We start from the raw sequence: 288,358 nt of genomic DNA, 5'->3' as shown, positions 1-288,358 counted from the left end.
TTACCCCTGCTATATTTCCTCCTCTATCTTTCTAATTTTTTTCTCTCCTCACCTATAATTCTTCAAAAAGAAATCAGGGATTACTGCCCCCATTCTTTATGAATTCTGCTCAACTAATTATTTATTGTGACAACTATCCCTGTTGGAATTATTTTCTTGTTTTCTGATCTGTGATCTCCATATTGCCAAATGTATCTGTTTTTTCATTACATTCAGAGTCTTTGCAAAATTTGACAAAGTTAACAATTCATTTCTATAACATCCTCCCTTCATATAATCCTGAGTCATCTTCACCAAAGAATTTCCTTTTGTGTTTATTTAAGTTTTTCTTGAAATTTGCTTAGGTCCTTCTGTAAGAACAAACTGATTTGTTCTCAGTGGATTCACAATCCAATTAAATTGTTAGGAATGCAAAGAGTTCCACAGTGTTCATGTTAAAAGGTATAGATATGCTTATTGGGCAGAGAACATGCTTTTTGCAATTAGGAGATTTTCGGTGTTAAGCTATTTGAAATTGGCCTTGATGGTGAATTCAGTAAACAATTGATACACTGCTCATCTTACTATTACTCAGTAATTTTCCACTGATGCAGTCATTGGTCTTGTCTGTCTCTGGAAACTAATACAATCTTCTCCAACATCTATGCATAATATTTCGTCTACATTTGAGCACAATTTGAAAGTAAAGAAACCATACATTTATTGATGCATTTAGAGAAAAATTTGAAAGACAAATGTCACAAGTTAAGCATATTATTATCATTTAATGCAATTATATGCCTTGTTACATTTCATATAATCCAGAAAAGTTTTTTCAAGAGTGATTTTATAAGATCCAGTAGGTTGATAAGTGGAGATAATACATTATATACATATACCAATCTACAACTCACAAGTCACTATCACATAAAAACAGGTGGTAGAAATAAAAAGTAACTTATTTTACAACTTTTAAGAAGTGTAATTGAAATAAAGTAGAAAAGTGCAGGGAGCTTATGTAATTACTTGTGCAAATTGTTTTCCAATACTACTTATGATAACAATAATCAGATATTAGTGATAAAATGTGGATTTTAGCCATTCATTTTTTAAAGAAATTTATTTGCCTAGAAATGTTGAACTGAAAAATAGCACAACTAATATTTTAAAATATCAATTAAGCAAATAGGCATACTGGCAATGAAACAATCATTTAGTACTCTGGCTTTTTAACTGTTTGAAATGATTTAGCACAATCAAGAGAAAGTGTTTGAGACCTTAGCCTTCTTCGAACATTTTAGATATGTCAAAATTGTGAGACAATTTTATCCTTTTGTGAACACCATATAGTGTGTTTAAACAAACCTTGGTTTTAGGTCACTCATTCAATGTGTTCTCTTGATGCAAGCAAGAGAAGTTAGAAAAAGAAGTATGGTGCAGTGATCAGTATTATAATATATTGTTTTACAGGTTTTTTTGATGCTGTTGTTCATGGTTTTAAGTTTTGACCTTAGGACCTCACACTTGTTACTCAGGTTCTATACCAGTTGATATAAGTCCTTTTCTGTGTTTCATTTCGTGAAGAGGGTCTAACTTTCCCAAAGCCACCAGCAGACAGCAATCCATCTTCCTTTGTCTCCCAGGTACCTGGAATTATAGACAAACACCACCATCTATATCTTGTTTTTGGTCATGCTGGCCTGGAGCTTCTAACGTTCCTGATATGCCTCTCATCTAAAAGTGTGAGCCAGCAACAGGCTCTAAGTTTCAGCCCTGGAACTCCCAATGTTGCTCCAAACACATATCCAAATGTCAGAGTCCAGGACCTGCCTTTTTTCAGTCTGGGCTCCTTTGTGACTGAAATCTGAAGGAACATGAATGAATTCTGCACAGAAATGAACATAGTCCTTGGCTCCAGAGGCCCTTACCTTCATTTGGCACATTTTGCCCACAACCTCAGGACTATGGATGAGGCCTGAGTTGCTTGACCCCAGTCCCTTTGTGAGTGAACAGGTAAGAGCAGACCAGGGGTTTATGTGGAAATTTCAGAGAGTGGCACTGGTTCTCTAGGACCAAGGGGCTGAAAGGATTTCCAATAGCTTGTTATTTCTCTGAGAGAAGATTGGAGGATATGGGGTTCTTGTTTCCAATGTGTTTCTGTATATGTGAATATGTGTTCACATATTTTTTTTCCTTTTGGAGAAAGAGATATCTTTATATAGTCCAGCTGGCCATGAATTGTTATCTTTCTGCCTCAGTCTCTTGAGATCTGGGACTATAGAAATGACCACCACATTTGGTCCATGTTTCTTTCTCTGACTCCAGACCTCCAATAATTGCCCCATTTCTATGTTACTGTATGAGAAATGTGTGAAACCAACCGTAAGGTTTCTCAAGGAACACAGGTTCTAATGGTCATATAAATCGGTGACATGCTAGGAAAAAGATGGAAATTTAATGTGCATGGTGCAAGTGAGAAGAATGGCGAGGCCCTGAGAGGGACAATGACTTGTAATGGGCCGTACATCCAAATGGAAGGAAGGGATACCTCTGAACCCAGATAGTCTGCTGAAAGCTAGGGTGGTGACTCCATCCAGGTTTGCCCTAGGCTATTGGGGTAGAGCATGTGGGTGTAACTGTGACCATTTTTCCTCAAGTCCTAGGTAGAAGACAGTCAATAGCCCAGGGGTCTTATCTGAGGAAGAGCTCAGGGAGGGGACATCCAGAGATGACCTCACTTCCTTGAGAATGGACAAATGGAATTTGGAACCCTGGTAACCAGGCACCTAATCTCCACAACAGCCCCAGCCGAGTCACTTCAGTTAAGACATTGGAGAGGTCAGTATGTTCTCTTGCTGTGTCCAGACTTGTGAAGGCTCTGGCCACAAATCAGCTGAGGATGGGACCTTTGACCCTGCCTTGACACAAAGAGTCAATCCTCACCTCTGTTGCTTATGGAGATTTCCCCATAGAATCACAAAGGCAACACAGGTTAGTTGAAGGTGGAATAGCCCATGACTCTGATACCCCAGTAAACATCAGACCCTTCCTCTGTGTGTGTGTGTGTGTGTGTGTGTGTTTTCATTCTTTCTTTGTGGTTTTCAGTTCACTGTATGTCTACATTTGCTACTGTTTCCATGTTGAACTCGATCTCATTTTTTCCACACCAGAGTGCAATGGAGTTGGCCCCAACCCTGGCTAACCCATGCAAGGCAGGAACCATAAAGGCAGGATGTTCTGGTGGACCACCTGGTGCCTGCCTTCCTGTTTGGGGATTCATCATATGTCAACTTTTTCCTGTGTATCTATCGAAGTTTTGCCACCACCCAGCAGGTCCTTGACTTGCTGTTCAATAGGTAAGCCTCCCATCCAAGCCTAGTGGACTCCTCACCTCCTGGCTAGGTCTCAGACATACCCAGTGGCTTTATCCCCCTGACTGATAATGGAAATGTGGCTTCTCAGTGGACCTCCCTCATCAAATATTGCCAGCACATAAGATTGAGCCTCAGAGGTGATTGCCATAGCTTAGCCCTGGAGAGTGGGCTGGCCAGAATTATAAAATTTATGGAGTGATTCACCTTATTCCATGAATAAGTTCTCTACCTGAGCACCCACCACTCTGAGGCTTTGGGAAATACATTTTCTCTACTTGTAAAGAAGGTTCCATATTTCTTTTGGATTGTTCTTGACTTAGATATTGCTAGGTCTCCCAGACATAGGTAGGAACTGGTTGGGCTCATTCATTGAACAAATTGTAGGAAACACTTATTGTATATGGGCACATTTCTAGACAACTTGCATAACTCTGTAAAAAGAATAGGAAATTCCTGGCATGCTGGGCTCCATCCCCAAAGGAAAATAAGTCAGAAACACTGGATATCATATGTTAGTACATGAGACATGATGCTTTCTTGCCCTCCTCTAGATATCCCTGCATTCTGGTCTATTCCAGTGAGAATGATGGACCACAGGAACAACTCAAAAAGTGAGTGGGGTTTTGTTATAAAAGGGAAGGTGATTATGCTCATTGTGGGGATATTTGTGCATCTCAACTTTGTGAGGCCTGGAAAAAATGTGCATCCTGCAGCTCCTGTGATTCATTCTATTGGAATGAGGATTGTGGTTTTATCTGTAGGTAGAAATCAAAGATATCTGAGAAACAGCTGTGGGTGGTATCATCAATACCTGGGAAGCAGAGGGAGGAGGAAGCCACACAATTGGCCCTTGTGAGAACCTATAATCCCCACCACAGCCCATCCTAGCCAGGTCTGCTCACCTTGTGCACATCAGGGCCACACAGAAGGTGTGAGGAACTCAGACTCTCACTCCTTGGTAGCAGGTTCTCTGCTGCCTACTGAGGGAATCAGTGAGTATTCACAGGGTAAGCTGTGCCCCTCAGGAGAATATCGTCACGAGAAGATAACCCACACCTGGGCCAGGGACAGTGAGGCAGCTTTTGCCATGAGTCCATGAGTAGGTGCCAACAAGTTCCTATGGAAGCCAGGCAGGAGACTAAGACCTCTGAGAGTTGACAGTCCACTGGCAATGTTACCAGAGTAACACAGGGGAAAGCATGGAGCATCCATGAAGAGTGGAGAGCTGCAAACACATTAGGATTGGGCTCCCTACATGAAGGTTCTCTGAATCTCTTCTGGGTTATCTGGCCTGCCACTGCTTGTGCAGACCAAGGGGCTTGGGCTGGGATTCACTAGTCTCTGAATGGACTAGGGCAGGCACAGGTCCCCAGATCCCACACAGCTGTTGGAAAGTTAGGAGGAGGGAATGCCAGGACTCTAATTCTGGTGCCTTCTTGTCTGCCTCCAGAGCCCTGTCTTTCATTCTGGGCACCTTGCTGAAGCAGTATGCAGAGGATTTTATTCAACCTCCAGACTTCCTATGCCTCAAGCAGCTACTTTCTTACTTACATCTTAACATGCCTGGCTCAGATGAGGAGTGTGGAGCCCAACTTCTTCTTAGTCAGCAGAAGCACCTGCAACCCAACAAAATAGAGCCTGTGGGTGAGGAACCTGGGGCTGAAGTATACATATAGCACATGAGGCAGGTTTGGGGTGGGACCTACTACAAAAAAGATCAAATGATTGCATCAGTTCAGGAGGAGTATGGAAGAACCTGGAACTCTTGCAATGGTAGAATGAAGTCTGGAGAGGAAACCTCTTTAGGGTAATGGCCTGGGGTTTGCAAGGCTGGCAGAGGTCTCATCTGCATTTGTAATGTAGCCTTCAGGAGGCAACCTTCTTGGGGATGTCATCTCCTGTAGCCCTCACCACATGCGGGACTTTGACTGAAACCTACACAGAGCTAGAGTCATGTCAGGCACTGGTTTTGGCATATAGACAAACAGCATCACCAGCATCAGTCATAGAGCAAGTGACAACACAAAATAAGGAGCCTCAGTTTACTATTAAATCTTTTCTAGAGGAAGAGTCAGATCAGGTGCCAGATCTACAGCCAGAAAATGCTCCAGTCCCTGCTACAGAATTGGAATCCACTAAATCTCAGTTTCCACTTCTTGGGCCAGCTGTGGCAGAGGTGTCTTCTTGGCCTTCACTTTGGTCCATAGAGGTCAGATCAAGTGAGGAGAAGCCTTACATCTTGGCATTCCGTCCTGAACTCATGGCAGAGCAGTTGACCCTGATGGATGCCGTGAGTGTTTTGGCAGGGAAGGGCAGGTCATGGGTGGATTTCCTTTTTTACTCCAGTGGCCAGTCCTGCTATTCCCTGGTCCAGAGCCAATTTCCAGTCCAAATCTCAGCTTCAGCCTTGCACAGCCCATTACCTGGGCTAATTTTTTGAAACCAAAGTTTCAATCCCCTTGATAGAGTCAAAATGGAACTCATCCTCAGAGTGACTATGAATATTTAGGGTTTGCAACAGAGTTGCAGCATGCAACAACACTCATTAGTGGCTTGTTGTGCACTAAAACCAATGACTGTCATAGGACACACTGGTTGTGACTTTTATGCATGGAGACTAGTGACAGACAGGAGGTACTTTGTGTGAATGGCAGAATGTGCAAACCAGTTCATGCCTTGTGAGCTAGTTTCTGTTGAGTGGACTGAGATATGAAAGGAAAATGCCCCTATCCCTATCCTGCTGTTTTTTATTTTGGACAAGTGTGTGTCCTCAATGCTCAGGGAACAAAACATAGAATCCCAGAGGGCTTGATCTGCATCCTTACCTTCTGGAGATCTTCCCCCAACCACAGTGCTCCAACCTGGGCCTGGGAGCTCTGGTATGTGAGGGGGCCTCATAATATTGACCTCCTCCCCATGAGCTACTGAAGAAAGTATTGCCCTACCACTGCCTGGGCTACACCTGCTCTCAGCAGGACAAGAAGGGAAAGAAGCATCTGGCATCCACCATTGATGACATTTTCACTCAGATAAACAACGTTATCACATGTGTCATTACCACCTGCCTTGGGGATAAGAGCACGAAGGAAACAGACAGGGCCAAGGTGGTGGAGCACTGGATCCAGGTGGCCACGGTATGCTGCTGGATGGACCTGGGGTCACTCCCTTCTCCTTACTTTCCTGTCAAGATGGGCACTATGGTCAGAGCCCTGGTATGTAACATAAGCCGCTGGTTCCGACAGCCATGTTTTATGTACACTTCCAGTCCCCAGGCACAGTATTGTCTTCCTCCTGATGCTCTGCTCTTGGAGTCAGATGAATCTTGCTCTGCTTACCCATGGGACTTCAGCATGTCCCTGGAGTTTCCCAATATCCATATCATTGGGCTAGTCTCAGACCCAAGCATCCATGGCATTAGCAGGTGGGAGCTCTATTCAGAACTCACAATGTCTTCATCCACAGGAGTGTCACATGCTCAAGAACTTCTCTTCACTCTATGCCATCCTGTATGCTCTTCAGAGCAAGAGCATCCTCCAACTGAAGAACACACTAAAAGAGGTCTCCAGGTGGGTGCACATCTTCAATCAGTAGGTGTGACTACACAGTGGTAATTGTCACCCCTAAATGAAGCCACTTGCATATCTCAGAGGAAAAGGGGTCAGGGTGGGCCCACCTTGTGTGCATGAGATCTGGTCAGTAACTCTCTGATGAGACTCCACCTCCTTGTCTAGTAGATGCTGCCTACGTTTTCTTTCATTGTAGTCACAAGATTCTGTTCATGCGAAATCAACTGATTGATCATTGAAAATGGGTTTGGGGCCATTGCTGTACTAGCAAGAAAGCCCTGCTACAGACCATGCTCCCTCAGAGATCAGAAAAATCATTTGCAAACCTGACATCCCATCATTTTGGAGTTTTGTCTCTAAGTGAAAATTCATTCACACTCATTCCTCTCCCCAGTCCTCTGACCTGTTACTTCTATGACTTCCTGCAGGGAAAGTTTAGATATACTACAGAAGATGAGAAAGAATTTTCCTAAAGAGAACAAGAAGTGCATTCACAGAGTGCTATTCATGAAGGTGGGTATGAGTCTGTGTGCAGATAAAGGGGGGTGGGAAGTGGGGGCAATATTAGTTCCTCACTGAAAGTAATTTTGAAAACTGTATTTGTGTCTCACCAACATGAAGGAAACAAGTATTAATTCATTGTGGGGACATATGGAGGGCAGTTTAGGGGAAAGGAATGCCCAGGTAATTGACTGTAGTAGAGGCATTTGGAGTATTTAATGAGAGTGCTTGAGCCAGTGGAATTTGGAGCTCTCTAGCCTCCTTCCGATATTTAGCATCCCCAGGCTTTTGTCTGAACATAAGGGGACATGACTCCTTTCTGTGAACGAGGACATCCTCTAGCCACAAAGTTAGGCCTCTTCTTTCAGATGAATGCACTGGGACATGGTGTCACAGGGGTACACAGGATAAGCCAGAATAGTGGAAACTTCACTTAGGACAAAACATCCAGACCCAGGATGGAAATATGAGTTTACTGTGCATCTTCATGCCCTGCCATGGAACAAAAGCTTCTGGGAGTCACAGAGGACCACCTGGAAACCACCATACCCTTGGAGTCCTAGAGTGCCTGAGTTGCCTAGAATATCAGATATCTATCAAGTCATCCTGGTTGTCCTCTGATACACTCCGGAAGCTTCCAGGTAAAAGAGGAATGGGACTGTCACTGTCTCATTGCCCTAGTATAATGGTCAGCCAGAGATGGCCCCTGTAAAAATCTTAGTCCCATGTGGACACAAGCAGATTTTTCTGCAGCAAAACATCACAATGGGCTTCATGGAAATATTTGACACAATCTCAGTTTCCACCTCAGGGCAGAGACACCAGGAAAATTGGGCAGATTGGTGTCTGAGACACCTTGGCTTTCTCTTATTGTTGATAATCTCTTCTAGGATGTCTGACATAAACCATGGGGCCAGAGGGCAAGACCCTGGTTATTGGCCAAAGGGAGCTGAAAACCTGCTCCTTAGGGCCTCCTGGAGACCTTTTGAGGGGTGCAACGCCTCTCTCTAATCCTCAGCTTTCTCATCCATACATAGAGAGATGATGAATTTGAAGTGCTGACCTCCAGTGAGATGATGAGAAGAAAAGGAATAAGTGGGATGTTGAGGTAGATTTGGTCAAATGAGGCCAATCAGGGCTGCACTAATGGAAAGAAGGAGACATTGAGTTTTCACATCCTCTATGAGGGGCGTATGGCCATCTGCACATTGCAGATGAGAGAGAGTTAGAGGGACTCCCAGGCATCAGCTTGGTGTCTCCCAGGAGTAAGTGCTGGAACACTGCTGGTTACAGGAGAATTGGCATAATGAAGCAGAACACCCTCAGGGTTAAATTTGGGGTATTGGTGGGGTAAGTGATGAAATGTAGAGGACTTCTAAATCTATTCCCAATCCCAACAGGGTGGGATTTCCAAATTTGCCTCCCTGTGGAGCAGCCTCAAAAGGGGCCACAAATGTCAGAAGAAAATGGTGAGTAACCATGCCTTATGCTACATTCCCCACAAACAGGACTGGAGAGGGCTCCCCTAACTCTTCACTCTTCTTTACCCACTGATTGATTACCCTGGCATTTCAATGTTCTGAATAGCTGGAATGTTAGAATGATAAGCTGTAGCCACTTGACTAAGGGCCAGGCAGGGCCTATGGGAAATGTGGCTGGCATGGACACACACATTGCATATCTGCCAAATGCCAGCCTGGGAGATTGCCAGAATCAGTTTGAAGTCCCAGGTGCCAGGAGGGGGAGCACCAGGGAGAGGTGGCCTGTGGACTATAGACTGTTCTCAGTGGGAGGCCCTCATGGGTCTATGGTCATGCTGACAAATACTCAGCATAGAAGTGCTAGCCCTTTCCTATTGTCTCCCATCCAATGCCACAGGATGACACTGAGGCCACCATCCCCTACCTGGGGACATTCTTCTCTGATCTCATGAGAGTGCATACTGCGAAGAAAGGCCATTTGCATGTGAGTGAGCATGCAACCAGGGCTGGGGAAGAGAGGCTGGTGGGAGAAGGCCCCTTGCTGACCCCTGAGTCTAGCACCCATTACAGTCTCACAGATGCCCATTGTGCAAACCAGCAAAATCATGCCACCTGGTGAGGCACCAGAGATGTTTGACTTTAGAACAGCTAAAGCTCTAAAGCTTGACTTCAGTCCCTCAAGTGGTGATAATGGGTGGGAGACTGAAGACAGGTTCTACAAGCTTAGGTTGAGCATGTGGAATGTGGCAGGCCTTCTCACCTGAAGCCTCATTTTTAAACACATTGGCTGTGTGCCTTCTAGGGTGAAGTTATTGTCTTACACAAGAGGAAGAAGGTGAGTAGATAATGCCCACACTGATTGGGATGGAGGGTGGGGAAGCTCAGGTACATTTAGCCTGTCCTTGCCTATTGTTGTATAAGACTGTCCACCAGAAGCTAGGGGTGTCAAAGCCAGCTGTGAGAATAGGGAGGAACTGGGTTAGGAGGGTTATAAAGAGGTGAGCTCAGAGAAAATACCAAAAGGTGCTCCCTAACCCACTGTGCAAGAGTCTAGGTCTATGATTTTCCGCTCCTGTTTCTGCACCAGGAATTAAAAACAATATCACAGATAAGCCTTCTGCAGTCGGCCTGCAACAAATACAGTATCCAACCTCATATGAATTTTCAGACCTGGTTTCAAGCCTTGGAACACCTCAGCGAGGATGAGATGGGGTTTTAGATTGGAAATAACATGGGGGGTGGGGGATGAAGATTGAAAAAACAAAAAAAATTTAATAGGTTAGGATGGGATAGTATTTGTTACCAATTTTAATTTTTACTCTGGAATATTTATATATATTAAAATGTTTATTATTCTGTTGTGTAGTTATGAGTTTGTTCTTTCATCTCCTGGGTAAATAATGACAAGAACACTTACATCTCATTTTGAAATAAGAAATCTTGGCAGAAATCTCAGTTTAGTTTATGCAGAAGTAGGACGAAATGGCTAGTTCTTTGTCAGGTGTGCTGAAGGAGACTTTGTTGCACCTTGCACAGAGCAAATGTCCTTTTTAGTATCATTCAGATGGGCTTGGTACTGAGATAGCCCCTCAGAACTCCTAGATTAGAGGTCTGAGGCAGTATCAAGACCCTGACTAACAACAGAAACTGTATGTTTTATCAATAACATTTCAACAGATCATTGGAGAGTGGGCAGCTTCATGTTCAAGCTACACAGAGAAACAACCACTAAGCAGGGTGGTGCTGGTGACTTTGGCTATCAGAATAAAAAATTCAAGGTCTCTGGAAAGTGATCAGATACAATAACTAGAGTGGGGCTTGATTAAAGGACACAATGCTGAAGTTCAACACTCAATAAATTTAGTAAATCCAAAACTGCATTTCTTGAAAACAAAGTAAATTCAAAAATTCCTAGCCAGATTGACCAAGGGATAAAAGAGAAAAAACATGTGAGTTACCAATATCATATATTTAAAAAGAGCATCATTGTAAAAAGTACAAAATTTAACATGCTAAAGGGGAATATTACAATTTGTATGTTCAGAAAGTCAACAGCAAGAAATAAAAAAATTCTTGCAAGACACAACTTGGCCTAGCTCACTAATGAATAACTGGCTTATGTGAGGAATCTATACTCAGTAAATTTATTGTTAAGAGTCTTCTATTTCTCATTTTGGCAAATGGTGTGTGAAGATTAGCACAGGCCCTGTGCAAGGATAATATGCAAATTGATGAAGTGTTCCATATTTTGTGTGATAATGTGACAATGAACCCTGTTGAAATTGTCTTAAGAAAGTGGACTGGGGTAGGGAATGAGGGAGAATGATGGAGTGGTGAATCTAATGAAAATACATTACAAACATATGTGGGAATTTCACAATTAAAGTATCAGGTAAAAGTAATATATACTGAAAATGTGGAAAAAGAGCCTATTGACAAAATCCCTGAAAGCAGAGATACCTTCATTAATGAAATATTGCAGTTATCAAAGAAGAGAATATCAGTTCTGCATAAAATATTCCAGACCACAGAAATGACAAGAATATTTTCTAACTCATTTTACCAATGTTTACCAGAGTAAATTTGGACAAAAATAAAAGATGCCCAAAACAGACAAATCATTAGAAGAATATTAAAGTAGAGACCCGTAGTCTCACAGTGTAGGAGACAGGATCCTAAGCAAAATATATTGCTGATCAAATACAGGGTTCATCTGCAAATGGAAGACTGCTTCAAAATTCAAAAGTTAATGACCATGTCTGTGTTTCCATATCAAATGACTTCAGAATAAACAATATGTTCATCACAATAGATGTAAAAAAATGTTTCACCCAATGTAAATACACCACAAATCAGGATTAGAATAGAATTTTCTTATCCTAAGTTTTTTGTATGTATTGTTTTGTTTTTTTCTGTTCTTTAAATCAGGTGGAAGACTTGCTCTTAGTACCTAGAAAGTCTTGTGGCCTCAGAACACAAGATTCCTCTCAATTGGAATAAATCTTAGGAGTACAGAGAATGAACACAGACCACACGCACATCCACTCCAAGGCTCCCACACATTTCACATGACTTCTGCCTAGCACAGAGTCTGTGCACAGGCTCATGCCTCAGTGCCCACAGACATAAACCCATTCAACCTCTTGAAACAGTATTTCACACTGAAATTGGCTGTGCTGACATGGGAGTTTTAGTTTTGAGATGGCACTAGGAGTATGAAACACTCAAAATCCTTGGTGTCTGAAGAACAATAATGGGCTGGACATTGGACCTGCTGTCACTCATCTAATTCAAAGGACAGCCTGTGTAACCCTTCCCACAGTGACTGAACCTGGAGGGCTGCTAAAGAGCTCAGGGACTTGGGAAGTCAGCAGGAGGCCAGGAGCCATGGGATGCTCACAAGCCATGGGCACAGTGACAGAACCACTTGTCTTCAATCCAGGGTGGAGCCTTATCCACAGGTATGTGGATCAAACCCTCTTAAGAATCTGAATAATGGGCAACTGAATTGTTGTAGCACAATTAGGCCAGTTAGGAGGGTCTAGGAATGTACCTGACTGTAACTCAGAAACTGCATGTGTGCATATTTAGTCAAACTTTGATTCCCAAACTCCTGCTAACTGCTCCTTTGACTTTCAACAACCTCTCCTATAGGTGTGTGTGGTCAGCTCTCCTTATCCATGGTACTGCATGCATGGACTCAACCATCTGAGAATGGAAAACATTAAAAAGTGTCAGGCTAGGTGGTTCATACCTATAACCCCATGTACTTGACAAGCAGATATAGTGTGGTTCAAGGTTCAAAGACAGCCTAAAACGTGTTAGTGAGACCCCATCCCAACAAACTCATGGTAATGGTTTAGCCTATAATACTGCCTATGTGGGAGGCACAGGTTGGAGTCATAGGCTATTCCTGAAATTAAAATGTGAGACACTGTCTGAAAACTAACCTAAGTAAAAAGGCCTTGAGTGTGTCTCAGTGGTAGGACACCTGGATAGCAAGTGAGCAACCCTGAGCTCAAACCTGAGTATATCCAAAATAGAAGAAAAAATAATAAAAAATAAAATGAGATAATACATATATATTTAAAAAGAAAAAAACACATTTCATGGGTTTTTTCCTTTACAACAGATTTTTTAAATGATTTCCAAAGCAGCACATTATCTGAGAGATGTTAAATACAATTAATACAGTGTACGGTATTTCCATTAATGCTACAGTGTATGTATGTCTATCTGTGAATTTACAGGTATATACAACAGTAAGTCAGAGATGCATGTTGTATACTTTAGGCAAACTATGAAAAATATTATAAAGAAGTATAAGCCTACCAACAAATAAAGACATTGCAAATAATGTGCAAAGTATATCAAATCAATAAAAAACCCAAAGGCAAGAACATTTATGAAAAGAACAGAGATTTACAGAATCTTCAAAGGAAGGACTAATTGAAAGCAATATTAGGATAATGGAATAAATCCAAACACATAATACATAACAGTAAATAAAATGAGTTTAATATTCAGTAACACATCTTTCCAGATAAGATAAAATTGTAACAAAACACAACAAACATTTTTATAAAACACACCAAAATATAAAGATATCAAAAGGGTAGAAAAGAGATAGGATAGAAAGGGGAGCATGTGAATTCTAATTAAATAAAGATACTGCAGTATTGGTTGGTTTGTTTTTTTGTACTGAGGTAGGCATGTGCTCTATCACTGGTGCCATTCCCCACTCCTTTTTTGCTTTTAGTTACTTTTCAGATAAGGTCTCATACAGTTTGCTGAGGGCCAGCCATAGACCAAGCTACTGTAACTATGCCTCTAGCTGTGATTATAGGAATGTTCCACCATGCCTACCTTGTTTGTTAAGATGGGATCTGATAACTTCTTAGCTGGGCTAACCTTGAACCATGATCCTCTGGATTTCTTCCTCCTAAAGAGCTGAGATTCTATGCATATACCACCACACCCTGCCTTGCAATTATTTTAACATCACCCAAAATCTGTTTAAAGTGAAAATATGTGTAGAGATAAAGCAGGATTTTTTAAATTTTTATGCTATATATTTAAAGATTTTTACATTTGTGTTAGCTTGCTGGGCTGCCATAACAAACCAATATAGACTGAGTGGGATTGTAAATGATATAAACTTATTTTGGACAGCTGTGGAGGTTAGGAAGTCAAAGATCAAGCTGAGATGCCAGTAGTGAAGGAACAAATAAGAACAAGCAACCTGGATAGCTGTCTTTTTGGTGCAACCTCAGATGGCAGAAAGTGGGGGGATTCTGGAGTCTCTTAAAACCCTTAGGACCTGTGCAAGTGAAGCAAAAGTCCCACTTCCTAATACCATGATCATTGAGGTTAGGATACTGGTAAATGAACTTTGTGAGACTCCTGCCACAGGCTGGGGACCTCACTGCCCCTCTACCCTCTGCCATTCCTCTCAGAGCTCAGGGCAGAGTCCAACTTTTTAAGGTCATGGACCCCTTGGAAAATTCAAGAGTGACAGTTCTAATTCCTAGATAAATAACATGTGATGGAATTTGCCATGCAATTTTGGGACATTTGTCCATCCACGCAGCCATGTCTTGGTGAAGGAAACTGCCAGGCAAAAGGGAGTTTGGAAGGGCTGCATGTACTTGTCAGAGAGCAGTAACCAATGTCCCCGGCAGCCCATGATCCATTTGTTTACACAGAAGAATGGGGAATTCTGGCATAGCATCCTCACCACTGGGCAAGGTCTTCCTCCCCCACTGAAGGCAAGTGTGAGGTTGCTGGGTCTTAGACTCCACCATCTAAAACTGAGACATCCCTATGAGATCTGGGATTATATGACAATGTTGCCCATACCCTGGGGTTGAGAACCCCTCTTAGCTGTTCTATGTAAGTCAATCATTACTTCCCTCTCACTTCCAATGCAAAGTCAAGGCACACACATCAAAAACTGTCCTTAGGCTGGTTCTCAAGTGGTAGATTGCCTACCTAGCAAGTGTGAGGCACTGAGTTCAAACCCCTGTACCACCACTACCAAAAAAATGCCCTGATAAGCAGGAGCAAATCAAATTAGGCAAGGGAAAAATGTACTATAGCCACCACAATAAGCCAGTTCAAGTTGGCTGACAAGCCTGAAGTTGCCTTTATATAAACCCTTGAAACACATTCTGGTTTGAATAGGAATGTCTATGTAAGCCAGCTAGTCTACTAAGACAGGCATGTTTATGTTCACATTACATCAGTCCCAGTCTTGGAAACAGCAACTATCTCTGAGCATTTCTTTATCTATCTCTGATTCTTCTGGCCTTTAAAGAAGAAGAAAAACTCAATACTGTATGGGTTTTAAGAAGATATCTACCCTGGAAGGTAGTGCCAACTTACTGGACCCACTTCAGGGTGCCTGTCCTTGCTTCCCAGGCCAGGGCTCCTGGAAGATACATTTATACTGCATGAGAATGTCTCTCCACCCACAAAGATGTCTAGAAGATATCCTAACTGGAACTGGTTCAGTAACTCTCTTTCTCTTAGGAATTTGGAGGTCCCTGGAATAAGACATGTGAACTTGACACTTGGAGTAGTGGTAGCTATATTCTGCCACATGGGCCAGAGAGGTAGGAAAAAAGTTTGCAGAAAGCGCAAAAAATTAAGCAGAAACCCACAGAGTAGCAGAGACAGAAGGAGAAAAACACAAAACACAAAATGACTTCCCTATTCTTGGTCATAATCCTTCATTGGTCTGATTGCATTCTCCTGTTGGAGTCTTTGAGGTATTTTTGTGCCTCTATTAAAGGCTCCTTATCAGGGCACATGAATCTACAAGGAGTGTTCAAACTCCACTGGAAATGTAATACAATGGAGAATACCAGACTTCTTTAGGATAGAGTACTACATGCAGTGATGAACAATACTTTGGCCAGCCAGTAGGAGGCTACTCCATCAAAGGGTTTACTTAAGAAATGATACCGTTCCACCAAGCTGTTGATAAGATTTAGGGGAGAAAGAGAGGGGAGGGCTATCCTGTGCACTGCTCTTGTTTTCTCTAGTGGTTATGAACCTTAGGGACCCAAAGTTGAGTCACTTTAAATGACAAAGTAGAGACTGAGCACTTTTTTCATCTTCTACTTCAAAGCTAAGGTTAAACATGGTTAAGAGGATACATATTGTTATCTGCAAGTGTGAGGTGGGCTTGTCTTATTAAATCCCACACTTCTTTGCATCAGTCATTGTAGGCTGACTTATGTTGTTTCCAGCCATTTCCTCTGCTTTCACAGACAGCAAGACATCCTAAACATAAAGGATGGGCCACAGGAAATGATAGGCCAACCCCAAAGCCACGGATGCTTAGACACTGATCATTGGGACACAGTAAAAAAATCAAGGTTAGTTCAGCAGACAGTATCACTTCCTCCTGACCAGGGAGCCAAAAAACTGGGGACAGAGTACACTGGGCCAGGTGGCCACAGCCAGGGAACCAGCACTATGAACACAACCGAGGTTTATTTTCTACATAAAATGTGAATGTCAAAATGGCAGCAGGAATCACAAAGTAACCCTGGATCCCACTTCTGTTCACACCAGCTTCCAATAACCTATTCCACCTGGTTGTCATGAGGGTGGCAGTTCCTGAGCCTGGCTGTCTGTCATTAAGAGGCAAATTTAAAAAGATGATGACTGCCTGACAACCTTGAAGGTTCTGATTCATAGTCTCTGAGGTGAGACACAGAACCTCTGCTTGGCAGAACTTTCACATAACCTGTCTCTTGGCTGAGGTTGGGAAGCATGACAGAGAAAGAACAAACCTTCTCTGTTTCTAGCATTTCCTTAGGTCCCCATGTTGTCACAAGTCCTGACTAGCTCTGTCCTGACAATTCCCAGTCCCTCCACCACTCTTCTCAGTGCAGTTCACACCTCCCACCCTTTCCCAAGGCCATCAGAAGACACCAGCAGCTACCAATGGTCCTTTACCAAAACCCGTAAATGACTCCATATAAAACACCTGCTCACACCTGCTAATACCTTCTGTGGCCACAGGGTGTCTCTCCTGCCTGTCCATTGCTCCCTCTGTACACTTATAAGGGATGTTTAACCCCACACATAAGGTCATCAAACCTATAGTCAGTGCACCCACTGAGTTGGCAGAGGCCTGTGGGGAAAAGGAGGCCATCGGACTTCACTCTCTGTCCTAACCAGCTTAGTCCTTTACCCATCAGTCACCAGACATTCAAGGAAAATTACAACTTGAAAGAAAAACAGCAGACTTTAAAAATACAGCAGACAGGGGTGGTGGAGCAGCTCCAGTGATAGAGCATGAGGCCCTGAGTTCAAGCCCCAGTAGCACCAAAACAAAAAAAGTAAAACTGTCAACCCTGGAGGAAAGAGAGGAGAAATGAAAGGAAATTTACCCCCAACACTAGGCACTTTTTCTCTATTATTTAACAAAAATACACCCTTTCATTCCAGTTCCACATCTTTGCTCTAACACGCTAATCAGATTTTGAACCTCTTGATAGATCATGCTTTTTCTTTTTCTATCTATTATTTTATTTCTCTTGTTTTTGTTTCTTTGTTTGGAGACTCCAATGGACTAAAAGGAGGGCAGTGTGGCTGGAACAAACACAGAGGAGGCTGTGAAGGGAAGTAGGTCCTGTGCCTGTGGCACTATATAGAGCACGCTAAGGGTTTTGGTACCTCTTCTGCCTGGGAGCAAGCAAAGCCTTTGCAAAGACTTTCATCTGGCAGGCAGTTGGGTGTATGTTGCAGGCGGATGTTATTATCATACTTGAATTTTTGGAAGATGTACTCACCCTGGGGGCTGCTGTGTGGAGACTTGGCTGGAGAAGAGCAGGGGTGGAGGGAGGGAACCAAGTGCTTGAATGTCCAGGGGACCAGGTAACAGATGATGGTGTTTGGCCAAGGGTAGTGGTAGGAGAAAGAGATAAAAGATGGATTCAAGAGAAAAATTCAAGGAGCCAAAATATCTATACTAAGTAATCAGAAAGGTTCAAATTACAATGAGATACAATTTTATATCTATCAGATTGGCATAAAAAAGAATGAAAACCTATGCAATGTTGATGACAAGGAGGATAGCTCATATTGTTTGGTGCCAGGATTTTGATGATTATTTGGTAATATTCAAATGAGCATGCCTGCCATTTCAATTTCAGATCTAATTATCTACCCTCTAAAATGTTAACTTCTGGGCATAATAATATATGTCCTAGGATGTTTTGTGCAGCATCTGTTTTGAATAGGAAAAAAAAAAGCCTGAAACAATCAAATGTCCACCTGTGATGTTACAATGGAAGATTAAATACAACAATTTAAAAAGTAGAAAAAGCAAGTGTCATAAAAATATGTATGACATATTAAAATAAAAGGCTCTTTCTGTCTATTTATCTATGTGGTAAATGTATCTTTGCAAATACAAAAGGAAGAATATGAGAAGGTTTATATCCCCCTGTGTGGTCTCTATCTTCTTGGCAAAGCAGGAAAGTAGGTTGTCTCTTAAGAACAGGGCAGCTATTCCAAACATCTTTCACTTGAGAATGGCCCTGGCTTGCAATTGTTTTGTAGGGAATAGGAAATGCTGCAGGGTCTTCTTTGCCAAACCTTACTGAAGGCTCAGAATGCTCACAAGCCAACTGTCAAGGCCAGTCCATATCTCCCACAAAAACTCAAGATGAGGAGGAGAAGGAGAAAATAGTGAAGTACCCATCATCTTCTATGACCCAGCATTCAAAGACACTGACACTGTACTAGTGAGAACTCTCCAGCTCAGTGGTAGACTGAGATGGCTAGATATTCCAAGGCCAGACAATAGGAGAACAACAGAATGCAAAGTCCCTGGTTAGTGTCTCTCCAGGCCCTTTTCCCACTAGTTGCTGGCTGGGGACCATTCTCTGGAATGGTGGAGCCCCCGGTTGAAGGGGTCTGTGTCCCCAGTGACCCCATGACAGTCTTCTACCTACACTCTGCACAAGCTCACACTTCTACACAATAGAAAACCTCCTCAACAGTTTAAGCCCTTTGAGAGATCAATGTATTTAATGCTGCACTAACCCACTGTGCTAGGATCCTAATCACAACAGTTTCTAAACAGAGAAATAAACTCACTAATTTAAAACATTAGCAATATTTTCCCTTTATGCTAGAAGCATCATATTACATCAAAAACATGAAAATTTATGACTTATTTGTATATTATGTAATACTATAATTCCAAGTGTCCATTTAAATATGGTTTTCTAGTTTCTTGCTTTTCTTAAAATGCTATTTCCAAATTAATTTATGTCAATCATCTGTCTTAAATTGTTCCTTGTCCATTTTCAACACATATCAAGTAGACTCTGACTAGAAATGAGTCAAATGTGAAGATTTCTTGTCATTTTAAGCTAGGACTTGTGAGCACATTCCTATTCTACTGTTTTGGTGTATTTCTAGCTGCTCTTTGAACATTTCTGTCTCAATGCTTTTGTATTTAGCTTCTCAAAACAATGGTACATCAAGTTTAGAATTACTTTTTTTTTTCATTTTTCTTTTATTATTCATATGTGCATACAAGGCTTGGTTCATTTCTCCCCCCTGCCCCCACCCCCTCCCTTACCACCCACTCCACCCCCTCCCGCTCCCCCCCTCAATACCCAGCAGAAACTATTTTCCCCTTATCTCTAATTTTGTTGTAGACAGAGTATAAGCAATAATAGGAAGGAACAAGGGGTTTTGCTGGTTGAGATAAGGATAGCTATACAGGGCATTGACTCACATTGATTTCCTGTGCGTGGGTGTTACCTTCTAGGTTAATTCTTTTTGATCTAACCTTTTCTCTAGTTCCTGGTCCCCTTTTCCTATTGGCCTCAGTTGCTTTAAGGTATCTGCTTTAGTTTCTCTGCATTAAGGGCAACAAATGCTAGCTAGTTTTTTAGGTGTCTTACCTATCCTCACCCCTCCCTTGTGTGCTCTCGCTTTTATCCTGTGCTCATAGTCCAATCCCCTTGTTGTGTTTGCCCTTGATCTAATGTCCACATATGAGGGAGAACATACGATTTTTGGTTTTTTGAGCCAGGCTAACCTCACTCAGAATGATGTTCTCCAATTCCATCCATTTACCAGCGAATGATAACATTTCGTTCTTCTTCATGGCTGCATAAAATTCCATTGTGTATAGATACCACATTTTCTTAATCCATTCGTCAGTGGTGGGACATCTTGGCTGTTTCCATAACTTGGCTATTGTGAATAGTGCCGCAATAAACATGGATGTGCAGGTGCCTCTGGAGTAACAGTCTTTTGGGTATATCCCCAAGAGTGGTATTGCTGGATCAAATGGTAGATCGATGTCCAGCTTTTTAAGTAGCCTCCAAATTTTTTTCCAGAGTGGTTGTACTAGTCTACATTCCCACCAACAGTGTAAGAGGGTTCCTTTTTCCCTGCATCCTCGCCAACACCTGTTGTTGGTGGTGTTGCTGATGATGGCTACTCTAACAGGGGTGAGGTGGAATCTTAGCGTGGTTTTAATTTGCATTTCCTTTATTGCTAGAGATGGTGAGCATTTTTTCATGTGTTTTCTGGCCATTTGAATTTCTTCTTTTGAGAAAGTTCTGTTTAGTTCACATGCCCATTTCTTTATTGGTTCATTAGTTTTGGGAGAATTTAGTTTTTTAAGTTCCCTGTATATTGCACAGCAACTAAGAGATAGCATAGATAAATGGGACCTCATAAAACTAAAAAGCTTCTGTTCATCAAAAGAAATGGTCTCTAAACTGAAGAGAACACCCACAGAGTGGGAGAAAATATTTGCCAATTATACATCACACAAAGGACTGATAACCAGAATATACAAGTTTAGAATTACTTATCTGAGGTTTAATATTTGCTCTGTCACAACATCATTGTGACTTTAAGCAAGTCACTTTAAACATTTCATGTATGGTATTTACATATGTAAATGGGTAAATATAAAATAATATCAGTTCAGATATTAAAATTATTTTGTGTGTTAAATGAACTAATCCTTAAAGGATATTTAATATTTGTAAATATCTGACATTGTATAAACTCAGAAAGTATTGAATGTTATTAAATATTTCTTCTCTTTACTGTAGTAATAGTTTATACAATCTACTTTTCTTTATCAATGGTTTTCAGCCTCTGGTGAACATAAAAATACAAGAGAATGGAGCTAAAATACAGGTTCCTATGATATAATCTAAGTATACTTAATCTACATCTGTTTTCCAATTTCCTGCTTTGCCAGTTCCCAGAAAGATATTAATCACTAATCTCTAAGTACAGGAAAATGATTTCTCATGCAAACAAACCATTGGTAACCTTTTACACCACAGAGATACTACCCATAAAACTGACTCAGAATGTTAGGCTCTGCTCTGTACAGCAACACTATCTTTCTACTCTGGGAGATTTTACTTACAGGCAAATAATTTTCTTCAAGATTCACAGAGCAAAGTGTTTGGAATATCTTTTCTAGGAGAAACAATGTCAAGAAAATAAATTACTAATTAAACATTTTCCTACTGATAATTTTACATATCTCTGTATGTAGATAGTACCTTCTATAATCTGGGTACATGTATTTATCTAATAATTCTTTTTTTCCGAAGTTATTAAGAGGTGTATCCCATTCTTTCTGTAACTTCAAAAGGAAAAGCAGCCATTCTTGAAGAGATTTGCTGGGCTTAATAGAGAATCTTATAAAAGAGGGATAAATGGCGGTGTCATTATTTTCAGTTTTTTATACAAATCACTCTCCTAAAATTGAATGGAAGACTGAGTTCATAACTAAAGACACGCAGAATGGAATCATGCTCCTAATTTTTATTTTATTGTTTTTAAATTTATTCATATGTGTATACATTGCTTGGGCCAAATCTACCCCTGTCCCCTCCCACCTCCCTCTACCCTCCATTTCCCCTTACTCCCAGGCAGAACCTGTTCTGCCCTCTTGTTCTCCAGTTTTGTTGAAGAGAAAACATAAGACATAATAAGAAAGACATAGCATTTTTGATAGTTTGAGATAAAGATAACTATACAGAAAGAGTCCTAGCATTGCTTCCAAGAATATGTGTATTACAACCTACATTGGTTTACCTCTACCTGACCTATTCACTACTTCCTGGTCACTTTCCCATAGTGGCCTCTGCCATTTTTAGATAACTATATTTGCTCACTTACAGTGAGCATATAAACCACATTCAAGTTTTAGGTTTTCTCCCCTATTCCTATTCCTCCCGTGCTCATTCTACCCTTAGTGTGTGATCCATGTCCAAAATATTACTGCATTTGTTTTAGGTCTATAATCCACATATGAGGGAGGACATACAATTTTTGTCCTTCTGAGCCTGGATAACTTCACTGAAGGTGTCGTTCTACAGTCTCATCTATTTACTTGTGAAAGACAAAATTTCATTCATCCTTCTGGCTGAATAAAATTCCATTGTGTATAAATACCACATTTCCTTAATTCATTCCTTGGTAGTGGGGCATCTTGGCTGTTTCCATAGCTTGGCTATTGTGAATAGTGCTGAGATAAACATGGATGTGCAGGTGCTTTTGTAATAAGTTGGGTCACAATCCTTTGGGTATATCCCTAGGAGTGGTGTTGCTGGATCGTATGACAGACATATATTTAGTTCTTTAAGAAGCCTCCAGATTGTTTTCCAAAGTGGTTTTACTAGCTTACATTCTCACCAGCAGTGTCTGAGGGACCCTTTTCCCCAAATCCTTACCAATATTTGTTGTTGGTGTTTTTGATGATAGCTATTCTAACAGGAGTGCGGAGGACTCTTACTGTGGTTTTGATTTGCATTTCCTTTATGGCTAAGGATGGTGAGCATTTTTCATGTGTTTTTTGGCCATTTTGACATCTTCCTTTGAAAACATTCTGTTTAGTTCTGTTGCCCACTACTTTATTGGTTCATTGATTTGGGGGGAGTTTAGTTTTTGGAGCTCCCTTTATATTCTAGTCATCAGTTCTTTGTCTCATGTGTAGACAGAAAATCTTTTCTCTCACTTTGTGGGTTGTCTTTTCAATTTGAGACCATTTCTTTTGTTATGTAGAAGCTTTTAAATTTCATGTAGTCCCATTTGTCTATCCTTTCTCTTAGTTGCTGAGCTGCTGGAGTTCTACTGAAGAACTCCTTGCCTATACCTATTGTTTCAAGAGTATTCCCTGTTCTTTTCTGTACAAACTTCAAGGTTTTGGGTCTGATATTAAGGTCCTTAATTCACTTTGAGTTGGTAGTAGTACAGGGTGATAGGCATAGATCTAGTTTCAGTTTTCTGAAGGCAGATAACCACTTTTCCCATCAACATTTGTTGAAGATTCATGATTCCAATGAAAAGATTTCATTTTCTTAATGAGAATTAGTTGTCCATATTAAAAAATAAAATTTCCATACATAAATGGAGTGCACACTAATCAAAGCTAACCCTGCTCCACTCTCCACACTGCAATTTCTGGTGAATTTTTTTAGATTTCTCATATAAGAAAGAAAATGTGCAACTTTCTCTGTCTGGCTTAGTATATCTAACATAAGGTCCTTCAGTTCCATGCATTTTGCTGTAAATAATAGGTCTCATTATTCTTTATGTGCAAATAATACTCCCTTTTTCTGTGCCATATTTTCTTTATCCATTCATCTGTTGATCAGCATCTACCCTGAATCCTTATCTTAGCTATTGTTATTAATGGTGTAATAAACACAGGTATGCAGGTAAACCTTGTGTGGTGATTTCAATTTTTTAACATGGATACATGGAAATAGCTGCGTCATTTGGAGATTTCTTTTCAGTTTTGATAGAGTTCCACATTGTATTGTATAATATCTATAATAATTTATATTTCAACCAACAGTTCTTGAGAATTTATTTTTGTTCATATTCTCTGCAGATATTCTAAAATTAACAATCATAACAGCAGTGATCTACATGCTCCTTTATAATTTATAATAATTTTACAAGGGAATTTCATTTGATATTATTATGGATACATACAATGACATTTTAACAAGCTTGCCCCCTCCGATAAACTCCCTTAACCTCCTTCTCCTCAGTATTTAGTAGATTTCATTATGCCATCTTCCTATGTTTATATAAGTATATAAAATATATATATGCATATAAATATACTTTGATCCTGCTTGCACCCCAAAAAACTCCCCTTTCCCCATTCCACACCCCCCAATGAAATCCTTCACAGACAATGCTTCCTTTCCACTCATGTTCCATTATAATAGTAATAATTGTTATTATTACTGTCATTATTATTATCATTTTAAGTGATTTCACATATGAACAAAAACTTGTGATATTTGGCCTCTTGAGATGGGCTTACCTCACTCAACATGGTGATCTTTAGTTCCATCCATTTTCCTTCCAATGGCATAATTTAATTCTTCTTTATTATGATAAACATTTTATATATCCATTCATCAGTTTTTTGACAATGAGACTACCCCTAAAACTTGTCTATTGTGAAAAGTGCTGTACTAAGTAAAGATGTGTAGCAATCTCTTCTATGTTGGTATATAGTCCTTCAAATATATTCCCAAGTGTGGTAAAACAGGATTGTAACATAGACTTATTTTTAGTTTTTTTGATGAACCTTTATTCTTATTTCCATAGTGTTTGCACTAGGTTGCATTCATACCAACAGTGTATAAGGGTTTCTTTCTCCCTCATCTCATTTTGTGGTTGATTATTTTCTTAAAATATACTGGTTAAATATATTGATTTCTTCATGTATTTATTAGCCATTTTCATTTCTTTTTCTGAGAACTGTTTGTTCAATTTTTTTACCCATTGGTTATTTGGATTATTTGTTCTTTTTTCTGTTCAAGTTTTTGACTTTTATGTTTATTCTAGATATGAATACTTTACAAATAAACAGATGCCAAAAATTTTCTCTTGTTCTGTGAATTGTCTTGCAACACTGAAATTTGTTTCACTTGATGTATAAAAGCTTTTAATTTGATGAAATTCCATTTGCCAATTCCTGCTCTTATTTCCTGAGGCATTGGAGTCCATTAAAAATAACTGCCTATGCATTTATCTTTAAAGTTACTTTTCTCTGGTAGTTTCCAGGTTTTAGGTGTCATGTTAAGTTATTTGTAAATTTAGAGTTGATTTTTGTACTGGGTATGAAATAGGGGTCTAGTTTCAGTCATCTATGTGTGGTTATCCAGTTCTAACAACATTATTTGTTGAAGAGGCTGTCTTGCCTCCAGTATAGGTTTTTGATTATTTTGTCAAAAAAACAAATAGCTTTATCTGCATGGGTTTATTTCTGGATCTTATATGTATTCTGTTTGTCTTCATGTATTCTTTTGTGCCAGCACCATGCTGTTTTTGTTATAGTAGTTCTGTAGTATAATTTGATGTCATGTATTGTGAAATCTCCAGCATTGTTATTTCTGCTAAAGATTGCCTTGGTTCTTTGGTGTGCTTTATGTTTCCATATGAATTTTAGGATTGATTTATTCATATCTATGAAGACTAACATTTGTGATTCTAATGGGAACTGCATTGAGTCCATAGATTACTTTCAGTAGTTTATTCATTCTTACAATATTAACATGCTTAACCAAAAACAGAGGAAATCTTCCCTCTTCTAGTTTCTTCTTCAATAACTTTCTTCAAGGTTTTATAGCATTTGTTGTAGAAGTCTTTCACCTCCTTGGTTAACTTTATTCCTGGGTATTTAATTTTTCTTACAGGCTATTGTGAATGGAATTGTTACCCTGATTTATTTCTCAACCTGTTCATTGTTGGTATGTAGAAAACTGTTGATTTTGAATTCTGTCACATTGCTGAAAGTGTTTATCAGACCCAAGAGTTTCTTGGTGGCATCTTTAAGGTTTTCTAAGTATAGGATCATGTCATCTGTAAATAAGGATAACTTGATTTCCTACTTCCTATTAAATCACTTTTATTTCTTTCTCTTACCTCATTTTCTGGTAAAGAATTACACTACTACACTGAATAAATTGGGGTAAGTGCACACCTTTCTCTCATTCCTGATTCTAAAAGAATTAATTCAAGTTTTCCTATTTAGGATGATGTTGCCAATAGTTTTGTCATATTTGCCTATAGTTTTGCCTTTATCATTATGTTGAGGTACCTTCTTTCTCTTTGTAGTTTTTTCAGTGCTTTACTCATGAAAGGGTGCTGAATTTTGTCAAAAGCTTTTTCTGTATTTACTGAGATGATTGTTGGTTTGTTGTCCTTGATTCTATTTATGTGTTGTATCACATTTATTGATTTGTGTTCATTGAAATACTGTTGCATGCTTGAAATGAAACCAACTTGATCATGGTATATAATATTTTTAATGTGTTGCTGAATAATATTTGTAAGAACATATTTGAGAATGTTTGTGTTTGTGTTCATCAAGTTAATTGGTCTAAATTTTTTGTTGTGTCCTTATCATGTTTTGATATTAAGATGAAACTGGCTTCACAGAATGAGTTTGGTAGAATTCCTTTTGTTTTTAAGACAACAAAAGTTAAGGAGCATTGGTGTTAGACTTCTTTCAACGTCTTGTAGAATGTGGGAATGTATCCAACTGGTGCTGTTCATTTCTTCCCTTGCAGGCTCTTTATTATTGCTTCAATCTCATTATTTGTTGTATTTCTAGTCTTTGTTCAGTTTTGGTAGGTCAAGTGCATCTAGAAATTTCTTCATTTCTTACACATTTTTTCTTTATTCAAATATAAGTTTCTGAAGTATTCATTTATAAGCCTCTGAATTTTATTGCTATTTGTTGAGCTAGTCCCTCTCTCACCTCTACTTTTATGAATTTAAGTCTTCTCCCTCCTTCTTTTCCCAGTAAAATGAGGCTAACCTGTGAACTTTAATTTTTTTTTTATTGTTGTGCTTGTTGGGGATACATTGTAGCATTTACAGAGCTTCTTACAATGTTTGAGGTCACCCACTCTGCTGCGCCCCTTCATCCCCCTTCCCAAATCCTGGAACAGGTTCAACAGGTATCATTTTTTCATTTACATAAATGTGTATACATTATTTGCACCGTTTTCATCTTCCTACCCCTTTCCCTGCCACCTTCCCGTCCCACATTCCCCATCCCCTGCCAGCAGAACTTGTTCTTTTATTTTATTTTTTATTTTTCTTTTATTATTCATATGTGCATACAAGGCTTGGTTCATTTCTCCCCCCTGCCCCACCCCCTCCCTTACCACCCACTCCACCCCCTCCCGCTCCCCCCCTCAATACCCAGCAGAAACTATTTTGCCCTTATTTCTAATTTTGTTGTAGAGAGAGTATAAGCAATAATAGGAAGGAACAAGGGTTTTTGCTGGTTGAGATAAGGATAGCTATACAGGGCATTGACTCACATTGATTTCCTGTGCGTGGGTGTTACCTTCTAGGTTAATTCTTTTTGATCTAACCTTTTCTCTAGTACCTTTTCCCCTTTTCCTATCGGCCTCAGTTGCTTTAAGGTATCTGCTTTAGTTTCTCTGCGTTAAGGGCAACAAATGCTAGCTAGTTTTTTAGGTGTCTTACCTATCCTCACCCCCTCCCTTGTGTGCTCTCGCTTTTATCATGTGCTCATAGTCCAATCCCCTTGTTGTGTTTGCCCTTGATCTAATGTCTACATATGAGGGAGAACATACGATTTTTGGTTTTTTGAGCCAGGCTAACCTCACTCAGAATGATGTTCTCCAATTCCATCCATTTACCAGCGAATGATAACATTTCGTTCTTCTTCATGGCTGCATAAAATTCCATTGTGTATAGATACCACATTTTCTTAATCCATTCGTCAGTGGTGGGACATCTTGGCTGTTTCCATAACTTGGCTATTGTGAATAGTGCCGCAATAAACATGGATGTGCAGGTGCCTCTGGAGTAACAGTCTTTTGGGTATATCCCCAAGAGTGGTATTGCTGGATCAAATAGTAGATCGATGTCCAGCTTTTTAAGTAGCCTCCAAATTTTTTTCCAGAGTGGTTGTACTAGTCTACATTCCCACCAACAGTGTAAGAGGGTTCCTTTTTCCCTGCATCCTCGCCAACACCTGTTGTTGGTGGTGTTGCTGATGATGGCTACTCTAACAGGGGTGAGGTGGAATCTTAGCGTGGTTTTAATTTGCATTTCCTTTATTGCTAGAGATGGTGAGCATTTTTTCATGTGTTTTCTGGCCATTTGAATTTCTTCTTTTGAGAAAGTTCTATTTAGTTCACATGCCCATTTCTTTATTGGTTCATTAGTTTTGGGAGAATTTAGTTTTTTAAGTTCCCTGTATATTCTGGTTATCAGTACTTTGTCTGATGTATAGTTGGCAAATATTTTCTCCCACTCTGTGGGTGTTCTCTTCAGTTTAGAGACCATTTCTTTTGATGAACAGAAGCTTTTTAGTTTTATGAGGTCCCATTTATCTATGCTATCTCTTAGTTGCTGTGCTGCTGGGGTTTCATTGAGAAAGTTCTTACCTATACCTACTAACTCCAGAGTATTTCCTACTCTTTCTTGTATCAACTTAAGAGTTTGGGGTCTGATATTAAGATCCTTGATCCATTTTGAGTTAATCTTGGTATAGGGTGATATACATGGATCTAGTTTCAGTTTTTTGCAGACTGCTAACCAGTTTTCCCAGCAGTTTTTGTTGAAGAGGCTGCTATTTCTCCATCGTATATTTTTAGCTCCTTTGTCAAAGATAAGTTGCTCATAGTTGTGTGGCTTCATATCTGGATCCTCTATTCTGTTCCACTGGTCTTCATGTCTGTTTTTGTGCCAGTACCATGCTGTTTTTATTGTTATTGCTTTGTAATATAGTTTGAAGTCAGGTATTGTGATACCTCCTGCATTAGAACTTGTTCCTTTAAAAGGTAAAAAGGAAAGCATGATGATTTTGCTAGTTTGAGATACAGAGAGTTTCCTTGTGTTGTTAGCAAGCATGTACATGTAAAAACCCTAATTGGTTCATCTCTTCCATTCCTCTTCACTCCTCCCTAGACCACTTCCCATGGTGGCCTTGGCCTGTTTAAGGTTTCTATATTCATTCCTGTACAGTGAGCACATCGACCACATTCTAGGTTTTGGTTTCATTCCCTTACCCTATCCTTCCCTTCTGTGGCCTCCCCTCAGTGTGACCCATGTCCCATAATATTGCTGCATTTGTTTCAGGTCTACAATCTGAAAATGAGGGAGAACGTGTAGCTTTTTGGCCTTCTGAGCCTAGCTACCTTCACTTAAGACAATGTTCTCCAATTCCATCCATTTACCTGCAAATGAAAAATTTCATTCTTCTTTGTGATTTATTAAAATTCCATCATGGACAAATACCACATTTTCTAAATCCATTTGTCAGTAGTGGGGCATCTTGTTTGTTTCCACAGCTTATTTATTGTAAATAGTGCCACAATAAATATGGTTGTGCAGGTGCTTTTGTAGTAACCTGAATTACATTCCTTCAGGTATATCCCTAGGAGTGGTATTGCTGGATCATATGGCAGATCTATTTTTAGTTTTCTAAGGAACCTACATACTGTTTTCCATAATGGCTTATAATCCCACCAGCAGTGTAAGAGCGTTCCCTTTTCCCCACATTCTTGCCAACAGTTGGTGGTGTTCTTGATGCTAGCTATTCTAACAGAAGTGAGGTGGAATTTTAGTATGGTTTTGATTTGCAATTTCCTTATGGCCAGTGATGGTGAGCATTTTTTATGTGTCTTTTCTTTGGAAAAGTTCTGTTCAGTTCAGTTCCCTGTACTTTACTGGATCATTGATTTTGGGAGAGTTTAGTTTCTTGAGTTCCCCGTTTATTCTCGTTATCAGTATCTTGTCTTATGTGTAGATAGTAAAGATTTTCTTCCATTCTGTGGGTAGCCTCTTCAATTTACAGACCATTTCTTTTGCAGAATCTTTTCTAATTTCATGTAGTCCCATTTGTTGATAGTTTTTCTTAGTTGCTGAGCTGCTTGAGTTCTACTGTGGAAGCTCTTGCCTGTGCATGTTGGTCCCACTGTGTTCTCTCCTCTTTCCTGTACTAGCTTCATGATTTCAAGTTCTAAGGTCCTTAATCCACTTTGAGTTGATACTTGTACAGGATGACTACTATGGATCTAGTTTCAGTTTTCTGCAGGCAGATGTCCAGTTTTCTCAGCAACATTTATTGGGAAAACTGTCTTTTCTCCATTGTGTGTTTTTGGCATCTTTGTCAAAAATTAGGTGGGCATAGCTGCATGGATTCCTATCTCGGTCCTTTATTCTGTTGCACTGGTCTTCACATTTGTTTTTGTGACCATAATATGCCATTTTTATTGGTATGACTCTGTAATACAGTTTAAAGTTGGGTATTGTGATATTTCCAGCATTTTCTTTTTGTTCAGCACTGCCTTGGCTATTCACAGTCTTTTATGTTTCCACATGAGTTTTAAGGTTGATTTTTCAATCTCTGTGATAAATGTCATTAGGATTCTGATGGGAATTGCATTGAATATGTAGATTGCTTTTGTAGTATAGCCATTTTTTACTATTTTGATTCTGTCAATCCATGAACATGGGAGATCTTTCCATCTTCTGGAATTTTCAATTTCTTTCTTCAGTGATTTGTAGTTTTCCTTGTAGAGGTCATTCACATCTTATGTTAAGTTTATTCCTAGGTATTTGATTTTTTGAGACTATTGTAAATGGAATTATTTTCCTATATCCTTTCTCAATTGGTTCACTGTTGGCATAAAGAAAGGTTACTGACTATTGTAAGTTGATTTGGTATCCTGCTATGTTGATGAAGCTGTTTATGCTTTAGGAATTTTTTTTCTTTTATTATTCATATGTGCATACAAGGCTTGGTTCATTTCTCCCCCCTGCCTCCACCCCCTCCCTTACCACCCACTCCGCCCCCTCCCTCTCCCCCCACCCCCTCAATACCCAGCAGAAACTATTTTGCCCTTATTTCTAATTTTGTTGTAGAGAGAGTATAAGCAATAATAGGAAGGAACAAGGGTTTTTGCTGGTTGAGATAAGGATAGCTATACAGGGCATTGACTCAAATTGATTTCCTGTGCATGGGTGTTACCTTCTAGGTTAATTCTTTTTGATCTAATCTTTTCTCTAGTTCCTGGTCCCCTTTTCCTATTGGCCTCAGTTGCTTTTAAGGTATCTGCTTTAGTTTCTCTGCGTTAAGGGCAACAAATGCTAGCTAATTTTTTAGGTGTCTTACCTATGCTTTAGGAATTTTTTGGTGGAGCTTTTCAGATCTTTTATGTGTAAGTTCATGTCATCTGCAAATATGGATAGTTTGACTTCTTCTTTACCTATCTATATTACTTTTATTTCTTTTTTCTACCTTTCTGCTCTGGCTAGGAATTCCAAGAGTATGTTGAATAGGAGTGGAGAAATTAGGCACCCTTGTCTCCTTCCTGACTTATAGGAAATGGTTTCAATTTTTCCCCATTCAGTATGAGGTATAGCCTTTAAAATATTGAGGTACATTCCTTCTATACCTAGTTTCATCAGAAATGTTATCATGAAATGGTGTTAAATTTTATCGAAGGCTTTTCCTGCATCTATTGAGATGATCAAATCATTTTTATCTTTGCTTCTGGTAATATGCTGTATTACATTTAATGATTTGTGTATGTTGAACTATCCCTGCATCCGTGGGATGTAGCCAACTTGGTCATGGTGTATGATCTTTCCGATATGTTGTTAGATTCAGTTTGTCATTATTTTATTGAGAATTTTTGCATCTATATTCATTAATGATAGTTGCCTGAAGTTATCATTTTTTGTTGTATCCTTGTCTTGCTTTGGGATCTATGTAATCCTGGATTCGTGAAATGAGTTAGGCAATGTTCGTTCTCTTCTATTTCATGGACAGGTTCAAGGAGTATTCATATTAGTTCTTCTTTAAGGGTTTATACATCTTACTCAGTTTTTCAAAGTATCAACTTTTTGTTTCATTGACTTTGTAATTTATCTTCTTCATTTTATCAATTTCTTTACTAATCTTTAGTGTTTCTTTCCATTAACTAATTTTGGGTTTGTTATGCTTTTGTTTTTCTAGGGGAATTATTTCAAGATTAGATTATTTATTTAGCTCTCTTTCTTTTAAAAAAATACATAGGCACTCATAGCTATAAACTTTCCTCCTACAGCTGCCTTTGTGGAACTCTAAATGGCTGGTAAATTATGTTATACTTTTCATTAGATACTTTGATGTTTTTATTTCCCCTCTTATTTCTTCAGCGATCCACTGGTTAGTCAACAGTGTGCTGTTTAGTCTCTGTAAGTGTGAATAATTTCTGTGGCATTTTTGCTGTTGATTTATAGGTTTATTACTTTGTGATCTGATAGAATACAGGAGATAATTTCAATGTTCTTGCATTTGTTACAACTTTCTTTATGTCCCAAAATACGATCTTTTGGGGGGAAGTTCCATGAGCTCCTAAGAACACTGTGTGTTCTCTATCAGCTGGATGAAATATGTTGTAGATATTGGTTAAGTCCATTCATCTATACCATAATATAAAGTTTCTCTTGACTTTTTGTCCACATGACCTATCTATTTATATTAAAGTCTCCCTGTGTTGGGGATCTACCTGTGCTTGAAATTCCATTAGTGTTTGCTATATAAAGTTGGCTATGCAAACATTTGGTATATAGACATTAAAATTATTATTTCCTCTTGATGAATTGATCTCTTGATTAATATGTAGTGACCTTCTTTATCTTCTGACTAATTTTCATTTGATGTGTGTTTTATCAGATATGAGTATAGCTACACATGACTGCTTTCAGGGGTCATTTGTTTGAAAAGTTTTTCTATGATTTCACTTTAAGCCTGTGTTTGTCTTTGTTAGAGAGATGCAATTTGTGAAGACCACAAGGGATTAGGTCTTCTTTTGTAATCCAACATATCATTCTATGTATTTTCATTGAAGAATTGAGACCATTAATATTCAGTGTTATTACTGAAATTTATGTATGATTTTCTGTCCTTCTGTTTTGTGATATTTGCATCTTTCCTAATCTTCATTTTCTTGTCTTTTTTAATTGATTCTTTCCTATAATTTCAAGATTGCTTTTATCCTCCTCAGTGTGTAATGGTCCTTAAAGTAGTTTATGCAATGTTAATTGGTGATCATGTATTCTGTTAGTTTTTATCATGGGAGTTTTTCATTTCTACTTTAATCATGAGGATAGATTTTTATGGATTCAGTAATTAAAGAAGATGGTGATTTTCTTTCAGGGCTTGAAATATATTCCATGCCTCCCTTGGTTTTTGAGTTTATGTTAAAAAATTGGCTTTTATTCTGACAGGTTTGCCTCTCAGACTTGTCAGTTCTCTTTTGCAATTTGCAATATTCTGTCTTTTTCCTGGAAATTGAGTGTTTTAATTGTAATATGCCTAGGGTATTTCTGAAAGGCCCCATACATGGATAACCCACACTTTTGGAAAAATTGGGAAGTTTTCTGGCATTATTTCACTGAATATTTTACCTGTGTCTTTATCTTGTACCTCTTCTCCATTCTCTACACACAATTCATAGGTACATTCTTTTAATGGTGTGCCAAAGGTCCTGTATGTTCCACTCTTATTTTGTTTTCTTTCTATGATGGATTTTTTTCCTGTACTTTACCTTCTTTCCTGACATTGTATTTTCAAATTAAACTGGGTTTCTTATATAGGTTATTGGGCTTTTAATTTCTACAATTTTGTTTAGTTTTTCCCCCACGGGGTTCTTCTACATCTTTATTGTGTTCCTTCTTCATGTCATGGATTATCTTCCATATTTTTAAGATTTTTAAATTCTCTTTCCAATTATTCATCTATTTATCTTTGTATATTCTTTGATTTCAATTAGATGATATGTCCTCTTTAGTTTCATTGATCATTCTTATCATTGTTGTTTTGAGTTCATATGTTTCGTAGTTTCATCCAATTCACTAGGTTTCATGACCTTTGTTGTGGAACTGTTACCTTTAGGAAAAGAAATTTTGAATTATTTTTTCATATTTGTGTTTCTATGTTAGTATTTAGACATCTGAGGCAGTTTTTGTTTCAGGGCTTTAATCTCCTGTGTTCCTTCAGTTGAAGTATTCATAATGTTTAGACAAAATTGAACAACAGCTGGGTTGTGAAGATTTTTCTCATCATTAGTCTAGGGTGGGGTTGGCTTAGTAGTCAAACAGTTGCCTGAAGTGCTCGAGAGAATGAGTACTCAATGGCATAAAAATAGAATATAACCAAAAAAAGAAACTACAGAAAATATGCAAGTACATGGAGACTGAACAGCACATTGTTGGATGACAGAAAGATCATTGGATAAATAAAAGAAATAATCTGAATTCCTAAAATCTGAAAAAAATTAAAACACAACCTACCAGAAAATTTGGTTTACATCAGGCAGTGCTAAGGTGAAATGTTTTAGCCATAAGTGTATACATTAAAAAGACAGTGAGAGCTCAAATAAATAACCTACTGATGCAGTGAAAGCTCCTAGAAAAACAAGAACAAGTCAACCCAAAATTAGCAGAAAGAAATAATGATTATAGCAGAAATTACAGAAACAGAGATTTAAAAACCTATACTAAAAAGTAATTAAAATTGTTTTCTGAAAAGATAAATAGGGTTGATAAACCCTTAGCAAATCTGACTAGCAGGAGGAAGGAAATGATACAAATGAATAAAATTAAAGATGAAAAAGTGGATATTGCAACAAACATCAATGAAATCCAGATGATCCTGAGGGAATACATGGAAACTTATATTAAGACAAACTGGAACACATAGAAACAATTGGTAAATTCTAGATGCATATAACCTATCCAAACTGAAAAAAAGTAATATAAAATTCTTAAATAAAATTTCAACCATCACCAAAATTGAAGCAGTAGTAAAGAGTCTCCCAACAAAGAAAATCCCAGTACCAAATGAGCTAAATGAAATATTCTAACAGACTTTTAATAGACTAATACCAATACACCTAAAACTCCCAGAAAATAGAAAGGGAAAGGACACCAATAAAACTCATTGTATGAAGTCAGTATTGCACTCATTCCCAAAACAGACAAGGATACAACAACAACAAAAAAATAGAATTATAGGCCAAATAGAATTATGTTTTCATTTCAGGGTTGCAAGGATGGTTCAGTATATGTAAATTAATAAATGTAATACAACAAATAAACAGAAACAAATACACAAGCTCCATTATCTTTTCAATATATGCATAAAATGCCTTTGATAAAATATTATCATCTCATGAGTAAAGCTCTGAAGAAACTAGGAATAGAAGGAATGTACCTCAACATAATAAAAGCTATATATAACAAACCTATAGTCAACAATACTAAATTGGAAAAGCTAAAACTACTTCTTCTAAACTCAGGAATGTGACAAGGTTGTCCACATTCCCCATTCTTATTAAGTGTAATACTGGAATTCCCTGCCCGGGTAATAAGACAGAAAAAGAAATAAAAGGGATGCAAATAGTGAAGGAAGAAGTCAAACCATCCTTATTTGCAAATTATATGATTACATACTTAAATGACCCCAAAGAGTCCAGCAAAAAATTTTGGATATGATAAAAAAAATTTCTGACAACAGTAGAGGATATGAAAGTGATTTGTAAAAATTAGTAGCTTGTCACTGAATAGACTGAAAAAGAAATCAGAAAACTATTCCATTCAAAATAGCCTGAAAATATAAAATACCTTGTGAAATCTAACCAAGGGAATAAAAGACCATCAATGAAAACAAAAAACTTTGAAGAAAGAAATCAAAGAACACACCAGAAGATATTCATGGATTGGCAGAATTAATATGACAATGGCTATACTACCAAATGCAATCTGCAGATTCAATATAATATCCATCAAAATCCCTATGTCATTCTTTGCAAATGATGAAAAGTCAATCCTAAAATTTGTATGGAACAGTCAGACTGAGTATCCAAAGCAATTCTGAGCAAAAAGAACAATGTTTGAGGCATCACAACAACAACCTTGAAATAAAACTACACAGCCATAGTAACAAAGACAGCATAGCACTGGTCCATAAACACACACACACACACACACACACACACACACACACACACACACACACTCAAGCAGAAAAAAATCACAGAGATCAATTTAGCAGATGAAGACTCAGAATAAAACCATACAACTATACCCATCTAATCTTTGAAAAAGGAGCCAAAAACATACACTGGAGAAAATGCAGCCTCTTCAACACTTAGTGCTGGAAAAAAAGCAGGCTGTCTAAATACAGTAGATTGAAAATAGACCCCTATCTCTCATCTTGTAAAAAAGTCAACTTTAAATGGATCAAAGATCTTAAGGTAATAACTGAAATACTGAAACTTTCTATAAGAAAATATTTTAAAACCCCTGGAAGATATAGGTATAGGTAACTATTTTCAGAATATGACCTCCATTTCCCATGAAATAAATGAGAGAATTGTCAAACAGGACTGTATCACATTAAAAAGTTTTCTGAACATCAAAAGAAACAATTACCAGAATCAAGAGACAATCTAGAGGGTAATAACTATGGAAGGTAGATCCACCCCGAATATAGAAATCATGACCAAATAGCCTATAGTCCATGATGGAATAAAAAAGAAAGAAGAATGAAGACTGTTAGTAAAACAAACTTTCTCTCTGCATTTTTATCCATGAGGATGTCAGCTTCTCTGCTCCTCCATGTCCTCCACTCCATGGTGAACTCAAATGTTTGAAACTATTAGCCACGCTAAGTTTTTATTCACTGAATTTGTTTTACTTGGATTTTTTTACATTGACAGGAAAGTATGACTAACACTAATAGATATCATTAAAAGACACCTTTGTAAATACATGATGAAGTTCACTGAAAGAAAGGCACAAATGATTTCAGTACAAGAATCCTGTTTAAAAATAGTGATTGTTGAATGAGGCTTTCACCTGGAGAGTGAGATGAGGTGTAAAGCCTAAAGAATCCTCTTAGGCCAATTGTTATTTCAAACTTAGACTCTTACACCCTCAAAATAAGATTCAACAAGAAATAATCTGCATTGTGGTGGATGTAGAAAGTAAGTTTGACTACCTTAATTTTGGCAAAATAAATAAAAACCTCTTTTGAAAATTAAAATTCTTAAGTGGCTTCAACACTGAATGTTTTTACCTGATATACTAAATGTTTACTCTGAAACACATAAAAACATCAATGTAAGAATTATATTTAAAATATGTTAAATAATAGCAAACTCATTAAAAATCTTAACCATTTATAGCAAATACTAGGGGCTCAAAGCAAGAGAGTGAAGCAAATAAATCCAGGCCGTAGAAACTCAAATTAAGCAACACTAAATAATGAGCAAAGATTGATTTCCATTAATACTAGGCAACTAACAGGCAAAAACCAAACAAGTAATTAGGTCACTGGTAAATGAGAAACAATAGACAAAAAGAGTAGATAGGCCAAAAATTGTTATAAATATTAGAACTACCAAATATAATTTTTAGAGAAAAATGTAAAAAAAAAATGAAATCTTGAATTTATTTACAGTCAACATAAAAACATAAAAAGACTAAGAGACCACCATCAAATCTGGCATTTAAGAATCTTGGAAGTCACCACTCTGTTTTAGTAGAAAATAGAAAGCTTCATAAATTAAAAAATCCACAACTCTTCTTAGATCCATATAGCATGAGAAAAACTAGGATATGACCTTCAAAAACTTTCCATTCCAATTATTCATACTTCCATCAGCCTTGTTGCCAGCCAACCACTGATCTACTTACTAGTGTCAAAGTTTTGCCTTTTATAGAATGTCGTACACTTGAACTCATATTGGATGGTGCATTTTCAGACTGGCTTCTTTCACTTACCAATACTCAATTAAGGTACCTCTATGTCTTTTTGTGGGTTAATAATTCAAAATTTTGGTGCTGAATAATAATCTCCTGTAGGGATTTACCAACCTATTTGCCCATTTACCTATTGAAGTGTATCTTGTTTCTGTCCACATTTTAGAAAAAATGTGCAGTAAAACTGCAACAAACTACTATGTGAAGGTTTTTGTGACCATGAGCTTTTTCTCCTTTGAATATATACCAAGGATCTATCGCTAGATAACATGTTTAGTGTTACAAGAAACTGCTAAAACGTCTTTCAAATTGGCTGTACCACTTTTCAATCCCAACAGCATCCTCCTCAGGATATGGTGTTATCATTGTTGTAGGTTCTTGCCATTCCAGTAGGCCTAAATTCTATATTCATTCTTATATAGGGAGTACATCAACCATATTCAACTTAACTCCTTCTTTTACCTTCTCCCTCTTGTATGTGACCTTTGCTTGGTGTGTCCTATCTTTCATACTATTGCAGCGTTTGAATGACCTCTATATTCCACATATGAGAGGAATGAGACTTTTAGCTTTCCAAACCTGTCTAACTTCACTTCAGATGTCTTAAAAGGGGGAAGGGAGAGATAATGGTGGAGGGTATGAACTCAAGTATGATATATTAGATATAAGAACCTTTGTGAATGCCACAATGTACCCCTACTCACCACAACAATAAAATAAAATTGTAAAAAACAATGACTTCGAATACTTTTAAATAGTCAGAAATAATAATTGATGTTCCAATATAGTAATGAATTCATAAAAATTAAAATTACAATTCAACAGGTAGAATTAACACATAAAAACTATTAGAAGCAATTTTCCAGAGAAGAGCTTAGACAGGGATATCTTAGAAGATATGAAAGGTAGGGTAAGAGACACTTTCAATAGCATAACATCCTCAGTTTCTTTATGATTGTTGTCAAAGAGGAGAGCGAATTTTCCACAGGAAAAGAAAATTGTCAGTATTCTGCTGAGTGACAATAGAAAGCAATCAAAAATTCAATTAAAGTAACAAATATCAATCATAAAATGAATGTCATCACACAAGCACATCATGATTAATACCAAATGTGTTACATATTTCAATAGTAGCATGAAAGAAGTAATTACATTTTAAGGTCAAGACATATACTTACAAAAACATGGTCAGTAACAATCATTGAAGTAAAATTACATTAAATGATTATCAAAAGTGTGAAAGGATGTAAATGTCTGTTTAATATGTTACTCAATATAGAGTCGGTTGTGCTGCCATGATTTGTAAAAATTAATACAAAAAGAAAGGAATCCATAAAGCATGTTATTTGCACTCCTGTACTCTCACTCATGTGTAAAATAAAATGGAATAAAGGTGAAATAAATTGTGCCATTCAAAAAAGAGAATTATGAAAGACATGCATGGTTACAGAAACAAATTTATTCTGGAATATTCTTGAGCTAAGTGATAACTAAGTCCTGTTGTTTGAGAAAAACCCACTTTAGAAATATTTCCCATGACCCTTGGCTCAAATTCTAAGGCAGAAGTCACCAATCCACAGATTTAGGGTCAAAACTGGCCATTGACTAAATATTTACATTTAGTCAAATGGAGCAGCCAGAAAAATTGGCTTTTTAATTGACTGCTTATTGCTGCTTTCATATGAGAATAAAGTAGTTCCATTTGAGACTGTATGGCCCACAAAATAAAATATTTTGAAAAGTAGTTTGCAAAACTTCATTCCAAGAATCCTATTTACCTTTGGTGTAGGAACAAGGTTTATTAATTAACATGATTTTTTTCCTTAGAAGATACAATGCATGCATCTCATTTCTTGTTTATAGGAGACACAGACCCAAGATTTATTTGAATACTAAAATATTTAAGAGAATTTGTCATTCTGGAATCAACGTGCTTTTAGCACAGTAAATAAACATTAAAAATATTAGTAGAGAATTTTCATATGTGTTAAAAATAATTAAGTTAAAGTGACTTCAACAAATAGAAAACCAACTGTAAATCCATAAAATTAACTTACATTACTAGTGAAGAAAACAAGCTGGTCTGCCCACAAATCACAGCAGAATATATAACCAGAATTGCATATACAAAGATTACAGACAATCTTGATCACATGATTAATTAACATCATGTAATTGACATATATAGCATTCTACATCCAAAAATGGTGAAACACTTATTGTCTTTAAACCCAAATTGAAATTTACAAATGTAGGCAATAAGTTTGAACATAAAACAATTCTCAACTAAAATCAATACTGAGATCATACAGTATATCTTTCTTCACATGGATGTTAATACCACAAAACTATGCTCATAGTTGGAAATAATGAATTGTATTCCCAAGTAATTATTTTATAAGAAAGATATAGCATAAGGGATTATATATCAAATTCTGCAATTTAAAAAGCACTGTGTGTATCTCATCCATCATATTATATACAAAATGGTTATGCACGATATATATTATATAATGGTTACTATGATGGAACAAATTAACATATCTCATATTATTACTAACCTTTCTTCCCAGCCATAAGAGTAGCTATAATCTATTCATTTAGCAAAAACCCTGAATATGGCATATTATAATTAACTGTAACTTCTAAGAATCTTCCAGTGTAGACAGAAACATGGATCTCTTTGGAAAAGAAATGTCAATTTGATTTTTAAGGAATGCTGGAAGACTCAAAGAACATGCAGAGGAAACTCATGCAAATTTTAAGGGAGTAGTACTAACAAAGGTAACACATACCTGGGCTAAAATGGGCCAAAATCATCACAACACAAAACAGGCTTCTGGACTGAGACATTTTGTAGAAGAAGGACAACAATGTGAAAGTACTACATTGCTGAAAAAAACACATTAAGTTTTTAAAAGATAAAAACCTCAGAGCTTGATCTGAAAAACCAGAATGTATCTCAAAAACAGAGAAGGAAGAATAAGAAAATAACACTCAGATTACAGAACTGGACTGGAGTCCCCAGAATGAGCAAGGAGGGTGTGAATTTGTGTCTGATGGATTTACAAATTACTATGATCTAGTTATTCCTAGATATATTTTGTTTTTCTATTGTTTGATTGGCATTACCTACTGCTGTCCCACATAGTCTTCTGAGTGTTTGTCGGTTGTGCAGGAACATGATAATTTTTCTTTTCAAGTCACAAATCTCTTTTGATTAAGTAAAAACTACATATCAACAGCTTAACTCACACCCAGACCTAATGCACACAAAGAAAGTATGAACTTTAAGTCTACTTCTGAAATTGGATAATACATTTGAAGAATCTGACCTGTTGATAAGAATATTTTAATGAATATGAAAGTTTTGTGATTGACAATATTTCGTAACTCCTCCTATCAAAATACAGAGCTTAGTTTCCTAATATTTAAATTTACATATTGTGCCTAATTAACTTGCCTAATAATATTCAACAGACATAATGTTTTATTTCCTCTATGTTATATCTTTAGAATCTTTACAGATTCACTCCCACCCCTTTTATATAAAAAAGATCAATGAGTAAGATTTTAATATTTTAAATTATTGAACCACTCATTAATTGATTGACCTGTAAATTTCTTTGCACATAAAGTTCATGTTATATTTACATTTTCATTGTTCTATTTTCACTATTCTATTTTCAAATTTAGTTCAGAGATTCACAGCAGAATCTCAATGTTTTGAAATGAAAATAGGGCATTTGTTCTTTAATGATTTTGAACATGATTTGGCCTGTTTTACCCACTGCACTCTTTTTCCGCTAGCAGTGAATGCGTAATAGGATGCTCCACTATTGTTACACCGTTTTTCTCAAATGTTCATTTGCTTACAAATCATTTGGGCAGCTTCTTAAAATGCATATTCTGATTCTAATTACATAGGTCTGAGGTGGGCCATGATTGATTCGGCTGAGTGTCTCACAAGGTCTTAGATGCTGCTGATCTAGGAGTAGCAAAGAAATAAGCAAATCATCCTTATGCAGCACACATAACACCAGCAAAGATAGCCCTGGTGTTTAGTCTACTGAATACCTCAGTTATTATTCATCTGGCCTAGTGTTAACTACCAACTGTCTATGTGACAGTCAAAACTGCTTAACAATGTGCTCATTACTCAAAGTCCTAATATTTAGAAGTTCAATACAGAAAGATTTGTGAATCTGATGTAACTGAAGAACTATCCTGAGCAAATATTTGAATGGTTATCTCTCATTTTCCACTTGTAGTTCTACTCATTCTTCAAGTCTTGATTCAACCCACTCAGATTGTTGCCTGCTCCATGCACCAGAGCTCTTCGTTGGCACCCATCTCTACAAGTATCCATTTTCCCCAGTAATGGGGACTGTCTTAGCCATCAAGCCATGGGATCTCCACTTAAAATTGATCCTGGTGCTTTAAAGGATGACTTCCTTTAAAACAACCTAGGTCAACAGACATCCAGTCTCCTCTTGACTATCCCAATGATAACACCTGGGGAAGCAGCCCTGCCAATTCTAGATTCTTTAACTGTCAGATGTATTCCCTGAGGACGTCCACTTGGAAAATCAAACACATGCCTTTCTACCCACTAATTCCTGAAACACCACTAAAATGACAATAGAAAACAGAAAAGTACCTAAACCCATAGATAAAAATGAATAGAAAAGAAATGACTAGCACATGAGAGACAACACCACCTAGAAGAAGGAAATCAAATGGACAACAGACAGCAGACATAGTAGAAAAGTAAAAGTTGAAGTTAAGCCAGAGAGCAGAAAATCAAAAAGAGGAAAATTGAGTTTCTTTGTAGAACCCCCATAAGTCTCATGAATTAGAGGTACAAGCATCTGACCGTAAGACGGGTAGAACCAAAAATAGGCAGATTGTTAAAATAAAAATTTGAATAAGGAAAATTCTAACACACGTCTCTTCATCACCCCAGCCAAGAAACTCATCCCCTATGATAAAAGAAGACTAGTAGTTTGTTGATCTGGGGAAAGGAAATAGATTGATCCTGAGTTTGAAGACTCCTCACAGTTGATGGTATGGATGCCACTACTGGAAATACTGGGAATTTAATTTAATCTTTTAATTTTCAAAGTGAAGTTCTCATCACCCTTCTTTTTTTCTCCCCAGACTGCTACTAATCCATGTTTACTTCTTTCCACCCCTCTGCTGTTAGTAGACATTTGTAGGACTCTACTTTGTTGGCTTCAGAGCAAATGACCTGTCCCAAAGAAGAGTCAGGCGTTGTACCAATAACTGATATGTCAATAGTTATAGGCCCTAAGATGGGGCCAACTGTTAGATAAACCAACCCCACAATTGTGTAATTAGAGAGTTTCAAGTTTCAGCCCACCTTACCCCAACTTCCCTACCTTTCTCCCAACCTCCAAGGAGGGAAGAGAGCAGGAGGTTGACCTCGTCAAAAATGGCAATGATTTAACCCACCACAGCTATGTAATCCAAAACCCCAAGGGCAGGGGTTCCAGGTTGATGCACACATAAGGTGCTAGGAGGGTGGTGTGTCCAGAGAGGGCATGGAAACTCTGCACCCCAACCTGTGTCTACTATATTTTACCCTGTGTATCTCTTCCGTCTGCTTGTCCTCAGTTGCATCCTTTGTAATAAGTCAGCAATCAAGTCAGTAAACTGTTTTCCTGAGTTCTGTGAATTGTTCTAACAAACTCTACAACTGGAAAAGAGAGTCATGGGCATCCATATTTGTAGCCCATTGCTCAGAAAGGAGCCTCAGACTTGGGGTTGGCATGTAGCGGGAGCCATCGTATGGGACTGAGCCTTCCATCTGAGGTACATACTATCTCCAGGTAGATAGTGCCCAAGTTGAATTGAATTGTAGGACACCCCATTGGTGTACAAGGAGAATTGGAAAATTGTTTGGTGTGGAAAAAGCACACAGATAGCACCTAAAATGAACTGAATTATAGGACATCTCATTGCTATATAAGTAGAACTGGAAAATTGCTTGATGTGGAACACACACACACACACACACACACATTTGGTCTCGTTATTTAGAGTGGGTATAGAAATAGACATTGTTTTCCTTCACAAGAGTAGTCAGCCTGAGGGGTTTTGCCTGACATAAGGGATGGACTTAACACTCTGTCAAGTGAGAAGGTCCTTCAGGAAGTCAATCAGGACTCTCCTGAGTAGGGTTGTGATTAATCTGCGTGTGTTCAGTATTTCCATGTAAACCAGGACAATCTTGGTTTGCTTGTTTGTTTTGGAGCTTACTGGAATTTGAACTCAGGGATTCACATTTGCGAGGCAGGCCCTCTACCACTTGAGTTACACCTCCATTCCCTAAACCAGGTAATTTTATTGGGAGAGGGAATATTTATTCACATAATTTTGCTTAATACATTTCTTTCTACAAGACTGAATTTATAATTCTCTATAATGTCTTCAATTACAGTAAGAACACTAGTAAATTATAAGTTAATGAAATCTTTGCATTTGCTTTAACAAATCACTTATCAGATGCTTTTTTCCAGATTACCTGGAAAATTAAAGATGCAAATTACTAGAAATATAGTGTCCCAATTAAGTTCTGATTTTTTAAAGTACATAAAATATTTCTGAAGTTATCCCAAGTTCCACTCCAAAGTTTTTATTTCACCCTTTTCCTAAGTTGAAGTTTACAAGTTGCTAAATCTGTGGGGAGCAGATTATGACAGGCCTATGAGAACTTGACCTAAACACAGCTGTATCAAATCAGCAGGCTGAGTTGGCATAGCCCCAGCTGCAGAAGAGGGGAGGGCAAAACACAGCACAGCTGCTTTTCCGAAGTTGTTTACATTCAGAGAAGTAGGAGAGCAGGTTTCTCTTGTTATACTGTCACACCCCTCCCCAAGAACTGTTTCTCCTCCTTGTTTACCAGTGGATATAAAAGACTTGCTAAGGGAGGACAGGGAATTGATTGATTGAGTTGTATTGATTGATTGATTGATTGATTGATTGGATTGATTGGTTGGCTGCTTGGTGAGGGGCCAAAGCTACTGCCCCAGTGGCTTGCAAGAATGACACTGCTGCTACTGCTTCTGGCTGTTTGGGTGTCTAGAAGTCTAAGGACCAAGACTTTAAGAGAGAACATGGGACAGTGCAAGTCTGAGGGCCAAGACTTTAAGAGAGATTAAGGGAAACATAAGTCATGGATGGTAGGCTAACTTGGCCAGTCAACACAAGACTCCTGGGGAGTCTTATAATAACTGATGGGGAAAAACTAAGCACAGTAACCATTACCAGCAATTTGAATTGGACAGTCTTCCCTTTGCAAAATAGGACAATAGTTTATGAAGTTACCTTACCTCACTACACATTCCTATCATCGAGACCACTGACTTAAGAACAGATTTTTCTGGGAACTTCCTTTCATGTTCACATATGGAGCCACTTCACAAGTCTTCCTGATAAACCCTGAGAAGGCTTTTTCCAGTAGGATATTTATTCCAGGGACAAATGGCCATTTTCAAGTATATGAAATATCCTGTAGTCAAAGAAAATCCATAGAAAACTAAAACTTTCTAATGATTTTTCAGAAGATAAATCATTATAATTCCATCTAAACATAAATATATGCAAATGCCTGGCTGTCCACATGTGAACAAAGTCAGAATATTCTAAATAGTTCACTTAATATTTGTATGTTTATGAATTCCTTCACCCTTATTTGAGAAATGAGGGGATGAGGAGAGCTCAATGGCTAAGAGGCTCCCGTTGCCCAGGCCAGTGGGATCCCCCTGTGCAGGTGGGGTCCCTCCGGGCAGGTGGGATCCTCCTGGGCAGTGGGGCCGCCCCGGGGCTGGTGGGGTGCCCCAGGCAGGTAGGGTTCTCCTGGGCAGGTGGGTTACCTCTGGGTAAACGGGGTCCCCCTGGGAAGGTGGGGTCCCTTGGGCTGGTGGGAGGAGGGAGTGGCAGAAAGAACTGTCCTCTGGCCTTGGCAGGCAGCCCATGACAAAATCTCACAGGTTTATCTTCTCCAAGTGATGTCCCAGATGACGGTTCTCTGCTAAGGTTTGCGTCGGATTTGAGAGTTTGCAGGATCCCTGCTACTTTGCAACCTCAGAGGTGCCATCAGCCTAAAAACTCATCTTTTTTGAAGAGTTGTGCATTTTGCAGTCACCTCTCATAGCTGTGTGCCAAAGAAGGACTCCATGAAAGAGGGCAGAAGTGTTTGTCATAGTCAAGTAGGACTACACTGCCCGGCAAGACCAAGGGGTAGGCATCAGGAAGAATGAGCGTCTGTGACTGCTGGACGACTCCACGACATGGTGGTGAGTGAGGAATGTGGCCAACAGGACGGGCTATGATCAGTCCAACTAGGTGGAGTGCAAAAACACCTGGAAAACAGCCTGGTGAAGACCCTCAAGGTCATGCTAGGCCTTGGCAAGATGTGTCCCTGATGCCCTGCACAGGCTTGGTCAAGCTCACCCACCTGGCTGAGTGGGAGGATGAGCTGTCCCTGTTGAAGGGCTCATGTATCACGGTCATGGAGAAGTGCAGCTATGGCTGGTGGTGCTGCAGCTTTGATGGGTGGATCCTGTGTTTCCTCCAACTACTTGCTGGAGGAGGTGGACAAGGTGGCCACTGAGGCCCTGATCTTCCTGAGACTGTGCGGGGCCTCCGCACTGAGCAAAGGGCAAGGCACTGGTACATGCCGCACATGGTGCAGATGCTGTGCTCCTTCAACTCGGTCACCTCAGAGGAGCTCAACCTCAAGAAGTGGGACACTATGAAGGTGATCAAGAAGCCTAAGAATGACCCTAGGTGCCGGAAATTTAAAAATGCCTGGGGCCAGGTGGACTTGGTTGCTAAGAACCATGTGGTGGTCTTCAGTGACAGGCCGGTCCTGCACCCTGTGCACGCCACAGAGATCAGCCACACTGGACACTCATCCAGAGGGAGCTTTGCAGGTGGGAGTGGTGCCATGGCAATTTGATGTGCCACCAGGCCCAGTGCGTGCTCAAGGAGCGGGATGTAGAGGGTGACTTCCTCATTAAGGACAGCGAGTCCTCACCCAGTGACTTCTCGGTGTCTGTCAAAGCATCAGGGAAGAACAAGCATTTCAAGGTGCAGCTCATGGACAATTACTGCATTGAGCAGTGGTGATTCCACAGCATGGATGAGCTGGGGGACACTACAAGAAGCCACCCATCTTTCCCAGCAAGCACAGGGAAGAAGCTCTACCATGTCAGAGCCCTGCAGTGACAGTGGCATGTGGCATCTCTGCCCCACCAGCTCCAGGCCTCTTCTCCCACAGAGGATTTGTGGCCAGCCAGCCTGGCTTGTCTCTGCAGCCTGGTCTGTCTTTCTGTTCAGCTCCGTGAGTCTCCCATCTACCACCCCCAGCCTGGCAGCCCCATGCACACCTCCTAGCCACTTTTAGGAAGGTGGCAGTGGAGGAGGCGAGCCTGTGGACCACGCAGCAGGTTCAGGCCGGGCAGCAGTCTTAGGCTTGGCCTGGGCCCCTAAGTGGCTCCCAGGCCCCACAGGGAGGTGGCCCTTGCAGATAGCAATACTGGAACCACCAGAGAGATGGCAGTAAAGAAGCTGTCCAGTGCCTCTGAGGTGGTGCTCACAATAAAGAGGATTTTTATGAGAGTCAGTCTGCCGAAGAGGGAAGCAGTGATGCAGAAAGACAAATGTTTCAATAATTGACTCCACACCTGTCATCCACATAGTGCTTTTCCCTCTCCTCCTTTGGCTTGTTTGAATTTTGCAATTAGGTATTTAATTCTCAAAGTAATATGTATCTGTAGCTTTTTGTTGACACTAATAGCATGGTTAAGGAAAACAGCTGATCTTTGGGGAAGGGAAGTCATACACATACACTATATATACAGTGTATGTGTGTGTATATATATATATATATACATACATATAATTTACTTTACAGGGAACTTTTTCAGGGTTTACAAAAGAATATGTAACTGGTAGTAAGAAACAAAGAATGTTTATGAAGAAATTGCATTTTCTTTTCTCCGTACATTTGAACTTCTTTACAGTTTGAATATACAGTCTTGCAACAACATGTTCCTGTGATTGAAGAAGGGGTCTTGAGATCCTCTAAACTTGCATACCCAGTTTTTTGACTATTGTAATTAAAAAAAGAATTATGAAAAAAATATAAAAATGAGGGAAAATCATTTATCACAGTATATAAAGTAAAACGTAGTACATCAGGGAGAAAAAGGAAGGAAAATAAAGAACACAATATAAAATGGTTATGGAGGCTAAGAAAAATATACTTCCTATTTTATATATGTGACTATGAACTTCCTAACCACCAAGGAAAGCAGAAATTGAACAACATACAATTTACAGTCATCAAATAGAATCAAGGCACAGTGTCTGGAGAAACACGGCTCTCAAGAGAAGCCTCCTATTGGTCATTAGTGAGAATTCTGAGTGTGTGATAAACAAGAACCTCAATCACACACATAGCATGGACTGAACTAGGATCTAGATTTCTTGTGAAAGATTAAGCCACTGGTTAAACTTAAGGGAACTGTTTAATGTACTATAGTTTTGGATGCTTTATAATGATACCAATAGGCTAATCTTAAAATAAGTATCTTTCTATTCTATTCATTAGAAATAGAATGTACTCTGTTGACACATCACTTGAGTAGCAGGGGGCAGGTGAAGTCATGTTGATGTCCAGGTGTTGAGAAGTTTGCTATTTAACACACACTTACACTGTGGAGACAAGCTAGAGCTCACATACACCGGAAGAAACACCATCCCCAGGTAAGGCATTGACTCCTCGCAGCTGGAAGATCTAAGAACAGGAAACTCACTTCTGATAGCTGTGTCTTGAGTTTCTTCCAGCCCAAATTCCCTTCAGGTACTGAAACTGACACATTTGTGTGCCCAGTGATGACTTCTTGCAAAATATGATCCTTAACAGGGAAAGAAAACACATCTTATAATAAATTAACTCATCCAAATGAGCATACTTGAGGTATAGCCTCCCTTGTCTCACTTTCCAAGATTTCCATGTGAACTGTGCACCAAAAACACCCTGTAGGATGATGGTTTCCTAAGGCATAGTTCCAGATTTGAATCTTTACTTATGTTGAAAGCTTTAGACCCCAAAATAAAACCTTATTCAATGATAAAGCAGGATACCTCACATCTACTTATTAGAAACCTAGTAAGTAGAGACCTGAGTGTCATGGACATGTATGTTATCTTGTCTTGTCAAATGGTCCCAGTGAACCACATTCTTTTTTTTTTTTCATTTTTCTTTTATTATTCCTATGTGCATACAAGGATTGGTTCATTTCTCCCCACTGCCCCCATCTCCTCCATTACCACCCACTCCGCCCCCTCCCTCGCCCCCCCCAATACCCAGCAGAAACTATTTTGCCCTTATTTCTAATCTTGTTGTAGAGAGAGTATAAGCAATAATAGGAAGGAACAAGAGTTTTTGCTGGTTGAGATAAGGATAGCTATACAGGGCATTGACTCACATTGATTTCCTGTGCGTGGGTGTTACCTTCTAGGTTAATTCTTTTTGATCTAACCTTTTCTCTAGTACCTGTTCCCCTTTTCCTATTGGCCTCAGTTGCTTTGAGGTATCTGCTTTAGTTTCTCTGCGTTAAGGGCAACAAATGCTAGCTAGTTTTTTAGGTGTCTTACCTATCCTCATCCCTCCCTTGTGTGCTCTCGCTTTTATCATGTGCTCATAGTCCAATCCCCTTGTTGTGTTTGCCCTTGATCTAATGTCCACATATGAGGGAGAACATACGATTTTTGGTTTTTTGAGCCAGGCTAACCTCACTCAGAATGATGTTCTCCAATTCCATCCATTTACCAGCGAATGATAACATTTCGTTCTTCTTCATGGCTGCATAAAATTCCATTATGTATAGATACCACATTTTCTTAATCCATTCGTCAGTGGTGGGACATCTTGGCTGTTTCCATAACTTGGCTATTGTGAATAGTGCCGCAATAAACATGGATGTGCAGGTGCCTCTGGAGTAACAGTCTTTTGGGTATATCCCCAAGAGTGGTATTGCTGGATCAAATGGTAGATCAATGTCCAGCTTTTTAAGTAGCCTCCAAATTTTTTTCCAGAGTGGTTGTACTAGTCTACATTCCCACCAACGGTGTAAGAGGGTTCCTTTTTCCCCGCATCCTCGCCAACACCTGTTGTTGGTGGTGTTGCTGATGATGGCTATTCTAACAGGGGTGAGTTGGAATCTTAGCGTGGTTTTAATTTGCATTTCCTTTATTGCTAGAGATGGTGAGCATTTTTTCATGTGTTTTCTGGCCATTTGAATTTCTTCTTTTGAGAAAGTTCTGTTTAGTTCACATGCCCATTTCTTTATTGTGAACCACATTCTTGTTAACCCCACTTGCAGTCCATCCAGACTGGGCTCTGATTCACATTAGCCCATAAAATTCAGCAGAGGTGACATATGTCAGTTCCACTCCTGCCGTTTCTGAGCAGCAATAACAGGCTTTGCAAACCTCCTTTCTTAGCTGTTTTGGGGGATGCCCAGGTGACTCTGGAAGCACAGGGTGTCCTTACCCATGAATAAGATGGTGAACCTGAGTTCATGTCCTGGCAAAATTGATGATTCAAGACGCTGGACAAGAAGGTAAGAGTAAAGCAAACACAAAGCTTGTTGAAAGGTTAGATAGCAAAGTTCTCTAATGGATGGGACTTAGTGAAAGCCTAAACCAAAGAATAGCTGAAGTCTAAGGAGTAATATAGGGTTCTGCCTGACTTAGGCACCCCTACTCTACTTTGAGGTTACATCTGTAATTGAATGTCTGACTTACTCCTTCTAAGCCCAACCGTCTGGTTCCCCCTCCCCATTTTTATCAGACAGGACATTCCAGGACAGTCTTATTAGTCCATCCTGTTTTTAGGCCATCATATACATTTTATGACTACCACTTGTTTCTTCAGTGAGACCCACCATTTACATTTATAACCCCTGTCTGCTATCCTCGGAAAGTTTGCTGTGCTATCTTCCTTAAGAAATGTCTTCTCATTTCTTTACATGTTTGTCTTAAAGATGCTTCTCTGTCTCCCTTATCTAGGAAAAAAAACCCACTCTATTTTATTATCTGGGTGAGAAGCCCACTCCTCATGTCTCCTAGATGTTTGCTTTTAAGGATAACTTCCTGTCTCTTTTATCTAAGGCAAAGTGACTTTTGCTATCTGTTCCCTTTATGTTCTCAGGGTCACTTTTGCCATTTATTCCCAGAGTCAGTTCTGCTGTTTCTCTGCCCTTTGCCTTCCTTACCTTTGCTTAGCTGAAAATAGCATTACTGTTACTGGCAGGAGGAGTCTGTGACCAGAAGATTTCCAAATTCTTTGTGTCTCGCAGGGAAGAATCCATCACAGGAATGTGAGTGTAAACGGAGTTTATTAAAAGTTAGGGAAGGGAAATACAAAAGGGAGCATGGTGGGCACAGGTGGTATCTGGAGGCAGAGAGAGAGTGCTTCCCTTCTCCAGATGCTTTTAAAACTTGCACTAATCTATGGGAAAGGAGGAGCCAAGTGATTCCCATCCAATAATCAATGATTGGGGAAGGGCATAGGTGTTTCCCTGGCCAGGTAAGGGCAGTCCTGGAGTCAGTGTGTAGTTAATTTTAGATGAATATTTTTCTAAGACCTGAATTTTTCTTAATTTTAACCTGTCTCATTACCAGTTGGGGAGGCTGAGGCCCAGGAAGATCAACACAATGGCCAGAACTACATGCAGAGTGCACATGCTTGACATCCAGACAGCTTGGGAGTAGTAGTTGTGTAGTACATGTAACAAAGTGATGTCTACATGGAAATGGAGACTCCACAGGCCAGTTACTTGCTGGGTACACAGAATAGATGGATAAAAAAGATGGTGTCAGGGCTGTTATCTTTCTGACTCTGAGTATGTTAGAAGTTACATGTTTGGGCAGCAAGAACTTGGCTGCCCTACTTTGGTAAGGTGTACTGAATTCTTTAGTTTCCCAAATTCCTGTGTGAGCTAAGAACCAAGTAGAGCTTGTGGGGCTTCATTCTCCTGGGTGTCAAAGGGTAGGTCAAGACCCTAGGCTAAAGCACCAAGGGGGCATTTGAGGCTTGTACGATAATTAAGGTGACTTAATGTGGTATATCTGTTTTTACTGTGCATTGTAAAACAGACTCTTTGTTTCCTTAACGAACAACCAAGGAAGTTTTCAGTACCTCAATGCAAAATTCTGGGTCTGATGTTGATTGATGACAGCTCTATCCCAGCCCTTTGTCTGGCTCACTGTTTCAAAGCATCCTTAGGGTTTCTGATACTCATCTTCCCGTGGCTTTTATGGCCCCGGTAGGCTCTACGTTGCTCCCTGCAGCTCCAGGACCCCAAGGTCCAGAGCATCTCTTGAGTAAATTAGGAAACAGAGCTTTCAAAACAAGATCCTCTTTCCTAAGAGAACTCTGGAAAACATGAAAGAGCTGAAAATATTTAGAGTTGCTATTTGTTTTGAATCATAAAAACAATATGGTCCCATATAATTATGACATTTCAATTCCATTTTCATGATCCATAGAGAGCTATGGTTGGAAATATGGTTTTTTGTGATAATATTGAGAAATCTTATTGCTCGATTCCGGGGAAAGCCTTCATTCAGGAGAATAGTAGGATTCATTTTATTACAAACTGGCACAGGGTCAAGGACAAAAATCACAACGAAGAAGCATTTGTTTTGGACACTTAAAATGGAGCTGAAAAGCCATTGTTAATGAGTTCTCAGACACATTCACGACTGAACCTTCGAACTAGGGTGCAAACAGACCACCCTCCACAATGTTAACTTCTGACCTGTTGTACATGAAGCCTGTTCCCTGAGAACCTGAGACTGCACTGACTCCAAGGTCTGCCAGCATTGCTCAGAATTCCTGAATAACAACGGATGTATTTTCCAGTCTATATTGGCTTCCAGCTATAACTACAGCTGCCACTTTGTAAAACTTGGGGAACATTTTCACAAATATTTAATCTGTGTTTTTCCAGATTGCAATTATAATTATCCCCAGATAAATGTAATTTTCTTTGATCGTGACTGGGATGATGTTATTCTCAGTAAATAACACTTAATAAGAAAAAAGACCCAGTATTGTAACAGAATTCACTTGTTGGAAAAATTAATTTTGGTTATCTTAAAAATGAAGAAAACAGAAGTTCCACATTTTCCCATTCCTAAAATATCTCTTTTCCTCCTGCCTTTGCCTCCCATGTGCTGGGATTGTTAATGGCAGTGGTGCAATCTCTAATCAGAAGATTTCCAAAGTCCCTGTATCCTGCAGGAAGAATCCATGCCAGGACAGGGAGTTTATTAAAATTCCATTCATGGAATTTCTTAAAAGTTAGGGAGGGGAAATACAGGTGGAAGCCAGGAAGCAGAGAGAGCATGTGTCTCTTCTCCAGGTGACTTTAAAACTTATATTAACCTATGGGAAAGGGAGAAGCAGGTGATTCTCATCCAATAATCCATGAGTGGAGAGAGGCCTGGGTGGTCCCTGGGCCAGATGAGGGTAGTCTGTGGGCCAGGGCATGATCAATCTCAAATGCAATATTAAGTCATGCATTTTTTATGAGTCCTGAACTTTCCCCAATTCTAGCCTGCCTCAGGATTACAGGTATATGCCACACCAGTTAATTCATTAAATTGTTTTCAACATCTTCATTTGTGTCCAGATTGCCAGAGAGGTCTATTCTGGTGACAGTCCACCATAAAAGCCTTGGGCTTCTTATTTGCTGACTAGGAATTCATTATCTAGCTATAGTTCTGCAGAATTTGTTTCAAAATTGAAATTTCAGTGTTGTCTAGCCTTGTTAAAAGCAAAAGAGGGAAATGTGCCTTTTATCTGTGGAGATGGATAGTTGGTTGTTTTGGGGGCCATTGGCTGCTAAACTGTCACTCATGACAAGCAGTGTGGTGAGCAAGATTTCTACCAGCTTCCGTGACTTGCCCTCTTCTTCATACTGGTCCCTGAGCACCCCCAGACTGTGGCTAACACCTGAGCATTTTCTGAAGCAGGCCACCCTGTCGCCCCTGTTCAAACACCTGCAAATTTAGAAACAAAAACATTATTTATAATAGTAACATTAGAAATAATGTATTGATTAAGAAATACTAACTGACCATTCTAGATGACAGCAATTTTTTTTTTGACAAACTGAAATTGAGGCAGGCTAGAATTAAGGCAAGTTTGAGACCGAGACCCCTCCCTGACATGCCTTCAGAGCTACACTGTAACTAAAATAAGTCAGAAAGAACAGGATCTTCCTCCCTCCTGGGTGGGACACCTGAGAATTAACATAGGTGTATATAGGAAGTCCATGCAGCTCCTCCCCCTGGCTCTAAGGTTATTGAAGCCAGGTAGTGACACAACCTCACCTGGCTTGGGAACTACACATTCCCCTTCCCATTCATTGATTATTGGGTGGAAATCACCTGGTTAGTTAGCACTAAGAGCAGAAACACACTTTGTCAGCCTCCAGATTCCATCTGGCCTCACCATGCCCCCTTTTGTGTTTCCCTTCCCTAACTTTTAAGAAACTCCATTTATACCCACATGTCCTGCCATGGATTCTTCCTCATGGGACAAAAAGAATTTGGAAGTCTTCTGATCACAGATTGCACCAACACCAATAACAATTGTACAATGATTTAATTTCTACTCAGAATTTTAAAATTACATATTGAAACAATGGGAACACACAGCTTTTAATTAGTTTGCTAGTTCTTTCTTTCCTTCCTCCAAAGAGAAAGCAAGAGAGAAGGAAATGATGTAATTGGAAAACTAAACTAACATGTTTAAGATAGTTTAAATGTAGCCAGAAACCTTGAACTATATGCCATCATTAATATATAGTGAGTAAAGAGTGCCACAGTACGCACACACTTGGGAATGAAGGTGCTAATGGCAATTAGGATTGAGGTTCTTCATTCACATTATACCAAAATAGACCTTTCAAGCCCCAGTCGGATTGTGTAAGGATATGCATGATGAAAAGGTACGTGTGCCAATGAAGACTTAATTCATCACACATTTAAGTGACCCAGATAATGCACAAAATACTGACAGCTTTGATGCTAGTCATTTTGAAACTGGATTGTTGATCCCAACTTTGTGCCCTGCCATAGTTGATGATTGAAGATGCTGGACCAGGAGTTAAGAGTCAAAGCAAGCACAAAGTTTATTGAAAGGATAGCAAAGCACCTTGAGGGGTAGGACTTAATGAAAGAGCTAAGCCAAACAATCACTGATGTCTAAGAGATGGACTAGAATGCTTCCTGGCTTAGGTCCAACCATTCTACCTTGAAACTATATTTGTGATTGGTTGGCACTGAGTTAGCTTCTCATTAAATTCAGCCACCTGTCCATCCCTCTCTTTATCAAACTGCACATTCCAGGAGGGTCTGCTCAGCTCATCCCTGCCTTAGAAGTTTGCCCAACTCATTCTGACCTTGGGGCCCACCACCCACATTGTGCAGCTGAATTTTGTTACTTTGGTAAGAGTCTCATTATTTCTCTGAGAAGCCTGTTGTTTCCCACACCTCTTTAGATGTCTGCTTTTAAAGTGCTTGTCTCATCCAAAATGGACTCACCTCTGTCATCGCTCCCTTTATAATTTCAATGTGGTCCCTGAGCACTTTAAAACCAAATAAGTGTCATCAAGTAGACAAATATTGCTATATTATTATTACTATTCTAGTCACAATTTGAGATTTTGACCCTTACCAGTCCCACATATTTGGGTTGATAACACTTTTAAAGAGGTGGGTTCTTTGAGAGAAAAATATGAGATGGGGATGTAAAGAGAGTGGGAGATGACTGTAAGGGCTCTGTCTCAGTCTCTTAATCTCGCAGAAAACAAAAAGCTCTGAGCTGGCCAGGAGCCTTGTGGGCTTCCAAGGTCCACAGCTATCTAGTGGCCAGGGGTTCTCAGCTCCACACCAGCATTGCTGAAGCAGCTCACAGCCTCCTTTGTCCTTGTTTGGCTTTAAGTCACAGTCACTGTTTGTGCCCAGTGCTTCTGGGAAAAATGTGAGAGAAGTTACAAGGCAAATAGAATGTTTGTACACAAACATCCAAGGAGTTTATCAAAGTAGCCATGGAGCATCTTATGTGCCAATCACAAAGTATTAGTCTAGGAGCCTCTTAGACATCAGGTGCATGCAAGGCTAGGATGGAGTTTTTTTGGTGACTTGTGCTGAGGGCCTGATGGGTGCATGTGGGAGAAGATGCACCCAATGCCAGGATGTGGAGCCTGTGGTTTTTCCCAGGAAGCAACATAAAATCACATGGTGAATGGCATGTCTCGTGAGCTGTACAAGCCCCTGTCCTGAGCATCTAACTGGGGGTGACTGGAGATGCAGAAAGGACAAAGAATAGAATACAAACATGCATAAAGTTGGGACCAGGTGTGCTGGGTGCTCAGATGGAGACGCACAACAGCCTCATTGCTTCTGTTTCCTATTAACTCTTCTTTCACTTTGCTTTTTTTCTTCTCTATTTTTTAAGTCCTTACTTCTCTACTATTCTTTAAAACCTTGCTTCTTGTCTATTCTTTAAATTCTCTTTCCTTAGATTTGCACTGTCCCATGTTTTCTGTAATCTTTCTTAAAGTTGTGGCCCTCAGACTTGCACTGCCCCATGTTGTCTCTTAAAGTCTCAGTGCTCGGACTTGCAGACACACAACAGCAGCCTTGTCTAAAAACTGCATTAGCATAACTCAGAACATCTCAGTCTTAGACTTGCACCAACCCATGTTCTCATTAGTTTTTCTTTACCTTAGCTTTCTTAAAGTCTCAGTGCTCAGATTTGCACTGTCCCAGGTTTCCTCTAATCTCTAGCATAACTCAGCAGCAGCAGCAGCAGCAGCCTCATAGCCAGCCAATCAAAAATCCCCCGTCCTCCTTCAGCAAGTTTTTTATATCAAGTGGTAAACAAGGAGGTGGAGCAACAGTTCTCGGAGAGGGATGTGACATTGTAACAAGAGAAACCTGTGTTCCTACTTCTTTCTCTGAAGGTAAACAACTTCAGAAAAGCAGCTGTGCTGCATTTTGCCTTTGCCCCCTTCTGCAGTGGGGGCCATGCCAAACTCAGCCTGCAGATTATTGGGTACAGCTTTGTTTATGTCAAGTTCTCATAATCCACTCCCCACACCAACCCACCACGTCCTCCTTCAGCCAGTCTTTTATATACAGTGGTAAACAAGGAGGTGGAGCAACAGTTCTCAGGATGGGGCATTAACTGTAACAAGAGAAACCTGAATGGCTATTCTCTGAACATAAACACCTTAGGAAAAGCAGCTGAACTGCATTTTTGCCCTCCAACTCTTCTGTGGCTGCGGCCATTCCAAATTCAGCCTCCAGATTATTTGACACAGCTGTGCTTATGTCAAGTTCTCATAGGCTTCTCATACTCCCTTTCCCACAGCATGGAGGTGAAGGAAACAGATTTGAATATTACAGATTCATGGGATCCAGGCCAGAGACTCTAGATGCAGGGGAACACCTGTCTACAGACTCTCAACCAGCTGATCACATGGATGAGATAGTTCTTGGTTTCTGGCAACTTGGGCCCTTGCTGTCAGCTTCTTCCTCAGAAGTGATGGACAAGACTAAACACACCATCATCTTGAAGAAGTCATCTGTGGGAATCGAGGACCAATATGAAGAAAATGTTTAGAAGTAAAGATTTTTTCCTAGAATGTTTCTCATCTAAAAATAATCCCAGAATCTTAACAAAGTGAAAGCTCTTACATTTGCTTGATTTAAAAAGGTTGAGGTGATAAAACATTGCTTATAATATCTATATGATTTATGAGGGGAGGTTTCTGTATTTAAGGAAGAGAACTGATCCTATTTTTCAGGATTGGCCACATGCAACAAGAGCAGCAGCTTTCTCCAAGCAGAAGACATGGGGATGATAAAAACAGTGGTCATCTTCCTCCCTTCAAAACAAACACCGGCCAGCCCAGTTTAATGAATATTTTGGATGAACCAAGGTGCTCTGGCAAGAACATTTTCTTTTCTAATTATCAAAAATGGGTAAAATAAGGAAGGTTAAAATTGTGGTTCTGGTTCAGAAATTGTTTTAGCATGAATCTTATAATATATTTTCTATATTAGTGTCTCTAAAAACTACTCAATACTTATGGTTGTGTTAGAATGAGTTACATTCCCCTATTGTATAGTATTAAAATAACTATGGTATCATCTTTCAGAACTTCTATTAATGGCTGCTATGGTCTGAACGTTTACATCTCCATGAAATTCATATGCTGAAACCCTAAGTCCCAAGATGCAGTCTGAGGGAGTGGGAATTTGGGGAATTGCTATAGTTTTAATGTTCCCCCAAGGCCTATGTGTACCTATGGAGAGGTATGGACCCTTTAGGCGGTGGGACCCAGTGGAAAAAAGTTAGATCACTGAGGAGATGTCCTTGAAGGGGACACTGAGACCCCAATCCCTTTTCCTCTCTTTGCTTTCACACCACCATGAGTGAGTAACTTCCACAGGTTCCCTGCATCCTGTGTCTCACCACAGGGCCACAAGCCATGGAGCCAAGCCACCACAGACTGACCCCTCTGAAATTAAGCCAAAATAACCCTTTCCTCTTATTTTTATTTATTTTTATTATTATTGTACTGAGGCTGCATCATGACATTTACAAAAGTTCTTGAAATATATCATATCATATTTGAATTCACCCACCATCATTCTCCTTTATCCCTCCTCACTCCCCACCATTGACCTTTCTTCTTATTAAGTTGGTTAATAGTTTGTGTACTTATTATAGTAATGGAAAGCCAAGGAACACAGAAAGTGATGAGTCCATGAGAGTTCTACCCTCATGATAGGATTAGTACCTGTGTAAAAGGAAGCACTTTCATCCTTTGCATCATGTGAAAACACAGAGAAGATGCCATGTATGAATTAGGAAGTGGGCCCTCACCTGATGTCAGACTTCCTGGCACCCTGAACATGGACTGTGAGCCATCAGAATGATGAGAAACTTCTGTAGCATAAGCCTCTCAGGCTAAAGCATTTTGTTACAACATCCCAGTGGGACTAAGCCAATGGTGTACATCAAAAAGTACTGAAGCTCCACTTTATTGTCTATAGGTTCATTTAGGATTCAGATGAAAATTACTCATTTATAACTATCAAAGCCACAGTGTCCCTCATATTTTTATTATTGTTTCCCTTGATTAAAGAAACTTTGTTACCTATCATGTGAGAAAGAGCAGGTCCTGTCCCTGCCTGGAGGTTCGTGGTCTAGGAGAATAGTATGTACAAACATGAGTTTCCCAAGACATGTCCTGTCAGAGAAGGTTGAAGAAAGGGAGAGAGAGGAGGACTGGGGTGAGGTTATGGGGATACACAGTATATTGGGGTTTAATGAGTCATTCGGGGGGTGGTTGGGGTTAGTCAGGGTTAGCATGTGCCAAGGGTTCAGAGCAGACCTGGACAGTGGAGGAACAAGATTCAGACAGGATATGAAAAGGATCTAGGAACACAGGCAGGTGCTAGACAGTGAAGAGTTTTACCAGGGTGGGAAGCAAGGTCATGCCCCCCCAGACACACCCACATCCTAATCCCCAGAACCTGTGGATATGTTTTGTTACATGACTGTGAGATTTGAAGTTGCAGATGAAATTAAGACAATAGTCTGCCAACCTTGAATGGGAGACTATGCTGGATTATCGGGTGGTCTCAAAGTAATTATAAGGATATTTATTAGTGGTGACAATAGACAAGAGAGTCAGTGTCAGAGTAGTCGTACAAGGGAAGTAATACATGGACCTGCCATTTGAGGCAGGCTACAAAACGAGGAAAAAGTTGCTGGGACTCAAGTGTCATGTGACTTTTTCTAGTGGCAATTGTAAGGTCTTAGGCACAGACCCCTTTCCAATTGCAAATCCCTTGTAAAAAGCCTTCAGGGAACTATACCATGCCTTCCTTTATTCTTAGTGCATCCCACTCAGAGACCACTCAGATTCCTCCAGGGACCACCAACATCCTTCCCAACACTTGCCTTTGTGATTTAAAAAGCAACTTGAAACAAGAATTCTCTCTTTTTTCCGTTTCTTCTTCTTTTAAAAAAATCTTTGTTATTATTGTTGTTTTAGAGGTACATTGTGACATTTACCAAAGTTCTTGCAATATATCATAGTGGAAGTCACCCCCTTCATCATTCTCCTTCATCCTCCTCCCCCCATTTCTGGAATAGTTTCAATAAGTCTCAATTTTCCATTTCCATACATGAGTACATAATACTTCTAACATATTCACTGTGCTTCACCCTTTCTTTATATCCTCCCCCATCCCACTGGTACGAACTCCAGACAAGACATGTTTTATCTTCCTATACCCTATTTTTGAAAAAAAAAAGACATTTTTATTTGTTTAAGATAGATACACAGGGAGTGTCCTTGTGACGTTTCCATGTATATATGTATTAGACCCTGAATTGGTTCATCCCTTCTATTTTTCTACTTTCTACATTAGTCCCCTTCTTACGGTGATTTCAACAAGTTTAAAAATTCCATATTCATTCTTGCATAGAAAGTACATCAACCATATTATGCATCTTCTTAACTTCTTTCTTTTATCCTCTCTCTCCTGTTAGTGACCTCCCCTTAGTGTGACATGTTTTCATAACATTTCTTGTATTTGTATTCTCTCTCTCCCTTTTTCTCTTCCATCCAACCTGGCAGGGACCACACTGCTTTTGGCAGTGTCTTCCCCTTACCTTGGGTAAACTTTATTACCACCCTCACTACATCTACTTGTCCTGCCCGGATTCTTTCCATGTGGGATGTAAGAACCTAGGTGTCTTCTGACCAGAGTTTCCAGAGATTCCCATCCAGTAACATAATGATGGAGAAGAGGCCACAAGCAGGGAAAGAGGCTGGCTGTAGAAGCCAGAAAGAGTATGAAAATAGTGATAAGTTCCAGTGTTACAGAAGATGTGTGTAGGACAGAAAGCCTCCATTCAACCTTGTTGACTTAGGTGTTTAGTCAGAGGGTGGCAGGGGTCAGCATTCCAAATTCTTGTCTCATGAAGGCAAAGAATGAACTTCATGGATAATGAGAGTGAGTAAAGTGAGAGCTTTTATTGAGACAGAAAAGTTGCAAAGTGTAGAGCTCAGAGCTGGGAGGTGTCCCAAGAGAGGGTGCCAGAGAAGTGATGTGGTCTGAAGTTTTAACATTTCTACTCCAGGGTGGTGCTCAGTCTCTATGCTAATGAAGTGTACAGAAAGCAGCATTCTGGTTGGTTGTGCCTGCCGAGTTCTGATTGGTTGTGCACTGGTCCTCATACTGTCCTTATTCTGGTCCATCCTGCTTTTTCTTCTTTTTACCATTTTAAGGTCACAGGGAGGTCATAATGGAGGTTTTCAGGGACCCTACCATCTCACCAGAACCTGCCACCCCAAAATATAAAGACAGCACACACAGGAAAACTCCTTACCTCCCCCTAACTGCCTAAATCTACAGTGTAAGTTTCTTATTTCATAAAGGAAATGTACTATTATGAGTTAAGTTGACATTTGTAAAGAGGAGCCTACACTAGGAACAGATCAGATCACTCTCATCCCCTGAGAGGCTCTTTTCTGTCCAAGGAAATAATCCTTATTCTCCAGAAATTCTTTTCTCACTTGTCCAGAACTTGCCTTTCCACCAAAATGGCTCAAACCCCTTTTCCTATTTAGCCTAAAATGGTGGATAAACCTCAATCATCAACTGCCTTGGGCTACATTTTTCTGTGTAAACCCCACCTCCCTTGCATGCTGGAATAATTAATCCTGTTTTTTCTCCTATTTATCTTTTTTTTTTTTGGCTTGGTTTGGGGACCCATACACTGCACCTAGAAAGGTACAGGGAAAAAGGAGTTTTAGAAGAGACAACAGTACCTCAGCAAGAGCCTCCAGAAGGAACACAGTCCATCACACACCTTGATTTTGGCCTAGGGAGATCCATTTCAGACTTTCGACACCCAGAACTACACAATAGTCAAATTGAGTTGTGTTCAGCCAGTACATTGGTGGTAGCTTGTTCCAGCAGCAATAGGTGATTCAAACACATAATATATAACATCCATGGAGCTTTGTGGATACACAATGTTGTATTTCCAGGCCACTTTCCTTTTAATTCTAATCTCAAAATATTTACCATTCTAAGGTAAATATCATCCTTACATGGTATTACTCAACTGTATTATAACATAAAAAAAAAAAAACTTGGGACATAAAGAGGGATAGAACTGGAGTAAAAGCCAAATAGGGCTTCATATCTCTTCTGCCCCAACAATGAGAAGTGCTTAGGGTCACCAATTAAAGTGACTCATAAAATTGTCAATTAATAAAATGTTTCCAGATGGGAGACAAGAAAGTGAAATCTTCTGAGCAGAACTTCTATTTCAAACTACACATCAGCCCATAAGTGTGCTGGCCGTATCAGACTGCAGGCTACCAACCTAGACAAACAGACTAAGAAGAGCACAGATCTGGAGTCCAAAGGCCAAACCACAACAGTGTACACAGTAACAATAATTGCATTTAAATGTTTAAAATCCTGGGTGATTCTCTATTGCTATAACAGAACTTGAGACTGGGGGATTCATAAAAACTAGAGTTTTACTTGGTTTGTGGATCTGGAGGCTGGGGAGTGTAGGAGCATAGCACTGGCATCTGTTTGTCCTCTGGTGAGGGCCTTGGATGTCACATAGGAAGACAGGTCTCTTCCTTTTCTAATAAAGCCACCAATGCCATCATGAGGGTCCTACCTTCACAACTTTCTCTAGTCCTAATGATCTCCCAAAAGCCCCACCCCAAATGCTATCAATGTATCTATTCCCACACATGAAGTTTTGGAGGCCATAGGCAAACCACAGCAAGTGCTATGGGAAGGGTATTCACAAAGGTGTGGGAACACACAGAGGAGTGAGCCAAACTGATCTAGTATGTATCAAGATCCTAACAGGAGACAGTGAGTCTCCTCTAAATAGTCATGCCTCAATCCTGACTGACGGGCTCTCCAAAATGTCCCCTGAACATGGAGGCTTGATGTGGGAAGTGGATTATGAGAATTTGACATAAGCACAGCTGTGTCAAATTGGCAGATTGAATTTGGTCTCCCCCTTTTTTGTTTCTTGAATGCTCCTGATGGAACCCATTCCTGAATCCAAGGAGTTGTCTTAAAACCTCTGTTGTATGCCAGGGCTGTTATGATCCAGTTTCTCAAGCACAAGGTGAAACCTCTTTGACTTTGAGCCACCTGCAAGACAGCCTGTAGGGGACTCTTAGCAAGAGTAGGAAGTCTCTTGGCCTGTGAAGGTAAACCCAAATGCATTATTTCCAGTACTTGATGGGCCAGAGTGTCCTCCTGACCCTCCTCATCTGATACTAAATCAAAATCAGAATTTCTAGACTGAATTTCACTTTTAAGGTGGGGCTGATGGCTGAGCGGTTCCATCACCCACAGCATTTTGCTACTGCCTTTCACACTTCTGAATGACTGGCTGTAAGGGGTAAGTCATGTATCCTGGATACTTCTTTTCTCTACTACCTTACTTGGACTATAACCCAAAGTATTCTTCTTCTACCTTATAGTTCTTCTTCTGCCACATTTCTCCTACCTTATATATTTCTTCTTCTACTGTATTTCTTCTACTGTATTTCTATTTCTTCTACTGTATTTCTTCTACTATCGTATTCCTATTTCTTCTACTGTATTTCTGTTTCTATCATATTTCTTCTACCTTATTTCTACTTCTGTTTTTTCCATTATCTAACTTTTTTAGCATAGCTTTTTAAAAGTCTATATATAGAGTTTTCCATGGTTTTATACCTGACTGTATTCAATTCACTCTCCCGCTCACTTTGCTTGTGTTTCTGTTCCTTGCTGATTTTTCATTTCTCTATTATGCACACACTTCCCAGAGAGTGTCTCCTCATCTCAGGCTTTGAGTTCCTCTGTAGATAGGTCCCTGTTCAGGTGCCACTTCTTGTGAGCTTTCGAGCAAACTCTTGTTCTCCTGACTTAACTGAGGGTGACTGGAGATGCAGAAAGGACAAATGATAGAAGACAAACATGCAGAAAGTTGGGATCATGTGTGCTGGGCTGCTCAGATGCAGAAGCACAACAGCCTCATTGCTTCTTTTCTCTAATAACTCTTGTTTTGCTTCTTTTCTCTGTTCTTTAAAACTTTACTTCTAAAGTCTTTTCTCTTTTCTATTCTTTAAAGTCTCTTTACTTAGACTCGCACTGTCCCATGTTTTCCTTAATCTTTCTTAAAGTCTTGGCCCTCAGATTGGCACTGTCCCATGTTCTCTCTTAATCTCTTTAAGTTTTGGCCCTCAGACTCACAGACACACAACAGCCAGCAGCAGTAGCACCAGCAACGTCATTCTCACAAGCAGCCAACCAATCATTTCATCCTCCATCCAATCCACCAAAACCTTGTCCTCTCAGGGACTCTTTTATATATAATGGTAAAAAGGAGGTGGAGATGGGCATGACATTGTAACAAGAGAAACTTGCCCTCTCTCTCAAAATAAACAACTTAGGTAAAGCAGCTGTGCTGCATTTTGTCTCCACCCCCTTGTCCAGCTGGGACCATGCCAAACTCAGCCTGCCAATTATTTGACACAGCTCTGAATATGTCACGTTCTCATAGGCTTCTTATAATCCACTCCCCACAGCTGGGTCTGAAGGAAGATTTGGTGGCCCAAAGCTTCAGGTGTGTGTTCTTGGACCTTCACCTGCAAAGCAGAAGAGCTGTCATGGTTGTAGTCACAAAAGGGGACTCTGCAGGTAAAAGACATCCCCGAGCCTCTGCAACAACAATGTGAAGTTCATCTTAGGGGCTATGTAGTCCAAACCCTTGTGTCACCTATTTTGGGAAGTGAGGCTCAACTTTGACAAACTCAGCCAGCCTTCAAGTTCTATACCTCCTTCCCTCATGATGACTGTCTCATTCTCTGGAAACTCATCTACTTATGCCCCTGCACACTTGTGCTGGGACACCACCTTCCTGTTGGACCCCCTCTTACTATGTCTAGTCAGAAAACCTCAAACCATCACTTGACCTCCTCCCACTGGTTCCCATATCAATCAAGTGTTGTATCAGTTCTAAACTGCATTTGAGTGCTCAGATAAAATGACAAGCTAAGAAGAAAGGCACACTTGTAGAAAAGTGAGACCCAACAGGAGTCGGCTGTATCCAGGGATCTTATATTTTACTAAGCAAACTCTCCTGTTTGGCTATCATCTCCCATTGCCACCTCCCACCTGGCCCCAGTAAGTGTACACTTGTCCTTCCACTTCTATAATGCATTAGTTCTAGGACACTCCAAGGATACCAAAATTCCCCAGATGCTCATGTGTCCTCCACAAAATGGCATGGCATTTCCATGTGACCTACAACATTCTCCTCCTTACTTTAAACCATCCCTACATTACTTATAATGCTTCATACTATGGAAACAGTTATTGTACTGTACTGTTAACAGTATAATAAGAAGAAAAAGTTTGCCCTTGTTCAGTGCAAATTCAAATTGTATTTCTAATACTTTTGATATTCAGTGAATCCATGGATGTGGAATGCACAGGTAGAGGGTTGACTGTGAGCTAGAGACACTCTTAAGGAGAGACCCAATCATGTGAGAAGCAGACATGTGTGCATACCTCCTGTAGCTCAGCTGAGTTATTCAGGATTTGCTTCCATTTGAAGATCATCAAAACCAAATTGCAGTTGGAGATCAACCAGGAAGAGGTGGTAAACTGACCCTATGAAACAGCAATTGATCGAGACTTTTGAATTGATTTTGGCCATCAGTTATTTTCATATCTTGAATTAATTTAGACCATCAGATATTTTTCATATTTTGAATTGATTTAGACTGTAATTTATTCTCATATTTTTATGTGTCTAAAGTCATTCATAAAATAATGTTATTTTATCCTCTAAAGGTAAAGCAAATGAAAATCAAGTATCCACAACAGGTACCCGAGCACCAGGATTTACTTGCCTCCAATCTATCCACTCACACCTGCCTAAGGATCATCTTTCCATAATGTGTATCTGATTCTACTGCTCTGTTGGTCATCTGTGATCTGTCCTGGGCTCCCTTTCTAGATGGACTCCTGTTACTGCCTGCAGTACCTCAGACACACTTAATGTCAAGCACTCCTGGCTCTTCTCAAGTCCCTAGGCATCACACACTGTTTTCTTTTCCTAGAAATGCTCCCTGTTCTCTTTGATGAACTCTAACTGATCCTTCAAACTCCTTCCTGAAGCTCAGTTCTCTACTCTGTAGTCTCTGTTTTTCTTTTGTTGCCATGACTCTTTTGTTTCCTAAACATGACTCACTAAGAGAAAGAAATATTTTTATTCAGCTTTTTATTCCCACTGCCTAGGGAATTGTTACTGTTTGACTCATAGACAGTGTTCCATAAGTGTGTAGTGAATGACAGAATAAATACCTGGAGGGGTGGATGGGTGGATATGTTGATGGATTCATGATAGTACTGAAAAACTAGGGGACTAGTCTCATGGCCTGTATGAGCTCATCCTAGGAACCCAACTGGGAGCAATGGGAGATTGAGAAAGGACAAAAGACAGAAGACAAACATGCAGAAAGCTGGGGTCAGGTGGGCTGGGTGCTTTGATGGAGACACACAACAGCCTCCACCACCTCCAGCGAGTTTATTATATTCAGTGGCAAATGAGGAAGGAGAGCAACAGTTCTTGGGGGTGGGTGACATTGTAGTTACCTGGAACAGGGGGAACCTGGAAGTAAACATCTTAGGAAAAGCAGGTGTGCTGCATTTTGCCCTCACCCTCCTCTATGGCTGGGAACATTGCCAATCCCAGCCTGCTAATTATTTGACATAGCTGTGCTCATGTCAGTTTCTCATAGGCTTCTCATAATCTGCTCCTCACAGACTAGACTGGTGGTGATTGGGTAGATGAATGATCAGATGGATAGACAGGCGGATGACTGGATGGATAGATGAGTGGGCAGATGAACAGACAGATGGACAGATGGATGAATGGTGGATAAATTCTAACTTCACTGTTTTCTCACTGTATTTCTGCAGATGAAGAAACAAAAAGTCAGAAAAAGGAAGAAAAGGAGGGAACTTAAAGTAAAATATTAAGGTCTTAAGGACTTAAAATATTAATTTATCAATTATTAAATTGATAATTTAAGAAATAATCCACCAGGTCAAGAAAAGATCTGGGTAGTTCCATTCTCTTCCCTGCTTATTCAGTTAGCAGGATTTAAGTCCTCATCAACATTCTTTCTCTTATTATTCTTGCTGTTTTTCAAATATTTCCTCCCAATAGGAGTTTAGAGAGATGAAAGGTTAAAAATTACAAAACTCATGATTAATCTAACCTTAGAAGACATCCAGTTAAAAGAACTTAAAATCAGTTCTTCTTAAATTTGAAACATAATTTTTCATTAGCACTGACTGCAGAGTGTCAACAGTGGTAGAAAGTCATTTTATTTTGTGTTCCACATTTTCATTCTACTTCTGTGTTTTATTAACAAAACAATTACCCTCTGTTTGACATATTAATTACATCATTTCATTGAATGGCACCTTAGCTCTATGTTGATTGTAATATACTAAAGCAGTGAAACATTTTGTAACACAACCACAGCCCACAGGTGCCCTTACTGGTGGCTGCTGCTCCATGTTGCATCAGCACCAAGATGGTCACATTCAGCACAAGCTCACAAACCTGGAGAAAGTTTGGTGGAATGGTAGCCAATAGAAATCTCCTAGACAAGTTAAGGAACTGGAACCAAAACAAAAGCAAGGCAGTGTGAATTGGTAGTCAGTCAAACAAGTAACATCAGTTCCACATTTACTTAGGTCACATGGACTGGACCACAGCTCTGTTGTGAGATGTATCTGGACTATTTACCTAACAGAATTCTTCATGGCTTGAATGTACCATTCTGAATGAGGGACTAAGCAGAAGAGGTAAGTTCTTCTCTTGAAACACTTGAGGACTCGGCCTTTGACACAGACCTTGGGTTTGGGATGGCTCTATTCTGGGTGCCACTTTATATGGTCTTTCTGAACCACTAGGGTAGCCAATAAGGCCAGCAGGGGCACAAAGGCTACTCGCATGGAAGAGCAAATGAACTGTCATCCCGGCAGCTTGAAGTTCAGATAATCAGTCCAATAACTGGAAGACAGCCTAGTGTAATGACGTGGGCCCCAACCCTCCACTGTGTCTTAGGTCATGGGCCTGAACATGCAGGGGTTAATCCCTGTCTTCAAACTGCTTCACATAATAAGTGGTTTGGGGGAGGGGAACACACATTTTTATGGCATTCATTTTATTTTTAAAATACCAATATTTTATAAGTAATAAAACTTAAATTTATTGGTCAGAAAATACATTCAACTAGAGTGGGGATATATTTGCATTTTTACCAACATGAGGCCAGCACAACTGTACATTGTGGTTCCAACAGGTGTTTTTCCTTGTAGTTGCTCATTAAGGAAAGTCTCTCATGGCATCTTTGTGTATTGAAGAAAATCCTAGGACTATAAGATATGCAATTGAACACTGGCACCTATGCAAATACTTATTTCTGTGAATACTGATTTTCTTGATATTGTGCCAATGAGGCAAAGTATAGAAATAAAATTCATGCAGAAGCTGATATTCAGGTGTCACCATAAGAGTCCAGCCCATACACTGCTCATTGGAGTAGAGAGTTCCATGATGAGAGAGAGTTGGAGAGCGTGGGCTCTGTAGCCGAGTCTCCTTGACCCCATGGGCTTCTTGAGCCATGGGCAGAGGCATATCTCAAGGAAGAAGGAGACACAAAAGGGGGCCCTCTCACTCTGGCCTAAGGTAAATGCAAGTTGTTCCCACTGAAGGCATATGAAATAGTTAACAGTTAAATATCAAAAAAAAAAAGAAGCCCAGCATCAGTGGCTTATGCTTGTGATTCTAGTTAGTTAAGCAGCAGAGATCAGGAGGATCATGGTCCAAAGCCAGCCTGGGCAAAGAGCTCACCACACCTGATCTCCAGAATACCCAAACAAATAGAGGCTTGAGGAGTGGCTCCAGTGCCTGCCTAACAAGTAGGTAGAGTGCCTGCCTAACAAGTGTGTGGCCCTGAGTTCAAACCCCAGTATCGCCAAATAAAAAAAAATCTAAAAAGAATACAGGCTTTTACAAAAGAATTTAATTTTTTTAAATATGCTGACCTGCTGTGGATTGAGTTTCTCCCAAAGGTACCCCAGGTAACAGAGTCAGACTCATCATATAAGATGTGTCCAAATTGCCAAATTACACAGAGAACTGAGATTATCTGGTCTAGATATCTTGGGCAATTATGGCATAATTCATTAGCTAAAACTGTTATGTTTATGTTACTACTTTACCAAAATAGAACATTATGCAACCATTAAAAATGATCATTTGAAAACTGCAGGAACCCATGAAATGTTAATGAGGTAACATTAAATTTCTTTCAGTTTTGAAGAATGTACTCTGAACAATATCAAGGCACCATTGCAACACATGTATACAGATGAGGCACCAAGGCAGAGGTATACGGGCTCTTCATATTTCAGGGTAACGTCATCGTGTTTTCTTTTATCAAACAATTATTCCGTGATATGTATTGTGCTATTGAAAAGTAAAGATGCAAAACACCTATAATTGGTTATGTTCTTCTTTTTCACTTACTTGAGAACTGCATGGAGAAAGCATACCAGTACACATGTCAGCTTCCACATGGACATTGGCTACATGTAGTCTTGGTGATGAGAACAGAAAATCATAGACATAAGGTCACAGGTGGAGGTGTCCCAATTTTGATGTTACCTTCTTGGTTTTACTAAGATCCATCTGGTAGAAAAAGACACAAGTTTTCCTCTATAATTTTACTAAGCCAGAGAGAGAGAGAATACTGCAAAAATGAAAGAACATCAAGTAAGGTGCTGATGGCTCACACCTGTAATCCCAGCTACTCAGGAGGCAGAGATCAGGAGGATCATAGTTCGAAGTCAGCCTGGGCAAATAGTTTGTGACACCCTATTTTGAAAAAATGCATCACAAAAAGAGCTGGTGGAGTGGCTGAAGGTGTAGGCCCCGAGTTCGAGCCCCAGTACTGCCAAAAAAAAAAAAGAAGGAACATTGCACATTCACCAAATTCAAAGACAAAATTTTGAAATTGTTCTATTAGGCTATTTTATTTTAATGTTTTGGAAGACTGGAAGTGTATTTTTAAAAATCTGAACTCAAGACAAAAATAAAATGTTAGCAAAATCTATGATTTAAAATAACTATAAACTCTCAAAAGGAAGAAAAGAAAAGGAAAGGAAGGGAGCGGGAAAGAAGCAATAAAGTAAGAAAAAAGAAGTGAAAGAAGAAAGTAAAGGAGGGAAAGAAAGAAAGAAGGAAGGAGGGAAAGAGGGAGGAAGGAGGGAAGCATGGAAGAAAGGAAGGAAGGAAGGAAGGAAGGAAGGAAGGAAGGAAGGAAGGAAGGAAGGAAGGAGGACTTCCAATCCAGGCATCATGAGTTGGATGGTCTGTGGTGGTGGCCTACTCCTGGTGCGAGTCTGGGCCCCAGGCCGCCCAGACTGAGCTTGCTTCAGAGGCGGGGCAGATGCAAAAGCAAATACTTTCAGCATGAGCTTCTCATGGGATGCAGTGACCAGGACTCTGGGCTCTCAGGGATCTGTCCACTCTAGTGGGGATGGAGAGTGAGCAGGAGGAGACAGGACAATGAAGGCCTCTCCAACACCCCACAGCTTCCACCCTAGGTTATTCTGCACTTTGCAGAATCTGCCTTGAGTTATGTGTACCCCATTCTCAAATTTCCATCCGCCATTCTCCCCCAAACAACTCCAGTCACATGCTCACTCTCCTCACTCCATCACAGCCTTTCTTAATAGCATCACTTATGACTCCCATGCAGCTCCTTCTGGGGAACAGTTCTCATCCTCTTCCTATTCGATCAATCAGCAATATTGAAACAACAGGTCATTGCCATCTCCTTGGAAATGGCTTCCATGGGCTCCCAGCACCCTTCATCTCCCCTGTTCATCCTCCAAGTCTGGCACCCCTTCTCAGATGTGAGTGCTCAGAGCTTACCTCTCTTCCTCTTCCCCAGCTATAGTCTCTCCATTGATGACCTTCAAGTTATCTTTGCACCAACACTTTCCACTCCATATATTCAGCCCAAACTGTTTACATCAACTGGAAACTGGTATCACACAGGTTCCTTGATGATGTCACTTGGCTATCTTATTAACATGCCCCAAATCAACATCCTGATTTTCCCCTTACTCTGCATTCTCCCAACCCCATCGCCAAGAAAAATGTCTTCCAATTTTTCCCCACTTCAGTAAATGGCCACTCTGTATTTACAGTTGCTGAGCTCAAGCTGCTTAGAATCATACTTATACTATTATAACCTACATTATATCCATCAATGGATTCTTCCTGTTATACCTTCACAATATATCAGGAATTCCACCCCATCCACTGCCTCTAGCTGCATGACTGCATTGAACCTCCACCAAGTAGTTCATGGATAAAAAAGTCAGTTACCCAACTACTCCCCAATTCCACTCTGGCCAACCTCAGTCTATGCTCAACAAAATGTCCAAGACGATCTTCAGAAAACATAATTCATCCCTGAGTATCTCTTCAAATGGTGATTTTCCTCATGTTACCCCTGTGGAAGTCTAGATAGGATGAGGATCTCCCAAATGATCAAGGGCTGCTTCCTCTTTTTAGTTGGCAGGTATTAAATTGGACATAGTGAGGGGTTTCATCATGGTGTTCCCATGCATGCATTTGATCTGCTTGATCACCTTTACCTCCTCTGTTACTCTTTCTTATTCCCTTCTCCCCTCCCTACTTTCATTATGATTGCTCCACCATCAACTTGTCTCATTCTTCTTACTGTAAGCAGCAAGAGAAAACCAGATTTCACATTCAACACTTTAGAAATTTGTCACTAAATATTCAAATTAATGATTTACAAATCAGGCTTTCCACCCAACAGTAAAACACAAGTCAACCAAGTTTTCTGCCTCTAGGTCAAAGATCACTTTCTCCCAGTTGACAATAACATATTGCTCATTTTCTTCTGAGACTTTACAAGAAGAACCTTTGATGGTCATATTCCTACCAGCAGTTATTAATAGTGTCATGTGTTCTCTAAATTGATAAAACTTTCTCTCCAATGGTCTTCATGTCAAAACCCTCATCAGAATAATCTTTCATATCCATGTTTCTACCACTCTTGATAGACTATCCTCTTGATAATCTAGGCTTTTTCTTTTACTTTTGTTTGTTTTTGTGGTACTGGGGTTTGAACTCAGGGCCTACACCTTGATCCATTCCACCAGAGAAAGGGCAGATGGGCCAGATTCTGGTTTCTCACACCTCTAATGTAGCTACTCAGGAGACAGATCAGGAGAACTGCACTTCAAAGCCAGCTAAATACTTTTTGAGATCTCTCTTGAAGAAAACCCTTCACAAAAAGAGGTGGAGGGGTGGCTCAAGTTGTGGGCCCTGAGTTCAAACCTCAGTACAGAAAAAAAAAGATACTGTCATCCAGAGTGCCTTCCTACAGACACCTACTGTCAAAGAACTAGAACCATAAGAAGAATGCATAGCAAAGCAGATTTAAGACATCAGCTCAGCCATTAGCACAAAAGTACATGCTGAGCTACTATAAGTTTTCAAGGGAGATGAACAATGAAGAGCCCCAGTTCAAATGATGAGATACCCACAAAAGAATCAATCTGAACAGAACCATCACTGCTGGTTTCCACGTCACATTCTTGGAAGAAATTTAAATTTAATCAACATTTCAATAATTTTGCCAAGGGCATTGTATATTTTATCTGTCTTTAATTCCTCCAGGCATTGTGAGCATTCAGGACAGAATAGAGAGAATGAAGGAAAAATAAAGAGGAACAAAGTTAGGAAAAGGTAAGGAGGAAAAGAAAGGTGAAATTATGATTGGTTCAGATTGTCTTGAATTATATGGACCACGGAAAATCGCTCACAGGACAGCAAGTTGAAAATACGGTGGATTTCACCATATTCACCTTGCTGAATTCATCACTTTCACCACTTCTGTTTTTGTGTAGTCAGCATTTATCTTGAAATTCATATTGCTTGTGAGCAAGGATAATTGGAATGCCTCCTTTCCTGGTTGGCTGCCCCTTATTTCCTGTGCTTCTGCTCCAGCTAAGAATTCCAGTGACAGACATATTGAAGAAGAATGGCAAAAATGAACGTTTCATCTTGTTTCTGAACTTTAGGAAAGTATTTCAACTTTCCTCACTTACTACAATGTGGGCTGAGTTCATCATATATAGTCCTTATTGTGTGGACAAGTCCTTCTGTGTTGATTTTTGAGAGTTCTTATCATGAAGGGATAATGAATTTCATCAAATGCTTTCTGCACATCTATTGAAATAATCACGTTTTTTTCTTCATCTTGTTAATGATGTGTAATTTTTACTGACTTGCATATGTTAAAAGAACTTTGCATCTCAAATAAAGAACTCTAGAATTTAATGAAATCAAATTAAAAATTTGTTGATATATGACCAGACATTTCACATGCAAAAAAAACCTCAAGCTGGCAATAATGACATGAAAAAATGTTCAGTATTATTCACAATCAGGAAAGTGTAAATGAAACTGCAATCAGATAATGACACCACACCATGCTGCAAAATCCATGACAGAATAATCTTTTCATTGCAAAGAGGGAAGAAAGTGCTATTCAACACGATGTTAGCCACCTGGATTTGGATTCATTTTTTTTAAGGGTACAGGATTAAAGGACAAGATGATACTTACAAGTAAAGAAAATTAACAAGAAAAAAAACTTGACATAAGCTTTTCAATTAAAGTACTATAACATTCAAACTTGACTTAAAATGTTACAAAAGAAACAAGACTGAAAGCAAAAATATGTATGGATTTTCCCAAACATAAATAAAAGAAATAGTGTTTAGGCAGTAGAGCTCATGCTGATGACTAGCAGGAAGTAACAAGAATGTAATCTACTTGGAAAAAATCTTTAATGTACACATAGCAGACCCAAATGATGAACTGCAGCAATTTTATAATCACTGCCATCTTTCTTACTTCCAAACTAAAAGCCTTGATCAAACCATTCATACCTTATATTATTCACACTTTTACTTCAGATTGAGGAACTATATACAACAAATGAATTTATTTTCACCATAGTGATAACATATTGTATCTCTCTGCCAATGTGACTTGAAAACCTACCATGTCAAAACAATTTGACAGCAGATATAAACAATTAAATAAATATGCAATGATCTTTCATTATAGTCCTTTAAAGATGCATATTAATTCATGCTGTTAACCTTAGGATCACTGTGCATAGAATCCAAATATAAATAGTTGGTTTGACTTTCAAAGTTCTCTTGGATCCCTCACTTTATCTTATAATCCTACTATAACCAATAAATTCATTTCATAGGCTCTATCATGCATTAATCATGGAGTGGAAGGAATTAATGAAAAGTTTTCCTGTTACAACATCCACTGTCGGCAATGAACGTCTCAAAACCACCAAGGAAATCATTATTGTTGCACATAAGGACCTGGAACTTTTCCCGAAAGCTTAAAAAAATAAAAATTAAAAATGGAATTATATTTGATATTCCCTGACACCTGCATTAATACTGTATGACTAATAAAAGTGTGTCAGCTGCCTGAACTGAACCAGCAATCAATATGCCCCCAGAATGCCCACGAGTAAAAATGCAGTAAAAGGAGTAGTCTTCATTGCCTGTAGGTCACTTCCAGTCAAAGGTTAAAGTTCAAAGACTGAATGATCAAAGTGCTCATTTTCTCGGTAGGACTATCTTCTGTTAGGTGGATGATAAGAGTGGCATCAACAAGCATCATCATAATACCACCATTTTGTTTTCTTTGGATTCTTGTTACATGTTCACACATAAAATGAATTATCTGGTGGATGTCTCTTCTCTTTGCAGCTGGAAAGAATGCTGATAATGCTAAGACAAACCAATTAGACTGAGAGAGCAGGGGACCAGTCTTCTGTGAGAATAGAAAAACAGATATGACCATTGCTATACACGTGAAGGTGAACAGGAATATTTTCACCAGTAAACATGACATGAGGAGAGTCAAAACGATATCAACTACTAAATTTAAACAGAAGCTGAAAATTTTGCCCATCACATAAAGCACCTGATGCACCTTCCATGTCTACAGTCCACTGTGTGATTGAATTTTAAGTACTCTTTTCATTTACAGTCATCCCAGGAGGTGGGTCATTTTGCAAAGTCAACAGTTCTTTCTGTAGCTGTTTCTGCATTGACACCATGATGGAACCATCCCCCCAAGGCCAGTGAGGCCAGAGTGGATTCTTTTTAAAAAAGGTAAATTAACCAGGAGGTGTGGTGGCATTTGTCTGTATCCCAGTTACTAAGGAGCAGAAGTAGGAAGATTTTGGTCCCACGCCAGTCCAAGGCAAAAGCACGAAACCCTATCTGAAAATAAGTAAAGCACAAATGGCTGGGGCCATGGCTTAAGTGGTAGAGCACTTGCCTGTCAAGTGCAGAGTCCTAAGTATAAAACCCCAGACCTACAATGCACACACACACACATACGTGCATACAGAAATATATGTGCATATAAAATTTATATATACATACATATGAAATCAAACCTTACACAATACTCACAAGCATACAGCAAGGAGATGAAAGTCTAAAACAGACTTAATTTAACTATAAAAAATCTTGAAGAGCACAACATATTGATCAAAGTGATGTGAATAAAGTAAAATACCACAGTATTAAAATTACAAGATATATTTCATAGAAATCGAAAAGGCATCCTTATAAGAAAAACAAATTACATATGAATGAAAATTAGACTACAAAAAAGAGCACAAGTTACAGAAATACTCATAATATATGTAATAAATAATGCAGTCTCTATGCAACCATTGGAAAATTGAATGAATCTTAATATACCATGAACATATGATCGATTTGCAAGAACAACCATGGACAGCCAAGGAGAACACAGCACAATGACTGTCTTCACATGGACTGTGACTTCCTTCTGAAGGCTGTCAGCAGGCACACAAACAAGACATGGAGACCATGTGAGTTCCCCTGTGGCTCAGCTATGGGCCACAGTTAGAATTTCCTCTTTTGAATTTAATGTTACATTTATTAACATATTATAGCTGTATGGGGGTACATTGTGACATTTACTAAAGTTCTTACAATATATCATAATGGGGTTCACCTCCTCCATCATTCTCCTTTATCCCCCCTCCTTCCACTCCTGGAAAAGTTTCTACAGTTCTCATTTTTTCATTTACCTACATAAGTACATAATATCCCCACCACATTCACCCTCCTTCACCCTTCACTTATATCCTCCCCTCTCCAACAGGTGTCAGCCTCAAGACAGGACATTTTTTGCCTTCCTGTCCTTCATGGTTGTAAAAAAGACATTTTTGTTTGTGTAAGTTAGTTAAACCAGGAATTTCCTTGTGACATTTCCATGTTCGCATGTATTATAAATGGTTCATCCCCTCTAATTTTCTCCTTTCTTTCTTACTCTCCTTCTCATGGTGATTTCAACAGGTTTTAAATTAGGACTGGTGGAGTGGTTCCAGCAGGAAGAGTGCCTGCCTAGCAAGCCTGAGGCCCTGAGTTCAAATACCAGTGCCACCAAAATGAATAAATTAATAAGTAAATACTCGAAATTCATTCTTGTATAGAAAGTACATCCACCTTCTTAACTTCCTTCTTTTACCATTCCCCTTCATTAATGCCCTCCCCTTAGTGTGACCTGTTTTCCATTCATGGCTTTCTTTGTTTAAGTCTCTTTGTTGTTCAGTGAAATTTTTGCATTGGTATTACATCTTTACATACATTGTGATTAAGTCAATGTAACCCCCTCCACTGTACTGCTTCACCCTTTTCCCTCCATCTTGTTTTGTTTAACAGTTTTCAGTGTGTTTTGTTGTATTTAGTTCCTGCACAAATGTAATATATTTCATTATTAGTTGTGATCTTTCATTGCTTCTTTTATTCCTCCCTTGTTTTCCTCGGCCAGTCCCACTTTTGGATACATGTTCTGTATATATTTTCATGTATGTATGTGTAATATTGCTTGTATTTGTATTGGACATATCTTCCACTTATGAGAGAAAAGAAGAAACTTTTGGCTTTCTGAACATGGCTAACTTCACTTAAGATGATGTTCTCCAGGACCATCCATTTACCTGCCAATGAGAAAATTTCAGTCTTCTTTAGGGGGGAAAAACTTCCATTGTGTATAGGACCATGTTTTTTGTAACCCATTCATAAATTGTGAAATTTCTTAACTATTTCCACAACTTAGCTATTGAGAATAACACTCCAATAATGTTTCAATAAACATGGTTGTGCAGGTGTCTTTATTGTAAATTGGCTTACATTTCTTCAGGCATGTCCATAGGAGAGATATTTCTGGACCATGTGGAAGATTTATTTTAGTTTTTGGAGGTGCCTCCATACATTTTTCCATAGTGGTTGTACTAGTTGACATTTCAACCAACAATGTATAAGGGTTCCCTTTTCCCCACATCCTCACAAAGGTTTGTTGTTGTTTGTGTTCTTGATGGTAGCTATTCTAACAGGACTGAGGTAGAATGTTAACGTGGTTTCGATTTGCAGTTCCTTTATGGCCAGGGATGGATAGCATTTCTTCATGTGTTTTTTTATCCATTTGGACTTCTCATTTGAAAAGTTTTGTCCAGTTCATTTGCCATTTCTTCATTGGGTCATTCATTTTTAGAGGAAGTTAAGTTTCTTTCAGCTCTCTTCTTGTTATTCCGTTGTCAGATACATAGTTGCAAAGAACTTCCCCCATTCTGTGGACAGCCTCTCCAATCCTGTGCCCATCACTTTTGATATACAGAAGCTTTTTATTTTCATATAGTGTCATTTGTCAACCCTTTTTCTTAGTTTCTGAGCCACTGAAATTCTATTTAGGAAGTTATTGCCTTGTCTATAAGTTCTAGTGCATTCCCTGTTCTTACCTGTACTAGCTTCCATGTTTCAGCTCTTATTTAATGTTCTTAATCCACTTACAGCTCATATGTGTACAGGGTGAAAGACATAGATATTGTTTTAGTTTTCTGCATGCAGATATCCAGTTTTCCCAGCAACTTTGTTGAAGATGCTACCTTTCTCCATCATATGTTTTTGGCGCTGTGTGAAAAGTCAAGTGGTCATAGTTGTGTGGATTCATATCTGCATCTTATATTCTATTCCACTGGTCTTCATGGTTTTTATACCACTACCATGCTGTTTTTATTGCTATGGCTTTGTAGAATAGTTTGAAGTCAGGTATTGTGATAACCCCAGCATTGCTTTTTTGTTTTGCTTAGTATGGAAGGAAGAGAGCAGTGAAGGAAAAGAACTCAGGAACTCAGCCAGTAAGAAGTAGGCCAAGGAAGAGTGTAGGATAATAAAGAAGAACCTGTCCAAAGAAGAGCAAAGAGGAGCTAAAAGCCACTAGGAAAGTAAAAAGGACAGTCAGGAGATCATAGCCAAGAGGAAAGGGAACAGAGAGCAGTAGGATTGCAAGCTCAGAGTCAGGAACAACAGGGAAAAGGTCAGCTTGGGAGGAAGAATTTTAAGCAGAAAATCAGGGTGGGATGCCTAATGGGAGACATAGGACAGTGGGGAAGAAGAGAAAGAGACAGAAGGCAGTGAGAATAACACTGGGGGAAATTAAGAGCCCTCAGTGCAGAGGAAGAGCAAAGACAGACCCAGTGTAATGGTGGGAAAAGACAGAGTGGAAGCAGGGAGGATGGAGAAGACAACAAGAAGGTACAAGCAACTGTTAAAGGCACTGCAAGCACAGCCAAACTGGGCAGCATCAATGGTGAGGAGAGTGACATGGAGAGAGAGTGAGTGACTGCAAGGCAGAGGGGATTCCCAAGAGGGAGAGGAAGAACCGCTCTTCCAATAAGAGCTCCAAGAAAGGCAGGGCACAAAGCTTGTCTTTCTCCTCAGATGGAAGTCCTTAGCACAAAGACAGGAAGAGTGGACATGGCTGCCATGGAGAGGATGAGGCTAAGTGCTACACTCAGTCCTGTGCTACCCACTGAAGCTACAAATGCTGCTGGACTCGTGCCACTTACAGAAGGAGTGCCTGAATGTCCCCCAATTGAGCTGGCAGCTGTGTACATGAAGGGCAGCCCTCCTTAGTGAAGTCTCAGGTGCTGAAAGAGCAGTGCTAAGAGAAAGCTCAGGTGACCTCCCAGGTTGTGGCCAACATCCTCAGTAGTTGAGGCTGGCCATGCAAACACACTGCCTGTACCCTTCAGGAGAAGCAGTCATTTGCCCCAAGGGGGAGCTGTTTGCATGACCCTGGACTCAGAGGATGAGAGGCTCCCCAGACTGGTCCTCTACGGGTGACATCTTCAGCAGTGACTTCCAGAGTAACTGAATTCCCAAACACCCAGGAAGGATCCTTCTATGGATTCAACACAACAGCCCTGAAATTATACTTAATGACAATAAAAGGTTACAAAAAGTCAGGAAAATTAGCACAATGGTTTTAGATACTCTGTGTCAGCTAAGAAACCTTATCTATTCACTAGGGTATGACTGGGATCCAGGGGGCTGCCTTCAGGCCTTCCTGGGCATAAATGGAGCTCACCAACCTTTCAACACTGCTGACACATGCAAGCAGAAAGAGATCCACATCCCACTGACCTTCTTTTCCCTTGGTAGTAATAGGTACAGTTAGTCCTCCTCTTTCCTGAAACAACTATCACACTAATTTATCAAAAGATGTACATTTTGGTGGTTCCACAACAGAGACTTGGAAATGAAAGCAATGGAAGCAGTTGGTCTCTGGGGGTTGCAGAATGGATGGCTCAGGATCCATTTTGCTGCTACACCCCCACTATGTACTCTGGCCTCACAATCTCCCTCCCCCTCTCCCAGAAGTTGGGCTTTGTGCTTCAGAGTGCATGGAACAAGGACCCCACACTCTCTGGAGGGTGGCAAGTGCAGGCATGGCAGGACTCAGTGAGCCTGAGCTTCCTGTGAGCCCTCTGTGTCCCCTGCACACTTGGATTTTTTTAACTCGTTGATGAACTCCACTAGGCACTGGTTGTTCCACTGTCCTAGAAGCCAGGACCACCTAAGATCTTGTGGTCCTCAGTTCACATCAGAAGGACATCAGGCAATGTGATCTTTTGATAACTTGAAAATTAATATGATATTAAATGGTTGTGGTGGTCTTGTCTTTTTATTTCCTTTGTTATAAATAAAATAGACACTAACATCTCATGTTGAAATAACAAATCTTACACATTCTCATTCTTACTTACTACAAAAGAAGGCAGAAGCAGTCAACCTTCTCAAGAATACCGTGTCTCCTTCAGCACAGAAGGAGTGCTCATTTTAATATAATAAAACTGGGTGAGGAACTACCAGGGCCCCTAAGATAACTTGGGCTATAGGTTGAAGGTGCTATCACAAGGCATGGAACAACCGTTACTAATTGGATCCTTAAAAAATAAATGTTTACACTTTGTGAACAGGAAAGAAAAAGGAAACAAAGCAGTGTTTACCCTTCTTCCTATCTGCACACTGACTTAGTGCTTTCTGCATTTCCTTCTCCTGGGAAGCAGGGCACTAGCAAAGTGAAGGATCATTAGGGGCCGCATTTGGGTAGGTCTGGGTACACCCTGGGCCCCCAAACACTTGTGAGTCCAACGAGAAGTCTGAGGTCTAGGGCTTCACCAGTGAAGCAGAAGCTGAGGGTGAGAAGCCTGAGGAGGAACATGTAACACAGGAGGAGGGTTTGGTGGACAGTCTGCATCTGCTGATGGGTCAAGAATAAGGACAATCCATAGAATTGGACCACAGTCTTACCGTGCTATTGTGTGTTCAGTGCTGGAGCTCCTCACACAGTCTGCAGCCATCTGTGGCTTTCAAAAGCTGCAGGTCATGATGGTCATGTGGGGATCTAGTCACCTCCTGCAGCCCTACCAACAACTGCACTGTTGCTTCTAAAACCAAATCCAGACCCCGAGCCAGCTTCTTCAAAGGCTGGAGAGCAGGAATCAGCTTCCTCACAGGTTCTGGAGATTAATCCAGTTCCTTCAGAGAGTTCAAAGCTCAAGCCACCTGCCTCACATGCCACTGACTTCCAGTCAGCTCCACATCAGGTTCACCAGGTGACTTTGCTGGCCTTCATCTGTGACCACACACAAAAGGCTGGTCAAGGAGAAGCCTCACCTCCTGCCATTCCCTCTGAATCTGTTAGCAGAGCAGATCATGATGATGGATGCAGTGACTGTAGTGCAGGGCAGGCGACAGGCATCCTTTTGAACCCTTTTGTCTCCTTGCTCATCACTTCAGGTCTGTGGGTGAGATCTGAGATGCCTGGCACCTCTATCTGTGATCAGTTTACCTAGAATTCAGATTAGGAGTTTGCATGGAAAGGTTATAAAATACTGTTGGGGTTATTATTGCAAGTCCAGAGGATGGCAAACACATGTCCAGCTCATTAAGAGTGGAATGGAGTAAAACTGGGAAGGCCTTAGAGTCAGAATTTACATGACCAGGAATTGTAATTGTTTCTAGACAGCCCATGTTTTCTGGACACTGCCCTTAACCCAGAGACCTGTTTGTAACCATGTCAGTTTTCCATCCAGGAGGAGAACAGCAATCATAAGGGCACCTGCATCCTGGAACCTTTATTTCACACACTTACCTCCAACCTGTCCTCTCTCAAAAATCCTTGTGAGAGACAGAAAGTTCATAGAAGAGGACGTCCTTGTTGACACACATTCTGGGAGTGCCTAAGACAAGGGACTGTACAGAGGCTGCCAGTAGAACCTGAGAAGTCGATCAGGACAAAAATGTACCATGTAATCCAGTACTTACTGGAAGACCTCAATGACCCTGGTGTCAGGGTTTAAGTGCTCTTAAAACTTTCTCCAAAAACCAAGATGAAGAAAAAAGGTATCATAGTGAGAAGTGCCCTACCTGAAAATCTGGGACAAGGCAGACAGCAAGAGTGACTTCTGCTATGTCCCTCCCCAGAAGTGAGGATTACTTCTGGTCCATGAAACACCCTGAAAACACTAGTCTATGCACAGGTGATATTTCCCACCAAATGCAAGTTCACTCACTTCCACGTTCTTCTCACATCTTCAAACCCAAACCCCTTGCCAAACGCTTCCCAACACCCAGAGGAGACACTCAGGCACAGTTAACTGTTAGGTCAATTGCTCTTTTTTTCTCTCCAGCCTCATGGCTCTTATATATCTTCCCATGTATGACACTGTGAGGACAGTGCAGAAATCACTCACTCTCCACTCCCTGTGTCTGGGTGAGCCCCATCAGCCTAATAACTAGGCCTTACTGTGTCCCCCAATTCACCTTTTCAGAGGATTTCCACCTATTCCTTTACTACAGGCTCCAATTAAACTCAGGACATAAGCTAAAACTGAATTTGCCAAAAGCCATTTGTTCCCCACTGATTATTCACCCTCTCTTCACTTCCCAACCTTTTCACCATAGTCAAACCAGTGTCTTGTTCCTGGACACACATATGTGTGTACATATGTGTGGCTGTGTGCCTGTGTTCAAACACATACACACATCTGTGTCAGTTCTTAAATGTGTTTCCCTGTGGGTGTGTAAATGTTTATGGTCATAGAAGCTTTTGTGTGTCTATGTGTACATCTCTTTGGATTCACTTGTGATTTATCACTGGATACCACTTTGGTCCTAAGATCTGGGTTAATCATGTCCCATGTTTGATCTGTTAGAGAGAAAGAGTTTGGTTGGGGAATAGTCTCATCTCTAGGGAAAGGTGTCAGGGGTCCATGAAGCATCCAGAGAAAGATAGATAGAGATACAGGCATGATACATGAGGCCTATGTGGGAGATAACAGGACGATCAAAACAAAGCAAGTTTCACAACTGGGAAAGCTATGAGAGGTGGAGTGACCTGTCCAGGGTCAAATGCCTCATTGGAAAAAGGAGCACGGAGTGAACCCACATCAGGCTCCTCAAAGTAAGGGCCGTGTTTCATCCCAGCCAGAGAGAGTGGTGTGGAGGGTACAGGTGTGACTGTGTCTAGTTGTCAACATGGTTTGGGCCAGGAAGCCATCAGCATGATGGTAGATCTAGGGAAGGCTTTTGATTGAGGCAGAGTGTCAGTTGTGACCTTCAGAGATGACCTCACTTCCTGGATAAGGACAAAAAAGAATTTAGAACCCTGGTGGCCAGGCAACTAAATTCCTGAGCAACCACTGTCAACTTATATCTCTACTAACTCTGTAGAGAGAAAGATGTTCTCTTACTGTCTCCAATGGTGTTGGGGCTCATGCTACAGGAGACCACATAGAGGAGAACAGCCCACTTCTGGAGAAACTGCTTCAGGACTCAACAACACCCCCAGTGGAGATGTTCCCAGAAGACAACAAAGGTGGGAGATGGCCTTAAAGGGTAGATGAAGGGGCCTACCCAATCCCTTTTGGTCTCCACAGACCACATCCTCAGGAGTGTGTGTGTGTGTGTGTGTGGGTGTGGGTGTGCATGTGTGTGTGTGTGTGTGGTGTGTGTGTGTGTGTGTGCATGTGTGTGTGTGTCGGTGGGTATATACACAAACATGGGTTCCTTTTTTTATGAGAGTTTATAAGAAAATTCAATGTCGCTGTTTTGACTTACTGTAAGGCAAAGTCTTTTTCTAGTGTGCTCCTGTTTCCATGTTTTAACTAACCTACCTTGACCACAAGCCAGGGTGGAATCAAATCAGCCCACATCCCAGGCAAGCACATCAGGGAAGACATCCTCAGCACCATCATTCTGGAGAAAATGGTTGATGACCTGCTGCCTCCCCTGCTGGTCTGGGACCATTTCTTCATCCCCACCTTCCTATGTAACAACCAATAATCCAGGACAACTTAACATGAGCACAACAGATGGTTCAAATGGTAAGCACCACCTCCAAAGCTCAGAGGACATGTCACCTCCTAGCTGTGCCTTTCAGGCCCCAGTTAGCTTGAATTCAGAGTGGTAGAGTTTACCATCAGAGGTTAGTAATTCTAGTAGGAGGATTCATGGAAGAACTAGGCCAAGACCTAATAACATGGACTTGGCTACACAGTCTCTCAGGAAGGCCGTTGTAACTTCTTCTTTGGAAAGATCAAGGGCAAAGAAGAAATAGAGGTTCTTGTCTCATCCTGTAGATGTATCCACAGATAAATGTGTTCCTCTAGATCCAACTACAGAAGCTGAGCCAGTTCCTTCATCAAGTCCAGAACTCGAATCAGCTCACTCAGAACCTGTGGAGGTCGAAGCAGCTCCCACTGAGCCTCCAGAACTGGAGCATGAAATGGTGCCTGGCCAATCACAGGAGCCCACAGAGCCTTCACCTGTGGACACAGACAATGGGCAAATTGAGAAGAATCCACTCTTGGATGTCCTTCAAGATTTGGTGCCTGAGCAGGTCACACCAAATGATGCTGTGAGTTGCTTTGCCAGGCAGTGTGATGCCAGGAATCTCCCCAACCTTTTCTCCCCAAAACAGTGTTTCCCCAATCCAGAGTCATTCTTGAGATTGAAATCCTAGGCACACAATAACCATGAGCATTTTCATAACTAGAAAGCTCAATGCTCTTTACAGGAGACGTGGGCACCTCCAGTCACTATATCACTTCAAGCACAGGTTAGATTGCAGTAGCCAGGAAGTCATATTTCTCTTGAGCCAGAAACTCAGGGCTTTGGGTGAGGCCTGAGATGGCTGAATTTACTCCCTTAAAAGAGTACAACAAAGAGTTTACATTCCAGGAATTATAGGTGTGTAGGTGCAGAAGTAAGCTCTTCCTAGGGTTCTGATCCTGCAATGATACCCAGTGTGCAAATGGGGAGAGTGGGAAGATAGGAGAGGCACAATGACCTGGTCATTGTCACACACCTGATAGGAAGGTTTGGTCAGGTATGAAGCCTGCTCTATCTCATCAAAGTTGTGGCACTGTCAGAGCCAGCATGGCCTGGGGACAGTGGGATGAGGAGTGTGGCTGTGTCTGGATCTACTTTTCCACATGGATTGGAAAGTAGTGGGGGTAGCATCACAGTGAATCTCAGGGAGGGAGGTCATGTCTGAGGAAAAGGCTCACGTGAGGAAACTTAAAAAGATGATTTCACTTCCTGCATTAAGAACCCCACAAATTGTACAACGAGGTTTACATGTACCCATAGTCCCTAGCAACAACAGTCAGCTCCTTTCTCTGGAAACCCTATAGAGACAAGCATGCTCTCTTGTTGTTTTGTAGTTTGTACACAAACATGCCCCAGGTGAGCCCACAATGAAGTCCATGTCTGCATGTGGAAAGAATGGGTCAGTCCTTGCTTCAGGTGGCTCTGAATTTCCCAGAGGTCACCAAAGTTGACTTAGAGAGCTTAGATCACAAGGAGACCACAAGAAGCAATATAAGCTCCAACAGAAGGAACCTCACTTCATTTTCTGGCAAAGTCTTCTTCCAGTTTGCTAGTGTTTCCATTTGGATCTGTTCCTCCTTGAACCCCATGCAGAGTGAAAATGAGTCAGCAACCACCCTGGATGAGAACTGCACTAAGGACATCCCAGAGGCAGCCACACAGGAGATGTTGGGGGTGCAACAGCTGCCTTCCCTGTCATTTGGGGACTTGCTCTTTGTGCCCACTGGATTACAAGGCACCCATGGAAGAGTAAATATGATTCAGCAGGCACTGCAGATCTTGTTTTCATGGTGAGCACCACCTCAGTACTTATAACCATCCCACCCTCATGGCTGGATTTGGCAGTGCCCTTCCCTGCTCTAAGTTTCAAATGAAGACTGGAGTGCTCATGGGAACCCCCTAATGAGGTGTTGCCAGTTGGAGTGTGAGTGAGCCATAGAGGTGCTTGTCTATGCCTGAGCCAGGAAAATAGGCAGCACCATGCTATCCCCCATCTGCGTGTCCCCACTGGAACTTGGAGAAGATCTCTGCCTTGGTCCTCACTTTTCTTGACCTGGGCAAAGACTTGTGGCAATTTGCAAATAAGCTTCACTGCTCCATGGGTTCCTCCCTGATATGGCTGTAGCAGACCAGGAAGTCCTGCAGTTACTGAGGACCCCAAACACAGTGAGAGTTCAGGGACAGCTCTGGGTGGGTTTGTTTCTTTAAACTAATATTGGAGTCTCCTACAGTGTGGTAGCAAGATTCCTGGCACTTTGCATAGTTCCATTAAAGAGCAGGAAATCCCTGATGTCCTGGGTATCATTCCCTTGTCATGGCAGTAGGTAACGTGTGTGTTCCAGCAAGTTCAGTGAATGTAACCCATTCTTGGATTCTTCTACATATGACTCCAACAGAATCACACAACTCAGGAGCAACTCAAAAGGTGAGCAGATGTTACTTAAAGTAGGTGAGCACCAGTCTGAAGAAAGAGGACATTCAGGGAAATTGTGGGTGGGTCCCAAAACTCTTTTGACTTCAATTAGAGGGCTGAGGTCTAGGGCTTTCCCTGAATGAGAAGGAAGTCTAGATAACTACCAGTAGCATCCTGGGGACTGAAGGATGACAGGGGCTGCTAGGGCTGCAGGCCCCTGGGTGAAGTCATCATTCTCAACACAGAGCCTACTCCCTGTTGCTCCTCAATCCAACAGAGAAGGGGTGAGGGAATTGTTTCTCACAGAAATTACCTGATCCCCAGAGTCCCAATGAGTTCTCAGAAGGCCTGCTGTGCCTATGAGGTGAAAATGGTCATGGGTGACATCCCACAGGCTGCTCATGGAGATGAAGCAGTAGGAACCAATATGTGAGGGCCACCAGCACCCTGTGACTCCCAGGAATGAGGATGTACCCAAGTGAATTTAAATGCTGGAGGAAAGATGTTCCCAGAGACACACAGAACAACATGGAGAGTCTCTAAATAATCAACTCATACTCCAACCATTTAGCTTGGGCTTCCGCTCATGGAAGTTCCCTGCAGCTCCTCCATGTGTACATTGTCCTCCACTGCCTGGACAGACAATGGGCTTCTTCTTGCCCATCTGGGTTGATGGGCAAGGACAGGAACCTACCACCCAAATGTCTACTGTGGCAGGACAGAAAGGAAGATCAGGCTTCTGATTCTGCTCCTCATCCATCTTCCTCCAGGGCTGTCTACTCGATCCTTATGACCTGGCTCGACGTGTACCCAGAGGACTTCCGCCAGCCCCTTGACATTGCCTGCCTAAGGCTGCTTATAGTGTTCCTTCAGCCAACCGTGACTCACGTGGACAGAAAGTGCTGTGTCCAGTTTCTCCTGGGTCCTGGAGACCAATAATGCAGAAACTGAGGGTGAGAAGCCTGGGGCAGAAACATAGAGCTTGTGAGTAGTGTCAGGATCCTGGTGTCAACATGTGGACATTCCAAGTCTGTCACTGATTCAGGAGCAATGAGGAGCTATGATACATAGCAGTTGGAGCACCATCTGGGAAGGCATGATGTCATGGGGTCAGGAATGGCCTTCTCAGACAAGCATGGGTTTGTTGGTTTTGGTGCTCCCCACCAGCAAAGACAGCAGAGTGGGAACCTGGGAAGACCCTTTTCCAGCTACAGCTCTGAGCAATAGTCCTTAGGTGTCATCAGAGCCTCAGCACTGTCTTTCCCCAGCCTTAGGCACAGGGGTGAGTTCTCAGTAGTTTCATTGCTGGATTAGAGCGATCTCAGAACCATGGTATAGACCTGTCATAGAGATGGCTCCAAGAACTAGGGGTGCTGCAGTCCCTGTGGGTGACCCTGACCACTCCTTTTCCTTTCTCACACCAGAACTGAAGCTCTTCATACTTCCAAAATATTCTATACAATTAGCATGAAGTCCACCTATCAGTTCCTGCTGAAGGAGCAGATATTCAAAAAGAAAACAATTACCAAGGATAGTGTGAACTCAAACCTCTCTTGGAGGAAGAAGAAAGGAGTCACTTGTCCCTTTGGAGGTTTTACCAGGATCTTGTTGGCTGGAAGCCAGGCCCTTCTAGCATAAATTAACCCTGGCCTGTAGGTAGTCCTTCAACTCATTTCCCTGGACCTTCAAAGTTCACTGAAAGGTTCAAAGCTTTGTCCATGGAATGTATTTGTCCAAATTTATTCCTAATATTGTTTATTTGGTTTACCTCTTCATAGTTCATGCCAATGTTAATTTTCAAAGATACGCTTAAGTTAGTTTCAAATTGCCAACCACTTGGTTTCTGTCAAATTTTCCTTATTTATCATCTTTGTTCTCCATTTATTCAGACTCAGTCCCCCCTCTTTCCCTCACTTTTTGTCTGTATGTCTCCATTTCATGATTTGTTATGACTATTTTATATTCCAAATAAAGTTGTTAATTTTATGAATTTATGTGGAGTGTTACTTTTTCATAGAAATATTCTTACCACTATTAGTGTTTACCTGTTAAATACTCACCTTTTGAATCTTTCCAGCCCTCTTTTTAGTTCATTTCTCACAAAATCAACATACCCTTGCTTTTTTATTCACTTAATTTTATTACAATTCAGGAAATACAGTAAGGAATTTTATATTAATTTTACTTTATTTTTGTAGAGAATATTAATGTCTGTATATTTTGTCTGTTCTCGGGAAATTACTTGTCAAAACATGCATTGTTATGCTATTTTATTATATTTTTCTTATTTCTACTGAAATACTCTAATGTAGTTTTCACTGTTTATTGACATAGGAAAAATTCTTTGTTTCATATTTTTCTGTAGTATTTTAAGAACATAAACTTTTTAATAAAAAACACTGTTTTTCATTTTAAAGGCAACATACTCACTGTACTTATTGCAAGCAATAAAAAAACACATGAGGAAAATGAAAGTCCCTTGTTTTCTTTAATCCTCCTCCACCCCATGTTTTGCTCCTTGGTTGCCATTGAGTGGTCCAGGGCTTGCATGGCACTGTGTAATCTCATCAAACACAGAACTGCACTGGACATTTGAGGCCCCAAGATCAACTATACCTGTTGTCTGTGCTCTGCTTTCTTTCCAAGGAGCTGAGCTCCCCTGTCCAGTCACTTGAACAGGCAATCATCAGTGATACCCACCATCCCTGGAAGTTGTATTATAAACCCTCGTGCAGCTTCTTAAACCATTCTGGTATGAGGGCAGGATAGGAGACATCGCAATCTTGCAGAAGAAGAAGACTGGGGCCTGGAGACATGGTGAGAATAAGAGGTAACAATATCCGCAGAAGCATGAGTCCAGCAAGGCATTGAGGGAAGACTCTAGGCCAAGTACATGACAGGAAATAAAAGCCCTTGAAAGACTTCCTGGGTGTCTTCAACCCAGCTCAGCAGGCCCGGGGCAATGCTTGTCCTTTTCCATACTTCATGTCCTCGACCTAGTAGGAAAGTGGAGATTCTCTGAGCAGGCTGGAGGTGTGGAGGGGTCAAAGTTTTGCCAAAATCTGAGTTTTAAGAGTGTGACCATTAGTCTTGTAGCCCTTTCTTTTTGGAAAGAGCATGGAGCCTTCATGATCATTCCTCATATTTTGAAAGAAAACAAATTTTAGAACATCCTATCAAATTATTAAGAATTATAAAAATACTTCTACAGATATGTAATATCAAGACCAACACCTATTTTGTCAATAATTGTTACTTAATTAAGACCATGTCATAAGAATGCATTGAAACTCTTCTTCCAAACTTTTTACTTTTACTTATACGCTAAGAATTTATTCACCATTAAAAAACACATTGCATTTCTTCCTTGCATGGAAATCTTAAAATCAAAGCTACGATATAAACAAATATGATTGTGCAATTCACAAGTCTACAAAACATTAACACTGAACTGGTTACTTCTCTACAGAGACAGTAGAAGATTTTTCCATTGCTCAGATGTTTGCAACAGAACTTCTTCCCTTATGACTTGGCATGCAACTACAGGTACCTTTGGACCACCCATATTACCCCATAAGGAAAAGGATAACTCCAACTTTAACATATTCACCTGACACAATCCACAATTTCAACTACATCAGTGGCCGCACTGTTGGGTACAGCTGATGTTTTTTTCACAACAGGACTTTCCTGATGAAAGAAGCAATACATTGACTTATGACCTAGCCTGAGACTTCTCCATCTGGACGACCACTCCAGATTTATCTGTCATAGTACCTGTGACCATCAGGCACTCCTACATAACATTTGACCCCTACTACTAGGAACCTCTGTGTTCCTAGTTGCCCCTTCCTGCCTTCTAGTCCTCCACACACAACCCTCATAGGGTTACTTCAGCCATCAGACCATGGCATCATTATGGACCCTTTGTCACCCTTGCAGATCCTACACAACCTGGGCATTCCTCTCACCCTGTGGGTCTTGACTTTTGGTTCCCTGTCATTCTCAGTGCCCCTGCCATAATCCTTGGTGACCTTGGGCCCATGTGGACTCATACACAACTTTCCAAGTCCCTGGCCTCTCAGCTCCTTGGCCTGCCCCCACCAGTGATCTTGTCCTCTTCCCCACCCCAACCTTCCATTGAGATGGTCAGCATGAGTGTTGGCCCCTCTTTCATCTCAGTCCAACCTCTACCTGTCTAGTTCCATCACAGTTACCTGAACCTAGTGCCTCTTGAGTCCCACAAGGACCCATGACCTGTCACCTCATCCCTTTCCCCCCACCTTACTCATGCTCTCCTTTCTCTTAGACCCCACGGTCCAACAGCACACACCCTTCACACCCGGGCTCCTCTGCCACCCTTCAGCACACACCCACACACCTGGGCCCCTCTCTTCTTTACTGAAAAGCCCCTGGTTAAATGCTAACAGTAGCTGAATCCAGCTTCCCACATGCTCTGTGCCTGAACCCAGAGAAGCTGAATGTCATGTGAAATATAATTTGTCATGCTGAAATGTCCCACTGTAACATACAACCTCAAAAGTGGAGTGGCCTTGCTCCATTGTACACCTCTGTTTCATACCATCCTCTGTCCCCTCAACTCCAGATCCTCCTCCCTCTTCTCATGCTCAGCTGGTTCTCTCACCTCTTAATTCACTGGAAAGAAAGAGAAGGAAGGAAAGGAGGGAAGGAGAGGGGAAGGAAGGAAGGAAAATCCACTTGATCCAAGCATGTGCCCTTGGCCCTGTACATCTCTCTTCTTCCTGTCACCCTCCCTGCCCCCATTCAACCAACCACTCCATCCCAAAGCCCATCTACTCTTATCTACACAAGAAAAGTATTACTCCAGGAGTTTCCCCCTCTCTCCTGCATCATCCCTTTTTCCCTCTCTCATGTGTCTTGACGTCAGAATGGAAGTGAGCTCTAATGTGTTAAAAGCCCCCTTAGGCCACAGCTCTTGGCTTCTGTTCCATCATTCCACTTCCCTCACCTGTGAAAGAAATGGCCACACCTCAGTCTCCAAGGCTTCTCTGTCTTCTCTCTCTTGAGCCCATGCCAACCAGGCCTTTGTATCACTTCCTGAAACATCTTGGCACAGTCTCCAATGGCTTCCACACTGTCAAAGTCGAGGTCTGTACTGAACCCCCGTCATACTGAAAAGATAAACCCTAGGGCATTGCCACTACTCCTTCCTTTCAGAAATCTTGTTTTCCTTTAACTTTATGAGCTCCCTCCTAACTCATTTGAAGCTGCATAACAAGGTACTTCCCAAACTTGGTAGCTTAAAATGACAAATGTTTATTGTCTCTGAGTTATTTGAAGTGGAGGAGTGTCAAGAATTTGCAAACAACTTAGCTGGGTTTTTCTGGCCTGGAATCTCTCACTGATTGCATTCAAGAAATCGGGGAGGGAAAACATTTCTGCTACCCTCCATGAGTTGGATCTTTGAGTCTGAAATGAACTGACAAGGTAGACTGACAAGAAAAAAATATATTTATTATTACAAATGTATTAGGTACATAAGAGCATCACGGGAGAGAAAAATGAATATCCCAAATCAGTGAGATCCAAAGGTTAGACACTTCTAGATCTATAAGGGGAGATAAAGGATTTCTGAGAAAGATGAGTGGGCCCTTAGAGGAGCAGGAGAGAGTCTATGACAAGGTCTGGGCTTGAGCAAAGTTCATGTGTCTGGGGATGAGATTCCTGGGGAGGGAAGTGATGACAGTGACTTTCCCTGGAGGGTCTATCTTTAGTCAGATAAGGGAAACTCAGAGGAAGCCCCTTCCTGCATTGGCTGCTCCCCAAGTGCCCTCCAGTTGAAGGTACCAGCCTGTTAGCTGGCATATTTGGGGTGGTATCTCCTGAACTCCTCCATCAGCAAGAACCTGGATCCCCTAAAGGCTGGACAGTGACTGGAGCTCAGTCCTAGCTGGTATAATCACAGCATTGTCCTGCCGTGTGGGCTTTCCTTATGGCCCAGAGCCAGCTTCCCAGACTGGCCCATCCACGAGCGTGAGGAGGAAGCCACCATGCCTTTTATGACCTGGTGTCTGACATGAATACCATTCTTCCTGTTATTGGAAACCAGTCACCAGGCCCAGCCCATACTCAAAGGGAGAGGGAGTAGGCTCCATCTCCCAAAAGAAGGTCTATCAAGAATATGCAGATATATTTTGATATCACCATGTTACACACTCCAAGCACAAATTATTTACATCCCTCCAACAGGTTGCCTTTGCTCTTCCCCTCCAAAGGCCTCCAAAGTCTTCTCCCATCATGGTATCAGCGTGAGATCCAGGAGCCTGCCTTCCCATCAGGTCCAGGTGCAGCTGCACTTCCTCAGGTGAGGTTCTTCATGTACAGTTCTCAGAGTGAGCACCTGTGACATAAGCAACAAGGTATCTGCCATCCACACATGTCCAACATACAATGACAGTACAGTGCAGGATAACCCCTGTAGACACTCTTGCTCAAAAGACAGGGAAATGGGAGGCAAAGGGAGCCACTGACCCACAGCAAGTCAAAATTCAGCTGAGCAAACATTGCAAATTCCTTGATTCAAATACTGCCCGACTTTTCTTTTTTCTTTTGCGGTACTGGGGCTTGAACTCAGGGCCTTCACCTTGAGCCACTCCATCAGCCCTATTTTTGTGAAGAGTTTTTCAAGATAGGGTGGCTGGCTTTGAACCCAAATCCTCCTGATCTCTGCCTCCTGAGTAGCTAGGATTATGGGTGTGAGACTGACTTCTAACTGGCAAGAGCTCCTTATGGGTCATGTTCACCTCCACCCCACCCCCAGGCTCTGGATTCTACCTCTGAGTCATCTTTCTCTTTCTGTAAAGGGAGCCCATGCTCACAGCATCGTAAATTCCTCGAGCTGCTTCCTTGAATAGAATCTGAGGGACAGCAAGACTTAACTTTTTTTTTTAATATTCTAACCTATTTAGAATATTAAATAATTCTAAATAATTAATTTAAATAATAATTAATAATGATGTTTTGTGAACATCATTCTCTTTAAAAATGTGCGGTCTGCAACCTGAGCCGCCACACCGTGGTGCACACTCGCGAGAAGCCCCACGCCTGCAGGTGGTGCGGGCGCAGGTTCACGCAGTCTGGAGACCTGTGCAGACACATCCGCAAGTTCCACTGTGAGTTGGTGAACTCCTTGTCGGTCAAAAGTGAAGCACTGAGCTTGCCCACTGTCAGAGACTGGACCTTAGAAGACAGCTCTCAAGAACTTTGGAAATAATTTTATATACATATATATACATAGATCTCTATATAGTTTTGGTACGGTCTAAAAGCAGTCTTGTTTCCTGGAACTAAAAAGTTGGGATCTTAACTTGTTTTTTGCACTTTAGAATAATAGCATGAGAATCTCACTAATTTAGCATTCTGATAAAAGAGACTTACAGCAAGTCAGAGAATAGAGAGGTGTCTTTCCTTTGAAGGATAGGCTAAGGAAGCCAGTAAGAACCTTCTCAACAAATTGTCCTATCACAAATGCTTTCATATGGCTTAATTTTGTCAACACTGCATTGTCTTTGAGCTTTTGTGTGTGTGTGTGTGTGTGTGTGTGTGTGTGTGTGTGTGTGTGTGCGCGCGTGCCCCACAACATTCTCTTTTTTTTTTTTTTGGTTTGGTTTTGTTTCGTTTCACTTTTTAAAGTAGAAAGAAATCCCCCTCCAGTGTTATTAGCCTCTTTCTGTGTCTCAAATTGCATGAATCTTTTCTGGCTGTTGGAAACCTGAATGCTTTTAGACCCAAATGGAAATTTTCTGAAATGCTGGATTATCTATTTTGAAACAAGCAGTTGACTTAAACTTTCTAGTGGCAACTTCTGGTTTTCTGATGGTTCCCAGTGAGTGGGATTCTGCAGTACACTGGGATCACTGGGACACTGTCTTTGTGAAGGTTGCTTGGGATGAAAAGGATAGTGCAGCTTCAGCAGTGTTGAACTGTGTGTTTAAAAATGTGAATTACTGTTCTTGTATACTGTAATTGATTACACGGCTGGGGGGTGTCAAAGAACTTGACAGGTTGTGTTGATGCTCTTAGTTGAGTCTTGAGAAGTAAATATTAACGCTACCAAAATGCATGAGTTTCAATATATTTTTTGTCTTTGTTTGCATTGTATAACTTTAATGAGTGAGTTTAAAACTATTTAATTTCTTAGGAAAATAGCACCATTTGGAAAAAACCTGGTGTTATGAAGAACGTAAAGGCACTGTTTTTATTTTTATTTTATATAATTTAAATTTAAATTGACTTTCCCACTGTCTTTTAAGTTAAACTGTTAAGCTGAATAAAAACTTAAGCTGCAAATTGAAAACTTTGCTATATAACAAGAAACATATAAATGTTTACAAATGGCTTAAAGGTTTGCATGTGCAGTGTGCATTTATAACAAACTTCTAATTACACAGAACCTATGCCAGCTCAGAGTTTAGGTGTACACATTTACTCAGTTGAGCATCTTTAGAATAACTACTGCACAAATTGACAATAGGTCATTGTCTCTTTCTTTTTTTTTGTGCCTCCTTTCTTTTTCTCCCCTTCTTCCTTACCCTCCCTTTTCTGCCCCCCCCCACCCCCACTCATGAAAAGATTCTATGGACTGAAAAAGCCCCAGGCTGAAAGGACTGGACTGCGTTGATTGACAGGGGAAAGGGTTAGTAGACCATGTGTGTAGGCAGCAGAGGCTGCAGCCCAGCGTGCGGCTTGATGACCTGCATGCGGGCGAAAGCATTTTGCACAGTGTTTGTTTTCCTGTCTTGCACTTACAAATAAGGTCTATGGGAGGAGCATGGAGGACATTTGGTGGTTTCCTTTTTTTTTAAATTGTTTTTGTTTAAGATTTGATCGCCTTAACTACTGTAAACAGCCTATTTTTGTGCTTAAGATACTGAATGGAAAACTCCATTGTGTGTTGCTGGACTGTTTTGGAAATATTTGGTCAAACGTGTGTTAATTTGGCTATAATTGCATTTAAAGCGAACAAACAAACAAAAAAGCTGTGAAAATGGCCTTGGAGCATTGTCTATAGTTACTTGAAGAGTTTCTAGTTTTTTTTTTAAATAAAGTTTATGTTAAATAATTTGTATTAATTTAGAGAAGACAATCATTGTCTGTGAGAAAATGGACTTTCTTTTGGATTTTCTTATTGTGGTCATTGTGAGTGATTGCTTTTTCCTTTACTTAATTTCACATTCTTCCTTTGTTCAAAAACTTAGACTGACAACTAGCTTTGACAATCACAGTCTGTTTTATTTTCCTGAGGGGGATAACTTATAATGCTGTTTAGTTTTGTACTATTGGTGTGTTGGTGAATTTTTAAACTGTGTGCTAACTGCAATAAATTATATGAACTGAGGAAAAAAATGTGTGGTCTGCTGCTAATCTCCTGACTCTGTAATGAGACAAAAGCCACACCTGGCCGGCATCAGTGCCTCACATCTGTAACCCCAACTACTTGAGAGGCTTCAGGTTCGAGGCCACTCCAGGCAAATAGTTCACAAGTGCCATCTCTAAAATAACCAGAGCAAAAGAGATGTGGCTCAATCACTTGCTATGCAAGCACAAAGCCCTGAGTTCAAATCCCAGTCCCATTAAAAAAAAAGTCACACCCACAAATTTCTTCAAGATAAGATCTCTTCTGTGCCTTGGGCTCTTTTGAGATGCTGAAGACTTTAAGCCTATTAGACACCCTCATGTATGAATGAGAGGAAAAAAAAATCTGTGAAGTGCTCACCCTTAAACTCCTCAGAAGGCCTTTTGTCTAGGGTACCATGTGGTCTTTGACCTCAGTTCCTGACACAGACCTTTGTAATTTCCTGAGTGATAGGAGTATCTGACACAGGGCTCCTGAACCTGGATTTGTTTTCTCAGCTCAGTCTTCTAAGAGCTTGAGCAAGTCACTATCCTTCTCTGAACCTCCTTTTTTCCCCCTCTGGAAAATGTGAGTGATGGAGCTGATTCCCTTCCACATGAAGCTGTAAGAGAGTGTAAACTGAACACTTTCCTGTGCCCAGCTCAGGGTAACCAGTCATATTAGTCCATTTTTGGATTTGTTTTTGTTTTTGCTAGAACCAACTGCCTGAAGCTGAGTAACTATAAAGAAGAGTTTTGGAGGCTACACGACCAAGATCAGGTGGCCCCATCTCTTCAACCTCTGGTGCCTTTGGCTGTACCATATCTTAGCAGATGGCATCATGTTGGAGCATGTGTGACAGGGCATGATCACATGGTGAGACAGGAAGCCAGAGAGACTGGGAAGGAGCCAGTCTTATAACAACTCATTCTCGCAACCACTCACTCTGAGACCAGCATTAATTCCTTCCAAGGAACAGCACTCAGCTAGGATTGTGGATCAAGTGGTAGAGCGCTTGCCTCACAAATACAAGGCCCTAAGTTCAACACCCAGCACCACCAAAGTAAAAGGCTCCAGGAGCAGCACTCTCACTGACTTAACCACCTCCCTCTAGGCCCCACCTCTTAAAGGATCCACCACCTCAACAATACCATACTGAGGACCAAGTTTCCAAAACATGAACCATTGGGGAAAAATTACCTTCAGCACTGGGATCAGTGCACCGCAGACCCAAAAAACAAAAGGAGTCAGCCCATGAGCACAGCTGTGAATCTGTAGGTGGAGGGGCCCAGGGGAAGATTCCAGGACAATCTGAGGGAACGGGGCAATGGCAGGAAACTAGAGGTAGAAAAGAGGCAGCGAAAGAGGGACATAAGTGTGCATCAGATAGCAGAGGATGGAGCCCAGCAAGGATGAGTCACTTTGCTGTGAAGTCACATTAGTTAGTGCCATGGCCTCACCTGAGCTCAACAGAGAGGGCACATGGTCCCAGGATGGAGTTGAGGCCCCATCCTTTTTCCACTCAGCCTCAAGGTTCTGTCTGGTAGCATCCTGGTATCCAGGGACAGTTCGGGCATCCAGAGCCCAGGGTCTTTCCCTAGTCCCCCACCTTCTCTTTCCAGTTCTCACCTTCCTTCCTGGCTCCTTTTGGGGGCCAGGCTCCATGTTAGGCCCAAGGCAGGAAAGTCTGGGCACAGCCAGTTTCTCAGACAGACCACTTTTCTGTTCATGGCTAAAGTGCTGAACTTGTCGGGAAACGTGAGTATAGATGGAGCATTAAGGCTATTGAGAAAGGATTTTTCACTTGTGTTGGGTGTGATAATATTAATTTGCTATGTAGCAAGCTCTGTTTTTAGAGAGATGCATGATGAATTATCTAAGAAATACATGTCAGGATATCTGTAATTTATTTTAAACTACTTCCACATAAAAAATGCAGTGAGTTAAAAATAAAGAGCACGAGGAGCACCTGGACCCTGACTCCAGTGACAAAGCCTGCTTCAGGCACATCCTGCTGCTCTGTGAAAATTGGACGGACGGACGACCTGCCCCTGTGGAAAGTCACCTCTCTGGACCTGCCAGTTAGAAAAATGCATCCCCTTCCCAGCCAGCCCCCAGCAGGATTCCAGCCCCGCCTTGCCCTCTGGGCAGCCTGAAGGAGCAGCCCACCCAGGGGTTCCAGCACTCAGATGACAGCCCATGCAGCCTTCCCAAAACCTAGCCCACTCCCAGACCACTTCTCAGTTAGCCCTGAACTTGGCATTGGTCAGCAGACTGCTGCCACAGCTGCATCTAAAATTGCACCCCCATGCCATATTTTCTCTATTGTTTGGGAAATTATGCATAAATGTTAATTAAAAAATTATTACTTTCTTTACCTTTTTTTCAACCAACAAGTGAGACAGTGGGAGGTAGGGAGACAGCCAGACTTCTTGGGCTGGGGATTCCTCTCTCCTCCCTCACTTCCAGTCAGTCCCTTCCCCTCCAATTGCCCTCCCTCCTCCCCCATCTGAGGATCCCATCTCCTCCCACCCTCTTTGCTCTCATCTCTGACCTGGCATCTTCTCTAAATCTCAGCCTCCTCTCTCCCCTCCCACCTCTCCTATGTTCACAAAACCTCCCAAGATGGAAATGCTGTGGACCCACTACTTAGATCTGGATTTGAGGTCCAATGGGATTTAGGTCCCAGTGCCTTTAACCACATCAACTGTCTTCAGCCCACCCCTAAAGGGGAAATGGATAAAACCAGGGCCAAGGAAATGGGGGAGGAGATGAAGCAAAAGACTGGGGCCACAGCTGAGTTGACCACAGTTTCCTCCCTGTCTCAGCTCCCCACTTGCTTAAGGCAGGGAGAGGAAGCTGGGTTCCCCCTCCCCCTCAGCTTTCTAGAGAGACCATTTACCTCAGGTCCTTTTTCAAACAAGGCCTTCTTCCTTCTGAATTCTTTCTTCTCAGAGGTGCTGGAGATCCTGATGAATCAGGCCCATTTCCTGCAGATCATAATTCTTCATCCCTCATCCCTCAGTCCAAAAGCTCACATGGTGGGTAGCACCCCTCTTGTACCAGTGCACTGCACCTGGCCTGCTTGTGCCCTGGACTTCAGATGCAGGACTTGGGGGGAGGGTGGGAGAAGTCAGGAGAGGGAAGGGGCAGGCTGGGGAGGGGACTCAAAGCAGAAGGGCTGACGGGAGGCTTCTTATGCTGTGGACAGCCCTGCTGGGTCCCTTGATCTAGGGCCTTGAGTGCCTGGTTCCTGGAGAGAGGAATCAGAGCCTGAGAAAAGGGGAAGGGTCTCTGTGGGCAAGACCCGTGTTCATCCAAGAGGATGGGCAAGGGAGGGCTCCCAGCAAGTCATTATGACTTGACAGTTGCAGACCCAGATACAAAACACTACTGTGTGCACCCCATCTGTGACATGGATCTGCAACCCTAGGTCTGGTTTCACTGGCCCCAACTGGGCTCCTAGGGGTGAGCTCAGGAACAGTGCTCCCCACAGCTCTCAGTACATCCAGAATCATCCCCAGGGGTCTCCAGATAAGCCCCCTCTCTGAAGAAATGGGAGAAGTGCCACTCACCTGTTCCTAGGGAAGGACTGGGCCCTCCATCCAGGCAGCTCCCCTATGGAGACAGCAAGGAAAACTCCCAAGTAGATTGACCTAAAAAGCAAATCTTTTGTGTGACAAAACATACCATAAACAATGGTTTTAATTATGGCAGGGTAGAAAAAATAATATGTACAATATACAAAAAATAATATCGACAATGTGAAAAGAGCTTGTGAAATCAGTGAATAAAGGACCACAATTCAGTAGAAGAAACAAAGAAGGATAGAAACTGCCATCCAAACAAATGCCCATGAAGTAGAGACACCTGCCTTGCAAGCATGAAGAAGCCCTGAATTCAAACCTCACTACTGCTAAAAAAATAATAATAGGTTCAGAGAAAATTAATATATGGAAGAGCATAGATTAATTTCATCAGTAAATGGGAAAATACAAATCAAAACAACAGAGATGGGGGCTGGTGGAGTGGCTCAAGTGGTAAGAGTGCCTCCTAGCAAGTGCCAGATCCTGAGTTCAAACCCCAGTACTGCAAAAAAAAAGGGGGGGAGGGAATCATTTTGCACCCACTGAATTCATAAAAGTTTAAAAGATTGGCCATTCGCAGTGATGATGAGGGTGTGAGAAAATTGGCAGTCTCCAAAGCTGGGAATAGAAATTGGTGCATCCTTAGGAAATCAATTTGGCCAGATTTATCAAAACATTAGGTGTGTATCCACTTTCTGCAGACAATTCCATCTCTGGTGTCTGCGAGAGTCTAAATCATGCATATACAATAGGCACATATAAAAGGTTATTTGTTTCAACATTTGATATACTAGTGAAGCTTAACAGATAAATCCAATGGCCATAGGAAAGGAACAAAATAAATGATGTCACACCTCTAGCATAGAGTGCTATGTGGCAGGTTAGAAAGACTGACACAGATCTGTATGTACAAGCACACAGCAGATGGCCAAAGTGTATTTAGTTCAAAAACATCACGCTAAGTGACACAGTCAAAATGGAGATGGAAGCTTTACCTCTAGACACAAGGTGTGTGCGTGTGCGTGTGCGTGTGTGTGTGTGTGTGTGTGTGTAAATACAAGAAGGAGGGTGTACAAGAAACACTTCAAGAGGCTACCAGGGTAATGCCTATGGAGGAGTGTGTGTGACTGCATTGGGACAAGGGATCCAAAAGGGAACTTTCATATGTTGTGCTGTATTCTACTATATTGGTTGGATGATTTTTTACAATAAATGTCCTTACGTTATGCAACACTTTGGACCTAAAATGTCCCTCAAAGGCCCATGCATTGAAGGTTTGGTCCAAGCTCTCCCTTGGTGTGTTTGGGAGGCGGTGGAATCCTTAGGGGGTGGGGCTTGCTGGCAGGAAGTGGGGCAACTGGGGGTGAGGAGGATATGGGGACCCCTTCCTTTTCTCTCTCTCTTTTTACTTCCTGAACACCATGAGGCAAAAAGGCCTCCTCCACCACACATTCCCTCCATCATGTACTGTGCTGCCACAGGCCTAAAGCAGCAGGGTCAAGCAACCATGGACTGAAACTTCTGAATCAAGCCTTTTAATTTGATTATCTCAGGTATTTTGACACAGTAATGGAAAGCAGACTAACTGGTTTTGTTTTTGTTTTTGTTTAAAGCAAGATAAAGAGGGAAGGCATAATAATCTCAGGAAGCAGAGGCAAGAGGATCACAAGTTCAAGGCCAGCCTTGAGACCCTGTCTCAAATAAAACACAAGAAATAAAGGAATGAAGGGGGGTGAGGGAAGAAGGGAGGAAAAGGAAAGAAATGAAAAGCTTTTTAATAGCTGTTGAAATAAGAAGGAAATTTGCAAGTCACAGCAGCCTTGCCCCCAGACAGCAGTGGAAGGGTGTGTGACCCAAGGCTCCTGGTGACAGGCTAGTTCATGTCCTCTCTGGAGGCTACATATGCTGCATCCTCATTGGACACTTTAATTATTTGTTCTGACTTCTCAATTACCCCACAAGTTTAACCCGACTCACTGAAGCCCTCTTCCCTGTGTCCCACCCCTGCCTCTAACTTTCACCAACCCAGCAATTGTATTTAATTTACATTCATCCAACTAGAGAAAAGGTTAGTGCAAGAAGAATTAACTTAGAAGGTAACACACATGCACAGGAAATCAATGCAAGTCACCTCCCTGTGTAGCTATCCTTATCTCAACTAGCAAAAGCCCTCGGTCCTTCCTATTACTGCTTATACTCTCTCTTCAACAAAATTGGAGACAAAGGCAAAATAGTTTCTGCCGGTAGGGTAGTGAGGGGGTAGGGGGGTAGAGGGAGGGGGCGGGGGGTAAGGGAGGGGGTGGGGGAAGGGGGGAGAAATGACCCAAACGTTGCATGCACATATGATATGAATTAAATAAAAAAATTTTTAAAAATTTACATTCATCCAAAAGCCCACGCCCAAGTCTATACCTTACCCTTATTCATAATTGTCATAAACCGGAAACAGCCCAAAGGTCGCTTAGCTGGTGAATGGATCAGCAAATTATGACACATCCCACACAAGGAAAGGAACTATCAATCCACGTGACAAATCTGATAAATCTCAGAGCATCTGGAAGGAAGCCAGATGCAAAAGGCTGCACACTGTCCGGTTCCGTATAGGAGACATTCTGCACTAAGCAAAACTATTGGAACAGGGGCTGCTGCTGGGAGAGGGGTTACTACCCAGAGCTCTGGGGAAGTTTGAGGGGCTGGGGATAAGACTGTTCTATGTCTGGACTGTGTTCGTACACAGCTATGCCCACCTCTGTCCACTCCACTCCTGTGATCCAACCTGGACCGGGAGGTGGACTGAACAGGGTGGCCCTCATCTCTCTTCTTTCCATCTTTACTTCTTCTTTCTTCCTCTTCTTCCTCCTCCTTTTTCTTCAGCAGCAGAAATCCTGTATTGTCCCCCTGCTCCGTATACTGTATACCAAATGCAGTGCCATATTTTGCTTTTACCTATCTTGCCCCACTTACCCTGAACTCCTGGGCTCAAGTGGTCCTCTGGCCTGAGCCTCCGAAGCAGCTGGGACTCCTGGTACAGCTACTTTGCCCAACTACAATGCAGTGTTTGTAACCATCGTCCCCTGACTTTGTAGAGTTTAGTCATTATTTACTTATAGGTGTTACTGGGGTTTGAACTCAGGGCCTCGCACTTGCTGGGCAGGTGCCGTACCACTTGAGGCATTCTGCCAGCCCTTTTTTGTGTTGGGTATTCTTAAGATAGGATTTTGCAAACTATTTTCCTGGGCTGGCTTTGAACTGCGATCATCCTGATCTCTGCCTCCTGAGCAGCTAGGATTACAGGTGTGGGCCACCGGTGCCTGGCTATTTATCCTATCTTAATGAAGCTGTGTACCCTCTGACCAGCATCTCCCCACTTTCCTCACCTTCCACCCCTGGAAGGCACCTTTTTACTTTCTGCTTCTATGAATCCAACTTTCGCAGAGTCCACTTGTAAGTGAGATCCTGCAGTATTTGTCTTTCTGTGCCTGGCTTATTTCACTTAACATAATGTCCTCCCACTTGTCCACACTTATCCCAGAGAAGTAAAAACGTCCACATAAAAAACATGTCAATGGCTGTTCACGGCAGCTTTGTTTGTAATAGCCCAAAACTGGAAACAACCCAGAAGCCCCTCTACAGGCGAATGGTTAAGCAAACCATGGTACAGCCATGGAATACTGCTCAGTGACAAAAAAGGAGTGAAGTACCAATACATGCAGTAACCTGGATAGATCATAGGGAATTTAAGCTGCATGAAAAAGATCACATGCTGGAGCCAGGCATGGTGGCATGTGCCTGTAATCCCAGTGCCAAGAAGGCCCAGGCTGGAGGCTCTCAAGTTCAAGGCCAGCTAGGGCTATGCAATGAGACCTGTGTAAAAAAAAAAAAAAAACACATTCCCATAATGTTCTTGAAATGACAAAATAGTAGAGATGGAAAACACAGCAAAGGCTGGCAAGAGCTAGGAATATCAGGGAGGGTGGGTGTGGCTATGAGTGGGGAGCAGAGGAAGATCTTGGGGTGATGAAATTGTGGTACATCTTGACTACTGCAGTGGTTACAGGAATCTGCACATGGGTGAAAAGGATCCAGGATCTCTCTGCATTATTTTTCAATTTCTATGAATCTATAATTATTGAAAATTGACAAGACAAAAAGGAACATCTGGGTTGTTTTAGTTTGGGACGTTAGTAATGCAGCTGCTATGAACACTCATTTACAGGATTTTATGTGGATGCAAGTTTTCATTTTTCTGGAATAAGTGTGGATAACTGGCAGTAGTCCTTTTGTATCTGTATTCTCCACTATTAAAACCAAGCCAGGCGCCAGTGGCTCATCCCTGTAATCCTAGCTACTTGGGAGGCTGAGATGGGGAGGATGGAGGTTGGAGGCCAGCCCAGGCAAATATTTCCGGAGACCCCATCTCCAAAATAACCAGAGCAAAATGGACTGGAGCTGTGGTTCAAGTGGTCGAGCGCCTGCTTTGCAAGCATGAAGCCCTGAGTACAAACCCCAGTCCCATTAAAAAAGAATACCCTCCCCCTTCCTGCTTTGCTCTGAAGAGGTGGGGAATGCGTTCTCTGATTGTATGCCTCCTCCCAGGGCCGAGTGCACAGTAGGCTTTCATGAAATGCTTGTTGTAATGATCGTGGTGTTACGCAGACACCACCTGAGGTGTCTACACCCTCAGGGGTTGGGATGGGTTGGTATTTCTCTCCCAGGACACCGGTTTGGCCCCTGGGAAGAAGCCTGCCTCCAGGGGTTAAGGTAAGAAGACAGGAAGGGGCCGCAGCTTGCTAGGAGCCAGCTGCCGGCAGTGCCACCCTGGCCCACCAGGGCGCAGCAGAGGAGGGAGTATGGCTCCCAGCTCTGCGCTGCAGCGGGCAAAAATCTCTGGCAGGCCAGGGAACCGCGCTGCCCAAGGCCTTTCCCCAGCCTGGCTGCCGCTGCAGGTGCAAAATATCTTGCGCATTCCCAATGCCTGATAAAGAGGGATCCCCAACGCCAAACAGATAGCTACCTGCCTTGAAAGAAGGAGAAGGGAGAAGCGGTGAGGTGGCGCGGTGTCCCCTCTCCTCCTTGCCTTCTTTTCTTTCGTGCAAATCGGAGCTTGCAGAGAAGCCCCTCCCCCCCACACACCTCAGAGCATATGGTTCTTCACCTTCAGGGATGAGGTTGCCACTGAAGTCTAGATCTCCTGGATTATTCTGATGCTTAAATAACGTGAAACCACCTTGCACAACACCTGGCACCTGGCAGGTGATCAATAAGCCTGTCCCTGCGCCCCTTGCCGCCCCTGGAAAAGCTCTGCATCTGGTACCAATTCCGCTGCAGTATCCCTCATGGCCACTAGGGGACGGTGTGGGACCAATAAACCAGCCCTTCTCTGGGGAAAAGAGAATGCCCCAGCCAGAGGAGCTGCGGCACTGGAGAGACTGGAAGGATCTTCTTGCGCCCACGCTGTCTCTGCAGCCGGGAACAGGCCCAGAGCAGGTAACGCAAAGGCAACAGGTGGAGCGGCAAGGCAGGACATGGAAACACCTGAGACCCTCAAACCAGGGGCCGCGGGATGCTGTTCACCTTACAGCCCAGACTGTGGAGCAGGCGCATTTAGAGACCTTACCCACTGCGCTGCCCATTGCACTCCCCCTCCGAGGGGCAGAGCTGCTCAAGACATCTGGCCTGCAGGTTCATTTTCAACACACTGAATCGGGACAAACTTGAACATCTGTATTAAGGAACTCCACAACCTGAAAAACATGTACGAGTTAGTTAAATTCCCTAATCTTTGCTTATCACTGTTTAAAAAAGCAAACATAAATCAGATTGCAACACTCCCTTTTGCAAAATACACCCAGGACTTTCACTACGCCTACTATTCAATCCAAGGTCTGTTTTCCCACCAGGAGGAAAGTCGTCCTCTGGCCCACCACGACCCTTCCCCTAACTCGGCCGCAGGACTCCAGGGCGCATTCCCAGGGCAGAGGCTCTCAGTGCCCCTCTCGCCGGGCTGCCCCCAGTTGTGACCCTTTCCCAGCGCGGGCCCGACCGGGTCCAGCCACCGTGCTCCAGGGTCGCCCGTCGGTGCTGGTTAGTTAAGAAAAATAAACAACGTTGCAAATGAAGGGTATTCCTTTCAACCCAAGTCCCTCGCCTGCCAGAGAAATGCAAACAGCGGGGGACGGCCCGAGACCGCCAGGGCCCTGCGCCATGCTGCGGGTGGGAGGGCCGGGCCGCGGTAACCCGAGCCGCCGCGCCTGCTCCCCGTGCGCTGCCCTCCGCCTGCCCCTTCGCTCCTGACCCCGCCGGCGGCTAGCCGGCTATCCGCGGCGCCCCCCACCGGGATGCGACCCTGGCCCGCCATTCTCTGCTCGCGGAGCTGTCTCCTCCTCAACGCACTTTGTTTGGCCCCCATCCCGACCTGTCACCCCGGGAACTCCCGCCTAGTCCTCGCGCCCACGTGGTCACAAGGCTGCTGTCAGCCACGCTCCCCTACAGTGGTCGCGCCTCAGGCCTCAGTGCTGGGATTAAACATCATGGAGGGAGGAGGGGGGACAGGCGGCGTCAGAAAGCCGCCTTAGCAAACTATTGCCTAAGGGATCGGGGTGGTCGTCTGTTTCCAGGTGTGTGTCGTCAGGTTCACCGCCCGCTCCCCACACACACACCCCAATCCTGCAGTGTGCTACGCGGGCAGCGAAGAGCGCCTCAGAGAAAGGCCCCACCTGGCTCAGTGTAGCCACCAGGGCCTGACAAGGGCGAGAGGGCAGCCTGTGTTGGGGTGAAGTATTCAGCCTGCGCCCGGGACCACCAGGGGGAGCCGAATGGGCGGGAGAGGATGACCTGGTTCTTATCCAAACTCCACCTGGAGGAAACAGGGCCCAGCATGCAGCCATGAAGGACGCGACAGCGCCACCCTCGACTTTTTTTTTTTTTTTTTCTGTTTCAAAAACTAGAGAGTCTGGCGGCTGCAAGTGCGTGCGAGCAGCTGGGAAGGTGTCGAGAACAGTCCTTGGAGCTGGGCGCACAGGGAATCGTGGGATCCTGGCAAGAAGGCCTCCCTAACTCGAGAGGAAGCTTACTGCGCCGTTCTCAGTGGCCCTGGGATTCGCCAAGGCCTCCAATCCTTGGCGAGCCAACATTCAGAGACCCCGGAGTCTCCGGGCCTGGAGTGTTGGGAAGGGGCGGTGTTGTACCCGCTTCCTCCGAATTCCTTTATTGCAAAGTTGGGCAATGCCAGGAGCTGCGAAAAATGTCCCACGTCAAGGTCCTGTCGGCTAAGTGAGACAGTCCTGGCCAAACAGACCTGGACCCGCCAGCTCTGATCTCCTTTTGTCCCCAGCTCCTTTACGCGCTGGACAGCCGCGTAACTGACCGTCTGTCTTACTGCACTCTCCAGGCGTCCCCGCCTGCGCTTTCTCGTTCCCAATTATTTCTCAGGGTTGGGAGCCAAGCGCTCTCCCGGGAGCGTTGCTCACACGTGTGCGTTCACATACCACACGCACACGCACCTTCCAGTCTGCGCCCTGTCCCTCTGCGTCGCTGCGCTGCGCAGCTCATTGGTGGATGGGGGCGCCAATGTCTCTGGAGCTCCAGGCCTTGACTTTCCACGAGTCTCTAGATCCAATCTACAATCAATAGTCGTTACGTGTGCGGGCCACGTCTCTTGCCTCCACGCCCCTTCCCCACACGCAGACAAGTACACCGCATTAGAGAGTTCTTTCCTCGCACTCCCGTGAATGCGAGAGATGTGAAGACGGGAGAATTCCTCTTTCCTTGAGGATTTCCTATCTAGGAATTCAAATGGGAAGTTTTCGCCCATTGTAGTAAAAAGGGGGAAAAAGTTTGGCTGAGGGTAGGGAGAAAAAAAAATAGACACCTGCACCAGTAAGGCCATCTCTTCCCAGCTCCCTAAATCGTTCCCTTCTGCTTGGTGACACTAGGTAATTCTGGCAGGAAGGAATCCGTTCCTTTCCGATTCTATAAAAGGCGCCACTTTGGAGACTGACAATACATCTGAGTAGCCTAAGTCCTCCCCATCCTTGCTCCTCTCGGACCCTGCTGTGTAGACTTGACCTAAAAGAACTCCCGAGAGAGAGAAAGGTTTGAAAGCCCAGCTCCGAGCACCTGGGCCAGTGTTTGACAGGTCAGCTCCTTGCTGTCCCTCCCCTAAGTCCGATACCCGCCTCCCCGCCCCCTGTCCCTCTACAACTCACGCCCCGCCCCGCCTTGCGCGGAACTCAGCCACCGATCCCCGGGCGAGGATTCGGCTGACAGTTAAATTGCAATGTAGGCCAAGGGGGGAAAAGGGACCAGGTGTCTTTAACGGGCCCTGCAGACAAAGCGCCTCCCCTGGAAGCAAGCCGAGCCAGTGCTGCCGCGCGGCGCGTCTCCCGCGCTTGGGAGAGAGTTTGCAAAGTCACAATTATATCTCTTAACCTTTCTTGCTCCCTGCAGCAGAAAGTCCCATTATATTGAAATGAGATTATTAGCCATTAAATACTTTCTTTCTCGGGAATTTTTTTTTTTAATTCAAATACCTTAACGACTTGGCAATTGCATTTTGATCAGATTTAGTTGGCGCCCCAGCCTGGAGCGGGAGCCAGGGCAGGAAGGCTGCTGTTGGGGAGGGACGAGGGGTGCCAAGAGTTTGCAAAGAAAATCAACCCCTCTTTTTCTCTTCTTAGGAGTTATCCACTGGGTGGGGACCTATGGGCCTACGGGAGGGACAAGAGACAAGGGATCTTGCATAGATTAGAGAAGTCTTCTATCCCCTTCCGGTTTTAGTCCTAAAACACTTTACAAATGGAACAGGACTTTCGGGCAGGGCAGGGCAGACCTAGACACTGGGGCAGAGACCAGGAAAATTGGCAGCTGCAGGCATCTGGGTAGGTCTGGGGCACCATGTAAGGACTGAGGTTGGAACTGGGGGTCGCGCACTTGGCTGTTTCCGCTCATGACCTTGGAAATCAGCACTGGAAAGCTGTTTCCATCTAATCTCAAATCAGTAGGAATTATTTCTAATCAGGAAAATTACTGATTTTCAATAAAGTAGGAAATCATGCTCAAATGCTGAAAGTTTACTTAATATTATGTATTTTGCAAACCTATTTTTATCAAATATTTTATAACAATGTATGCACCATACAATTTGTACTACTCTGTAAGGCAATATTCTTAATGACTTTCCATTATGCAAATATTTTATTAGATTAAAAAATCAAAACTGTAAAAATGATAAATTATATTTTATTAACATGAAAAGACTCTGCCCTTAGAAGATAAGTCAAAACCTGGAAGAAATAATTATAAGACATGCTGATAAAAGGCTTGTACCTAGAATATTTTAAAAATTCTAGAATTCAATAAAATCAAAGTAGAAAATTATTGAGATATGAACAGAAATTTACATACCAAAAAAAATCTCAAGCAGACCAGTAACTACATGAAAAAATGTTCAATATTATTGACAATCAGGAAACTGCAAATGAAACTGCAATCAGTTAACAACACCACCCCATGCTGCAAAATACAAGACAGAACAACCTTTTCAGTAAGAGTGAAGAAAGTGTGATTCAACACGGTGTTAGCCACCTGGATTTGGATTCTTTTTTAAAAAGTAAATTAGCCAGGAGTGTGGTGGCATTTGTCTGTATCCCAGCTACTAAGGAAGCAAAAGTAGGAAGATGATGGTCCCATGCCGGTCCAAGGCAAAAGCACGAAACCCTATGTGAAAAGTAAGTAAAGCACCAAGGGCTGGGGCCATGGCCTAAGTGGTAGAGCACTTGCCTGTCGAGTGCAGAGTCCTAAGTCCAAAACCCCAGAACTGCAGTGCACACACACACACACACATGTACATGTATGTACAGATGTATTTGTGCATATAAAATTTATATTTACATATATATGAAATAAAAGCTTACACAGTATTCAAAAGGAAACAGCAAGTAAATGAACGTCTAAAACAGACTAAATTTAACTACAAAAATACAGAAGAGCACCACACATTGATCAAACTGATGTGAACAAAGTAGAATCCCACAGTATTGAAATATATGACATATTTCATAGATGATAAAAAGTGACCTTATAAGAAAAACAAATTACATATGAATGAAAATTAGGCCACCAAAAAAAAAGAGAACAAGCTAGAGAAAGAGTTCAAATATATGTAAAAAATAGCCAGGTCTCTATTCAATCATTGGAAAATTAACTGGATCTCAATATAGCACTGAACATGTGATCAATTTGCAAAGACAACCTCAGAGGCAAGGAGCACACAGCACAATGACTGCAATCACTCAGACTGTGACTTCCTTCTGAAGACTGTCAGCAGACACAGAAACAAGACATAGAGACCATAGGAGCTCCCTTGTGGCTCAGCCATGGTCTGTTAGAATTGTTTCTTTTTAAGTTAAACTTCTATTTATAAACACATTACTGTTGTGTGGGGATACATTGTGATATTTACTAAAGTGTTTACACTGTATCACAGTTGGATTCACCCCTCCGTCATTCTCCGTTATCCCCCTACCCCATTCCTGGAAGAGTTTCAACAGGTCTCATTTTTCCTATTACATACATGAGCACATAATATTCCCACCATATTCACTCTCCTCCACCCTTTCCTTATCCTCCACTCTCCCAGTGGTGTCAGCCTCAAATGGACTGTTTTTGCTTTCCTGCCCTCATTTTTGTAAAAAGATGTTTTTGTTTGTAGAAGATAGCTACAGAGTAGTTTCCTTGTGACAGTTCTCTGTTCATATGTATTACAGCTGGAATTTGTTCATCCCCTCTATTTCTCTCCTTTCTACCTTAGTCCTCTTTGAATGAGGATTTCAACAGGTTTAAATATTCTAATTTGGGCTGAAGGAGAGGCTCCAGCAAGAAAGGTGCCTGCCTAGCAAGCAGGAGGCCCTGAGTTAAAACCCCAAACCATAAAAAAAAATACATGAGGGTGCGGGAGGGGGAAAAAAAAATACATGAATAAAATAAATATATACACAAAAGTCATTCTTGTATACAAAGTACATCAACCATACTCACCTTCTTAACTTCCTTCTCTTACCCTCCCCCTTGGTTAGCACCCTCCCCTCAGTGTGACCTGTTTTTCACTCTTGCCCTCCTTGTTTAAATCTCTTTGTTGTTCAGTGAAATTGTGACTTGTTATACCTGTGCATGCATTGTCTTAAGTCAGTGTAACCCACTGCAATGCACTTCTTCGCCTCTTCCCCCCATACTGCTTTGTTTAACAGTTTTCAGTGTGTTTTGTTGTATTTTGTTCTGAAACACATGTGCTATATTTCATCATTAATTGCTGTCTTTCATTCTTTCTTGTATTTCTCCCTTGTCTCCTGTGCCAGTCCCACTTTTGGATACATGTTCTGTGTATATTTGTGCGAATGTATAATATTGCTTGTATTTGAACTGGGCCTGTATTCCACTTATGAGAGAAAACATGAGACCTTTGGCTTTTGAACCTGATGAATTGCACCTAAGATGATGTTCTCCAGTTCCAGCCATTTACCTGCAAATGACAAGATTTCATTCTTCTTTATGGGGGAACAAAATTCCATTGTATATACAACCACATTACTCTTAATCAATTAGTAAGTTGTGACATACCTGGACTGTTTCCACAGCCTGGTTATTGAACATAATGCTGCACTAATGTTGCAATGTACACAGGTGTGCAGGTGTCTTTATTGTAAACTGACTTACGTACCTTCAGGTAGATCCCTAGGAATGGTATTGCTGGACCATGTGGAAGATCTATTTAGTTTTCTGAAGAGCCTCCACACTGTTTTCCACAGTGGTTGTACTAATTCACATTCCAACTAATAATGTATAAGGTTCCTTTTGCCCACATCCTCACCAAGGTTTGTTATTGTTTATATTTTTGATGGTAGCTATGCTAACAAGAGTGAGGTGGAATATTAACATGGTTTTGAATTTCAGGTTCCTTTATTGGCAGAGATGGTGAGCATTTCTTCATGTGTTTTTTTGCCATTTGGACTTCTCATTTGAAAAGCTTTGTCCAGTTCATTTGCCCATTCCTTCATAGGGTCATTGGTTTTTGGGGGGAAGTTAAGTTTTTTCAACTCCCTGGTTATTAATTCATTGTCAGATGTATAGCTGGCAAAGATCTTCTCCCATTCTGTTGTCAGCCTCTCCAATCTAGTGCCCATATATTTTGATGTACAGAAGCTTTTAATTTTCATGTAGTACCATTTGTCAATCATTTCTCCTAGTTGCTGAGCCACAGGAGTTCTATTTAGAAACTTATTCCTTTGCCTACAAGTTCCAGTGTATTCTCTACTCTTACCTGTACTAGCTTCCAAGTTTCAGTTCTTCTATTAATGTTCTCTAGGGACAGGTGTCACTGGTCAGTGAGCTTCCAGAGAAAGATAGGTAGAGATACAGGCATGATACATGAGGCCTATGTGGCAGATAATGGGATGAACACAACAAAGCAAGTTTCACAACTGGGAAAGCTATGAGAGGCAGAGTGACCTGTCCAGGGTCAAATGCCTCATTGGAAAAAGGAGCAAGGAGTGAGCCCATGTCAGGCTCCTCAAAGGAAAGGCCGTGTTTCATCCCAGCCAGAGAGAGTAGTGTGGAGGGTATAGGTGTGACTGCATCTAGTTGTCAACACGGTTTGGGCCAGGAAGCCATCAGCCTGATGGTAGCTATAGGGAAGGCTTTTGTCTGAGGCAGAGTGTCAGTTGAGACCTTCAGAGATGACCTCACTTCCTGGATAAGGACAAAAAAGAATTTAGAACCCTGGTGGCCAGGCAACTACTTAGTGAGCAACCACTATCAACTCATATCTCTACTAACTCTGTAGAGAGAAAGATGTTCTCTTGCTGTCTCCAATGGTGTTGGGGCTCAGGCCCCAGGAGACCTCATAGAGGAGAACAGCACAGTTCTGGAGAAATTGCTTCAGGACTCAACGACACCCCCAGTGGACATGTTCCCAGAGGACAACAAAGGTGAATGGTAGATGAAGGGACCCATCCAATCTCTTTTGGCTGCCACAGACCTCAACCTCAGGGGTCTGTGTGTGTGTGCCGGGTTGGGGGGGGTGTATACACACACATGGGTTCCTTTTTGTATGAGAGTTTATAGGAAAATTCAATGCCGCTGTCTTGACTTACTGTAAGGCAAAGTCTTTTTCTAGTGTGCTCCTGTTTCCATGTTCTAACTAACCTACCTTGGCCAAAAACCAGGGTAGAAATAAATCAGCCCACGTCCCAGGTGAGCACATCAGGGAGGACATCCTCAACTCCATCATTCTGGAGAAAATGGCTGATGACCTGCTGCCTCCCATGCTGGTCTGAGACCACCTCTTCATCCCCACCTTCCTATGTTACAACTGATGATCCAGGACAACTTAACATGAGCACTACAGATGGCTCAAATGGTAAGCACCACCTCCAAAGCCCAGAGGACATGTCACCGCCTAGCTGTGCCTTAGGAAAGTGCCATGCTTTCAGGGCCCAGTTAGCTTGAATTCAGAGTGGTAGAGTTTACCATCATAGGTTAGTAATTCTAGTAGGAGGATTCCTGCAAGAACTAGGCCAAGACCTAATAACATGGACTTGGCTACACCAGTCTTCTCAGGAAGGCCGTTGTAACTTCTTCTTTGGAAAGATCAAGGGCAAAGAAGAAATAGAGGTTCTTGTCTCATCCTGTAGATGTATCCACAGATAAATGTGTTCCTCTAGATCCAACTACAGAAGCTGAGCCAGTTACTTCATCATGTCCAGAATTCGAATCAGCTCACTCAGAACCTGTGGAGGTCGAAGCAACTCTCAATGAGCCTCCAGAACTGGAGCATGAAATGGTGCCTGGCCAATCACAGGAGCCCACAGAGCCTTCACCTGTGGACACAGACAATGGGCAAATTGAGAAGAATCCACTCTTGGATGTCCTTCAAGATTTGGTGCCCAAGCAAGTCACACCAACAGATGTGGTGAGTTGCTGTGCAGGGCAGTGTGATGCCAGGAATCCCCTCAACCTTTTTTCCCAAACCAGTGATTCCTCAACCCAGAGTCATTCTTGAGATTGAAATCCTAGGCACAAACAACCATGAGAAATTTCATAACTAGAAAGCTCAATGCTCTTTACAGGAGACGTGGGCACCTCTAGTCACTATATCACTTCAAGCACAGGTTAGATTGCAGTAGCCAGGAAGTCATATTTCTCTTGAGCCAGAAACTCAGGGCTTTGGGTGAGGCCTGAGATGGCTGAATTTACTCCCTTAAAAGAGTACAACAAAGAGTTTACATTCCAGGAATTATAGGTGTGTAGGTGCAGAAGTAAGCTCTTCCTAGGGTTCTGATCCTGCAATGATACCCAGTGTGCAAATGGGGAGAGTGGGAAGATAGGAGAGGCACAATGACCTGGTCATTGTCACACACCTGATAGGAAGGTTTGGTCAGGTATGAAGCCCGCTCTATCTCATCAAAGTTGTGGCACTGTCAGAGCCAGCATGGCCTAGGGACAGTGGGATGAAGGGTGTGGCTGTGTCTGGATCTACTTTTCCACATGGACTTGGAAAGTAGTGGGGATACCATTGCAGTGAATCTCAAGGAGGGAGGTTGTGTCTGAGGAAGAGGCTCACATGAGGAAACTGAAAAGGATGCTTTCACTTCCTGCATTAAGGACCACAGAAATTGTAGGACAAGGTTTTCATGTACCCATAGTCCCCTGCAACAACAGTCAGCTCCTTTCTCTGGAAACCCTATAGAGACAAGCATGCTCTCTTGTTGTTTTGTAGTCTGTATACAAGCATGCCACAGGCTAGCCCACAATGGAGCCCAATTCCACATGTGGAAAGAATGGGTCTGTCCTAGCTTCAGGAGACTCTGGATTTCCCAGAGGTCACCAAAGTTGACTTAGAGAGCTTAGATCATGTGAGGACACTACGTGCAGCAACCTGATCTCCAACAGAAGGAACCTCACTTCATTTTCTGGCAAAGACTTCTTCCAGTTTACTAGTGTTTCCATTTGGATCTGTTCCTCCTTGACCCCCATGCAGAGTGAAAATGAGTCAGGATCCACCCTGGATGAGAACTGCACTGAGGACATCCCGGAGGCAGCCACACAGGAGATGTTGGGGGAGCAACAGTTGTCTTCCCTGCCATTTGGAGACTTGCTCTTCATGCCCACTGGATTGCAAGGCACCCAAGGAAGAGTACATATGATTCAGCAGGCACTGCAGATCTTGTTTTCATGGTGAGCACCACCTCAGTACTTGTAATGATCCCTACCTCCTGGCTGGATTTGGCAGTGCCCTTCCCTGCTCTAAGTTTAAAACTGCAGACTGGGGTGCTCATGGGAACTCCCTTATGAGGTGTTGCAGATGGAGTGTGGGTGAGCCAGAGAGGTGCTTGTCCCTGCCTGAGCCCAGGGAATAGGCAGCACCATGCTCTGCCTCATCTGCATGTCCATACTGGAACTTGGAAAAGAACTCTGCCTTGTTACCCACTTTCCTTGACCTGGGCAAAGACTTGTGGCAATTTGCAAATAAGCTTCACTGCTCCATGGGTTCCTCCCTGATATGGCTGTAGCAGACCAGGAAGTCCTGCGGTTACTGAGGACCCCAAACACAGTGAGAGTTCAGGGAAGGCTCTGGGTGGGTTTCTTTCTTTAAACAAATATTGCAGTCTCCTACAGTGTGGTAGCAGGATTCCTGGCACTTTGCATAATTGCATTAAAGAGCAGGAAATCCCTGATGTCCTGGGTATCATTCCCTTGTCACAGCCGTAGGTAACATGGTGTGGTCTAGCAGGTTAGAACACATTCTTGGGTTTTTCCAGGTATGACTCCAACAGAAACCACACAACTCAGGAGCAACTCAAAAGGTAAGCAGATGTTACTTAAACTGGGTGGGCACCAGTCTGAAGAGAGAGGACGTTCATGGAGGTTTTGGGTAGGACTGGGCACTCTGTAGGTCCCAAAACTCTTTTGATTTCAATTAGAGGGCTGAGGTCTAGGGCTTTCCCTGAATGAGAAGGAAGTCTAGATAACTACCAGGAGCATCATGGGGACTGAAAGATGACAGGGGCTGCTAGGGCTGCAGGCCCCTATGAGAAGTCATCATCCCCAACACAGAGCCTACTCCCCGTTGCTCCTCAATCCAACAGAGAAGGGGTGAGGGAATTGTTTCTCACAGAAATACCTGGTCCCCAGAGTCCCAGTGACTTCTCAGAAGGCCTGCTATGCCTATGAGGTAAATATGGTCATGGGTGACACCCCACAAGCTGCTCATGGAGATGAGGCAGTAGGAACCAATATGTGAGGGCCACCACACCCTGTGACTCCCAGGAATGAGGATGTACCCAAGTGAATTTAAATGCTGGAGGAAAGATGTTCCCAGAGACACACAGGACAGCATGGAGAGTCTCTAAATAATCAACTCATACTCCAACCATTTAGCTTGGGCTTCCGCTCATGGAAGTTCCCTGCAGCTCCTCCATGTTTACATTGTCCTCCACTGCCTGGACAGACAACGGGCTTTTTCTGGCCTGTGATGATCTCTGGGTTGACAGGGGAAAGGACAGAACCTAGCACCCAGGCTTCTGATTCTGCTTCTCATCCATCTGCCTCCAGGGCTGTCTACTCGATCCTTATGACCTGGCTCGACGTGTACCTAGAGGACTTCCGCCAGCCCCTTGACATTGCCTGCCTAAGGCTGCTTATAGTGTTCCTTCAGCCAACCGTGACTCACGTGGACAGAAAGTGCCGTGTCCAGTTTCTCCTGGGTCCTGTAGACCAATAAGGCAGAAGCTGAGGGTGAGAAGCTTGAGGCAGAAACATAGAGTACATGAGCAGTGTTAGGGTCCTGGTGTCAACATGTGAGTATCTCAAGCCTGTCACTGATTCAGGAGCAATGAGGAGCTATGATATATAGCAGTTGGAGCACCATCTGGGAAGGCATGATGTCATGGGGTCAGGAATGGCCTTCACAGACAAGCATGGTTTTGTTGGTTTTGGTGCTCCCCCCCAGCAACGAAAGCAGAGTGGGAGCCTGGGAAGACCCTTTTCTAGCTACAGCTGAGCTGGGACATGCAGTAATCCAAGCACTTCTCTGAGCAATAGTCCTTAGGTGTGATCAGGGCCTCAGCACTGGCTTTCCCCAGCCTTAGGCACAGGGGTGAGTTCTCAGTAGTTCCATTGCTGGATTAGAGGGATCTCAGAACTATGGCATGGACCTGTCATAGACATGGCTGCAAGAGGTAGGGGTGTTACAGTCCATGTGGGTGACCCTGACCACTCCTTTTCCTTTCTCACACCAGAACTGAAGCTCTTTATACTTCCAAAATATTCTGTACCATTAGCATGAAGTCCACCTATCAGTTCCTGCTGAAGGAGCAGATATTCAAAAAGCAAACAATTATCAAGAACAGTGCCAGCTCAAACCTCACTTGGAGGAAGAAGAAAGGAGTCACTTGTGCCTTTGGAGGTTTCACCAGGATCTTGTAGGCTGGAAGCCAGGTCCTTCTATCATAGATTAACCCTGGCCTGCAGGTAGTCCTTCAATTTATTTCCTGGGACCTTCGAAGTTCACTGAAAAGTTCAAAGCTTTGTCCCTGGAATGTATGTGTCCAAATTTATTCATAATATTGTTTATTTAGTTTACCTCCTCATGTTTCATGCCAATGTTAATTTTCAAAGATATGCTTAAGTTAGTTTCAATCTGCCAACCACCTGGTTGCTGTCAAATTTTCCTTATTTTTTCCTCTTTGTTCTCCATTTATGCAGACTCAGTCCCCCCTCTTTCCCTCACTGTTTCTCTGTGTGTCTCCATTTCATGATTTGTTATGACTATTCTATATTCCAAATAAATTTGTTAATTTTATGAATTTGTGTGGAGTGTTACTTTTTATAGAAATATTTCTACTACTGTTAGTGTTTACCTGTTAAATACTCACCTTTTGAATCTTTCCAACCCTCTTGTTTAGTTCATTTCTCACAAAATCAACATACCCTTGTTTTTTTTCACTTAATTTTATTAACATTAGAGTAAGGAATTTTATATTAATTTTACTTTATTTTTGTAGGCAATATTAATGTCTGTACATTTTACTGTTGACAGGAAATTATTTGTCAAAACATGTATTGCAATGCTACTTTATTGTATTTTTCTTATTTCTTCTAAAATACTCTTATGTACTTTTCACTCTTTATTGACATACTAAAAATTCTTTGTTGTCTCATATTTTTCTCTAGTATTCAAGAATATAAACTTTTTAACTTAAAGCACTGTTTTTCATTGTAAAGGCAACATATTCACTGTACCAAATGCAAGCAATACAAAAATACATGAGGAAAATGAAAGTCCCTTGTTTTCTTTAATCCTCCTCCACCCCATGTCATTGCTCCTTGGTTGGCATGGTGTGGTCCAGGGCTTGCATGGCACTGCGTAATCTCATCAAACACTGAACTGCACTGGATGTTGAGGCCCCAAGATCAACTATACTATACCTGTTGTCTGCGCTCTGCTTTCTTTCCAAGGAGCTGAGCTCCCCTGTCCAGTCACTAGACCAGGCAATCATCAGTGATACCCACCATCCCTGGAAGTTATATTATAAACCCTCGTGCAGCTTCTTAAACCATTCTGGTATGAGGACAGGATAGGAGACATTGCAATCTTGCAGAAGAGGAACACTGAGGCCTGGAGACAGGGTGGGAATTACAGGTGACAATGTCCACAAAAGCATGAGTCCAGCAAAGTGTTGAGGGAAGACTCTAGGCCAAGTACATGACAGGAAATAAGAGCCCTTGGAAGACTTGCTGGGTGTCTTCACCCCAGCCAACTCAGCAGGCCCAGGGCAACGCTTGTCCTTTTCCATACTTCGTGTCCTCGACCTTAGTAGGGCAGCATTCAAGTGAGGTACTCTGGGGTCCAGAAACCCTGCTGGGATGTGAAGTCCTTCCTATAGAAGACAGCAATGGAGGTAGGAAGCTGCAAATTTACTCTACACGAAAATAATTATTAAGTTGGAGGTGGGTAGTGTGGAGCTTCAGTGAGTGGAGATCACAATTAGCAATTTGAAGAGTGATGAGACGCATGTAAACTATGCAGCACCAAACAGGGCTGGTGGAGTGGGTCAAGTGGTAGAGCACTTTGTCAGCAAGTGTGAGGACCTGAGGTCAAACCCAGTACTGCCAAAAACGAAAACAAAGTGAACTCATAAATCTCTAGACTCACCAAGGAAGATATGCAAATTATCAACATCAGATATCACTGAAAGAACATCACTGCAGAAGAAATAGCTGTTAAAAAGATCATAAGGGGTTGCACATCATTTTCATCCATAAATTCAACAACAGATAAAATGAGCATTTCTTCAAACACACAACCTACTAAAGCCCACTGGAGAACAACTGGATTGTATGAACAACCTCTATCTGTTAAATAAACTTATAGTCAAGGATTTTTTCCAAAGAAAATGTAAGGCACACATACATTTATTGGCAAATTATACAATCACCTAATGAAGAAATACCAGTTGTGCATAAAATATTCCAGAACATAGAAATGACAAGAGCATTTTTCAACCCTTTTACTCAGGATTATCAGAATTCATTGGGACAAAATTAACAGATGCTCCAAACAGACATAGAATTACAGGACAAGGAAGAGATAAACATGGTTCACAGCACACATGAAGGGGTGCACAAAATAATATTAGAAACTGATCCCAGAAATATATCAATCAAATAATTAGATATAAAGAGGGTTAATCTGGGAATTCAACACTGCTTCAACATTGAAAAGGACACTAGTGTGTATGTATTTCCATATCAAAAGACATTAGAAGGGGCTGGCAAAGTGGCTCAAGTAATAGAATGCCTGCCTAGTAAGCATGAAGCCCTGAGTTCAAACACCAGTGCACACACAAAAAAAAAAAAAGGAGAGAGAGACTTAGGAAGTCACAAGAGATGAAGAACTAAGTTTAACTCTATGCAAATTCCAAAATTCCAAGCAGGGTGAAAATGTCCCATGAATCAGGAATACAAAAGAATTTCCTTATCAGATGTTTTTTTTTTTAATTTCATCAGGGACAGGACTCTTGATCACAGCATCTAGAAAGTCTTGTGTGCTCACAACACATTGAATGAACTTCAATTTGGGTTGCATTTAAGGACTATAGAGAAGAAGCTTTAGGTAGAGTGCACAAACCACACACACAACAACACGCAGCTTCCCACCCACCAAACTATACAGCTCCAAATCACATGAAAACTGCACTGCAAAGCTTCTGAGCACAGGCACATGCCACAGCACACACAAGATACAAATCCATCCAAACTCTGGAAACAGAATTTCATCCTGAAAGTGGCTGAGTTGATGTGGAAGAGTTGAGAAGTCACTGGGAACCTGGGGCTTGCAGGAGCCATTGATGCTCCAACAATGAACCATCCTGGGCTTAGGACAAGTCCTGCAGCCAGTCTCACAACGGAGGGAACTACATGGATTCCCATTCCTGTTGTCCTCATTCTGGTGACTGAAGCTGGAAACATCCTCTCCACAGGTACAAATGTACCCAAGTACCCCAGTAATAGACATCTGGGGGGAGGGGAGAGGAAAAGGAAATCAGTGGACTTGATGTCTATGTAGGGGTCTGGGTTTGAGGCACAGTAGCATGCAGAAGGAAAGAGAGAGAGGAAGAAAGAAAGAAACAGAGAAAGAAAGAGAGAGGGAAAGAGTGAGAGAGAGAATGAGAGAAGGAAAGAAAGGAAGAAAAAGAGAGACTAAGAGGAGATGGGAGGGAAAGGGTGGAGAGAAAAAAGAAAAGAGAGTTAACAGTGAGTGAAATGAAGAACAAGAGAGAATGGGAGAGAGAAAGAAAGAAAGGGGAGAGAGGAGAGGAAAGAAAAGATAAGAAAGGAGCATGTAGGAAATTGGTGAAGACAACCGCTTTTTGCTTTTCTAGCAATCTCTAGATTAAAAGTCAGGTCACAAGAAGTTCTTACTAGATTTATGAAAATCTTCCAAGAGAGAAGACAACCATTTAAGACTGAGAAACAAGTCAGAGTTAGATGAGCAGGGGATTTTGTTTAAGAGCAGTGGCCACACATTGCCCTGTCTTCTGAGATCACTTGTCCTGAAGTTTAAGGGCAAAGGCCCCAGCACCAAAGCTGAAGGTCTTTGACCATCAGAACCATGAGAACTCCAAGTCCTTAATCCCTCAGCCTCTGGCATGAGAATCACATGTGTTAGCTCATGGAAAGTTCTCAGAAAAATGAATGGCTCAAAGAATGCAACATCAACCAATTAACCCAGTCCAACCCAACTCAATCCAACCCAACACGACCCGACCCAACCCACTCCAATCCAATCCTATGCACACCAACCCAACCCAACTCAATCCAACCCAACCCAATGCACACCAACCCATGCTTTAAGCCCAGTCTTACTTGTGATGCTTTTCAAGTTCCTTTCCTCTGGCTTCAGCACTTGTTATGTTCTTGAAGTAGCAGGATTCTGAGGGAAAAACATCACACAGAATAGAGTGACTTGACACAAGAGGGAGCATGGTCATGTGTGGCCCCTTAATGTGGGAAGTCAGTGTAGGGTGCACAAAATGGGATTCCTCACACACTTACCTCACAGAGATAATGCAAAGTATAAAGTATGGATATGTATTTAGGATTGAAGGTGACAAAGATATCCCCAAACCCACAGGGTGTAGTTCAAACTTCTGTGGAAAACATGTCCCCTTTCCCTGGGTGCCAGCCCAGCAACGTTCAGGAGATCACAGTCCCTATACTTCACACATCTCACCCTGGCCCTCCTAGAGTCTCAGCTGGCCACTTGCAGGTTTCAAGGACAGCGAGAGATGAATTGGTGGCCCGGTCAAAGGTGGATCAAAGGCACCAGCTTGCAGGATGCCACAAGAAGAAGAGGACCTGCAGCTGCTCTGGGTCAGCCTGCTGTTCTGCCTACCCTGCAAAGCCAACACAGCTTATTACACATAATAGTGGCTTTTTGTTGGGACCCAGAACAGACTCTCCAGAGACCTCTGTGTGTGGACAAGGGCAGCTTGGCAAAGCAAATGGAGGTGAGTGAAGCTAATAAAGAAATGAATCCCTGAGGACCCTGCCCCTGCCAGGTCCTCACCTCCCACCTAACCGTTCAGGAAAGAAGAACTCAGGAGAGACGGGGGCGGGAACACCCTGAGCGCCACACTTGCACAGGGACAATCAGGAGAAGGCTGCAGGCCTTGTTTCTGTTCTGCATTTTTTTGGTTGCTTATTTGTTTTTTGTGCTGCTGGTTTAGCCCAGGGCCTGCCTGCAGGGCCAGCGCTGTAAACTGAGCTACATCCTCAGTCCTCCTGAGCTTTATTTGAAGGAAAAACCTCATCTTGTCCTCAATGTCTACAGTGAACATGGCTCTGTCAAACCCATCTCCTGCTTAATTGTTACTAAAATTTAAATCATTAGAAAGAAGTGGTTGAAAGTATAAACAAAATTTTTAAAAAGTGTTGTAAACTTAACGATAGCTCTCTGGAGAGCCAGTTTCAAACTTCTACTCAGAGACTTACTGTCAGGCTGCCTCAAGCTGCAGAGTGCCTGCCCAGCAAGGGTAAAAACTGAGTTCAAATCCCAGTACCGCCAAAGCCAGAAGTACATACTGTCAAAAACTGGAACCATAAGAAGAACCTACAATAAAGCAGATTGAAGAGATCAGCTCAGCCATCCGCACAAAAGTGTGCGCTGAGTGAATAAAGTTTTCTAGGGAAATGAAGCATGAAGAGGCCAAGACCAAATGAGGAAGAAACCCACAAAAGAATAAACCAGAACTAAACCATCACTGCTGACTTCCAAATCACGTTCCTGCAAGAAAATTTACTGTCATTAAAGTTTCAATAATTTTGCTAAAAGTACTGTATCATTTTATCTGTTCATAATTCCTCCAAGCATTGTGAATGTTCAGAACAGGAAAGTGAGAGTGAAGAGGAAATAAAGAAGAACAAAGGAAGGAAAAGGTGAGGAGGAAGAAAAAGGTGAAACTATGATGGTTTCTGATTCTTTTCAATTACATGGACCATGGAAAATCGCTCAAGTGACAGCAAGTTGAAAATAAGGTGGAGACGTCATCTTTAAAAACTTAACTCACAGCAGCATGTGGTGGGCCAACCCGTAATCCAGACACTTGAATTGGAATAGGAGGATTGCAGTCAAACAAGCCCCAACCAAGGCAAAAATGCAAGTCTGCAAGTGAAAAATAACTAAAGCAACAAAAAAAAGGAGGCGTGGCTAGGGCTTGCCAGGCATAAGCTCCAGAGTTCAAACCACACTACCCCCAAAAACCCACCATCAATTCTTCCTTCAGTGACATGGGAAACCTCATCTGGAGGACATTGTTGCTTTTCTTAAGATAGGGTCTCACTATATTCCTAGGCTGGCCTTGAATGCATGATCCTCCTGCTCAGCCTCCAAGTGCTGGGATTACAGGTGTGCACCACCAAGCCCATGCTCAGGCTGACAGAAGAACTCCATCATTTGAGTTTGAAGCCACTCTGTCTTTTGTTCCTACATTTTGAGTCCATCAGCCTTCAGGGAGGTCTCAGCTTGTCCTCCTACCCCACCTTGACCATAGCGATCATTTCTCTCCTAGAAATCACAGTGCTGCCTCTTCTAAGGTGCTCATCTTCAGTTTCTCCAAACTTTTCATGCTATGTACTGTAATATACTCCTCAAAGACAAAGATAAATATATATAAAAGTTAAAATTTGAGTTTAGCATCTAAGATTTCCAGATTTATTAAATGTAAACAAAGGGCATGCATTTAAATTTCAATTTCACACAGAAAATGGTGTTTGGAACACACACACACATATATATGTACATAGAGAGGGAGAGAGAGATGGAGACAGATATATAGGTATGTTTTTAATGGGTTGTGTGAATTTTTTGTTAACTGAATATCCTATATTTTATAGCAAAGCCATGGACGTAGAAGGAGAGACACGATGCCTGTGGCCCCTGTTCAACAAAGCTTGCAGTAGGCAGAAGGGAACGTGAACACAGACACCTGGCTGCCGCTCTGACCTGCGGACTTCATTTGTGAGCTGAACTGTCAAAGATCTCTATCCCTTCTAACTGTCTCTACCATAGATCTGTCAATCAGAGTCTAAGCTCTTATGATGTAAGTACTTTTCACAACACACAGAAAATACCTTTGTTGAGAAAATAATCTACCCCAATAATCCAAAACACTTAAAATCTAAGCAAACTAATCATGCAAGACCAGAATTAAAGTGTTAGTAAAAAGCCAAACAAGGTGGCTCATGCCTGAGAATCCAGCATTGGAGAGGCTGAGGCAGAAGGATTGTAACTTGAGGCCACCCTGGGCTACATATAGGTCCTGTCTTAAATCAACAACAACAAAAAAGAGAATGATAAATAAATTACTAAATAAATAAGCAAGTTTTAGTCACATGAAACAATGCAAGCCTCATGCAAAGAAAGAGGAAAGGAATTGAAGCGTGTGTTTGTCTGGAGCAGGTTGGACAGATCTGAAAACTAGAAAGAGACGTGAAAAGGGAAGATGAGGGAGGTGGAGAGACAGTAGTCATGGAGTCTAGGCTGGGATGGGAGGCAGCCAGACTCTCCTCTGCCCACTGGCCGCAGGGCCACATTCATCCAGCAGAGGGCGCAGCTCTCCTGAGACCACAGGGACAGCAGAGGGCCCAAGGCTCCAAAATTTGAAATGACGCTGGGCTTTCATGGCCTCCAGGAGCTCCCCTAAGCTGTGCTCAGTAAGGCAGCGTCCCAACTAGGAGGGATTTCCTTACCTTGCCTGCTCCCTCGTTTCATGAAGTCCTCAGCCAGAGCCTGCATCTCTACTAAAAAGGCCAGGCAGGCTGTTGACGTTCTTGGGGACAGTTGTAGTTTGAATGTAGACAATTTCAAATAAATAGAATAAACACCGCCAGCGGAACTCTTGCAAGAAAAACTTTCTGCAGGGTTTTTAAGAGTCTTCGTCCTTCTAAGAAACAGTCTTCCACTAAACTTGCCCCAATTTGCATTTCCACCACCCACCATGGAGAACCTTGACCTTCACCAAAAACGGAAATGATGACTTAAAATTGCAAATTAAAAATCAGAACATTGTTCCCTGGCTGTCATTATCAGTAAAGCGTAAACTTCTACGTGTTTATCAGCCATTGAATTTTTTCATGAGCACATATTACCCATCGTGCCGTGTGCAAGGCGGTGCCGGTCAGTTCCTGGCGACTGTCAACACTGCCCAGATGGTAGTTGCATGGCTGTGTGCCTCACCACACCTCCTCACAATGGGGACTTACAACAGGGATTCGGGCAGGACGTCCATGTGCTGTAGGAGCAGGAGGATGGCGCTGCTCAGGCAGGATGGAAATCCAGATTCCAGTTTGCACTGCCTGCCGGACTCCAGGGAGAGAGGCCGGGGAGCTATTTTAGGAGAATGGAGGCTTCAGAAGGGCAGGGCTCCGTTGTCTATATATGTTTTTCCTTTTTCTTTTCTTTCTTCTCCTTCTGTCTCTCCCACTGATTCTCTCTCCTTCTCTTTCCTTCTGTTTTTCTCACTTTTTTTAAATCTCTTTCTCTCTTTCACCTTCTCTGACACTCTCCCTCTTTTACTCTTTTTCTTTTTCTCACTCTCTCATTCTCTCTCTCTCTCTCTTCCCCACAATGTCCTTCCCTCTTTTTACAGAGTCTCACTATGTAGCCCAACTGGCCTCAAACTTGAATCCTCCTGCCTCAGCCTCCCAAATGCTGAGTTTACAGGCGTGCGCCATCACTCTGGAGCTTTCTGTTTTTCTATTAAGATATTTACTCTCTTCTTCATTTATGTGCATGGTTTGTGTTTTAAATATAATAAGTTTTATTACTGTTGTAAGAAATATTTTCTTCCATGCATTGCCCCAATTGTATTTTAGCATTGAGCAGTATTACTACTGAAAGATAGTAGATATTAGATGTTTTAAAATTTATGTCCATTGGAGGAAAGGTGAGAAGAGAAAAACACTAGGAGCAATATATAAATTCCAATTTTAGGGGAATAGGTGAGTAAACAGAAGCATATGCTTCTAAAAGGATTTTCGTTCTCCTTTCAAATTTGGGTTCCTGGAAATGTACTCTTGCAGAGAGGTCAGAGGGAGGACAGGTCAGGTAGGAATCCTCAGGGGCCTCATCCCACCGCCTCCCATTCTGTGGGACCAGAAGCTGCAGGGAATCCATGTTGTGGCTGAGCCTCCAGTCATTCCAACCCAGAAGATCCACAGACTAACCCAGCGTCGGGGAAGCGCAGACTCCAATCCCAACTAGCAAGTGACACAATTTCTACATTTTCTGTAACTTTATAATAATGTCATGTACAGAAAACTCGTTTTACTAGTAAAAAAATACTCTCATGACCTGGGAAATCAGCACTGGACAGCTCTTTCCATCTAATCTCAATCAGTAGGAATTATTTCTAATCAGGAAAATTACTGATTTTCAATAAAGTAGGAAATCATGCTCAAATGCTGAAAGTTTACTTAATATTAAGTACTTTGCAAACCTATTTTTATCAAATACTTTGTAACAATGTATGCACCATACAATTTGTACTACTCTGTAAGGCAATATTCTTAATGATTTTCCATTATGCAAATATTTTATTAGATAAATCAAAATCGAAACTGTAAAAATGATATATTATATTTTATTAACATGAAAAGACTCTGCCCTTAGAAGATAAGTCAAAACCTGGAAGAAATAATTATAAGACATGCTGATAAAAGGCTTGTACCTAGAATATTTTAAAAATTCTAGAATTCAATAAAATCAAAGTAGAAAATTATTGAGAGATGAACAGACATTTACATACCAAAAAAAATCTCAAGCTGACCAGTAACTACATGAAAAAATGTTCAATATTATCCACGATCAGGAAACTGCAAATGAAACTGCAATCAGATAATACCACCCCATGCTGCAAAATACAAGACAGGACAACCTTTTCAGTAAGAGTGCAGAAAGTGTGATTCAACATGGTGTTAGCCACCTGGATTTGGATTCTTTTTTAAAAAGTAAATTAGCCAGGAGTGTGGTGGCATTTGTCTGTATCCCAGCTACTAAGGAAGCAAAAGTAGGAAGATGATGGTCCCACGCCAGTCCAAGGCAAAAGCACGAAACCCTATGTGAAAAGTAAGTAAAGTACCAAGGGCTGGGGCCATGGCCTAAGTGGTAGAGCACTTGCCTGTCGAGTGCAGAGTCCTAAGTCCAAAACCCTAGAACTGCAGTGCACACACACACATGTACATGTATGTACAGATGTATATGTGCATATAGAATTTATATTTACATATATATGAAATAAAAGCTTACACAGTATTCAAAAGGAAACAGCAAGTAAATGAACATCAAAAACAGACTAAATTTAACTACAAAAATACAGAAGAGCACCACACATTGATCAAACTGATGTGAACAGTATTGAAATATGTGACATATTTCATAGATAATAAAAAATGACCTGATAAGAAAAACAACTTACATATGAATGAAAATTAGGCCACCAAAAAAAAGAGAACAAGCTAGAGAAAGAGTTCAAATATATGTAAAAAATAACCAGGTGTCTATTCAATCATTGGAAAATTAACTGAATCTCAATATAGCACTGAACATGTGATCAATCTGCAAGGACAACCTGAGAGGCCAAGGAGCACAGAGCACAAGATTTGCAATCACTCGGACTGTGACTTCCTTCTGAAGACTGTCAGCAGACACAGAAACAAGACACTGGCCCAAAAGACCAAAAATCGTATGTTCTCCCTCATATGTGGACATTAGATCAAGGGCAAACACAACAAGGGGATTGGACTATGAGCACATGATAAACGCAAGAGCACACAAGGGAGGGGTGAGGATAGGTAAGACACCTAAAAAACTAGCTAGCATTTGTTGCCCTTAATGCAGAGAAACTAAAGCAGATACCTTAAAAGCAACTGAGGCCAATAGGAAAAGGGGAACAGGTACTAGAGAAAAGGTTAGATCAAAAAGAATTAACCTAGAAGGTAACACCCACGCACAGGAAATCAATGTGAGTCAATGCCCTGTATAGCTATCCTTATCTCAACCAGCAAAACCTCTTGTTCCTTCCTATTAATGCTTATACTGTCTCTACAACAAAATTAGAGATAAGGGGAAAATAGTTTCTGCTGGGTATTGAGTGGGGGGAGCGGGAGGGGGTGGAGTGGGTGGTAAGGGAGGGGGTGGGGGCAGGGGGGAGAAATGAACCAAGCCTTGTATGCACATATGAATAATAAAAGAAAAAAAAAAAAAAGACACGAAGACCATGCGAGCTCCCTTGTGGCTCAGCTATGGTCTCAGTTAGAATTGTTTCTTTTGAAGTTAAACTTCTATTTATAAACACATTACTGTTGTGCTGGGGATACATTGTGACATTTACTAAAGTGTTTACACTATATCACAGTTGGATTTACCCCTCCATCATTCTCCATTATCCCCCTACCCCATTCCTGGAAGAGTTTCAACAGGTCTCATTTTTCCTATTACATACATGAGCACATAATATTCCCACCATATTCACTCTCCTCCATCCTTTCCTTATCCTCCACTCTCCTACTGGTGTCAGCCTCAAATGGACTGTTTTTGCTTTCCTGCCCTCATTTTTGTAAAAAGATGTTTTTGTTTGTAGAAGATAGCTACAGAGTAGTTTCCTTGTGACAGTTCTCTGTTCATATGTATTACAGCTGGAATTTGTTCATCCCCTCTATTTCTCTCCTTTCTACCTTAGTCCTCTTTGAGTGAGGATTTCAACAGGTTTAAATATTCTAATTTGGGCTGAAGGAGAGGCTCCAGCAAAAAAGATGCCTGCCTAGCAAGCAGGAGGCCCTGAGTTCAACCCCCAGACCATAAAAAAAAAGAATAAAATGAATATATACACAAAAGTAATTCTTGTATACAAAGTACATCAACCATACTCACCTTCTTAACTTCCTTCTCTTACACTCCCTCTTGGTTAGCACCCTCCCCTCAGTGTGACCTGTTTTTCACTCTTGGCCTTCCTTATTTAAGTCTCTTTGTTGTTCAGTGAAATTGTTACTTGTTATTATACCTGTGCATGCATTGTCTTTAGTCAGTGTGACCCCCTGCACTGCACTTCTTCACCTCTTTCCCCCATCCTGCTTTGTTTAACAGTTTTTAGTGTGTTTTGTTGTATTTTGTTCTGAAACAGATGTGCTATATTTCATTATTAATTGCTTCTCCCATTCTGTTGTCAGCCTCTCCAATTTAGTGCCATATATTTTGATGTACAGAAGCTTTTAATTTTTATGTAGTACCATTTGTCAATCATTTCTCCTAGGTGCTAAGCCACTAGAGCTCTATTTAGAAACTTATTGCCTTGCTTATAAGTTCCAGTGCATTCTCTACTCTTACCTGTACTAGCTTCCAAGTTTCAGTTCTTCTATTAATGTTCTTAATCCACTTTGAGTTCATACTTGTACGCAGTGAAAGACATGGATCTACTTTCAGTTTTCTGCATGTGATATCCACTTTTCCATGTTGAAAATGCTGTCTTTTCTCCATCATAGATTTTTGGCGCTATGTGAAAAATCAGGTGGTCATAGTTGTGTGGATTCATATCTGCGTCTTGTATTCTATTCCACTGGTCTTCCTGGTTTTTGTACCACTACCATGCTGTTTTTATTGCTATGGCTTTGTAGAATAGTTTGAAGTCAGGTAGTGTGACAACCCCAGCATTGATTGTGTGCTCAGTATACAAAGAAGAGAGCAGTGAGAGAAAAGAATTCAAGACCTCACCAGTGAGAAATTGGCCAGGGAAGAGAGTGTCAAAAATGAGGAAGAACCTGCACAGAGGACAGGAAAGAGGAGCTAAAAGCCACTAGGAAAGTGAAAAGGATATTGAGGAGATCATAGCCAGAGGAAAGGAAACAGAGAGAAGAAGGATTGCAAGCCCAGAGTGAGGAAGAACAGGGAAAAGATCAGCGTGGGGTGAGGAACATTCAGAAAAGCAAGGTGGGATGCCTAATGAGAGTCTCATGGGACAGTCGGAAGAAGAGAAAGAGACAGGAGGCAGTGAGGATAGCAGCGGGGGAGATTAAGAGCCTCAGTGCAGAGGAAGAGCAAAGACAGACCCAGTGTAATGGTGGGAAAAGACAGAGTGGAAGCAGGGAGGATGGAGAAGACAGCAAGAAGGTACAAGTAACTGTTAAAGGCACTGCAAGCACAGCCAAACTGGGCAGCATTAATGGTGAGGAGAGTGGCATGGAGAGAGAGTGAGTGACTAAAAGGCAGAGGGGATTTCCAAGAGGGAGAGGAAGAACCTCTCCAATAGGAGTGCCAAGAAAGGCAGGACACAAAGCTCCTCTTCTTCCTTGATGGAAGACCATGGTCCAAAGACAGGAAGAGTGGACATGGCTGCCATGGAAAGGATGAGGCACAAGTGCTACACTCAGTCCTGTGGTATCCATTGAACTTCAAAATCTGCTGGGCTCCTGTCACTCACAGAAGGAGAGCTTCAATGTCCCCCAGTTGAGCTGGCGGCTGTGTACCTGAAGGGCAGCCCTCCTTAGTGAAGTCTCAGGTGCTGAAAGGGCAGTGCTAAAGAAAGCTCAGGTGACCTCCCAGGTTGTGGCCAACATCCTCAGTAATTCAGGCTGGCCATGAAAACACACTGCCTGCACCCTTTAGCAGAAGCAGTTACTTGCCCCAAGGGGGAGCTGTTTGCAGGATGCTGGAGTCAGAAAATGAGAGGCTCCCCAGACTGGTCCTCTATGGGTGACATTTTCAGCAGTGACTTCCAGAGTAACTGAGCATCCGCAACCCCAGGAAAAGCCCATCTATGGATTCAAAGTCTGTACAACACCCCTAAAATTGAAGCTAATGACAATAAAAGGCTACAAAATAGCAGATAAATTACCACCACGGAGTTTTAGATGCTCTGTGTCAGCTAAGAAATCTTGTCTATTCACTAGGGTATGACTGGGATCCAGGGGGCTGCCTTCAGGCCTTCCTGGGCATAAATGGAGCTCACCAACCTTTCAACACTGCTGATGCATGCAAGCAGAAAGAGATCCATATCCCACTGACCTTCTTTCCCCTTGGTAGTAATAGATACAGTTAGTCCTCCTCTTTCCTGAAACAACTATCACACTGATTTATCAAAAGATGTACATTTGGTAGTTCCACAGCAGAGACTTGGAAATGAAAGCAACGGAAGCAGTTGGTCTCTGGGGGTTGCAGAATGGATGGCTCAGGATCCATTTTGCTGCTACACCCCCACTATGTACTCTGGCCTCACAATCTCCCTCCCCCTCTCCCAGAAGTTGGGCTTTGTGCTTCAGAGTGCATGGAACAAGGATCCTGCACTCTCTGGAGGGTGGCGAGTGCAGGCATGGCAGGACTCAGTGAGCCTGAGATGTCTGTGAGACCTCTGTGTTTCCTGCATACTTGGACTTTTTTAGCTCATTGATGAATTCCACTGGGCACTGGTTGTTCCACTGTCCTAGAAGCCAGGACCACCTAAGATCTTGTGGTCCCCAGTTGACATCAGAAGGACAGCAGCCAATATAATCTTTTTTTTTTCTTTTTCTTTTGTTATTCATATGTGCATACAAGGCTTGGTTCATTTCTCCCCCCTGCCCCCACCCCCTCCCACAATGTAATCTTTTGATAACTTGAAAATTAATAGGATATTAAATGGTTGTAGTGGTCTTGTTTTCTTATTTCCTTTGTTATAAATAAAATAGACACTAACATCTCATGTTGAAATAATAAATCTTACACATTCCCAGCTTACTTACTACAAAAGAAGGCAGAACCAGCCAACCTTCTCAAGAATGCTGTTTCCTTCAGTACAGAAGAAGTGCTCATTTTTATATAATGAAACTGGGTGAGGAACTACCAGGGACCCTGAGATAACTTGGGATAGAGGTTAAAGGTGCAATCACAAGGCATGGAACAACCATTACTAATGTACCATGTAATCCAGTGCATACTGGATGACCTCAATGAACCTGGTGTCAGGGTTTAAGTGCTCTTAAAACTTTCTCCGAAAGCCAAGATGAAAACAAAAGGTATCATAGTGGGAAGTGCCCTACCTGAGAATCTGGGACTAAGCAGACAGTGAGAGCTCTTTGTGCTACGTCCCTCCCCAGAAGTTAGGATTACGTCTGGTCCATGAGACACCTTGAAGAAACTAGTCTAGGCACAGGTGCTATTTCCCACCAAATGCAAGTTCGCTCACTTCCACATTCTTCTCACATCTTCAAACCCAAAGCAGAGCACTCAACCCCTTTCCAAACACTTCCCCACACCCAGTGGAGACGCTCAAGCACAGTTAACTGTTAGATGAATTGAGCTTTTTGCTCTCCAGCCTCTTGGCTCCTATATATCTTCCATGTATGACACTGTGAGGACAGTGCAGAAATCACTCACTCTCCACTCCCTGTGTCTGGGTGAGCCCCATCAGCCTAATAATTTGGCCTTACTGTGTCCCCCAATTCACCTTTTCAGAGGATTTCCACCTATTCCTTTACTACAGGCTTCAATTAAACTCAGGACACAAGCTAAAACTGAATTTACCAACTGCCGGTGGGTGCCCACTGCTTATTCACCCTCTCCTCACTTCCCAGCCTTTTCACCACAGTCAAACCAGTATCTTGTTCCTGAACACACGTGTGTGCAAATATGTGTGGCTATGTGCCTGTGTTCAAACACATACCCACACACATCTGTGTCAGTTCTTAAATATGTTTCCCCGTGGGTGTGTAAATGTTTATGGTCATAGAAGCTTTTGTGTATCTATGTGTACGTATCTTTGGATTAACTTGTGATTTTTCACTGGATACCACTTTGGTCCTAAGATCTGGCCTACTCGTGTTTCATGTTTGATCTGTTAGAGAGAAAGGGTTTGGTTGGGGAATAGTCTCATTTCTAGGGAAAGGTGTCAGTGGTCCATAAAGCTTCCAGAGAAAGATAGGTAGAGATACAGGCATGATACATGAGGCCTGTCTATGTGGCAGATAATACAACGATCACAACAGGGCAAGTTTCACAACTGGGAAAGCTATGAGAGGCAGAGTGACCTGTCCAGGGTCAAATGCCTCTTTGGAAAAAGGAGCAAGGAGTGAACCCATGTCAAGCTCCTAAAAGTAATGGCCATGTTTCATCCCAGCCAGAGAGAGTGGTGTGGAGGGTATAGGTGTGTCTGCATCTAGTTCCCCACATGGTTTGGGCCAGGAAGCCATCAGCATGATGGTAGATCTAGGGAAGGCCTGTATCTGAGGCAGAGTGTCAGTTGTGACCTTCAGAGATGACCTCACTTCCTGGATAAGAACAAAAAAGAATTTAGAACCCTGGTGGCCAGGCAACTAAATTCCTGAGGAACCACTGTCAACTCATATCTCTACTAACTCTGTAGAGAGAAAGATGTTCTCTTGCTGTGTCCAATGGTGTTGGGGCTCAGGCCCCAGGAGACCTCATAGAGGAGAACAGCACAGTTCTGGAGAAATTGCTTCAGGACTCAACAACACCCCCAGTGGACATGTTCCCAGAGGACAACAAAGGTGGGGGATGGGCTGAGAGGGTAGATGAAGGGTCCCACCCAATCCCTTTTCCTTCCATAGACCACATCCTCAGGGGTGTGTGTGTCTGTGTGTGGGTGGGTGTGTGGGGGGTGTGTATACACACACATGGGTAGCTTTTTGTACAAGAGTTTATAGGAAAATTCATTGCCACTGTTTTGACTTACTGTAAGGCAAAGTCTTTTACTAGAGTGCTTCTATTTCCATGTTTTAACTAACCTACCTTGGCCACAAACCAGGGTGGAAATAAATCAGCCCACGTCCCAGGTGAGCACATCAGGGAGGACATCCTCAACTCCATCATTCTGGAGAAAATGGCTGATGACCTGCTGCCTCCCATGCTGGTCTGAGACCACCTCTTCATCCCCACCTTCCTATGTTACAACTGATGATCCAGGACAACTTAACATGAGCACTACAGATGGCTCAAATGGTAAGCACCACCTACAAAGCCCAGAGGACATGTCACCGCCTAACTGTGCCTTAGAAAATTGCCATGCTTTCAGGGCCCAGTTAGCTTGAATTCAGAGTGGTAGAGTTTACCATCAGAGGTTAGTAATTCTAGTAGTAGGAGGATTCCTGCAAGAACTAGGCCAAGACCTAATAATGTGGACTTGGCTACACCAGTCTTCTCAGGAAGGCCGTTGTAACTTCTTCTTTGGAAAGATCAAGGGCAAAGAAGAAATAGAGGTTCTTGTCTCATCCTGTAGATGTATCCACAGATAAATGTGTTCCTCTAGATCCAACTACAGAAGCTGAGCCAGTTCCTTCATCAAGTCCAGAACTCGAATCAGCTCACTCAGAACCTGTGGAGGTCGAAGCAGCTCCCACTGAGCCTCCAGAACTGGAGCATGAAATGGTGCCTGGCCAATCACAGGAGCCCACAGAGCCTTCACCTGTGGACACAGACAATGGGCAAATTGAGAAGAATCCACTCTTGAATGTCCTTCAAGATTTGGTGCCTGAGCAGGTCACACAAACAGAAGCTGTGAGTTGTTGTGCGGGGCAGTGTGATGCCAGGAATCCCCCAGACCTTTTCTTCCCAAAACAGTGATTCCCAACCCAGAGTCATTCTTGAAGTTGAAATCCTAGGCACACAATAACCATGAGCATTTTCATAACTAGAAAGCTCAATGCTCTTTACAGGAGATGTGGGCACCTCCAGTCACTGTATCACTTCAAGCACAGGTGGGATTGCAGTAGCCCGGAAGTCATATTTCTCTTGAGCCAGAAACTCAGGGCTTTGGGTGAGGCCTGAGATGGCTGAATTTACTCCCTTAAAAGAGTACAACGAAGAGTTTACATTCCAGGAATTATAGGTGTGTAGGTGCAGAAGTAAGCTCTTCCTAGGGTTCTGATCCTGCAATGATACCCAGTGTGCAAATGGGGAGAGTGGGAAGATAGGAGAGGCACAATGACCTGGTCATTGTCACACACCTGATAGGAAGGTTTGTCAGGTATGAAGTCTGCTGTGTCTCATTAAAGTTGTGGCACTGTCAGAGCTAGCGTGGCCTAGGGGCAGTGGGACGAGGGGTATGGCTGTGTCTGGATCTACTTTTCCACATGGACTTGGAGAGTAGTGGGGATAGCATCGCAGTGAATATCAGGGAGGGAGGTCAAGTCTAAAGAGGAGGCTCACATTAGGAAACCTAAAAAGATGACTTCACTTCCTGCATTAAGGACCCCAGAAATTGTATGACTAGGTTTACATTTACCCTTAGTCCACAGCAAGAACAGTCAGCTCCTTTCTCTGGAAACCCTATAGAGACAAGCATGCTCTCTTGTTTTGTTTGTACACAAGCATGCCCCAGGTGAGCCCACAATGAAGCCCATGTCCACATGTGGAAAGAATGGGGAAATCCTTGCTTCAGGTGGCTCTGGATTTCCCAGAGGTCACCAAAGTTGACTTAGAGAGCTCAGATCATGTGAGAAGACCATATGAAGCAATCTGAACCCCAACAGAAGGAACCTCACTTCATTTTCTGGCAAAGTCTTATTCCAGTTGCCTACGGTTTCCATTTTGATCTGTCCCTCCTTGATCCCTATGCAGAGTGAAAATGAGTCACCATCCACCCTGGATGAGAACTGCACTGAGGACATCCCAGAGGCAGCCACACAGGAGATGTTGGGGGAGCAACAGCTGCCTTCGCTGTCATTTGGAGACTTGCTCTTCATGCCCACTGGATTGCAAGGCACCCAAGGAAGAGTACATATGATTCAGCAGGCACTGCAGATCTTGTTTTCATGGTGAGTACCAGCTCCGTACTTATAACGATCCCTACCTCCTGGCTGGATTTGGCAGTGCCCTTCCCTGCTCTAAGTTTAAAACTGCAGACTAGGGTGCTCATGGGAACCCCCTTATGAGGTGTTACAGATGGAGTATGGGTGAGCCATAGAGGTGCTTGACTATGCCTGAGCTCAGAGAATAGGCAGCACCATGCTCTGCCCTCATCTGCATGTCCCATTGGAACTAGGAAAAGGTCTCTGCCTTGGTCCTCATTTTCCTTGACCTGGGCAAAGACTTGTGGCAATTTGCAAATAAGCTTCACTGCTCCATGGGTTCCTCCCTGATATGGCTGTAGCAGACCAGGAAGTCCTGCGGTTACTGAGGACCCCAAACACAGTGAGAGTTCAGGGAAGGCTCTGGGTGGGTTTCTTTCTTTAAACAAATACTGCAGTCTCCTACAGTGTGGTAGCAGGATTCCTGGCACTTTGCATAATTGCATTAAAGAGCAGGAAATCCCTGATGTCCTGGGTATCATTCCCTTGTCACAGCAGTAGGTAACATGGTGTGGTCTAGCAGGTTAGAACACATTCTTGGGTTTTTCCAGGTATGACTCCAACAGAAATCACACAACTCAGGAGCAACTCAAAAGTTGAGCAGATGTTACTGAAAGTTGGTGGGCACCAGACTGAAGAGAGAGGACATTTGGGGAAATTTTGGGTAGGGCTGGGCACTCCGTAGGTCCCAAAACTCTTTTGATTTCAAGTAGAGGGCTGAGGTCTAGGGCTTTCCCTGAATGAGAAGGAAGTCTAGATAACTACCAGTAGCATCCTAGGGACTGAAGGATGACAAAGGCTGCTAGGGCTGCAGGCCCCTGTGAGAAGTCATCTTTTTCAACACAGAACCTACTCCTGTTGCTCCTCAAGCCAACAGAGAAAGGGTGAGGGAATTGTTTCTCACAGAAATTATCTGGTCCCCAGAGTCCCAATGAGTTCTCAGAAGGCCTGCTGTGCCTGAGGTGAAAATGGTCATGGGTGACATCCCACAGGCTGCTCATGGAGATGAGGCCACAGGAACCAATATGTGAGGGCCACCAGCACCTGTGATTCCCAGGATTGAGGATGTACCCAAGTGAATTTAAATGCTGGAGGAAAGATGTTCCCAGAGACACACAGAACAGCATGGAGAGTCTCTAAATAATCAACTCATACTCCAACCATTTAGCTTGGGCTTCCACTCATGGAAGTTCCCTGCAGCTCCTCCATGTGTACATTGTCCTCCACTGCCTGGACAGACAATGGGCTTCTTCTTGCCCATCTGGGTTGATGGGCAAGGACAGGAACCTACCACCCAAATGTCTACTGTGGCAGGACAGAAAGGAAGATCAGGCCTCTGATTATTCTCCTCATCCATCTTCCTCCAGGGCTGTCTACTCGATCCTTATGACCTGGCTCGACGTGTACCCGGAGGACTTCCGCCAGCCCCTTGACATTGCCTGCCTAAGGCTGCTTATAGTGTTCCTTCAGCCAACCGTGACTCACGTGGACAGAAAGTGCCGTGTCCAGTTTCTCCTGGGTCCTGTAGACCAATAAGGCAGAAGCTGAGGGTGAGAAGCTTGAGGCAGAAACATAGAGTACATGAGCAGTGTTAGGGTCCTGGTGTCAACATGTGAGTATCTCAAGCCTGTCACTGATTCAGGAGCAATGAGGAGCTATGATATATAGCAGTTGGAGCACCATCTGAGAAGGCATGATGTCATGGGGTCAGGAATAGCCTTCTCAGACAGGCATGGGTTTGTTGGTTTTGGTACGCCCCACCAGCAAAGAAAGCAGAGTGGGAGCCTGGGAAGACCCTTTTCCAGCTACCGCTGAGCTCAGACATGTACTAATCCAAGCACCTTTCTGAGTTAACAGTCCTTAGGGGTCATCTGGACGTCAGCACTGTCTTTCCCCAGCCTTAGGCACAGGGGTGAGTTCTCAGTAGTTTGGTTGCTGGATTAGAGCCATCGCAGAACCATGGAAAAGACCTGTCATACACATGGCTGCAAGAGGTAGGGGTGCTACATTCCATGTGGGTGACCCTGACCACTCCTTTTCCTTTCTCACTCCAGAACTGAAGCTCTTTATACTTCCAAACTATTCTGTACCATTACCATGAAGTCCACCTATCAATTTGTGCTGAAGAAGGAGATACTCAAAAAGTGAACAATTATCAAGAATAGTGGTAGCTCAAACCTCTCTTGGAGGAAGAAGAGAGGAGTCCTTGTCTCTTAGGAGGTTTCATCAGGATCTTGTTGGCTGGAAACCAGGTCCTTCTATCATAGATTAACCCTGGCCTGCAGGTAGTCCCTCAACTCATTTCCCTGGACCTCAAAGTTCACTGAAAAGTTCAAAGCTTTGTCCCTGGAATGTATGTGTCCAAATTTTTTCATAATATTGTTTATTTAGTTTACCTCCTATTTCTTGCCAATGTTAATTATAAAATATATGCTTAAGTGAGTTTCAAATTGCCAACCACTTGGTTGCTGTCAAATTTTCCTTATTTATCCTCTTTGTTCTCCATTTATGCAGACTCAGTCCCCCCTCTTTCCCTCACTGTTTCTCTGTGTGTCTCCATTTCATGATTTGTTATGACTATTCTATATTCCAAATAAATTTGTTAATATTATGAATTTGAGTGGAGTGTTACTTTTTCATAGAAATATTCCCACTACTGTTAGGGTTTACCTGTTAAATATTCACCTTTTGAATCTCACCAACACTCTTGTTTAGTTCATTTCTCACAAATCAACAACCTTTGTTATTTTTTTAATTTGATTTTATTACCAGTGAGGAAATACAGGAAAGAATTTTCTATTAATTTTACTTTATTTTTATAGACAATATTAATGTCTGTACATTTTCTCTGTTGACAGGAAATTATTTCTCAAAACATGTATTGTTATGCCTTTTTATTTTATTATTTCTATTGAAATACCCTTATGTAGTTTTCACTGTTTATTGACATAGCAAAAATTCTTTGTCTCATTTTTTCTCTAGTATTTCAAGAATATAAACTTTTTAACTTAAAACACTGTTTTTAATTTTAAAGGCAACATATTCACTGTACTAAATGCAAGTATTAAAAGAATACATGAGGAAAATGAAAGTCCCTTGTTTTCTTTAATCCTCCTCCACCCCATGTCATTGCTCCTGGGTTGGCATGGTGAGGTCCAGGGCTTGCATGGCACTGCGTAATCTCATCAAACACAGAACTGCACTGGACATTTGAGGTCCCAAGATCAACTATACCTGTTGTCTGTGCTCTGCTTTCTTTCCAAGGAGCTGAGCTCTGCTGTCCAGTCACTAGACCAGGCAATCATCAGTGACACCCACCATCCCTGGAAGTTATATTATAAACCCTCGTGCAGCTTCTTAAACCATTCTGGTATGAGGACAGGATAGGAGACATTGCAATCTTGCAGAAGAAGACGACTGAGGCCTGAAGATAGGGTGGGAATCAGTGGTGACAATATCCACAGAAGATGAGTCCAGCAAGGCATTAAGGGAAGACGCTAGGCCAAGTACATGACAGGAAATAAAAGCCCTTGAAAGACTTGCTGGGTGTCTTCACCCCAGCTCAGCAGACCCAGGGCAAATCTTGTCCTTTTCCATACTTTGTGTCCTCAACCTTAGTAGGGAGCATTCAAGTTAGTTACTCTGGGGTCCAGAAACCCTGCTGGGGTGTGAAGTCCTTATTATAGAAGGCAGCAATGGAGGTAGGAAGCTCCAATTTTACTGTACACAAAAATAATCATTAAGTTGGAGGTGGGTACTGGGGAGCTTCAGTGAGTGGAGATCACAATCAACAATTTGAAGAGTGATGAGACACAGTAACCAAGGGAGTGCCTGGTGAAGACAGACACTGACGAAATTCAACAATACATGAACTCATAGCCTAGCAATCGCAAAGGCCCGAGTTCAAATCTCAGTGCCACAAAAATAAATAAATAAAAACAGTAAAACAAAATGACATTTCTTGAAAACAAACAAATTCATAAAGCCACAGGCTGGTGGCTCACACCTGTAATCCTAGTGACTCAGGAGGCAGAAATCAGGAGGATCATGGTTCGAAGCCAGCTCTGGGAAAATAGTTCTCGAGACCTTATCATGTAAACTATGCAGCACCAAACAGGGCTGGTGGACTGGGTCAAGTGGTAGAGCACTTGCTCAGCAAGTGTGAGGACCTGAGGTCAAACCGAGTACTGCCAAAAACTCATAAATCTCTAGACTCACCAAGGAAAATATGCAAATTATCAACCTCAGATATCACTGAAAGAACATCACTGTAGAAGAAATTGCTCTTAAAAGGATCGTAAGTGGTTGCACATCATTTTCATCCATAAATTCAACAACAGATAAAATGAACATTTCTTCAAACACAAAACCTACTAAAGTCCACTGGAGAACAACTGGATTGTATGAATAACTTGTATCTGTTAAATCAACTTACAGTTAAGGACCTTCTGACAAAGAAAACTCAAGGCACACATACATTTATTGGCAAATTATACCAATTCCCTAATAAAGAAATACCAGTTGTACATAAAATATTCCAGAACATACAAATGACAAGAGCATTTTTCAACCCTTTTACTCAGGATTATCAGAATTCATTTGGACAAAATACCAGATGCCCCAAACAGACAAAGAATTACAAGGCAAGGAAGAGATAAACATGGCTCACAGCACACATGAAGGGGTGCACAAATAAATATTAGAAATTTATCCCAGAAATATATCAATCAAATAGATATAAAGAGGGTTAATCTGGGAATTCAACACTGCTTCAACATTGAAAAGGACATTAGTGTGCATGTATTTCCATATCAAAAGACATTAGAAAGGGCTGGCAAAGTGGCTCAAGTAGTAGAATGCCTGCCTAGTAAGCATGAGGCCCAGAGTTCAAACCCCAGTGCTAAAAAAGAAAAAAAACAGAGAGAGAGACTTCAGAAGTCACGAGAGATGAAGAACTAAGTTTAACCAGATGCAAATTCCAAAATTCCAAGTGGGATGAAAATGTCCCATGAATCAGGAATACAAAAGAATTTCCTGACCAGATGTGTTTTTTCTTTTAATTTAATCGGGGAGAGGACTCTTGATCACAGCATCTAGAAAGTCTTGTGTGCTCACAACACATTGAATGAACTTCAATTTGGGTTGCATCTAAGGACTACAGAGAAGAGGCTTTTGCTAGAGTGCACAAACCACACACACAACCACACCCAGCTTCCCACTCACCAAACTGTGCCACTCCAAGTCACATGACAGCTGCACAGAAAAGCTTCTGAGCACAGGCACATGCCACTGCGCCCACAGGACACAAATCCAGCCAAGCTCTGGAAACAACTTCATCCTGAAAGCGGCTGAGTTGATGTGGAAGGGTTGAGAAGTCACTGGGAACCTGGGGCATGCAGGGGCCAGTGATGCCCCGACAATGAACCATCCTGGGCTTGGGACAAGTCCTGCAGTCAGTCACACAAGGGAGGAAACTACATGGAACTACATGGATTCCCATTCCTCTTGTCCTCATTTCAGTGACTGAAGCTGGAAACATCCTGTCCACAGGTACCAATGTACCCAAGTACCCCAGTGATAGACATCTGATGGGAGGGGAGAGGAATAGGAAATCAGTGGACTTGAAGTCTATGTAGGGGTCTGGGAGTGAGGCACAGTAGCATGCAGAAGGAAAGAGAGAGAGGGAGAAAGAAAGAAAGAAACAGAGGAAGAAAGAGAGAGAGTGAGAGAGAAAATGAGAGAAGGAAAGAAAGGCAGAAAAAGAGACTGAGAGGAGGTGGGACGGAAGTATGGAGAGAAAAAAGAAAAGAGTTAAAAGAGAGTGAAATGAAGAACAAGAGAGAATGGGAGAGAGAAAGAAAAGGGAGAAAAGAGGAGAGAAGAGAAAGGAAAAGAAAGGAGCATGTAGGAAATAGGTGAAGACAACCTCTTTTTGCTTTTCTAGCAATCTCTAGACCTAAGAGGCAGGTCATAAGAAGGTCTCACTAGATTTGTGAAAATCTTCCAAGAGAGGAGACAACCATTTAAGATTGAGAAACAAGTAAGAGTTAGATGAGCAGGGGATTTTGTTTAAGAGCAGTGGCCACACATTGCCTTGTCCTCTGAGATCACTTGTCCTGAAGTTTAAGGGCAAAGGCCCCAGCACCAAAGCTGAAGGTCTTTGACCATCTGAACCATGAGACCTCCAAACCCTTAATCCCTCAGCCTCTGGCATGAGAATCACATGTGTTAGCTCATGGAAAATTCTTAGAAAATGAATGGCTCAAAGAATGCAACATCAACCAATTAACCCAGTCCAACCCAACTCAACCCAACCCAACCCGACCCGACCCACTCCAATCCAATCCAACGCACACCAACCCAACACAACGCAATCAACCCATGCTTTAAGCCCAGTTTTATAATAGCAAAAAACATGCAAACACTTGGAAACTGAACAACACATTGCTCAATGATCAATGGGTCATTGATGAAATAAAATAGGAAATTAAAATGTTCCTGTAAGTTAATGAAAATGAAAACATGACCTATCGGAACCTATGGGACAGAGCAAAGGCAGTCCTGTGAGGAAAGTTTATAACCATGATTGCTTATATTAAAAAGACAGAAAGATCTCAAATCAATGACCTAATGCTACATCTCAAACTCCTAGAAAAACAAGAACAAGCAAATCCTAAAACAAACAGAAAGAGAGAAATTGTAAAAAGAAACACTATGGAAATCCAGGAAATCATCAGAGACTACTTTGAGAACCTATATTCTAATAAATTGAAAATTATGAAGAAATGGAGAGATTTCTAGATACCTATGATCATCCAAAACTCAACCAAAAGGACATCAATCACCTGCATAGATTTATAACACAAAATGAAATTGAAGCAGCAATAAAGAGTCTTACAAAAACAAAAAGTCCAGGACACGATGGATTCTCAGAAGAATTCTATCAGACATTTAAAGAACTAATACCAACCTTCAAACTGTTCCATGATATAGAAAGGGAAGGACCACTGCCTAACTCCTTTTTTGAAGCCATTATTACACTCATCCCAAATCCAGGCAAAGACAACTCCAAAAAGGAGAACTGCAGGCCAATCTCCTTAATGAACACTGATGCAAAAATACTCCATAAAACATTGGCAAACTAAATTCAACAACATATCAGAAAGATCATTCACAATGACCAAGTTGGCTTCATCCCAGGGATGCAAGGGTGGTTTAACATACGAAAATCAATAAATATAATACGGAACATTAAATGAAGCAAAGACAAAAACTACTTGACCATCTCAATAGATGCAGAAAAAGCCTTTGACAAGATCCAACACCACTTCATGATAGAAGCTCTAAGAAAACTAGTAATAGAAGGAAAGAAGCTCAACATTATAAAAGCCATATATGACAAACCTATAGCCAACATTATACTCAATGGTGAAAAACTGAGACCATTCCCTCTAAAATCAGGAACAAGACAAGGACGCCCACTATCCGCACTCCTATTAAACACAGTACTGGAATTCCTAGCCAGAGCAATTAGGCAAGAAGAAGGAATAAAAAGAATACAAATATGTAAAGAAACTGTCAAAATATCCCTATTTGCAGACGATATGATCCTATACTTTAAGACCCTAAAACACTCTACTGAAAAACTCCTAGACACAACATCAACAGCTATAGCAAGGTAGCAGGATATAAAATCAACATATAAAAATCATTAGCTTTTCTATACACTAATAATGAACAAACTGAGAAACAATATATGAAAATAATTCCATTTACAGTAGCCTCAAAAAAATCAAATATCTAGGAGTAAATTTAACAAAGGATGTTAATGACCTCTATAAGGAAAACTATACACTTCTGAAGAAAAGAGATTGAGGAAGACTATAGAAAGTGAAGAGATCTCCCATGCTCATGGATTGGTAGAATCAACATAGTAAAAATGTCTATACTCCCAAAAGTAATCTACATGTTTAATGCAATTCCCATCAAAATCCCAAAGACATTCATTGAAGAGATTGAAAAATCTACCCTAAAATTCACTTGGAAACACAAGATACTTGAATAGCCAAGGAAATACTCAGCAGAAAGAACAATGTATCACAATACCCAACTTCAAACTATATTACAAACCAATAGCAATAAAAACAGCATGGTACTGGCACAAAAACAGACATGAAGACCAGTAGAACAGAATAGATGACCCAGATATGAGTTCAAACAACTATACCCAACTTATTTTTGACAAAAGCACTAAAAATATACTATGGAGAAAAGATAGCCTCTTCAACAAAAGCTGTTGGAAAAACTGATTAGCAGTCTGTTAAAAACTAAAACTAGATCCATGTTTATCACCCTGTACTAGTATTAAATCAAAATGGATCAAGTACATTAATATCAGACCCCAAACTCTAAAGTTTGTAGAGGAATGAGTAGGGAACACTTTGGAAGTAATAGGCACAGGCAAGCACTTCCTCAATAGAACCCCATCAGCCCATCAACTAAGAGAAAGTATAGACAAAGAGGACTTCATAAAACTAAAAACTTCTGCTCAAGAAAAGAAATAGTCTCTAAACTGAAGAGACCACCAACAGAGTGGGAGAAAATATTTGCCAGCTACACATCTGACAAAGGACTGATAACCAGAATACATAGGGAACTCAAAAAACTAAATTCTCCTAAAGTTAATGAACCAGTAATGAAATGGACAAGTTAACTAAACAGAAGTTTCTCAAAAGAAATTCAAATGGTCAAAAAACACATGAAAAAATGCTCACCATTTCTAACCATAAAGGAAATGCAATCAAAATCACACTAAGATTCCACCACACCCCTGTTAGAACAGCCATCATTAGAAACACCACCAACAACAGGTATTGGCACGTATGTGAGGAAAAAGGAACACTTACGCACTGCTGGTGGGAATGCAAACTAGTACAACCACTCTGGAAAAAAAATTGGAGGCTTCTTAAAAATCTAAAATGAGATCTGCCATATGACCCAGCAATCCCACTCCTGGGGATATACCCAAAGGAATGTGACCCAAGTTACTCCAGAGGTACTTGCACACCCATGTTTATTGCAGCACTAGTCACAATAGCCAAGTTATGGAAACAGCCAAGATGCCCCACTACTGATGAATGGATCAAGAAAATGTGGTATTTATACACAATGGAATTTTATGCAGCCATGAATAAAAATAAAGTCTTATTATTCGCAAGTAAATGGATGGAACTGGAGAACATCATCCTAAGCGAGGGTAGCCAGGCTCAGAAGACCAAAAATGGATGTTTTCCCTCATATGTGGACTTTAGATCAAGGGTAAATACAGCAAGGGGATTGACTGTACTTTGGTCACATGATAAGGCGAAAGCACAAAAGGGAGCTATGAGGATAAGTAAAAACCCCTCAAAAAAGAGCATTTGATGTCCTGGATGCAAAGGAACTAATGCAGAAACTTTAAAGCAACAGAGGCCAATAGGAGAAGGAGACCAGGAACTAGAGAAAAGGTTAGTTCAAGAAGAATTAACTTAGAATGTAACATATATGCACATGAAAGCAATGCAAGGAACCTCCCTGTATAGCTATCTTTATCTCAACTAGCAAAAACCCTTGGTCCTTATTATTGCTTATACTCTCCAACAAAATTAGAGATAAGGGCAAAACAGTTTCTGCCTGGAAGTGACATTGTGGATGGCAAGAGGAAGGGGCCAGGGAAAGGTGGGTGTGGGGGGAAAGAGAGGCAGTGGTGGGAAGGAGGGAGAAATGACCTAAACATTGTATGCACATATGAGTAAAAGAAAATAAGCACAGAGAACAGAGAAAGAATATTGAAGGCTGTAAGAGAGAGAGAAAAAATAACAAACAAATGTAAATCCATCAATGGAAACCTTAAAAGCAAGAATGACATGGAGTGAGGTATTTTGGGCACCGAATGAGAATAACTTCAACCCTAGGATACGCTACCTAGCAAAACTATCATTCAAAATAGATGAAGCAATAAAAACCTTCCACGACAATCAGAAATTAAAACAATATATGACCACCAAGCCAACACTACAAAAGATTCTTCAAGGAATTCTGCACACAGAAAATCAAAGCAATCAAAAACCATGAGAGGACAGGCAGTACCAAACCAAAGGAGAGGAACAGACAAGGAATCAGAGAGTACCAATGATTCAGCAGCACACAATCAAATCCTTAAACAACAAAAATAACTAAATGGCAGTAATCACCAAATACCTATCAATATTAACACTGAATGTCAGCTGAAAAACCAACAATCTGTTGATTACAAGAGACCCATCTTATTGACAGAAACAAATGTGGCTTAGGGTGAAAGGCTGGAAGATTTACCAAGCCAGTGCCCCACCCCCTCCAAAACATGCAGGAGTAGCAATATTTAGATCAGACAAAATAGACTTCACACTTACATTTATCAAACAAGATAAAGAAGGACACTTCATACTAGTAAAAAGGGAAATAAACCAAAAGGAAGTAACACTTATCAACCTCTATGCACCCAATGTCAGTGCACACCATTTCATCAAACATACTCTGAAAGACAAAAGCACATATAGACTCCAACACAATGGTAGTGGGAGACTGTAATGCTTAATTTGTATCCTTAGCAGACAGCTATCATGAGTGTCTCTGACTCTTTTTGAGGAGGCCTTGTCCAATGGACAAGGTTGTCAGAGTGGGAAAAGCCCCACGCAGGAATCCAGACCCAGGAGGATGACAACAAGTGCTCCTTGTGCTCCTTCCCTCTCCAGGTGCCAGGATCAGCCCTGCGCCTGCAGACACTCTAGACACTTGTCCATACTCAGGTCTCAGTTCCCACCATAAGCACACTTCCCACACTTCCACATACCTATTAGACCTTGAAACTCCAAACACAGCATCCGGCTCCTGATGACCTGCCCTGATGACCATACAGACCCACTTCTCTAATTCTTGAGAGCTACTCTATCCTTCATCTGTTCCCTCTCTTCCCACCTGCACCACTCTAAGGACCACGTAGAAATCACCAGCTCTCCCTACACTCAGTCATGCACCCCACAACCCTGTCCACCTGGCTCCAGTAATATCCCCAAATCCACCTCTTCCCAAGTCTGCCACCCTTTTCCTTCACTGCAGGGTTCAGCAGGACTCAAGACACAGGCCACTAACTGAAGTGCCCCACTGCTTTCTGGTCCACACCTCGCATTCATCTCTTCTTCTGATCCCATACCTTGCGCCACAATCATTATCATCTTGCTCCTGTGCATGCATGTGTGTGTATGTGTGCTTCCCAGTGTGTCTGTGTGTGAGCATTTGCACCTGTGTGTGCATGTGTGTATCTGGGAGTACATGTCTACATGCCTCTGCATATGTATGCATGTAAATGTGTCTCTGGGTGCATCATGTGAATGTGTACTTATATAAGCCTTTGTGCATTTGTATGTATGTCTGTGTATACACTGTAATTTTTCCTAGATACCATCGAGTTGTGGGCTGTTCTATGTGACTCCTCACCCCATGAGGAAGCTCTCTGCCTGAGCCCTCACTTCTTTGAGGCCTTGAGTAAAGTATTTTTCCAATTTGCACAGGAGGCTCCACCTTCCATTTTGAGGGTCCCTGAACTAGACATAGCTAGGGGTCCCCAAGTCCACAGAGGTATCTGGGAAGGAGCAAGGTGGGCTCATTCATTGTACAAGTATCTATGAAGCATCTATTGTGTAAGGATATATTTCAAGGAACTTAGCATAATTCAGTGAAAAGAGCAGGAAAATTCCTACCATCCTGGACTCCATTCCCAATGGAAAGTCAGGCAGGATCACTGGACATCGTATGGAGACGTGATGTCCTAATAGCCTCTTCTAGATATGCCTGCATCCTTCTCTACTCTGATGGGAATAGTGGACCACAAGAATAACTCAAAAAGTGATTGGGATTTGGGTCAAGAGGGTGGGCACCTGCTTCCAAGTTGGGACGTTTGTGGGACTGGGTATGGGGAGCTCTGGGCAAAACTGTACGTTCCACGTCTCCTGTGATTCCCACTAGAGGGTTGTGGTCAAGGGCTTCACATACTGCTGGAGGAAGGTGGAGAGCTACCATGACAGAGCACTGTGGTGCGGTCCTGAGTACCTGGGGAGAACAGGAGAGGTTGGGCTTTAGAGCTGGGACCTATGAGAAGCCATTATCCCCACCCCAGTCCAACCCACCATGCTTCCCAACCTATGCACATCAGGGCCACACAGAATGTGTGAGGGTCTCTCAGATGGGTAATGGGCATGAATTTGTTTCCTCAGGAGCTCAGTGAGTTCTCGGGGTCAGGCTGTGCCCCTCAAGAGAACACTGTCATGTAAAGACAGCCCACACGTGGTTCATGGAGAACAAAATCAGCACACGCCACAGGTAGATGCCACCAAGGCCCTGTGGAGGTCAGAGAGAAGAACAAGTCCTCATGCTTTGGCAGTAGAGTGGTGAGGGTGTCTAGAGACACACAGAAGGGGGTGTGGAGTTTCCCTGAAGTGGTAAGAGCTTCTCACACCTTAGATCTAGGGCTCCCTCCCATACAGGTTCTCTACTGCTCCTTCCTCATTACCTGGCCTGTCACTGCCTACATAGCCAAAGGGGCTTGGGTTGTGGTGCACTAGCTTCTGTAGGGATAGGGACTGGCACAAGAGCTCAGCTCTAACACATGTGCTGTGGGAAGGCTGGGGGAAATTGAGGACAGGCCTTTGACCCTGCCATCTGCCTCCTGCCACCCAGAGTCATGTCTTTCATCCTGGGCACCTGGTTGAACAAGGTACTTGGAAAATATCATCAAACCTCCAGACCTCCCCAGCCTAAGCAGCTGGTTGATTACCTGAAGCTCGACATGCCTGGCTTGGATGAGGAGTGCCATACTCAATATCTCATTCAGCTGGAGCAGCTGCCATCCAGCAAGGTAAAGCTTGAGAGTGAGGAGGCTGGAGCAGGAACACAGAACACACAAGGAGAGGTTGGTGCTGGCCCTATTTTGAGTATTCTATAAGCCTGGTATTGTGCCAGGAGCAAGGAAGAGCCAAGGACCGTACACGGTGTGCACTTCGGTATGGAAAAGCGTAACGATGTGGGTTAGGGACTGGATATTCTCAGGCTAGCAGGGGTCTTCTCTGCATTTAGAAAGGTTCAGAACAAGGCAGACATTTGGGGCATCTTGTCCCCTCCTGCAGTTCTCTCACCATGTCCAGTGCTGCATCTAAAATCAATTTCAGAGCTACAGCAAGTTTAAGCAGAGTTCCTGAACTCAACCCAAGAGGAACACCCCTATCAGGCCTAAAGTTAGTGCCACCACCAGAATTAAAGTCAGAGTCAGCTCCAACACTTGCTCCAGAACATGAGCCATCTCCCTCACACTCTCTAGAGCTTCAGCAAGCTCTGGCAGCAGTTCCATTTGGAGAGCTTTCCTGGTTGTCACTTAGGGCCATAGAAAGCAGAATGAGCAAGGAGAAGCCTTACATTTTGATACTCTCTCATGACCTGGTGGCAGAGCAGTTCATGCTGATAGATGTGGTGAGTGGCTTGGCACAGCAGAGCATAAGTGACTTTCCTCTGCTGCCCAGAGATGCCATTTCCTGTCCCAGAGTCAATTTCCAGTCCAGATCCCAGCTCTACAGCTGCAAACCCTGGGACCAGAGAAAGATTCTTAACCTCAAAATTTCAATTCCCCTTTGGAAAATGGAGATGGAATCCACCTCCAGAGTGACTATGAAGAATCAGTGATTGCCTAGAGCAGCAGCCTAGCCCATGGGCCGTCTTTATATACCCTGAAGGCCTATCCAGCCTCGTCACTCATTAGGGGCCTGATGTGTGCTAGATCAAATGGCAGACACAGGACAAGCCACTGGATGTAGCATACATGGATGTGGACTAGAGGAAGACAAGAGATGTGCTGTGTGGAGGGCAGAAGGTGCCAGCTGGGATGTGGAGTATGAGCTACTTTCTAGTGACTAGACAGATTTGGTAAGAAAATTTGCTCTCCTGTTCTGGGCATTTCATTTGGGTCACTCATGTACTGGGTGGCCTCAGGGATCAAAACCAAGAGATTCCCACAAGTTTTGAGCCACATCCTCAGCTTCCCTAGTTCCAGCTGCTACCGCTGGGTACTGAACCATTACCTGGGTCTCTGTTTTGTGTCAGGGTCAAGTGACATTGTCCATTACAGCAGCTATTTAAGAAGGTGATACCCTACCACTGCCTGGGCTGTATCTGGTCTCAGTAGGACAAAAGGGCAAAGAGCATCTGACATTCATCATACAAGCCACCATCACAATTTGCCCGGGAACCAGAGCATGAAGGCCCCAGATGGAGCCCTGGTGGTAGAGCACTCAATTGAAGTGGCCAGGGTATGCTGCAGGAGACCCCAGGGGACACCCTTTTTCCTTACTCACCTCTCAAGATGTGGGCTATAGTCAGAACTCCTGAATGGACTGCTTGGACCACAGGCACCTCCTTTCCCAGGGCTATGCTACCAGGGCACTCACAAGCCACAGTCACAGTAATGACTCCCTCCTGATGCTCTGCCCTTGAGTGAACTGAATCCTGCTCTGCTTACCCGTCAGGTCTCATCATGCCTGGAGCTCCCCACCATCCATCTCATCAGCAGAAGCTCAGTCCCATGGGCTGATGCAAGTGTAAATGGGAGCTCCACCCATAGTTCATAGTGTCCTCATCACCGTGAGTGTTAAGTCCTGAAGAACTTGTCCTCTCTCTAGGCCATCCTTTCTGCAATTCAGAGCAATGCCATGTATCACCTGAGGAGGACACAGAAAGAGGTCTCCATCTCTCAGTGAGCACAGCTGCAAACTCAAAGACAGAATACAACTCTGTTTGCATAAGTCCTGGACAGTAACTCTGTGACAGGGCCGTGCTTCCTTGTCTGACAGCCATCAGCTGGAGCTGCATGGGAGATTTTCCTGTTCTTGCCTTGTACCTGCAGAATCCCGCCCAGTTGCAATAAAAAGAGAGCCACTCAGTGGAAATAGGGGTGGGTCCCCTGTTGTATTAGCATGAAGTGGAAGCATCCTTAGCCCTCAGTGGAACCATTTGTAAACCTCTTCTCCAGTCTGTCTGGAGTCTTGTTTCTGAAAGAAAATGGATTTAAGCTCATGCCAGTCCCCACCTTTCCCAACTGTCACCTTCCCTCTGCCCTATCTGTAGGGACAGCTTTCAGTTATTCCAGAAGCTGTCGAAGGTATTCTCTCTGGAAAACAACCACTCCATGAACAGAGAGCTGTTCATCAAGATAGGAGGGAATCCATGTGTAGATTGGGGAAGGCACAAGGAGTGATATTGGTTCCTCACTGAGAGTGATTTTGAAAAATCCAATTCTGTCTCGTCTGGATAAAAGGAATCTATATGGTGCTTGAACATATGGGGGACCGTGTGGGGAACACAAGTACCATGGAAACAGTGGAGGCAAAGTGTGTGAGGAGGGTGGATGAACTGGTAGGATTAGGGGCCCTTCAGTTTCCTGCTGTGGTTAGAATCAGACTGTTGAGTGGGTAGGAGGAGACACAGCTGCCTTCCTTAGCAGCTCAGCCTCTCCCCAGGAAGCCAGGCACCTTCTGCCTTTCTTCAAGGGCTGCACATCCAGGCAAGATGCCTGTTAGGGATGTGGAGTTACAGAGGTACTCAGGGATGAGCTAGAGGAGCAGCCTGTGTTGGGCTCATGCATCCAGAACCAAATTGTAGATGTGGGTGCATGGTTCACATCTACGCACTGCCCTAAAATGGAGGATGCTAATGGTCACAGAGAACCTATGGCAGGCTACTACACTCCATAGAACTCTGGAGGGCCCACGTGGTTTAGAAAGATCTGGGATAGCCATGAAATTGTCCTAGGTTTCTTCTGACACACTCCAGAAGCTTCCATGGTCAGCCAGAGATGGCTGGGGAATACCAGGAAGGGTTCATTTGAATGGGAAGACTTGGACAGTATTCATGACCCACCTGGGGGCAGTGACCCCAGACGGCTTGGAGAATTAGGGAGGATAAGACACTTTGTCCCTCTCCCTTTGTGGGTTCAGCTCTGCTAGAAACCGTGGGACATACCGAGGGACCAGACAACAGGAATCTCGCCAGTAGCAAATGGAAATCGAAGACCTGCTCCCTGCTCCCTTTGGCTACCTGTGGAGAACCTGTGAAAGTCACCATCCTCTGTGGGCCTCAGTTTTCTCACAAGCAAATAAATGGAGGCATGATGTGTCTAGGGTGCCGACCTCATGGGAGATGGTGAAGTTGATGGGAGCTCCGAGTGGATTTGGCCATAGGAGGCAAAGGAAGGACAGGAACAGCTCCACCAGCCCTTCCCACTGCCCAAAATGCCCCATCAAACATGGAATCTGGATCCTGGCAGATCCATGATGTGAACAGGGGGCATTCTGGAGTGATGAACTATGGCTACCAGACCCAACACGCAACAGAGTCTATAGGGCAGCTTATAGGTAGTGTCCACAAACCCTGAACATCTACTAAATACCAACATGGAAGGGAACCGGAATCAATTGGAGTTCTTAGTGTCAGGAGGTGGGGCTCTGCAGAGAGGTGGCCTATGGGCCTATGATTCCTGGATTACTCTGAGTAGGGACTCTAGGTTAAGGTAGTGGTTAGGATGAGAAGACCTCAGCATAGAAGCACTGGGTCTTGCCTATTTTCCCATACCCAATGCCTCAGGATGTCACTGAAAGTACTATCCCCTAGCTGAGAAAGTACTATGCACGAGTGAGTGAGCACAAACCCAGGACTGGAGGACTGGGGCTGAGAGAACAGGACCCCTTGCTGATCTCTGAGCTGTAGCACTAATGAGAACCTTTCAGTTGGCCAGTGTGCTAATTCACTACACCTATCCTACCTGGTGATGCCCCGGAGAAGCCTGACCTTAGAGCTTCAGGTGGGTTTGCCTAGTCCCTTCTGTGGTACCCATGGGTGAAAGAGAAAAGCTATATTCTCCAAGGTCATGCAACATGTGGGACAACCAGGCTCTTTTTCACCTGAAGCCTCAGAAAGTGTTGGAAAGAAGGTCCCTGACCCTCTTCCCTTATGTCCCACTGCCCTGTAGTGAAAACCAGCCCTAGTCCAGGTCTGAGTGCACCCTGCCACCTGGCGGCCACTGTTGGTACTGCAGCATGAGGCAGGGAGTCCTGAATGGTGGTGGGGGCTGTTTTCTAACCACACTGGCTGTGTGCCTTCTAGGGAAGTTTCATCATTTTCAAGAGGAGGAGAAAGACAAGCAGAGGCCGCTATCACTTACGGGATGGCACGGAGAGCAGCTTGGTAATGCACTCAGCTCCATCTTTGCCTCTTGATATATGGGTCCAGCTGGAGAGGAGAGAATGGGCCACCCACGGGTAGAGGGGGCTATGAGGTGGGACCTAGGATGGCTGCCTGGGAGTGGCTGTTTGAACCTAGATGTGAGAACAGGGAGAAGCCTGGGTGAGAGTGAGTAAAGGAGTGACCCCAGAGCAAAGACCGAGTGGCTGCTTCCTGACCCACTGTGTAATGGCCCAGGCTTATCTCTATCCTGTCCTCTTCTTGGTCCAGAAATTCAAAATGATCTCCAAGATCAACCTGCTATGGTTGGCCTGTAAAAATTACAGTATTGCACCTGAGAAGCATTTGCTGGCCTGGTTCTGAGCACTGGAGAGGCTCAGAGAATGAGAGACGAGGCTGGACAGTCATTGTGGTCAGTAAGAGTGGGTTACACCTGGGCCAGCTCCTGAAAACCTGAGGCATTTGCTCTGAGTCAGTGTCACACTGTTGCCTCCTCATACTGACTACCTGAGTTCCAACTTCCAGACAGACGTTGGGAGGGAATCAAGCTGTGACTCCTGGTGGCCTCACCATCACCCCAACCAACAGCCAACAAACTGTCTTGTGAACTGGCACCACAATGCAAGTCAGCCTGTATAACTCACAATTCCAAGAAAATCATAGTCATTTTCAAGCATTGGAGCCAGGTAAGTATCTGAGCGCAAGTACACCAGGAACACAGAAGATTTTGAGAGGTCAGATAGAAAACCAGAGAGGCTGGTGCTGAAATCCCACCATATCTCTGATCATCCCTGTGCCTGGGGGGTAAGACCTCAACTTTCTCGGCCACAGTCCGCTCACCTTTGAAATGGGGTGATCTATCAGCAGGCCAGGCCAAAGGGGGTACTAGTAATTGCCCAAGAATCAAGAACGTTGTATCAAACAGAGTGCGGTTGGAGTCTGGGACTGGCATGTGTACTTGGCGAGGGCCCTGAAGTAAACCAGCCCCTCCATCCAGCTGCCAGGCTGCCAGCACAGAGATCAATACTGTGTGCAGTTCCCAGTCCATGTGCTGCTGAAACTTGGGTGGCTCCAGTCTCAGCAGTGGGACCATCACTAATTCACTCAGCATGCAGTTGGCTGACTCTCAAGAATCAACAGATGGGTGACTATGACATCATCCAAGTCATCCATGTCATCCAGTGGCAACACATGCGAGCATCCTACAGAACTGAGAGGTAAGCCATTCTCTTGGTATGCAATGAACTCTGAATACAATCCTTTCCCTCCTGTTGTTGACCTTTTAGTAGTCAGGAAAGACAGGACTGCAGATGACAGTGGTCTGGCCTTAGGGTCTGACCTAAGAAGAGGGAAAAGTGTGCTCAGTCCCCAGGCAAGGGTAGGCCTGCAGGATGTGGAATAAGAAAGATACCTGGAGTAAAGGAACAGGGCTTGGGGGGGGCGGGGATATGAAGTTGTGTGGAAGTGTCTAGGGAAGGTTGGTACCTGGGAGGACCTTGACTCCTCGGAGAAAAGTTGAGGTCCCAGTACTTAGATCAGAGGGAGTGAACACTGACATTCAGTATATCTGTGGGGGTTGGGTTCCTGCCTGAGATGCAGAATGAGTACTTATGAGCTTCTGTCACAATCCAGGCTGGGAGAACAGCGACTGAGGCAGGCTGGTGGCTGTGGATATGACCAGCAGGGTCAGTGTCAGGGTGTGATGTGAACATTCAACTGAGGGCTCTACTCACATGTGAATGAGCATCAGGGTGAAGATTCTCCACATGCTCCAGGTCTCCGTCTACAGATGAGACATTTATAGTTCTGCCCATTCTCATGATGCATCTGGTGCCCCACTGCACCCCACCCTGGTTCAGCCTCTTGCTACTAGGAGCAGGAATGGATGGCTGTCATTAGAAGCTACTTGTTTGTAGCTCTAATTACTTGTTTGTGAGCTGTGTTTGAGTCTCACTTGTGTTCTGACCTTCAGAGATGAGGCACCCATGGGTCCACTGTGTTGCCCAGCACCCCACAGTGACCCATGTCAGACCTGGCACGTGGAAGTCTACTGAGTACCCAGCTGACCCCTCCTCTCTTGGGGTTAGACAACAGACTGTCTGTGGCCACATTCATTATTCCTGTTATCCCCAAGGGCATTCCAACGTAGCCTGGGAGGACAAAGCAAGCTGTTGTGAGGCTAGAAATGTATGAAAAGAGCCCTGTTCATCACGTGAAGGCCACTATCTAGGTGCAAATGATGATGAGGGTCCCCAGACTGAGTTGTGAGCCCCTGTGCTCTGTCAAGGTTGAGTATGCTTCACAGCATCCCTGTCCATTGTAACATGGGAGGCACTCGAGGGCCCTTGCTTGATGCTCTTCCCTCTGCTCTAATCTGGTTAAGCTGCCAGGATAGGGTTCCAGTTGTTATTCACAAGACCATGAAGAAACACACCTGGATGAGGAAAAGACTGAGGACTATGAACAGGTACAGATCATCCCAGTAAATGGCAGTAAAGGTGGAAAATTAGACACCCAGGGCAATAGCACTGCGGTGGGGTCAGAACCACTTACGGCCCAGGTCAAAGTCACTTGGGCTCAGAAAACATGGTAACAGGGTAAGGGTAGGCCTTGCACACATAGTGAGCTGACCAAGGAAAGCTTTGGCTGTCCCAGGGTCTTAGTGCCTCAGCATCTGGTGAACCTCCCAAGACATGCTCAGCTTGTACCATGAATAGATGGTACCCATGAACAAAACTGAGGAATAGAGAAAGAAGGTTTATTCATGGGAAGAGTATCCAGAAAACTCATTGTGTGGGATTGTGTTTGTGCATGATAGAACACATATGCTTTATAAAGAATCAGAAGCTGAAAATATACGTACTCAGTTAGTAAAGCATTTGCCTAGTAGCACAAGGCCCAATGTTCAAACCATAGCATAGCAAAATCAAAAACAAACAAAACTACCCCACAATGAATGAGGAGTGTGTAATCTAACACATCACATGTAAAAATTTATGTATGTGACACAAAAAGAACAAAATCAAGAAGTAGTACAGGCTGACAACCAGTGGTCTGGGCAGAGAGAGCTTGGGGAAGTTCCAAGTCGTCTTTGCCTGTGTCTTCCTACCCAAACTGAAGAAAGGTTCATAGCATTCCCAGGTGCAGGTTACTGCCACCTGCCTCCACGAGCACCACGGGGCATCCATTCACCCAGTGTAAATGACCACTGCAATTCTTCCCTCTTGCCCACAAATATATGCCTATGACCTTCATGGATGTCCTGGTCCTTTCTTCCACTACTCTAGTCTTTCTCATGCTGCACCAAAGATTCAATCAAGGTCCAACTGAGAGTAAAGGAGTCTTGCTCAAAGATGGCGGCTAGAGGGAGGAAGCAGAAAGCGTGCCTCCTAAAGTAAAAACTTGGAGACACGCTGGAGATACACTGTACAGGAAAAAGTACCAAGAGGAGCCAAAACTTTGACTCCTCCACACCTCCAGCCTACGCATAGCATCTCCACTTCATGTTAAACGGAGAAACCAGGAGGACTCCCACACCACCGCCAGATGGCAGCACCCAGATGGCTTGGGAAGAGGCGGACCACAAGGTGAGCTAAGCAGCATGCAGTACTCCCACAGATAATCCTGGGCCAAATCAGCACAGCCCCCAGGACAGACCAACCCCCACCAAGGGTAAAAAGAGAAAAAAAACTGAGTAATAAGCAATAACAACAAAAAAGACAAGAAGCAAAGAGGGCGGGGCACCCCGAGTGCTGAAGAGCATAGGAGGGGAAATCCCTCAGAACAAGCAGGTTGGAGAAGGCAGGAGCAGTGACACACACCCAGCAATCATGAGCCGGAGAGCTTGTAAAAGTGGCAGTGGGAGGAAAATTCCACAGGAGGGGGGGGAAGGCCCAATTCCCATGTGAACTGTAAATAAACACGCAGGCCTGAGAAAGCTGGTGCAGTGTCACATCCCCCAGTGTGCTTGGAATGGGGAAAGCTTGTAGCAGTGGCTGTCATGCCCAGGAGAACTCTTAAGTAAACAAAGCCTGTGGGGCTAGGTGAGTGTTAAGCTCACTCCTGAGATCTGCATAAATAAAGCCTCCAGCAACAGCAGGCTGACCTCAGGGGACAGGTGAGCTGAAGCCTCAGATACCCATTCACAGAACCATCTCCAGACTCTTCTTTTTTTCTCCCTACCTTTGATGAGACAACAACCAAACTACACCTGCATGCTGAAAAACTTACGGAAACTGTTATTGCATTTGAACTTGGGACACTTTGTGGTGTTTTTTGTTTTGTTTGGGTTGGTTTTGTTTGGTTTTCTTCCCCTTTGATGAGACAACAACAGAACTACTTCTGAGTCACCATCTCCAAGATTGCAGGCTGAGAAACTAACACCAAAATTATTCAGACTGAAACATTATTGCATTTGAACTTGGAGATTTTTTTATTATTTTTATTTTTATTAATTTTTTATTTCATTTTTTCTCAATCCTCTGTCTCTCTAATGCCTGTTCAGCTTTGTTGATTACTATACTATCTCTCCCTGTTTATATCTTTGAAACTTGTTTGATTTTTTTGTTTGTTCACTTCTTCTTCCCTTTCCCTCTCCTCTCACCCTTCCATTCTAAGTATCACCATTGTTATTACAACCTAGAAAATTCTTAATTGCACACAGAAAAAACGGGGAAACCAGTTTCCCCACAGCAAAAAATTAGTACAGGAGCCAGAGGGAAATGAAGAAAACACATACTCGGATCCAGACTCCAACAAAATGAACATAAACTATGCCAAAGTACCCAACGAAGCTTACAGGAATAATCTAAAAGAAGAAATACTACAGGTAATCAGTAAGAATTTTATAGAGATGATACGGGATATGGTCAACCACAATGTACAGGAAACACTCAAGAAATTCCAAGACAACAAAAATAGAGAATTTGAAAAAGCACAAGAAGAAATTAAAAAAACCATACAAGCACTGTATAAAGACCAAATTGAAACAAGGAACACAATTAATAAAGAGATAAATGAACTCAAGATGAAAACAGACAACATTAAAGAGGAAGCGAATCAAGATATGGAAAACGGCAGAAAAAACAAAGAAGCAGAATTGCAAAACAAAATAGAAGGCCAATCCAGGAGAATAGAACAAACAGAAAAAAGAATCTCAGAACTCAAAGATGAAATGGTAATTAAAGGAAAAAAATGAAAATTATTAAACAACTCAAGACCTGTGAAAAGAAAATGCAAGAACTCACTGATTCCATCAAAAGACCAAACCTGAGAATCATGAGCACTGAAGAAGGAGAACAGGTGCAAGCAAAGGGAATGTGTAATATATTCAACAAAAAAATAACAGAAAATTTCCCAAATCTAGACAAATCTATTCCCATACAGATACAAGAGGCCCCCAGAACACCACACAGACCAGACCAAAATAGATCTACTCCACAGCATATTATCATTAAAACAATAAATACAGAGACCTGAGAAAGAATACTGAAGGCTGTAAGAGAGAAAAAACAAGTAACATACAAAGGTAAACCGATCAAAATCACAGCAGACTTCTCAACAGAAACATTAGAAGCAAGAAGATCCTGGGGTGAGATCATCCAGGCACTGAACGAAAATAACTTCAACCCCAGCATACTCTACCCAGCAAAACTATCATTCAAAATAGATGGAGCAATAAAAGTCTTCCATGATAAGTAAAAACTAAAACAGTATGCGACCACAAAGCCACCACTACAAAAGATTCTTCAAGGGATTCTGCACGCAGAAAGTGAAATCCGATTTAACCATGAAAAGACAGGCAGCACCAAACCACAGGAAAAGAAAAAGCAAGAAAGTAGAGAGTAACTTCAACTTAGGTACACACAATCAAACCTTCAAACAACTAAGACAACTAAATGACAGGAACCACCACATACCTATCAGTACAAACACTTAATGTTAATGGACTTAATTCACCCATCAAAAGGCACCGCTTGATGAAATGGATTAAAAAGGAAGAGCCAACAATTTGTTGCTTACAGGAGACCCGTCTCACTGACAGAAATAAGCATAGGCTTAGGATGAAAGGCTAGAAGAAGATTTACCAAGCCAATGGCCCCCCAAAACAGGCAGGAGTAGCAATACTTATCTCTGACAAAGTACACTTCAAACCTACATTGTTCAAATGAGATAAAGAAGGACATTCCACACTAATAAAAGGGGAAATAGACCAAAAGGAAATAATAATCAACCTGTATGCACCCAATGTCAACGCACCCAATTTCATCAAACATACCCTGAAAGACCTAAAAGCATATATTAATGCCAACACAGTGGTTGTGGGAGACTTTAACACACCATTATCATCAATAGATAGGTCATCCAAACAAAAACTCAATAAAGATATCCAATATCTAAAATATACAACAGATCAAATGGACCTAGTTGATGTCTACAGAACATTTCATCCAACTTCTACACAATATACATTCTTCTCAGCAGCCCATAGAACCTTCTCCAAACTAGATCATATCCTAGCGCACGAAGCAAGTCTCAGCAAATATAAGAAAATAGAAATTATACCATGCATACTATCTGATCACAATGCAGTAAAAGTAGAACTCAACAGCAAAAGTAAAGACAAAAACTATGCAAAAACAGCTGGAAACTAAATAACTCATTACTTAATGAAGAATGAATCATCGATGAAATAAAAGAGGAAATTTAAAAGTTCCTGGAAGTCAATGAAAATGAAAACACAACCTACCGGAACCTATGGGACACAGCTAAGGCAGTCTTGAGAGGAAAGTTTATAGCCATGAGTGCATATATTAAAAAGACTGAAAGATCCCAAATCAATGACCTAATGGTACATCTCAAACTCCTAGAAAAACAAGAACAAGCAAATCCCAAAACAAATAGGACAGAAATAATAAAAATAAGAGCTGAAATCAACGAAACAGAAACTAAAAAAACCATACAAAGAATTAATGAAAAAAGTTGGTTCTTTGAAAAAATAAACAAGACCGATAGACCCCTAGCAAACCTGACTAAAATGAGGAGAGAAAGAACCCAAATTAGTAGAATCTGGAATGCAAAAGGGGAAATAACAACAAACACCATGGAAGTCCAGGAAATCATCAGAGACTATTTTGAGAACCTATATTCAAATAAATTTGAAAATTTTAAAGAAATGGACAGATTTCTGGATACATATGACCATCCAAAAGTGAACCAAGAGGAAATTAATCACCTGAATAGATCTATAACACAAAATGAAATTGAAGCAGCAATCAAGAGTCTCCCCAAAAAGAAAAGTGCAGGACCTGATGGATTCTCTGCTGAATTCTATCAGACCTTTAAAGAAGAACTGATACCAACCCTCCTCAAACTGTTCCACGAAATAGAAAGGGAAGGAAAACTGCCAAATACATTTTATGAAACCAGTATTGCACTTATCCCAAAACCAGGCAAAGACACCTCCAAAAAGGAGAACTATAGGCCAATCACCTTAATGAACACTGACGCAAAAATCCTCAACAAAATAATGGCAAACCGAATTCAGCAACACATCAAAAAGATTATTCACCACGACCAAGTAGGCTTCATCCCAGGGATGCAGGGGTGGTTCAACACACGAAAATCAATAAACGTAATAAACCACATTAACAGAAGCAAAGACAAAAACCACTTGATCATCTCAATAGATGCAGAAAAAGCCTTTGATTAAGATTCAACACCATTTCATGATAAAAGCTCTAAGAAAACTAGGAATAGAAGGAAAGTACCTCAACATTATAAAAGCTGTATATGACAAACCTACAGCCAGCATTATACTTAACGGAGAAAAACTGAAACCATTCCTCTAAAATCAGGAACCAGACAAGGATGCCCACTATCTCCACTCCTATTCAACATAGTACTGGAATTCCTAGCCAGAGCAATTAGGCAAGAGGAAGGAATAAAAGGAATACAAATAGGTAAAGAAACTGTCAAAATATCCCTATTTGCAGACGATGACATGATCCTGTACCTTAAAGACACAAAAAACTCTACTCAGAAGCTTCTAGACATCATCAATAGCTATAGCAAGGTAGCAGGATATAAAATCAACATAGAAAAATCATTAGCATTTCTATACACTAACAATGAGCAAACTGAAAAAGAATGTATGAAAACAATTCCATTTACAATAGCCTCAAAAAAAAAATCAGTACCTAGGTGTAAACCTAACAAAAGATGTGGAAGACCTCTACAAGGAAAACTATACACTTCTGAAGAAAGAGATTGAGGAAGACTATAGAAAGTGGAGAGATCTCTCATGCTCATGGATTGGTAGAATCAACATAGTAAAAATGTCGATACTCCCCAAAGTAATCTACATGTTTAATGCAATTCCCATCAAAATTCCAATGACATACATTAAACAGACTGAAAAATCTACTGTTAAATTTATATGGAAACACAAGAGGCCACGAATAGCCAAGGCAATACTCAGTCAAAAGAACAATGCTGGAGGTATCATGATACCCGACTTCAAACTGTATTACAAAGCAGTAACAATAAAAACAGCATGGTACTGGCACAAAAACAGACATGAAGCATGGTGGAACAGAACAGAGGACCCAGATATGAAACCACACAACTATAACCAACTTGTCTTTGACAAAGGCGCTAAAAATATACCATGGAGGAAAGACAGCCTCTTTAACAAAAACTGCTGGGAAGACTGGTTAGCAGTCTGCAAAAAACTGAAACTAGATCCATGTATATCACCCTATACCAAGATTAACTCAAAATGGATCAAGGATCTTAACGTCAGACCCCAAACTCTAAAGTTGATACAGGAAAGAGTAGGAAATACTCTGGAATTAATAGGTACAGGCAAAAATTTTCTCAATCGAACCCCAGCAGCACAGCAACTAAGAGATAGCATAGATAAATGGGACTTCATAAAACTAAAAAGCTTCTGCTCAACAAAAGAAATGGTCTCTAAACTGAAAAGAACACCCACAGAGTGGGAGAAAGTGCTTGCCAGCTACACATCAGACAAAGGACTGGTAACCAGAATATATAGGAAACTTGAAAAACTAAATTCTCCCAAAATTAATGAACCTATAAAGAAATAGGCAAGTGAACTAAACAACTCTTTCTCTAAAGAAGAAATTCAAATGGCCAAAAAACACATGAAAAAATGTTCACCATCTCTATCAACAAAGGAAATGCAAATTAAAACCACACTAAGATTCCACCCCACCCCTGTTAGAATAGCCAACATTAGCAACACCACTAACAACAGGTGTTGGCGAGGATGTGAGGAAAAAGGAACCCTCTTATACTGCTGGTGGGAATGCAAGCTACTGTAACCACTCTGGAAAAAAAATTTGGAGTCTTCTTAAAAATCTAAACATAGATCTGACATATCCAGCAATTCCACTCCTGGGCATATACCAAAAGGAATGCGACACAGGTTACTCCAGAGGTACCTGCACACCCATGTTTATTGAAGTGCTATTCACAATAGCCAAATTATGAAAACAGCCAAGATGCCCACTACTGACGAATGGATCAAGAAAACGTGGCATTTATACACAACGGAATTTTACCCAGCCATGAAGAAGAATGAAATCATTCGCAAGTAAATGGATGGAACTTGAGAATATCATTCTGTGTAAGATTAACCAGGCCCCGAAGACCTAAAGTTGCATGTTCTCCCACACATGTGGACTTTACATCTAGGACAAATACAGCAATGTGGTTGGGCTGGGTCACATGATAAGGGGACAGTACATAAGGGAGTATAGTGATAGCTAAGAAACCCAAAACACGAAAGTATTTGATGTCCCCACTGCAGAGAAACTAATATAAAAATCTTAAAGCGACCGAGGTCAATATGGAAAGTGGATCAGGAACTAGTGAAAAGGTCAGTTAGAGATGAGTAACTTGGGATTTAACACATTTGTACATGGAAGCAATGCTAGGACTCTGTTAACTATCCTTATCTAAACTAGCAAAAAGACTTTGACTTTCTTCTTAATGCTTATGTGTTCACTTCAACAAAATTAGAAATAAGGGCAGAACAGGTTCTGCCTGGATGCAAGGGGGGATGAAGGGAAAGAGGGAGGGGGCTTGGGGTAGGGGGAAGAAATGGTCCAAACAATGTATGCATATGTGAATAAATGAATTTTTTAAATAGACCAAAAAACACACTATGTATTCTCGGGGTGGTAACTTACATGGGGAATGGTTAACTTTGCAGGACTGGGCAAACTGTGGGCATTTTTGTATTGAGTTTTTACATTCTGATCATTTTTCATGACATATGACTTCTATAACCTTGCCCTAGAAAGCTCAGTTAGACAAATTAGCTGCATGTAACTGCAGATATTCAATACAATAAAAAGCAACCTGATCTCCCTATATTGCAGCTTTAATTTTCTTCCATAGGAAAACCCAAATCTGCTTTTCAAAAAGACCTTATGAAGCTGAATTACGTATAAAACTGGGAAGCACAAAACAGAGGCAGGAAAAACAGGCATACACGCACACACACACACAGTTTGTGGGTATAATCAGCTTTCTGTGTTCATCAGATATATCCACAGATTCCATGTCCATTGGTTCAAGCAACTAAAGGTCAAAACAGAATTTTACTGATGTTTCTAATGAATGCATAGTTTTTTCTTGTTATTAGTCCCTCAAGAGTACAGTATCAAAATTATTTACTTAGCATTTACATTGTATTAGGCATTACAAGTACTCTAGAGATGATCTAAAGTATACAACAGGATATCACTAGATTACATGTAAATACTACACCATTTTATTAAGGGACTAGTGCAACTGCAGACTTGTTATCTCTAAGGGATCCCTGCATCCCCTTAGATATGAAAGATATGGAAGAACAAGTACACACACACACACACACAGGGGTAGGAATGAGATCAGATCTCCTCAGGCCCTTGTGCCAATCTCCTTCCATTGACTAGAAAGCTGCAATATTCTTGTTGGGTACCATTTTCTAGATAGTGGATTGAATCTCATAAAATACAACACCACCAGACATTATTTTCTCGTTCTATCACTTTGGATACATAGCACAATACCTGCATCACCAAGTTACAAGGTCACTACTAAGAAAGAAGCATGAAATTTGGAGGCCAGGACAAAGGAATGGGCTTTGAAGGGACTGGACATGAGACTCTCAGCTTCCTGGATTATTTCATCTTATTATGGCCTGCAGTAAAAATTGATCAGTATAAAGGATGGTGGAACAGGAAGCATGGGAAGGACTCACGGGCCTTCTTTCATTCCTAAAGAGCAACAACAACACCGAGAAGACTCAGATGTAGGGGAACAGAGAACATCATAATATTAAATTCTATATACTTTGGTTCCAAGCAGAAAGTAATATAAATGATGGCCACTGTTTTCCATCAAGTACCTATAATTGAAGACACTACATATAGCAGGCATGAGCCAAGGCATACTAGAAGATTAGTATGTATATAATCTTAGTGTGTCTATCCCTAAAATCTGTTTTTTATGAGTGACTCCATTCTACTGCTCCAAGGGAGGTGATTCAATCTAGGCATGGCAGACAAGTTGCCTCACAACTTGCTGAGGTGAGCTGTTCTGCAAACTGTAGGGTTTTAGTACTGCCCCCAACCTTTTCCAATTAGATGTCAGGAGAACATTACCACCTTTTACAACCAAAAATATCTCCAGATATTGCCAATTTTCCTCTGGGGGGGGAACCACCCTTAATTGAGAATATTAATTTGAAATGAGTCACAGAAAGTTTCACCAACATAGAAAGAACAAGTCAGGTTTTAGTGCCTCATTTTTAATTAACCAGGATGTTAGGAAACCTTCCAACAAAGGAAGAACTCAAGATAAGCAAATAGCAAAAATTACTAACAATAATAAAACAAGATGTTAAAGATAAAAATGACATGTTTAATGGAAGGAAAAATATCACACAAATAATGACAAAAATATTCCCTTAATTAAAGGATAATGGTGCTCTATTTAAAAGCATTGAAGAAATTTCTGCCAAAAGTAGCAAAAGACAACTTCTAGCTTACCGATTTTCCTAACAGGATCAACTAAAAAATGTAAGTGATATTTCAAAAATATTTATGACTGCTTCAAGGAGCAACTGAGGCAGAAGACACAAATTTGAGAGAAAAGGGACACATAGGAGGCCTGGTATTTGGTGCCACCAAGGACTGAGAAGTTCATTCTCCAATAATCATGGGGCTTGTATTTCAGGGCATATTAAGGACATGGACCCTAGGAAACTCAGGATTTTCAGACAGATGGGACCCTTTCCACCCCAGTACGACTATGTCTTAAGAGTAGAAAGAAACTGAAAATAAGCTCCTGATTACATTAAAAGAATGTGGCTGCATCATAGTTTTCTGCCAGATACAGTGAATGGACATGATCTGAAGGAAGATAACACCATAGGGAGACCCAAATTATTTTTGCAATTTATCATTAATGTCTAGTACTCAATGAAAAATACTTAATATTCCTGAAGGTAAAACAGAATAACCAAAAAAAAAGAGAAAAACAAACTCCCATGAAAAACACAAACTTCAAAAAGGTGACTATTTTGTCCAAAAATTAGATGTCAATAGAGGGACTTTTAATGAAGAACTAAAAAATATATAAATAAAAGAAAAAATTTAAATGTAAAACATGGTAACTGAAATAAAAACTCCATTAGAATATTTAATAATAGATTAGAACCAGATGAAGGGACAATTAGTAGCTTAGAAAATTGCTACTAGAAAAATTCACAAACTGTAGCAGAGAGAGAAAAGCCTGAGAAACACTGAAACAGAATCTAAAATTATAGGGACAGTGTGGAAAGATTCAATCATGTTTAACTGCATTCTAAAAGGAATGCAGAGAATTAGTAAGAAGCAGGGTTTTAAGAGGTGATGGCTAAGATTTTTTCAAAATGAAAGATAATAAAACCACTGCCTCAGGGAGCACAAAAAACCAAAGCAGGATTCTCACAGTGAAAACCATACCTAGTAAGTCATAGTAAAAGAGACAGAAAGGAAATGAAAGCTAATAGAAGGGGAGAGAAGGAAGAATAGAAAGCAAACAGGGGAAGGAGAGAAAGACAGGGAAAAGAAGGAAGAGGGAAGGGGAGACAGGGAAGGAAGGAAGGAAAATTGTAAATACTGATGGGAAAATGAAATCTGACCCATGTTATTAATGGAAAATAAAATACACTCTAAAATATGAGGCTGAAATTAACAGATTTGAAAGGAGAAATAGACAAATCCACAATAATAAGCACCAGGCTCAATGCTAAAGCAAACCCTCACTCTATGCAGATTTTAACACAAACCAATACCCTAACCAAAAACCCAAACACAAACCTAACACTAGCCCTCCCCGTACCCCTATACATAACCTTTACTCTAACACTAACCCAAGTTCTGACTCTAAACCTATTCCTAGCTCTACTACTCAACCTAGAAGGCTCACCCGAACTCTCGCCTTTAACATAGCCTTAATCATCATCCTAAACATAACCCAAGCCGTAACCATAGCACTAACTCTTACCAATCACCACTACTAGCCCTAAACCAAACTTTAAACTATCCTTACTAATCCCCAAAACAGTATCACTAATTTTAAACCAAAACTAAAATCAAACAGTTACATTAACAATAACTGTTGCCGTAACAAAATAGAACACTGACACAGGGACTAAATCTAACAATAAGGTTAACCCTAAAGCTAACTTTATCCATGGCCTAGGTAAAGCACTAGCTTTGACCCACACTCCATAACTTGCTTAGAACCTAAACCTACTACTAGCTCTTCTCCTAACTTTCAATCTAACTCACATTAATCACAATATAAACTAACCATGACCCAAATCCTCATCCTACAGATAACCCTAACACTTCCCATAAACATAACTCTAATACAACCTTAACCCTAGAACAAATCAAAACCCAATACTAACCTTAGCCATATCAATAAACCTAATCTAATACTAATTCTGACAGCCCTGAAAATAATCTTAAACATAATTCTAAGCCTAATTCTAAACTCTAAGCATAACCTTAACCATAACTCTAACCTTAAATCATAGGTTTAGCCATAAGCCTCTCCTTAGAATGAGCCCTGATTCTATCTTAAATCTAACCCATGTCTACAACTGACCCTAGCCCATGAATTACCAGGAAGGCAAGCCCTAACACTAACCCAACAAAAGCATTCACCCTCAAATAAACATTCCTAAACCTCACACTAACACTACACTTAGCCCTAGCCCTAGATCTAACACTAGTACCAGCACTGCTTCTAAACCAAAATCTAAACCTAATCATATCATAAATGCTAACACTTCTCTAGCCCTAGGCTAACTCTGAACTTGCCTAGCCATCACCACAGTCCTTACCATACCAAGGAGAGGAAACCTAACCTTACCATAAGGTAAAACCTACCCCTAATGGCAATTAACTCTAGCCCTAGGACTCTACCTTGATCCTTAACCCTAACCTCATCCTTGATCCTACCATAATCTAAACCTTAATCCTAGCCCTCTCTCCCAGCCCTAACATTAGGCCTAGAACTAGCCATAAAACTAAGAAAAACCCTAAAGCTAAATATAAGGGTAACAGTATCATTCACCTAAGATCTAACCCTAAAACTAATTCTAACCCTAATCTAAGACTATGCTAACACGAGTTCCAGTCTTAACCTTATCACTAGAACTAACCCTATCCTAAGACTAGGACTACCACTAACCCAATCAAAACCACTCACGGAACCCTCAAATACAAACTATCCCTAAATCTCACACTAACACTTGCCTAGACCTAGTCTTAGACCTAACAGTAGTCCCAGCACTACTTAAATCAAAACTTAAACTTAGCTCTATCATAAACACTTACACTTCTCTAACCCCAGCTTACCTCTAAACTGGCCCTAGCCATAGCCTCTGTCCTAGCTATAGCACTAAATCTAACCTTATCATAAAGCAAACCCTACTCCTAACTCTAATCTTAACTGCAGCCCTAGAACTAACCCTATCTTTAATCACTAAACCTTGATGCTACCATAATCTGAGCTTTATTCCTAGCCCTGACACAGACCCTAACTCTAGCCCTACACCTAGGTATAAAAATAAGCCCTACACCTAGGTATAAAAATAAGCCTTACTGTAATCAAAACCTAAGAGTAACATTAGTATTTGCCTAAACCAAAACTTAAATCTCATCCAACATTAGGCTAAGCCTAATGCTAACACTAGCTCTATAGCTCTATCCTTAATCCTGTCACTAGACTTGACCATAAGATAAGACAAAGGCTCAAACCTTAACCTATCCTAACCCTAGTCCTAGACTTCACACTACCCTAACCCTTAATCTAATCCTTGTGCTACATCTAGACCTAAACTATAGCCACAATCATAACTTTAAACTTTGATCCATAACCCTCAATCTAACCCTTATCCTAACACTAATCCTACCACTAGCCCTAGGACTAACCCTAACACTATTCCTAACTATAACTCCAACCTTGACCCCACTATAATCTAAGCCTTAATTCCAACACTATCCCTAACCTTAACCATGGCTCTAGACTTAAACATAAACCTACCCTAACCCTAATAGCCATACTCGGATTTGCCTTAGACTCAGTCCTAAAATTAACCCTAACACTAGTATAAGCGTAACAGGAACACTAGCACTAGCTGGAACCTATCACTATACCAATGTGTAATCTCAGACTAGATCTAGCCCTAAACTTAACTTTGCCTAATCCTATCCACCCTAATCATAACCCTAGCACAAGAGTTAAACCTATCCTAAACCTACTCCTAGATTTCACCTTAAAGCTAACCATAATCTATGTCTAGTGCCACATATACCCCTAAGCAGTAGCCATAACCTTAACCTCTGTCCTAGCCATAACCCTAATCCTAATCTTAACCCTAAACTTCATACTTCCCATAACCATTACCCTAACCAAAACCTATCCTAACACTAATCACAATCCTAACGTATTGCTAAACATTGGACAAGAGCAAGCCTTAGTCCTAACCCTAGTCACAGCTACTGCCATACTCCTAGACCTATCCCTACATTTAACTATACACCTGAGTATAATCCTGATAACAACCCTAGCTCTTGACTTATTCCTAGCCTAACACAACTGTAGCCCTGGTCTTCTTATGAACACTGTCCAAACCCTAAACCTAATCCTAAACCTAGGCATTGCTCAGAACTCAGCCTAAACCTAGCCATAACATAACAATTTAGGTTAAGCCTAAATTCTAACCCTAGATGTAATGCTAGCCCAACCCTAGACTAATCCCTTACCCTAACCATAAGGAATTTTCTCCATACAGAAGAGTTCTTATTTTGTACCAATATTCAATATTGATCAAAATGCATTCATATTCTCTAAGAGAAAGAAATATATACCCATTATAAAGCTCACCCTATCTTAATCCTACATGTAAAACTAAACAAATCCTAGACCTCTCCTAAACCTAAACTTAGCCCTAAACTTACACCATAGCCCAAGATCAAATTTAACTACAACCTTAACCTTAATTTGCAATACTTTTCTCTATATGATTCATGGGACACAAGCATGAGGTTCTGTCCTAAAAGTGACTTAACATTTACATGCTACAGTTTATACTCCAGGAAATCACTCTGTTCCTAGTAGGACTTTTATCTATTGTAAATAAGACATTGTTTTGAAGCAATTTTAACTTTTGCTCATAAATCCCTAACATTAGGACAAAACTCTTGTTCTACCCCTAAACTGAGCATAAATTTAATCCTAACTGTAATCCCAGTCATTGACTTAACACTAACTATAGCCCTTACCATAAACCAGCCTCAGTCCTAACCACCGTTCTAAGCTTAATCCTACACCAAACTCTAACTCTAGCCATCCCTTATCCTTAACCAATACCTTAACCCTAAACCTAAATACACTCCTAACACTAGCCCTACACATAACCCTGACTCCAACAGTAACCTACACCTTAAATCTAACCCTATTCCTAATCCTCCTATTAAAACCTAAAACCAAAACCTTTCACCTAACCCTCAAATAAAAACCTATCCCTAAACCTCCCAATACCAGTAATCCTAGCCTAACACAAGTCCCACCACAACTACTAAACTAAAAATAAAGGTAACACTAACACTTCTCTAACACTACCTTAGTGTTAAACTAGCCCAGCCATAGCCATAGCTCTAGCCACGGCAGTTAACCTAGCCTTACCCTAAGGCTATTCTTATGCCTAACAATAATCCTAACTCTATCCCTATGACTCACCCTATCTCTATCCCAAACCATGACCTCAACCTTAACTCTACCATATTTGTGTCATAGTTCTAGGCCTATACCTAACCCTAATCCTAGCCCTATACCTAGCCCGAAAACTAAGCCTCTTAACCTTAATGTGAGAATCAGCTTAGTTTGGGTCTTTTCTGTCAAAGGATTTAGTAGCCACAGCTGTTACAAATATTAGTCTCACTAACTTGCTCCCCATATGCTCCCTTAATGGACTCTACTTAATCTGATAAAAGTGTCTGTTAAGAACAAAGGATTGTTATTCTCAGTTGGACAAAATTCTGTCAGACGCTCTGATTCCAGAGCTGACAACCTAAAACAGTAATTACTTCCTGAAACTTTTAAACTTCTTTGTCTTCAAAACCACCTCCTGATGTTCCCTTTAAAACTAGCCATTCACACAGACTGTAAACCCAAAACCTGGCCAATTCAGGGGAGGGGCAGCATTGCATTAGAGGTAAAACCCAAGTGGACTTCCTGCTGGGTGTGTTCACTATTTGGATGCACCCTTCTGCGAAAGTAAATGTTGACTTCCCTGTTGACTTCTGAATTGTATCATCTCTCTCGTGACACCCCAATAGCTTAAAAATATTTCTAACGCCTAACACTAAACCTAATATTTACACTGCCATTTACCTACAACCTAATGCTAAACATAACCCTAAATTTAACCTTTGCCTTAGCCATAACCCTAATCCTAAACCTCACACTTGCCCTCACACAAATCTACCCTAACACAAGCCGCAATTCTAACCTAATGCTAAACATAGGATTTGAGTAGGACTTAGCACTAATCCTACCCACAGTGATAGCCTTCCAATTAGTCATAAGCCTATTCCTAGAATTAACTATCCCCCTGACCATAATCCTATTTTTAACTCTAGCTGTTGATATATCCCTAGCCAAATAACAACTATAGTTCGAGTCTTGTTTTGAACTCTGACCAAACACTAAACCTATCCCTAAAACTAGCCCTATCCCTGGACTCAGTTGTAGGGCTAACCCTAACCACTAACCCTAAAGCTAAGCACAGCCTAAGTCTTAACCTAAAAACTAATCCTAGCCCAAACCCTAAACTAATCCCTAAAGCTAACCCTAAGGAATTTTCTCCACTTAAAAGTGTTGTTATTTTGTTAGAGGTAACATTCAATATTACTTCTAATGTGTTTATATCTCGAGGAGAAATATGTAAGTACCATTATAAACAGCAGGATATATCTAATCCTATAGCTAACACTAAACACAACCATGGCCCTCTTCTAAACTCAGACCAACCATAAACCTATTCCTAATCCAAGACCATGATTATCCCTATCCTTAACCCTAACACAAAAGGTTTTTCTTTATGTTGAATAGTTCTTTTCTCTTTTTATACCTGTCGTATTATCTTCGTACTGGAGCTACATTGTGACATTTACGCATTTCTTGCAATCTATCATGGTTGAATTTACTCCTTCAGTTACTCTCCTATATAATCACACCCCTATTTTCCAGAATACCTTCAAGAAGTCTCATTTTTCTATTTACATAGATGAATTCATATTATGTCCACCACATTCATCATCATACACCCACAGAATAGTTCTTATTTGGTAATGAAATTCATTTTTCTTCATAAGGCAATTATATCATCCACTGGAAAGAAACACATAGTTGCTATACTGCAAGCAACTTAAGGTTTAGAAAGGTATACAATATTATATAATAGGAAATCAATCTGTACCTCATACAACTTCCACCAATTTTAAATAGACGTTATTTTTAAGCAAATTAATTATTGCTCATAATATCCTAACCCAAATTTAGCCCAAATAGGGACCCAACCCAGATACTTCCCCTAAATATAAACACATATCAAGTCCTAAATATAACCCTGGTTGGTGACTGAAAATGAACCACAACCCTAACCCTAATCTAGCTTTGGTCTAGCTGTAGGCCTAGTCTAAATACTAAACCAAACCCTAACTCTAGCCACAACCCAAAATCTAACCAATATCCTAACCATAAACTTACATCCAGCTGATACACTAGACATAGCCATAAACATAAATCTAACTCAACACAGTATTCCAACCCATAACTCTAACCCTATTCCTAGTCCTACCACTAAACCTAGACCTAAAACGAAACCTAATTCTTATCCTAGCCTTAAACATAATCCTAAACCTAATCCAACCCTAACCATAGAATTAACCCTAAGCCAATCCCCACTTTTAACCATAATATAACCTTGCCTATCCTTACCAATTTCCCTAACAGTTTCTACTAACCATAAACCAAAAATAAAATCAAACCATTACCCAATCAGTAACTGTAACCATAAAAAAAAAACCAGAGCACCAAATTCTATGCCTAACCCTAACAATAACGTTAACCCTAAACCTAACCCTATATTAGGCCCCAGACTAAATACTAGCACTACCCGTGTCCTTAACTTTCAATCTACCTCTAAATTTTAAAAATAAACAACCACAACCCAAATCCTCATCCTACAACTAACTCTAACACAAGTTATAAATATAAGCCACAAAATATATATATTACCCTGTGCCTCATAGGACTTCTATCACTTTTAAATAGGTATTATTTTGAAGCAACTTTCAATCTTGTTCATAATGCTCTAACTCACATATAGTGCATCAAATCTGACCTAGCTGTGGAACTACCCTGAAACATTAACGTATGTTTAAACCTAATTATAACCATAACTACTGACTTAACACTAACCCCAGCCCACGTCCTACCTGGGCACAGTCCTAGCCATAGGCTTAGGCTTAGTTATAAACCAAACACTTACTCTAGCCATAGCCCTAAATCTAAATACTGACCTAGCACAAAACACAGACACAGCCCCAACACTGTCCTTTTCCCTAGCCTTAAACATAACCCTAAGTCTAACACTAACCTAACCCCTAACTCTAATGCTATACATAATCCTACCACTAAACCTAGACCCAAGCTAACTGTGACCATCCCTCTTAACCAGGCCTTAATTATAACCCTAAACTGAATCCAAGCCCTAATGACAGCACTAACCCTAATCCAATCCCCATTTCTACTCTTAATCCAAAACATGCCCTATCCTTAGCAATATCCCTAATGATACCACTAAATGTAAAATCAAAACTAAAATCAATCCAATACCCTAGCACTAATCAAAGCATAACAAAACAGAACACTAACCAGAGGTATAATTAACCCTAAACCTAATCTTATCCCTAGCCCAGGCAAAGCACTATACTTGACCCAGGTCCCACCTTTTGCCCAAAACATAATCCTAAATAACCCACTCCCTAACTTTCAATCTAACTCTAAATTTAACCACAACATAAACCTAACCACATCCAAAATCCTCATCCAACAACCCTATCAATAGCCATAAACATAACCCTAACACTTCACCATAGCCCTATCCCTAAAAGAAACCAAAATGCAATAATAACCCTAGCCATATCTGAAAACCTAACACTATCCCTAATGGTAACACTAACCTTATCCCAAATATAAGCCTAAACTTAACTCTAACCCTAACCATGACCATCACCCAAACTCTAACATTAATCATAGGTCTAGCCGTAAGTCTCATCTTAATATGAGCCCTGATTCTACCATAAATCTAATCCTAACCCAAACATCAAATTTTACCCAGCCTTGAGTTAACCCTAGTCTATGTCCTAACATGATGTCTAACTCTAACCCACCCAGCCAAAACCATTCAACATACCCTCAAATTAAAAAGATTCCTATACCTCACTAACAATAGGCCTAGCCCTAGCCCTACATATAACATTAATCCCTGCATTCCATCAAACCAAAATCTAAAGCTAACCCCATCATAAACCCTAACACTTCTAACCCTAGGTCTGCTGCTCTAAACTTGATCAGCCATAGCCTCAGTCTTAGCCACAGCAATAAACCTAACCTCACCCTCAAGCAAAGTTACCCCTACACTAATCCTAACTCCAGCCCTAGGAATAACCCTATCTCTATCCCTAACCATTACCTCAACGTTGAGCCTACCATATTATGATCCTGAATCCTAGCCATATCCCAATCCCTAACACTAGCCCAAGACTTATCCAGAAATTAATCCACCTAACCTATCCTTAAAGTTAATGGAAAAACTATCATTCACCTACAATCTACACTAAATATAAGCTTAACTGGAGAATAAGCCTAATGTTAACAGTAGTTCTTACCTTAACACTATCACTAGACCTACCCCTAATCTAAGACTCAGAACAACCCTAACCATTGCCTTGCTAACACTATCCTAATCCTACTCTTATACCTAGTCCTAGATTTAAACCTATTCTAAACCTAATCCTGGATTTCACTCCAACCTTAACCCTAAATCTAAGCACCATGCTAAAATTATCCCTAAACCATAGCCATGAATATAACCTTAAACTTTCCCCAGTCATAACCCACAACCTAACCCTAATTGTAACACTATATTCCTAACCCTAACTCCAATGTTGACTTTACCATAATCTTAGCCTTAATCCTAGTGCTGTCGCTACCCTAAAACCTAGCCTAGAGCTAGTCATAAACCTAACCACAACCCTAACCCTAAAGGTAAAACTAACCTTTGCCTTATACCCATTCCTACAACTAACCTTAACCCTAGAATAAGCCTAATACTACCACAAACTCTAGCCTTAACTCTAACCTACCTGAACCTCATTCCCTAGTTCTAGACTTAAAATTATCCTAAACCTAGCCCTAGATTTCAACCCAAATCTAACCTTATATCTAACATTATTGCTTCCTCTATATCTAAACTATAGTCATAGCCTTAAAACTTTTTTATCTATAAAATGAAACCTAATCCTCACCTTAATCCACACACTTGCCATAGCAATAACTCTAACCCAAACCTACCCTAACACTAACCAGATAATGCATTTTTATTGTGTAGAAGAAAGAATGTAATGCTCTTATAAAGTGAACCTTATCTCTAAACTTACACCTGAAACTAAACTCAACCCTGGCCCAATCTTAAACCTAAACTTAACCTGAAATCTAGCACATGCCCATGATCAAGCCTCTCCCTACCTTGAACCCTAATGCAAAGGATTTTTTTCTTTATATACGATAGTTATTTTTTCCATTTCTATTACCATATTATTGTTGTACTGGGGGTACATTGTGACATTTACAGAAGATCTTATAATATACCATGAGTGAATTCACCCCCTCCATCATTCTCCTTTATAGTCAAACTCCTTGTTTCTGGAATAGTTTCAAGATGTCATTTTTTCATTTACATATGTGAATATACAATTTTCCACCACATTGACCCTCCTACACCCATAGAACAGTACTTAATTGGGAGAAAAATTCATTTTTCCTCACAAGGCAATTATATGATCCATGAGAAAGAAGCATGTAGTTGCTCTTCTAAAATCAACTTAAAGGTTTAGAATGCTAGACAGTATTATATTCCAGGAAATCACTCTCTTCCTCATAGACGTTCTATCAATTTTAAATAGATGTTATTTTGAAGCAACTTTAATTATAGCTCATAATGTCCTAACTCAAATGTAGTCCAAATTTGGACCTAACCCAAGTACTACCACTATACATGAACATAAATCTAAGCCTAATTATAACCCAAGCCATTGAATTAACACTAACCCTAGCCATAGTCCTAACACAGCCATGGTCCTAGCCATAACCTTGGGCTTAATTCAAACCAAACCCTAACTCTAGCCAAAGGCCAAACTCTAATCAATACTCTTAGCCCAAACCTAATCCCTGTCATAACACTAGCCCTAACCATACACATAACGCTAATACTTCACAAAGACCTAAAACTAACCCTACCCCTCACCCTTAAACCTAGCCTTAATCGTAATCCTAAATATAACCCAAGCCCTAACCATAGCACTAACCCAAAACTTGCCCAATCCTTTGCAATGTCTAAAAACACCACTAGCCATAAACCAAAAATAAAATCAAACCTTTACCCTACCACTAACTGTAACCAAAAAGAAAAAAAAAACCAGAACAATATGAGGCCAAACTCTAAAGATAACACTAATCCTACATCTAATCCTATCCCTAGCCCAAGCAAAGCACTAGCCATGACTCAGACACAACCCTTGCCCAAGAATAAATACTAGCACTAGCTCTGTCCTTAAATTTCAATCTAACTGTAACATTAACCATAACATAAACCTAAACATGATACAATCCTCACCCTACAACTAACCCTAACAGAAGCCATGAATGTAAGCGTTACAACTATCCCAAGTCCTAAAACACAGCAAAACACAATACTAAACCCAGCCATATATAAAATCCTAACCCTAAATGATAAACCTAAACTTAGTTATGACAAAATCCTAAACATAAGCCTAAACCTAACACAAACCCTAAGCATTAACTTCACCCTAACTCTCACCTTAATCATAGTCCTAGCCAAAACCTCCTAACACTATCCCAAATTCTACCTTAAATCTAACCCTAACACTAACTCTATCCCAGACCTTGAACTAACACTAGACTAAGTCCTAATACAAGTACTAGCCCTAACACTACACCAAGCAAAACCATTTAGCCACATCTGAAAAGATATCCCTAAACCTCCCAGTAACACTAGTCCCTGCACTAGTTCTAAACCAAAATCTAACCAAACACTATCATAAACACTAATACTTCTCTAACCCTAGCTTAGTTCTTAACTTGCCCTAGCCACAGCCACAGTCCTAGCCATAGCAGTACACCTATCTTAACCTATGGCAAACTCTAACATTAATCATAACTCTATCCCTAGGATTATCCTTACCTCAAACTTGATTCTACCATAATCTGAGTCTTAATCCTAGCCCTATCCCTAACATTACCCTAACCCTAGACCAAACCATAAAATTATGCCATGTAACCATACCCTACACCTAATAGTAACAATAACATTCACCTAAGACCTAACTTTAATAATAACCCTACTCCCTGTCTAAGACTAATGCTAACAATAGTGTTGCGTGAAATGGCCAGGTAAACAAAGTCACCAAGACCACTTTGGAGGAAGCAGGAATTTTATTATGCTAGCAGACTCAGAGGAGATAAATTCTCAAAGCCCCGAGCCCCAGTCAGAGTCAGGAGATGAGTTAATATACCCTCCATGTGGTTTATGTAACCAGGAGGTTTTTAACAGTATATGGTTCGCAGGGGGTCAGAGAGACAAGTCAGTTACACAGAAACAAGCTGGTTACAGAATTTCCCCTCAACCCCCTACAGACTGTGGTCACAGTCACAGGAAACCTTGCAGAGCCTAGCTGAAGGTCTGTGACACTTTTGAGCTTCCAGAAAGCTGCTTGTAGCCCTGAGAAGGGAATTCAAGGTAAATTATAGACACACAGTAAATCCCAGAAAAATAGCCACATTGGCTCCAACAATAGCTCTAGCATTAATTCTATCACTAGACCTAACCCTAAGTCAAGTCCTAGCCCTAACCTTAACCTATTCTAACCCTCTCCTAACCCTAGTCCTAGACTTAAACCTATCTTAATCCTAGTCCTAATCTTGATCCTAACACCAATCCTAAATCAAAGCCTTCTACTCTCTCAAACCCTAAACCACAGCTATATCACATCTTTAACCTTTGCCCTAGCCATAACCCTAACCTAACCCTAAACCTAACACTACCACTATCTCTAGCCCTAGGACTACCCCTATCTCTATTTCTATCCCTAACTCCAATCTTGACCCTAACAAAATCTGACCTTTAATCACAGTCCTATACCTAACTTTAACCCTGGCCCTAGATGTAGCCATAAACCTAACCCTATCCTTAATCTGAATAGTAAAACTCATTTTTCCTTAGACCAAGCCCTAAACCTAACCATAACCCTAATGTAAGACTACTGATAACACTATCTCTACTCTTACACTAGACGTATCATTAATCTAAGACTAAGTCTAGTACTTACCTTAACCTAGCCTAACCCTATCTTGACCCTAGTCATAACCATAAATCTAGGTTTTAACCTACCTAAAGCTACTCCCAGACTTTACCCAGAACTTAAGTCTGCTCTAAGCCTAGTGTTACTTCTGGCCCAAAACCATAGCCATAACCATAATCTTATCATTTGCCCTAGCCATAACCCTAACCTTAGTCCGAACCATAACACTTTCACTTACCCTAGCCTTAATCCTAACCCAAATTTACCTAACAAGTATTTTTACCTAATAGTAAACACGGAACTACAGTCAGCCTTAATTCTAATCTTTGTCAAAGCTAGAGCTGTAGTTCGAGACCAGTATCTATCCCTAGACTTAATTATACCCAACCTTAATCCTTAACAGTAACTGTGGCCATTGACGTGACCTAGCCTAACATAATTACATACCTAGCCTTATTTTGAACTCTCACCAAACCCTAAATCTACAGTCAGTCATAGGGATAACTGTAACCAAAGTAATAACCCTAATGCTAAGCCAAGGGTTAAATCCTAATCCCAAACCTAATACTACTCAAAAGTAGAAACTAATACACACCCCTAACCAAAAGAAATTTTCTCCATATAGAAGAGTTCTTATTTTGCATCAACATTCAATGTTGCTCATAATGCATTTATATTCGCTAGAAAAAGTATGTAACTAGAGTTATAAAGCACACCATATCTCTAAACATATACCTAAAATTAAACCAAACTCTGGCCCTCCCCTAAACTTAAACTAAGTCCTACACCTAGCACTAGCAAAGACCAGCCCTAATCCCATCCTTAACCATAATGTCAAAGATTTTCTCTATATGGGATAGCCGTTTTGCTTTTCTTCATTATATTATCATATCATTTTACCAGGGTACATTGTGACATTTACAAAAGTACTTGCCTAGTCCATAATTCTCTGATATAATCACACACCTCATCCCTGTAAATAGTTTCAACAGATATCATTTTTATATTTACATACATGAATACATAGTATTTCCACCACATTTGCTCTCATCCAACCACAGAAATGTTCTAATTTGGGGAAAAAATCATTTTTCCTCAGAAGGCAATTATATGATCCATGGGAAAGAAGCGTGCAGTTGCTGTTCTTAAAAGCAACAAGGTTAAGATACTACACAATATTATATTCCAGGAAATCAATCTATGCCTCATAGGACTTCTATCAATTTTAAATAGACATTATTTTGGAACAATGTTAATTTTTGCTCATGATGCTCTCACTCAATGCAGCCTTAAAGCGGGACCTAACCCTGCACTAACCCAAAATATAAACATAAATCTAAACCTGAATAAAACCCTAGCTATTAAGTTAACACTAACACTAGCCATACCCCTAACCAGCTATAGTCCTACCCACAGCCCTAGGCTTACTCTCTTTTTCTTTTTTTTTTTTTACATGAACCTCTTGATCTTTATTTGTTAGCATCTAACTAAAAATTTAAATGAATATTTTCTGGACATTAAAAAGTTTTTAATGGGTTGGGCATGCTAGCTCATGTTTGTGATCCTAGCACATGGGAGGCTAAGGCAGGATGACAGCAAATTTGGAGCCAGTCTGCTGGACTATATAGTGTTTTTTTTTTTTTTCATTTTTCTTTTATTATTCATATGTGCATACAAGGCTTGGTTCATTTCTCCCCCCTGCCCCCACCACCCACTCCACCCCCTCCCGCTCCCCCCCCTCAATACCCAGCAGAAACTATTTTGCCCTTATCTCTAATTTTGTTGTAGAGAGAGTATAAGCAATAATAGGAAGGAACAAGGGGTTTTGCTGGTTGAGATAAGGATAGCTATACAGGGCATTGACTCACATTGATTTCCTGTGCGTGGGTGTTACCTTCTAGGTTAATTCTTTTTGATCTAACCTTTTCTCTAGTTTCTCTGCATTAAGGGCAACAAATGCTAGCTAGTTTTTTAGGTGTCTTACCTATCCTCACTCCCTAGGCTTACTCTTAAACCAAACCCTCACTATAGCCATAGCCCTAAACCTAACTAATACCTTAACTCAAAACCTAAACACAGCCCCAACAATAGACTTATGCCTAACCCTAAACATTACTCTAACACTAAAAGAACCCCTAACTCTAACACTATTGCTATCCTACCACTAAACATACACCTAAGATGACTATACCCATCACCCTTAACCAGACTTTAATCATAATCTTAAACCTAATCCAGGCCATAATCAGACCACTTACCCAAAGCTTACCTTATCCTTAACAATCTCCCTAATGGTACCATTAACTATACACCTGAAAAAACAATCAAGCCATTAAATAAGACTATCCATAGCCATAACAAAACAGAACACTAATCCAAGGTATAACCAAACAATAACATAACTCTAAACCTAATCTTATCCCTGTGCCAGGCGAAGCACTAGCCTTGTTCAAAATCCCACTCCTCGTCCAAACTTAAACCGAGCAAGTAATCCTGTCCCGAACTTTCAGTCCAACTCTAAACTTAACAACATCAACCTAACTATAACCAAAATCCTGAACCAACAAGTACCTGTTACAATAGTCATAAACATAACACTAACACTAGCTGAAGGTCTGAAAGAAACCAAACCTAATAACAAAACTAGCCGTATCTGAAAACCTAAGCTATGCCTAGTATTAATACTAACCTTAGCTCTAAAAATAATACCAAATACAAGCCTAAACTTAACTCTAACCCTAAAATAACCAACAACCTAACTCTAAACTTCATCATAGGTCTAGCCATAAACCTCATTTTAACATCAGCCTTAATTCTACCTAAATCTATTCCTAACCCTAACAGTAAATGTAACTCACCTTTGAGCTAATCCTAGCCGGAGACGCAATTTGAGAATTAGCCCTAATCCTAAACCCAATCAAACCACTCACCTAACTCCCAAACAAAAAATATCCGAATCCTCACATTAACACTAGTCCTAGACCTAGACCCTAGGCCTAACACTAAGCCCAGCACTACTTTTAAACCACAATCTAAACTTCACCCTATAATAAACTCTAACACTTCTCTAACCATAGTTTAGCTCTAAACTTGCTCTATCTCTAGCCATAGTCCTGGCCAAAAGCATTAAACCTAACCTTAGAATAAGGCAAACCCTAAAACTAATCCTAACTCTAGATACTGGACTAACTCTATTGCTACACCTAACCCTTATCTCAACCTTGATCCTTCCTTAGTCTGTGCCTTAATCCTAGCCCTGTTCCCAACCCAACACTATACCTAGACTTAGCTGTAAACCTTAGCTGCCTAACCCTAACCATAAACCTAATGGTAGCACAAGCATTTGCCTAAAACCTAATCCTAACCTTAACCACAGTCCAAGTCTAATGTTAACATTTCTAGTCTTAACCCTAGCACTAGACCTAACCCAAATCTAAGACTAGGACTACTCCCAACATTAAACTATCCTAACCTTGTATGAACATGAAATTAACCCTAGACCTAGACTTAAATCTATTCTATCCCTAGTACTTGAGTTCACCCTAAAACTAACCCTAACTCAAAGCCTTATCCTGCCTTGAGGCCTAAACTATAGTCATGACCGTTACCTCATCCTTTGCCCGAGCCATAACTCTATATTTAACCTTAATCCTAACACTAATTTTACCCATAGTATTAACCCTAACTCCATTTTATAACTACCATAATCTGTTCCTTAATCCCACCTCTATCCCCATATTAACACTGGCCCCAGACAGTCTCACCACTATTTCTAAACAAAAATCCAACCCTAATACAATCATACACATTAACACTTTTCTAATCCCAGATTTAGATTTAAACTTTCTCTATGTCTAGCCCCAGTCTGAGCCAGAGCAGTAAACCTAACCTTACCCTAAGGCAATCCCTATCCCTAACACTAATCCTAACTCTAGCCATAGGACTAACCTATCTCTATCCCTAATCCTTACCTCAACCTTGATCCTACCTTAGTCTCATCCCTAACCTTAACACTACACCTAAGACAACCCAAAAACTAAGCTGCCTAACCCTAGCTATAAACTTAATAATAATACTAACAGTTGTCCAAGACCTAACGTTACACCTAACTCTAAACCGTAGTCTAAACCTAAAGCTAACAGCAGCTCCAACCTTAACCCTATCACTAGACGTAACACAAATCTAAGATTAGGACTAGCCCTAACCTTAACCTCTTAACCATTTACTAACACAAGTCCTAAACGGAGATCTAGACTTAAACCTATCTTTATCCCTAGTCCTAGACTTCAACCTAAGCATAACCCTACCATTCAATATTGCTCATAATGCATTTATATTCTCTAGGAGTAAGAAATAAGCCATTTAAAAAGTACACCCTTTCTCTAACACCATTCCTAAAACTAAACTCGACACTGGACCTCCTCTAAACATTACCCTAAACCTAGCCTTAGTCCAAGAACAGGACTATACCCGTTCTTAAACATAATGTGAAGGATTTTTTTTCTCTATGCAAAATAGTACCTATAAGAAAGAAAAATTCATTTTTACTCATAAGTCCATTATACGATTCATGGGACAGAAGCATGTAATTGTTGTTCTAAAAGCAACTTAGAGTTTAGAATGCTACAGCATATTATATTCCATTAAATCATTCTGTGCCTCATAGGACTTCTATCAATTTTAAATAGACATTATTTTGAAGCAACTTTATCATTGGTCAAAGTGCACATATATGCTGTATGCAAAGAAGAATCTACCTGCCATTCAAACCCTCTCATTGTCACTAACTAACCCAAACCCTAACACCACACCTAACCCTAATCTTAAATCTAACCCTAATCTAGCACTTGTCATAACACTAACACTAGTCTTAACAACAGTCATAACCCAACCCTAACACTAAACATAGCCTTAGCCAAATCTGAACTTGATACTAAACATAAAACTGGCTGTAACCTAGCCATAATAACCCAAGACAAAGACCTAGCCCTAACCCCAAATCTCTCCCTATTCCTATTCCTAAAAGTAGCCCTATCCTTAAGCCTAACTCAGACACTATCGTGCACTAACCATAGCCCTAAAATTAACCCTAGTCCTACTGCTAACCCTAAATCTAACTTAAACCTAGTCTTAGCCCTAGACAAACTTACCACTGTCTATAACTCTAAACATGAATTTAGCTCTTGATTCAGCCCTCACCGTGGCATTCACCATAGCCCAAGTCCTATCCCACATCCTAATACTGACATTAAATCCTAACCATAATCATAGCCCAAGCCCTAACTAGGCCATCACATAACCCTAAAACTAACCATACTCTTACCTGTTCCCAAGAACTGCCCTAACAAACCCTAACCCAAACACTAAAATACTATCATACTCATAACCCTATCTTAAGAATAAACATAATCCTACTACTTTCCAAGCACAGCATAAACCCAAACAGCAAAAATTGAGAGCTAGCCCTAGCATTATCCGTAACACTGAACAAATATCTAAACCCAAATATAGCCTTAGACATTAGCTTAACAGTAACCCTAGCCTTAGCCCTAACCTAACTATAGTCCTAGCCATATCCCCAGCCTTAATCTAAAATCTGACCTTAACTCTAGCTCTAACCATAACCCTAACCAATTTTAAACCTAAATGTAAGCATAACCCTATCCCTTGCATTAGCCCAAGAACAAAAGTTAACTCTAACCTTACCATTAAGCCAAAACCTAATTCTTACCCCATCCTAGAGCTAGCATTAACCTTAGACTTAAAGACAACCCTAACTCAACCTTAACGTAGCCTTAAACCGTAATACTAAACCATATCCTAGCCCCAATCATAGCACTATGTCTAACCCTATGTCCAGTTCTACCCCAACCTGAATCATTCCCTATCCTTAGCACTGCCACAAACCATAGCACTCACTGGAAACCTAAAACTAAAATAAAATCCTAACGATGTCACTAACACTAACCATAACAAAACTTAATGTTAACCCAATCCCTAACCCCAAAAATAACATTAGCCCTAAACCTACCCTTATCCCTGGCCCAGAACTAGCTTTGACCCAGACCTTACTCCTTGCCAACAACTTAATCCTAGCACTAGCCCTAACTCTAACTTTCAAACTAACCCTAAACTTAACCACAAACCCAATCCTAACCACAACCCAATCCTTTTCCTACAACTAACCCTCACACTAGCCATAAACTTAACTCTGTCCCCAACCCTAGCCCTAATCCTAACAAAAACCAACACTAACCATAGCTATATCCCTAAACCTAATCCTAACACTTGTCCTAACCCTAGCTCTAACAATAATGATGAACTTAATCTAAACCTAACTCTAATCCTAAGCATAACAACCACCCTAACTCTAACCATAACTGTAGCTCTAGCCCTACCATAGACTAATCTTATGACGACCTGGATCTTAACTTAGTATTACCCTGGCCCTTACATTAGACCTTTCCCTACAACTAACCTAAGCCCTACAACTTGCCCAAATTTCATTGTTAATCCTAACACTGTTATAGCATAAACTGTAACTGTAAGCCTAACCATACCATCATCCATAAAAATAACCATAAATCTAGTGGTCACCCTAATCCTAAAACTAGCCCTAGACCAAGAATTAACCTAAACAGTATCCACAGCCCTAGCTTTAGGTAGGGTTAACCCTATCCATAACCCTAAAACTCAACCCAGTCATAAGCAAACCCTATGAAATCCTAACCATAAATCTAATGTAAACCTAGCCGAAGCCATAACCTTAATCTTAACACTACTCTAATTGTACCTTAAATCTAATAGTAACACTAACCTCCAATCTAACCCAGTTCTTGCACTAACCCTAGACTTAGCCTTCATCCAAAGGCTAACAATACCCCTAAGCAGAACCAAAATCATTAACATAATATTTAAATATTCCTAATCCTTGCACTAACACTATACCCTATCAGCAGCACTAATTGTAAACCAAAATCTAAACCAAACCCATCCTAAATCCTAACACTACCTTAACCCTGGTATGCCACTTAAGTTAGCAATAGGCCTAGACGTACTTTTAGCAACAGCAGTAATCATAACCCAACCCTAAGGCAAACCCTAACAGTAGCCCTAAATCTAGCCCTAGGAATACCCTAACTCTTTTCCTACACCACACCAAACACTGACCCACCCATAATCTGAGCCTTGATCCTAGACATATCCCTAACCCTACCCTAACCATAAACCTAACCCTAAAACTAACTGTAACTCTCTAGCCTTAGCCTTAGACCTAATCTAAACTTAACTAAACTTAGTCTAAGCCTAATGTTAATACTAGCGCTAGCCTTAACACTATCTCTAGACCTAGTATTAATCTCTGACTAGGTCTAGTCCTAATCATAACCTTAATCTTAACCATATCCTAACTGTAGTCCTAGACTTCATTCTAACACTAACCCTGAAACTAAGTCTTGTGCTACCTCTAGCCCTAAACCATAGCCATAACCAGAACATTACACTCTGTCCTAGTCATAATCCTAAATCTAATCCTAACCCTAACCCTCAAACCTATTCTACCCCTAACCCAAACCTACCCTTATACTAACCACAAACATAACCTAACACTAACCACAGTACAAGAGTGAGACTTAATCTGGGGGTTGGTGGCTCATGAATGTAATCCTCCACTACTCAGGAAGCAGAGATAGGACAACTGAAGTTTGAAACTAACCTGGGCAAATAGTTCGTGAGTCCCTATATCCCCCCCAAAAAAAAACTATCACAAAAAAGGGCTGGAAGAGTGGCTCAAGGCCTTGACTTGAAACCCCAATACAACCAAAAAATAAAAAAAAGACTAGAGAGCCTTAGTCAAATCCTAGCCCCAAGCACAGCCATAGAAATAGATCTATCCTTAACTACAACCTTCACTGTAATCATAATCTTAATCCTAGGGGTTGATGTGTCCCTAGCCCTAACACAACTATAGCCCTTGTCATACCTGTAATTCTGAGCAAACCCTAACCCTACCCTAGAGCTAGGCCTAGCCCTGGACTTAGTTGCTGTGCTAACCCTAACCCTATGCCTAGGCTGAATCCTGACTTTAATACTAACATTGGCCCTAATCCAAACCCTGACTCTAATTTGAAGCAATTTTCAATATATATGAGTTCTTATTCAAAACAGCTTTCAAAACTGCTCATAAGGCATTTATATTCTTTAGGAGAAAGCAATAGTTACACGGATATAAAACATACTATTTCTAACCTTGCAACTAAATCTAAACTCAGTACTGTCACTACCCTAAATGTAAACTTAACCCTAAACCTAGTCCTAGCCCAAGACTAAGCCATAAACCCATTCCTAAGCCTAATGCTAACTTTTTTTCTCTATACAGAATTGTTCTTATTTGGGAACAAATTCCACTTTTTCTCATAAGGTAATTACATGATGCATGGGAAAGAAGCATACAGTTGGTGCTGTGAAAGTAACATAGTTAGGTTCAGAATACTATGTAATATTACAGTTCAGGAACTTATTCTATGCCTCATAGGACTTCTATCAATTTTAAATAAATAGTACTTGGAACAACATAAATTACTGCTCAGAATGTACATATATACTGCATGGCAAAGAAGTATTTAAGTGCCATTCAAACCGTAACACTGTTTATAACCTTACCCCAAAACATAAACGTTACACTTAACCCTAACATTAACACTAATTTTAATCCTAGCACTTGTCCTATTCCTCACAGTAGTCCTAACCATTGCCCTAGACAAACCCTAACACTAACCCTAGCCCCAGCCCACATTTCAATATTAACCCTAAATATACACTAGACCAAACCTAACCATAACCGTAAACAAAGACTCAGACTAGGACTTCCTTACTCTAACCCAGATACTTATCACTCTCTAACCATATCCCTCAAAGTAACCCTGGTCTTTATGCAAAACATAAATCTAACCCTATACCTAGACTTAGCCCTAGAACATACCTTAACACTGTAATTCTAAATGTAAACTTAGCTCTTGATTAGCCCTTGCCCTAACACTAACCATAGCCTAAGCCCTAACATGAAGCCTAATCCTGACCTTCACCCTACCCTTAATCCTAGTCCAAGCCCATCAACACTAGGCCATGACCTAAACCTGAATTTAGCCATAACCTTACTCTTGCCTTTGCAATACTCTAACACTAGCCTCAACACAAACCTTTAGACTGAACTATCCATAAGCCTAACTCAACCATAATCCTACACCTAACTGCACCCCAAGCCCTAGCTCAGTTGTAGCCCTAAAGTGCAAACTACCCTTCGCACTATCCCTATACGTAAATGTGAATCTCAACCATACCCCTAGCCATCAACTTAACCCTTTTTCCTAGCCATAATCTAGCCATAGACTTAGGCATAACCAAAACAATACTACTAATCCTAACCCAATCACAGGCTTAGCCCCCTAACCCTAACCAATACCCTAACCCTAGCTCTAGACCTAAACATAAACATACCCCTAAGCCTAGCTCTAGACCTAAACCTAATCCTAACACTAACACCAACCCAAACCCTAACTATAACCCTACTTCTAGCTATAGCACTAACCCAAGACCTAAAACGAACCCTAACCCTCACCCTAAAACTAGCCTTAATCATAATCTTAAGCCTATTACTAGCTCTAACACTAGCACCAACTCTGAACCTAACCCCAGTACCAGCCCAAATGGAAGCTATTCCCATACTTAGTACTAACCCTAACAATAGCACTAGCCATAAACCAAACCTAAAATCAAATCAAACCCTAACTGTCACCATACAGAATTAACCCCAGCCCTAACTCTAACACTACATTAACCCTAAACCTAACCTCATCCCTGACCACAGCAAACCATAGCCTTGACCCAGCTTTACCTATTGTCCAAAACATAATTCTAGCCCTAGCCCTAACTTTAAATCTAACCCTAAACTTAACTACAACATAAACCTAACCATAGCCCAAATCCTCACCCTACAATAAATCTTAACACTAGATCTTAACATAACCATAGCATTAGCCCTAGCACAAAACATAACCCTAACTCTAGCCATAACCTTAAACCTAACCCTGACCCTAGTTCTAACTAACTTTAAACCTCACACAAAACATAACCATAACTGTAACCTTAAATATCGTCCTAGCTCTATCTATAACACTACCCTATGCCAAACCATAACTCGAAGCCTAGCATTTCCCTTGCACTTACCTTAGATCTTTCCCTGCCCTTAACTTTACCCATGCCTACCACTAACCCTAACCCAAAAGCTAACACAAACCTGAAATTTAATCTTAACCATAATATTCAAGACTTAGAAATAACCATAGCCATAATCTTAATTTTAAACCCAACTATAGCCCTTCACCTAACTCTAACCTTATTCAAAGCACTGACCTTAGCAGTAACCCTAAACATAACCCTAAACCATACCCTGGCCATAAACATGACCCTATGAGAAACTAACTATAACCCTAGTCCTAAACCTATCCCTAATTCAAAACTAAACCACAGACACAGCATTACCCGCAACCCTAATCCTAATGCAAACCGTAATCCTGGCTAAACACTTACCCATATCTATAAAGCCAACCCTTGAACTAATCCTAGTCCTAGTCCTAGCCCTAGCGTTAAACTAAACCTAACCCCAAAAACAAACTCTTAGCCCAAATATAACCTAAACAGTCAGGAATATCATAGCTACTGTCCAGGACTTAACCTTACCTCAAATCTCTAATGTTAAATCTAAGCCTAACCCTATCCTTCCCAAACCCAAACTGTAGCCTAGCATACAGTACCGTAACAGTAACACTCTCCCTACCCTTAGTCTTAGCTCTATCCTTATCACTAACATTAACCTAAACCCTAACACTATTCCTAGGTCTAGTTCTACCACTAGTCTTAGTCTTAGATCTAACCATAAACCAAGCAATAAATTAGCCCGAACACTATCTCTAGACCAAACACTAACTCTAAGCCAAGAACTAGCTTAGCCACAGTCCTAGCCCTAAAAATAAATTTAAGCTAAATAAACTAACCCTAAGACAAACCATAACCCTAACCTTAACTCTAGCACTAGCTGGTGCTGTAACCCTAGGACTAATCCTAGATCTATCCCTAACCCTAACACTGAACTTGACCACAGCCCTAAATCTACAACCTTACCTTAGTCCTAACAACTCTAAACAAAACCTTAAACCTGACCCTAACATTAAACCTAAATCTAACACTAACTTTAGCCCTAGCCCTAAACCTAACCCTTACCCCAACCTTAGCTCTAGCCTTAGCAAAACCTTATTCTTAACACTAATTCTAATCCTAACCATAACCTTAATCCAAACCATAATACTAAAAAATAACCCTAGCCCTAGACCTAACCTATCCTCCACCTAACACTAAGATTATCCCTAGACTTAACCTTAGTCATAATCCTAGCCTTGAACCTAGCACTATCCCCAAAGTAGTACACTAACTTAACCATAATCTTAAATCTAAATCTAACTCTAAATCTAGTCCTAACCTAGACCTAAAAGAAGCCTTAGCCCTAAATTGGGGTACAACCCTAAAACTAGCTCTTGTATTAGTCCTAGCCCTAACTATAACTCCAAACCTAACACTAGCCCACATACAAGCCTAACCATTGCCTAACAAAATGATTAATCCTAACCCTATACCTAACACCAAAGGTAGAGCCCTACCCCTAAACCTACCCACCACCTTAAACTTAACTCTGTTCCTAAACCTAAGTGGAGCTCTAGCCACAACCCTAATCCTAAGTGTAACCCCAGCTCTAAAGTTAACTCTAATCCTAGCATACCTTGTTCTAAGCCTAAAACTAAACCTTGTAATTGCTCTAAACTTACCCCTTACCATAACCCTAACCTAACATTAACCCTAGTCCTAGCCCTAACCCTAAAACTAGCTATAAACTTAAGGCTATCTCCGACCCTAACATAACCCGATCACTAGCTCTAGCACTATTACTAAAGGAAACACTACCCAAGAGATCTTAACCCTAACCTTAAACGTACACCTAACAGAGTATCACTTGCATTAACACTACCCCTAACTGCCTAGACCTAACCCTAAGCGTGACGCTTAACCCTAAACCTAACAATAGCCTAGACATACACTTACTTTAGTCCTAAACCTAAATCTAATCCTAAATCCAGCCATAATCCTAATCATAACTCTAGCCCTACACCTAACAGTAACCTTAGAACTAACTCTAGACCTAAACTTGACCATAAGCCTCAGCAAAGCCCTAACCCTAACAGTAGCCTTACCCTAACCATAACAGTATCCCTACACCTGACATTAAACCTAGTCATATCCCTCTACTCTAGCCCTAACACTAAGCCTTACTTACCCTAATGCTAACCACAATGTAAAAGCAACCCAACACATAAGCCTAATCATAAACCCTAACCATAACATAAAACCTAACACTTAAACAAGCCCTCTCCCTAATCTAAGACCTAACAATAACCCTAACTATAGACTTAACACTAGAGTTAACACTAGCATTAACCCTAACCATATCCCTAAACCTAAAAGTAACTCTGATGTTAGTCTAACACTAAAATTAACCCTACCCCTAAATCTAAAACTAACCAAATCATATCCCTAACCCTAGCTCTAGTGTTCATGCAAGCCCTAGCCCTACCACTAGCCAGAGTCCTAACCTTATTCCTCTCCGAACGTAACTATAGCCTTAGCCATAACACAAATCCTACCACAGCACTAACACTAAACCCAATCCTAATCCTAACCCTTACCTAAAACTAGTCATAGCCCTAACATTTAACTTGATCTTAACACCAGTCCAAACCATAACCCTAACCCAGAACCCTAAAACCAAACCTTACCTTAGCCCTAAGCTTAACACAAACCCCACACATAAAAACATACCAATCTAGCTCAATCTAGGTACAGAGTATCTACCTTTAACACTATCCAAACAGTAGCCATAGCCCTAACAATCTAACACAGGCATGAGCCATAAACCTAAACCTAAACTTCACTCTAACCCTACCTCTAGCCAAAACACAAACCCTGCACTGCATTGACCCATAACCCTAACCCTAAACATGACATTTAAGGAAACCAAAACCCTAAACGTCTCCTAACACAAACTGTAACCCAAACCCTAACTAAAACCCTAGATTTAAACCCCCAAACCTAGACTTTTGTGTAATAGCCGTGAAATCCTACACCAAACCCTAGCCTTAAACCTAAACCTTAACCTATCCCTAACCCAAAACCTAACCTAAACCCTAAACCTAACCCGAGTCCTAACTCTCAATCTTGCATTACCCTAACCCTAAAACAAACCTAAATCTAACAGGGAAGTTAACCTTAACTCTAAACCCTAACCATCACACAAACTCTAAGAGTTAAACAAGCTTTCACTCTAACACTAGGCTAATCCAAACCCTAAACTTAACCTTAGTCCTAACTCTATCCCTAAATTTAACACCCAACACTAACTCTATTCCTAGCCCTAACACTAAAGCCAAACCTAGTCCTAGTTCTATCTAGCCTAAGTAATAATGCCACCAATACTCCTAATTCTAAACCTATCCTGAAATCTGGCCTATCCCGAAATCTGACAGGAGCCATCGACTAACCTTAACATTAAACCTTAGCCCAAACCCAATCCTAATTCCAGCCTTAACCCTAAACGTAGCTACAGACCTAACACTCAGTGTAACACTAAACCTAACCTTAAACCTAACCCTTACACAAACAAAAATGCTAGACCTAAACTGAATCGTAACACTAACCCAAACCCCAACTATAAACCTATCCCTAATTATAGCACTAGACCTAACTTGGTAATTTACCCTAACATTAACACATACCCAATTCCTAACCTAGCCCTCCCTTAAACTTACACTAACCAAAACACCAACCCTTCAACATAATGCTAACTAGACCTAAGGCTAACTTTAGAAGAACCCTAACAGTAAGAAGTTTTAGCCCTACTCCTACACATAACCTTAGCCATAAACCTAACCCTCATCATAAACCAATCCCTTAACAAAACCTAACTCTAACCATATATCTAAACCTAACTCTAGCCCTAGTCCTAACTCTAACCATTACCTTTTCCTAACTATAACTCAAACTGAAACTTAACCAACACTGAACTCTAACCCTGGTCCTAGCCTTAAATCTAAAACTTAAAACTAACCTTAACCCTAAACTGAACCCTAACACTAATCCCAATTCTAGCCCACACACTAACCCTAACACAAGTATCCTTAAAACCTAAACCTAGTCCTAAACCAAACAAGAGCCTCAGCCCTAAGCGTAATACTGACAATAACCCTTATGTTAAACCTAAACTTTATCAATAGCCCTAAACATAAACAAAAGCCTTACCCAAACCAAACCCGTCACAAACAAACCCTTCCCCAAACACAAACCCAAAGCCACGCCCTAAACCCAAACTTAATAGTTAAGAAAACCCAAACCATTACCCTCTCCTAACACTAGTTCTAACCCTAAACGTAATGACAAATTTAACCCTAGTCCTAGATCTACCACAACCTCAGATGTAACCATATCAGTAGGCCCAGCACAAATCCTACACCTAACCTTAGCTAGCCATAAAACTAACCATAAAATTAACCATAACACTTAGCCTATCCCTAGTTCTAAAACTAATTCTAAATCTAGACTTACCCCAAACTTAACCAGAAACCTGACAAACCATAAGCCTAACCCTAAATCAACCCATAAACCTGCGCACTGTTAAAGCAGAAAGTGGTTCACCCAACATGTCACAGGCGGCACTTTCTACCCCTTCCCCAGTTCTCCTACTGTCTATCTCCAGCCCACACACAAGCATTTTGTACAACCAACAGTTTGTCCTATGTCTGCCATGGCTATAGAACACATCAGACCCTTAATGAGTGCTGAGGCTTAGGAAGTCTCCTGGGCAAACACAAATAACTCATGGGCCAGGCTGCATCTCTATCCCAGTCCCCAAATCTTCTAGTACCTAGGGGGTTGGGCCATATCCACTGCACAAAAGGGAACTGAGGTTTTCATTTGAGAAACATTCCTTGGTCAATGCATTTTTAATACTGGAGCTGAGATTTGAGCCAGAAATTGGCTTTAGACCCGGGAATGGAATGTCTGGGGCAGCAGAGGACAGAAGGAAGCTCACCCACACCTGCTCTGCCAAACCACTCACCACAACCATCCCAGTGAGCTGCTCTGCCATCAAGTCTGGAGGAAACACCAAGATGTAAGGCTTCTCCTCACTCAGCCTGTTCCTTGTTGCCACAGCGAGGACCAGGAAATCTCTCCTAATGAAACAGGTATCAGAGCTGCCTGCAGCTCTAGAATCTGAGGGAAATTACCCCAATTCAGAAGCAGGCTCTCTAGCTGGTTGTGGTTCTAATCCTGGAAGTCGACCTGGTTCCAGTTCTGGAACAGCTGGAGAGCTATCTCTGACTCAAATCTGGTTCAGGCTTTATTTCTAGACTTATTTCTGATGATGCCATTTGGCTGCATGCCAGAACCAGTGCAGGAGCTGTTTTAGATCTGGGGCAAGGGCTGGAGTTATTTACGACTCTAGAACTTGCTTGTGAGCTGTCACTTGCTCCAAAGTGTATACTAGAGCACATCCTGTCTCTAAATTTGCAGTCAGCTCTATCTACACGTGATGCTGGTACTGTCACTGGGCCAGGTCCAAAGAAAAGTGCTGTACCAGGCTGTAGCACTGGAGCAGCTAGTGGATCTGATCTTGAGGTCTGTTTCAGACACATGAAATTACTCTTGGTTCTGAGCACGTGCTAATGCTGATACTGTCTCCAAAGCTGGTGCTGCTTTCTGCTCTAGACTTGATGCTGCTTTTAGTATTACGTGTAAGAACTTCTGCTGGAACTGGCTTTAGCTCTGCAGAAGGTGCTGTGCTGGTCATGACTGAGTCTCTGTATGTCACACTTTTATTGGCGGGTGCTCTAAAACAGGTGCAGCCTATAGCGCTAGGACAGCCCGTCTCTATTCCTAACCCTAACTCCAACCTTGACCCTACCACAATCTGACCTTTAATTCCAGCCCTCTGCCTAATTTTAACTCTGGCTTAGACTCACTGATAAATCCAACCCCATCCCTAATGCTAACAGTAAAACTAGACTTCACCTTAGAGCCAGCCCTAAATCTACCCTAACCCTAGTGTAAGCCTACTACTCACACAAGCTATAACTTTAACCCTATCACTAGAACTATCCCTAATGTAACACTACATTTAGCCCTAATCTTAACCTAGCTTACCCCTATCCAAATCCTTGTCCTATATTTAAACCTACCCTAAACCTGGTCCTAGACTTCATCCTAAACAGAACTATACATCTTAGCCTACTGTTGCCTCTAGCACTAAGCCATAGCCATAGCCATAAACGTAACTTTGAGCTAGCTAAAACCATAAACCTAATCTGAACCATAAGCATCACACTTGCCCTAGCCCTATCATAACTGAAACTTATACTAACACTAACCAAAATGCTGAACTAATGATAAAGTGGGACTAGAATGAGTCTTAACTCTAATGCTAGTCACAGCTAAGAGCCACAGTCCTGGACTAAGATCTATCCCTAGACTTAATTATACCCCTAAATGTAGCCTTAATATTAACCCTAGCCATCGATGTATGCCAAGTCTAATACAACTATTGTCCTACTCCTGTTTTGAACTCTGACCAAATCATAAACCTAGACCTAACCTTACCAGCCTTAACCTTAGTCCAAATACTTCACTCTAATGCTAAGCAGAGGCTAAATTCTAACACAAAACTTAAAGGTAACACAAGCCCTAAATGAATTCCTAACCCTAACCATAAGAAATTTTTTTTCTATATACAATTTGGACCAACACTCAATATTGCTATTATAGCGTTTATATTCTCTACAAGAAAGACATAGGCAACTACAGTAATAAAGTACACCCTATCTCTAACCATTCATTTAAAACTAAACTCTATGCTGCCCCTCCCCTAAAGCTAAGCTTAACTGTAAACCTAGTCCTAACCTAAGACCATCTCTAACCATACCCTTAACCCTAATTCAAAGGATTTTCTCTATATAGAATAGCTATTTTTCTTTTCTTTTTTATTAACATATTGTTGTACTGCAGATACAGTGTGACATATTCAAAAATTCTTGCAATGCATCATGCTGGAATTCACCCAGTCCATTATTCTCCTTGACAATCACACACCCCATTCCTGGAACAGTTTCAACAGGTCTCATATTTCCCCTTACATACATTATTATAATATTTCCACCACATTCACTCTCCCACTCACATAGAATAGGTCTTAATTGGGAGAAAAATTCATTTTTCATGTGACAATTATGTGATTCACGGGAAAGAAGCATGTAGTTGCTCTTCTAAAAGGAATTTAAGGTTTAGAATGCGACTCAAAATCATATCTCATATCTCATACTCTGTGCCTCATAGAAATTCTATCAATTCTAAATAGATGTATACTGGAACAACTTTAATCCTTGCTTAAAGTCCACAATCAAATGTACCCTTAAATTGAGATCTAAACCTGGCATTATCCCAAATATCAACATAAACTAAACCTATTTATGATCCTAGCCACTGACTTAAAATTAACTCTAGTCCTACCCCTAACCTAGCCATAGACCTACCCACAGCCCTAGGCTGGAATGTAAAACAAACCCTAACTTTAGCCTTCGCCTGCAACCTAACCAATACCTTAACCCAAAACTAAAAATGGCCCCAACACTAGCTTTACCCTTACCCTAAACATAACCTTTACTACAATACTAACTAAACCCCTAACTCTAACCCTCTTTCTAGCCCTACCATTAAACATAGACCTAAGCTAACCCCAATACTCACCCTTAACCAGGACCTAATCATATTCTGGAACCTAATCCAAACCCTAATCATAGCACTAATTCTAGCCAATCCCCACTTCTTACCCTAACCCAAAATTTGCCCTATCTTTGACAAACTGCCTAAAGATACAACTGTAAACTCAAACTAAAATCAAACCCTTACCCTCACTGTAACCATAACAAAACAGACCACTAATCTGAGGCCTAACCCTAACAAGAACATTAACATAACCCTATCCCTGGTCCAGGCAAAGCATTAGTGTTAATTCATATTCCACCCCTTGTCCAAAACTTAATCCTAGCAACTAGTCAATGACCTAACTTTCAGTCTAACTGTAATTAGCCAAAAAATAAACCTAACCATAACCAAAGTCCTTATCCAACAACTACCCTTAACAATAACCTTAAACGTAGCCCTAACATTAGCCCTCGCCCTAAAACAACCCAAAACCTATCATAACCTTAGCCACTTCTGAAAACCTAACACTATGCTAATGTTAACACTAACGTTAGCTCTGACAGTAATAGCCAATATAAGCCTAAAGTTAACTCTGACCAGAAGGATAACCGTTACCCTAACAATAAACATAACCATAAGTTTAGCTGTCTCATTTTAAAACTAGCCTTAATTCTATCGAAATCTATTCCTAGCACTGACACTAAATCTAACCTAATCCTTGCACTAACCCTAGCCTAAGACCCCATGCAATGGCTAGCCCTAACCCTACCCTAACTAAAACCATTCACCTATTCTCAAATAAAAAATATCCCTAAAACTCACACTAACACTAGTCCTAGACCTAGCCCTAGGCCTAACACTTGTCCAGCACTACTTCTATACAAATATCTAAACCTAACCCTATGAGAAACACTAAAAACTCTCTAACCCTAGCTTAGCTCTAAACTTGCTCTAACCCTAGCAATAATCCTAGTAGTAACCCTAACTTTACAATAAGGCCAAGCCTAACCCTAATCCTAATCCTAACTCTATACCACTTTTATCTCTAACCTTTAACTCAACCTTGATCCTATCTTATTCTGAGATTTAATCCTTGCCTGTACCTAACCTCAACATCACACCTAGAATGGCCATAAACCTAAGATGCCTAACCCTAACAGTAAAACAAGCATTCACCTAAGACCTAACCCTAACCTAACCTTAACCCTAGTCTAAGAATAATGCTGGCATTAGCTCTAGCATTAACCCTATCACTAGACCTATCCCTAATCTGAGACTAGGCAAAACCCTAACATTAATCTATCCTAACCCTAGTTCAAAGCCTAGTCCTATACTGAAGCCTATTCTAACCCAAGAACTAGATTTCAACCTAGCCCTCACTCTTTATCTAAGCCTTGAGCAACCTTTAGCCATAAACCATGCAATAACCTTAACCTTTGTCCTAGCCATAACCCTAAACCTAACTTTCACGTTCACATAACCCTAACCCAAACCTACCCTTAACACTAACCATAATCCCAACCTACTGCTAAACATAGGACTAAAGCGAGCCTTACCTTAATCCTAGCCATGCCTATAGCTATAGTCCTAGACCCAAACCTATCTCTAAACTTAACAGTACCCTTCTCTGTAATCCTAGTATTAACTCTAGCCCTCATGTATCCCTAGCCTAACACAACTACAACCCTAGTCCTGTTTTGAACTCTGACGAAACCCTAAGTATGTACCTGAATATAACCATAACCTTGGACTTAGTCACAGAGCTAACCCTAACCCTAATCCTAACCATAACACAAAGTCCAGCCTAAATCCTAATCCTAAACCTAATGCAAGCAAAAGCCTTAGACCAATCCTTTACTTAACTTTGAGAAACTTTCTCCATTTACAAGAGTTTTTATTTTGGACCATCATTTAATATTGCTCATAATGCATTTATAGTCTGTTGGAGAAAGAATGCACTTCCTTTCTAAAGCGAACCTTACCTCTAAATGTACACCTAAAACTGAACTCCACCCTGGTCCAAACATAAACCTAAACTGAACACTAAACCCAGCCCTTACCAAGGATAAAGCCTCCCCCCTCCCTTAACCCTATTGCAAAGGATATTTTCCTTTATATAGAAGAGTTAAGTTTTTTCATATTTTATTACATCATTGTTGTTCTGGGGGTACATTGTGACATTTTCAAAATTTCCTATAATAGGAATTTTGTTTGAATTCACCCCCTCCATCATCAGTCTTTATATTCACACTCTTTGTTTTTGGAATAGTATGAACATCTGTCATATTTCCATTTACATACGTGAGTATGTAACTTTCCACCACATTCACCCACCTATACCCATAGAATAGTTTCTTATCTGGGAAAAATGGTATTATTTTTCCTCATAAGGCAATTATATGATCCATTGGAAAGAAGCATGTAGTTGTTCTTCTAAAACCAACTTAAGTTTTAGAATGCTACACAACATTATGTTCCAGGAACTCACTCTGTGCCTCATAAAACTTCCATCAATTTTAAATCAACATTATTTTGGAGCAACTTTCATTGATGCTCATAATTTCCTAACTCAAATGTAGTCCAAATTTTGGACCTAACCCAAGCACTACCCCTATACATAAACATAAATCTAAACCTAACTGAAACTCTAGCCATTGACTTAACGCTAACCACAGTCCTAGACTTAACCCAGCCAAGCTCCTAGCCATAACCCGTTCTTAATTCTAAACCAAAACTTAACTCTAACCAAAGCCCAAACCCTAAGCAATACCCTTACCATAAACCAAAGCCCTGTGCTAACACTAGCCTTAGTCTTAAACATAACTAATACTACACGAAAACACAAACTCTGTTTTCCCAGTCCTGCCACTAAACTTACAACCCTACCCCTCACCCTAAACCTAGCCTTAATAATAATCTTAAACATAATCCAAGCCATAACCACAGCACTAACCCTAAGAGAATCCCCACATCTAGCTCTAACCCAAATTCGCCTAATCCTTTGCAAGGTCCCTAAACATACACCAGCCATAAACCGAAAATAAAATCATACCTTTACCATATCACTGTACTGTAACCAAAATAAAACAGAAGAATCATCCAAGGCCTAAGCCTAAAACATTATACCTAAATCTAACTCTATCCTTAGCCCAAGCAGAGCACTAGCCTTGACCAGGACCCAACCCTTGCCCAAAACTAAATGCTACCACTACTCTTTGTCCTTAAATTTCAGTCTAACTCTAAAATTAACCACAGCATAAGCCTAAACATAACCCAAATCCTCACCCTACAATTACACCTAACACTAGCCAGAATGTAACCCTAACACTATCCCAAGCCCTAAAACAAAGCGAAACACAGTATTAAACCTAACCATATAAAAAAACTTAACCCTAAATGATAATCCTAAACATAAGGCTACACCTAACACTGACCCTAAGCATAACCTTCACCCTAACTTTCACCTTAACCATAGGCCTAACCAAAACCTCCTAACACTAGCCCTAGTTCTACCTTAAATCTAACCCTCACCCTAACACTGAATCGACCTAGGCCCCTGAACTATCCCTAGATTAAATCCTAATGCAAGTACTAGCCCTAACCTTAACCCAAGCAAAACCATTTAGCTACGTTTCAAAGAAAAAATTTCCCTAAACTTCCCTAACACTCATCCTAACACTTGTCTCAGCACTACCCCTAAAGCAAAATCTGTATGTAATCCTATCATAAACACTAACCTCTCTAACCATAGCTTAGTTCTAAACTTGCCATAGCCACAGTCCTAGCCATAGCAGTAAACCTATCATTAATCTATGGCAAACCCTACACCTAACGTTAATCCTAACTCTAGCCCTATGATTATCCTTTATCTCAACCTTGATCCTACCATAATCTGAGCCTTAATCCTAGCCCTATCCCTAACACTAACCCTAGAATTAGCCATAAAATTAAACTACATAACATTAACCATAAACGTAATAGTAACACTAGCATTCACCTGAGACCTAACCTTAATAATAACCCCAATCCCTGTCTAAGACTAATCACAACAATAGCTCTAGCTTTAATCCTATCATCATCGGACCTAACTCTAATCTAAATTTAGGCCTAGCCCTAACCTTAACCTATTCTAACCCTATCCTGACATCTGTTCTAACCCTGGAACAAGTCCTGGACTTAAACTTCTCTGAACCCTAGAAATTGTTTTGACCCTAACCCTAACCCTAAAGCAAGGCCTAGTGCTCTCTCTAACCCTAAACCATAGCCATTATCATACACTTGGCCCCAAGCCATAACCATAACCTAACCCTAACACTACCACTAACTGTAGCCCTAGGACAACCCCTATCTCCGTTTCTAACCCTAAATCCAATCTTGACCCTAACACAGTCTGACCCTTAATCACACTCCCAATACCTAACCTTAACCCTGATCCTAGACATAGTCATAAACCTAACCCTATCCTTAACCTAACAGTAAAACTCATTTCACCTTAGTCCAAGCCCTAAACCTTAACCTAACCCTAGTGTAAGGCTATTGATAACACTATCTCTAGCCTTACCCTATCACTACACCTACCCTTAATCTAAGACTAAGTCTAGTCCTTACCTTAACGTAGCTTCACCCTGTCCTAACCCTAGTCCTATATTTAAACCTATTCTAAACCTAGTCCTACACTTCATGATAGACCTAACTCTAGATTGAAGCCTAGTGTTACTTCCAGCCCTAAACCATCAACAAAACCATAACCTTAACTGTTGTACTAGCCATAACCCTAAAACTAACCTGAGCTATAACATCACTTGCCCTAACCCTAATCCTAACCCAAACATACCCTAACACTAACAAAAATCTTAACCTAATGATAAATAAAAAGAGTAAGCCTTAGTTAGGACTAAAGGATTCGAGTCAAAGCCACACCTGTATCCTAGACCAAGGTCTATCCATAGATTAAATTATACCCCTGACCTAATCCTTAATATTAACCATATCCATTGATGTGACACAACTATAGTACTAGTCCTGTTTTGAACTCTGACCAAACACTAAACCTAGCCCTAGCCTTAGAGTCAGTCATAGGGATAACAGTAACCCAAATAGTAACCTTAATGCTAAGCCGAGGTTAAATCCTAACTCCAAGCCTAATGTTAGCCAAAGCTATAAACCTATCCATATCCCTAACCATAAGAAATTTTCTCCACATAAAAGAGTTCTTATTTTGGACCAATATTCAATATGGGTCATAATGCATTTATATTCTCTACTCTAAACATACACCTAAAACTAGCTTTAGATAGCTACAACCGTAGCTCTCCCCTGAACTGAAACTAAATCCTACACCTAGCACTAGCATAACACCAACCTTAATCCCATACATGAACATAATATGAAGGATTTTCCCTATATAGAATAGCTCTTTTCTTTATTTTATTATCTTATTGTTTTACTGGGGTACATTGTGATGTTTACAAAAGTTCTTGCAACTGATCATTTTGAAATTCACCTAGTTCATCATTCTCTTCTAAAATAACATCCCTCATTCCTAGCATAGTTTCAACAAGTCTCATTTTTATAGTCACATACATGAATACAAAATACTTCCACCACTTTTTATCTCCTACAACCATAGAATAGTTCTTATTTGGGAGAAAAATTAATTTTTCTTATAAGGAAATTATATGTCCCATGGGAAAGACACATGTTACTGTTCTAAAAGCAACTTTAGGTTAAGAATGCTATACAATGTTATATTCTAGGAAATCACTGTGCCTCACAGGACTTCTCTGAATTTTAAATAGACATTTTGTAGCACCTTTAACTCATGATCATAATGCCTACACTCAAATGTAGCCTTAAAATGGGACCTAACATTGCACTACCCTGAAACATCAACATACATCTGAACCTCACAAAAACCCTAGCCATTAGCTAGGCCTGAAAGAGACTGCAGTCTCTGAAGTGGGTATACCACTGGCTGGGGACAATCCACAGCCTATGCTATGAAGAATACAGGTGTTGGCAACAGGCTGTAATGTTTTCCTTGCATATACACAGGGTTTGAGTATAGAAGTGCCCTCTGCCCTGTAGATGACTGGAACAATCCAGATGACTATGCCCTGCAAAAACCATGAGCTGCAGACAATCCAGAATCTCTGTGCTTCAGACACACAGGAACCAGGTAGGGGGTTGTCTGCCCTGCAAACACCCAGGAGTGTAAGACACATTGTTGCCTCTCATGGAAAAATCTGGGGTCCCTAGATAGGACTGTCCTTTGCCATGAAGACACCACCACACTCTGCTCTGCCGGCACACAGGGTCCAAGTCAGGATGCAGTCTCTGACAGTAAGACACCTGGAAAGAGTCGAATATATTCTCTGCTTGGCGGCAACAGGGGCTGAGTACAACACAGAGCCTCTGCCCTGAAGATAACCCAGAGGCCAGGGACAGCCCACAGTCTCTGCCATTCACACCTCAGACTCTGTATTGCAGAAAAACAGAACACTTCAGCATCTTCTGCCCTGCATAAATACAGGACTTGGTTGAGGATACGCCCTCTGCCCTGTAGACCTCTGAGCCTGAGAGCAACAGCCTGACACCTACGTTTACAAAAACCTTGAGAAATCCAGTGTCCTCTGCTCCATAAATTAAAAGGCCAGGCCTAGGAGTTGGAGTACAGAGGTATTCCTCCAAGGATAATTTATCCCAAACATTTTTAAACATTAATACCAATTTTATGGAAACTTTTCCACAAACTGAGAGTGCATCTGCTTGGTAATTCACACTGTGAAATTGGAATTCCCCCAGTAACAAAACCAAAGTTATCACAAGAAAACCATGCCCAATATGACTTAGGAATAAAGAAACAAAAACCCTCAACAAAATACTAACAAGTTGAATATAGTAACACATAAACAGAGTTATATGCCAGGACTGATAGGGATTTTCCAAGGAATGCAGAATTGATTAACATCCAATTTCAAATGATGTAGCATGTCCTAAATAAAATAATGAATGGATCACCTCAACAGATGAAAGATAAGTGGGATCTTGGGTACATTCAGTGGTAGAGAATTTGCTTAGCATATGGAAGGGAATCCATGGGTTCAATTAACAGCACCAAAAAAAGAGAAGCCTCAAGAAATAAGAGTCTCTCAACATACTACTACTAGAAGGGCATTACCCTCAACCTGATAAAGAATATTTACCAAGTACCCACAGATGATCTCACAAAAGAAACAATGAATCAGTGAATGCTTAATCCCTACTAGAAGGAACAAGGTAAGTATAGCAACTAGTGCCAGGTATATTTAATATAGTAACACAGGTTCCAGTCATGGTGATTAAGCAAGGAGGAAAAAACTCATCTAGAATGGAACAGAAGTTAGCTTGCCTCTACTAACATATGGTATGCGCTTATATACATGAAATCCTAAGGAATATGAACACACACACAAAATGTTAGGATAAAATGAGTGCAGTCAAGTGGCAGAACTAAATTTCCAAATTTTTAAACCTCAAATGAATTTACATATGTATATATGTGTGTGTGTCTATATATATATATATGTATAAAATACATATTTTTTTAACCAGCAACAACCATTCCCAACAGTGAAATTTCAGAAGAAAAAATTAGTAGCATTGAGAAGAATAAGACACTTAAGGGAAAAAAAAACTAACAAAACTGACACACTTTTGCACAGAAACAAACATTTTTGAAGTAAATGAAGATCTAGATAAATGAAAACACAACACAAAATATGAGATTTGAGGACTTAATTTTGTTTAGACGGCAACAATCTCCAATTTTTCTACATGTTCAACTCATTCACAATTCCAAATGGCTTTTTGACGAAACTGACAAACCGTATTTTTATTCATATAGAAATGAAACTAAGAACAGTCAAAAGTCTCAAAACAGCAAATAATTAGACTGAACTTTCCTAACTGCAAAACTTACTATCAAACTACAGAAATTAAGACAATGTGCTAAACATAGACATACAGATTAAAGACAGAATTCACAGTCCAGCAATAAATCTGGTCAGTTGATTTAAATGAAAAACAGGAATCAGATGTGGTGAAACATGTCTATTATGCCAGCACTGGGGAGGCAAGTCAGAAAGACCACAAGTCTGGTGCAAAACTGGACTACTTTGTGAGACCCGGTATTAAAAAACGGCAACCAGACATTTCAGTGCAGCAATAGACTTTTCGACAGTACTGAGACAACCAAATGCAAACATGCAAAAGACTGAAGTCAGACCCCTCACTCACAATATACACAAAAATTAGTTAGAAATATATCAGACATGAATGTAAGGTCTAAAATTTTAAAGCCCTTTGAAGAAAAGTGGAATAAATTACCATGAGTTTGGTTCACGCCATTATTTCCTAGATATGACATTAGAACAACAAGCAGCAAAAGAAAGAATATGCTGGACCTCATGGAAACTAAAAACAAAAGCTTTTGTGATTCCAGTAACACCATCAAAAAAATTAAAATGAAAACACAAAATAAGAGACAACACTTGCAAGTCATACATGTGACAGGGGAAATGTGTATACAATTTATAAGAGTTCCTACAATTTGAAATAAAAAGTTTATAAAGTTATGAGAATTTAAAAATCACATAATACAATAATAAGACAACCAAAGTAAAACACAGTTAACAAGTTGGAAAGAAATTTCTTCAATATATACGCATGACCAACAAGCACATGAAAGTGAGCTTGATCTCACTCGTAGAACTGCAAATCAAAACCACTACCTCCCCATTAAGTTGGTTAAAATCAAAGCGGTCAATGAAGATTGGTAAAAAAGATATGGAAAATCAAATTCCTCAGTACTTGGTCACGAAACTACAAAACGGTGCAATATTTCTGAAAAGTTTTGCAGTTCCTCAAAATTTAAATGGAGGAGTTATTATACGCCTAATATAATACTGCTAAAGAAAAACGGATCTACACACACAAAAAAAACTGTGTTCAAAACAGCATTATACCTAATTGCCCAAGTATAAAATAACCCAAATGTCTATTAATTATGGCTTCTTGGTCCTCTGGCAAAGATCAAGTACAAATGTTTATTAACTGATAAATGAGTATTAAAAACTTGGGATGTCCACAATATGGAAACTTACTTAACATTAACTAAGAATGAAGGAGCCAGGCAAATTTGCCTAGTGTCAATAATCCCAGTGATGCGGGTGGTGAACACCAGGAAAAACCCAGTTTGGATCCAACCCTGACCAAAAAGTTAGCAAGACCCCCATCTCAACAAGAAAGATGGCTGAAAAGTCCCCACCTGTACTACCAGCCATACGTGACAAGGATCATGGTCACAGGCGATCCAGACAAAAAAGTGAGACTCCATCTAAAAAATGACCTAAAGCCTTTTATTACTTACGACAAAAAGCACACCTCGCCAGGAGGAGACTTGGGGTTGGCGCCCGCAGCCCCTCCCCCCTCCTTCCCCCTCCCCCACTCAGACCCCTAAGCCCGCAGCCAGGCGCCCGCGCCCGCTCTACCCGCCAGGCCGCCACTCGCCCGCTCCCGCAGGCACCGGGAGAGACGGACCCCGCCAGGCGCGCTGCCTGACTCTCCCAGACAAAGGACAAGGGCCCTGCCTTCAACTACCCCACAGTGTACCTCAAGTCCATGAGCGCCTCCACTGGGTCTGCGGCCCACTCCACTGCGCGCGGCTTCTTCACGCATCTCTTCCCTGTGGAAAACAGCTTCCAGAATGTTCTGGAAGGCGCATGCGGCCTTTTCCTCCACAGCGTGCTGCAGCGCACACCATGATTGGCTGGCACTGGGTCGCTAGGCGGGGCATCTCTGCATCACGTGAGTCCTGTGCTGCTTGTTGCAGCAGCGCTGTTACCTTGCTCTGAAAATAATCCCAAATATAAACCTCAATTTAACTCCATCCCTAAAGAAACATCGCCCTAACTCTAACCTCAATCATAGTTCTAGCTGTAAACCTCATCTTAACACTAGCCCTTATTCTACCTAAAACTACTCCTAACAAGCACTAAATCTAACCCAGCCCTTGAAGCTAACCCTAGCCTAAGTCCCAATCCATTAGAGCTAGTTCTGATGCTAACCGAACTAAAACCATTCACCTAACTCTCAAATAAAAAAATACCCTAAAGCTCACACTAACATTAAGCATAGCCCACGCCCAAGGCCTAACACTAATCCTAGGATAATTCTTTATGTAAAATAGTTCATACATGGAAGACTCAAGATCAATTCTCTTCCCATTCTTAACTCTAATGCAAAGGATTTTTCTCTATTTAAAATGGTTCTTATACAGGAGAAAAATTCATTTTTCTTCATAAGGCCATTATATGATCCATGGGACAGAGCCTGTAAATGCTATTCTAAAAGCAACTTGTGGGACTTTAGAATGCTACAATATATTCCATGAAATCACTGTCTGCCTTATAGAACTTCTATCAATTTTAAAGAGACATCATTTTTAAGCAACTTTATTACTGGTCGAAATGCACATATATGCTGCATGGAAAGAAGTGTTTACCTGCCATTCAACCCTCTCACTGTACCTAACTGTAACTCAAACCATAACATCACACCTAACCATAATCTTAAATTTAACTCTAACCTAGCAATTGTTCTAACACTAGCACTAGTCTTAACCATGGCCCATAAGCCCAAACCTAACACTAACCATGGCCCTTCCCAAATATAAACTTAAAACTAAACATAAAACTAGCCATAACTTAAGTATAACAATAACCCAAGACCAAGACCCAGCCCTACCCCTAACCTACTCCTAAAAGTAGCCCTATCCTTAAACCTAACTCAGACACTACCACTCACTAAGCATAGCCCTAAAATTAACCCTAGTACTAGTGTTAACCCTAAATCTAAACTAATCCTCATCTTAGCCCTAGAATACACTAACCACTATCGTCAACTCAAAACATAAACATCTTAACACTGACATTAACTCTAACTCTAATTCTACCCCCTAACCTAACTCTAACACTAGTCCTCTACCCCTAAATCATAGCCATGACCATAACCTCAGCCTTTGGCCTAGCGTATCCTAAACTTAACCCTAATTCAAACACTAACCCTAACTCTAGCCCTAGGATGAATCCTAACTGTATTTCTAACAGTAACTCCATCCTTGTCCCTACCATAATGTGAATCTTAATACCAGTCTTAAACCTAACCTTAATCATGGCCCAGGACCTAGCCACAAACCTAAATGAAACCATAACCCTAACAGCAAAACATGCCTTAGCCTTAGACCCAGACAAAAACCTAACTCTAACCCTAGAGCAGGCATAATGCTAACACTACTTCTATACTTAATCCTATCACTAGCCCTATCCCTAATCGAAGAGTAAGCCTACCTCTAACTTCAACCTAGCCTAACCTTATCCTAACCCTAGTGATAGCCCCAGTCTTAAACTTAAGGCTATTCTAAACCCAGTCCGAGATTTCATCCTAAACTTAATCTGACATCTAAGTCTAGTGATATAGTTTCCCCTAACTGTAGTTATAACCATAACCTTAACCTTTTCCCTAGCCATAAACCAAAACTTAATCCTACCTCAAAAGGTCACACTTGCCCTAACGCTATCCATATCCTAACCTAATGCTAAATGTAGGACTAGAGTGAGTCACAGCCCTAATGTTAGCTACAACTATCACCAGTCCTAGACTTACACCTATCCCTAGACTTAGCTATATCTCTGACCATAATCATAATACTACCCCTAGCCTAACACAACTATAGCCCTAATCCTGTTTTGAACTATGACCAAACACTAAACCTATCCTTAAACATGGTTTTAGCTCTGGACTCAGTATCAGAGCTAACGCTAAACCTCACATTTAGCTTAATGCTGGGCTAAGCCTAAACCCGAAAGGTAAACATAATGCTAACACAAGCCCTAAACCAATCCAGCAGTCTAACCCTAAGAAATTATCTCCATTAGGAAGACTTCTTATTTTGGCCCCACATTCAATATTGCTCATAATGCATTTATACTCTCAAGGAGAAAGAAGAATGTAACTCCCTTATAAAGTGAACCTTATCTCCAAACATACACCTAAAACTCAACACTGGCCCTACCCTAAACCTAACCTGTAAACTAAACCTAGCCCTTACCCAGGACCAAGCCTCACCTCACCCTGAACCATAATGCAAAGGACTTTTTCTTTATATACAATAGCCCTTTCTTTCCATTTTTTATTATATTATTCTTTAACTGGGGGTACACTGTGACATTTACAAAAGTTCTTGCAATATATCATGGTTGAATTCACCCCCTCCGTCATTCTCCTTTGTATTCATACTGTTCATTTCTTTAATAGTTTCAACAGGTGTCATTTTTCTATTTAAATACATGAGTACATAGTTTTCCACAACATTCACCCTCCTACACACGTAGAACAGTTCTTATTTGGGAGAAAAGTTCATTTTTTTCTCATAAGGCAATTATGTGATCCATGGGAAAGAAGCATGTAGTTTCCCGTCTCAGAGTAACTTAAGAATACTGTTTAGAATACTACACAGTATTATAATCCAGGAACTCACTCTGTGCCTCATAGAACTTCTATAGATATTATTTTGGAACAACTTGAATTGTTGCTCCTAATGTTGTAACTCAAATGTAGTCCAAAATTTGTACCTAACCCAAGCACTATCCCTATTCATAAACATAAATCTAAACCTAACTATAACCCTAGCTATTGACTTAACATTGACCCCGGCACTAGCCCTAACCCAATCACGGTCCTAGCCATATCCCTGGGCTTAATCCTACACCAAACCCCTAAGGCTAACCAGAGCCCAAACACAAATGAATTCCCTAACCCTAAACCTACACCCAGTCTGACACTAGCCCTAGCCTTAAACATAAGTCTAACACTACACAGTAACTCAAACACTAACCCTATTCTTAGTCCTATCACCAAACTTAGAACTAAAGTTAACCCTATCCCTCACCCTTAACCTAACCTTAATCATAATCCTAAACATAATCCATAACCACAGGAGTAACCTTAAGCCAATCTCCACTTCTATCTCTAACCCAAAACTTACCCAATCTTTTGTAATGTCCCAAAAAATACCACTAGAAATAAACCAAAAATAAAATCAAACCCCTACTCTATCATTAAAGAAAACCATAATAAAACAGATCAATAATCTGCAGCCTAACCCTACAGATAACATTAACCTTCAATCTAACCCTCTTCCTGGCCCAAGCAAAGCACTAGCCTTGACCAGGACTCAACCCTTCCCTAAAACTAAATAGTATCACTAGTTCTGTCCTTAAATTTCAGTCTAACTCTAAAATTAACCACAACATAAACCTACACATAACCCAAATCCTCACCGTACAACTAACCTTAACACTAGCCATAGACATAAGTCTAAAACTACCCCAGGCCCTAAAATAAACTAAAACATAAAACAAAACCTACCATGTATGAAAACCTAACCCTAATTCTAATGCTAATAATCCTAACCTTAGCTATGACAGTAATCCCAAACAAAAGCCTAAACCTAACACTAACCCTAAGCTTAACCCCCACCCTACCTCTAACCTTTATTATGGACCTAGCCATAAACCTCATCATAACACAACCCCTAATTCTACCTTAAATCTAACCTTAACCAACACTAAATAAACTCAGTCCTTGAACTAACCCAAGGTTAAGTATCAAAGTGAGTGCAAGCACTAATCCTAACCCAAGCAAAACCATTTAGCCATGTCAGAAAGAAAAAAATATCCATTAACCTCCCACAAACACTAGTCTCAGTGCTACCTCTACACCACAATTTAAATACAACCCTATCAAAAATACTACATCTCTAAACCCTAGCATAGTTCTAAACTTGCCGTAACCATAGCAGTAACCCCAACCTTAACCTAAGGCAAACCCTAACCTTACATTAATCCTAACTCCAGCCCTAGGACTATCCCTTACCTCAATCTTTATCCTACCATAATTAGAGGCTTAAATCCTCCTCCTGCCCTAATACCATGGCTAGCCCTTGACCTAGCCATAATTAAACCATGTAACCCAAACCTTAAACCTAATAGAAACACTAGCATTCTCCTAAGACATAACCTTAATAATAACCCTATCCCTGATAAGACTAATGCTAACATTAGCTTTAGCCTTAACCCTATCTAAGTCTAGGACTAGCCCTAAACTTAACCTTTCCTAATCCTATCCTATGCTCATCCTAACCCTAGTTCTTTACTTAGATCTATTCAAACACTAGTCTTAGTCTTGACCCTAAATCTAAATGTAAATCAAAGCCTTATGCTCTAACCATAAACCATACCACAAACATATCCTTAATCCCTGCCCTTAACCATAACCCAAGGTAACCCTAATCCTAACACTATCACTAAATCTAGCCATAGGACTACCCCTATCTTTATTTCTCACCCTAACTGTAATCGTGATCCTACCAGATGGAGTTAACTCCACCTAACCCTTAATCCCAGCCCTATACCAACCTGAACCCAGGCCTTAGACCTACCCATAAACCTAACCCTATCCTTAACCCTAACACTAAAACCCGTCTTCACCTTAGACCAAGCCCTAAACCTAACACTAACCACAATGGAAGGCTACTGATATCGCTATCTCTAGCCTTAATCCTACCGGTAGACCTATCCCAAATGTTAAGACTAAATCCTTCCCTTGCCTTAACACTATCATAACCCTAGGCAAAACCCTAGTTCTAGATTTAAAATTTAAAGCTATTCCTAGACTTCACCCTAAACCTACCTCTATATCTAAGCCTAGTGTCACCTCTAACTCTAAACTATATCCATTGTAACCTAAACCTTGCCCTAACCATAACCCTAAACCTAATCCAAACCATAACCCTATCACTTCACCTAGCCCTAATCCTAAACCAAAATTACCCTAACCTTAACAAAACTCCTAACACAATGGTAAACACAGAACTAAAGCAAGCATTAGCCCTATTTATAGCTACAGCTATAAATAGTCCTAGACCAAATCTATCCCTAGACTTAACCCTGGTCATAATCCCAGTATTAACTGTAGCTATTGACGTAACCTAGCCTAACATAACCACAGCCCTACCCATGTTCAACTCTGACCAAACCCTAAACGTAGCCCTGCCCTTAGAGTCAGTCATAGGGATAACCATAACCCAAATACTAACCTTAATGCTAAACTGAAGCTAAATCCTAACCCCAAACCTAGTATTAGCCAAAACCCTGAATCAATCCATAACCCTAACCATAAGAAATTTTCTTCATATACAAGAGTTCTTATTTTGGACCAACCCTGGATGTTTCTCATAATGTGTTTATATTCTCTAAAAGAAAGAAGTATGCAACTATAGTTATAAAGCACACTATATCTAAATGTGTACCTATGGTATATGGTACAAACATGCATATGAAACTAAACTCAACCTTAGCCCTCCCCTAAGCCTCCACTTAATCCTACACTAATTCTAGCCAAAGACCAACCCAATTCCCATCCTTAACCACAATGGAAAGGATTTTCTCCTTATAGGGTATCTCTTTATATCTTATTGTCATATTGTTGTACTGGGGTACACTGTGACTTTTACAGAAGTTCTTGCCATTTATCATTTTGAAATTAAGCCAATCCATAATTCTCCTCTATAATCATACCCTTCATTCCTAGAATAGTTTCAATTGGTCTCATTTGTTGTATATTTACATACACAGGTAAATTATATTTCCACAACATTTACTCTCGTACAATGATAGAATAGTTCTTATTTGGGAGAAAAATTCATTTTTCCTTGTAAGTCAATTGTATGATCCACGGGAAAGAAGCAGGTAGTTGCTGCTCTAAAAGCAACTTAAGGTTTAGAATGCAACATAACATTGTATTCAGGGAACTTACTCTGGGCCTCATAGGTCTTCTATCAATTTGAAATGAACATTATTTTGCAGCAACCTTGTTACCTGTAATACCAAAACTCAATATAGTCCTAAACTGAGACCTAACCCTGGCAATGTCCCTAAACACACACAAATCTACAACTAAATCTAACACTAACCATTGAAATAACACCAACACTAGCCCTAACCTTAACCCAGCCATAGTTCTAGCCATAGCCCTAACTCAAAACCTACACCAAAACCTCAATCCAAAACCTCAATCTAGCCCTAGCCCTAAACATAATGCTACCTCTAACACTAACCCAACACCTACCAATAAACCTAGATCTAAAGGTAAGTAGCACCATCATCCTTAACCTAGACTTAATCCTAATCCTAACCCAAATCCTACCAATCCCTAAACCAATCCCTACTTCTTTTCCTAACAAAAACTTTGCCCTATCCTACAAGTAACCCTGACACTAGCTATAAACAAACCCTTACACTAGCCTCAGCCCTAAAACAAACCAAACCACAATACTAACCCTAGCCATATCTGAAAACCTAACCCTATCCTAATGGTAAGCCTAACCTTAGCACTGTCAATAATCCTGAATATAAACTTAAACATAACTCTAGCACTAATCATAACCCTCACCCTAACTCTAACCTTAACCATTGGTCTAGCTGTAACCCTTATATTAAATGTAACCCTTATTTTACCTTAAATCTAATCCTAAACTTAGCACTAAATCTAACTCAGCCCTGGAAGTTACCTTAGCTATGTCCTAACCCGAGGACTAGCCCTAACTCTAATTCAAACAAACCCATTCACCTAATTCTCAAATAGAAAATATCCCTAAACCTCACACTAACACTAGGCTTTGCCCTAGCCCTACATCAAATAAGTCTCAACATTACTTCTAAACTAAAAGCTAACCCTAATCCTATGATAAATGCTAAGACTTTTCTAACTGTACCTTAAAACTTGCTCTAGCTATAACCACAGTCCTAGCCTTAGCAATAAACCTAATCTTTATCTAAAGCAAACCCTAACCCTAACATTAATTCTAACACTACCTCTAGCAATAATCAGATCACTAGACCTAACCCCTATCTAAGTCTAATACTAGCCCTAATCTTAACCCTATCCTGACCCTTCTCCTAACATTAGTCCTAGATTTAAACCTGTCCAAATCCTAGTCTTAGTCTTGACCCTAACCCTAATTAAACACTGTGCTCCCTCTAGAGAGAAACTATAGTCATGACCACATACTTAACTTTGCCTTAGCCATACTCTAGCTCCTAACTTTAATTCTATCACTAGGCCTATCCCTAATCAAGACTGAGCCAAACCCTGACTTTAACCTAGCCTAGCCCCATCCTAACCACAGTCCTAACCCTAGTCCTAGAATGAACCCAATTCTATCCCTAGTCCTAGATTTCACCTTAACCCTCACTCTATATCTAAACCTTCTGCTACATTTAGCCATAAACCATAGCCATAATCATAACCTTAACCACTGCCCTAAACCATAACCCTAAACCTAATCCTAACCCTTACTTTTACACTGGTGTAGCCCTAACCCTAACCAAAACCTACCATAACACTAACCATAAACCTAACCTAATGCAAAACATAGCTCTAGAATGAGTCTTAGCCCTAAACCTAGTCACACATGTAGCCATATTCCTAGACCTAAATGTAACCATATCTGTCCATAATTGTAGTATTAATCCTAGCCATGGATACACCCCCTAGCCTCATACAACTATAACTCAATCCTGTTTTGAACTCTGACCAAACCCTAACCCTTTTCCTTAATCTAGACATAGCTCTGGATTTAGTCATAGGGCTAACCCTAACACAAAGTCCAGCTTTAATCCTAACCATAAACTTAAAGTAAACTCAATTCTGGCCCTCACCTAAATATTACCCAAAACCTAGGCCTAGCCCACGACCAAGTCTATTCCCATTCTTAACCCTAATGTAAAGGATTTTTCTCTATGTAGAATAGTTCTTATGTGGGAGAAAAATTCACTTTTCTTCATAAGGCAATTATGTGATCCATGGGAAAGAAGCATGTAATTGCTGTTCTAAAAGCAACTTAGAATTTAGAATGCTACAATATATTATACTCCATGAAATCACTCTGTGTCTCATAGGACTTCTTTCAATTTTAAGTAGACATTATTTTTAGCAATTTATTATTGTTCAAAATGCACACATATGCTGCATGGAAAGAAGTATTTACCTGCCATTCAACCCTCTCACTATCCCTAACTTTAAACCAAGCCCCAACATCACACCTAACCCTAACCCCTACCTAACACTTCTTCTAACACTAGCACTAGTCTTCACGATAGCCATAGTCCAACCCTAGCACTAATCATTGCCTTAGCCAAATTTCAACTTCACACTAAACATAAAACTAGCCGTAAACTAACCATAACAATAATCCAAGACCTAGACCTAGGCCTAAACCTATCCCTATTCCTAAAAAGTAGCCCTAACTTAAACCTAATTCAGGCACTATTACTAACCATAGCCCTAAAACTACCCCTAGTCCTAGTGCTAACCCTAAATCTAGGCTAAACCTAGCCTTAGCCCTAGCCTAACCTTACCACTATCTGTAACTCTAAACATAAGCTTAGCTCTTGATTTTGCACTCACCATGTCCCAAGTCCTATCCCACATACTAATACTGACATTAACCCTAACTATAATCCTAGCCTAACTTCTAACCCTAACACTGGGCAATGACCTAAGCTTAATAACCTCATCTATTCCCTAGCACTAACCTAACAAACCTTAACATACTAATTACTTATAACCCTACCTTGAGCATAAACATAATTCTACTGCTAGCCTTGCCCCAAATGTAGCCTTAAATTGAGACCTAGCCCTGGCGCTACCCTGAAAACTAAACATAAATCTCAACTGTAACCCTTGCCATTAACTTAACACTAACCTTAGCCCTACCCCTACCCTAGCTAAAGTCCTAGCCATATCCCTAGCCTTAATCCAAACCTAATCATAACTCTAGCCCTCACCATAATTCAACCAATACCCTAACCCCAAACCGAAACATAACCCTAACCCTTGCACTAGCCCAAGCACAATAGCTAACTCTAACCTCACCACTAAGCCAAAACCTGTATATAATTCTATCCTACACCTAGCATTATCATAGATTTAAAAGTAACCTTAAATCTCACCCTTATTCTGCCCTCAATCATAATCCTAAACCAAAACCTAGCCTAATTATAACACTATGTGTAACCCTATGCTCAGTTCTAGACCTAACTTGAATTATTCCTTAGCAAATCACTAACCATAGCACTTGCTGTAAACTGAAACTAAAATCAAACTCTAACCCTATCAGTAATACTAACCATAACAAAACTTGACACTAACCCAAGCCCTAACCCTAAAAATAACATTAACTCTAACCTAACCCTATCCCTGGTCCAGCACTAGCACTGACTCAGACCTCATCCTCTAGAAAAACTTAATTCTAGTACTAGTCCTAATCCTAACCTTCACTCTAACCCTAAACTTAACCACAAACCCAATCCTACTCCTACAACTAAACCTAAAACTGGCCATAAACTTAACCGTAACTCCACCCTAGCCCTAATCCAATTCAAAAACCGAACACAAACCCTAGCCATATCCCTAAACCTAACCCAAACACTCATCCTAACCCTAGCTCTAACAATAACCCTGAACTTAATCTAAACCTAACTTTAACCCTGAGCATAACCATCATGCTAACTATAGCCATAGCCATACCCTAACACTAACCTTATGACCAAGCTGGGGATCAAGACTTAGCATTACCCTGGACCTCCAATTAGACCTTCCACTACCACTACAACTAAAACTTGCCCAAATTCTCTTGCTAACTCTAACTCTATTGTAGCATAAGCAGTAGCCCTTAGCCTAACCATATCATTATCCATAAAATAGTCATCACCCTAGAGATCCCCCTAATCCTAAAACTAGCCCTACACCAAGAATTAACCCTAACAGTATCCACAGCCCTAGGTTTAGGTAGGACTAACCCTAACCATAACCTTAAAACTCACCCTAGCCACAAACACATCCTATGAAATCCTAAAGATAAACCTAATGATCAACAAAATGCTAAACTTATCCCTAGCTGCAACCCTAGTCATAACCCTAATCTTTCAACACTACCCAATTCTACCTTAAATCTAACAGTAATACTAACCAATCCCTTGCACTAACCCTAGCCCTTGTCCTAACCCAAGCACTAGCCATAACCCTAACTGAATCAAAACCATTAAACTAACATGAACAAAAAACTATCCCTAATCCTTGCACTAATGCTAACCCTAGCCCTAGCTTTAGCCCTAGGGCTAACCATGGCACACACACTACTTCTAAACTAAAATGTAAATCCAAACCTATCCTAAGTCCTAACACTACCTTAACCCTAGCATGGCTCTTAAGCTAGCAATACGCCTATTCCTAGTCCTAGCAATAGCAGTAATCATAACCTAACCATAAGGCAAACCATGACAGTGGCTCTAAGACTAGCCCTAGGACTAACCCTAACTCTATTCCACCCAAATCCCAACTTTGACCCCATCACAATCTGAACCTTAATCCTAGCCATATCCCTAACTCTAACCCCGGCCCTAGCCATTAAACTAACCCTTACCCTAAACCTACCTGTAACCCTACCCTTAGCCTAGACCTAATTTAAACTAAGCCTAATCTAAATTTAAATCTAGTCCATGCCTAATGTTAACATAGCTCTAGCCTTAGCACTATCTCTAGACCTAATAACAATCTCAGACTAGGTCTAGTCCTAACTATAACCTTAACATTAACCCTATCCTAACTGTAGTCCTAAATTTCACACTAACACTAACCTGAATCTAAGGCTAGTGAAATGTCTAGCCCTAAAACCATGGCTATGAACTTTGCCCTAACCATAACCCTCAATTTAATCCTAAAACTAACCCTTACACGTGTTCTAACCCTAACCCAAACTTACCCTTACACTAACCATAAACAAAACCTAAGGCTGAACATATTACAAGAGTGAGCCTTAAGCTGGGCATCAGTGACTCATGCCTGCATTCTTAGCTACTAAGGAGGCAGAGAGCAGGAGGATGAGTTCAAAGACAGCCTGGGCAAACAGTTTGTGAGACCCAAATCCACCACAGAAAGGGCTGGCAGAGGTGCTCAAGTCATGAGCCCTAAGTTTAAACTCCAGTACTACCAAAAAAAAAAAAAAAGCAAAACAAAAAAGAGCCTTAGCCAAATCCTAGCCCCAATTATAGCCATAGTATATCCCTAACTATAACTGTAATCCTGATCTTCACCCTAGTGATTGATGTTGCCCTAGCACTCACACAACTATAGCCCTTGTCATAACTCCCTAAAGCTAGCCCTAGCCTTGATTTTAGTCACTGTGCTGACCCTAACCCCATGTCTATGCTAAATCGTAACCCTAACACTAATGCCAGTCCTAAACCAAACACTGACTCTAACTGTAAGGAAGTTTCATCATATACAAGTTCTTATTTGGATGTTCTTATTTTGGATCAAATTTCAAAATTGCTCATAATGCATGTATATTCTCTAGGACAAAGCACTACTTAACTGCACTTATAAAGTGAACTCTTTTTCTAACCCTGAACTTAAATCTAAACCCCACACTATCACTAACTTAAATATAAACTTAACTCTACACCTAGTCCTAGCTCTAAGACCAAATCCTAAACCCATCCCTAAGCCTAATGCTAATGTTTTTTCTCTATATACAGTAGTTCTTATTTGGGAACAAATTTCATTTTTTTCTTATAAGGTAGTTATATGATGCATGGGAAAGAAGCATGCAATTGGTGATCTAAAAGTAACATAGTTAAGATTCAGAATACTATACAATATTATACTCCAAGAACTTACTCTGTGCCTCATAGGACTTTTATCAATTTTAAACAGGTATTATTTGGAACATAAATTATTGCTCAGAATGTACATATACACTGCATGGCAAAGGAGTATTTAACTGCCATCCAAACCTTAACACTGTTCATAACCTTACCCCAAAACATAACATTACACCTAACCCTTATACTAACACTAACTTTAACCCCAGCACTTGTCCTAGTCCTAGCAGTAGTCCTAACCATTGCCCTAGTAAAATCTGAACACTATCCCTAGCCCCAGTCCGCATTTCAACATTGACCATAAACATACACTAGACTTATCCTAACCATAACAGTAACCCATAACTCAGACTAGAATTTACCTTACTCTAGATCTAATCCTAAAAGCATCCCTAGCCCTAGCCCTAACCCAGGCACTATCATTCTCTAACCACAGCCCTAAAACTAACCCTAGTCCTACCACCAAACATAGATCTAACCCTATACCTAACCTTAGCACTAGCCCAAACCTTAACACTATCTATAATTCTAAACATAAACTTAGTTCTTTATGTTGCCCTCCCCTAGCACTAACCATACCCTAAGCCCTAACACGAAGCCTGACCCTGATCTTAATCCTAACCCTAATCCTAGCCAAACTCCCATCCCTTTTAGGCCATGACCTAAACCTAAACTATAACTTCACCCCTGCCCTTGTAATACTCTAACCCTAACCTCAACCCAAAACCTAACACTGAACTATCCATAAGCCTAACTCAACCATAATCCTACACATAGTTCTACCCTACACCCTAACCCAATTGTAGCCCTAAACTGCAACCTAGCCTTGGCACTCTATCTATACCTAAACATAAATTTAAACTTAACCAGAGTCCTAGCCATTAACTTAACACTACCATTTCCCTAGCCATAACCTAGCCATAGTCCTATCTATAACACTAAACCTAACCCAACCTTAGTCTTAGCCCTAACCCTAACCAATAACCTAAACATAACCTAACCTTAGTATTATACCTAAACCTACTCTTAATCCTACACTAACCCTAATTCTAACCCTATTTCTAGCTGTAGCACAAACCCTAGACCTAAAGCTAACCCTAACCCTCACATAAACCTAGTCTTAACCATAACCCTAAAACTAATCCTAGTCCTAACCCTAACACTAACCCTAATCCTAACCCCAGTTCTAGCCTAACTGCAAACTTCTCCTATCCTTAGCACTAACCCTAACAACAGCAGTAACCATAAACCAAACCTACCCTATGCCAAGCCGTAATTCAAAGCCTAGCATTAACTGTGTACTTTCATTAGACCTTTCCCTATCCTTAACTCTACCCATGCCTACCACTAATCCTAACCCTAACCCAAAAAGTAACACAAAGTGGAATATTCATCCTAACCATAACAACATCCGTAGACTTAGAAATAACCCAGCCATAATCTTAATTTTAAACCCAACAAGAGCTCTTCACCTAACTCTAACCTTATCCATAATGCTGACCTAAGCACTAACCCTGAACATAACATTAAAACATACCCTAGCCATAACCCTGATCCTGTGGAAAACTGACTCTCACCATAATTCTAAACCCACCCCTAACTCTAAACTTAACCACAGCCATAGCACTACCCATAATCCTAACCCTAATACTACCCAACCCTAACCCTAACTCTAACCCCAGCCCTTGTACCAATCCTAGCTCTAGCCCTAAACCAAACCTAACCCCAAAACAAACTCTTAGCCTAAACCTAACCTAAACACTAAGCATAACCATTACTCTAGTCAAAGACTTACCCTTACCTCTAACCCTAAGACTAAACCTATCCTTCCCAAACCCAAACTTTAGCCTAACCATAATCCAAACCAATACTCTAACATTAATACTAGCTCTACCCCTAGTTTTAGCCCTAGCCATATCACTAACACTAACCTAAAGCCTACCATTATTCCTAGCTCTAGTTCTAGCACTAATCCTAGTCTTAGGCCTAACCATAAAGCTAGCAATAAGTTAGCCCTAGTGCTGTTTCTAAACCAAACCCTAAACCTAACCCTAACCATAAGCCAAGATCTAACCCTAGCCCAAGCAATAAATCAAACCTAAATAAACCTACCCCTGAGACAAACCATAATCCTAACTTTAACTGAAACACTAGCTGGAGTTCTAGCCCTAGGACCAATCCTAGCTCTATCTCTAAGTCTAACACTGACCTTGATCCCAGTCCTAAATCTATATCACATTCCTAAAAACAACTCCCAACAAAACCTTAAACTTGACCCTAACATTAAACCTAATACTAACTTAAACTTTATCCCTAAACCTAACCCTTACCCTAACCTTAGCACTAGTCTTAGCATAAACCCTATACTTAACAGTCATTCTAACCCTAACCCTGACTCTAATCCAAACCCTAACACTCAAAAAGCCCTAGTCCTACCTAACATGTCCTCAAACGAACACTAAGATTAGCCCTAGACTTAACCTTAGTTATAAACCTAGCCTTAAGCCTAGCACTACCCCAAAATATTACACTAACCTAGCCATAACCTCAAACCTAAATCTAACTAGTCCTAACCTGGACCTAAAACTAGCTTTAAACATAGGTTAGAGTATGTTGGCAATAATGGCGCCGATAGGTTTCCGGTTCTTACTGCACCCTTAAGTTTCTATTTCCCAGGGTTATGGTCCTGCCTCAGGTCTAACGTAAATTCCTCTTCTGCCCCAAACCTCAATCCGCATAAACCGTAAGATCCTAACCAACCAGCTCATGCCCAGTCTCACTAAGGGGGTATTTAAGTCCCTGCCCTTCTCTCCTGCACGCTCTTGGCATTTTTCCCTCTCCCACCGGCAATAAAGAATCTCTTGGCCAGATCACTCCTCTTCGTGTGGTCACTTTGGGCCTACAGGGTACATCCCTAAAACTAGCTCTTGTATAAGTCCAAGCTCTAACTATAACTCCAAACCTAACACTAGCCAAAATTCAAGCCCTAACCTAAGGACTAACTCTAACCCTACCCCTAAACTTAAAAATAGCCCTACCACCTAAACCTAATACTACACCTAACCAATCTTAAACTTAACTCTATCCCTATATTGAAATGTAGTTCTACCCATAACTCTAAACCTAAATGTAACCCTACCCCTGAAGTTAACTCTGATTTTAGCCCTACATCATGTTCTAATCCTAAAACTAAACATTATAATTGCTCTAGACCTAGCCCTTTCCAGAATCCTATCCCTAACCCTAGTCCTAGCCCTAATTCCAAAACTAGCTTAATAAATAACCTTAACGCTAGCTCTATCCCCTAACTGAGCCTAACCACTGGCCCTACCACTATTTATAAAGCAAACACTAACCAAAACAGACCCTAAACCTAAGAGCAGCACTAGCCTTAACCCTAACCCCTAACCTCTACCATAGCCTTAACACTGATCCTAATCCTAGACCTAACCACAGGCCTAGGCCTAACTCTAAGAGTAACCCTAACCCTAACAATAGCCCTAGCTAAATCTAATCCTAAATTCAGCCCTAACCCTAATCATAACCCTACCCCTACCATAAACAGTAATCTTAGAGCTAACTCTATACCTCTATTTGACCATAACCCTTACCTAAGCCCTAATCTTAACAGTAGCCTCAGCCTAACCCTAACAGTATTCCTAGTCCTAACACTCACCCTAAATCTGAACCTAGCCCTAAACTTAACCCTAATTCTATCCTTACCCTAACTACTAAACCTCACTTATCCTAATCCTAACCCAAATCTAAAACTGACCCAATACTTAAACCTAACCACAAATTCTAACCATAACACAAACCCTAACACTTTAAACAAGCTCTTGCCCTAATCCAAGGCATAACCATATCCCTAAATCTAAATGTAACCCTGACCTTAGTCTAACACTAAAAGTAAACCTATCCCTAATTCTAAAGCTAACCTTATCATATTCCTAACCCCAGTTCTACTTTTCATGCAAGCCCTAGCTGTAGCAGTAGTCAGTCTTAACCTTGTACCTCTCTGAACATAACCATAGCCTTAGCCATAACACAAATCCTAACCATAACACTAGCACTAAACCCAATCCTAACCCTAACTCTAAAACCAGCCACAGCCCTAATATTCACCTTAATCTTAACACTAGCCCTAATCATAACCCTAACCCTAACCCAGAACCCTAAACCTAAACCTAACCTTAGCCCTAAGCCTAATACAAACCCCATTCCTAAACATATTAATATAGCTCCAAACCTTACAGAACAGAGCAACTACCCCAACACTAAACAAACTATAAACCAAACAGTAGCCAGGCCTTAGCCATAACCCTAAACCTAAACTTTACCCTAACCCTACCTCTAGCCAAAACACAAATCCCTTTGGCTGTCCCATCACTGCCAGGCCAGGTCATCAGATTGGGGTGACAGTGAAACTCCATGGGAGGTGAGCCCTAGATCTAAAGTGTGAGCAACTGCCTCCTCAGGGAAGCTCCACATCCACCCTTGTGTGTCTCTGGGCACCCTCCACTTGTCTTTCAATTTCATGAGTCCATGTGCTCCTGTCTGGCACCATAAAGCCTTGGTGGCACCTCCACAGTTGGCTAGTGCTACTTCATTCACCATTAGTCAGTGTGGGCTATCTTCCATGACACTATTCTCTTTAGCGTGTGACTCTGCACTGCAACCCAGTTATTCTGCACCCTACCAAGATCTCTCTGTGAGGACAGTTCTGTTTTCCTCCACCTGCAAAAGAGTACCACAGAAGGTATGGGAGCCATGGTTTGCCTAGTTCTCACCAAACTCAGCCCTTAAATGTCCCCATTCTATAGATGGGCACCATCCCTCCTGACCCAAAGCCCACACAATGTTTTGGAGGGTCCACAGATGCCACTGGAGTATAGTGAGAAATATCTAGAGGAGGCCATGATTACCACATCTATTGTACCTTCTCATGACATGACATCCAGTTTTCTTGGCTGACTCCACAATAGAACTGGAGCCCAGAATGTCTGGGACTGTCCTGCAAGTTTCACATAATTATGCTAATTGCATGAAAATGTGCCCCCACACAATAGTCTTGATTTATATTTATGCAATGAATGAGCCAAACTATCTCCTTCACAGATACTTCAGTGGGCCTGGAGCATTCAGTCTTCCATTGGGACTCCCTGATACTGCTACAGCTAGGCCAAGGGACCTCCCCAGATGGCCTGTGGACCTTCCTTCACAAAAGGGATCAATGCTTATATTAGTGAGACTTCAGGCAAAGAACTTCTTCATGAGTTGGACAGTCACCCAGAAGAGCACACAAGCCAGGTCAGCCCTCTATGCAGTGCTCAGCCTTGGCAAGACTTCCTATATTCATCCCCACTTTCTCCTAGAAAGACCCAATAGGTATTGTTCTCTCAATAGACCAGTTTACATGGTCAAACTAGAGCAATAGATGTAAAAGGCATGCCCAAGCCATAATCAGGAGTTGGGAAATCCTCTAGGCTTGGAGGTGGGGCATACCTAGTGAAGATCAGGTCCAGCACCTGCTGGGTGGTGGTAAAACTTCAGTAGGAGAACAGGAAGACAGGGATGTAAAATAGGTTCCCAAACAGCAGCGTGACACCAAGTAGTCTGCCAGTTTTTCCAGTATGCCTGCCTTCAGGGTCCCTGTTTTATAGGGGTCAGAGAGGGGTGGACCAACACATTTGCATCCTGGGGTGGGAAAAATGACAGTTCAACCATGAAACCACTAGCAAACTGGAAAAAGACTCCGTGCTATACAGTAAAGTGAAAACATCCCAAAATACATGGAAGATTCTGCTGTTCTGTGGAAGAATGGGAGTTGTGAGATGGCCTGCCTTCACATCTCTGGGTCACCTTTGGGATCCTCAGGAAAAATCACAAGAAGCAATAGGAGTCAGGGCTGACCCAGGATCTTAAGATGGGATCAAGACCCTCTGCTGGGTTGTATTGTGGCCTGAGCCTTCACAAATTCAGAGACAGCAAGAGTACACATTGGACTCACCACGGTCTCCAGCTTGGGCTGCTCTGGAATGTGGGTGCCTGGTCACCACATGTCCATCTTCTGCTTTCCCCACTGTTGGAGAAATGAGGTAATCCTGAGTCTCTTCCTAAGACAAAACCTCCTCAGGTGTCCTCTGGAATGCTCAATGGTCACCCACACATGATTGTGGATATCTGGACACAGTCACACCCACTTATCCAACCTCACTGTCCTGGGGCACATCTGGGTACAGTCAGCATCCCAACTTTGAGGAGACAGAAGTTTGTTGAGACCCAGTTCCTCCTCCAAAACTGTAAGTTTGACCTGTTACAAGTCATTAAGTCTCTCACAGCCTCCCTAGTCTCCCCACTTGCATCATCTGGATCAACTTACCATCTGCTTTCTAGGATGTCACAAGGTGTAATACCCATGCATACCTATATTCTCTGTGAAATCTGAGGCCTTGTGTCACTTATTGCTAATGTGCTAACCAGAGATGGAGCAATTAAAAGCAGCAGAGGAATAAAGAATGAAAAGTACACCAGATGTGGTTGTGAATGCCTGCATTCTCAGTAGATTGATGCAAGAGGATAGCAAGTTCAAGGCCATACTAGGTATTTATATTCTGTGCACTCAGATGCACAGCCGAATCTAGGGACTATCACAGGGCATACACAGTGAAACAGTCATAGGGACACACAAAGCCTTATGTAAACAGTCACATGCACACAGAAATATATATGTACATGCACACATATGCACAGACACCTGGACATGCTCCCAGACATACACATGCACACATACATTCCCACACATACTTGCACAAGAGCAAGCTGATGAAGTGCTACTGTTGTGTTAAGTGTGGAAGCAAAAGAAAGGATGAATGAGAGCTGGGAACTAGACCACCAAGTGGGACACTTCAGTCAGTGGATTGTCTCCTTAGCCCTGATGGATCCTGATAGCACTGCTGGGAGGAGGTGGATGTGGGGAGGTTCCAGGGGTCTGGTTGACAGGGAAATTGGGTGCATGACTGAGGATATGGAGAGTTACTGATTTCTGCATGGTCCTCACAGATGTGCAGGTGGGGAGAGAGGACACAGGATCTAGGAAGCTGATAGGTAAAGGACAGCTTCACAGGGGTCTGGGCTGTGGGCACCATTGGGCAAGTAGGAAAAGATCTACAGCGGAGCTTAATATTCTTAAATTTTATGGAGGTGCATGGACATTATTTATAGTTGAAACTAGGCCATGGGAATGGACAAACAACAGGAGGGTGTCAGTCAGGATCTGAGCTCATCCTGGAACCTGAGGACTGAGGGAGAATGAGGAACACTTATGTCATGTCCTGGTGCTGGATTCCTAGCTGAGGCACTTTCCATGCTGATAACGTTTGCCACTGGTCAAAGCCTCTAGAGCAAGAGTCCAAACATTCATCATGGCTATTTATACAGAGGACCCAGCCCTTTCCCCAGGCTCAGCATCCATGGGCTAGGGTGGAAGATGTGCTTTTGCTTTCCAGCAGCTTGAGATCACAGAGATGGGAAGCCTCCTACTATCTGCCTTCACAGCTTCTAGTAGTCACCTCATAACTTGGCTCCTCACTCACTGTCTGTCTTCCTAGACAGCAGTGCAGCATATCCTCTTCTTCTGCCCTTTGCTTCTGGCACAACAGGGTAGTTAGGAATTACTGAAACTGAACAAAAGGCAAACAAAAAGAGGTAAATAGGCCATTAACCCTGTTCCCTGTTAAAAACTGCTTTCAAAAACTTTGTCATAAGATACCAGATTAGGGCACAAGGCCCTAATGTTTACGGAGCAGGAGACCTTTAAAACAGATGAAGCTATAATGAACAAATGGAACTGCATCAAACTAAAAACCATCTCCTCAATAAAAGAAAACAGTCACTAGACTCAAAAGGCTGCCAACAGAATGGGAGAAAATCTTTGCTAGTTATTCATCCAATAAAGGACTAATATCCAGAACCTATAGAGAGGTCAAAAAACTCAACCCCATAAAGTACATATGGAAACACAAAAGACCTTGAATAATCAAAGCAATTCTAAGCAGAAAGTCCAATGCTGGAGATATCACAATATCCGACTTCAAACTATACTACAAAGTCATAACAAAAACAGCATGGTATTGACTCAAAATCAGGCAAGAAGACCAAAGGATTAGAATAGATGACCCAGAAAGAAACTCATGCAGACATAACCAACTGACCTTTGTAACAAAGGGACCCAACACACACATCAGAGAAAAGACAGCCTCTTCAACAAATGTTGCTGGAAAAACTGATATCCACATGTAGACAACTGATACTAAATCCCTGCCTCTCACTCTGTACCAAAATCAACTCAAATGGGATCAAAGACCTTAATATAAGGCCTTAAACTTTGAAACTACAGGAAGTAGTAAGTACGTACAATGGAACAGGAGGAATAGGGGAAAACTTCCTTAAAGAAAACACAAACTATTCAACATCTAAGAGAAAGAATTAACAAATAGGACTGCATTAAACTAAAAAGCTGCTGCAAAGCAAAAGAAACAGTCACTAAACTCAAACGACTGCCCACAGAATGGGAGAAAATCTCTGTTATCTATTCACCCAGTAAGAAACTAGTATCCAGAATCTACAGGGAATGCAAAAGAATCAACACCTCAATGAAGAAAAATGCACATGAATTAGGGAATTCTCAAAGGAAGAGGTATAAATACCAATAAATGCATGAAGAAGTGTTCAACTTCCCTGGCTATGAAAAGAGATGCAAATCAAAATGACACTAAGATTTCACCTCACCCAAGTAAGGATGGTTGTATTCACGGCCAATAACAACAAATGCTAGCACAGATGTGGTGAATCAGGAACCATTATATACTGTCAGTAGGAACGCAAATTAGTAAACCATTATGGAAAGCAGTATGGAGATTCCTCAAAATCTAAAGCTTGAACTGTGATATGATCCAGTGATTCTGCTCCTAGGAATATAAGTAAAGGAATGTTAAGACAGGATATAGTACAGACACCTGTACAATGATGTTCATAACAGCACTATTCACAATAGCCAAACTATGGGGAAAACCCAGATGCCCTACAACTGATGAATAGATTTTAAAAAGTGATATATATACACAATGGAATTTTACTCAGCCATAATGAACAACGATATCTGGTTGAAAAGTAAATGGACACAATGTTAAGTAAAGTAAGCCAGGCTGAGAAAGACAAAAGCCATGAATTTTCTCTCATACATGGAAGACAGAGCCAAAAGATAAACATACACACAAAAACAAACAGGATCCTACAGAAACTCATAATGTAGAACACGTTTGTAATAGTGGAACTACTCTATGGAATTTGGAGAAGGAGAGAAAGGAAAAGAGAACGACAGAGCACCAACAAAGTCATAAAACGTAACACCTGTGAAGGCAGAGATGTAAGGAGATATATTGAAAACTATTGAAATAATGGGGGTGGGTGGGAGGGTAAAAGGGTAAGAGAGAACAAGGAAAGGGGTTGAACACATAAAGTAAAGTGGACTCACAGTGGGGACACACTGAAAAACCCACTGGACCATTGACTTAAATATTAAGAAGAAAGCCAGGACTGTAAAATAGGTACTGGGGGGTATTTGTGAATGGAGGAGATTAAGGTGAGGGTGGATGGACTTCATATATTTATATGAAATAGAACAAAGCAACCTCTTGCAATAGGCTTTAAGTGGGGCGGGAGGTAGTGGAGAGGGAGAGTTGGTGGGAGTGATCTAATGAATGTACAACAGAAGTCTATTTGGGATTGTCACGATGAATCCCCACGTACAACAAATATATCCTAATAAAAAAATTTAAAAAACAAACCCCAATGAAGAAATGAGCACATGAATTGAACAGGGAATTTTCAAAGAAGAGACACAAATGACCAATAAACATATTAAGTGTTCAACATCCCTATTAAAAAATGCCAATCAAAGCTATATACACTAAGATTTTGTCTTACCCCACTTAGAATGGCTATCTTCTAAAACAAAAACAACAAATGTTGACAAGGATGCAACAAAACAGGAACCTTTATACATTGTTGGTGGGAATGTAAATTCATATAACCATTATGGAAAGCAGTATGCAGAGTTATATAACCATTATGGAAAGCAGTATGCAGACTATGAGCACATGATAAAAGCGAGAGCACACAAGGGAGGGGTGAGGATAGGTAAGACACCTAACAAACTAGCTAGCATTTGTTGCCCTTAATGCAGAGAAACTAAAGCAGATACCTTAAAGCAACTGAGGCCAATAGGAAAAGGGGACCAGGAACTAGAGAAAAGGTTAGATCAAAAAGAATTAACCTAGAAGGTAACACCCACGCACAGGAAATCAATGAGAGTCAATGCCCTGTATAGCTATCCTTATCTCAACCAGCAAAACCCCTTGTTCCTTCCTATTATTGCTTATACTCTCTCTACAACAAAATTAGAAATAAGGGCAAAATAGTTTCTGCTGGGTATTGATGGGGGGGGAGCGGGAGGGGGTGGGGGCAGGGGGGAGAAATGAACCAAGCCTTGTATGCACATATGAATAATAAAAGAAAAATGAAAAAAAAAAAAAAAAAACACTCATAATTGTACCACTCAGAAATTTTGATGCTATTGCTATTTTGGTACATATTCATCTACTCTTTCTTTTGAATGTACTATTTTGGCATACATTCTTCTAGTCTTTTGTCTGAGTGTACATGACATGTGCATGTGTATTGCATGTATGCGTGTATATATTTAATGTGCTCATCTTTTGTGAACTATTTTAATAATATATGGCAAAAATTTTTCATAATGGCTACTAAAAAAAAAATAAAAAAGAAAAATTAAAAATAGAACTGCCATATGATCCAGTGATACCACTTCTGAGCATATATCTGAAGGAATGCAAGTCAGCATACAATAGAAAGACCTGCACACTGATACTTACTGCAGCACTCTTGACAACAAACTATAGAAAGTACTCAGATTCCCTACAACTGATGAATGGATTAAGAAGCTATATTGGAATTTTATTCAGACATAACAAAGAATTAAACCACAGGGATTCAAGGTAAATGGACGGAATTGGAAGAAATCATGTTAAATGAAGCCAGGTTCAGAAAGACAAAATACCATGTTTTCTATCATATGCAGAAGACAGATCCAAAAGATAAATGTATACACAAGCATGATCATGTACACATCTACAGGTAGAATATGTTTGCAGTAATGGAACTATACTGTGGAACTCGAGGGAGATGAGAAAACAAAAGAGAATGATAGTCAACAATACTTCTACCCACACAGGCAAAGGACATAATGATATGTCTTGGAAGCCATTGAATCCTGGGAGAATGGGAGGGAATGGGTAAGGGAGAGTAACAGAGGGGGTGGAACTGACCAAGTACAGCCTATTTACAGCTGGGATACATTGAGACACCCCTTTGAACATTGACTTTAAAATTAATAATAAAGGAAAGACTGTAAAACAGGTACAGGGTGTGCAGGCGCATGTATGGGAAGTGGGGATAAATGGAAGAGATGAAGATGCAACAGGGTTGATGGGATTTAAATACATAAAGGAAACAGAATAAATGAAATGGGAAGATGATGGCAGTAGGAGGAGATGGAAGGGGGGGCCTAACTAATGTACAATGTAAGGCTATTCAGAATTGTTAAAACAAATTCCCCCATGCAATGAATATACGCTAACAAAAATGAATGAAATAAAAATTAAAAAGAAAAGCAGATTAAGCTAAAACTGGTGTATACATCATGATCCCACAAATGCACAAACCAATCTATCTCTTTTTTTCAGGAACTAAAAAATTTCTGGTTTGCTTTACAACTTGCATAAAACACAACAGGAGGGATCCAAAATGGCAACTAGGGTGCAGAAGCAGACAGCACGAGCTTGATAAATCAAAAATCTTGCTGAGACGCTGGAGCCACACTTGGCAGGAATAAAGCACCAAGAAAAATCAAAACTACTTCACCCTGAACCCCTAGCCTATACAAAGATTCTCCATGCCACATTACACTGAGAAAACAGGAGGGCTCCCACACAGCCAGATGCCGGCTCCAAACCTGCCTTGAAGACATTCGGCAGACCAACAGGTGAGCACCAAGCATCACACGGTGTTCCCAAAGCCATCCCTGGGAGAAACCAGCATAGCCCCCTGGGCAGACTGATCCTCCACCCCACAAACAAAAAAACAAAACAAAACAAAAACCTGAACAATAAACAAAGAACTGAAAACTAACACACAGCAGAGGGGGAGGGGTACTGTAAGCGCACCAGAGAAGGGGGAAGGAGCAAGAATCTGATTTCCATGCAAATTTTCATTAAACAAAGGCTGGAAGACAGAAGGGCTGACAGCAGGTGGAGGATAAGCCGATGCCTGAAATAGAGCTGGCAGTGGTCCACAAAGCTAATCTCTGGAGCCAGTGAGCAACATCCAAAGTCAAAGTACACTGCAAAATTGAAAAACATTCAGCAAACCATCACAACATGCTGACAGCAGGGGGCTGGCTGATGGATTACTGACCTTGCCCCAGAGAAAGGGGCCAGGCAATGAAATAAGCCCCCAGTAAACTAACACAGCAAAAACCCAACTCCAAAGCAGGATGGCTGGTGGGCTACAGAGCTGATGTCCAGAACCTGAGGACAAGCCACACGTCACTGAGGAAGGAGCTAACTAAGCAACTGCCACTGAAAGATAAGAAAGTCTGGTGAGGGGCTGGGATGTAGCTCGGTGGTACAGCGCTTGCCTAGCATGCGTGAGGCCCTGGGTTCGATCCCAGCACCAAAAAAGAAAAGACAAAAAAAAAAAAAAAAAAAAAAAAAAAAAGAAAGTCTGGTGAGACTCCCCAACCACCTGGCCAGATTAAGACAGATCCTCTGCTTAAATGCCAACACAAGGACTAGATGCTGAAGGAGTAACATCAGAACTACTAAGACTGAAATTCTATTGTTCCTGAACCTGGAGTTTTTCTTGTTTTCTTTTCCCCTGGTGTTTGTTTGGTTTCTTGTTTGTGTTTGTTCATCTCTCCCCATTGATTTCTTTGGGGTTTTTTTCCTACGGTTATTTCGTTTTGTTACTTTTACTATTGTGAGTGAGTTAATACTAGTTAAATTATACCCAGACCAGGGACAGAAATAGCATACATACACTAAGGTAAAAATCCAATATATCCACTAAACAAAATTTAACCAAAGGAAAGAAAACAGGTAACTGAAACCACCAATAGCCTATCAAGAACATAGTTACACGGTACCAAGTGGAGCGATGGGAAGACGAAAAAGGGATGGAAACCATTGTCTCCCCAAAAATAATTTAATACAGGATTCAGAGGGAAATGAAGAAAATGGATACCCAGTCCCAGATGCCAACAAAACAAAATAAATGACACCAAGGAACCTAGCAATGCCCACAAGAGCAATCTGAAAGAAGAAATCCTGCAAGTAATCACTGATAATTTCATGGAGATGTTACTAGACATGGTCAACCAAAACGTGCAAGAGGCAGTCAAGAAACTCCAAGACACCAAAAATAAACAATACAAGGCGGCACAGAAACAAACAAATGAACTCACAGAAGCCCTAAATAAACACCAACGTGAAACAGAGAACACTATAGAGAGATAAATGAATTAAAGACAAAAATTGACAATATCAAAGAGGAAGTGACCTATACATGGAAAATCTCAGAAAAAACAATGAAACAAATACAAAACACAATGGAAGGCCACTTCAGCACACTAGAACAAGCGGAAGAATCTCAGAACTTGAAAACAAAACAGAAATTAAAGGAAAAACTGAAGACCTACTAGTCAAACAACTCAAGACCTGTGAGAGACATATGCAAGAACTCAATGACTCCATCAAAAGACCAAACCTGAGAATCAAGGGTGTTGAAGAAGAAGAGATGCAAGTAAAAGGGTTTCATAATGTAGTCAACAAAACAATAACAGAAAACACCCCAAATCTAGAGAAAGTGATGCCCATTCGGGTAGCCTTAAAAGCAAAAAGAGCATGGACTGAGGTCATCTGGGCACTGAATGAAAGTAACTTCAACCCTAGGATACTCCACCCAGCAAAACTATCAAACAAAATAAATGGAGCAATAAAAGTCTTAAACACTAAGCAGAAACTATGACAATATATGGCCACCAAGCCACAACTACAAAAGACTCTTTAAGGAATGGACCTAGCTGATGTCTACAGAATATTTCATCCAACTTCTGCACAATATACATTCTTCTCCAAAACTGTTATCTTAGGGCACAAAGCAAGTCTCATCAAGTATAAGAAAACAGAAACAATCCCATGCATTCTATCTGATCACAAGGCATTAAAACTAAAACTCAACAACAAAAACAGTAGAAAACATACAAACACTTGGAAGCTGAACAGTAGAAAACATACGAACATTTGGAAGCTGAACTGCTCACAGATGATGAAATAAAAGAGGAAATTAAAAGGCTCCTGGAAGTTAATGAAAATGAAAACAAGGCTTAACAGAACCTATGTGACACAGCAAAGGCAGTCCCGAGAGGAAAGTTTATAGCCATGAATGTATATATGAAAGGACAGAAAGATCTCAAATCAATGACCTAATATTACATCTCAAACGCCTAGAAAAACAAGAAGGAACAAGTCCCAAAACAAGCAGGACAGAAATAAAAATAAGGGCCAAAATTAATGAAATACAAACAAAAAAAAAAAACCCAAAGAATCAATGAAACAAAAAGCTGATTCTTTGAAAAAAATAAACAAGATTGACAAACCCCTGGCAAACCTGACTAAAATGGGGAGAGAAAAAACCCAAATCAGTAAAATCAGAAATGCAAAATGGGAGATAACAACACACACCATGGAAATCCAGGAAATCATCAGAGACTACTTTAAGAACCTATAGTCTAATACATTTGAAAATCTTGAATAAATGGACAAATTTCTAGATACTGTGACCATCCAAAATTGAACCAAGAGGACATTAAGCACCTGAATAGATTTATAACAAAATGAAATTGAAGCACCAATAAAGAGCCTCCCAAAAAAGAATAGTCCAGGACCTGATGGATTCTCTGCTGAATTCTATCAGATCTTTAAAGAAGAACTAGTACCAACACTCCTTAAACTTCTCCACCAAATAGAAAGGGAAGGAAAACTGCCTAACTCATTTTATGAAGCCAGTATTACACTCATACCAACACCAGACAAAAACACCTCCAAAAAGGAGAACTATAGGTCAGTCTCCTTATGAACATCGATGCAAAATTCCTCAATAAAATAATGGCAAACCGAATCCAACAACACATCAGAAAGATCATTCACCAAGACCAAGTCGGCTTCATCCCAGGAATGCAGGAGTGGTTCAACATACACAAATCTACAAATGTAATACACCACATTAATAGAAGCAAAGACAAAAATTACTTGAACATCTCATACATGCAGAAAAAGCCTTTGATAAGATCCAACACCACTTCATGATAAAAGCTCTAAGAAAACTAGAAATAGAAGGAATGTACCTCAATATTGTAAATGCTATACATGATAAAGCTATAGCCAACATCACATTTAATGGAGAAAAACTGAAACCATTCTCTCCGAAAATCAGGAGATTTATGTTGAAGAGAAAACATAAGAGATAAGAAAGACAAAGCATTTTTACTAGTCTGAAATAAAGATGGCTACACAGAGAGATACCTAGCATTGCTTCCATGCACATGTGAATTACAACCCAAATTGGTTCATCTTGACCAGACCTGTTCACTACTTCCTGGTCACCTTCCCATAGTGGCATCTATCAGTTCAGGACTACTTTATTCACTCGCCTACAGTGGGCACATAAAATACTTTCCAGTGTTGGGTTTCCCAGCTTTTCCTATTCCTCCTATATGTTAAACAGCATGTGACCTATGTCCAATAATATTACTTCATATGTTTTATATCTAAAGTCCACACATGAGGGAGAACATACAATTTTTGGCCTTCTGAACCTGGCTAACTTCACTTAAAATGACGTTCTTCAGCTGCATCCATTTACTTGCAAATAAAATTTCATTCTTCTTTGTGATTGAGTAAAATTCCTCTATGTATAAATATATTTTCTTAATCCAAGCGTTGGTAGTGGGGCATCTTGGCTGGTTCCATAACGTGGCAATTTTGAATAATGGTGCAATAAATACAGGTGTGCCTGTGCCCTGGGAATAACCTGAGTTGCATTCCTTTGGTAATATCCCCAGGAGTGGGATTGCTGGATCATATGGCAGATCTATGTTTAGTTCTTTATGCAGCCTCCATTATATTTTGGTTGTCCTAGCTTTATTCCCAAGAGCAGTGTATAAGGGTTCTTTTTTCCTTGCATCCTTGCCAACATTTGTTGTTGGTGTTTTTGATGATAGCTACTCTAACAGGACTCACATGGAGTCTTAGTGTGGTTTGGATTTGCATTTCCTTTATGGCCAGGGATGGTGAGCATTTTTTCACGTTTTTTTAGCTATTTGGATTTGTTCTTTGAAAAAGTTCTATTTCAGTTGCCCACTTCTTTTTTGGTTCACTGGTTTGGGGAGAGTTTAGTTTTTAATGAGCTCCCTGTATATTCTGGTTATCAGTCTTTTTGATGAATAGCCAGCAAATATTTTCTCCCACCCTGTGGGTAGTCTCTTTAGTTTAGCGACCATTTCTTTTGTTGTGCAGAAGCTTTTTAATTTCATGGAGTCCCATTTGTTCATCCTTTCTCTTAGTTGCCTGGCTTCTGGAGTTCTACTGGGGAAGTCCATGCCAATAGTTATTGCTTCCAGAGTATTCCCTGCTCTTTCCTGTACTAACTTCAGAGTTTCAGGTCTGATATTAAGGTCCTTAATCCACTAAAAGTGCTATCTTTTCCTAAGGATAAACTGGGTCTCTAAAATTCCCTTGGTAAACCCCTAGGATTTAAAATGTCAGACCATCTGAACATAGTCAGGACACCTTCTTAATAAATCTATCATCCTTGGTGTTACTAGGAACGAAACCTACATAAATCCTCTAGCTTCACAGCTCTCAGTTGAGCTAAATATCGCTAAGGTTGGAGGTCACACAGCTGGGCAATACCTTTTTAGCTTCCCACTACCTTTGCTGTAGATAACATTTCTGCTTTGTGGGTTACAATAACAGTTGCCAAGTTTATTTTGCAGAAATTTGAAGGCTGCTCTTTACTAAAAATAATGACTCTCTTAAGCTTTCAGGTGTATGGTGAATAAATGAGATAAAAATATTGGCATTTCTGTCTTTATGTCTGTCCCCTTTGCTGTTTGGTATCAGATTCTGTTCATCTCTTCATGCACGCAAGATGATCATTAAAAACTTTTATACAAAACTATAATACAGAGTTAACTTGGCCTCTTCCCAATTGGAGTTAGTGTTTCTTCTACACTGTGCTTTCTCAGCAGCTCAACCACCAAAAGTCCTCCTCCAGCCTTATCATAAGCCTTGTAAGTCTCACACCAAACCTAAAAGCCAGGACTTTGTGCAAGAGATCATGATGCCCATTCTAGAGTAAGTCAGCAGTTCTGGGTTTTGTAACCCTCTAAGTAACAGGGCCAGATGTTTAAATATAAGAGGGAAAACAAATTTAAAGGTAATAGCTGAGGATTGATGGAGTACTTCAAGTAGCAGAGTACCTGTCTTGCAGGCATGAAGTCCTAAGATCAAACCCCAGAACCAACAAATAAAACCATGCCCAAATACAATTTAAAAAAACACAAAATTTGGTCTACCACAGAAAATAAGAGCCTGCTGCTTCCTTTGCTCCACATGCAGCCTGATCATCTGTTTGATCTTGTCTGCTCAGGACTTCAGTCTCAATAAAGAAGTCTTGTCTATCATTTTCATATTTGGTGCAGTCTCATTTCTATCATTTCCATGCCATAATACCCTGCCATCCTGTATCAGTAACACAATCTCTGTCTCATATATGTTTTCTCCCCTTCCCTCTGCCTCCTATGGTTACACGAACCCACCCATAAAATCCAAGATAAACTCTCACCTCAGCGTCCTTAATAATTCACATCTGTATTGTCACTTCAACATAAATCTCCACCAACTTATGTCTTACAGATACCAGCAGCCCTGCATTGGCCCCTGGTCTTCCGCTAGTCAGGGCAAGCCCCTGGCTCAGCCCAGCAGAAATCCAGGCAGATCAAGAGATCAAGCCATGGCCTCTTTCTTACATAGACTAGGAGCCTTGGAGTGGCCCATTATCTCAGACCCTTGGACAGGCTAGCACTTCTACCTAGCAGACAACATGGGGTCCAGCAGCCAGGTATATGCTGCAGCCTCTACTTTGCAGGCAACTGGGACCCTCCAGCTTCCTCTGCTCTACAACCAGTGGTATGGTGTAGGTAATTGCTATTATTTTGAAGACACTAGGATCCTTCCACCTTCCACTGTCCTGAAGACACAGAGTTCCGTGGGTCCTCTTCCCTGCAGAAATCTGGTGGAAAGGTACAGCCACCAGCATCTGGCCTGGAACTCCCAGCATGTGCCAAGCTGCAGTCTCTGCATTGCAAACAATAATTGCCTTCCTATGGCCTCTGACCTTCAGTCACCCAAAACACTCAAACTGCCTTGGTCCTACATACTAGCAAGAATGGAGACAAGAATCAGGCCCTTCCCTACAGACACCCAGAACTCTCACATGGTCTCTTCCCTACAGAGCCCTCTAGTGGCCAGTCTCTGATCTTCAGTCACACAAGTCTTTTGTGAGGCCTCAACCTCTAATTCACAAACACCAGAAACCATCCAGCATCCCTTGCCTGCAGGTAACAGGCAGCCTGGGAGCCAGGGACATGTCTCATACTCTTCCCTGAGGACACCGAAGATGGACACCATACATGGTCAATGCCCTCCAGTGGCCTCTTCCAGGTAGTAATTCCCCAAACAAGGACAAGATGGGACTCTTCTCTGCAAGACAGACAGATGGCCCTGCAGATAACAAGAGCACTCAAGTGACCTAATCCCTGCACATACACAGTGGCTGAAAGAGGACACTGCTTCTGCCCTCCGTCTATTAAGGGCAGGCCACAGTCCACATCCTTGAGGGTAGGCAGGGTGCAGCCTATGCTTTGCAGACGCCTGTGAAGGTAGGCGAGGCCAAGGCCACTTCCTTGAGGACATATGGAATTCTCAAGTTACCTCTGAAAACAAGAAGTAGAGACTACACAATTGCCTCTGTCCTGTAAACACTCAGAGAGAACACAAGTGACCTCTGCCCTGCAGACATATCAGGGGCAGGTAACAGGCCAAGGACTCAGCCTAATAAATTCTTGAGCCCTCAAGCAACCTCTACACTGCAGAGAACCAGGAACCATGGACAGGACTGGCTTTTCCCCTGCAAATACCAAAAGACCTCCAACCACCTCAACCTGTCAGCACCCAGGGGCCAAATTAGGACACAACCTCTGCATGCACACACCTGTTCCTCAACTGATGGGGCTTCTACCCTGCAGAAACCATATGCCAGTGACCAGCCACAGCCTCTTCCAAAAATACATACAGGACATGGGGAGAAGATGTACTATATGTTCTGCATTCCATCTGGGGGTCAGGGGAGATAATACCCACTGTCTGGCATGCCTGTCATGGCCTCTATGCTTCAGACACCTGGGGGACATGAAGTGCTGACCATTTCCCTGCAAACAAAAGAGAACTCCAGTGACCTCCACTATGCATATGGCAAGGACTGGGCACAAATCACACACTTGCCCTAGAGACACTCAGGGGCAAGAAACAGATTGTGGTGTATGTACTGCAGATACGAGGTGTGGAGCACAACCCAAAGCGTCTTCCCTGCATAAACCTTGTGCTAGGGATAGGACTTGGTTTTTGTCCTGCAGACACCTGACAGATGGGAGATGTGGCTACCTCTACCGTGCAGTCCCCAAAGGTCAGGTGTCATGTTTTGGCCTATATCCTTTGGTCAGCCTCGGGTTAAGCACTGGATCTTGTTTTGCCCTGCAGACAGCTGTACCATGAACACACCATAGCCTATGTTTTGCAAACACCATGACCCATCCAGTTGCCTGATGGCCAAACACCTGTGGAATAGGGAAACGGTCCACAGTCTTTTCACCACAGACACCAGAAACCCTGAATGTTCTTCCATCCTACAGAGACCTGGGGGCCTGGAAGAGACTGCAGTCTCTGAAGTGCGTATGCCACTGGCTGGGGACAATCCACAGCCTATGCTATGAAGAATACAGGTGTTGGCAACAGGCTGTAATGTTTTCCTTGCATATACACAGGGTTTGAGTATAGAAGTGCCCTCTGCCCTGTAGATGCCTGGAACAATCCAGATGACTATGCCCTGCAAAAACCATGAGCTGCAGACAATCCAGAATCTCTGTGCTTCAGACACACAGGGACCAGGTAGGGGGTTGTTCTCTGCCCTGCAAACACCCAGGAGTGTAAGACACATTGTTGCCTCTCATGGAAAAATCTAGGGTCCCTAGATAGGACTGTCCTTTGCCATGAAGACACCACCACACTCTGCTCTGCCGGCACACAGGGTCCAAGTCAGGATGCAGTCTCTGACAGTAAGACACCTGGAATGAATCGAATATATTTGCTTGGCGGCACCAGGGGCTGAGTACAACACAGAGCCTCTGCCCTGAAGACAACCCAGAGGCCAGGGACAGCCCACAGTCTCTGCCATTCACACCTCAGACTCTGTATTGCAGAAAAACAGAACACTTCAGCATCTTCTGCCCTGCATAAATACAGGACTTGGTTGAGGATACGCCCTCTGCCCTGTAGACCTCTGAGCCTGAGAGCAACAGCCTGACACCTACGTTTACAAAAACCTTGAGAAATCCAGTGTCCTCTGCCCCATAAATTAAAAAGCCAGGCCTAGGAGTTGGAGTACAGAGGTATTCTTCCAATAATAATTTATTCCAAACATTTTTAAACATTAATACCAATTTTATGGAAACTTTTCCACAAACTGAGAGTGCATCTGCTTGGTAATTCACACTATGAAATTGGAATTCCCCCAGTAACAAAACCAAAGTTATCACAAGAAAACCATGCCCAATATGACTTAGGAATAAAGAAACAAAAACCCTCAACAAAATACTAACAAATTGAATATAGTAACACACAAACAGAGTTATATGCCAGGACTGATAGGGATTTTCCAAGGAATGCAGGATTGATTAACACCCAATTTTGAATGAATGTAGTATGTCCTATATAAAATAATGAATGGATCATCTCAACAGATGAAAGATAAGTGGGATCTTGGGTACATTCAGTGGTAGAGAATTTGCTTAGCATATGGAAGGGAATCCATGGGTTCAATTAACAGCACCAAAAAAAAGAGAAACCTCAAGAAATAAGAGTCTCTCAACATACTACTAATAGAAGGGCATTACCCTCAACCTGATAAAGAATATTTACCCACAGATGATCTCACAAAAGAAACAATGAATCAGTGAATACTTAATCCCTACTAGAAGGAACAAGGTAAGTATACCAACTTGTGCCAGGTATATTTAATATAGTAACACAGGTTCCAGTCATGGTGATTAAGCAAGGAGGAAAAAACTCATCTAAAATGGAACAGAAGTTAACTTGCCTCTACCAGCATATGATATATCCTTATGTACATGAAATCCTAAGGGATATGAATACACACAAAATCTGTTAGGATAAAATGAGTGCAGTCAAGTGGCAGAACTAAATTTCCAAATTTTTAAAACTCAAATGAATTTACATATATGTGTATATATATATATATATATATATATCATACATATATCATACATATCTTTTTTAACTAGCAACAACCATTCCCGACAGTGAAATTTCAGAAGAAAAAATTAGTACCATTGAGAATAATAAGACACTCGGGGAAAAAAACTAACAAAAGTGACACACTTTTGCATAGAAACAAACATTTTTGAAGTAAATGAAGATCTAGATAAATGAAGACACAACACAAAATATGAGATTTGAGGACTTAATTTTGTTTAGACGGCAACAATCTCCAATTTTTCTACATGTTCAACTCATTCACAATTCCAAATGGCTTTTTGACGAAACTGACAAACCGTATTTTTATTCATATAGAAATGAAACTAAGAACAGTCAAAAGTCTCAAAACAGCAAATAATTGGATAGAAATTTCCTAATTGCAAAACTTACTATCAAACTACAATAATTAAGACAATGTGCTAAGCATAGACATACAGATTAATGACAGAATTCACAGTCCAGCAATAAATCTGGTCAGTTGATTTAAATGAAAAAGTGGAGTCAGATGTGGTGACACATGTCTATTATCCCAGCACTGGGGAGGCGAGTCAGAAAGATCTTAAGTCTGGTGCAAAACTGGACTACTTTGTGAGACCCGATATTAAAAAACGGCAACCAGACATTTCATTGCAGAAATAGCCTTTTCGACAGTACTGAGACAACCAAATGCAAACATGCAAAAGACTGAATTCAGACCCCTCACTCACAATATACACAAAAATTAATATAAAATGTATCAGACATAAATGTAAGACCTAAAATTTTAAAGCCCTTTGAAGAAAAGTGGAATAAATTTCCATGAATTTGGTTTAGGCCATGATTTCTTAGACATGACATCAGAAGAACAAGCAACAAAAGAAAATATGCTGGACTTCATGGAAACTAAAAAAAAAAGCTTTTGTGATTCCAGTAACACCATCAAAAAAATTAAAATGAAAACACAAAATAAGAGACAACACTTGCAAGTCATACATGTGACAGGGGAAATGTGTATACAATTTATAAGAGTTCCTACAATTTGAAATAAAAAGTTTATAAAGTTATGAGAATTTAAAAATCACATAATACAATAATAAGACAACCAAAGTAAAACACAGTTAACAAGTTGGAAAGAAATTTCTTCAATATATACGCATGACCAACAAGCACATGAAAGTGAGCTTGATCTCACTCGTAGAACTGCAAATCAAAACCACTACCTCCCCGTTAAGTTGGTTAAAATCAAAGCGGGCAATGAAGATTGGTAAAAAAGATATGGAAAATCAAAATCCTCAGTACTTGGTCATGAAACTACAAAATGGTGCAATATTTCTGCAAAGTTTTGCAGTTCCTCAAAATTTAAATGGAGGAGTTATTATACGCCTAATATAATACTGCTAAAGAAAAACGGATCTACACACAAAAAAAAAAAACTGTGTTCAAAACAGCATTATACCTACTAGCCCAAGTATTAAATAACCCAAATGTCTATTAATTGTGGCTTCTCGGTCCTTTGGCAAAGATCAAGTACAAATGTTTATTAACTGATAAATGAGTATTAAAAACTTGGTATGTCCACAATATGGAAACTTACTTAACATTAAGTAAGAATGAAGGAGCCAGGCAAATTTGCCTAGTGTCAATAATCCCAGTGATGCGGGTGGTGAACATCAGGAAAAACCCAGTTTGGATCCAACCCTGACCAAAAAGTTAGCAAGACCCCCATCTCAACAAGAAAGATGGCTGAAAAGCCCCCACCTGTACTACCAGCCATACGTGACAAGGATCATGGTCACAGGCGATCCAGACAAAAAAGTGAGACTCCATCTAAAAAATGACCTAAAGCCTTTTATTACTTACGACAAAAAGCACACCTCGCCAGGAGGAGACTTGGGGTTGGCGCCCGCAGCCCCTCCCCCCTCCCCCACTCAGACCCCTAAGCCCGCAGCCAGGCGCCCGCGCCCGCTCTACCCGCCAGGCCGCCACTCGCCCGCTCCCGCAGGCACCGGGAGAGACGGACCCCGCCAGGCGCGCTGCCCGACTCTCCCAGACAAAGGAGAAGGGCCCTGCCTTCAACTACCCCACAGTGTACCTCAAGTCCATGAGCGCCTCCACTGGGTCTGCGGCCCACTCCACTGCGCGCGGCTTCTTCACGCATCTCTTCCCTGGGAAAAACAGTTTCCAGAATGTTCTGGAAGGCGCATGCGGCCTTTTCCTCCACAGCGTGCTGTAGCGAGCGCCGTGATTGGCTGGCCCTGGGTCTCTGGGCGGGGCATCTCTGCGTCAGGTGCGTCCTGCGCTCCTGGTTGCGGCAGCGCTGTTACCTCGCTCAGAAGTTAGCCGCTTGTGTGGAGTCGCCTGCCCTGGATCCTGTGGCCCTGCAGCTCGTCCTCATGCTTCTGATTCAGAAGCTTCTGGACGGGGCCGTGGAATCGGAAGCAGCCTCCAAGCAGTGTATTTCAATTTAAGTATGTGCCGCCATGCACCAACGGACCTGAAATAAAAATAAAATAGCCCCAATATGCTATGAATTAAATCATCAATAAGTAAGAAAGGCTGATAGCTGTTGGTAAACTGAAGAAATGAAAGGAAGAGTCTTATTTCTCAGTTTGATGGAGCTGAGGAGGATGTTCAAGTATCAAAATTAGAGATTCTCACATTTTAGAGACACCAGGGTGACCAAGAGGATTTGTTGGCTGGATTTCTCTATCAGTTTTCTGCCCCTCAGATCTGCAGGACTGAGGCAACTGGAGGGCTCTGGGCATCTGCAAAGCAGAGCCCGCATCCTGTCCTGGGACCACAAGTTTCTTAAGGGACAGGCCACTAAAGGGCTGCAGCTGTCAAAAGGATATTTGCAGGACAGAGGAAATGGCCTATCCCTGGCTGGTGGGTTTATAAAGAGCAGAGACCCTGGAGGGCACCTGGTGTATGCAACTTACAAGCTGTGATCTGTCCCTGATATACTGTCCACAAAGGCCAGAACTGGCAAGGTCCAGGTCTCTTCAGATCAAAGCTTGCATACTCTTCTGGCCCCCAGTTACCTGCAGGGTATAGGATACTGGAGGTCTTATGGTCTATGCAGGGCAAAGGCTGGTCAGGTTCACAACCTCAGGTTTCTGTCAGGTAGAGGCCACAATGTGGCCCAGTGCAGAGACCATGGCTTCTCCTCAGCCCCAAGATGTTTGTAGAGCATAGGTCACACAGCACATACCCTGAATACTGACACAAGCAATGTCCAGACTCTGGCACCTGGTTTTGTTCAGCAGAGATCATGATCTTTTCTTGCCCCTGGGTGTCTGCAGCAGAGACCCTGCATCCTGTCTCCAAACCCTGGTGTCTGCACAGCAGATGTCTGCAAGTCAGTAGCATTGGCCTGTCCCTGGCCTGGGTTTCTGCAATGTAGAAGCTGCATCCTGTCCTAGCCCAGGTACACTGATTTCTGGAAGGCCCAGACTGTGGTCTGCCCATGGCCACCTGGTTTCTGAATGTCAGTAACTGCAGTCAGTGTTTTGCTTACTTCAGAGCAAAGGCTAGCATCTGTTTCCTATCCCTGGTGTGTACAGGGCATAGTACATTGGAGACCTCAGGTGTTTTCAGGGCAGAGGCCACAACCTAACTCCAGCTCAGGTGTCTACAAGTAGTGGTCTGTCTACAAGTACCTGGTATGTAGATAACTGCAGAACAAAGGCTGCTGGAGGGCCCCAGGTTCTTACAAAAAAGAGTCCAGAGTGTGTCCCATCCCAGAAATCTACAGTTCAGAAGCTGGGCTCCAAAATTGGTACCTGCATTTACCCTGAAAATACCTGGAGAGATCTCCAACAGCCTCTTTCCTGCTGACCCCAAGAGTTAGGATCAGTCTGTAAGCCATGGCACTTCAGATATCTGAGCCTCAGGACAGTCTGCCCTGTAGGATCCATGTTGTGGAGACAGTTTGTAGGCTCTGGTCTGCATACACGTGTGGGCCATTGACAGGCCTCAGCCCCTTCCATCAACTACAAGGCCCCAGGTTCAATCCCCAGCATCACTAAAAATAATTCCAATTGTTTCCATTAAATATTAAAAATATGGCCAATTGCAAAGACTACCTGCTCTTCTTCTCCTCCATCATACTTCACCATGAGTTAAATGCAGTCCTGAACTGAAGAAATGTTTCCAGAAATGCTTAGGATACCCAATTATCAGTGCCCAGTATGAAACAAGTGTTTTGTTAAATGAATAAGTGTATGGATCTGAATGCCTGGAGAATGATGTTCTCCTCATTACTGGACAAATAGTATCAAAAGAGATGAGAACTGTTTAAGGTGTTTTTCTTACTTTGTTGGTGTGAATTGTGTGTAATGTCCTGTTTCTTACATCTACCAAGCTCATCAAAGTCTGAGAGGTCATTGGTAGAACATGTGAGAAACAAGTGCCTGTGGGGAGGTGTGTGGAGAGAGGGAGAGAGATGGATGGAGAAAGGGAGAGAGGGAGAGAGGTGGAGAGAGATGGAATAATAGAAGTAACAGGAAGAAGGGAGGGAAAATAAATAGAAGAAAAGAAAGTAACAAGAGCATTGCTGAATATGTGGGTGAGAGGCTTTGGAACTACAGCGTGAAGTCACTGCTTTATGAGATAATTATAACATTTATAAAACACGTCCTTTCACAGGTTAGGGAAAAGAAAACATATGTGGTGTGATTTACTGAAATAGATCTCTTATCTAATGATTGCCTAAGGGCACTGAATTAATTGCAACATAAATTAGAATGCACAATAAGTTCAGAGAATCAACAGACTGGGTGCCCAAGATAAGTTAAAATGAATAGTCTGATTTTATCGTCGTATTGGTGGAATTGGTGTTTGAACTCAGGAACTCATGCTTGCTAGGTGAGTGCTCAACCACTTGAGTCATCCCTCCAGTCCTTATTACTTTAATTATCTTTCACATAGCGTCTTGAAGTTTTTGCCAAGGGCCCTCCCCAAAATGCGATCCTCCTATCTCTACTTCCCAAGCAGCTGGGACTACAGGTGTGAACTACCACACACAGAGGTATTTTTTAAGATGTAGGGTCTTGCTGTATTGCTCAGAATTGCCACAAACTTCAGAGCTCAAGGGAGCCTTTTATCTCCACATTCTGTGTAACAAAGAAAAGCAGCAGGTATGTGCCACTGGGCCCACCTCCCCAATAAACATGTTCAATCTATGGAGAAACCTTAACATTCAAAGCTGATCACTAGGAATTCCTGAAATGTGTAGGGACTTCAAATGGGGAGCTTACAGGAAGTATGATATAAAAGTAGAAACGTGCGTTAATACTCACATTTAAAAATATATATTTATTTGTTTGAGACTTGTCTACAAGTCTAATTGCTCTAAAAATAGGAAATTCAGTTATATTACTGGACAGTGACCAGGACATCTTTCTGCAGCTCACTATTGATACTAATTTTAACAGATGTCTTGGAATGTTTTTCACACAAGAAGACTCCTGCTCATTTATCTGAGAGGATATGATCTCCTATTTTTAATTAGACTTAGAAGCAGAAGAAATATGTTTTGAAAACCAAAATATTTGAGTAGAGATGCTCATACATCCTCTCTTTATTAAACCTATGTTTTGTCTTGTGTGGCCACTGGCTGTGTAACACACCACGGAAGTCACAGGAAACAGATCCATAGACACAGTCATAGATGCTGTGCATACTTCAACAAGGAATTAACTTCAGAATACCTAATCTACTTGGCACTCCCCACAAGATTGGGAGGACGTTTTTAACAAATGAATATTATTAAAAATTCTTATAAGTACATTTGATTTAATGTAGTTTTGAAGATTTACAATGCTTCATTGACAGAAATTGTTTAATTGTCAAAAGGAGATATGCAGAATCACTTCAGGGCATGACACACGGACTGGACTCCCCAGCTGCCCACCAGCCCAGCTAGGACTTGGTCCTAGCTCCCTAAGCACACCAAGTGTGGGCCAGGCAGAGCAGACTGGGAGGGCAGGCTGGACCTGACTATCCAGGTGTCACACTTGGCTGCTGCTGCTCCTATGGGGTCTTCTGCAAGAAGAAATAGATAGTAAGAATTTTAACAGTTAGATTTTAATATTGTTCTAACTTTTCTGTGTGAATAGGCCTTGATTACTCAATGGTAAAATTAGACTGAAAACACACACCCGACAGAAAATATACCTGAGAGTCAAACCCTTAACAGTAATCTTCCACTATCCCATCTGCAGAAAGTGTCTCAAATCCAGAATTGAATAAGGATTATAATAGAGGTGATACCAGTACTTTTAGGACTATCTTAAGTATAAAGGCCTGGGGAAATGTTGATCAAACAAGGGAAACGGAAGTGGAAAATAATTTAAAAGCTATTTGAAATAAGCTAGAACTGAGATTGGGTGAAACATTCTCATATACTTTGCTTCTTAATCATTTTCAGTCTACCAAACTTCCAAGTGGCATAGGAACTGGGAAATTAACTTAGCCCTAAACCATGTTACCTTCAGAACAAAGATAAGCTGGGGAAGTTGCTAAAAATATGTAACAATCTTTAGAGGATTTTGTTAATTTTTGGCTTCTGGATAGATCATATTTATTTAAATATAGCCACTTTGGAAGCAAACATTTGTATTATCTTGTTTTATAAAGTTAGATAAGTTTTGACATGCACGATTTTATCATCTTAGTATCATAAAACATTAGTCAAATATTTGGTATTTGACATTGAAGTACACTGAATTTTAAAGACAAAAATTTTGAGATATTCTTTAAAAGTAAACATACTTGAAGATTCCAAACCCTCATAAGTGTATAAAATTGCTTTTTTGAAAATCAAATAACTAATATGTTAATTTGATGAATTAACCAGTTAATTACCCTGATGGAGTATAATGGAACTATATCTTCCCTTTGCTCCCATAAAAAATATTAATAAATAACTAGGTGATGCCACATAGGAATGTTGGATGAACTATCAAACCTTTGTTGATTTTATTTCTATTATAAGGAGTTTAGGAGCAGGGTCAAGGTCAGGATTAGGGGATTGGTGTTAGGATTAGGATTTAGGGGCTAGGTTAGAGTTAAGGTTGATGGCTAGGGGATTAAAGTTAGGTTTAGCGATCAAGATTAGGGTTAGTGTTAAACTTGGGGTAGGATTTAAGGTTAGAGGTTGCATTTGAGTTAGGCATTATGGACTAGAGTTTAGGGTTACAGTGACAGTGTTAGGTTCAGGGTTAGGTTTAGAGTTTTAGGGTTAGGATCTGGGTTAGAGTGTGGATTAGGGTGAGGATTAAATTGAGGGTTAGAGTGAAGATGTAGGTTAGGGTTTAAATTTTAGAGTTGGATTAGAGCTATGGTGATGTTTGGGATTAAGTTTAAGAGTAAGAATTTTGTCTAATATATAGGGTTCAAGGTTTGGGGGCTCATTGTTAGATTTAAGTTTATGGGTTAGGATTAAGTTTAGACTCAGATTTAAGGCTTAGTGTTATACCTCACTATGGCCCCCTCCCTGCACTGTTTTCTTGATTATAGATTTTAAGTTTTAGATGCTAAGAACTATAAATGCAATTATATTAATTGACATTGTATATTGCAAACTGTCTATAATCATTCATATGTGTAGTTTATCCTCAAATACATATTTTCATTTCAAAACATTTCTATTTTCTACTGTTTTTTTTCTTTTATGCATGGTTTATTTACCTATATGTTTCCCATTTTAAAATATTTGAAGATTTTACAGATATATTTTTGTTTGAAGATCGCTTGTATAATTCTGTTACAGTTAAAAAAATAAATTTTGTGTGACTTTATTGTTTGAATTTATCCAGACATGATTTCATGGAAGTGGGTAGTCTTTGAAAAGGTTATGTGAATGACTGAAAACGAAGTCATTATATGTTGCACTTTACTATTGTGAGGCAGAATATTCTACAAATACCAATGAGACCACCTGCCTATTCACTAATTAAATTTTCTGTATCCTCATTCTTTTTGCTATAATGTGGACAGTGGGCTTGCTTCATTAATTACAAAGCAAGGAGGGTTAACAGTCACACATCTATGTATTTATTAAATTCTGCTTTAACCTATATCAGCATTGTTTTCATGTTTTTAAAATTTCTGTTAATAGATGCATTGATATTTAAGAGTGCTATGACTTTTTGATGAGTTATATCTTTTCCCCTGTAGAATGCACCTAAATATTTCTAGATACATATTTTCTGGCTTATATCATCTCATATTAATGTAGTTTCTCCAGCTTTCTTTATATTTTTAATTTACCCCTCCTATCAGTCTTTCTCATTCCCCCTGCTGCCTTCCTAAAACAATTTCAACAGATTTAGTAGTACTATTTTCATACATAGTTATAAAGAACTTCAATAATAGTCACACTCCTTCATCTTCTCCTTTCTCACTCCCCCTTACAAATAATACCCACCCCAAAAAAGGACCTATTTCACATACTTGTTATTCATTTTTAAAGTCTAAATTCCACATATGCGAGAAACATGTGATATTTGTCTTTGTAATTCTGGCGCATTTTGCTTAACGTGATAATCTCTATTTCCATTCATTCTCTAGCAAATAACATAATTTAATTCTTCCTTACGGCTGAGTTATACTCCATTGTGTATATATCCCAAATTTTCTTTATCATTTCATCAGTTGATGAACACATAGGAAGATTCTATATTTTTGCTCTGGTGAATAGTGCTGCTATAAACATGGGAGTGCAGATATTCTGACCATATATTGGCTTATTGATTTTAGTATGCTTATTTGTATCTTGCTACTTTGCCAAAGTGTTTATGAGAGCTAAGAGTTTTTGGTGAATTCTTTAGGGTCTTTTAGTTATAGGTTCATATCATCTACAAATATTGATGAATTGACTTCTTCCTTTCATGATTGTTTCTGTTTTATTTCTTTTAGTTTACTTATTGCACTGGTTAGAACACTGTATTGGATAGGAGTGGACACCCTTGTCTTGTTCCTGACTCTAGAGGAAATGCCTTCAGTTTTTCCTTGTTTAGTATAATGTGGACTGCAGGTTTGTCGTGTATAGTGTTTATTATGTTGAAGCATTTTTCATTAATTCTTCAGTTTCTTCAGCAATTTTATGATGAAGGAAAGTTCAATTTTATACATCTCTTGATATGTGCTATAATACATTTATTGATTTTCATGCATGAACCAGCATAATTTCTTAGAATAAAATCTCTTTAATGATTCAGTTTGCAAGTATTTTATTAAGAATTTTTGCCTCTATGATCATCAAGGTATCTGGTCTATATACTGTATGTCCTTGTCTATTATGTTATCAGTATAATACTGGATTAATAGAGTGAATTTGGTACTGTTCCTTCCCTTTCTCTTTTTGAAATAGTTTGAGGAGCAGTGGTGTTAGTTCTATTTTCAAGTCCTGGTAGAATTCAGTAGTGAATCCATCCTGGGCTTTTGTTTGCTTGGAGACTTGATTAATCCTTCAATCTCATTTCTTTTAATAGATCTTTTAAGGTATTTTATGTCCTTTGGTTCAATTTAAGTAGACCATATGCATTTAGAATATAATCCATTTCTTTTCTTTCAAAAAAATCTATACACTTTTTGAACTGCTGCATGATAATACTCAAAATAGGGCCAGCACCAACCCCTCCTTGTGTGTTCTGTCTATGTTCCTGCCCCAGCCTCCTCACCCTCAAGCTTTTCCTTGCTGGATGGTAGCTGCTCCAGCTGAATGAGATGTTGAGTATGGCACTCCTCATCCAAGCCAGGCATGTCAAGCTTCAGGTCATCAACCAGCTGCTTAGGTTGGGGAGGTCTGGAGGTTTGATGATATCTTCCAAGTACCTTGTTCAACCAGGTGCCCAGGATGAAGGACATGACTCTGGGTGGCAGGAGGCAGGTGGCAGAGTCAGAGGCCTGTCCTCAATTTCCCCCAGCCTTCCCACAGCACATGTGTAAGAGCTGAGCTCTTGTGCCAGTCCCTATCCCTACAGAAGCTAGTGCACCACAACCCAAGCCCCTTTGGCTATGTAGGCAGTGACAGGCCAGGTAATGAGGAAGGAGCAGTAGAGAACCTGTATAGGAGGGAGCCCTAGATCTAAGGTGTGAGATGCTCTTACCACTTCAGGGAAACTCCACACCCTCTTCTGTGTGTCTCTAGACACCCTCACCACTCTACTGCCAAAGCATGGGGACTTGTTCTTCTCTCTGGCTTCCTCAGGGCCTTGGTGGCACCTACCTGTGGTGTGTGCTGACTCGTTCTCCATGAACCACGTGTGGGCTGTCTTCACATGACACTGTTCTCTTGAGGGCCACAGCCTGACCCCGAGAACTCACTGTGCTCCTGAGGAAATAAATTCATGCCCATTACCCATCTGCGAGACCCTCACACATTCTGTGTGGCCCTGATGTGCACAGGTTGGGTAGGCATGGTGGGTTGGGCTGTGGTGGGGATAATGGCTTCTCGTAGGTCCCAGCTCTAAAGCCCAACCTCTCCTGTTCTCCCCAGGTACTCAGGACCCCACTACAGAGCTCTGTCAGGGTAGCTCTCCACCTTCCTCCAGCAGTATGTGAAGGCCTTGACCACAACCCTCTAGTGGGAATCACAGGAGACGTGGAACGTACAGTTTTGCCCAGAGCTCCCCATACCCAGTCCCACAAATGTCCCAACTTGGAAGCAGGTGCCCACCCTCTTGACCCAAATCCCAATCACTTTTTGAGTTATTCTTGTGGTCCACCATTCCCATCAGAGTAGAGAAGGATGCAGGCATATCTAGAAGAGGCCATTAGGACATCACATCTCCATACGATGTCCAGTGCTCCTGCCTGACTTCCCATTGGGAATGGAGTCCAGGATGGTAGGAATTTTCCTGCTCTTTTCACTGAACTATGCTAAGTTCCTGGAAATACATCCTTACACAATAGATGCTTCATAAATATTTGTACAATGAATAAGCCACCTGGCTCCTTCCCAGATACCTCTGGACTTGGGGACCCCTGGCTATGTCTAGTTCAGGGACCCTCAAAACGGAACGTGGAGCCTCCTGTGCAAACTGGAAAAATACTTTACTCAAGGCCTCCGAGAAGTGAGGGCTCAGGCAGAGAGCTTCCTCATGGGGTGAGGAGTCACATAGAACAGCCCACAACTCGATGGTAGCTAGGAAAATTTATGGTGTATACACAGACACATACATACAAATGCACAAAGGCTTATATAAGTACACATTCACATGCACCCAGAGACACATTTACATGCATACATATGCAGAGACGTGTAGACATGTACTCTCAGATACACACACACACACACACACACACGTGCTAATGCTCACACAGACACACGGGGAAGCACACATACACGCACACACACGCATGCACAGGAGCAAGATGGTACGATTGTGGTGCAAGGTATGGGATCAGAAGAAGAGATGAATGAGAGGTGTGGACCAGAAAGCAGTGGGGCACTTCAGTTAGTGGCCTGTGTCTTGAGTCCTGCTGAACCCTGCAGTGAAGGAAAGGGGTGGCAGACTTGGGAGGAGGTGGATTTGGGGATATTATTGGAGCCAGGTGGACAGGGTTGTGGGGAGCATGACTGAGTGTAGGGAGAGCTGGTGATTTCTACGTGGTCCTTAGAGTGGTGCAGGTGGGAAGAGAGGGAACAGATGAAGGATAGAGTAGCTCTCAAGAATTAGAGAAGTGGGTCTGTATGGTCAGGGCAGGTCATCTGGAGCCGGATGCTGTGTTTGGAGTTTCAAGGTCTAATAGGTATGTGGAAGTGTGGGAAGTGTGCTTATGGTGGGAACTGAGACCTGAGTATGGACAAGTGTCTAGAGTGTCTGCAGGCGCAGGGCTGATCCTGGCACCTGGAGAGGGAAGGAGCACAAGGAGCACTTGTTGTCATCCTCCTGGGTCTGGATTCCTGCGTGGGGCTTTTCCCACTCTGACAACCTTGTCCATTGGACAAGGCCTCCTCAAAAAGAGTCAAAGACACTCAGGATAGCTGTCTGCTAAGGACACAAATTAAGCATTCCACTCACATCCATCCAAACAAAACTATGCACTCAACCCAACAGTGCAGTGAGTGGGGGGATTTTGTGTAGGCAGGGGCAGGCAGGGTGCTAGAGATGCCCAGCAGAATGAGCAGCAGGTGGTAGCGGCAGAACAACCTGGAATACAGAGCTGACATGGGGAGCAGGAGTTGCTCCTGTGCACTGTAGGGTTGAGCCTTCTTTCTGTGCTGCAGCCATGCTGTCTCCATTGACTGCTGCCTGCTCTGAGGAAATGAGAGCTCTGGGGAGGACTGAGGGGTGGAGCCTGGGTTTCTAAGGGTTTTTTTTTTTTTTGTTTGTTTGTTTGTTTTTGAAGAACCTTTTTCTTCCTTATTATTCTATAAGCTCCAAAAGCCTTTGATTGCACATGAATCACACTGTGATCTTATTAAAAGGCGGACTGTGACTCAGTAATCCTGAAGAATTACCAGTTTTAATAAGCAAAGCCAATGCCAAAACTGCTGGTCTGACTACCACACCTCAAGTGTTAGGGGTTTAGCTCTCTCGGACCTCTTTCTTTAGTTCCATATTACAACTAATCCACCAGTACATCAAAGGTTGCTCCAAAATCAGCCTCCTTTCAGTAACTCTAGTGTCATGACATAAAAATCTAACATTCTCCTCTTTTTCCCTTGATTTCTTTTAAGAATTTAAATACACAATATTGGGCATGTGCTCTGCACCCCCGCCCCCCATTCTGGCAACAAATTAAGCTGCTGATGCAAGTGAGGGGTAAAATCTAAAAGACAGTTTAAGATAAAGGTGGCTGTGAAATGTGGAGATCTGAAGCCAAATCCGCCCTGTCTTATGGTAAGTTGATGTTTCTCCTTTTTCTCTTTCTTTTTTTTTTCCTTTTGATACAGGTCTATGTAGCACAGGCTGTTCTTGTTCCTGTCTCAGTCTCCCTCATACTGGGATCACACACGTTCGCTTCTGTACTTCATATAATTTAACTCTTTCTCATAGCTACAGGCCATTTCCTTGAAGATGTCAACCCCAGGTCCTCAATAAGCAGCACAGGTAGTGAAACTGTGAGCATCCTAAGGACATAATTTCAGAGAGAGGGTGGCAGGTCGCATGTGCTTTGACTCTTTCCCAGCTTTAGCAGTTAAGGCCACTCCTGCCACAGAGAGAGGGGAGTGAGGGACAGAGGAGAGCAAGGCAGATGCTCACACACAAACAGATATGCAGGGACAAATTCATGCCTTACCCATACAATCACTGACACATGTTGATGCAATTTTACTGTCATTTGAGGTGTGGGAGCAGAAGAGAGGATGAATGAGAGGTGGGATCAGAGAGCACCGGCAGACAGCAGTTATTCACCTGGGGGACATGACACCCTCTTAATGGGTTCCCAACACTTGTAATCATTAGAACAGTGGGGAAAGGCCTTTTTAAAAAATAAATTGGATAGAGAGGTAATGGCTGAGGACTACTTGTGGCTTCTCTACTTCTTGACACTAGAAGAGAAATTGTGTTGGGCTGGGGTGCTGCCTTCAGAGCAGAGAGTTCTTGGGAAATGGGACAGGGGCACAGCAGGGCTGGCTCATAGCCAGGGCTCATGCAGCAGCCTTGGGGAGATAGGAGATTGTAGTCAGAAGAGTAAGGAAGGCTGTTGCTCTAACTACCTCTCTGGGTTCTGTGCTCTACTATCTCTTCTTCCTCTACTTCTGCCCTTCCCACCAATGAGTAAAACTAATGGATGCTGTAGAATGAATTTCTTGACCAAATACAAACCAAGTTTGAGATCAATAGTTATCAATGCCAGCTAGTAGTAATTGCATGTTACCAACAGACTTTCCTTGACCAAATGTTGGTCAGGCTCCTCTGAACTCTCTTGTCAAGTAGACCTCAAATTTGGATGTCACCTTTGCACTGACGAGGTTAGCAGCAACATCACTATATCATCTTAGTAACAATCCCTACCACTGATATGTGATCTTCCTCAACATCTAATCAAGTTCCTCTTCCTCCACTCTTGGAGGCTGATCATCCCAGCCGCCTTCAGTAAGAATCCAGCCAAATGGGTTTAGCCAGAATTCCCCCTACTCTTGATGCTTCCTTTTACTAACTTTTCATCCACTGACCCCTATCCTGTTTCTGGGTTAGGATTCCTACTTATCTAGGCTGTATTAGGAACTGGGCCAAGTTCTATAACAAGGTCTCTTCCCCCTATTCCAATAATGTCTGAATCAAATCTGTTTTCCCACTTTACCCACTGTCCAGCTCTGGTTTTCTTTGACTTCCATTCCTACTCCAATATCAAATAAGATCACTGTATTTTTGAAACAGCATTGTTCCCAAACCTAAATAGAGAGAAGTGAATTAATGCATTTTAATAATCAAAAGTATTTAATATTTACCTCATGCTATGTGCTGAACAGTCCACTAAAACACAGACCACATTCCCTCCCCTCAACAGATTTTTGAATGGGTCAATTAAGCAAGAAAATCATTGACTAATATTTATTACAAATTCCTTTGCATAGCAAACGAGAATACTATTATAAGGCACTTCTATTTTTAGTTTTTAAATTAATAGCCTGCTTTACCTTGATATACTGCAGCGATGGAATGAGGGAGATAGAAGTAGTAAGTAGCACTGGCTCCATCACTCAACTACCTCATGGCTCCAAGCTGGTAAACATCACAGTGGCAAGCATGGAGTGGACAAGAATCATGAAGGAATCATCATAGAAGAAAAAACAATGAACCAACAATGAAATGAAAGTGCAGCTATGATACTCAGCTCTACCTAAGGGCAGCAGAGGCTGATGGCTATGAGCAGCCAGGGCTACAGACACATACTTCAATTTCTTCCCAGTTTAATAATTATTGTGGTATCCTGCATTCAACATTTTCATATACATACATAGCATAGTTCTTCCTTCTTCTTAGAACAAAGTCCTGTAACTTGGTGCTGACTTGGCTACTTCTTTTTTATTTACGCTCCCTTTTTTTCCTTCCAGGGATGAGCCAGGGTCAAGGACCAGGTACTGTTGTTGGACTGTTGAGCTCAGAACTAGGCTGTTAGTGTGACTAGGAACAGTGTTAGATGCTAACATGCTTCACAGTGAGGCTTAGGATTTCCTCTCTCCTCTCCCATTCGCTACAGTAGGTCAGGCCTGAGTGGTACACAGGTTAGCGCAGGGATTCTAAAGAATAAAGAGAAACAACCCTCATTCCACTTTGTTTATTATTTGCTTCCACAATTGGGGCCAGGATAAGGCTTAGAAATTGGGTATGAGATTTCTCAAAAGGAAAGGAGCCTTCTTAAAAAGGAAGCTTTTTAAGATGGTTTTGGTGGTTGTAGAAACCTTAAGGCTTCCTCCAATCTGGGTGTGAGCTCCATGCTCAGTGACAAACACAGGACATTTGAAATTGGCCTTGGCGAGAGTATTCACACTATGAAATTGGAAAACATCACAAATCATGTTGATTGCTTTCCCCAGAGAGCTGGTGGTTAAGCATTTATCAGCACATCACTAATGATTTATCTCAACACAGTCCTCCACACTCACCAAAACAGAGGAAGCCAGGTCTTGAGCGTAGGGTATCATTTCTTCAATGATTAAATCTAGAAAAGATGTTACCCCAGTCAATGATTAAATCTGGAAAAGACATGTGAATTCCACAACCAACCCTTTGGTCAGAACTCATCCACTGTCTCTGTCTAACGGCAGGGAAGCTGGGAAATGCAGGTCAGCATGTGGATACTTTGTGAGAAATAAAAGACTCTGTCACACCATGAAAAAGAAGATGTCAGCTAATGGCATAAAATTCCTTTGTACTATACACAGGGGAAACATCTGGATAGATTTCTATGGAAGCATAGATGAAGAGGTAAATTGTATTGAGGCACGAAAGGAACATCAACTACTTAAAATAGGTAAAGGTTGCTTGTGACAATTGCATTAAGGATTTTAAAGAAATTTCACCTGTATGTATGAAGTGGTAATGGTTTCGATATATAAGTATTTCTCAAATTCTTTTGTTACGAGCTAATCACCAAGGTGATGGTATTAGAAGTGGGACCTATAGAAAAAGACAAGGTCATGGGGATGGGGACTCTTCCCTCATAAATGAGATTTGTGCCACTATAAAAAAAAAAAAGCTTCAGAGAGCTGCCTTGTCCTTCTGACCATTCTACCCTTTGAGGACTCAGCATTGGTTCCTCCACAGGTTGTAACAGCATGGCACCATCTAAAAAGAAGAGAGACTAGGTCCTCAGCAGATGTCAAATATGCTTATGTCTTGTGCTTAAACTTCCTAGTCTACAGAAACTTGAGAAAGAACCCTTACTGTTTATAAATTACCCAGTACTATTTTGTCCTAAAATCAAGAACAAACTAGTACAGGAAGATTTCAACTTATAAGGATATTGGGTTAAAGAAGGAATGAAAGAGGTCTTTAAAGCTAAATTAACTATTTGAATATGGCTAAGTACTAAAAAAAATAGAATAGAAAGGACTGTAAAAATAGATACAGTGGGGGTACTTGTGGGAGGGGGAAGGGTGAATGGAGGAGATGAAGATGAGGAATATGGTGGATGGGCTTCATACACATATGGGAAAAAGAATAATAAAACCTCTTGCAGTTGCTTTAAGTGGGGTGTGGAGAGGATTGGAGGGCCGAGACGGTGGGGCAATCTAGTCAATGTACAATGTAAGCATATTCAGAATTATCACAATGAATCCTTCCTGTACAACAAATATTTTCTAATAAAACTGAAAAAAAGGAAATAGAATAGAAACAGGTAATAGTAGGGGGAGTGACTATAGGAATTCTCTTCATGTTGATTAACAATCAAAGAAGGCTTCACCATGTTAATATTGAACGGTTACAACTAATCAAGAGAAGTGTCAGGTGCATGAGGTATCCAGTGAATGGATATTAAGACAAATTGAGTCTCTATAAGATAATATTATAGCTAAAACCACTTATCCAGTAAGGGGGTCCCCTTGTGCTAAAGTCCCAGAGGTGACTCATTATTGTGTTAATAATAGAGTCCTAGATGTCCTTGCAGCTCCCAGATTCATTGAGTGTGTGCCCTAGGGAAGAATGGATAGTTGTTTGGCAATTCAAAAATAAGAAGTTAAGAAAAGAAAGTTTAAAAGGAAGAACAGAGACTGACTGTATTAGGAGAAAAAAGAGGGTGAAGTCCTTGAGCCACAGCCCTGCCCCGTAGGAGGCTGAGGAACGCTAAATAAGGCTGAGCAGGGCGCTCATGGCCATGCCTAGGTGAGGCCCACTGTGTGATGCTGGAGTAGAAAGGGGGGAGAAGTAAACTTGGCTGCACAAACATTATTCCAGTATCCTTTTGATCAAACAATCTTGGGATATTGGTGTTTGCAAAGCCATGAGAGGACTGGGAAATGAAAAAGAAATAGTCATATCATTAGATGGACTCAGCTGTATCATTTATACTTCACATACTGTCTAATCCAAAATAGTTAACCACTGCTCAGTCTATTTACCTGTTCATTTGTTTGTATATTAACCTAGCTATAATTCATGATCCTTGGGAAACACTACACTAAACGTTTCACTTCTCCTTAGGTCCAGGAATTGCACACTTTGCTTCCATCCAGCAAGAAACAAATATGTGTGGACCCCAGTTTTTCACACTAAAGGTGGTGCTGTGGACCTGGAAGAATGGGCACTTGTCATACTAAGGCTTGCCTGCTTCCTGGAGGTATCTGCTGGACACATACGAGTGGTTATTGCCATTGGAGGCCTGTATTTTATGTCAGTGGCCACTAGATGGCAGCAGTTTCCACAGGTTTACTTCCGCTTGTACACCCTTGTTCGGAAGCAGCTTTTCTTGCTCAAGTGCTGGGGACTGCCTTGTAGGGAGCTGCTGCAGTGGACTTCTGCATATTCCTGCAAAGCAGCTGCTTTGCTGCCCCCTCCACCCCACCCTCACCTTGAGTTCGATACGCTAGCAACCAGACAAAGTGTCGGGTCCAAACAGGACAGTCATCACCATCACCAGGGCCTTGCTTTGTACAGGTGCTACTCAATCATGATGGCATCCAGCCCTCACTGCAGCCCTCTGATGTGGGCGCAGGTCCTGTGGGGCTCAGAGCTTGGGCATGGCTATAGTGCAGGACTCAGAGGTACAAGGGCTGTCTGAGCCAATGCAGGTGAGATTTATCCATAACCCACTGAGTCTTGCAGGACCTCTGGTGCTGAGTGGCCCCTGAGCTCTGCTCCAGCCTTGGGGGTCTGTAACCTTTAGAGCCTTGTTTTACTTGTCCCGCCAGTCACCAACTCCCAGAGCCCCTCCTGGCTGCTAAGTTGCCTTCCCAGCTTGCTCATTGTCTCTCAGACTATCCATCACTTCCATATCTCTGGTCCATCAAAGTTCTACCCTCCAGACTGCCTCCTGTGCTATATACCCACCTCAAAACTGTTCTTGGAGGGAAAGATAGATCCTTCTGCAGCCTGGGCCACCATGTACAACTGGAAAAGGACACAGCTGAAAATTTAGGGTGTGGCCTCTGTTTCCAGTTCTCACACTCTCTCCCAATAACTGGGCCTCTTTATTCTGTCCACACCTGAAAGTGCTGGTTTAGGGCTGTGGTAGAAACATTTGATGGACTGCTCAAAGTTGGGGCTGCATGGTTGTACCCACAGGATAGCGAGAAATCACTCCCAATGATTGCCCTTCACTTGGCCTGGAGGAGACCCCACCAAGCCCAAGTGGTCACACTGATGCGTTAGACAGGACAGGACACCACACTGACCAACCATCCCAAACCAAAGGACACTTCTCAACTACAGAAGAATACTTCTATTTCTGTGTTCTAAATTGAACTTCAATACCTCTTAGATGATGCTACTTTTATAAAATGGGTTCCTGATGATTTCTTTATCATAAAACACAAGCAAACATTTCTCTGCTGGGAAAGTTTAGTAACTTTCAGTGCATCCAGTAGGATTTACCAAATTGGCTAATTTGGTAAATCACACCCTACATTAGAGCAATGGGAAGCAAGTTGCAGAAATAGGGTGTGAGATTCTGGAATGGACAACTGCCAGAGCAGGAAGTTCAAAGCCAGGTAATGGGGCATCTGCCAGAAGGGAGGGTAGGAGACTCTCAGGGAGTCCTTTAGAGGAACAGAGAGAGGCACAGGCTCTCTGAGCTGAGCTACCATCAATTCTTCTCTTGCTTCCAAATTTATATTACTATAAATCCTACTGTTTGTAAGTGCAGAAGTTGTATAGAGAGACCCACTTTGCACACACATCAGTGTCTCTTAAGTCATGATTGTGATTAACCTAAACATTTCCCTTATTTTAGTTTAATTTACTATTTAGTTTAGTTTACTCTAGTCCCTGAGCTACAGTACCTATCCCAATCACACTGAGGCTGTTATCTGCATTTAACCTTTCTTTCTGTTTTGCTTGCTTATTTTACTCTTCCTATGAACATATTAAACAGAAAAGCTGAGAAAATGGTAAAATAAACTACCATGTGTCAATCAGCTAACTTCCATATCTTACAGTAACATGAATCTTCTCCGCCCTATCTACCCTTGCTCTGAATTATGTTAAAGCAATTCCTCAACATTAGGTCATTCCTCTGAAAAAAATCTTACTTTGCATTCCTAAAAGATAATTACTCTTTAAAACACACACAACACATCCATACAGTCTTTCCAGAAGAAAATTAACAGTTATTCCTTAATACCATCCTATGGCCAGGGAATGTTCAGATGTCTCTTTACTTCTTAGTTTCTTTCTCAAATTACCTACAAAGAATGTCTACACATTACAGCTTGCTGATTATGGCTCTAAAGGTTATAGCCCTTCTCCCTCCGCTCCCCTTTCCTAGAAATAGATTCATTAGAGGAACAGGAACTTCCCCCTGTATCTTCTGAGGCACTACACTGCTGAGACTATACATCTGCCATGGCCATGAACAGTGCCCTCTGAGCTTGTGTTTACTACAACTCAATCATTGGATCTGGGCTTAATCTGATTCAGAGTGTTTGTGCTTAGCATGCACGAGGCCCCAGCTTCAATCTCCAGCACCAAATGCAAACTGACAAACAGAGACAGATTTGTGAACTTCTGTCCCATCATGGCTGATTCTTTCTTTCTGACATTCATAGCCATTAAAGATTACTATCAGATGCAGCACATTGTTCATCAATTCCTAAATACTTAAATTAAGAATATGTCTTGGTGAATTTGCATAGACACTCCAAGTTCAAAAGGATTGAAGACAAATAAAACACTAAAGGTGTGGATTTCTGACTGTGGACGGTGTGGATTATTTAAACTTCAGTGGAGGTTTTCACTTCAACTATTCCCAATCCTCTTTTCTTAGAAGAAATGATTTATTTGGTCAAATGAGAGGATGCAACTTGAAAAGGATGTTGAAAGTGTGTGTGTGTTTAGGCAGGTCTTCTCTTCATCTGGGAACTTGGCTGACAGGGTGAACATAGCATTTGTGCAGACGCTTGCATTAGTGCACACTTATGAGAAAATCACAGAGACTGTTTACTGATCCAGTTTCCAGCTCAACAAACATTCCTTAGTCTATATATGTGGTCCTCAGTCAAGCCCTTGGTCTGGCTGGTTGGTGACGGAGGCTTTCTGAATTCCCATTTGCTTGTCCACTAGACACCAAGTGTGGACAAAATATCAAATGCAGTAAATCCACTGACATGTGGGAAGCCTCTACATCTGCATATTGCAATTCATGACAATGCAGAGAACACCTGCACCTCACTCAACAGTAACATATTCTTGTCTAACTAGTTGTAGTACCTACTTATTAACAACTTATTCCATAGCAATTACTGCAGACACCCCTGCTTTCCTGAACCTCCTGATCCTGACAGGAATCTTGCTCTGATGAAGTACTCCATGGGTCCCTGGGTGCCAGGGGACAGGTCAAATATGAGTTGTTGTTAAAATAAAGTGACCAAACTATTTAAAGTATATGCCAGTGCTAGATATATGATAGATGTAGAGAAATATCACTTCCATCACCAGCATCATCACTATCACTGCCATTGCTATCAATCATATCATCATCATCACAACCAAACCAGCACCTCTACCACCATCACCACCACCACTGTTACTGTTACCACTGCTATGACAACCACCACCACCACCAGTGTCACTCTCACTACCTCCACCACACCACTACCACTACTACCACCATCATCACTGCTATGTTTTGGATGTGGTTTATCCCCAAAATTCATGTGTTGGAGACTTAGTCCTTAGTGTGACAGTGTTGAAGTGGTAGGACCTACTGAGATGTCCTTAGCTATGTAGCATCATTCCAGCTTTACAATACTTAGCTTAAATGTAGAGGCACTGGCACACATTGGAGGATGTGTAAGACAGGGAGGAGTTGAGGATGAATTCAAGGACTTTGTCTTGAGTCACTCACAAGAGGTGTTGATGGGGCACTTCCAGTCCAGTGAGCAGGTTCCTGGGACAAGGCAAGTTTGAATGGACTTGAAGAGCAGGCATCTGCATAAAGACACCCGAATTTTAGAAGGGAGGTAGATATAAAATTTATATTTCTACACAAAGGATACATTATCTTTATATGCAGAATTAAACCATGGGATTCTTGAGCAATGCCAGTAAACAATTTGTTTGTGAAGTGTTTGCTGTCACTGATCACTAGAGGCAATATAAATTAATCTCTCCCTGTTTAACAGTCTTAAAAGATTGGATGAAAATAAGTATGGTAAAAAATAATGACGTATATATTGGGTACAGGGGGTCATGCCTGTCTTCCTAGCTACTTGGGAGGTTGAGATTGGGAGGATCCTGGTTCAATGTCGGCTCGGGAAAATTGTTTGCAAGACTCCATCTCCAAAATAACCAGACCAAAACGGACTGTCGTGGCTCAAGCAGTAGAGCACCTGTTTCATAAGCAGGAAGCCCTGAGATCAAATCCCAGTCCACAAAAAAATTAAAAAGTATATTAGGTTAAAGAGTCAGGCATTCTAACCTAGAATGGCATTTCTGGTTACATTACTATTCTCTATTATGGGAATACTCCTGTCAGGTCACTACAGACAGGAAGATTTGAAAGCTGACGTGTTCAGAATGAGTGGAAAGGTCATTCTGACTTTGTCCTGCCATTTAATTACTGTATTTGCTCAATGGGTAGGCAGAATATTCCCCATCATGTCTGCACTAGTTAATTTAATGTTTGTGTCAGTAAATCCCAGGGGAAAATGGTCAGCATGGCATCTTACGTTTGAGACGTATCAGAGTAAGGTCACAACATGATTAAGGGCCCCTGACACCCTCTTGACCTCGTTACAGTTTGGCAGAAAGGACGTGTGAAGCAGATGAGAGGAAACAGATTTCCAGAGTTAGGGCTTCAGAGGCCATGTTGAGAGAATGAATAACCGGTGTAACGCATTAAAAGACAAGTTAAACATGAGCAAGGCTAGGAAGAAATGAGGGAGGAAGTCTCACAATTACAGTGTAATTTATTATTTGTGAAAAAGTGAAGAGATTGATCTATACAAGATCCTGGGCCAGGAGCAATTTCCTGAGAAGAGAAATGCGGGTATCCAGGCTTCTGTGCTCCTGAGATGCAGACCTGCGTTTGTGAGTAGCCAGTGCTCAGCCCTGCTCACCTCTTTCCGTCATGATCACCTCGTCTCAGCCCTGCTCACCTGTCTGTCAGATGATCCTCCTGTGCTTACCTTTGTAATGAATGAGGAAAGGCCAAAGGCCATCTCAAACTCAGATAAGACACTACTCCCTTCTCTCAGTGACCTGGGAGCCATGTCACCTGCATGGACCAGGAAGAGAAGCGGGCAATGGGGTAATGATGCATTCCTCCCAAGGTGACTCTCTGTGCTCAGCACACAATGCCTGAGGTGATACCGTGACTGAAGGTGCAGAAAGCAAAGGATGTATTACAGAAGTTTCATTTTCTCAAATGCTTGAAAGGTCCCAGCATTACTATAAGACAAACACGTTTGTTGACTTGCTTTTTCCTGAAAGCATCATAGAGACTGACAGTTCTTTTGTGCTCTGGGTAGAAACAGACTCTTCAGTGTGTGCTTATTTTTTCTGAGCACAGGAAAAGAGTACAGATTGGCCAGGCACAGTGGCTCATCCCTCTAATCCAAGCTATGTGGAAAGCAGAGATCTGGAGGATCATGGTTTGAAGCCAGCCCAGGGAAAAATGTGAGCAAGATCCCACCTAACAAGTGTGAGGCCCTGAGTTCAAATCCAGTATGATCAAAAAAAAGGGACAGATTGACAGATTGCAGCAAGTAAAGTAAAACATTTTAAAAGTAGTGATATTACAGCAATGTCAAGGAATAGACAAGTCAAAGGAAACTGAAACACATGATGTGATCATTGTTCCAAGGTTTAAAATTTAATATTTGGAATAACAAGCCTAATTGATTCAAGAATTTTTAGCAGCAGAAAAATATGTTTTCAAGTGAAATCTTTCCTAGAGCCCTGCCTAGTGCATGGATTCATCCAGGTGATGCTGTTTGAAGCAAGGGAGTGTTCAATGAGCCCCACCTGTCATCCCACACTGCTGTCACCAATGGTTTATCTTGTAAACATGGTTTGTTTTTTTTTTCCCCTTAGCCACATGATTTATATGTTTTGGCTAAAAAACAAATCTGCATAACAGGTAATTTTTTAAAAATCTCATTTAATGTTGCTAGTTGCTGGTGGCAACTCCTGTAATCACTCCTGTAATCTTCGCTACATGAGATACTGAGATCAGGAGGATCGTGATTGGAGCCCAGCCTGGGCAAATAGTTTGTAAGACCCTCATCTCCAAAAATAACCAGAGTAAAATGGACTGGAAGTGTGGCTCAAGCAGTAGCATGCCTGCTTTGCAAGTGTGAAGCCCTGAGTTCAAACTCCAGCCTCACACAAAAAAAGTTCAATCTTGAAAATTAAACATTATTTCATACATCAATGTGTCTAACCTGGGAGTAAGTGCAAAAGCACTTCCACTTCCATAGAAGGATTGGGATTCAAGCTTGTATTTCACAGCTTTGCTTCAACCCACACATTTTCAAATATGTACCTACCTGCAAAATCCAGAGTTCTCAGCTTCTGAATTTTTGTTCTCTGTATCAGTAACTAAGGTCATAAGTAGGCAGCCCTTTCTTCCTTCCCAATGTCTGCAATCCTTTCACTTCCCACTGGTCTCAGTCTGCCTTTTTCTACCCCATGCAAATGCACACACCCTCTCATTGCTCTATTTGTCCTGCACTCCTCACTATGGATCTTGAAGTGGAGCATCCACCATGACAAAGCTTCTCATTCAGCCACCTTCAGTGCTTCCTGTCCTCCCTAAATAAGGACCAGACTGAGCTCACTGAGTGCCTATCCTGTCTTTGTAGCCATGGCAGCACTGGTGGAATGCCATCCATGGGGACAAAGCTAAATCAGGGAGACCCAAGGCTGGGCTGAGCCACCAGGGTTGCCTCAGCCACCTGGGGATGTAGGAGGACAAGAATCTCTGAGTGGCTCTCGGGGTGTTAAATCTGATGATGGGAAGAGGACACAACCATCCAGATCCAAGGACGAGGATAGAAAGAGAAGCAGTTGAGAGTCTGAGGCCAGGAGAGCAGGGTGGGTGGGATGAGGTGGGAAAGCGGTCCTGCAGGGAAAGACTTGGGACAGATGACCTCTAAGAGAGTGTGCAGGCCACTCCTACATAGAAATGAGGATCAAGAACACATAAACACACAGTGAGAGAGAGCTGTGGCCCAGCAAGAACCACGACAGGAGAGTCAGGAAGTGTTGACACATTGCTGTGAATGGTTTTGGCCACCGTGTTTGGTGGCTAAGCTGCTGCATCAGCCCAGAAAGTGCAGGGGCTCCTCACACACCTGTGAGATGAGGCTCCTGGCCTTGCTTGCTTCTACAACTTTCCTGGAGTTCTTCCTCAGCCTGGGGGCCTCTCTCCTACCAACTGTGATATGTGACCCTATGTTCAGACCCAAGACTTACAGCCTTGATTAAACCAATCCTGAAGTGTTTTTTCTCTCAACAGAAACTTCCAGCATGCTGCAAGCAGGAGCTACATGGCACCTGGAACACAGCAGGTGGTTATTACTTGCTGGGGATGTGTTCAACCCTCCCCCAGTGGATGCCTGAAAACCTAGACCTGGCCCAGTTCTCTAAGTTTTTCCTGTACAGTCCTTCCTCAGTATATGTGGGTGACTGGTTCCAGAGCCTCCGTGTGGTTACCCAAATCCACAAATCCTCAAATCCTTACACAAAATGGCATAGTATTTGCACAGAATCTACACATATCCTTCTGTATACTTTAAATCATCTCTAGATTACTTAAAACACCCAATACAAAGAAAATGCTATGTGAGTAATTGTTAGACTGTTTTTAGAAAATAAGAATGCTGTAGGCAGTGATGACTCTAAGCAGATCTTGGTCCTGTGCACTGGCATGGAAGAATCCAAGCAGAACACGTGGGTGTAGTGAGAGAAAGGGATTTTATAGGAAAGGGGGAAAGGGATTACAGGTGGGGTCTCTGCAGGTGGAATGGAGGTGCCGTGTTTGGGAAAACCATGGGAAGAATTTTATTTTGTGTGGTTTTTATGTTAATTTTAACTTGGAAATGGGGAGAAAATCCATGTCACTTCCTGTCTTCAATGGCCTTTGAAACGGATTATCGGGAAGGACTTATACACCTATGCTGATTCTCAGGTACCCCAAGTTCTTGTGGGAGGAACCTTCACTCTAGTTTAATAAAGGTTTTGCAATTGAAATGGAGCTTCTGGACTCTGAGATGTCAGGTCAGGGAGAAGGAATGGAGAGTTCTAAGTCAGACCATGTGGTCTTAAAAAGTCCCAAACTTCCATATGTCTAGGCTGCCTCAAGAAGAAGAAAAAAGTGTCTAAATGATCACTGTAGCTGCGATCTTTTTGGATTATTTTACATCCACTATTGGTTGATTCTGTGAATAAAAAACCATAGATGTGGAGGGCCAAGCGTACACACACACCTGTGATAAAGTTGAGTTTATAAATTAGGCACGGTAAGATTTACGATAGCAATAATAAATTGAGCAACCATAACAATGCACAGGAATAAAAATTATTTAAAACTTATGAATTGCTTATTTATAGAATTTTCCACTTAAATCTTTCAGATTAGAGTTGACTGTAAGTGTCTAAAAGTCCAAAAGGCAAAACCACAGAAAAGGGGGAATAACTATTTATGTTATATCACTGCTTTTGAAAAATCTGAAAATTTTGTATCATGAGAGTGGATGTTTGAGAACCACCCCTGGTTCTGAAACAGTTGGAGATGCAGATTTAACAGTTATCAGTCTAAACCTGTAAACTAGAACCCAGGCCTGCATTCTGTATGGATGTGAATATGAGGGAAAACTAGGGCAAAGTTTGAAGTCTGGTGGTTTCACAGTTCAAGATCTAGTTGTGAATGAAATGCCAGCAAAGGACAAAACAGAGTGGACATGGCATGTCCATGGCATGTCCCACATGGGTGGGTCAGGAAAGCAGGCTCATGGAGAAGCATGGTTCCATGAGTGGCACTTGGAGTAGCCAATGCCAAAGAGAGGTGAGGGCACAATGTCAACCAAGGCCACTGGGCCCCATCATATTTGAGTTTCTCTGTCATACACGAAGATGTTTCCATAGACTAAAGGGGCCTATATGATAGGGCTTTGAGTAGAAGATGACACACAGACAGACATGTCAGTATGTGGACACCGCATGCTGAGCAAGTGTGACAACACAATAAGGGAACTAAGAGATGAATATCCAATTGGCTGTACATAGTTGTGGTGAAGATAAAGAACTTTGTCATAGAGGTCATGGCCATTTGTGTGTGTCCTGTCAAGGTTGTCTCACCATTGTAGCATTATCTCAGTTCTGTGTCCTATCCTCAGCTTTTAAGCAGAAATGCAACTTTTTCTATGAGCCCACCACAGATTTGATCAAAGACAATGATTCGCATTCATTAAATTCATAAGAGCCAAATGTACCTGCAAATGTGTGGAGAAATCTCACAGCAATAAGAAGTTACACACAAGAACAAACAATGGTTCCTCTGGTGCACAGATAGGAAAGGGGCCCGAGGGGACTTCCAGAGTCCTGGAATCAGTCTCTCTTCTGTGTCTTGACTTACACTGTGGTCCTAATTCTAAAAATTAGGAAGCTGTGCCTTTACAAAAACTGTGCACTTGACAGTATGTATGGCATATAATAAATATCAAAAGTAAGTGAGCTCAATTAGATAGTAAGTGGAAGTTGTAGAGTGAAACAAAGATTGTATTAGACGAGTGAGCTCTTTGAAAGCAGAATAATAGCAGAGTGCTGAAGAGATGAGGCATGAAACCCTCCTGTGAGATCAGAAGCCCTTTCCTGACTAAAGCTGTTCCTAATCCAGTGCAGTACACCCAGAGCCTAGACAAGTTTCTGGAACATAGTAGGCACTCAATAACATGTTTGGAATTAATAAACCGAATTCACAAACCCAAACTGGTCTACTTAAGTAACACAAAGCAGTGCTTTGAGATCAAGATGTTAGTTTAAGCCAGTAGCAAAATAACAAAACAGTAATGGGTAGCTTTCTCTCCCTCTCTCTCTCATATATATATAATTTCTTTCTTTTTTAAGGAGTTTGTCCCTTGTGGTGGAATTGATGCTCATATGTGTGACTCCAATACAGTTTGCTTCGATTTGTATAAATCTGATACATTTGGGACCTTGCAAAGTAAGTTTGAATTCAAATAGGAAATCCTGGATTTGGGCCCCAAATTAATCATACCAAAGGCATAGCAGCAAACTGAAACTGCAGGGGATGATAAAAGCTGCCTTTGTCAGGCTTTTCCAGCTCGGTGAAACTTGCCTCGCAGGACAAGCGTGGAAACTGGAGAGCAAATCTTTCACAGAAAATGGTAACTTACCACAGTCCACGTGGAATGAGTCCAAAGTAAGATTTCCCCAGTGGTGCTACTCAGAGAAATAACATCTCACCCAGTGACATAGTGTCATCCAATAGGCTGAGAAATGTTACTTCGCGACCTAAACTATTACATGTCACACACAAAAGTCACTTGCCAATTTCATATTTATTTTGCTTTCTATTTTCTCAGGCTCCAGCCTTCAATTTGTAAAAATCCAGTGACCACACCCATACGATCTGCTCAAGAATGTTAAGGTCACTTATGTACAGCAGGTGGAAGGGCTGGCAAACAGTTCTTATCTTGTGGTGTTTGCTAAGAAGCAGAAGCGTGTCCTAGTACAGTGCCTGCCCTAAGTGAGCCACCTCCAGGCTTAGGAGAAAGGTATGGCATGATGACTTAGTGCTGCCTAAGAGAAATGGGGGAGAAGAGTGTGCTAGAGCGCCACCTCTGGTACTCCCTGGGAGTGCAGGAGACTAGACTGCAATCTGGTGCCATAGTTCTCATGATGCCAGTGAAAGAGGTGGATGGTCCATTGTGTGTGCTCTCAAGGTTCTTTTACCATTACCAAATCATCTCAATTCAGGGTCTTATCTCCAGCCTTCAAGGGGAAAATTTCACGAAATGTGTGGCCCAATACTGGTTTGTTTAAAAGAAAAAGATTCCTGTTGACCAAATATACAAGGGGCCAGTGCAGAAATCAGATATCAACAGGTGATTTTAATCATACCCATAGGAGGTTTCCTTATTCCTGTTTGAAAGTCTGCATGGAAAACAAACCATAAGCAGATGGCAGAGATCGTGGAGTTGACTCAGTGTATGCTAAGGGTGCCCTGAGTCTAAGGATCAAACAGTGTTTCTTCTGCACAAAATTTGGGACTTCTGACCAAGTCTGACTTGACATATCCCTTCTGTAGACTCTATGAAGGACCTGCAAGCTGCTTCTAGTTCCCTTTCTGCAGATGTTAATAGGAACCAGATGTTTGCCCATCATACCTACCCATCCTTTGGGGCAGATCTATAGGCACATGGCCCATCAATTATGCAGGGATTTTACCTGCTGAACTCTCAGGGTGTGACTGCAAGGTTCTTAAGATCATCTCACAGTAATAGCACCCCATGTGTTGCCTGCAATTTCTCTTCAATCTCACATTCACTAGTTCTGTGATCTTGGGCCACTCAATTCACCTTTTTGACTAAAGTTATGGAGTCAATAAAATTGTAGCATATAAGACAGGATTTAGACAAAATGGCTTCTTCTTGTTGTTTCCAACCTGATGTCAATGGTTTCAAGGAGAAATGAGCCTAAAATTTGCATGTCCCCACAAATCAGAACTAGGATTCTCAGAGACTGCTGGAGTTGTGGCCCATCTTTTCTTGGCATGACTCCTGTGAGTTTTCTGTTAGACTGTCCTGGCAGTCAGTTAAAGTCACGTACGAGGTGATCCACCTCTTGTAGACAATGGTTCCTCAGATCAGTTTGGAAGTTTACAGCCTACAAATTTTGCTGCTTCATAATAATTATATAAGTTATTCATAATTATTACTATCCTCATTATAGATTTAAAAAGTCACATCAGAAGTTTTGAGTGATATGTTCTAGTTTCTATCCCTGATAATTACAAGCTGTGTATCAAAGCAGATTTCCAACTTCAAATTCAAGGTTTTTTGCCAGTATACAAAGAATATGGCTTTCCTTTCTATTAGTCTTTTTACAACTTAAATGTAATTGTGACCTGATTTGTTCCTGTAGCACTCTACTTTGAATCAGTACAGTCAGTCTGTACAGAAAGCTATATCTAACTACAGAACGGCCTGAAGTAGAGCTTGATATACATTCCACATGTTTCATGCAGACCTGGGGCTGCTCCACAAGAGGGAAAGATTCACTAGGAACAGGGAATTGGTGAACCGGCCCCTGAGTTTTGAAGTTTCCTCAAGGGAAGGATGCCAACAAACTTGACACCAGGAATCCCATACCTTCTTCCTTGTGTACTGAAATTCAACACCTTCCTTCACAAGGCACAGCCAGCCTATCCTTTTCCTTTTTTGGAAGGGGTGATCATCACATGGAGTTGAAACCTGAGCAGCTCTGCTACTGGACAGGCTGTATTGTGTGTACTGGGAACATCAGATCCATTGACACTGTGTGCTTCTGGAAAACCCAACTTAGGAATCTGACTTGGAGACCACTGGCCTGAGCATACTGCAGTGTACAGGCTGATGGTCAGAGGATAGCGGACAGGAAATATAGCTCAATGGTCGTGGCTGAAGCAAGAAGCATGACAATGAAGATTGTTCTTTTTTTTACATTTCATCAATGCAAACTGATTGGCTAATTAGTAACTACTTCTATCAATAAAATCAATTCCTCTTTTCTTTGGAAGTGTGCCTAAATGGCACATGAGAAAGAGAAGTGGATGGAGTTTAATTACTATATCTTGGACCAGGGAAGCCAGAGATCCCATGTCCTGTTACCGACTCCAATTTCCTTTCATCGAAGGGAAGAGAGAGGTCATTTGCACCCTGTGCCCATTCACAAATACACATGTAGAATAAAAGCTGAATTTGGCATCTGAAGGTATAGCTCCCATGGTAGAGCATTTGCCTGGCATGCATGTGGCCTTGGATTTGATCCCACCATCATAAAAAAGCTGAATTTAAACATTCATAGTGGAGCAATTTTTTATATTGACATGACCACTAGTGATAGGAATAGAAAAAAATTTCTTGATACTGTATTTAAAATGAATTTGCAAACAAAGTACTCCATGAGTAACAGTCCTAATATTTGTATTCTTCTTACATAAAGGGAGGTGGCTTCCCAAATCAAGACTGGCCTGGCCATCAGTGACATCATCTGAGATGGGAAAAAAAGGAGCTAAGGGCAGAAAACTTGGTTTGTAATATACACATACTGTATATATATATATATATATACATATATATGTGTGAAACAATGCAATGACTTTAAAAGTTTTAAATCACTACATATCATACCATCAAAAGTAGTAAGCATTCACAGTTTTGAACTCTTTTAAGTCATTAAGCATATGTGTGTTACCAGTAGGATCATGCCCTTCCAAGTTATAAGAGAGGTATAAGGGATATGATGTCACGAAAACAATTCAGTGGAAAAATTTTATATGCAAAAAGGCATATTAAATGACCAGCATACCTGGGTGATCATATTTTGAAACTACCATAATATTTGAGCTTGGATTCTAGTGGTTTATGCAAACTCCATAATGGAAATTTACTGCTGAGGTCATAATAGCATAATACAACCATTTCCAATTTGTAGTTGTTTGTTAGAATTTGGTTAGACATTATGTTAGATATTAGAGGTATATCAATGAGAAAAAGTTAAGCTGAAAAAGACTAGCCTAATATTATTTAAAAATTTCCCAATAAGCACGATTGACTTGTATTAATGCGATAAAAACACTTTCGCCATGGATGAAGGTGTGCCCCAGTTTCCAAAGCTCAGCGTTGATGTATTGCACACAACTGTCTTTTAGAAGCAGCCTAAATCCTATAGCAAGGCTTTCTGAGCCCCCTCTTCTAATAATTCCCACCTTTAATTGAGGATAGGTGAATAATTGGGGCTTTCTAAAATTCATCTTTGCTGATTTCAGTGTCATGATTTCATTAGGTGCATGTTTTCATCTTTCCTACTCACTAGGTGCACAAAGCAGTAAAGGGAGAGGGGACTTAAGGATTGAAATTTGCAAATGTAATGGGAGAAATGCAAGTTCTGGAAGTCCCATTTGTCAGCCTTATATGTGGCAACACCATTTTGTAGGTCCATCTAAATAGTTAAAGCATAGAAATAGCCTATACATCCAAAATAGGCAAAAGAGTACCATGGCTCTGGTCACCTTAGGTGATGTCACATTGAAGAACTGTTTAATTCCTCTGGTTGGAGCCCAGCCCTCCTCAAATGAGCCATGTTCTCCCCTGAGACATTTGCAATCTCCCTGTGTCCCTTCACAGAGGATTGTAACCAACATGTATATCAGAGACTATTGGATCATCATTGGCACCTGTCAGAGGGCAGGGTACCTGCAAGCAAAAGATCTTTGTGGATCAGTTGGCACCATCTGTGCAATACTCCTCACAGCTGCTGTGCACATTTTATTTGTTTCCCTCTATAGAAAGTGGGAGAAAAGAGTATTCTCAGGTGATCATCATGCAACTGAGCAAGAAGTCTTTTTTCAAAGGTGGGAAGGCTGCCTCTGCATAGTCAGAGATGGCAGGATGGGTCACCAGGGCTGCAAGCCCAATATGACAAGTGATGCAGATCATCCAAAAGTTTCATTTATTGACCTGGTTCATTTGAGTTTGAAAACAGCTCACTTGTAGCCCCACTGGCAGGAGAATTGATATTTTGCATTGCACAATCATTGCCATCTCGGTTCATTGTGACAGCTAATTTAAAAAAATCCAACATCAAGCCTTGTTGCTCAATGATGTAGAACAGGAGAAATGCTCAGCTGCTTATTTGGCTATTTTGTCAGACTCTGAGAAAACATTTGCATTGCACACTGGCCCAAATGCCTAATGACTGCTTGTTTTCCTTCTTCTGATTGTTCCTCTCTGTGAGTTTACATGTTTCAACAGGATGCTGTCAGAGAACAGAGGAACACCAGAACCAAAGGACACACAGACTATATCTTAAGATATATTCTTATGTCCTGTAGTCTACATTTACACTTTGCCAGAAAAGCCATAATTGATCTTCATTTCAAAGGAATTTACTGAGGAAAGAATTTCATTACCTCCTATAGCAAATAGGAGGTAATTCACCTAAATTAGGAAATCCACCAGATTAGGAAATCTGCCCAAAAACATCCAATCTCCACTGTGTTCAAAGTTTTTCTGTTTTCCGTGCTAAAAATTTCTGCTTATTGGTTTTGGTTGCTGTCTTCTGCCCCATGCATAGGCTAAGAAAGATGTTAAATGGGTGAATTTTATGACATGTGAATTATATTCCAATTAAAAAGTACAGAAAGGATTCCCACCTTATACAACCTTATTCACCTGTGCATGTGTGCATTTACTTCTTTATTTTCTTGTTTGCTTAGCTTTCAGAGGAAATGCAATGCATATAATAATGGCTATCTCAGAGCAATGCAAAACAAACTTCTCTGTCTCCCAACACAGAAGTTTGGATTCTCTCACAAGTCCAATTCCTATGTAGAGCTTTTTCTACACCATTTATACTTAGCTTAGCTTTGTCTATGTTTATAACTTACTTACTATTTACATTGGCACGGACTTTCCATGACTTTAGAAAATCAACTTATTTTTGTTCACTTTGTTGTTTACTTTCCATTGGTATTGATAAAAGTATGCCCTTTTGTTGATGGCCACCTTGCTGCCCAATCAAGCATACCACCAGACTCACCTTGAGTCCTGATTTCTGCTGTCAGGTCACCCACACCTTGACCTACTTCCCTGTACACAATGCAAACATGTCATGAATCTCTGAGCACCGTCAAGCAGTCAAGAACCATAATCATTAGCTATGTGCACACACATATCCCTTCCTCTTTGGAGCTTCTATCTTTGCCTGTGTTCTTGCCCTTTGCCTCCTATCAGTTGGCAAACTGCGGAGGAGCAGAAAACATTTTCTCCCTTCTCTTTCCATTAGGATACTGTCTCTGCACAGAACCTAGTTAGTGTATGTTATTCCATTATGGCAGCCCCATTTGCCAAGGTCAATGTGAATTATAACCCTCTATTCCAGAGTCCTATTTGTCTCCACGTGGCTCTGTATCAGCTGCTGCTAAGGTAGTTAGTATGCTTTTAATTCCGTCTCACTCAGGTCATTGATAAAGCTGTTAAACAATACTGGGCCCCTCCTACATGCTGGGGAAACACCTGTTCTCTTACTCCAGGTATCACTGATCACTGATAGCTGTTCTTAGCACAGACCTCCAGCCAGTCACCCTGTACTGCTTGCAATGCATTTTTCCCCTGACAAGTTTAATGTATCTGTCTATATGGAAACAGTTGGTTGTTCAAAGGTGTTCTCTGACTGAAAAACAAGCACAGTTATAAATATAGATTAATATTTAATAGAATTTTAAATCATTTGCCATATAAAACTAAAGAACCATAAGGATTTAATGACATGTCTGGAATGTAAGAGAAAATAAGGCTATTAATTGTTGCATAAGGAGCACTGCTGGACAAGGCAACCTTAGCTATCCACTTAGGAACAAGCTCCAAGACTTATTAACAGGATATTTGTAGCATGCACACTGTGATTAACTTTTAAGTATGGAACCAGACTGATGGCTTTCACAATAGACTCTTCATTGTCCTCTTTTTCTAGTACTTCTTATTTGATAATGCATTCTATTTAGCAATAGTATATCTAGTAATTCAAAATTTTCTGATTCAATAGCATTTTCCTGGGTAATAACTCCTAGGTTGAAATACAACTAGACACAAATGAAACTCAAGGTTAAATGAAGAGAGTTGGGTCCTAAGAATGAAGGTGGCCTGAACAATTTCATTTAGAGTTTTATTTTTACTTTGTGATCAACTCATAGAGTGGGGTGAGAGCTGGTAGGTGGTGTTTCACCTGCTCTTGAAGACCTCCCTTCAGTACTGGAGATCTCACTGATGCCTTGATTTAACAATGCTCTGGACTTTGTCACAAATTTCTCAGTCCCTCACCTAAAGATGTATCCTTGGGTTCTCAGCCACCTGCCCTAACTAAACATATAACCACTGCTTGTAAAAAGTACACGGCCTACTGAGTCAGAACTGGGGTTATAGCCTGAACTTGTTCTTAATAATTACAGGAACTTGAGAAATTATTTAACTTCCTACTTCCTTGATCTATAAAATAGAAGGAAAATCATTTTCTGGAGGAATTTTCAGGAGTTTAAGTGAAATATTTCTTGAAAATACTTAAGAGTATTGATTCAGAGTACACGGTCATCTTAAAATTTTTTTTTTACATGTGTATAGGATGAAGGGTCCTTATCCAAAGTGCTTGTGATCTGAAGGGTTTCAGATTTCACGCTTCAAAAAAAAAATTTTGGGAATATCAGCTTATACGTAATGAGATATCTTGGAAATGGGTCCCAAGTCTAAACACTGAATTCACTCATATTTCATGTAAAGCTTATACACATAACCTGAAGATAAGTTTAAACAATATTTTAAAGGCTCTTTTGCATGAAGCACTGTTTTATGGTATAGAATTTACCACTTGTGAGGTCATGTTGGCACTCAAAAAGTTTCACCCTCTGGATTTTCAGATTAATAATGCTCAACCTGTATGATAATCTTGCCAAAAATATCTTCATTTACACATGAGAAAACTCTGGGGAAACCTGAACTGAGGAACATTCCATTAATAGAATAATATTATTATAATAATAATAGTCTCTCCCAAATTGGAGAGACTATGGAGAGATGAAAAATAATGTCATGTAGAGCCTAGATTGGATCATGGAATAGAAAAAGGACATTAGTGGGAAAACTGGTGACTTTTAATAAATGACTTAGTTTAATTAATAACATTGCACTAACCTCAATTTCCTGGTTTGTATAATGGTGCCATTGTTAAGCTAACAGTAGAGGAAGTTTGGGTGACAGCTACCCAAGAACTTTCTGTGCTGTTTTTGCAACATGTCTGTAAGTCTAAAATCATTTGAATATATTTCAAAATGTTATCAGATTATAAAAAATATCTAAAAGTTCAATGTAGTTTTTCTAAAAACCTGAATGTTTTCAATGAGAGTTTTTACTTCCTTTTGTATTTTTGTCAGTGTAAACAGACGCAACTTAAAGAGGATTTATGGAAGAAGACCAAGCACTGGGCATTAGCTTTGCCCACAGGCAGGACCTGGTGGTCTTGGTGAGGCAATTGGGTTGAGGTCAAAACCTTGACTGGACAGGTCCCTGCAAAGAAATGGATGCCAGGGATGGAGGCAGCAGGCATGGAGAATACTCTCAGGAAGTTTGGTTCTGGAGGGGAGAAGGGAAAAGAGGCCAAAACACCAGAGGCTCGGGTTCTGAAATGGCATTTAAGAAGGAATCTGCTCTAGCATGTTGATTTGTTGACAAGAGTGATCCAGTAGAAGGAGAGAATGTGATGAGGGAGAGGGAAGGGGGACTCAGAGGAACTTTGCCTCTGGCCTTCAGAGCTGGGACCTCTGATCTTCTTTACCAAGATGAGAGGTGGGATCATAGCCACACACACTGGTCTACCTTGGCTTAGGGGAGATGAAGAAAGGCTTTTCTGATTATACTGACAGTCCTTTACTTGATGATTTGACTCACAATTTTTTTTAACTTAATAGTGACTTGAAAGCAACATGCATTCAATTGAGAAGGATCTTCGAGTTTTGAATGTGGGTCTTTTCCCAGGGTGGTGACATGCTGTATGACACTCTTTCAGGATGCTGAACAGTGACAGTGAGACACAGCTGTAGCCAGCCTCACAGTGCATGGTGTCCCAAAGCCCAGATGTTTGGTGGGTCAGGTATGGTAAGTGCATTGTCTGCTGTTCATATATTCATCTTAAGGATGTGTTTATTGGGGCACAACCCCATCCTAAGCTGAGCATCTGAAATGGTGACCAGAATTACCCAGAAAATCAGGAGAGTGAGAAACAGACATACAGTCACAGTCCAATTGTGCCGAGGTATCCTTGGGTTCCACATTCATGGATTCAAACACCTGTGGACCAAAAAGTACTTTTAAAAGATTTTTTTTCTGTACTGAATATGTACAGAGTTGTTTTCTTGTCATTTCTCCCCCAACAATATAGCATAATAATTATTTGCATAGCATTTCTATTGTATTAAGCATTATAAGCAACCCAGAGATGATTTAAAGTAAAAGGGAGGGTATGCATAGATTCTAAGCAAATACCATGTCATTTTATGTAAAAAAAAAAAAAACCTAGAACATCTGCAGAGTTTGATATCCACAGAGGTCTTAGAAACAATCTGTCTCAAATACCAGCATATTACTGTGTCTGTGTCTATAGAGGGGTGGAGTGGGGAATGAGAGTCAGACTCTAACTATGGAAATTGTCTCATGTAGTGATGGTGGTTAAAAAGTCCCAAGATCTCCCACCTGCAAGCTGGAGAGCAGGAAAATCAGTGTAGGATTCAGTAGAAGTCAAAAGCCTGATCAAGAAGCAATTTGAGGATATGGTAAGGTAAGTCACAGTTTCAGTCTAAAAGGCTATTATCGTTTGGATCTTAAATGCCTCCCAGAGGACACTGTATTGAAGACTTGGTCCACAGCTGATCTATTGGGAGTTGGTGGAAACCTAAGAAGGTGGGTCATAGAAGTTAGGACACTATGACATGTGCTTGGAGTGGATACCAGGGTCAGAACCTCAGCCCCTCCCTCTCTCTCTCTGCTTCCATTCACCATGAAAAAAGCAGTTTTCCTCTGGCATGTATTTCCGCCATGTTCCACCACTGTCCAAAGCAACGTAATCAAGCAATCATGGGTTGAAATTATGAGTCAAAATTAACCTTTCCTCCTTTTAAAGGAGTTCTCAGGTATTCTTGTCACAGCAATGGAAAAATACCCAGGAGCGTTAATGTCCATAGGCAGGAGAAGCTGGATGTCCCAGCTCAAGCAGAGTCAGAGTATTTGCTCTTCCTTCAACATTCTGTTGTATCTGTTGTATTCACACCCTAGTGATTTGGATAATGTAAGGGAAGTTCTTCTTTACTCAGGCTGCTAATTTAAATGCTAACCTCTTCAAGAAGCACCCTCATAGACACACCCAGAAATATTATTCTGCAGGATATCTGGGCATCACTTAGCCCAGTCAAGTTGACACATGCAATTACCCATCATTCCAGTGAGGAATGAGGAACCGGGAAGGAGTCCAGGGTTCTTAGGAGATTCCAAAGGACATAAAATGGAGGGTGGGCCAGTGAGTCTTCTAGGGAAATGTAAGATCACTGAGAGGTGCCCAGGGTTCCCTTGAGGGGAAGGATCCTAATTAAATGAGTTATTTCTCCATTATGGTGTGTTTTTCTCCAAACACATTCAGCTTCTTGAGCAGTCAATCCGTAGAGCCAGGGTCCTGCAGTGGTAAAGGAGGTGGGTAGAAAGGTGAAGGGGTGGACATGAGTGCCTAGTAATGGTTCCTCCAGTACATCATGGAGTCAGCCGCGAATTTAATGTGATTAAGGACAGTCACAATGCATAAGAAGAGTCGACCTCAAGAGAAAGAGGGATATGTTATGTTTGGTATATTTATTTGCAGACACTGAATCTACTTCCTACCTCTAACACCAGCATAAATTAGATGGTGTGTCCTGTCATCAGTGGAGTCTCAGCAAATAGACAAAGTCGGTAAGAACTAGAGAAGCTGCAATTATTCATCCTAGCTGTCATGGCTCCATTCAATTCATTTCTTTTTTTTTTCCTTTTAATTAGTAATGGTTTGACATATATGCATGTTTCCCTCTAGATTCTATTTTAAGCATGCACAACTGTATGTATGCCTCTTACCTCTTCAACAAAATTTATGGAATCATAAGTGTTCTGGTTTATTAAAAATATGTATTGATTTCTAATTATTTTTTACATCATTTTTATATTTTTAATGGGCACATTTGTACACATTTATGAGGTATAGTGTGATACTTCAATAATGTGTATAATATGTAATAATCAGATTAGGATAATTGCCATGTCCATCTCCTCAAACATTTATCACTACTTTGTGTTTGGAACATCCAAAATTCTATTAATTATTTTGATATATGCAACAAATTGTTGTCAACCATAATTACATCACTGTGCTATAGAACATAAGGAGCTATTTCTCCTAGCAAGGTACACCTCTGTGCTGGTTAACCATCCTTGTCTCCATTCCCTCCTGTCCCCACCAGTGACAGATGTGTTGGCTTCGACAAATGGAAGCAAGGTGAGCATTGGATGTTTCTAGTAGCTACAGTCAGATGAGAACCTGAAGCATCCAGGAAGAGATGTGAAGTATTGCCTGTAGCAGCCCAAGATAAGACAATCACCAGGCAGTAAAAATGTCCATTATATTCCTCCCCAGAATCATCCCTGGCACCTCCACGCTCATAGGCCCTCTTTTTCCTTGGCAGGGTACGAATGGCTCACCAGTTCTTTTGGGCAACACTAAAATTTTTTGCTGTTGCTCTGGGCACTCTCTTTGTTCTCAACCTTTGCTTCTGTTTGTTTCCCCAGTGTCTGTGTTGCTACCACAGTTATCTGCTAGAGCTGTGTGAACTGCATAGTCAGGCTATGCCACGGTTACCCGAGCATGCATCCTAAAAGCTGTTCCCTTTTCCCAGTTTTTAGATCTAACTTTCTAGTGCCTTTTAGCTTGGATCCTGGATCCTGTGTAGGGCAGTGAGTTGTTAAAGGCAACAACCGGCAGTCTGTGCAAAAGCATAAACTGCCCACCCTACAGCTAAAGCCTTTTGTGTCTCTGCTTTCAATACATTCTCAGTGTCCCTGGGGGGAACCCCATAATGTAGGTGGTGAGCCCTACGTGCTCATATGTAAGGACCTTCATCCTGGTATCTCTGGACTTGACTACCTCTGAAAGTGTCTACACCACCTCTGGGAAGAAGATTCTAAACCGAAAGTACTAGGATATTCAAGAAGCTAGGGGAGGAATGGGGTGACCTCCCTCTGGGCCCTATGCTAACAAAACCTCCCCTTCGTGTAGATTTTCTTTGAAAAGAAGGGGTAACATCCGCACCTCCCGCCAGTGAGTACTGCATCCATGAGCAGCCCAGGGCTGCACTGACGGTCATAAAAACATTTTATGAGATCTCAGAGGAGTACATCAGCCATGATGGTCACGAGCAGAAACACCGCTGTGAGACTAGACAAAGAGCTGAGCCTGAAAACTCACACAAAGAAAGCCTGAGCAGTTTTGCCTCTGAGAACTGGTGGACTGATGCTACTTGTCCCCCTAATTGGCTGTGGTGGTTGAGTCACCTAGGACGCATGCGTCAGGAAATTACCAGGAGGGCAGCTGGCATGGAGCTGCCTGAAAGGCACCAGCAGCTCTTCCACTCCACAGCTTCTGTGCCAATGACTCTCAAGTATGTGCCACATGCCGGACCCTGACACTCTGCTGGGAATGGGTACACACCCCCAGGAGCTGGAACAGCACCCCATCCAAGCAGAAGGCAGAAACTCTCAAGTATGGGATGCTGTGGCAGCCTGAGCACAGAGTCCTGGAAAGACAGGTCTGAAATGGGGCAGGATTTAGTGTGAGCCACACCTAAGGGCTTCACTCATCTGAAACCACTGAGCTGACTTCTTCCACATTACCGAATATGTGTGGAGCTGGCTGTCATTTCTTCTTAAAGTCATAAGATATTTTAAACATACCAGGATTGAAAGCCAGCAGGTATTCCACTCATCCAACTAATTCTTAAAGATGCTACTCCCAGCCTGGTGATCTCCCCCTCACACACTGCATTTCTGTGTGCAGTCAGAGGTCTTGTTCTCACCTTATTACCTTATACCTAAGTCTGGGACCCAGGACTGCTAAGATCTGTGATCTCTCTGTTCTTAGTAAAAAGCTTGAAAACTGTAACATGGTAAATACTAAGCAAAGTATACTTAAAAAAATCAAAACAAGTGTGAATGTGAGATAAGAAATAGAAACTGAGGTAACAGAGTGTATGAGGAGCACAGTAATCTGTCTGGACATTGGTAAGAACCTTCTTTTTCCTTCTTTAGTAAACAGCACATGCTTCCTTAGAAGTAGTTTAAACCTAATATTTTTATGTAGCTGGGGTATCAGTCCTTTGTAGAGGATCATTGTTCAAGCAAGTCTAAGGATATGACAGGAAATCAGAAGGTATGGATGACTTACTTTGGTTACATTCAACCCTCTGGCATGTTTTTCTTTTTGGAGGTGATCGGATTTGACTTAGAGTGAGAGGAACAATTACCTCCAAAGTGGGACATTTTGCCTCCAGTATTTTGTCCTCTCAGAGACTGAAAATTGGCAGCTTAGGGCCTATCTAGCTTGCAGGTATGTTTGGTTTTAATACACCTTTTACCCTTACTCCTGTGCTTTAATGCCAATGAAGGCAGATGCCATATCTCACAACCAGTGGAGTCTCAGCATAGACAAAGTAGGCAAGGACTAGAGAAGCTGCATGATTCATCCCAGGTGTCGTGGCTCCATTTGCTTTCTTTTCTTTTTGTTTTAATTAGTAATGGCTTGATACATAAGCATGCTCCTTTCTAGGTTCTATTTCTGCATGTGTCATTATATGCATACATCTTTACGAAAATTTGTGGAATCATGAATGCTCTGGTTTTTGTAAAAGTAGTATTTGCCATTAAAGCTCACATTGCACAATAAGAAATTAAGCAGTGAAATACATGTTAAGGATTTAATTTTTTTCATTTTTGTTGACCTAGGATGACAGTAAATAACAAGTGAAAAACAGCATGATAAGATGAGAGAAATCTTAAGAAAAAAAAAGGGAAAGGCTTTGCATTTTAGTACTTCAGAGGACACTCTACCCACATTTTCATTTTGCCCTAGATTTTTTTTTGGGGGGGAGGCACACTGTAGGTTTCCTTGGAGTTGGACCATGATCACTGGTGCATGTTAAAGAACTAAAGACAACTTGAGGTAGAAAGGCTCTTACAAAATTGTATTACTGGTAATCACTTGTAAACACAAAATATAGTTTGGATCTAGAATGCTCCCCAAAGGCTGATATACAAGAAGGCTTGGTCCCCAACCTGTGGCATTATTGGGAGATGTGGAACTTTTAAGAAATGGGGCCTAGACCCGGATATGAAGCCACACAACTATAACCAAGTTGTCTTTGACAAAGGCGCTAAAAATATACGATGGAGAAAAAGCAGCCTCTTCAACAAAAACTGCTGGGAAAAATGGTTAGAAGTCTGCAAAAAACTGAAACTAGATCCATGTTTATCACCCTATACAAGTATTCGCTCAAAATGGATCAAGGACCTTAATATCAGACCCCAAACTCTAAAATTGGTACAGGGAAGAGTAGGAAATACTCTGGAATTAATAGGTAAAGGCAAGAACTTTCTCAATGGAACCCCAGCAGCACAGCAACTAAGAGATAGCACAGATAAATGAGACTTCATAAAACTAAAAAGCCTCTGCTCAACAAAAGAAATGGTCTCTAAACTGAAGAGAACACCCACAGAGTGGGAGAAAATATTTGCCAGCTACACATCAGACAAAGGACTGATAACCAGAATATATAGGGAACTCAAAAAACTAAATTCTCCCCAAATTAATGAACCAATAAAGAAATGGGCAAGTGAACTAAACAGAACTTTCTCAAAAGAAGAAATTCAAATGGCCAAAAAACACATGAAAAGATGCTCACCATCCCTAGCAATAAAGGAAATGCAAATTAAAACCACACTAAGATTCCACCTCACCCCTGTTAGAATAGCCATCATTAGCAACACCACTAACAACAGGTGTTGGCGAGGATGCGGGGAAAAAGGAACCCTCTTACACTGTTGGTGGGAATGTAAACCAGTACAACCACTCTGGAAAAAAATTTGGAGGCTACTTAAAAATCTAAACATTGATCTACCATATGATCCAGCAATACCACTTTTGGGGATATACCCAAAAGAATGTGACACAGGTTACTCCAGAGGCACCTGCACATCCATGTTTATTGCGGCACTATTCACAATACCCAAGTTATAGAAACAGCCAAGATGCCCCACCACTGATGAATGGATCAAGAAAATGTGGTATTTATACACAATGGAATTTTATGCAGCCATGAAGAAGAACAAGATATTATCATTTGCAGGTAAATGGATGGAACTGGAGAACATCATTCTGAGTGAGGTTAGCCTGGCCCAAAAGACCAAAAATTGTATGTTCTCCCTCATATGCGGATATCAGATCAAGGACAAACACAACAAGGGAATTGGACTTGATCACATGATAAAGTGAGAACACACAAGAAAGGTATGAGGATAGGTAAGACACCCAAAAAACTAGATAGCATTTGTTGCCCTCAACACAGAGAAACTAAAGTAGATACTTTAAAGCAACTGAGGCCAATAGGAGAAGGGGACCAGGAACTAGAGAAAAGGTAAGTTCAAGAAGAATTAACTTAGAAGGTAACACACATGTACAGGATATCAATGCATGTCAACTCCCTGTATAGCTAGTCTTATCTCAACTAGCAAAAACCTTTGGTCCTTTCTATTCTTGCTTATACTCTCTCTTCAACAAAATTAGAGATAAGGGCAGAATAGTTTCTGCCTGGGGTGAGGGGAGGTAAGGGAGGGAGTGGGCGGCGGGGGAGGGTAAAGGAGGGGGCGGTGGGAAGGGGGAGAAATGACCCAAACATTGTATGCACATAGGAATAAAATAAAAATTAAAAAAAAAATAAAAGAAATGGGGCCTAATGGGAAGAAGTTAGGTCATTCAGGGCATGCCTCAAAAAGGACCTTTCCTGTCTCTCTTTGCTTCCCAGCTATCTTGAGGTGAGCTACCTCCTTTGTCATGTGCTCCCACCATGATGTGCTATGCCACCATGGGCCCAACACAACAGGGCCAAACAACCATGGACTGAAATTTCTGAAACCATGAGGCAAAATAAATCCTTCCTCTTTAAAAATAGATTCTCTTAGGTATTTTGTCGTAGTGATGGAAAGTTAACACATAAGTTAGTAAATTCTTGTTGTCATTGCTTCTCTGTTTTAGTTCCTCAAAACTAATGGAATGTAATGTGTCTTCCTTTTTATCAATTACACTGCAGCTTGACAAGCTCTTGCCATCTGGCTGTGATGCCCTGGCATTGCCCTTGGTCCTTGGCCCTTGTTGAAAATGGTAAATTCCTGCTCCCATTTTTGCCCTAGTGGCAATGAAGTCAAGTCACCACCACATCGGGTATAGATAAGCCTCCAAGCAAGGGCATGCTTATTATCTTCTCTTCTTTAGGGAAAGGGTCAGCTGCAGCAGGGTTCAGGGAGAGGCACAGAGCCACCAAGAATCAGAGATGCTCCTCCTTCTCAGAATCATTTTAGTGTTTTCATTCATTATGCAAATACAAGTGATCAGGTGTCTTTGGCCTTAGAAGGGTGGCCATAGCAAGAAGTAGTATGCTTTGCACAGCTGCCACTTCTGCACAGGCCTGCAGAGGTCCGTCATTGTATTGACTGGTTGCAGCTCTCCCTAATACTGATGGTGAGCAAGGCATGACGTACCACCCCTGTTTACCCCATGAGATTTTTGGATCATTGAACATTCAAGATGAAGAGCATTGAATTCTGGCAAAGGGGCATGTGATGCTCAAGTGATTAACTGGATAAACAAAAGTAATCCTCCAGAGCTGCCTGCATTTGAGAATGTTTGTTCCCTTGGCTTGATTTCTAATCTGGGAGTGTGGGAAGGAGCTATTTTTGGGTGGTTTACCCTGCATGGTTATGTCAGTGTGTCCTCCCAAGACCCCACCCACTCCCCATCTTTGCTTTTCTTGCATTGAGTAAAACAAAAGAAAAGATGGTATTAGTAAATTGAACTCAGTAGCCTTGTGGCCTTCACTGTGATCTGATATTACACTTGGCTTTTTCATTTAAAAAGAGCCTAGAAGACCTGGTCCTGGAGGAAGGAAGAGTTTCACAGGACATAGATGAGAGGTGCCCTAGGGAAGCTCTTGACCTGATGAGATGCTCCATCACCCCAGACAGGTGCACGTCTACTCTGTCATGGTAGACATGACATCACCCCAGACAGGTGCACGTCTACTCTGTCATGCTTCTGACTCAGTAGGCAGCATGTGCTGCTCTTAAATTTGTGTTCATGTCTTTTGTCTGTGTAAAGAGATTTGCCAACTCAACAGACAGTAAAATGTTTTTATGAAGCATGTACGTGCAGCACAAAATCACAAGCCTCCACCACAATTTCTGTCATTAGAAATCTGCAGATCCTTAAAGGTCTTTGAAAATATTCCTAGGGAATATATTGTTACACAGCTGAGATTCCTAGGCTACCCTAGCCTACAAGTAAAAATAATGCCCGACTGTAGTAATGAGTGAGAGTATTCCTGCCTCTACCCTATTTCTCTTAAGGACTTCCCCACCACGTTCTTCCTATAGTACACAGACTAGTGCTTCTCCTGCACCTGGTGGCTTCCCTCATCCCTTGCCTTCGGCTGTCTGAATTTCCTTGATGCTGACATATCTGGTTGCTGATGCCAACAGATGCCCATCTACTGGGACTTCTGTTCACACCCGTGTTATAAGGTGATGGGGCTTAGATGCTGGGGCTCTATGAGACTGGAGCATATCACAACCTGTGGCACCACACAAGGATGTGAATCCCTCTCTCTGATACTGGGAGCCCCGCCAGTCCTTGAGCCTCCCTGGTGCTTCTCCACTCTTAACTCGTAGGATGCACTCCTTCTAGAAGGCTGGTAGCCACTTCCTCTGTCCATCTGGTATGTCTGGACAAGTTTAAGGCCAGAACCCTCTTAAGTATTAAATATTTGAAAATGAAGAAATACAGAACCTAGTCCCTCCTCTTTCTCCCCTAGAAATGTGGCCCACAGATGCACCAGAAAGATGGATTATCATTCAGGGAAGGATCCCATGGTCTGGCACAAAATGTCTCCAACATTCAAAGCAATAAACCAAAAATTTAAAATTTTACATTAGCTGATTGTTTCACTCTTGATGAAATTAGAAAACTCGTTTTGTGGTATACAGTGAAGAGTAAAGAGAAGAGGGGATGCTGATAAACCCAGCTTTGGTTTTTGGAGTGACATCAGAATGGAATGAAATCGAACAATTATGAAGGACAGAGTCTTATTTGTAGACTAATAAGACTTTCAGTTGACTTAAAGCCAGGGAAGTTCTGTGAGGCAAAATCACTTATAGACAGAAAGACATCAGCTCAGGTCAGAAAACCCTCTTTGGAGACATGTTCAGAAGAGGCTCACTATTTCCAGAAAACACTGTACGGAGCCCTCCATGGTTGCATAATCCTCGCGTGGGCTGAGGCTGTAGGTGCAATGTTACATAAGTCCACCACGGCCTGTGCCTCTCAGCAGAGGTGAGGCGAAGCTTCACTTGACAGGAAGCAGAGCTCTTGGTGTGATCTCATTAGGAGAGAAATGATGACAGCTGGTGGCTTAAATAAAGCTTATGACAGAGTGGCAGGAGAGGCATAGCTACACATGCTCCCTGTGTGCTGCTTGACAGAGAGCAGAACACATTTTCTGGTGAATACTAAATGCTGAGCTGCTGCTTCATTGACTCAACTACAGGAGACCTTCGTGGGGGAGGGCATAAAGGAAAGTAATTGCCCTTGCACAATGATGAAGAATGTAGGTCCAGGATAAGGTTCTTGGGACGGAGGACTTGCCCTGTGTAACTTGAGTGACTTTGTGAAATTCCCAAATTCTAAATTTTTCCAGCTGTAGTGATGTCATTTGTGGGGGGGCAGAGTTGGGGATGATCCCAGGACCTCTTGAGTACACATAGAGCCATGCCCCAGTCCTTTTTAAATATCAAATGAAGGGATTTGTTAACAAGTTTGTCATAGTGCTTAGCACCTAGTAATTTTGTTTCTCTGTTCATTTTGTTTGTAGTGCCAGGGCTAACCTCAGGGCCTGATGCATGCTCTGTAAAGGCTCTTCCATTGAGCTGCACTCTTAGGCCTGGTAGTCACTGTGTTTAAATTTTAACTATTGCTATAGGTAATAATTCAGCCTACATATATTTATTGTTGATTAGGTACGTGAGGTTGATTATTATAACTACCATTCAAAAGGAGGAAGAGACAAAGAAATGTTTTCCAAAAGTGCTGGGTGAGGGCTTCAAAACAAACCAGGGAAGGTGGGGCTACTTGTTCAGCTCACAGACTAGTGATTTTTTTTTCAATACTGAGTTTTGAACTCAGGGCTTCATGCTTGCTAGATGGGAGCCCTACCACTTGAGCCCCCCACACAGCCCTTTTGCGGTTTAGTTATTTTTTAAATAGGGTCTTGTGCTGTTTCCCTGGGGCTGGCCTTGAACAGAAATCCTCTTATGCATTTGCATGCTGTGATTCCATCTAACCCTGGTCTGAATGGCTGTCGTTAAGGAAACAAACAATAAATGCTGGCGAGGATGCTGGAAAAAGGAACCCATATACACTGTTGGTGGGAGTTTAAATTAGTCCATACACTATGGAAATCAGTATGGAATTTCCTTAATAAACATAAAATAGAATGACCATATGATTCTGTTCTACCACTCCTGGGTGTATGCCCAAAGGAATCAATGTCAGCACACAATAGAGATACCTGCACAGCCATGTCTTTGTGGCACAATTCACTATAGCCAAGCTATGGAATCCACCTAGTTATCCATCAAGCAGTGAATGGATAATATACACACAATAGGGTGATATTCAGGCAAAAAGAATGAAATTACATCACTTGCAGGAAAATGAATGGAACTGGAAATAATCATGCTAAGAGAAATAAGCCAGACTCAGAAAGATAAACATTGAGTATTTTCTCAAGAATATAGACCTACAGAACAAGGTAGAAAGGAGAAAAATAGAGGAGATGAACCAATTCAGGTTATATTGTATGTATATATATATATATATATATATATATATATATATATATATACATACATACATACATACATGAAAATGTCACAAGGAAAATCAGTGTGTAGCTATCTTAAACAAGCAAAAATATCATCTTTTTTTTTTTTTTTTTACAGAAGCAGAATAGGAGGCTGAACAGGTCCTGTCTGGGAAATTGGTACCAGTGGTGGTGGTGAGAAGGCTGTGGGGATAGGATGTAGGAGGATGACTATGGTACTAATACTGTATACACATGTATATAAATGGAAAAGTGACACATGTTGAAACTGTTCCAAAAATGGAGAAATAAGGGAGAGTGATGGAGGGGATGCATTCAACTATGATATATTGTAAGAGCTTTTGTAAATGTCACAAGGTACCCCCAGCACAACAATAATAAAAAATATATTTAATGAAAAATCAAAAAAGAGTATAGACCTAAAAATAGGCAGACATGAACATATAAAAGGGATTATTTGCTATTTGGAGGAGGGAACCATTGAGAGGGGGCAAAGGACCTAAGTGGATGGGGGGAAGTAAATATGATTGAAGTACATTGTATGCATGTACAAATGTCATCATGAAAGCCACTGTTTTATATAATAAAAAACAAAATAAAAGTCACTTAACTGCTTTATTTTAAAAAAGAATCCCATCACAAAAGACCACATATTGCATGATTCCATTTGTAGGAAATGTATAGAACAGGTGAATCCATAGGCACATGAAATAGATTAGTTTCTCAAGGTGTGGGGTGAGGGAGGAATGGGAGTGAATGCCAACAGATACGGGTTTATTTTGGGGTTGATGAAAATGTTCTCAAACCATATTGCAATGGTGACTGCACAGTTCTATGTACATAGTAAAAACTACTGAATTTTATTCTTGAAATTCTTGCCATGTGACCTCCCCCACCTCTCTCTCTCTCTTTCCATGATGCTATCTGCCATGTTGTGATGTAGCCTGAAGGCCCTACCCAGAGGCTGACAAGATGCACCTAATTTTAGAGTTTCAAATTTCAGCCTCCAAAACTCAGAGTGAATGTACCTTTTTCTTCACTCTTTACCTAGTGTTAGGTATTTGCTATAGAAACACAAAGCAAAGTAAGAAAGACACCATTCTAAGAAAAATATTATTCAATCCTTGCCTTGAAGCAGATTTGAGAACATGATAGGCAAAGTGGATAGTGGGACTAGGGACTCCGTGAGCCTAAATTCAGGGTCTCCTCACCACAGACTTCAGGCTGGTCACTTTGTCCTTGGGTTCCACTGAAGTGACAAGCAGTTCCTCAGCTAGAGAATTCACATTCTCCCCAGGGAATTAGTTTCCAGAGTTGAGAAATTACTTCAGTCCAACAAACACACTGGCTGGAGAAAAAGACTTGGAAGACATGGCTCCTCCATCCTTTTAATCACTCAAGAGGGAAAGACACTCCTAGTTTTGGAGGGTTTCGGCCACAGCCCAGCTCAGGTGATCACCAGAGCAAAATGGAAGATATTTGGCCTTTGTTTATGATCTAGCAGCATTCAAGGAGTCAGGGCTCCAGCTACAGACTTATGAAGGAACTGTGCACCAAAAGCAAGTGAAAATAAATTCTGAATGGTCAGAGTTAAAA

At 41.3% G+C, this 288,358-nt stretch overlaps 3 long non-coding RNA genes and 2 pseudogenes across 5 annotated transcripts; 2 read left to right on the top strand and 3 right to left on the bottom strand.

Annotated features, from left to right (window-relative positions):
* Positions 1-45,478: 45,478 nt before the first annotated feature.
* On the top strand, positions 45,479-47,001 carry LOC109677778 (cytoplasmic protein NCK2 pseudogene; annotated as a pseudogene).
* A 27,755-nt stretch (positions 47,002-74,756) lies between these two features.
* LOC109677779 (ubiquitin-conjugating enzyme E2 W-like) lies at positions 74,757-75,212 on the bottom strand (annotated as a pseudogene).
* A 16,613-nt stretch (positions 75,213-91,825) lies between these two features.
* LOC141420751 (uncharacterized) lies at positions 91,826-105,277 on the bottom strand. The gene is made up of 5 exons (XR_012445318.1): positions 104,868-105,277; positions 99,239-99,319; positions 98,566-98,653; positions 96,864-97,001; positions 91,826-92,669 (listed from the first exon to the last, which is right to left on the bottom strand). It is a non-coding gene; the product is annotated as an uncharacterized lncRNA (long non-coding RNA).
* An 8,912-nt stretch (positions 105,278-114,189) lies between these two features.
* On the top strand, positions 114,190-117,107 carry LOC141420749 (uncharacterized). 3 transcript variants are annotated; one of them, XR_012445316.1, is made up of 4 exons: positions 114,190-114,881; positions 115,066-115,110; positions 115,859-116,103; positions 116,545-117,107. It is a non-coding gene; the product is annotated as an uncharacterized lncRNA (long non-coding RNA). The 3 variants fall into 3 exon arrangements; XR_012445314.1 differs by having other exon boundaries at positions 114,533-114,857; XR_012445315.1 differs by having other exon boundaries at positions 114,544-114,857; positions 115,859-116,041.
* Positions 117,108-117,281: 174 nt separating this feature from the next.
* LOC141420750 (uncharacterized) lies at positions 117,282-241,385 on the bottom strand. The gene is made up of 5 exons (XR_012445317.1): positions 241,248-241,385; positions 223,375-223,446; positions 205,192-205,429; positions 120,674-120,740; positions 117,282-118,414 (listed from the first exon to the last, which is right to left on the bottom strand). It is a non-coding gene; the product is annotated as an uncharacterized lncRNA (long non-coding RNA).
* Between the last annotated feature and the right edge of the window lie 46,973 nt (positions 241,386-288,358).

Source organism: Castor canadensis, chromosome 2 (assembly GCF_047511655.1).
Source record: "Castor canadensis chromosome 2, mCasCan1.hap1v2, whole genome shotgun sequence".
Classification (NCBI taxonomy): Eukaryota; Metazoa; Chordata; class Mammalia; order Rodentia; family Castoridae; genus Castor; species Castor canadensis.
This window is presented reverse-complemented; position numbering and strand designations above follow the sequence as displayed.